Source organism: Muscardinus avellanarius (assembly GCF_963383645.1).
Source record: "Muscardinus avellanarius genome assembly, chromosome: 8".
Taxonomy (NCBI): Eukaryota; Metazoa; Chordata; class Mammalia; order Rodentia; family Gliridae; genus Muscardinus; species Muscardinus avellanarius.
This window is the reverse complement of record NC_137794.1, coordinates 89,153,400-89,397,302: the sequence shown is the minus strand read 5'-3', so window position 1 is coordinate 89,397,302 and position 243,903 is coordinate 89,153,400. Positions and strand designations below refer to the sequence as shown.

At 40.3% G+C, this 243,903-nt stretch overlaps 1 protein-coding gene across 1 annotated transcript; it reads right to left on the bottom strand.

Moving 5' to 3' along the window:
* Positions 1–42,602: 42,602 nt before the first annotated feature.
* On the bottom strand, positions 42,603–190,616 carry PDE7B (phosphodiesterase 7B; the record flags this gene model as incomplete). Its single annotated transcript, XM_080700130.1, has 12 exons — positions 42,603–42,814; positions 47,811–47,891; positions 51,772–51,868; positions 53,907–54,051; positions 59,507–59,598; positions 71,169–71,300; positions 73,138–73,238; positions 75,493–75,588; positions 78,979–79,042; positions 81,181–81,332; positions 118,312–118,395; positions 190,379–190,616. 12 exons carry the CDS (start codon positions 190,614–190,616, stop codon positions 42,603–42,605), a joined length of 1,494 nt encoding a protein of 497 aa, XP_080556256.1.
* Positions 190,617–243,903: the final 53,287 nt, after the last annotated feature.

The following is a 243,903-nucleotide window of genomic DNA, read 5'->3' as shown; positions in this document are numbered from 1 at the left end:
GCTCCTGGTGACTTGTGTTTATGTCGAGGTCTAGGGTTGGGGATTCAGTTAGACCTTCATCAGAACCTATACAGAAGTGACCTAATACCTAAATGTTACTCACAAATCCATATTTGATTACTCTTTAAAAGATATTTTTCAGCCGGGTGTGGTGGCGCACGCTTGTAATCCCTGCGCTTGGGAGGCTGAGACAGGAGGATTGCACAGGTTCGAAGCCAGCCTTGGCTACTTAGTGAGACCCTGTTTCCAAATAAAATATTAAAAAAAAATAGGTCTGGGAGTATAGCCCAGAGGTAGAAAGCCTCTGGGTTCCACCCCTAGTACCACCAAAAAACGAAAGAAACAAAAAAAAGATTTTTCCAGTGGTACTGGGAATGGAACCCGGGGCCTCACACATGCTCGGCAGGCACTCCGCCACTGAGCTACATTCTAGCGCTTCAGTAAACTTTTTTTAGAGACAGGTTCTTGCCAAGTTGCCTAGGTTGTCCTTGTATTTGCAGCCTCCCCTTTAGCTGGGGCAGGGCAATGGGCTGGGGGTGTTTTCTTTCTTCATTCCCTTCTTAGTCCTTCGGCATGACCTCACGGCCAGACCTCATAGTTAGACCTCTCAGCGTCTACAGTGAAATGGGGAAAGACGATTTTAAATAGGCTTTGTTGGGTATTGAGCACATACTCTCAAGATTGAAGAGATTAGGTACACAATTGGATTTATTTTGTTTTGTACTGGATATTGAACCCAGGGGCATCCTATCTCTGAGTTACACCCCCCGCTTTTTTGTTTTTGTTTTGAAACAGGATCTTGCTAGGTTGCTGAGTCTTGCTACATTTGCTGAGGTTGGTCTTAAACTATGTGATCCTCTTGTCTCAGCCTCCCAAGTACCGGGGTTACAGGTGTGTGCTGTCATGTCCAGCTTGGATTTTAAGCCCCATACAGGTCAAGGGAAGTGAAGTGGGAGATATTCATGTCAGCAAAGGGCTGTTGCAGGCCTGTTCTTTGGGGAGCTGATTCTGAGTGGAGGAGATGAAGGAGTTGAGAGTCTCCGGGTGTGTTCACAGGCATCACGGTGCAAGAGAAGGCGGCGGGTGGGGTAAGAGCAGTTGGGTTATGGCTGTCGCCTCAGCAAGGGCCTCAGCAGATCCCACAGTGGCTCTGACGACCCTTTGGGATATTTCCTATTTCTCTACGGCTTTTACACTTCCCACCAGCTAGACTGGGGGAAGGAGCATGATCTTGAGCAAGGTAGGTTTCTTTGGCTAAGGGGAGTTTCCAGAGAGGACTGTCAGGTCCAAAGACGATCAAGGCGCTCATCATAGAGGCACGGGCTGCAGCCACATTGCAGAGCCCACTGAACTAGACAATATCCCGCCTGAAGCACGGCGCTTGCTTTACAATGCATTTAGCTTCAGTAAAACTGGCCAGAATCCCCGGGTTTCGTGGCCCAGTCATTCGACCAGGATACTTCTTATCTTCCTGAGAAAGGTTGCAGACTTAAAGTTGGGAGTGGGGCAGGGCAGGAAAGCATTTCTGACTTTTTGGCTCCCTGGGTTTCTGTGCCTATGGGTTTGCTTTGGGACCACAGTAGTTTCTGTAGTGGTGTTGGGGGCAAGGGACGACTGGGATGGGTAGCCTATGGTTGGCTGGTCACAGCTTTGTCCTTTTCTCTTCATGGGTTACTTGTGTTTTCAAGGACTCAGGGCATTATTAGGCAGTTGTAATATCATGAAAATGTATCTGGAGGACTGAGTCGTCTCTTCTTTGGTTCTCAATCTCCTCAACTAAAACGAGGAGGCCACATTGTCCCCATGTCAATTTCTATACTCTATGCCAACTATTTTCACCAAGAACTTGTGGTCTTGGGATGGTCAGTCCATGGGTCACTGAGAACTTCTGTTACACTCTGTTTGAGAGTGGGCTGTGGTTTATCTTTTGGGCCTGAGCAGTAGCTCTGATTTTTTTTTTTTTTCCTGTTGTGGTACTGAGAATTGAACCCAGGGGCATTCTATTTCCGAGCTACATCCCTGCCGGAGCCAGCCGGCAAGAATACGGGTTCCAAAGAGAGACGTGAGGATGAAGAATTTCTAATTCTAACGTGGGGGAGTCGCCAGCTTACTATCTCTACTGGCCAAACCCTGTTCCTGGGTCAATATTTCCTATGGGTCGATGACTACGCCTGGGTCAGTATTCTCTATTGCGCTGACGCTCCTGGCTGACGCCTACTTCTGGGTCAATCTCATCTTTATTGCCCCGACGCCGGGTTTGTTTTTCCAGAGGTATTTATACACAGCCACAGGTCAATCAACATTCTCATACTATCACCACCGGAATACAATACGAAAAGACTAAATCCAAAGCACATACATTACAGCTAGATCAATCAATACCCTCGCGTCATCACCACCTGATCTCTCAGACCTTTTTGAACTTTCCATAACCCCAAACCTTGTTGACTCTGGGCGAAGGACAGTCAGCTGAGTCAGAAACATTAATCTAGGGGAAGGCCTTAATGGCTCCCCACACATCCCGAGCACCTTTGTTATTTTTTATTTTGAAACAGGATCTTACTAGGTTTCTGAGAGTCTCACTATTACTGAGGCTGTCCTGGAGCCTGCAATCCTCCTGTCTCAGTCTCCCAAGTACTAGGATTACAGGCGTGTGCCACCTGCCCCGCCTGTCTTGACGCTCTCGTTTTGAATGGCACTGATGTACCAGGGATTTTAGTGTTCACTATAGATTGACTCGTTCAATTTACATATTGTTGACCTCACCGTACAGACTCTCATTAGTGCTCCCAGGTTCTCACAGCTGGTTGAGTGAGAGTCGGAATTTGAACCCAGGCAGATGGGTTTTCCAAACTATTTTTAAGTTCATGACAACACTGACAATCTTATAAAAGTTTTTATTTGTTTAGACTGTGTGTTGTCCCGGAAAGTATTTAAAGCAGCTTACAAAGATATGTAAAGCATGGAAAAATAATGAAACCAACTGAAAGAAAAACATTTAAGACTGCAGTTTTCTACATTCACCACAAGAGGGCAGCAGTATAACATTAAGTGCACCCAGGCTTGAGACAACCTGTTACCACATTTGGGTGATAAAAATTTTTAGAAATTATAGACAAAGCAAGGTTAGATTAGGTATGAATTGCAAAATTATCTTATTATGAAGGGCATTAATAAATTATAAATAACCATACCCTTAACAGATCTAAAATTACTTATGTCATCGGGCTAATTCAACTCTTTCCTCAGCAAATAAATATTCTATGAAATTTAATGATGAGAGTAAGAGATGGTATTGCTTAATGTTAAACTTCAGGATTGTGGTGAGGTCCTCCCAAGTTCTTCAGCTTGAGTACAATTATTTATTTAACTATTAGGTTTATTTTGAATATTATGATTCTAGTTGTTGCTTTTTTTATCCCAGTGAGGGTTGGTAAATTAAAGTGGTGGGATTTTTACTAGGCCAACCATAACTTACACAAGCAAGTAAATGCTCCCAGCCATTTAAAATATTGTCCTTCATTCTTCCTCCCTTATGTGTTAGTGCAGCATCTTCCCATAGCTGAGCTAAGGCCAGTGGAAAGCCAATCTTGACTGGGTTATTATCAATTTCAGACCCAGCCCCTTGGCACAGGAGCGGGTATGGCAGGATCATCCCCAGGCAGGACATGATCTGTACCACAGGGTTCCAGCCTTTAGCATCTGCCTGGTTATCCTAAGACCTCTTCAATTCACCCCTGACTGTTCAGGCTGCCAGCCCCACTCCAGACATGTGGTCAGGGGCCCTGTGGGGTGTCTATCAGTCCATCCTCTGCAGAAACCAGCCATGCTTACTGTCTCCCATAGTCCTGCCTACTGTCTATGCTCAGATGAGGATAAGTAGTCATAGTCTTTTTTTTTTTCCAGTACTAGAGATTGAACCCAGGGACATTCTACCTTCAACTATACCCTAGCCCTACTTTATTTTTTGTTAGGAAACAGGGTCTTGCTAAAGTTGCTTAGAGTCTCACTAAGTTGCAGGAACTGGCTTTGAATCTGCAATCCACCTGTCTCGGTCTCCCAAGTACTGGCATTACAGGCATGCATCACCACACCTGGCCTGGTAATTCTTTTTGTGTGTGTGTGGTGCTGGGGATGGGATCCAGTGGCATTCTACCTTTGAGCTACACCCTGTTTTATTATTTTTTTTGGGAACAGGAACTCACAAAGTTGCTGAGAGCCTCACTAAGTTGAAGGGCTGGCTTTGAACCTGTGATCCACCTGTCTCAACCTTTCACGTACTGGGATTACACAGATGTGCCACCACACTCAGCTGTGATAGTTAACAGCTAAATTCATTGGGCACTTAATTTTTGCTAGGCATTTTACAAGCATCAGTTTGATAAATCATGGTGATAACCTTAGAAGTTCCCCCTTTCTCCTGTCTTAAAGAGGACACTGAGGAACAGAGGTAAATAGCCCAAAACATACTCTTAAGCTGCTTAGCTGGACTCAAACCTGAGCGGTCAGGCCCCAGAGTCTGAGCTTTTAACGATAAGCTTTCCCCTCAATGCCTGCCGCCACTTCACTGACACAGAAGTGGTCTCCCGAGCTCCAGAGCAGCAAGCAGTTCCAGTCCCCACAGCAATGTGCCCGCTTAACTCTGTGACTTGGTGTTTGCTCTTTCTGCCATGTGGGGATTCCTACTCATTGCTCATGACACTTTGCGGGGCACTTTCCTCCGAAGCCTTTCCTGGCCCCCTGCCTGCAGCAGACGGGACAGGTTCCCACTTTGGTTCACATGAAGCCACGTCTATCTCTCTGTCACCGGCCTTATTGCAGGTAAGAGTCTGTTGCTCCCCAGCTCCACCGGGCTCTTTTGAGCAACTTGAAGGTAGAGACTGCGTCTTATTCATCTAATTTTCTCACCATCCAAATAACAACCACAGGCAACAATTAGTGAGCTCTTCAATGTGTTAAAAATGGTGCTGCCCAGGCATGGTGGTGCACGCCTGTCATGCCAGTACTTGGGAGGCTGAGACAGGAGGATTATAGGTTCAAGGTCAGCCTTAGTAATTTATTGAGGTTCTCAGAAACCTAGAGAGATCCCGTTTCAAAACAATCAAACAGGGCTTGGGATGTAGCTTGGGTAGGTAGCTTGGCTCAATCCTCAGTAACACACACACACACACACACACACACACACACACACACACACACACGGTAGTACTGGGGATGTATCTCAGGATTGAATGCCCCAGGGTTCAATCTCTAGAACATAAGGGGGAAAGAAAAAGATGTAGAGGATGATGTTGTTACAGTATACCCACTCTAGAGAAGAAGAAAACCGGCTATACAGCTCAAGCTGTTTGTCTAAGCTCAGTGGAGAGCTGGGCTCTGTCCTAGGATTTCCTGACTTTAGAGTCTGTGCACACGACTACTAGACGGTGCATCCTCTGTTGATACATGGAATAGAAAATAAATTCCATGTTAACTTAGTGAAAACTTCATCTATTACTTTATAACAGACTTTATCCAGTGGCAAGTGAATTGCTCAAATTCACACAGGTAGAAGGTTCCAGAGCTGGGATTCAAACCATAATGTCGAGGCCAGGGCCACTGCCCTCAGTATTTATGGCCCCTGAGGTAAGAGACCCACAGAAGGCCTGTTCTCCTTGGCTATGTAGATCAGCCCGGCACCAATGATGCCTGGACCAGCCGCTGGATGGGATGGCCCTTGGTCTCTGACCACCAGCCGACCTCTGGGGGCCTGGTTGACAGCCCTGGCCACACCGTGGCCCCAGTGAGGAGGTCCCTGCAGCACCTCGACATTTGCCCCCCTGCTTGTCTGTGTCCCTGAGTATTTCATGGAGAGGAGCCTGCCCAAGGATGGGCTCTTGTCTGTGTCCCTGAGTATTTCATGGAGAGGAGCCTGCCCAAGGATGGGCTCAGAGTCTGTAAAATTGCTTCAGTAAGAAAAATGATTTCTCCTTTGAGAATGACTTTGTTTTTGGGAATAGCCAAGTAAGTGTCAAAACTGGCGAATCAGCAGGTGATCAGGCTGGATGGTCTCACATGTGAGACAGGAGGTGTGGCTTTCAAGCACTTCAAGGGGGCGGGGTTCTTGTAAACGCTGTAGTCAGGCCCTGGCGGCATTTCCTCAAGCCTGGCTCCACGAGGAGTCTGAGCAATGACCACAGTGGGCATGTTATCCAGGGTCAAAGCTCATTTTGTTTTGTTTTTTTATTTTTTGCAGTGCTGGGGATCAAACTGAGCCATGTCCCCAACCCACTAAACGTTTTTATTTTTTCTTTCTTCTTGTGGTACTGGATATTGAACCCAGGGGGCACTCTACCACTGAGCTTTTTTTTTTTTTTCCTTCTTTTTGGTGGTACTGGGGGTTCCTGGAAGCCCTTCTACGTCCGGGCTACAGTCCCACTCCCAGACTTATTTTATATTTCTTTTATTTGGAAACAGGGTCTCTTCCACCAGCGGAACCAGCGCGATCCTCCTGTCTCTGCCTCCCAAGCGCGGGGATTACAAGCGTGCGCCACCACGCCCGGCGCAAACTTTATTTTACAAAGTTCCTCACCTTGGCTTCTTTCAACATGATTTCAGATCTAGGGTTTTAGGCGAGGATATTAAAATAAACTCATGTGCTTTTTTATTTTTCTTTGTGGTACTGGGAATTGAACCTCTGAGCCACACCTCCAGCCCTTTTTATTTTGAAACAGGATCTTGCTAAGTTACTCAGGGTTTCATTAAGTTGCTGAGGCTGACTGTGAACCTGAGTCCTCCTGTCTCAGCCTCCCAGGTACTATAATTAACACCATCACACCCGGCTTCATGTGCTTTTTATTACAGTTGTTCATCTCCTTTTCCTCTGTCCAGAAGTGACAGGAGAGGCAGGGGTGAGCAGCAGCGTGGGTGGGGCCTGGATGTCCGGAGAGCTCCCTGGGACTCACGTAGCTGTGTTGACCCTCAATTCCTGTGTCAGATTTACCAAACCCTTCACTGTCTCTGGACTGTATTTCCTTCTCTATAAAGTGATGACCGTGAAACAAAGCCCTTTTACTAAATACTTAGAGGATATGGAATATGTAGTGTGTGTGTGTGTGTGTGTGTGTGTGTGTGTTGGTACTGGGGTTCCTGGAAACCCTTCTACCTCCAGGCTACACTCCCAGACCTATTTTTATACTTTTTAAAAAAAAATTGGAAACAGGGTCTCTTAAGGCAGCGCCGTTGGCTTCGAACCTGTGCTATCCCCCTGTCTCTGCCTCCCAAGGGTGGGGATTACAAGCGTGCGCCACCACGCCCGGCTGAAATGTGTATTTTTAAAGCTATACCACTTACCTAACCTCTTTTATTGTGGTTGCACAAATAGCTCAGTATGGTGACCCTATTTTATTAAGTAGATAAATCCACTTGTGTTTTTTTAAGTATGACAATATGAATTGTTTATTGGTATACAGAAGCCCACAATATAATGATAAATTGAAACATTAAAATTATAAAATAATAGATATACTCTAATTTTATTTTCATAAAAAGGATATGCATACAGATACAAAAATGTTAATAATGGTAGAATCATGGAAGATATTTTATTTGGTTTGTAATTTTCCATATTATCTGAGTTTTAAAAATAACACTGATTTACTATTTTGATTTAAAAATGACTCCCACTTTGAGAACAGTCAAGTAGATGTCCAAAATGATCTTATTTTCTGTCATAAAACTTTATTTGAACAACTAATTTTGGCATTCAGTATGCAACTAGACATCTTCAGAAACAAGCCCGATTTCTGAATTCAGGTCAAATTTCTACAATGACCCTCATCTTGATGATATTTCTGATTAAAGTGGACTTTTAACAAAATGATTGCCATGGCCGGGCGTGGTGGCGCACGTTTGTAATCCCAGCATTTGGGAGGTGGAGACCAGAGGATGGCAGTTTGCGGACAGCCTCAGCTACTTAGTGAGGCCCCGCGCAACTCAGTGAGACTCTATTTCAAAAAATAAAAAGACTAAAAAAATAGGGCTGGGGTGTAGCTCAGAGGTAGGATGCCCCTGGGTTTCATACACAGTTCCGTAAAAAAAAAAAAAAAAAAAAAAGATTGCTATGAAGCCTTCATTGCTGTATAAATACTTTATTCTTATGACCATAATTACTCATTAGATTCCTCTTCTTTTATACACGATTCTACTCAGGATATGGAGAATAGAATAGACCCTATTTTCTCTTCTTAATCCTATTTTTAGTTGAAGATCAAGAAAAGGAAAAGACAGTAGACTTCCAAATATGAAAAAATAAAGTCAGTGGTTGCTACATTGAAATCACCTCCCTCTCAGGAAGTGAGTTCGGAAAGGTGAGGCTTTTCCAGCAAAACATTAAAGCGCAAGCATTTTTTTAAAAAACTAACACCTTTGATAGCATTAATGGTTATAAAACTCTAATTAAGACCAGGTTATAATTTCCCCTTTAAAAGATATTAATTTATATAAATAAGACATTTGTAGGTGATACGCTCTGCACAGAACAAGAGTGTACTCCAGGATATCTTAAAAGATAAGTATAATTGCGCTTGTCATATATAACAACTAGCATGATCATAAGGGAACAGAAGAGGTTTTTATATATAAATTCCTTTTTCCCAACTATGTATAATTTTAAAGTTTTATTATGAATCACTGAAGTCAGGCGAGTTGGTGCACACCTGCAATTCCAGCTTGTGGAGCCTGAGACGAAGGATCACAGGTTGGAGGCTACTTGTGTTCTTTTACTTTGAGGCTAGGTCTGAAATATTTCCACTCACTCAGTTACTTCAAAGAACATCATTGATCCCTCAAGGACAATGAGCCATGAAATATTTCCAGTTCACAGTTACACTGATAAATTATAATTATATTGGTGTTTTCCTTTTCATGGAAAATGAGGGGGGGACATGACATTTTTTATTTTCACATTTATGAATTCATTGATACACACTGTTGCCAAACACATCTTCATAAGTGTGCGTGCAGGTGTCAGCTGTGTGCACAGGGGAACGGTGTTAACTTGCTCTACAGGTGTGTCTGGGGCACCAAGCATGGAACCTGATTCCAAAATATCTGTTGTGCTCCAACACACACGCTAGGGCCTGGAGAGAAAAGAAGCGTGTCTAAAACTCACCCTGAAGTTAGGTGTGGTGGTGCACACTTGTACCCCAGCATTTGGGAGTCGGAGACAGGAGGATCACAGGTTTGCAGACAGCCGCAGCTACTTAGTGAGGCCCTTTGCAACTCAGTGAGACCCTGTTTCAAAATAAAAATAGGGCTGGGGGTGTAGCTTGGAAGTAGAATACCTCTGGGTTCCACCCCAATACCGCAAAATAAATAAATAAATAAATAAATAAATAAATAAATAAATACCAAAATAAAATAAAACAAACAAAAAAACAAAACCTTACCTTGACTGTAGCTCTCACTTAGCTCAGTTTATGATTACCAAATGTGTGTGTGTGTGTGTGTGTGTGTGTAACCCAGGGGCTCTTCTACCTCCAGGCTATACTCCCAGACCTGTTTTATACTTTATTTGGAAACAGGATCTCACAAAGTTGCTGAGAGCCTCGCTAAGTAGCTGAGGCTGGCTTCGAACCTGTGCGATCCTCCTGTCTCAGCCTCCCCAGCGCGGGGATTACAAGCGTGCGCCACCACGCCTGGCTTGATTATCAAATGTTTAAGATTTTTTTAAATTTAAAACATATCCAGTGGGGTTGGTACAGGACCTAGTCAATTTCCTTATGGTGTTCTCTTCCAAAATATCTAGCTAGTCTATATATAAACAAAATCGTTTTTTTTTGGGGGGGGTGTGGGTGGGAAATATTTGGGATTGAACCCAGGGAAACTCTACCACTGAATTATATCCCAAACCCTTTTTGTTTTATTTTGAGATAGAGTTTTGCTTAGTTGCCCAGGCCGACCTCAAGCTTGCGATCTTCCTGCCTCAACTTCCCAAGTAGCTAGGATCACAAGCATGCACAACTATGCCCGCGAGTCTGTATTTTGAAATTGAAAGATCATTTTTGCTTTGACTGTATAGTACTTTTTAGAAGTTTCTGCTCTTTGTAGAGATCTGTGGTTTATTTAAAAGCACAATTCTTTAGAGTAAAATGCATATAGTTCTTTTCTCTTTGACTATAAGAAAAATAAGGATGCTGAATTTAAGTGAAAATGTTAAGAAAGTTTCTGAAAATGTTAAGGGGAAATTTCACATAATCACGATCATTCCAGCTCTAAAGGAGCAAGATGAATATACACCTGGAGTGAGGTGAAGACCCCTAAACAGATGCCTCTTCTTAGCGATGTCAATCTGAATACCCTGTAAAGGGGAGGGGGGGTGGAGATGGATTTGGGGGTCGGGGAGCCCACTAGTGCTGCGTGACGTCTGCCATTATCACTGTGATGTACATTATGAGGTGAGACCATAATGTACCAACACGAAAATGTACGCAAATTTAGGCTACACTAAGATAGATGGTGGAAAATGCCCGTCATCTTAGTACTTGGGAGGCTGAGACAGGAAGATTGCAGGTTCAAGGCCAGCCTCAGGAACTTAGTGAGACCCTGTCTCAAATCACAAAAAAAAAAAAAAAAAAAGAAATCGAATGCTTTCCCTAAGAGGTGAAAGCTAGGGAGAAATGGGTAACAGGAGGGACTCTAGATGAAGAGGGAGATTCTATAGAGGAACAAATAACTGAGGGGACGGGAGGGGGGAAGAGGGAAACTCTCTAAAGCACATGATGTACTTAAACAAACATATCAAAGTCAGTCACTAAGCCAGGCATGGGAAGGAGGGAAGGGGAGGGAACAGGGTGGGGACTGGGTAAGGGCTAATTGGGTGAGGTGTGCATGTATGTCTCCGCCATCTTTTATCCCATGAAGATGTGTGACTACATTGCACCAATAAAAAATTAAAAAAATAAAAAGGTTCAGGGTGTAGTTTGTAGTTCAGAGGTAGAATTAGAATATCCCTGGGTTCAGTTTGCAAAGCGCGTGCGTGCGCGCGCGCGCACACACACACACACACACACACACACACAAATTTAGGTTAAAGTAAAGGAACTACATTACACAATGAATGACTTAGAGGATGATAGTTGGACTGGCATATCCGTCTGGGAAACCATAGAGAATTTAGCATCCTGAGTCATTTAACCAGTACAGTGACGGAGTCAGGATGTTGAGAAGTTAATGACTTTGATTCAGAAGAGGAGATGGAGGGGATGTGGTAGTTCTCTTCCTATGGAGAAGGATGGATCTTATGTGTTGCCCCAAGTGAAGCGTTAGGTTCGTGTGTAGATGTTACTGATGCTGGGGATGAAACCCAGGGGCATTCTACCTCTGAACTACATCCCCAGCCTATTTTATTCTCTAAATTTTTTTTTGAAACAGGATATTAATAAGTTGCAAGGGGTCTTGCTCATTTGCTGAGGCTTGCTATGAACCAGAAATCTGTCTGTTTCAGCCTCCCAAGTCCTGGGATTACAGGTATGTGCCACCACCCCTGGCTTTGTGGGTGCACATTAAGGAAAGCTGGTGAAACCTGGGAGTCAGGAAGAGCTCGTCTAGGAGTTGGGCACATCCTGAGGCTGTGAAGCCATGCACGCCGTGTTGGGACCTCCATTAGTGGTCCTTTGCAATCCCTAATTGCGCTATGGTGCTGGGTCAAGGAGATGGGCATAGTGATTAGGGGTATGACTGGGGTCCATGACCGAAGGGGCCTTGGCTGCAACTCCACAGCCTTGTGACCTGGGTTGGACGTTAAATTGTGTCTCATTTGGAATATTCTCTTATAATTGATTAATGCAAATTTATTTACAGTAATAATAGTAATGAATGCACAGAAGTTTGTTATTTAACATCATGAATTTACTTACATTCAGTTCAAAGAAGAGGGAAGAAAAACTTTGAATTTTTTACCTAGAAAAATAAAAGAACAAGAAGAAATACAGTAGTTCTTCCTGATCCACAGGCTTATTTCTTATGGTTTCAATTACACAAGACCCATCTCGGCCTGAGAATATTAACTGAAAAATCCCAGCTGGGCAAGGTGGCACATACTCATAAAATCAGCATTTGGGAGGCTGAGATGGGAGGATTGCAGGTCTTGGACACCCTCAGCTGCTTAGCAAGGCATTTCACAACTCAGTGAGACTCTGTTTCAAAAAATAAAAAGACAAAAAAAATAGGTCTGGGCGTGTAGTTTGGAGGTAGAATGCCCCTGGGTTCCATCCCCAGTACAAAAAAAAAAAAAAAAAAAAAAAAAAAATCCCAGAAAAATAACAAAAGTTTTAAGTATGATGTGTTGTTATGATTTTTCTATTTTATTGTTACTTGTTATTAATCTCTTACTGTACCTAATTTATAAGTTAAATTTGATCATATGTATAGGGAAAAAGAGTAGTAAAATGATCTGTTCTATCTGCAGTTCCAGGCATCCACTGGAGATCTAGAAAAGTATCCCTTCAGATAAAGGAGAACTACTGTATTCTGATTATGCTGCATAAAATTTTGGGGTGCTTCACTGAATTTTTAATTTAATCTGCAGCTTGTAGCACTGGTGCATTCTGAGCAGTAACTTCAAGAAAATAACATCTTAGTCTGGCATGGTGCACATCTGTGATCCCGGTAGGAGGGTCTCCAAGTTACAGACCAGCCTTAGTAATTTAGTATGACTCTGTCTCAAAATAAAAAATAAAAAGGAAGCCAGGTGTGGTAGCGCACACGTATAGTCCAAGCCTTTGGGAGGAAGAGGCAGGAGGATCACAGTTTGTGGCCAGCCTCAGCTAGTGAGGTCCTTTGCAACGTGGTGAAACCCTGTTTCAAAATAAAGAATAGAAAATAGGGCTGGAGGTAGAATGCCCCTGGGCTCCATCCCTAGTACTGCCAAAAAAAAAAAAAAAAAAAAAAAAAAAGGACGGGGATGTAGCTCAGTGGTAGAGATCTCCTGAATTCAGTAATCCTGATACTATAAACAACCACCACCACAACAACAACCTTCTTCCCCTGACATTAACCTTCTTTTTAGGAAAGTTTCCTTTTATAGGCCCTTTGTTTATTTTAGTATTTTACTATTTATTTATTTATTTATTTATTTATTTATTTGCGGGTCTAGGGATGGAACCCAGGGGCATTCGACCTCCGAGTTACACCCCCTGCCCTATTTTTTATTCTTTATTTTGGAACAGGGTCTCACTAAGTTACAGAGGGCCTCACTAAGTAGCTGAGGCTGTTCGCGAACCACGATCCTCTCTAGTCTCAGCCTCCCAAATGCTGGGATTAAAAGCATGCGCCACCATGCCTGACTTAGTTTTTTACTTTTTAAAGGGCCTCTGAGTAAAAGAGGAGTCAAATTACCCCATTTTCCTTTCAACTAGATTCTATTTATAAGTAAATCTAGGAATAAAATGAGCAGGCAATATATTGTTTTATGTCAATTAACAACATTTGAATTGCCAATGCTATAAATTATGTGATAGCCCAGAATTGTGTGCATTTTAGCCATCCATGTTCCTTGGGGAAATTAGTACCAGCTTAAGTTTTCTTTACTTTGGATAAAATATTATAGAATGCTTTAAAATTCCAGGGCTCACTCTAACCTTGAAGGGTGTCTCATTATCATTCTCATTTTGTGGCTGGGAATCCTGAGACCTAGGAGCCCAGTGTGGCGTGGAGGTTCCTGCAGCAGGCTTGGGCTCAGTTGTGGACAGAGAGTCCCAGGCTGCATGGCGGTGGGGGGGGGGGGGACTTGAAGCCTGAGCAGGCGTGTGCAGGAAGGCAGGGTGGGGCTGGAGCTTAGTTCTGTAGCTTGCGTAGGTGCTGAGGCCCTGGGCTCCATCCCCAGCATCACAAAAGCCCTTAAAACAATGCCTAGGTCCGTACTCCATACAGATTCACACCTCTACTCCTTCCTCCTCATTACCAGGTTACTGGACTTCTGCATGAGGCCCGAGGAACTTTGAAGCCTTTTGGATTTGAGTGGCATGTCAGATGGGTGGGCTTCAGGTGGATTGACATTGGTGGTGAGCTTTCGCTCTGCTTCCTGCATAACTTGCTACTGATTTGCTGCCAAAATTGGAGACACTTTTGGCTTCTTCTGTTTCCTTTCTCTGGGGTGGAGTTCTTCATTGTCCCTTAACAAGACCCCATGATGTGTATAGTTCCAGAGGGTTGTGTGTGGGGTGCTGGGGCAGGTGTGGTTGCACTCATGTACTCCATTCTCCGGATAACCTGCAGCCAAGCCTGAGTGGAATCCCCCTGGCAAAGAGTAGTGGAGAGGAGGAGCAGGTGTCTCTACTCGCTGACTAATTGGCCTGGCTCCGGATCTCCTTTTCCATGTTCTGAGCAGGTTTTGGCAGCAGTGGTAGCTCTCAAAGCTGTTTGACTGCTGGATATGGTGTATAAAACCGTTCACTGGTCCTTTGGTGCTTGAGAGAAACATTTTTAGCATTATAAAGGGAACAGAGACATTATTTGCAAATTAACACATCAGTATCGAGTCATATAAATGTCACTGAAAGAGCAGAAACAGGCCGTGGGAGCGCGGTGGGTGCCCCTGTCCACGGGGAGCCGGCGGTCAGCCTGCTCTCCTTCCCGCCGCGTCAGACTCACGGCCTGCGCAGGGTTCCCGACTCCTGCTTGTAGCTTTTATGTTATTTCTGCAAAATGAGCGTGGGCGTTAGAAGCAGTCAGATTTTCTAGAAGCTGTGTATTTGTTACAGAGAGCCTGTGAGTATTCTGTGAAGTCAGAGCTGCCTTTGGCCGAAGGGGCCTATTTGGACCACTCTAAGACGCTCCCCTGTCTGAGCTCACCGCTGGCCCTCTCTGTACCGTTTTGCTTCTTAGTCTTCCCTTCCCCTTTTTCTTTAAAGGAATCGGAGGGAAGGACTGGCTTACTTTATCTGGATATGTATCATTGCATTTCCCACCTGATTAATTACACGAATATTTCTAAAATAATGCTAATAATGGTTTCTAGCAATTGGGAGTCCGATTTCTTTATATTTTCCAGTGTCCTAAGTAGGACCATTTCTGTGTTTTGTTTCTGGTTTCACTAGTGTTTTCATGAATGTGTCTATCTATTTTCACCATGATACATATCTAAAGTGCAATTTTAGCAGTGTTCTTGTTTTGAAGACACATCAGACACAGCAGAAGCTTCCGTGCTGTTGGTGTGCTCTCTGGTTATCTGGTAGACATCAGGATGACCGCTAATCTTGGGCAGGAAAATATTTTACATGAGAATATTAAAAAGAATAATGGTTTTCCTGGGAGTCTTAAAAATATTATGAAGCAAGGATTCCCCACTGAGTGCGGCTCATGGTCACCCAGCCCTGTGTCCACTTAGCTATTGACAATTAATAAAAGTGATAGTGATACAGTGATTCATGTTTATAAGCTCTCGACTGTGGATAAGTATTCTCACACACAGGAGCTCATTTCTCTTCCTAATCACATTATGAAGCACCATGAGATACAAGCAAAATAATGTCTCCTTCTTGACCCAGTGAACAGGGTGGAAAATTGGGGGCCCTTACTACGGCAAGGCTATTTCTCATGCTCTGGTGTCTCTTTCTTCCTTCTTGCTGTCAGTCTCATTTAGATAACCCCTCAAATTCCATCCTAAGGACCTCATCCTCTGTGAAGTCTCTTTTGACCCAGATCAAAGCAAGAAGTCTCTCGTAATAAAGTCCCTGTCCAGCTGGGCGTGGTGGCGCACACTTGTAATCCCAGCATTTGGGAGGCTGTCCATGGTTCGCGGACAGCCTCAGCTACTTAGTGAGACCCTCCACAACTCAGTGAGACCCTGTTTCAAAATAAAGAATAAAAAATTGGGCAGGGGGTGTAGCTCAGAGGTCAAAAGCCTCTGGGTTACATCTCCAGATCTGCAAAAAAAAAAAAAAAAAAAAAAAAAAAGAAGTCCCCATCTGATGTCATCCATTTTGTTGATTTTGTTGGTGCTGGGGATTGAACCCGGGTGCCTTCTACCTTTGAGGTGCACCCAGTTCTATTTAATTTTTTTGGAAACAGGGTCTCACTAAGTTGTGGAGGGCCTCACTACGTTGTTGAGGCTGGCTACAAACGTGCGATCCTCTGTCTCAGCCTCCCAAGCACTGGGATTACAAGCCTGAGCCACCATGCCAGGCATCAATGTCATTTGTATGTTTTGTCTCCCAACCGGAGAGTGAGCTTCCAGAAGGTAAGGAGTATGTCTTTACTCTTCTAGTCTACTGACATTTCCTGGTCTGTGCTCACTTCTGCAGCTGATAAAGGACCAGAAAAACTTAAATAATGATCTATTTGTTTCTTCAACAAATAGTTGAACAGGATTTTACAAAAATTCTTTTCATAACATATTTATAAAGTCATAGATAATTTTATTGGTGCATATTAATAAATCATAGATTTTTTGATGGTACTGGGGACTGAACCCAGGGGCATTCTATACCTTTCGCCTTATTTTATTTATTTATTTATTTATTTATTTATTTATTTATTTATTTATTTTTGGTGGTACTGGGGTTCCTGGAAACCCTTCTACCTCCAGGCTACATTCCCAGACCTATTTTATATTTTTTATTTGGAAACAGGGTCTCTTAAGCCAGCGTGGCTGACTTTGAACCTGCACAATCCTCCTGTCTCCACCTCCCAAGCATGGGGATTACAAGCGTGCGCCACCACGCCCGGCTTATTTTAATTTTTGAAACAGGGTCTTGCTAAGTTGAGACTCTCACTACTTGCTGAGGCTGTCTTTGAATCTGATCATTCTGTCTCAGTCTCCCAAGTACTAGGACTATAGGTGTGGCCACCACGCCCGGTTAGTCATAGATATTTTTAAGCTAAATTCTTCATATTTCTTTTCTCATCAATAGTAACCCTGCCTTCATTATTCTGGAAACATCTCTCACTTCTAAAATGTTTGAAAAATGCGGAAACATCAATTTTAAGGGAAAAAAAAAAAAGCTCATAAAACCATTTATAGCCAACCAGGCTATCTGATTTTCTGGTACTACACCATTTGCCCATGGGTTATTCATTCATTCTTTCACCCAACGCACTTTTATTGTTTTAGGTGTTGGATTTACAACAGCAAGTAACAAAGGTTATATTCTCAAGTTGCTCAAAGTCTGGCCAGAGATACATACACATAACCAATGATGAGGATGCTGGTGATGAGAGGGAGTGCTATGATTGTTCAAAGGAGGGCGGCCAAAGCAAACAGAGGTGTCGTTATTTGAATTAGACGGGTCCAGAAAGCCTGAGTTTGGGATAAGTATTTCCAGCAGAAGAAACTTTAGGTGGGAAAACTCATAGCTGGGAAATAGGATGGAGACTTTGGAGAATCTCTGGTGTTTGGAATGATTGGACTCAAACCTGGGGTGTGTGATGGGGTAAAATGGAGGGTGAGATGGGGTGGGGAAAGGGCTACAGAGATTGTCAGGGTTCAGGTTATGAGGAGCCTTAGTGTTTGGAACCAAATCAGTGTTCTGGATTTTACTTTTTTTTTTGGCGCGTCTGGGAATGGAACCCAGGGTCATTCAACCTCTGGATTACACCCCCTGCCCTGTTTCTTTTTTTTTCTTATTCTTTATTTTGAAACAGGGTCTCACTAAGTTGTGGAGGGCCTCACTAAGTAGCTGAGGCTGTCCATGAGCCGTGATCCTCCAGTCTTCCAAGCGCGGGGATTACAAGCGTGCGCCACCACGCCCGGCATAAGATTAGTATTTTAGAAGACTGGGTCGGCAGAGTGGATTGCAACAGCTTAGGTGGGGAACTGTACTATCGTAGCTGAGCGCAAGCTCTGAGAGGTGGAGCTGAGGGAGACAACTACCAGAAGGTAGCATCAGCATGGATGAGGGAGGCTAGAAGTTAAGGATGACTTCCAGGTTTGTCTTGATTTGGGTGACGAGATGGATGGATCTTTGGTTATTTACCAAGATAGAAAGTAAGAAGTAGATTTTGTGGAAGATGATATTTGTTTTGCTATGTTAAACTGAGTTGGTTTGGGAGAAGCTATGGATTTGATAACCATTAGATATATGTCATTGGCTTTTGAAGTCTTGTGTTGGATGAAGTCACCAAAGATACTGATTAGAGTGAAAAGAACAGAGGGCCGTGGATGGAGCTTTAGGGACTCTGGCATTTTAGGTATGAGGGGAAGGCATGAAGCCCTTAAGATGAGGGTGACCAGCCATCTTGTTTACTGTGGAGCAAGGATTGAAGAACACTTTAGTGCTATTGGGACACTCCTAGATAAAACAGGATGAGTTGGCTTTTCAGACTTCTACTCCTTAGTTTGGAACACTAAGTTCACTTATAACTAGAATTCTGCCAATTTTTATAGCCCTTTCTCCATCCACTATCTCCTTTTCCTCCTCCTTCTTCCATCCTCGTTGTTGTCCTCCTCCTCGTCGTTGTCCTCCTCCTCATCGTTGTTCTCCTCCTCCTCCTCCTCCTCCTCCTCCTCCTCCTCCTCCTCCTCCTCCTCCTCTTCCTCCTCCTTCCATGCTGGGAATTGAATCCATGGGAAATCTACCTCAGAGATACACCCCCATCACCTCCCCTTTAAAAAATTTGAAACACACACACACACACACACACACACACACACACAATTGAAACAGGGTCTTGCTAAGTTGCTGAGTGTCTCTTCTCAAACCTGTGATCCTCCTGTCTCAGCCTCACTAGTATTGGGATTACAGGCATGGTGATGCCTGACTTTCTTGCCTTTTTCTCCTTTTTCCTTGTCACTCATCTCCCTCCACAGCCTTGAGTCCAAATATTCCAAACACATGAAGATCTCCAAAGCCCCCATGTGACAGAGGACATGGACAAAGCCTGAGGAACGGAAGGTTCCGAAAGAGTTAAGGAGATTCCACGAAAGGTCGAATTCTCCAAAACTCTGGGTGTGACCATTGTCTTTCTGGAATTTGCCCTCTAAGGCCCAACTGCAAGGCCAGGGGGCTGACCTTAATCACAAGACCAGTGATGTCACAGGTCTTCCTTTTGTCTTGCTTATGATTGGTGATTTACATGTCCTTCACTTAATACCCCACTATTGTTCTTTGGTGTTTACTCTTTTCTACTAGGATCTGATGATTAACCTAACTGGAGAAGGGGATAAAGATCTTGGCTTTAGAGAATAAACTTGGTCAGTTGCTCATCAGACAGTTGTCCGTGCGTTCATTTCAGGGTAGTTGCTCATCAGGCAATTACATTTCATTACGGATGCTCAGCAGGTAGCTGTTGCTTTCATTTCAGGACACTTGCCCATCAGGCAACTATCTGGTGTTCAGGGCATCTGCCCATCAGGTAGCTGTTCGGTTTCCCCTCTCAGGTCTCTCCCTCCCAAGTCCCGGAGAAGAATCTCCACACCCATGTTATTTACCTTCTATGACTCTTTCCATCCAAAGTTCCCACTGCTGGGAGTACTGGGAATGCTTATCTACAAAAGAATGACTACAAGAGGTAGAAAGAAATAAGCAGGAGAATATGACATAAATAAGAGTGTTCCAAGGAAAATTAATAGTGGTCAATGATGATAAAATGTGCAGAGACCATGTCAGATAAGCACAGAAAACATCATCTAACCTTGGGAAAATGAGAAGCCTCAGGGGCATTATAAGATGGGAGTCAGATTACAGTGAGCTCAAGAGTCCATGAGAAGTGCAGCCGGAGATTTAGGTTAATTTGTTTTAGGGTGTTGTTTTTATAGAAAATGAAATTTTGATTGTCTACCAGCCTTTATTAATTTATGCTCATCTATCCTAAAATGTACACAAGAAAAGAATATAATCTCAGTTTCTTGTGTGAAAGAAAGGTAAGTTTCTGCTGTTTCTATGCTCTAATGATTTCTGGTTATGTTTTGAAAAGATAGTATGATTCCTTAAATGAACATATTTTAATTCTTTGACCCAAGACTATAGATTCTCTGGCCCTTGGATCCCATTGGATATTGTTTATGAAGCTATTCTCATAGCTCCATTGTATAAATTCTCCATTGTATAAATATTGCAAGCCTCTGATAGTTATTCTTCATAGGTATGCTATTTACATGGATAGAAAATAAATAATTTCCATAAGCCGGGCGTGGTGGTGCATGCTTGTAATCCCTGTGCTTGGGAGGCTGAGACAGGAGGATTGCATGGGTTTGAAGCCAGCCTCAGCTACTTAGTGAGGCTCTCAGCAACTTAGTGAGACTCTCAGAAACTTAGTGAGACCCTGTTTCCAAATAAAATATAAAAAAAGGTCTCGGGGTATAGCCCGGAGGTAGAAAGCCTCTGGGCACCACCCCCAGTACTACAAAAAAAAAAAAAAATTCCATATCGAGATGCTAGAATTCTTGTGTGTGTGTGTGTGTGTGTGTGTGTGTGTGTGTGTGTGTGTGGTGCTGGGGATGGAACTTAGAGGATTTCTACCTTTGGGCTACACTCCCAAAACTATCTTGTATTTTATTTGGAAACAGGGTCTCACTAAGTTGCTGAGAGCCTCACTAAGTAGTTGAGGCTGGCTTTGAACCTGTGTGATCTCAGCCTCCCAAGCGCTGGGATTACAAGCATGTGCCACCATGGAGATACTAGAATTCTTAAGATTAAGGAAAAGGCATTTATGCAATTAGTCAACAGTAATTTTTTTTTTTGGCAGTACTAGGGATTGATCCAAGGGGCACTCTACCACCTAGCTTCATCCCCATCCCTTCTAACTTTTTTTTTTTGAAATGAGATCTCACTAAGTTGAGACTCTTCCAAGAATCTGTTGTGCTTTCACTTTGATCTTGCTAAGACATTGGAAGTCTATCCTATTTATTCCTGACTTTCATGGCTCTGTTCTAGGGCTGTGCAGTCATTGGCGTGCTTTAGCAGTGTAGACTGATGATGATGGAGAATATTCAAGTAGGAGACACTTGAAAGGACACTGTCCATACCTTGGTTTGCCAGTCGTGGTTACCCCATTCTTTGTGTTATCTCCTTAAAAATTTTTTAAAGCAAAAAAAAAAAAAAGTCAACTAGATTTACATTATGATGAGAGACGATAATCCACCAATAAGAGCACAAAAATAAAATAAAAATTTTAAAGTTTCTAAGACTTATTTTGTTTAAGGTTTGGTTTAGCTAAACAATTATTAAAGAAGATCTGTTATCATTATGATATATCTTGGGCTTGGTGAGATGAATATGGCAGAGACAGAGAAGGCTGAGGCTGGAAGCATCAACTCTAAAGTCATGACAGTAATTTTCGAGCATCTAAAATAGGAGCTAAAATATTTCTAAGCATACATGGGCCCATACTGAAATACACACTGGAATTATTTCTCGTATGACTCTCCTTCCTTGAACTCTGAACAAGTTGTGAGTAGATCAGGAGGACTCATTTTCATGTTGTCTACTCATATGATCATTTAGGAATTAAAAAAGAGCATCAAGCCATTAGTATGTGACCTGCATTGTTCTAAGTCATCTGATCTTCATAGCAACCCTACGGGAGGAACTGTGATATAACAGAGGTAGCAAGACATTATGGAATCAGCCCAGGGGCAAACAGCTGGTCAGTACTGGGCCAGGATTCAAGTTGAGGTAATTCACCCATCACCACTTCCCCATGCTGTCTCTCTATTGATTCCAGATAGAAATCACTGGTCAATTGTAACTCTTAATCTGCAGTAGAGTCAGGAGAACAACTAACCTCTAGAAATGTTTCATTCTTTTTGTGTAAAGTCCTTGAGAAGCTCTACTAACCATCAAAACCAAGCTGGCCTCTATTTTTCTTCCAAACTTGTATTGAACTAAACCAATATGCCAGTATCACTTCCATACATTGGTACGCTTCAGCACAGTGACTAATGATTGGGTTTCTGTTTGGAAATTAAACTCTGGTTGAAATTGGTGCATGCCATTGGTAGCAGATCCATTGTATTTTTATTTCTAGAAAAGACTGAATTACCTATGTTTTAATGTGGTACTGGGGAACCAAACCCAGGGGCATTCTACCTCCAAGCTATCCCACCAGAATGATTTAAAAAAATTTTTTATTTGGACAAGGTCTACCTAAGTTGCAGAGGGCCTCACTAAGTTGCTGAGGCTGGCCATGAACTTCCATCCTAGCCTCCAAAGTACTGGGATTACAGATGTGTGCCACTGTGTCTGGTAAATTACATACTCTTGGATTTTAGGAGGAAGGCGGTTTCTGTATATAATGTTAGCAGAAGATGTGGCTGCATTTGAAACTCTTCACTCAACTGTCTGGAGTTCTAAACAAAAATTCCAGGAAGCCTGGGAGGCTTCTGGTCAGCAAGGTCGATTTCAAGGAAAAATAAATATTTTATTTCTTGCAAGTTCTTAAATTCTAAGAATGGTCTCTTTCTTAAATTTTGATCAGAAGTCATGGCGCAGTGAAGATATGTTTAAAGTGATTGATCTCTTTTACTTAATTTTCTACATTGCTGTTTGGGAGCTAACTCTGGACAGATAAGAGGGCTTGAGTGGTGTCGGTCGGTCTGTTTCTTTCTCTTTCTTTTGTTTTAGCAGTTTCCTAGTCCTCTTTTTCTTCCTGAACTGCATGTGGCTAGGAAATGGAAATAAGACCCTGGACTTGAATTAAAGTTTGGATGCTGCTTGATTTGTACCTTACAAAGGGGTTGCCTGCATTTCCAATGAGCAATTGGAAGTATTTATCAAAAATCATTTACCTTTAGTACCCACTGTTAACTGTTACATGATTTTCTTTATTCTTGAAGAATGGCTTATCTGGTAGGTGGGAGTAGATTTCTTTTCATTTTTCAAACTTATCATTGCATTTGAAAAACTGACAGTTCTGTCCAACCTCTCTTTAATAGCAAGCTGTCTGGGTTATTGTCTGAACTCTGGGGACAGGGTAGGAAGGAGAATTGAAAAGTATTAGTCTCAGATCCTTATTACTGTTTCCAATGGCACACAGAATCCCTAACAGTCTTGCTGATCCTGAAGTCCCCGAAGGAGAAGTAGAGTGGGTTGTATGTCATTCCTGCTCCTTGAAGAGCCATCTTCCTCTCTTCCCTCAAGCCTGGGCTTTCTGAGTGCAGTCTGTGACAATTCTTTAGGTAAGAAGAAGTTGTCTCATATCCTGGGGCCATTCCAGTCAATCCATACCAAGGATCACTGCTTCCAAGAGCCCAGAGTTTCCCCTTTATTTTGTTTTGTTTTGTTTTTTGGTGGTACTGGGGTTCCTGGAAGCCCTTCTACATTCGGGCTACACTCCCAGACCTATTTTATATTTTTATTTGGAAACAGGGTCTCTTAAGCCAGCGCGGCTGGCTTCGAACCTGCGCGATCCTCCTGTCTCTGCCTCCCAAGCGTGGGGATTACAAGCGTGCGCCACCACGCCCAGCGCTCCCCTTTATTTTAAGGTTTAGATTCTATATATCTCCAAGAATCTGCTCCCATCTACAAGGGAATGTTGGGACTAATTCTCTGGGCAAGCTAATGGTGAGCTTAATCCTCCTTACCGCCCTTTCCTGTAGCCATTGTTTACCACCTAAGAAAAATGCTTCCTCCTGTCATTTATCTTCTTCCATATCCTCATATTCCATGTGATTCTAATCTAACATTCTCCTGCCACAGTCATTGTTTTGATCGGCATTGTCAGTGCTGTGATCCAAAACATCTGGCCACTACAATTTAGAGGAAGAAAGATTTATTTGCTCACAGTTCTAGAGATTTCAGGGGTTCAGTACATGTTAGGCCAGGTGGGGTCAGGGCATAGTGCAGGGAGCAGAGAGAGAGAACACAAGAGCTTTGCACTCCCATCTGGAGGTTGGAAGCAAGAGAGAGAGAGAGAGAGAGAGAGAGAGAGAGAGAGAGAGAAGAGAAGGCAAGTGGAGGAAGGGTCGTCTATAATCCCCAAGGCCACACCCCTAGGGACACCTCCTCAGCAACAGAAACCCAGTCTCTAACATGGCTGCCTGTCTTCATGAGGTCTTGGAGATATTCTAAGCCCAAACCATAAGAGTCCTCCTTTTTAACCCTTCTTTTATGTTCCATGGAGCTCACAAAACATGATAAATACCTTTGTTTTTCTTTTTGACAAGTGGTCTCCCTATGTTGCCCAGGCTGGTCTTCAACTCCTGGGCTTACGTGATCTGCCAACTCAGCCTCCTGAGTCGTTGGGGTGAATGCTCTTACATCTACCATCTCTGCACCAAATATTCCTTCATCCTCCATGCTTTTCTTGAAAAACATTTCCTGGGGACACTACTTTATGGAAATGTCACAAGAGAAGGCCACTTGCTATCAACTGTTAGCGTCAGTGTGGGGAATGAGAGCAGAGTCTCCCTCACTGTCTTATAGCTACCTATCTTCTCCTTGACCTTTATCATCTACCCTGTGGAGGGACCAGAATATTTATTCTTGAAGTTTTTTCCATGAAACACAGCCACCTCCTTGACTCTGTCATCATTAGACATTCTGTTCTCTCTACTTCAGTTCCTGGAGGAGCTCCAGACTTCTTCTCACCCCAAATCCTGCCAAAATCTTGTGTGCATCAGCAATCGAGTGCATAACTCATCTGCCACCATGTCATATGTCTTTCTGGTTCATTAACAACATTAACCTCCTCCACCCTCCTAAACTCCCCACGCTTATGGCTAAATGTCTTGCATCTCTCCTCGAATCAAGTTGCTTTGCCTGTAAAACTGTATGTTGAGACCTTCCAGTGCCTCAGGCCATGAACTCCTCAGCTTCTTCCTTCTCGCCAAGTTATATGGTTCTTTACCTCCTCACTTCTTATCCAAAGGTTTCTCGTCATCCTGCCTTTTCCACGGAGCTTAAACCACAATGCCCTTGCTTGATGTTCTGCACAGTTTTCTCTGGGCAAGACTGAAACCTTGTAAGAATCTGACTTCTATCTCTGCACCTTCACCTAGGGCTAGAAACTGCTGGAGACACCCCAGAAAGTTTAGATTGATGTTGTGAATTCCTGACTTCTAACATCGGTGCCTCTCCATAGTCACCTGGAGTTTCTTCAGTCAACTCTGTCTTCTATGTCTCACAGATATTCCCAGATTTCCTTTCTTTTGGTGGATGGCAGGCTTTGCCACTGTCCCTTCCCTCCAGTAGATGCCCGAGCATTGGACAGCACCTGCAACTCAGAAGCCACTGCATGAGAATTCTTGCACCTTCATATCATGAAATGCACAAACGTAAATGTGCCCCGCATTTCTTTTCTCCTTCCCTTTCATTCTGATGCCTGTAAGCCCACCCTCATCTCCAAAGCCTCTGTTCTCTGAATCCCATCTCTTTTTGGGAACTGGTACTCCTATCACTTTTGTATCTCTTAAACTTCTTAAAATCTGCACAAATATCTAAAGACTTTCTTTGCGTTGCTAAAAAATCCCAGGGGTTGACACACTTTGATATTTTCCATCTCCAGATAGGCTTCAACGACTGTTCCCTCCGTCTGGAGCCGTTCCTCTGGCCTGTGTCCTTGCCTCTCTCCCTGTGCATCACTTATGACTTCAACTATGCATCCCTTCCTCCGGGGACGACATCTGGCTCTCCTCGGCAGGCTCCCTTCTAGTTGTTTCCACCTCCTCCTTCCTCTTTTATTTCACTTCCCGTCACTCGCGGATGACGCTTTCGCTCCAGTTGCTCAACTGTAAGCATGGTGAAGACGGTCGTCATTGCATCCCCAACACCTGAAGTAAACTTGGTGCTTCATGGACCTTTGTCAAATAAATGACTGAATGAGGATCTGGAGCATCGCTGGTGATGAGAGAGTTAAGAAGTTGTCATGTGCAACAAAACTTATTCCATCATCTCCAGATAGATGATGCCACTGAGATTTTTTTTTGTGTGTGTGTGCTTGGAATGGAATCCAAGGGCAATGTATCTCTGGGCCACACACCCAGCCGTATTTTATTTTCATTTTGAAATGGGATCTTGCTAAGTTGCTGAGAGTCTCACTACCTTTTGAGACTGTACTTGAACCTGTGATCCTCCTATCTCAGCCTTCTAAGTATTGAGATTACAATACTTAGAAGTCTGACTGCCATTGGAATTTCTAAAAACTTATTATTTTTGAGCTGGGTGTGGTGGCGCACGCTTGTAATCCCAGCATTCAGGAGGCTGAGACGGGAGGATCGCGGCTCACGGACAGCCTCAGCTACTTAGTGAGGCCCTCTGCAACTCAGTGAGATCCAGTTTCAAAATAAAGAATAAAAAATAGGGCTGGGGGAGTAGCTCGGAGGTCAAATGCCCCTGGGTTGCATCCCTAGACCCCCCCCCCCCAAAACATTATTTTTTTAGCCAGATCTGAATTTATAAGGAAAGAATAAAAAAGAAGCCATGGTGCGGTGGTAATGCCTGTAATCCCAGGATTTGGGAGGCTGAGACAGGAGAACTGCAGGTTTTAGGCCAATCTCAGTAATTTAGATCCTGTTTCAAAAAACAGCTTGTGGTTATAGGTATAGAATGCTGCTGGGTTCAGTCCCCAATATGAGCACAAGCATGTACACACGTACACGTACACACACACACACACACACACACACACACACACACACGAAAAAGCCGGGTGTGGTGGCACACACTTGTAATCCCAGCATTTGGGAGGCCGGGACAGGAGGATCGCGGTTTGAGGACAGCATCATCTACTTACTGAAGCCCTTGGCAACTCAGTGAGACCCTGTTTCAAAATAAAGAATAAAAAAATAGGGCTGGGGGTGTAGCTCAGAGATAGAATACCCCTGGGTTCCATTCCCAGCACCGAAATAAAAAACAGATAAACTTACTTTTCTTCTTATTTCTCCTTCCTCTGATCTTCATAAAGTCTCATGAGTAAGAATAACTGAATAATCTCTTGCAGCAAGTAGACCCTAAACAAAACCTCCACTGGTCAAAACACCTGCCATTTACTAAGTGGCAGTAACAGGCCAAGCACTGCACAGAGCACTTCCTACACATTAGCTTTAATCTGTCCTACACATTTGCAGAAGGTGGTGTCAGAGGCCGAGCTGCAGCCTGAGGCCTCACAATCTGTACAGTGAATGAATGAGCAGTTGCTGGGGGTGGATGTGGCCTGCTCCTGGCCGCCTGCTCCTGGCCCCCTGTCCCTTGTGTTGTTTGGTGGTGGGATTGGATATTCTCTAAATTATGCTTAAGAACTAGAAATCTCTTAAAATTTTTTTGGGGGTACTAGGGATAGAACCCAGGGGCTTTCTACACCCCCCAGCCCTATTTTTTATTTTCTTTATTTTGAAACAGTGTCTCACTGAGTGGCAAAGGACCTCACTAAGTAGCTGAGGCTGTCTGCAAACCACAAACTGCGAAACCGTGATCCTCCTGTCTCAGCCTCCCAAATGCTGGGATTACAAGCGTGTGCCACCATGCCTGGCTTTTTATTTTGATACAAGTTCTCATAGGTTACTGAGAGCCTCGCCAAATTGCTGAGACTGGCCTTGAATCTGCACTCTTCCTGTCTTAGCTTCTCAAGTACTGATGCACAGGTATATACCACCACCCCTGGCTTAAAATGTATGTAAAATTTTTTTATGGTTTTTTTTTTTTTTTTTTTTTTTTGGTGGTACTGGGGTTCCTGGAAGCCCTTCTCCTTCCGGGCTACACTCCCAGACCTATTTTATATTTTTTTTATTTCGAAACAGGGTCTCAAGTCAGCGAGGCTTGTTCCGAACCAGCGCGATCCTCCTGTCTCCACCTCCCAAGCGCAGGGATTACAAGCATGCGCCACCATGCCCGGCAAAATGTATTTAAATTTTGAACAGTAATCTATAACTAAATTTATCACAACAAAACAATATTTTTCTCCTAAAAAAGAACTTGAAATCTTCTGTTGAAAAAAGTTGATTAATCTGGACATTGTGGTGCATGCTTGGAATCTTTTTATTTTTAATATATATATATATATATATATTTTTTTTTTTTTATTGGTGCATTGTAGTCATACATCACAATGGAATACAAGACTTGTAAGGATATACAAGCACACATAATCCAATTAGCCTTTATCCAATCTCCATCACATTCCCTCCCCCTCCCTTGATCCATGCTTGGTTGTTGATTAACTTTTATATATTTGTTTACATACATCATGAGTTTTAAAGAGACTCCATCCTCCCCCATCCCATCCCCTCTGATTGGTCACCTTAATTGCTCCTCTATAGGGCCCTTTCTTCAACTAGGTCTCCTCCTATTACCTATTTCTTCCTAGTTTTTGCATATTAGGGAAAGCATCTGGTTTTTTATTTTCTGTGATATTTCTCTGTGTATGACGCATTGCAAGTTCCGATCCCACTCTTGACGGCCCCAGCACTGGCCTGGCCACCCGGCAGACTCTGATGCCGGCTTCGCTGCTCCAGCACCAGCCTTGCCTCATGGCAGGTCCCGATCTCGGCCTCGCTGGCCCTGGTACCAGCCTCACCCTTCGGCAGGCTCTGATCCCGGCCTTGCTGTCCCAGGCATCGGCCTAACCCCTCAGCAGGCTCCGATCCTGTCCTCGCTGGCCCCAGCACCAGCCTAACCCCTCGGCAGGTTCCGATCCTGGCCTCGGAGGCCTCAGCACTGGCCTTGCCTCCCAGCAGGCTCCGATCCCGGCCTCACTGGCCCCGGCACCAGCCTAACCCCTCGGCAGGCTCCGATCCTGTCCTCACTGGCCCCGGCACCGGACTCACCCCTCAGCAGGCTCTGATCCCGGCCTTGGAGGCCCCAGTACTGGCCTTGTCTAACGGCAGGCTCTGATCCCGCCTTGCTGGTTCCAGCACTGGCCTAACCCCTCGGCAGTCTCCGATCCCAGCCTCGGAGGCCCCAGCACCGGCCTTGCCTCATGGCAGGCTCTGATCTTGGCCTTGCTGGTCACGGCACAGGCCTCACCCCTCGGCAGGCTGTGATCCCGGCCCTGAAGGCCCCAGCACCAGCCTAGCCTCATGGCAGGCTCTGATCCTGGCCTCGCTGGTCACACAGGCCTAAACCCTCGCTTGGCCTTAGAGGCCCCAGCCCTGGCCTTATCTCACGGCAGGCTCTGATCCCAGCCTCGCTGGCCCCAGCACTGGCCTAACCCCTCGCAGGCTCTGATCCTGGCCTTGGAGGCCCCTGCACTGGCCTTGCCTCGTGGCAGGCTCTGATCCCGGCCTCACTGTCCCCGGCACCACCCTCACCCCTCGGCAAGCTTCGATCCAAGCACCTTCTTCACACTGCATAGTGTCCCAAGTTCCCAAGCATGCGCGGTGGTAGCATTCTGCCTCTGGGGTTATTTCTTCAAAAGATCCAGGTGTGTTGCATCAGATCTCTGCCTCTCCTAAGTACTGGCTGCTGCCATTGCTGCTGCTTCCACCATCTCAATTCTTTCCCAAACTCTTTTCCCACACTGCATGTTGTCCAGTATTCCTGAGCATGCGTGATGGTAGCATTCCACCTTTGGGACAATTTCTTCAGAAGATTAGGGTAGGTTGGATCAGATCTCTGCCTCTCCCAAAGACAAGCCTCCACCGCCACTGCAGCCACCTCTGCCAACACTGCCTTCCTCTTAGGTCTCCACTGAGCTCCCTTCTTACAGATTATGTCCACGATTCTTAAGCATGTAAGGAAGAAGCAGTGCCCCTTCACGTGGAATTTTTTCAAAAGTTCCAGGTCAGTTGGATATGTTTTGTCTGCATCTCCAGAATCCTGGCTGCCGCAGCGGCCATCATGACCCTTCTTCAATGTTTTTTCTTTTTTCTTTTCTGTTTTCTGTTTCTTTCCTTCTTTCTTTCTTTCTTTCTTTCTTTCTTTCTTTCTTTCTTTTTTTTTTTGAATAAGAGAAGACAGTATGTATAGTTTGAAGAGGTTATGGGATCAGGCACTCAGTAGCAATGAATTTTTTCTCCCTTCCAAGAGCGGAGTCCCACAGCCTTGCCACGCAGAGCAGGATCTGCTGTTCTAAGCGCATCACGGCCGGCGCTGCACAGCAGTGCTGAGTTCCTCAATACTTGCAGCTCAGCCTCCATCCTGGCACCAGGCCTTCCTGGGAGCCACCTGGGCTGCCCACCCTCAGCCTGGAACCGGGCCTTCCCGGGAGCAGGCCAGGCCACCCACCCCCAACCCTGCTCCGGGCCTTCCCGGGAGCCTGCTTGGAATCTTAGTACTTGGGAGACTGAGATAGGAGGATTGGAGATTGTCCAGCCTCAGCTAGTTAGTGAGGCCCTCCACAACCTAGTGAGGCCCTGTTTCAAACTAAAGAATAAGAAAAATAGGGCTGGTGGTGTAGCTCAAAGTAGAATGCCCTCGGGTTCAATCTCTGCTACCAAAAAATTTTTTTTTAACCTTCCCATTACAGTTTGAAATAAAGCTTCAGATGTGAAAGGATTTTATGATGTTATTTATAGAATAATTAAAACAGTTCCAAAATTAAAGTCCATCGAAATATCTAAAAAATATTTTAGAGTATTATATAACCCAAGAATTGACAGTCTATAAAAAATTTTATTATCTCCATCTCCACAAGATTAGTCCTTGAAAATTTCTAATTACAGAATATAATCTCACTTTATTATACAACACCACAGGCACTTTGTTTTTATTTGTAAGCTATTTTTCATAAAATGTGGACCAAGTCTTGATGTTTCTGAGAAAATCAAAGCCAAATGAAATGTGAAGTCTGATGCTCTTAAGAAAGATTTAAAGTAAAATATAGCCATGGAAAAGAGGAAGAAGTAAGTAACCCTTCAAACGGATCCTGCATTTTGGTCCGTTAAGTTCCTTGCTGACAATCTTAAAGATATACACATAATTGCTTATCAGGAAGTAGACTGGGAGAGTTATGTATCATTCGAAATGCTTTTAACAAGGATTAAAAAACTCATCTGCTACTTCTGTGTTCTCTTTTTAAGAGAGCTTTGGGATTTGTCTGTCTTTTCCAGGGTTGCTCATTACAATGCTGGACCTGCATAAACCTTACAGAGGAAGCAATTCAGTGGTCCTTCTGTAATCTTCTATTCCAGTTTGATGGGAAACCCTGTAGATCTTTGGATATCATGGTCTTCGGGGGAGTTATTCTTGGCCTCACCATTCAGAAAAGTATGCTCATCAACTGGAAGGAGAAAACTATTGTCTTCCTGAACCACATTCCTGGAAACATTAAAGTATACCATATAGCAGTTAAAGACCTGAATTCATTTACTGGGACATTTATTGTTATAATTGGGTTTTATTTGTTTGGATTTGAGTATTAGCATATTTTTCTAATAACATTTTCAATATATCAATCAGACATATGTTTGTAAATTTAAAAAATACTTATTTAGTACTTTTATACTATACATGGTAAATAAAAAAAGACAGTTATTACTAAGATCTTGCAAATCATCTTTTTTCTAGGGTAATATAGGGGGAGGGGGAGATGTGGGTTCCTGTCAACACTTAATGAAATGCATGTTCTTTATTTTTTTTTAATTTTTTTTTATTTAATTTTTTTGGTGGTACTGGGGGTAGAACCCAGGGGCTTTCTACCTTCGGGCTATACTCCCAGACCTATTTTATATTTTATTTGGGAACAGGGTCTCACTAAGTTGCTGAGAGCCTCACTAAGTAGCTGAGGCTGGCTTTGAACCTGTGCGATCCTCCGGTGTCAGCCTCCCAAGAACAGGGATTACAAGCATGTGCCACCACACCCAGCTGAAATGCATGTTCTTTATGTACTAGGCATTGTTTACAGTGCTTTATATCTGTGAACTCTTAATCTTCAATAGCCCTGTGAAAGAGGTTATATTTTTTATCATCATTTTATAGATGAGAAACTGAGGTAGAGGAGATTTGGAAACTTGCTTAGTCCTGCCCAATCTTAGTAATTGGCAGTCAAGTCATAAACTCAGGCAAGTTAACCAAACTGAGCAGAGCACACACACACACACACACACACACACACACACACACACACACACACATCATTAATAATTAAAAAATAACTACTAGTCACTAAAGCAGTAAAATGACAAATGAGGAGATGGTCCAGGGTTGGGATAGTTAACCATGATATGAAACACAACTGAATGCAAGCAAATGCTACCAGCTGCATGATCTTGTTGGAGAGAAAGCTCTGAGAAGCAGGAGGGAGAGAAATTCAGGTGTTTCTCAAACTTCCTTGACTGTGAAGCCATTACGTCCCTCTCCCCAGGAAACAGTTAACACACATCTTTGGGCACATGCATTTTTATACAACCTAGGACATGTTCGTTTAGGAGAATGGAGTCTATTTTTGAGCTACCTATCTGAAAAGACTGCTCAGGAGTCCTTTGTTGCTGTCAATGGCCACAGAGGATATGAAGAAGTTGTAAGGGGAAGGGCTGCCAAAGACCCTGATGGATAGGATGTAGGATTTGAATGGAATTTGTGAAAACTTGGTTAGTTATCAAGTTTTGCTTATTTTACCAAGCCTTCTCCCCAGCCAGTACTGAATTCTTGTACTATAGAAAAATGTTAGATTAACCAGAATGGTTTTCTGTGCCTGGGCTGAGGAGTATTTACTTTATAGTCAGAAGAAATAATGTCCCAATCGTCTCTGTTCTTATCAGTGTATCTTTAATGCCCCAGAAACACTGTCTTCTTTCTTCAATCATTTGTGATAATATTTTTATCTATAACAAAAATATAACCTTGTAACAAAAATGACCAACCTTGCCACCTGTAGATAATAATCATGCTCAAGATCCATTAATGGGCCTTGTGTTTTCTTTTGCACAAATATTGGTACAACCCAAAGAAAGATACATCCCAATTCTTATTTTATAGGGTTCTTTTTCAAATATGATGTGGGATTTTACATTTATTGAGTATTCCTGTGTTGGTCAGCTTTCTGTCACTGTAAGAAAATACCTGAGGTAATCAGCTTGTAGAAAAAAGGGTTGCTTTGGCTCAGAGTTTTGGAGATTTCAGTGCATGGTCAGTAGGCTCCATTGTCTGCTTGCTCTATTTATTTTTTCAGTACTGGGGATGGAAGCCAGGGCCTCGTGCATGCTAGGCAAGCACTCTACCACTGAGCTTCATCCCCAGGCCAGAGCCATTGATTTTGGGCTTGTGGCAAGGCAGTGCCTCATGGAAGGAGTACCTGGCAGAGAAAGCTGTTCACCTCAGGGCAGCAGAGGAGTGAAAGAAAGAAATAGGAAGGGGTGGGTGTTCCCATATTACCTTCAAGGGAACACCCCCAATGACCTAACTTACTTCCTCTAGGCTCTCTTTCTTTATTTGTGTGTGTTTGGTGGTACTGGGAATTGAACCCAGGACCATACCTTCTGTCCTATTTTTTTTTTTTAAACAGTCTCACCAAGTTGCTTAGGGTCTTGTTAAGTTGCTGAGTCTGGCTTCAAACCTGTGATTCTCGCGGGAAGATGGCGACCGAGAAAAGCGGGGCTTAAGAGCCCCGCTAACAACAAATATCCATTACCACAAAATCAGCGCCTTTCAAAGCCAGAAAACAACATCACCAGAGAAACAAAAAAAATCACCAGGCTCCAGAGAGAATGCGGACTGAGAACAGAGCCACAGAGGAGATCCTCACGCCCGAGGACGTGGCAGACGCAGCAGCAGCGCCATACTGCCGGCGAATTCACGGGACGGCCACAGCAAGCCGAGGGGAGCCGCTGCGGAACAGCCAGGCGGGATTTCTCGGCGCAGAGGACATCTAAAGCTCCCAGTGTCTGAGCTCAGCACACGCTGCAGGGATTCAGAGTGGAAATCAAAACCAAGAAAAAAAAAAAAAAACGCCAGCCCAACAGCCGAGGGTGTAGCAGCGGCGCCATATTGCCACCGGCGGCAGCAGCACCGAATTCACTACAGCTACATCTGCGTACTCAAGAACAGTGAGTCAAATTGCGGGCCACAGCGGAGAAATCCCAGTACTGTACTCACTGGGACTTGACCCAGTGGGAGAGGGGCGGTGGCAGAGATATCACATCATAGGAGAACGTGCAACCTGGCACCCCCCACGGTCTAAAGCAGCCTCTATCAACTCTCTGGGTCAGAGACTCTGTGATACAACCCAGTAAAGGAGTAGTGGGGTCTGAGATACCACAGACTCGAGATCCAGAGCACCTTAAGTGAAGTCATAGTGACCCAAGGGAAGAACCCAGAGAAGGCACAAACTTCCGAAATCATGGGAAAGAGGAATAATACTGGAGCAATGAATGCTCACAACCCCACAACATCAGAACCCGATAAAACAGAAAATCAGAGATTTCTAGAAGATCAAATCAGGAAAATAACTGTAGAAATAATAGAGGTGCTTCGAAAAGAACTCAGAGAGAGCCAAAAAGAGATAAAGGATGCAATTAATGAAGTAAAGGCCTCAATTCAAAGCACAAACAACCGATTAGAACACATGGAGAACAGAATCTCGCTCTTAGAAGATGATCATTCCAAAAATGAACGCATAGTTTCTAATCTAGGAAAAAATATTCGACAGCAGGAATCTGATATTGAAGAAATATGGGCCCATTTTAAGAGAGCTAACCTAAGAATAATTGGAATAGAGGAGGGAAAAGAAAGTGAAACCAAAGGGATCAACAATCTCTTCAAGGAAGTAATAGCAGAAAATTTTCCAGACATAGAGCAAGAGGTCGATATGCAGGTCCAGGAAACTTATAGAACTCCCTTTAGACAGGATCGGAGAAGAGGATCCCCACGCCACATAATTGTCAAAATGACCAATGTGGAAGCCAAGCAGAGAATCTTAAAGGCAACAAAAGCAAAGGGCCAAGTGACATTCAGAGGCAAACCAATTAGAATCACTCCAGACTTCCCAAACCAAGTCATGAGAGCCAGAAGGGCTTGGAGTAACATATTCCCAATTTTGAAAGAAAACAACTTCCAGCCAAAAATTTCCTACCCAGCAAAACTTTCTATCAAATTAGATGGAGAAATAAGAAGCTTCCATGACAAACAGAAACTGAAGGAATTTATGTCTTCAAAACCAGCACTAGAGAAAATACTCAAAGAGATTAACTACAAAGAAGAAATAGGTAACACACACCAGAACCAGAGAAACAAGAGTTTCCATCCAACAGACAACTAAGATTGGTTATCTGTGGAGATTCATTATTTATGTTAGTCTGTTACCTATCTCTAAAGGGTATTGTTTGCCTTTATTGTTGTTAATTTTTAGGATTTCTAGTTGGAATATTAATATACCTTCAGATATAGCATTTGGAAATATTTTATCCCTTTCTATTAGTAACTGTTAACTCTGGTTACATTGTCTTTGGATATACAATATGTTTTTTATTTTTTAGGGAGTTTGTATACTCTTCTGTTGCCTGTGCCATTGAAATCATAACCAAGAAATCACTGCCAATTTCAATGTTGTGAGGTTTTATGACCCAGATTTTCTCCTAAAAGTTTATAGTCTTAAGATTTATATTTAGGTCTTTTATCTATTTTGAGTTAATATTTGTATATGGGATTAGGTAAGGGTCCAATTTTATTCTTTTCCATGTAATTATTATTTTTCAACAATATTTAGTTAAAAGATTATTATTTCTACCACCAAATGTTCGTGGAAACCTTGTCAAAAATAACTTGACAATATAGGGAAGAATTTAGGTCTAGGCTTTTATTTAATCCAATGGTTTATATATCTGCCTTTAGAATAGTACTGCACTGTTTCAATTATTGTAGCTTTATATGGTTTGAAATCAGAAAATATATATCTTCTAGCTTTGTTCTTTTTCAAGATCGATGTGGGTACCTAGAGTCCATATTCCATATTAGGATAGATTTTTTTTTCTGAAAAATAAATATATAAATATATGATAGTTTCACCTAAAAAATAGAAAAAAATAGATTCTCTGGTAAGAAAGAAAGCAAAAAGAAATATTGAAATGTTATCTTTAAGTCATCAAAAGCTTGGTATCAGACAAATGAAACTATTATGTGAGATTATCATTTTTAATTTTGGATAAATTGCTATAATACTAGATGTCAACTACTAAGCCAAGCATAGGAGGGGGGGATAGGGAGAGAACGGGGTGGGGATCGGGTGGGGGCTGACTGGGCGATGTGTGCATGTATGTCTACAAAAGTATGTATCCTACTATGATGTATGAATACAGTGCACCAATTAAAAATAAATATGAAAAAAAAAACCTGTGATTCTCCTATCTCAGGCTCCTAAGTATTGGGATTACAGGTGTGGGCCATCATGTCTGGCTTAAGCCCTACTTCTTAAAGGTCCCTCTGCCTCCCAGTAGTGGCAGGCTGAGGATCAAGCCTTTAACACATGGGCCTTTGGGAGATTCCAAATCTAAACTATAAAAGACTCTCGAAACTATAGTAAACTACTAGAAATTGTACTAAAAGTCTTAGGTATGTAATTACATCTTGGCCTCACAACCATCCCAGAAGGTCCATGCTACTATCATCTTGTATGTTTTGAGGAGATTGGGGTGCAGAGATAAATTATTTGCCTAGGGTTAAGCAGCAGGTGATAATGAGGAATTTGAAATTCTTGTCTATCTGACTGCAAAACCTACACTTTAAAAACTCTTACCTCTTTGCTTCCTTAAAAGGAAGAAAAAAGTACGAAAGATGAAACCAGCCCTAGCAACACTAGAACTTGAAGCATTTCAGACAACTGAATCAGTGATACATCATTGCTTAGATAACTAAGATGAGACTATCATGCCTTTTCAAACCTTATCAACTAAAACACAAAAATGTTCTAATAATCTTTCTGGCTTAATTGAAGGGAGAGAGCTTGTCATTCACAGTTTTATAGCTGAAAGTCCCTTACAGAATCATTACTTAAATGTCTGGCTGTCCATTGCATTTCTGTGGACTCAAGAGAGGCCATCTCTCATCTCCATCTCATCTCATCTCTCGTCTCCTACAGAAGGCTGAGACGTCGCTCCGCTCATTGTCCCGCTGTGGGGTAGACAACAAGCAGTAGCTGAGAATATGTTTGGAAATGTGTGGGTGACATGACCTCGGAGCATCCCAGGAGATGCCAATCCATGCTGCTCCCACAGCATCCATAACAAGCCCACAAACCTTCGGGGCCTAATGCAGAGGACCAGAGCCACAACCAGCGAGAATGAGGCCTTTGGTGGCACAGACACAATACGGGTGACTGGTGACTCTCAATTCATTTTTAGGAGCTGTTTCCTTCACAGAAATTTCTGCAGAACTGCAAAGAAAAAATTCACTCTTACTTCAGAATCAGGAAGACTAAACAGGAAAGAAGGCTGTAGCTGGGACAGAGCTTGCCTTGAGCAACAGATAGGGTCATCTTTTTATCCAACCTTGCAAATAAGCAATTATCTACAGCATAAATTAACTAATCTGCCCAAAAGTGCACAAATGAGTTTGACTTCTTAATGCGAAACCTCCAGCTCTCCCCTCCTTTGATTCTTCCCATTTTTACCCATGTGTGAATGATCATTTACCAAGTTTTTTTTCTTTTACAACTTATCTGTTTAAAGTCTACCGTGCACTTCAGGGAGTGTTTGGTACCATTGGTATGCGGTCTCTTTTAATTGCCACAACAATACTGTAATAACTTCTTTCAAATCACAGTATAGGTTAGAAACAGGCCCGGTATGGGGGCCCACTTTGGTCTTGGAAGCTTGCCTGCTTTCTATGGTGCTGTACGTTAGGAGGGAGCTCGCTTCGTCTGCGCTGGCGCGGTTTCAGGAGTTCGTGCAGCCGTACTCACCGGTCTTTCCCACACGTCTAAATGCCCCCAGAGGGACTAAGTCTTTATATTCCAACATTCAGATCAACATCTGGCACATGGTGGATCCTCAATCAATACCTGTTTAGTTGAAAGTTAACGGTTCAAGTAGGTTTCACCCACATCATGATGCGTTGGCTGGTTCCCATGTGCATTTGAAAGTCATACCTGACGTTTCCTTGGAATACCAGTGAGGTCTCTTTTGATTTTGACTTTATAGAGAGCAGCCACGGACGACAAAGTGGCTTTGGATTCATGGGGAGGTATTCAGGAATCAGTGGGATGGTAAATATAAGCCTCAATAAAATGGGTCTGGAAGAATACATAAAGGATGTTTCCAGGAAACATGGGTGGTGTTCTGTTTCTCCTCTCTTTCTCTCTTTCTTCCTCTTTCTTTCTCTTTCTTTCTTTCTTTCTTTCTTTCCTTCTTTCTTTCTTTTTGGTGGTATTGGGGGTGGAACCCAAGGACATTTCTACCTCCGGGCTATACTCCCATAACTATTTTTAAAATATTTTATTTGGAAACAGGGTCTCACTAAGTTGCTGAGAGCCTCACTAAGTAGCTAAGGCTGGCCTTGAACCTGTGCGATCCTCCTGTCTAAGCCTCCCAAGCGCAAGGATTACAAGGTGCGCCACCATGCCTGGCTCTTTCTTTTTTTTGTGTGTGGTACTGGGGATTAAACCCAGGGGCATTCTACCTCCAAGCTATACCAGCAGGCTTTTTTTTTGAAATAGGGTCTTGCTAGGTTGATGAGAGTCTCACTACTTGCTGAGGCTATCATCAAATCCACAATCATCCAGTCTCAGTCTCCCAAGTACTGGGATTACAAGTATGTGCCACCATGCCAGCTTTTTTTCTCCTCTATTTCAAGATAGATTTAGGACACTCGGATGTCCTACCTGAACTGTCTCATTGCTCTTGTGGCCTCCAATCCTGAAATGTGAGACTGTAGTTTTTTTTTTTTTTTGGTGGTACTGGGGTTCCTGGAAACCCTTCTACCTCCAGGCTACACTCCCAGACCTATTTTTATACTTTTTTCTTTGGAAACGGTCTCTTAAGTCAGCGTGGCTGGCTTTGAGCCTGCGTGATCCTCCTGTCTCTGCCTCCCAATCGTGGGGATTACAAGCGTGCGCCACCACGCTCGGCGAGACTGTACTTCTTAAAAATGTATTTGTTTAATTGTTAACTGGTGCATTTTGATCATATACAACAGTGGAATTTGTTGTTACATGACATTGTATTTCTCACTGATGATTTTTGCATTGGGTCTGGTATGTTTTCATATCTCATTCCCAATCCTGTATGAGTTTGAAAAATGTAAATTTGAAAAACAACAGGACTCTGGAGAATTGGAGAGTTGAAGCGTGGCCTGTTTCTCCAATTTGGCTTTAACTGGGATGTGGCACCCACACCCATAGGGGTGCTTCTGTGGCCCTAAGGAGGCAAGAGCCCCAGTAACCATGTTTGCCTCGGTCCTCTTTCCTGGAACCTTTCCTCTCAAAAACATTACCAATTGATTGGTAACATTTTGCCTGTTGAGAATCAGGATAGTTTCATATTGTGATATTTTTAAGAAATTATCTTTATTTTTTAATTGTTCATCTAGACATGCCAATGGATATCTAGGCCACATTTTGAGCAAAACTCACAAAAAAATTTTTCCCCCAAACCTTACATGTGCACACAAAAATGACACAATTTTAAGGATTTGCTTAAAAGAACAAAGCATGAGAAATACAGTGAGATACAAGCTCATAACCAAATTCAAATCAGTGAGTATATCTGATCCAACATGAGAAAAGATTACAAAACAAGTCTGCTTTTGTAGGAAGCACTATCTGAAGACACGATTGCAGGATGCGCCCCAGGGCTCTTTGTGGGATGCCATAAGCAGGGAGAAGCCGGGCTGGCTTTATCCTAGCAGTGAGCGCTGGATGGGCCAGGGCTTCAGGAACCAGGGCTGACTATCCATCCATAGTGGCTCTTCTGAGGGGAAGCAGGCTCTGACATACGCTCTCTCTTAATCTGAGCTTAACCTTACCTTTCTAAAAATAGCCCTGTGGGCCTTTTCTTTTCAGGTACTGAGATAATTAAACTTACTAAGTCCATAATTGGTGATCCATGGGCTAGGAGAATAAAACTGTACAGATAAAATCCATGGATGATCCAATAACCAACTCGGGATTAGTAGTACTCCTATTGAAATATTACAAGAAAGCCACTAATAGGCAAAAAGAGTTCTCTTTTTTTTTTCTCTTTTTCTTTCTGCTTTTTCGCCTTTCTTTTTTTGCTGACAGATAAGGAACTTGAAAAATCATCAGATAGTTGAATGCAAGAGGCAGATGTTTATACATCATGTCTCATTTTACTTCAGCTTTTTATGGTGCTGGTAGATTCCTCACAGGCATTACCATTGGATGTTTGGTATTTCATCTGTGAGATCTTCTTTAAGGCCTAATTGTAACAGAAATAATTTTGCCTTATATACCCAGAGCTATTAAAAAACATCCCTGATCTTATTTACTTAAATAATGATATAATTTAAACAAAAGCCCACTGTTAAACTCAAGATAGAGACTCTGTTAGTTAGACTCTGTTAGTTAAGACAATGCCTTCTTTCCAGTCTCTACTTCCTCATCTCCAGTGACTGGCTTTCCTTGACTTAGTCTCATGTACATTAAAAATAGGTCTCTTGAAAGCCATCTCTGCATTATCAGTCCAAAGTAAGAGAGGACTGAAAGCAGGAATTGATCTAACATATTTCCTTTTGGGGCCTTACTAAGCCAAGAGCTTCATAATATTAAAGTGATAAACACCTGTCAGTTCATAGCTACTACATACAACAAAAGTTAGGGTTACGCTTCCACAACTTTCCTTCCTACCTACCCATCTCAGTAATTTCAACTCATCACCCACCCGTTTCAGAAGATCTTCACACTGTCTTTAGCACCATCTGACAATCTCACCTACTTTAATGAAAATATAACCAACTTTCCAAATATTCCCCCAAACCTTACATCGGCAAGCCTCACTCTTTCTACAGGAACTTATTACAGGCCAGTCAAGTGTCTAACATTTCATTTGCTTGTTAACAGAAAAAGAAAACCCAAACCAGTTACACTTAGTAAATGAGAGCCGGCTGTCATCCGCTGAGGCCGAGAAACAGCTTGATCACGGTAGACACGATTATTCTTCCACTATCATGGTGTTCAAGGAAAAAGAAAGGGGCATCAAAAATTTTCTAATAACATTAGTTATGCTAAGACTGCTAAAGAAAAGGTCCGATGCACAGAGTTTACCAGACTAGAGAAGAACGCGGTAACAAATTGGATTTTGCAGCCAAGCTTCTACAGAAAAAATGGCGACAAAAATCCCAAGGTGAGTGTGCTTGCCAGAGCCATAATTAACCCCAGTGACCTGGCGGGAAAGTCAAGTCTGTCATAAAACCGAAACAGTTTCTTGGCTTAAATAATGTTAACTTCAGCTGAACAGTTGGATTTAAGGAAACGGTTAATTAAGGAAAAAGAAAGGTCCGGTTACTATTAACACCAAAGAAATGCACGCCAACCATAGACCAAAGGTATTTTGGTACTGTAGCCATAACAGATGAATGTGGGTATAGGAGCCAGGAATTCCTGGAGGTTAGATGGCGGGGCCGTAGAAGGTTTCCGAGACCTGCTATGTTTCCTGTGATGCTGATGCACCGCCATAATCTGTAACAAGAGTCCCATAAACACAAGTTTATCAGCTGGCTTGTTAGGACAGAGTGCTCAACCTCGCTGTGTTGAAAAGTGACTTCAGGCTTGCTGCAGGGTCTCGTTAATCTGAGGAAACGGTGCTCGGTGCCACAGATTAAACACTGTGGTCTCAAGCAGAATGCATGTGGAGTTTCCAAAAATGTTTCCTCTGGGACTTTATTCAGTTTAGGCTTGTGACCTTAGCTGGAAAGCTTAAAGGTGGACATGGGCAGGAGGTTCAGAAAGACATCTGTGAGGATTTAAGTTGGGCAGCTTTCAGAAGATGAAAGATGTTTAAAGTTAAGGCCTTTATCTGCAAACAATAGTATATTAATAAACTCTATACCATATTTACAAATGCATTCTCTTGTATTAAAACTAACAGCATTCTGTTCACAGTGCCATTGTTTATACAGGTAGCAATCCCATAATACTCATGTATTTTGGCATGGGAATCAGTAGCGCTTTGTATTTACAGAGAATGTACACGTGTGGATATAAACAGGCCACTGAATCCATAAAAGACAGATTGGCTAATGGTGCAAAGGAATGGACTGTACAGCACCTTCCTCAGATGGATGGGAAACGCTGCGTTTTCTTAAATTGAGAAGATGCCAAATCTCTGACCCAAAGTGGCATAAAGTCAGTTAGAAAACAATGAACCCCCTTGCTCAGGTTTGGGTACACTGAGAAATCTGAGTCCAAAGTTTTAGATCCACTGTCTAGTGAATAAAATATAAAAGTTAAAAAGATTTATTATTATTTTTTATAATAATTATTATTAAAATAGAAGGTACTTTCTCCCCCGCTCGCTTTTGTGCCCTGGCACTTAAGACCAGTATCCTTGGTATTAGTTCCAAATATGCTGGTGTTTTTGTCACGCAGATCAGCAGTCACCGAAAAACCCTTAACTCCCCTGGACTCCCAGCTGCAGCCGGGCGTGGCAGAAAAGCACCTCTTTGGACTGCGGTCTTCTCCTTGGGAGCTCCCTGCCCCGCAGTCAGCTCCCACGGTACTGAACCGAGTCCGCGTATCCGCAACTAATGCAGAGGTGACCCATGGCTTCGGTACACTTGGAAGGAGGAGGGGAGGCAGTCGGTGGGAGGAGCATTCGCAGGGTGCGGGCGGGCCCTCCGGGAGGATGCTCGGGTCCTGGCGCGGTCCTAGGGGTGGTCCCCCTCCGCGCCCTCCGCGGCCTGGACCCCCGGATCCGGGCCGCCCGCGCTGCCCCGGCGCCGGGGCTGCGTGGACAGCAGGCGCTTCCACTGCGCCTTGTTGTGGGCCAGGTGGCGCAGCATGCTCTCCGACAGGGAGCTGTTGCCGGTGAAGCGGGCCCATTCCCGGAAGAGGGGCTCCACGATGTAGGTCATGAAACCTGGAACGGGCAAGGTCAGAGTGTCAAACCCAGTCCTCCTCCTGCCTAAGCACAGCCCGGGCCCACAGCACCACGTGTACCCGGCCCGGGAAGGGAAGGGATGGCCAACAAGATCTGGTGGCACACGCCTGGCATCTCAACATTCGGGAGGCTGAGACAGGAGGATCGCGGTTCTCGGGCAGCCTCCACCTACTTAGCTAGGCCCTTCAACTCAGTGAGACCCTGTTTCAAAACTAAAAAGACTAAAAACTTAGGCTGGAGGTGTATCTCGGAGGTACAAGGCCCCAGGGTTCCATCCCCGTTACTGCAATATAAATAAATAAATAAATAAATACATAAATAAAATAAAAGATCTGGTCACCACCCTGAGCCTAGGAGCATGAGCGCCAGGCTTGGCACTTAAACTCCTGGTGCCTCGGTTTCCTCCTATGTGAAGAGGAGCTGGGAAAAATGCTAAATAGATAGGGTGTTTCTTCCATTAAACAACTTGACACATGGGAAATGCTTAAAAGCTCCTGGTGCAAACTGAACACTCCATAAGCACTGGCTGCTACTACTTGCAGAGGGATAATAGAACAAGCAAACCGGAAAAGAGTGTGCAATAGATGAGCCTCGCCCTGGGAAAACCACCTTCGTGATCATGGTGCCTCCCCTGCCAGGTAAGTGCAATTACACCATTTGCGGGGAAATGGATGGAACTGGAGGACATTATGCTAAGTGAGATTAGTCAGTCACAAAAAATAAGACTGGATGCTCTCCCTAATATGCGAAAGCTAGGGAGAAATGGGTCATAGGAGGAACTCTAGATGAAGAAGGAGATCCTATAGATGAGCAAATAAGGCGACCTGAGGGGATGGGAGGGGGAAAGAGGGAAACTCTCTAAAGCACATGATGGACTTTAACAAACACATCAAAGTCGATCACTAAGCCAAGCATGGGAAGGAGGGAGGGGGAGGGAATGGGTGGGAATCGGGTAAGGGCTAATTGGGTGATGTGTGCATGTATGCCTCTACCATCTTGTATCCCATTAAGATGTAAGACTACAATGCACCATAAAAAGTTAAAAAACAAAGAGTGTGCGCCAGAATGCAGGCGGGCAGGTCAGCAGGCCCAGGGGGCACGAAGGATCAGGAAGGAGCCCGTCACCGATTCACCCCTTGAAGAGTTTACCCTAAGCGATATTTTTTTCAAGATTATCATTTTATCGTTTTGTCTTGATTTCAATTTTGTTAAACAACTACATCGGGGAACGTTCATTTTCAATACAGATTCTTACCTGCAAAGAAGCCCTACTTTAAGGACTACAGAAGGTGGCTTGACAATTAGACTACTTTTTTTTTTTTTTAGTGGTACTGGGGTGGGGATGGAACCCAGGGGCATTCTACCTCCGAGCTACACCCCCAGCCTAATTTTTTATTCTTTATTTTGAAACAGGTTCTCACTGAGTTGCAAAGGACTTCACTAAGTAGCTGAGGCTGTCATCAAACCACAGTTCTCCTATATCAGCTTCCTGAATGCTGGGATTTCAAGTGTGCGCCACCATGCTCATTAGACTATTTTGTTTGCAACTGTTTTCTGAATGATTGGAGACTTGTCACCTTTTAATCATGCTTTGCTGCTAACCACTTTTCCATATTAAACATGAGTTGTTAAGCAAAGATAACTTTTAGTGTAGGCTGGAATTTTTTGGAACTGTCACAAACTGGGAGTTATTTGGGTTTCATTTTATTTTCTTGAAATGTAAATGTGTGGAGAAAAGGGAAATGTTTTCAGCATAAATAAAAATTCCCAATGACTAATTTGGATGTTTACAGGCCTGTGAATTATAAGGCTTGATTTGATCATCGTTTTACTGAACAAGTAGCAGACATTTGGCCTTTGGGGATGCTAGGAAGATGGGGGAAAGATGCTGCAGTGTGACATATTATTGTACATTTCTGCATTATCTCATCTTGCACAAAATATTGCGAGAGCATTTTAGGTAACTTGGACTCAAGGAGGAGCCTAAGTGGCTTTATGTCTGTATTTGTCATTTTGATAAGTTAAATAGGGGTCAGCAAATAAACATTTCCAATTTTGCTTGATATTCTTGAATTTTCTTCATTTCTACCACAATCTCTATATCTAATTTCTAATGTCTTTTACCTTAAAAGATGAGATATTAGATTTCTAGAAAGATAGTTTGCAAAAATGATACTACTCTAAAGTTTGAAATGTGAATATTTATCAAGTTCTCTTAAGTGCAGCAAAGTTACAAATCCAGCTTTTTTTTTTGGCGGTACTGAGGATTGAACTCAGGGGAATTCTACCTCTGAGCCATACCCCTCAGCCCAATTTCATCGTTTGTTTTGAAACAGCATCTCACTAGGTTGTTGAATCTCACTACTTGCTGAGGCTGCCCTCAAACTTGCTATCCTACTTTCTCAGTCTCCCAAGTACAGGGATTACAGGTGTGTGCCACCACTCATGACAAATCCAATATTTTAAACTCCAACATTAAAAACAAACAAACAAGCAATCCAAAACCCACTTTCTTCCTGAAGTTACCCTATAATTATACATTTGTATTTATACCTCACTGATATACAGATTTCTTGCAGGAGATAGGAAAGCAATGGTAAAGTCAAAATAGACACCACAAGGCAGTTTTTCAGCTAAAGGAAGGCTTCCCCATTTTTGCATGTGGAAACCTGTTGCGTCAGTGTATGCTGCCAACCTCTCTTCTGCAGGGAGGAGCTGACTTTGCCCAGGTAGGGTCCTCCTGGAGGGGTGGGGGTGGGGAGGGAGGGATGTGGCCTCAGGGTGGACATGGAAAACCTCTTCGTCTTCATTCTTCTAAAGATTCACCACTTAGAGAACCATTCCATTCAATACCTCCTGGTTAAAAATGCAGAATTTGGTGGAGAAAAAGGAGGAGTGTCCGTGTGGGAGGGGCTATTAAGTCCCAGTTCTCCTTGGGCACATATGAATTACTTCAATAGAAAATCAGATCTAACCCTAGCTGACAACTGCACTCACAACATTCTCATTTTGGATTAGGATGGGAAAAAGAGGAGACATTTTCATTCAGAGGTGAGTTGGGACAGAGGAAATAGCTGCATTACTTAGGACCCAATGGAAAAATTGTTGTCTCTGCAGGGACGGTCCTGCGAAGCCATTAGACTCTGTTTATCTATTTGTTTACCTCTGATTTCCCATTGTCATACGCCCCAGTTCTGAACTCGAGAAGAGCTGACTGATGTGGACCAGAGACAGAGAAAGATGTATGGAGTGTGTGTGAGCCATGTTCTAATCACCATTCCTGTCTCTTGATTATTGGTGTGCTGGTGGAACATCTGTGGGATTTCCCTATTCACTCAACCCTCATCCCATTTTTAAAAGAGGTATCTATGGTAACCACATTTTCCTGAGCTGAAAATCAGGACATCTGATATGACAAAATAAGTGTGTTCTCATGGCAACAACAGGATACGAATCTGGGAAATCAGGCCTGTCTGGCAAATGTTTTCGTTTGGGGTGTGTGTGTGTGTGTGTGTGTGTGTGTGTGTGTGTATGTGTGTGTTGTTCAGAGTGTCATTAATTCTCAAGTTCTTTAAAATTAAATCTAAAATACTTTTGTAGCCCAGAGTTGGACACTGTGTCTCAGGATCAGGTAGTGCATCTGCAGATGGCTAAGGCGTGTGACAGGATGGATCTGGACCAGGGGATGCCCGGACTGTGTTCTATTGCTGATGCTTCACTCCTCCCCCAAATTCTGAATTGCCATCTGCCCTGTGTCCTATTTCTTATAGCCTCCTCCCATTTTTGGGTGGAGGAATTAATTTAATTGTGAAAATGATATAACAGTGTTAAAGGCAACTTGCAAAAAGATGGATCATCCTTACTCTCATAATTCTAACATGCCTATTTGAATACTTGCATAATTCCATTCAAATCTTCAAAGCTGGGTTTACTTAGTTTCTGTCTCCTGAGGATGACTTTAGGACTCTCTTGTGGGACTGTGGATCGGATTTGACCCTCTGCAGTTGCCAGCATACCGTTCTAAATGGCTCTGATTTTCTTCAATTTCAGCTGATCTTTTTAGATGCCCTCTTCCCTCCCAATGCCCAGGTGTTAAGCTCTGAGCCTTGCAGAAGTCTGCAGCCCTGCAAATGCATTAAGCTGCCCAAGGTTTGGAAACAGGTAAAAAACAGAAACTGCTACATATCAGGGTCAGAGTGTATAAGGAAAAGAGTTAAAGTTTTATATTTGATTTCAATGGAAGGGAACTACAAAGAAAAGTAAGGCTTGCTTTAAATGTAGATGAAATTAATAGAATATTTTAAGGTGTGACAGAAATTCTTACTAAAGTAGTGAAAATTTCCACCATTTGATTTGCTTACTGATCTTATACATAATGCAATTAAAATAAAATTATTTTGGATGCATGGACATTAAACTTTAACATTTTTCCACGATGACTCTTTAAAGAGTGTGTAATATTAAAAGAATGAGACTGAAAATAAGTTTTGAAGTGGGGAACAGAGAAATATGGAACCCCAGTCCACAAGACAGTAGGGTTCTAGGAGCTTAGGTGTGGGGACTGGGCCTTTGGAAGTGAGTATCAAGGGTGAGGGATAGGGATTCACATCGGAAAGGTCCTAAAGTCCTGTTCTGCTTACTCTTCACCTTCAGACCCTGAAGAGGTTGTGAATAGTTGATTCTTGTTACTTTTGCTCTTCTCCGTTTGCTTTTGATTATATTCTAAACAAAAACATTAACACTATAACTTAGTGACAAGTTAGATAAGCTTCTATAACAAAGCTTTTGTCCTGTTTTTCATAATTTCCCAATTGGGAATTATCTAGTAGATCTGTCATGATAAGGTGTTTATTTGGACTCAGCCATTCAGACTTCCAGTGCTGATCACTGGAAAACCATGTGTAGATCCTTCCTTCATGATCCTTGGCAGGGATGCCCAATTATTCATTTCAGATGGACATGGAATTCAACTCACCAATTTGTATGCTAGGGATTGAATCTTTCTGTTGATTACAGAGAGGACTGATTTCCAGTTCAAATTTCTGTTCAAGGTCACCTAAGAAGAAAGAAAAAGAAACATGTTGGTCATGCAGAATTAATAAACCATGTGTCAATAGTTCTAGTGACCCTTGTTGGAAGAAGTTTTTTTGGAGATTACTGTTCCCTGGTTGGTTATCATTAGGAGCCCTTTAGCACAAGCATCTTTTCCCTTATTCTGGTAGCTTGCTTGAAAATTTAAAACATCAAGGTGTCAATGGCCATTTATAATGGGTTCTTTGGAAACAGGGAAGCCCTGGAAATAGATTCCTTTTGAACAACAACAAAGTGTTATTTGTTTCGAACAAACTGTTGTTTGTTCCTATACAAACAACGGAACAGCGAATAGGACATTTTCTTACATGAAATAAAAAAAGTTCTGGCTTTAATTTACATGTTGAGGAAACAGGTTCTTGTTGTCTAGTCTGTTTTTAACTGAAGACAACCAGGAACAATATATAGGAAGGAAATGGGTTAGGAGGACTAGGAAGATCTCATCTGAGGAGCACCTCAGTCTAAAGCAACAAAATAACTTAGAGATAAGGCAGGACACCATTTGGTGTTGAAACGAATTTTCCTACCACCCGCTCCAGTCCTCTGCACATTTCTATGATTAGTGGATTTTTCAGTCAAGCTGCACACACTGGAGGAGGCATCTATGATTTCTCTCTTCCCTTCACCCTCTCTCTCCAGGCATTCAATCCTGTTTCTTCCTGTCTTAGAATACCTTGTCTCTCCCTTTCACTCTATTCGGGTTTTTTAATAACTTGTTCTTAATTTTTTCTTTTTAGCTAATTGGCTGCCTCCAGTCTTCTTTCCACACCCACTATATATGTCATCCTAAGTGCACTTTCTGTGATGACACCTATCACGTTCTTCACTCTAGGCAGGTGTGCAGGGGCTGCACAGGCCTCACATTCTGTGAGACCGAGTTGATCTACAGAGCAGGGGAAGCTCCCTCACGCAGGTTGTCTGTCCTCTTCCATTCCTTCTAGTTTAGCTCTCCCCAGTAGGACTTTCTCAATGGCAGAAATGTTCTCTGCACTGCCCACTCTGGTAGCTCTTTCAAACATGACTAATACAACTAACACTAACGTATTAATTTTATTAAATTTTATTTTACTATTATTATTATTATTATTATTATTATTATTATTATTATTTTGGTGGTACTGGGGTGGAACCCAGAGGCTTTCTATCTCCGGGCTATCCTCCTAGACCTATTTTATATTTTATTTGGAAATAGAGTCTAAGTTGCTGAGAGCCTCACTCAGTAGTTGAGGCTGGCTTTGAACCTCTGCGATCCTCCCGTCTCAGCCTCCCAAACCCGGGGATTACAAGCTTGAGCCACCATGCCCGGCATAATTTTATTAAATTTTAATTAATTTAAATTTACATAGCTGAACGTGGCTGCATGGGAAAGTGTAGAGCAGAACACATTCTTGAATATCCAACCCAAATCCCACCTTATTCAGAACTAAATCTTTCCCTGTGACCTTTGTCACTAGAGGTCATTCAGTTAGATTATTTATTCTTTCACTTTTGCAATAGGCATGTATAAAACACTGGCTCTTTCCAGTAATTTGCCAATCAATATACAAAATACAAAGAGAAAAATCAAGTAGTTTTTCCCCTCCAGGAACTTTGATGACTAGTATTTTGAGGGTACAGAACAGAAAATAACTAATATTTCTTTATATCAATCATAATAACATCCCCAGGGGGGCTTTTTTTTAAATAAGAAAATTAGTTTTGCTGAGAAATAAACAAGGTTGGAAGAAGATGTTTGATAAAAGCTTTTGGGAAACTAGGTTGATTGAGGAGCCATCAATTCATGGGCATAATAGGACAGAAATTCTGGTAGTATTGAGGGGCAGGGGGGAAAGTGTGTACTTTTTGGTATCCCAATTTCTGTTTTGAGAATCTAATACTTTTCTTAATTCATAGGATCTCATTTTTATTTCTCCCCATGTCTTCAACCTTGATTTTAAAAGATTTCCTTTGATCAGTATCATAAATCACATTAAAGATACTTTGTCTAGGACTATTGGCAGTTTGTAGAAGTCTGTCTGTCATGAACGGGCTGGAATGAGTTGGGATTTGAGTCCAAATCCTAAACTGAAACCCAAAAGAGGATTAATCAAAACAATACTTAAATAATTAAAAATATTTTCAGTGTGGAACTCAGACAGTTTGGATGACCAGAAAGTTTGGTCTTTGCTTCTCAAAACAGGCAGCACTTCTGCTACACCATGAGTGTATTCAGGACCTGATCTGCTCTCTCTGCTTCTTCCTCTACCAGGACACACTCTAGAGCAAAGTGTGTGAAAGATCACATTTAGAGATCACAGCTACAAATGCTCTATGTTTTCCCATTTTAGTATACATATATATTCATACATATACACACATATTCATATATATCAATATATATCTATCATCTATCATCTATCATCTATCTATATTGTTGGGACAGGTTTTGCAGAGAGATGGTATAGATTATCTTTCTTGACTGAGTCCATTTCTTCCACTTAGTTAACTTTGATTCACTAACTCCATGGGCCTGCTTATCTGCCAAAGAGACTTTCCCTGCTCTCAGTTGCTGAGATTCTGAATAAGATGCTGGATGAGCAGGTGAAATTGCTAAAACATAATCCACGCCAATGGTAGCACATGACTGAGTGAAATCCAGGTGGGACAGAGTAGAATATTTTCTCTGTCCCATTGTTTGATTTCCAAGGGTGCAGATCCTAGTCCCCGTCACTGCTATTTCAATAGTTTACATATCACAAAGTAAAGAAAGTAATTATCCTACCAAGCATAAAACCTCTTTGCTCCAGTTTCCTCTTGTTTTGCCCTCGCTGGAGATTTTATAACATGAGCAACAAGAACTGAGCTTTTGATGTCCAAACACACTCAATTCAAGTGGAATTAAACGGTGTTGCAGGAGCTACATGAGCACTTTTATTCTGAGTGAAAGAGAGGGTGAGCAGATCCTTCTGGCCCCACATGAACTCTGTCCTTTGTCTTCTGTCTTTGGGCCCACCATGATGTCACTGACACGTCTTTCAACGAAGCCTTCTCCAAAGGCTCACTGTTGCTGTGTGACCTCCCCACAGAGTTGGTATGTGGGACACTTCAAGCTCTGTTTGTTCTCAGCCTCTCAAACCTGATCCTGTCACCAGCACCAGGGCACCCCTGAAGCCTGGACAAACACCCTGAACACCGACGCCAGCCTGAAGAAACAGCGCTGGCTTTCAAGACGGATGCTCCGCCCAGATCCTGCTTGCCAGATCAGTGCCCCAGTTCTGAAGAAGGTTACTTTTTGAAAAAGTAGACCCCGATTGCAGGGCCGTTCATCTTTCCACTGCAGATTTCTTCTGCCTCAGTGTCAAAACTAGATTTCGAAGGATGAACTCAGTGTTTGAGTTCCATTTTGTTACTAGTTTTGTTTAAGAAAGCGAGAGGAAGGCATACAAAGGATTTAGGTCCTTCTGTCTGATGGAAGACATTGACCCCAAGTGGCACTTAGCCTTTAGGCTCTGCTCTGCTCATTAAAAATAAAAGTCAGGGCACAAACCAAACCACCCCTCTTATTACATCCACAGAAGAATGCTCTGTCTCTGTCTCTGTCTCTCTCTGTATCTCTTGGTTTTGTTCATTTATGTAGTGCTTTGTTACTACCTGCTTCCATAGTAAATCAACCTTGGTTATTAAAAATTTTTTTTCCCCACAAAATGGTTGGGTGGCTTGTCAGCAAGTTAAAGAGATAGAGGTTAGGATAATAAGACTTGATGCAAGAACAAATGTCATGATAGATTAGCCATTTCCTATTTTATTAGGCCAAGTGCCTGAAAGGAGACGGGCAGTGAGAGCCGGCTTGCTGGGTCACCACTAACCTTGCCTGTAGAACTCTTCACAGACTCTTTCACTCCACTGCTTGCTCATCTCCCAGATTCTACAAGGATTGCAAATGTCAGCACACTTCAAGGCGATCTGAGAAGTGACAGGGCAGGGAGAGATCGTCAGCAGATGACCCTACAGTTGCAGATGTTCCCCAAGCCAAAGAGCCGGTTGAGCCTGCCAGTCTGCCTCATAGTACTGGGACCATATTCACGGAGGGCCCTTCTGACTGTGTCTTTGGGCAAAAGAAGTTATTCATGACTCCACAAACCCTCCGTTCAGAACTCCCACTTGATAGAGTCGAGAAGGAGAGAAGAGCCTCTGTCTGAGGACACAGAGTTTCCTGGAGGAGACCTGGGATGGGGAGGTCAAGGAGAACCATGGCCTGGCTCCTTCTGCTGCTCCACCCCTTGCAGGCAGGGTGGCTGTAGGGCCCCCGACCAGGCTCAAGTGAGATCATGTGGAACTCACTCTCATGCCGGCTGATTCCACACATCACTTAAGTTATGCATGTTTGCATTTATGTGCCTGTGTCTGCATGTGTAAGTCAGTGCAGACTGATAGCCAGGGCACTCATATCAAATCAAGGAGTGATGAGTTTGCACAATGATCTCAGGGCTTTCCTGGCTTACCTCACATCTCTGGACCTGGAGTGCCACCTTTTGTATATGTGATGGCCCTAGGGGGATTACCTTGAATATCTAGACAAGTAGAGCCTCCCTTTTGACCATTACTGCTACAAGACACGTTGCCAAGAGACCTGCCCGTCAACAGTATCCATTGTTTTGGCCCACAGTCTTAGGATCACAGAACAGCTAGCTGGGGTCTGGGAGAACCTTGGGTTATTCTAAGGTACAAATCTGGTTGTTTATTTCCTGGTTAGTGGGAACACCAGTACATATTGGAGCAGGTAAGGGCAGAAGTCTTCTGCAGGTTATGGGATTCATTTGAATTAGCAGGCCTTGCTTTTGAAATGCAAGCACGTAGGCCAATCAAAGGTACTTGCAATGCAGCTTGACTCAAACACCTGGTTCATAGTTAAGCGCTCAGGCACTAGCAAACTAGTTTGGGAGGAGAGGAGGAGAGAGCCATGCTCTACAGCTGGGAGTAGGGTGTTTGCTGGCAGAGGTGGAGCCCTGGGCATAGCCACAGAGGGTAGCATGCAGGCCTGGAATGAGAAAGACTGCACAGTCTCCAGCTCCCTGGTCAAAGTTGATCTAGCTAGATGAGTCCAGGGTTTGTTTTAATTTTTTTTTTTAACAAAAGGAAAGAAGGAAGGCAAGGGCAAGGGAACAGGTAAAATCAAGAAGGCTCTGGTTTGGATACCAGGTCCAAGGTCCCCTCTACCTCTTGTCCTCACATCATAAGTGGCTTTTTGCCACAGAGTAGCAGAAAGGGTTGGGCTAGATCCAATTCAATTAAAGGTGAAAACATTTATTGGTATCTATAGATGGAAAGTCTCAGATAAAAATGGGGGTTTAGGTAGTAAAAAGAAGTAAAGCAAAATCTACTTAAGTAGATTTTAGAAAGCGACTTGCTTTTTAAATTTTGCCAATACATCCATAATTAACATAATATACTTTTCCACTAGAGAAATAGTCTTTTAAAACGGCACAGTATCACACTGGTCAATTTTACAGAAAGCTAAAAAGTGAGGGAAATGCTCATGTTGGAGGTGTAGCTCAGTGGTAGAGCACTTGCCTCGCATGCATGGGGCCCTCCTGGCTTGATCCCAGCACAGCACGAAAAAAAAAATAAAAAAGTAAAAAGTGGTAAAGCCTGTCTGCATGCAAACTTCCAGCAGGGCTAATTTGTGGTGAAGCAGTTACCGAACAAAGAAAAGTGAGATATTATCAACCTACTGATGCGAAACTGAGATTTTGCTTGCTTGGAAACCACTTAACAATTTCATGTGTCTCAAAGCTTTTAATAAAGTAGGTCACTACTTTGACTTATACCATGTGAGATAACTCCTCAAATGTGCTAAAATTATTGATCATGCCCCTGAGTGTTTTTTCTCTTCCTTCTTTTTTTCTTTTCTTTTTCTTTTTCTTTTTTTTCTTTCTTTCTTTCTTTCTTTTTTTTTTTTTTTTACTAAGCAAGGCTAATGGCTTTTGTTGCTGTTGTTTACCTGAAGCATAAAGTGTCTGTCGTGCGCATCCTCTAGCCTTAAGTCTTTATTGTGGAGGTGAGTTTTCAATCGGGTCAGAAATTCATTCTGCCTGTTGATGTCTGTTGCCAAGATCAGGGAGCCCAGCTGCTGTTCAATATCCTGTCTGCATCCACAAGATGAAAGAGAAAAACACACACACTCACACACACACACACACAGCAAATCCCTTTGAGGAGAATGATTCCCTGATTGTCAGGTGGCTTGTAATCTCATTTCTGTGCCTTTGATTCTATTCAGTACACAGGGGCCCAGTCCCTCACAGCCAAAGACTGGTTTCTTGTCCTCGGACGGGAGAGAGGCTAGAGCTGCACAGAGCAATTGAAACCAGGTGAACAAGGTTGTGGAATTTTACCCAATCCTATGGTTCCTACTGGTGGGGAAAGGGGGTGCTGCAAGCCAAATAGAAATGCATGCTTTAAGGAGGACGTATAAAGGCTTGCAGAGCTGGGCACGGTGGTGGTGCACATCTGTAATTCCAGTACTTGGGAAGCTGAGACGGGAAGATTGCGCGTTCAAGGCCAGCCTTAGCAACTTCAAAATAAAAACAAAAATGGACTGGGAGTGTAGACTGGAGGAAGAATGCCCCTGGTTTCAATCCTGAGAGTGAAAAAAAAATAGATTTAAAAAAGACTTAAGAATCACAGGCATTCAGGTTGTGCTTTTTAGAGAGTTCAAAGTAGTTCTAACATTAAGGTTTATTTTTTATGATGCTCACGATTGAACCTAGGGGCAGGGCGTCCTACCTCTGATCTTCTGAGTTACACCCTCAGCCCTACTTTTTATTTTAAAACAAGGTCTTGCTAAGTTGCTCAGTCTGGACTTGAACTTGTGATCCTCCTGTCTCAGCCTCCCAAGCACTGACTGGGATTACAGGTGTGTGCCGCCATACCAGGCCATTTTCAGTGAGTGAGAAAAGGGCATAGTAGTGGTAACAATAGTGATAAGAGTGATAGTGACTGGTATTATAAGCTGGGAAGGAAGATCTAGTAACAGTACAAAAATAGGCCAGAAAAACATAGTGAAACTTAAAGAAGAAATAGGATGATTAAGACACCACTCCAAACCAATGGGTAAGAGATATATTAGTCAATAAACAGTATCAGGGAAATGGGATATTTTGTAAAAATAAAGGTAAAACCTTATTTCATAAGTAGAAAGTCATGAGTGGAAGGCAGAATCCATAACTACTTTTGAAATTCACCTTTAGAAATGAAGTATATTTCCATAGAATGCATAGAGCACACACTTATAGTTTAATGACTAAATATGATGTGTGTGCCTGGGCATCACCACCCAGGTCAAGACCATTACCTGCCAGCATCCTAGTTGAGCCCCACTGCCTCTCCCATTACGTCCTTCTTCCCCAAGCCTGAAGTAACCACTCTCTTGCTCTTTGCTTTAATGATTTTATAATAATCACAATAATTTGTTATCTGTGCATGCATGTCTAAACAATATGACTTTTGCCACTTTTGTTACATGGTGTGTATTATTTCATGTCTTGCTTCTTTAGTTTACAATTATGCTACGTTAATGTGTAGGTAATAGTTCTTCTACTTCCATTATTATATTAATTCCAGTGTATGAATATACTACAGTGTTTAATTCTACTTTCTTTTGGTACTAGGGATTGAAACTAGGGTGTTCTATTCTACCTTTTTTTTTTTTTTTGTCCAGAGGCTTTCTACATTCGGGGTACACTCCCAGACCTACAGGGTCTCACTAAGTTGCTGAGAAGCCTCACTTAGTAGTTGAGGCTGGCTTCAAACCTGAGCAATCCTCCTGTCTCGGCCTCCCAAGTACTGGGATTACAAGTGTGTGCCACCACACCTGGCTTCTATTCTACTTTTGATGGCATTTGAGCTGTTTCTAGTTTTTGACTATTATGAAAAATGTCACAATAAACATTTTTCTATTCCTCCTGTCATACATGTGCAGACATTTTTCTAGAGTATATTCAAGAAGGAAATGACTGGATCAGGGTGTGTTCAGCTCTGGTTTACTAGATATTGCCAATGATTTTCAAAATCATTATATACATTTACCTTCCTAGTAATCGATGAGATTCTCCTTGCTCTACAGTCTTACCATTTTCATTTTTTTTGTAAATCTGATGAATATGTCACACAACTGGTAGTTTAAATACGAATTTTCTTGGTTTCTACTGAAGCCAGACATGTTTTCATGTGTTTACTGGACATATATATATATATATATATATATATATATATATATATATATACTCTTTCACAAAATTTCTAATCTAGTCTTTATTATTCAATTAGCTTATCTCCCTTTTTCTTATTGATTCTAAGAGTTCTACATATATATTTTAAATACTGGTCTTTTGTCAGTTACATATTGCAAATATCTTCTTCTTTTGGCTTGTCTTTCTTTTTTCTTTATGATGTCTTTGGATGAAAAGAAGAATTAATTTTTTTGTGGTACTGGGGGTGGAACCCAGGTGCTTTTCTACCTCTGGGCTATACTCCCAGACCTACTTTATATTTTATTTGGAAACAGGGTCTCATTAAGTTGAGGAAAGCCTCACTAAGTAGTTGAGGCTGGCTTGAATCTGTGCGATCCTCCTGTCTCAGCCTCCCAAGAATGAGGATTATAAGCTTGCACCACCATGCCCGGCTAATAATTAATTTTTAATGTGGCTTAATCTAAAACTTTTAAAAAATTTGGTTAAGTTTTTTCCTTCTATTTATCATTCCCAACTTTAATGGAAAAGTCTCTTACATTATACTCTAGAAGCTTTATAGTTCCACCGTGTGTGTGTGTGTGTGTGTGTGTGTGTGTGTGTGTGTTATTATTATTATTTTTTGTGGTACTGGGGATGGAACCCAGGGGCATTCTAGCTCCGAGCTACATCCCCAGCCTTTGTTGTATTCTTTATTTTGAAGCAGGCTCTCACTGAATTGCAAAGGGCCTTACTAAGTAGTAGCTGAGGCTGTCTTCGAACCACGATCCTCCTGTCTCAGCCTCCCAAATGCTGAGATTACAGGTGTCACTACCACACCTGGCTCACCATCTGTTTTTAATAAGCTAGAAACACATCTTTTATCTATTTGTAAACATTAAAAATATTTGTATAAGATAGCTCATAAAAGATATATAAATGCTTCCAAAATAGGAAGTAATCTTAAATATTCTTAGTATAACAAAAAGTAAATTAAAACATCTATGTGATACTTTTTCTCCTATTTTTATTAGAGGATTAAAAGTAACTGCTAAGTAATTTGCTGAATTAACAAATGATTGTAATACCTAATATTGATGATAGTGTGAATAAAATGGTCTACCTCATTCTCTGTTGGTAATAGTTCAGATATAAGTATATATGTTATAGGATACTTATTGTTTATAATAATTGAAAATTTAAGGAAAAAAATTACAAAAATTCTTAAATGGGAGATTAAATAAGCCCTGATATTCTCATATGATGCAATTATTAAATATGATGATATATAGCTATATTTATAGATATGAAAACTATGATGAAGCTCAATTTTGGTGATGATACACTGGTAGATTTTCTTATAACTCAAATGGGAATACAGGTAGATACAGCTTTTTTTGAAAAACAACTTGATAATATCCAATGAGCACCTTAAAAATTCAGACCTTTCAGGTTAATAATTTCTATTCCAAATATTTTCTGAGACAATAGTATATCAGAGCTTGGGATAAAATATATGTTTAAGAAAATATTGGAAACCATCTGAGTTCCAAACAATAAGCAATAGTTAAATCATTTTGGGTACCTTTTTGGCCAGTAGCCCATAAAAATAATTTTAATTTAACATGCTTAATGATATGTAAAAACACCTGTATAGTAAGTAAAAAATATCAGAACATATACTATAAACTATATCCCCCATTTTGTTAAATTGTAGCTATACTGCAAAAAGACTAAAAGGCAATATATCAGCCAGGTTATTCCCAGATGACAGGATTACCAGTTAAGTCTTCTCAATATCTGGTTGAACCAAATGAAACTGCCCATATTACACTGTTTTTGACTCTCAAAAACAGCAACTTTGTATGGCTCAAACTAATGCTTTTCTCAATATTTCTTCATTTTCACAGTTACCTGTCTTGCTTTTAAAAACCTGAAAAATGACTTTAGAGCATTTGCATAAGACTATAAGGAGTAATCATGATAATGATAATTATGATAATGGTGATCATCCTAACTCTTGTTCTAAAGTCTTTTCAAATATATTATTGCTTAACAATTATTCTTTGAGCAAAAGAAAATTTTAACATGATGTCTCACAAAGACCCATGAACATGTGGTATTTTATTTGGAATTTATGAAGATGAGTGGGAGTAGCTCAGGAAATGAATACTAACTAACAAGCAGGATTAACGCTGCTATTATTGGGAACAAGGCTGGTCACCCTGGGTCCTTCCCTCTCTTTTCCCTTTTATTTTATTCTTTACTTCTTTACTTCTTTCCCTTCTTTTCTTTCTCTGTCTCTCCCAGTCACTTCTTTTTCCTCTTCTCCTTTTTACTTGATTTCTTGCTCAGATTTTTAGCTATTTTTTGTTATTCCAGTAAAAGGCACATGTTTTTAGAACATGCATGAAGACTGTTTTTATTTGGTTCTAGAAGGGATTTAAAAAGTTATCAAGACTGAAGTTCCTCCTATAAATTCCACATTCTTCTGGGTACTTAGGAAACTGCATGAGATAGTATCAGAGGGCCAGGAATAAACCTGCAACCCCAGAGCGTCCTGCCAGTCCTATGAGGAAAGGCCACTAGATCTTGACCTCAAGTTATGTGCTTGTCAATAAGCAGGGTATATTGATCTATTTTTTGCCACTTCCTCTGACTCTTGCACAATTTCATTCAACAGATTGGAATTAGCGGCGGCCTTGCATGACAGTTCAGCCGCTCTCTTGGACCATGAAAAAGAAGAGGCACTGGGTTAGCCTTGGATTTGGTAAGATTTGGTCTACATACGGGGGCTGACAGACTGTAGACCAGGAAACTAGTATTTCCTATTCTGTTTACAATGCAAGATTCATTAGACAAATGAAGGGTGAAAAAATATTGCTGGGGCCAATTCAGTTATTTAACAAAAAACATTTTAGAAAAGAACGTGTAATTACTATTTTTGCTAAGACTGGCAATTATGAAACACACTTCATTGAACTAGTCCCAAATCTAGCTGGAGAATTCCTGTGTTCCTTCTCGACAAATATTTACTCTTTGGACCTAAATGGGAAGACACTTTTGCTAACATAAATGACAGGAGTTTGGCAAGGCAGAGCGCAGGTGCTGTAAAGAGAGTGAAAGCCGAGAGCTGTTTATTGTCCTTTCTCCTGACTTCAGGTCACAGACCATCCAAGGCCCTTTCAAAGCACGAGAGACTCTGGTTTCTGGGTTGCAGTAACTAACACCTACTCTCCTCTGATGGGCAAGCGAGTGCAGGCAGGAAGGGCGGCTGGCTCCCCCCACTCACGCAGAGGGTGGCAACACACCCCGAGAACCGCCTTATCTACACTCCGCGCGCTTCAGTCCGCTACATTTCGGCAGCACTTACGTCATTTCCTTTGGCAAGTGAGCCAGAAGCCTTGATTCTCGAAGCATGCCAATTGTAGATCGCCAGTGATGATTCTCCAGCACAGACATATTCTAGGAAGAAAGAAAACAAATCCTATAAAGGAGGAAGAAGCCAGATACTGATCTTTCGCACAAAATACAGCTCCCTGGTGACCGGGAGCGTTTCCCCTCCAGCCAGTTTGTCCTTGGTGACACAGAGGCAGATGAGAAGAAAAACCAACCACAAAAAACTCAAAGTAAAGCCACTGAGAGGCCCACCCTCAAGACTTTACTAGGGCGCAGAGGGGCAGGGCCCTGGGGCCCCTGCACTATAGGGCTGAATGAGGCTCTTTCCCCAGCATCATTCAATCCTGCCTCTGTCCCTGTGCTCAGTAGTTCTATGAGGTAACACTAAATGTTCAGGAGAGAAAGCAAAGCAGTTAAAAACAGGTAGAAATGGATATTAATGGCTCTACGGTCATAATATAATCCAAGATCATCTAGCAAAATGAGCAGAGGCAGGCCTTACAACTTCTGCTGTTATCTACTGCACTGACCGTTGCCTCTCAACATTGGCATAACAACCTCCTATATCAACCATGAGGGCAACTGGTGACATAGTCAGACTCCTCTGGTCGATCCTGCTTTGATTCGGTAGGCTTCAGTAGGCTTGTGGTGATTAATTCTTATGTACACCAATATTTGGGGACACCGTCATGGCGGCAGCTCTGTCCAAAACCTTCATGATCAGAATCCTGGTACTTAGTCCACTAGGTCTATGAGTTGGAATCTATGACTGATTTTTTGTCTGATTATCTTGATATTTCTTGACTTGTGGGAACCTCCACTATGTGTAGTCTCTTTTTTGACATTATTTTTAATTATAAATATGCTTGTCATATGAACATTTAGCAAATCACTTAAATAATAACTATATCTTACAGTCTATCATGCTTTGTTCTTTTTTTTATTGTGTTTTGTTCTAATTGTCAGACACTTATCACTGACTTCATACACACAGAATAGAACCCCTCTTAGCTCTAGGGAATTTTTATGCTGTCTTTATTTATTCATTTTTGTCTCATTATATATTTACAAAGCATACAATAAGATAACATTCATTAGAAGTGAGCAGAACTGTATGATTCTGCTTACATGAGTTACCTAGAGTAATCACAATCATGGAGGCAGGTGGCAGAGTGGTTACCTGGGTCTGAGAGCATAGGAGAATGGACATTATTGTTTAATGAGTTCAGAGTTTCAGTTCTGTAGATGGATGGTGGTTATGTCTGCACAACAGAATGACTGTGCTTAATACCACTGAATTGCATACTTCCAATGGTTAAGGTAGGAAATTTTATGTCAATTTTACCAAAAGTCTTAAAAGTGAAGGAAAGAAGCAAGGGGAAAATATGCACGCTAAACCACCTGTTCATGATGGGTATCACTTGGTATATCTGAGCCACCTGTGTAACCCTTAACTTCCTCAGCAAATGAAAAGGGAACCTCCATGAATGACACATTCTGGAGTCCTTTAGAAAATACAAGCTCAAGAAAACCGCAGCTATTCTTGGTTCTAAATCCAGCCAATGATTCGTCTCCAGGACTTTGATGAGGCTAAGCTCTGCCGCTACCCTCTGGAGAAGCTGTCACATCGGTACTCCTTTCTCTGGTTACCAAGGACTCATTATTCTTTATTCGCCACTTGGCCATGTTTGAGCCAGTGATGAGGTTTTATTACTTTCATCCACTGATCCATTATCTCCTTTTGGGCAGGAGATACACACAGAACAAAGGAGAATGTTTGTGAAATAACACACTGATTTGTTTTGATCATACGGATTTATGAGTTCAGAGAGTGATGGGTTGGTGTGATGTAACAGATGTTCAATCCTGCAGTGACATTTAATTTAGAAGCTCAGAGGTTCACTTGCAAGATTAATTCGAGTAGATGTGGACATGAGTGCCCTCATGTGCGTTTTTCAAGGGGCCAGAAAACTGTAACAAGACCTGATGATAAATGACACTATGTCCCTGTTGAGCTGAACAAAAGTGTCCAGAGGATGGCCTTAAGCATGGTTATTTATGCCAGCCCATCTTAGCATCTTCATTAATATTCTTCCTGAAGACAGAATACAAGGAGGCTTGGGAAATTCCCTGGTGAGACCATGTTTGGAGAGGAGCACCAGGAAAATGGAAGGAAATTGAATAAGCTTAAAAGCAGATTCAGAAAAAAGACAGTAAGATATATGATTGCACAGGAGCACGTGCTTGTGGGGGTCTTTACATTAAAAAGTGTGATTTCACTATGTTGGAAGCAGGGGCACTCTAGTATTTAGATTGAAATTTTATTATTTATTTATTTTTTATTGGTGGTACTGGGGTTCCTGGAAGCCCTTCTACCTCCGGGCTATACTCCCAGACCTATTTTATATTTTTATTTGGAAACAGGGTCTCTTAAACCAGTGCAGCTGGCTTCCAACCTGCCCGATCCTCCTGTCTCCGCCTCCCAAGCGCGGGGATTACAAGCGTGTGCCGCCACGCCCGGCTTAGATTGAAATTTTAATGTAAAAGATTTTCCTAACATTAGGCTCTAATGTTAAATCTTTTTCAAGCTTATCAGGCAGTTGTGGCCAGTAGCTAATTGACCCTAATATACGTATATGGCAAGTTTTGAAAAAACAATTATGCTTAAGAATACAAATTTAGCTGGATGTGGTGGTGTATGCCTGTAATCCTAACATTTCAGAGGCTGAGACTGGAGGACCAAAGGTATGCAGCCAACTTCAACAATTTGGCGAAGCCCTCCGCAACTTTTTCTGTTTTAAAATAGAAAAAGTAAAACGGAGCTGAGGTTGTACCTCCGAGGTACGATGCCTTTGGTTTCCATCCCAAGTACCTCCCTTTCTACAAAAACAACTTTATTGGGGATGCTTCAATTTATGAGGCAGATGGAGGAATTATGGTACCTTGAGTATAGATTTCTTTTAATATTCCTAGTGGTTCTTTTGATGCTTTTGTACTTGGGACAATATGCAGTATAATTCAAAATGGGTACAAGGCCTCTTTTTTGGTACTGGGGATTGAAGCCAGGGGCATCCTACCTCTGAGCTATACTTCCAGCCCTATTTTTTTTTTTTTTTTAATTTTGAAACAGGGTTTCACTAAGTTACTGAAGACCTCACTAGGTTCCTGAGGCTGGCCTGAAACCTGACATCTTCCTGTCTCAGCCTCTCAAGTACTGAGGTTACAGGAATGAGCCACCATGTCCACCTGGTGTTGTGCCTTTTCTTCTGACGATTGAAGACAGAGTGGTGAAAGGCAGGTGAAAAAGTGGAACTGGTTTGGCTGCTTTGCAGGCACATTCCAGGAAGGTCAGTTCAAGAAGCTGAAGATCGATTCTACTCGTGCCTGCGTGCCCCTTAGAAGTCTTCATGTGTCCCCACAGGCACACGTAGCCTATTTGAAAACTTCTGCCATCCATGACTGACTGTGAGCAGAGAGCATATCTTATTCATCTTTGTGCTCTGGTGTGTGATCTAAGCGCCACCTAAAAGAGTAATTATTTGTTGAAGGGATACTGAGTACTTAATCTCACAAACCCCCAAGTCCAGTAGCTGCAGAAGTTCAAAAAACTGTTCAAAGGAAAAGAGTCCTATTTGAATTTCTTTGGTTAGTATCTGGTAGAAGCCAGACTTGGGTTCTTCCATTGTGAAAATCCTCAGACTTAGGCAAAAGCTGGAGATCTTTAAATTATTAGAGCAGTTGGATTTTTCTCCACTTATTCATATAACCAGAATCAGGTAAAGAACTGCAGAAATAACCTATATCAAATGGAATTCCAAATGTAAAGTGCAAATAAGAAACTCATTGTAAAGAATTTCCACTGATTCTGTTATTGGGGATTCTTAGTAAGAATGTAATAATCACCAGGAGTCGCTTTTAAATATCCACTGAACACCAGACCTTCACTGGACTGGGAACACAACCATAAATGAGTGGGTGCTCAGAGACTGACAGTCCACCCGGCCCATGGACGTCTTATCAGGCAACAGGTATTACATTGACAATACTGCGATACGGGAAATAATAAAGGATGTGAAACCACACAGGAGGAATATATAAGATGGGCTTTTGGAGGAAAGGAAGGCTCTCGGGGGCCAAGTCAATATCAGAAGGATGAGTGAGTTGAAGAGTCAGAGTATAGGCAATGTACTCTACTTTGTATTATACATGAGTAAAATATACCATCCAATACTATAGTTGATTAAAATAGGTAGAAAGAAGAGAATGTGTGAAAACTTTTAAGCAAGTGGGATACTTTATATTTTCTTCTCTGTTTTATTGTTTTTATATCTTTAGAAATTATCACTAATAGGCTAAATTTTTTTCTTAATTATTTTCTGTTTCTCCTAGGAGAAAGCCAGCATTTTTTATTTGGCTTGTTCATCTTCTGCATTCCTGGTACCTTGCATGTATCAGGGACTCCATAGGTATTGGTTAAATGAGTAAGGAAGGAGTGATGTGTTTGGGAAACTAAAAGTGGTTCTGAGTTGATGAGGTATAGGAGCTGGGAGAGAGAGGGGGGGAGAGAGGGGAAGAGGGAGAGGGGGAGGGGGAGAGGGAGGGGGAGAGAGAGAGATAGAGATAGAGATAGAGATAGATAGATAGATGGTGGGAAGAGAGGGTGGAGAGCTAGCAGGATGGGCTGGTGGAACACTGGAACTTGATCCCAAGGAGCAATGGGGTTTTGAGCAGGAATCTGTGCAGTCAGATTTTAGTTTCAGGAAACTGGATGCTCATCAGGGAAAGGGGTGAAACCAGGCAAGGCTAAGTATGTGTGACTTCAGGGAGGAAGGGAGATGGGGTGCCCTGAGCAGGTGGGCAGGCCTGACTCTGCGGGTGTTTTCCAGCCAACTGCTAGAGATAAAAACACCCTATTCTTCCTAGCACCAAGGTAGCTCTACTCTAAGACTCATCTGACTTTTACAGAGGCCCAACCACTCTCAGCAAAATGTAGACTGAGGGAAAAAAGAAAATAATCAGAAATGGTCAGAGAGATCTGAGCATACAGTGAGATGATTCCACCTTCATATTCCTTGAAATCCTGGCTGGTTTGGGAGTTCACATTAAGTGCCACATCAGTCTACCTTGAAGAAGCATCAGCTCAGAGATTTCAAATCATCCCAGTAGCAACATCTTCTCTTGTCTCAATCTCTGCACACTGGCAGGTTTAAGAACAATCTTCATCATAAAGTTAAAAGAGGAAACAGCCACTCTTGTGGCGACAAGACCTATTAGAGTGTTAATTTGGAAAAGACCAAACCCTTATAATATCGGAGTCAAGAACTTTTATTTCCCTTTTTGTCTGAATTATTCAGTATAATTTACCCTAAAAACAAAGCAACCCTTTTTCTAACAAATAGCAACACACCTGACATTTCATAATGCGCAAGTGTAGCCGGGCATGGAGGCGCCCACTTGTAATTCCAGTACTTGGGAGGCTGAGACAGGAGAACCATGGTTCATAGCCAGCCTCAGATACTTAGTGAGGCCTCCTGCAACTTAGTGAGACCCTGTTTCAAAATAAAAAATGAAATAGGGCTGAGGGTGTAGTTCAAAGGTAGAATGTCCTTGGGTTCCATCCCCTGAATCATAAAAAAGAGAAGGAAAGAAAACAACAACAAAAAAACCCTCATCAACACGGGTTTTTAAATTAAATCAAGAGGTCATCTGTCAGAGAATCTGGCAGAGTTTGTCACCATAGAAGGCAGGTTTAAACTGCTTCTCCCCATTTATTGGACACTTTTCTTTGGTTAAAATACTTGGAGTAAATGTTAATAAGCTGAGTCTGTGTACAACAGGACTCATTGCATACCTCTAAAATTTGGAAGAAAATTTAAGAAGAAAAACAACAGGAATGTAGTGTTGTACTTTAGTTTTTAATTGCTCATGAAGTAAGATGTAAGACTGGGAGACAATGGACTCTGCTGAGCTCTCTCCTAACAAGCCCAGTGGTCTCCTTGGTAACACTGTAGGAGCCCCAGCCCAGGAGGTCTCAGAGGAGAAGCACCTTGAGCCCTCAACAAGACCTTGGCCTTTGAAGAAGCTATGGTTTGTTTAAGGCCTGTTTGAAGATGTCTTTCATTTCATCTGCATCTGCCCAAGATCACAGAGCGAGGAGTACACATGTCACTTGCTGTGTGCTGGAAAGACCTTTGTTCAGATCAGGGCCTGAGGAGACTGGATGGAACAGAAGATCAAGCTTGAGCCTCCCTTCTGGAACTGTTAACACTGCTTTCCCAGAACACGTTTCCTCTTGTAGAAACTGTGGGATTCTATATAATCTCTGTTCGTGCTTGTTTGAGGCTTTCTGCCTCATGCTTGTGATTCAGAGGTATTAGATATAATGGTTACAAATGCTGAGACCTACTCTTATTGTTTGCAGCAAATAATTAAACAATGCATTCTAAACTTCTCCAAGACATTATAGGATGTAATAAATATAATGTTTCTTGGGAGATTTAATTATTCATTATTTAGTTGATAATATCACTAATTATATAGCTGGACTCTATCAAAAGGAATTAAAATTTAAGTTTAACTGAAAGTGATTCTTTTTACATTTGAAATAACCATCTGACTTAATAATTTAGTTTGTGAATTGCTGAGGCCACCTTTGGCCTTGCGTGTGGGGGTTGGAGGTGGAGGGATGGAAAGTCAATTCAGTTCTTGGTCCTACCCGTTCCTGTCCCTCTTGGTCCACCCCGACTCCTGGACTTTTTCCAGTCTATTGAGTGAAAGGATGGGTAGAAGTGTTCTCAATGCCTTCACACTGACCTCGGTTGGCAGTTTAGTGAGGAGTCCAGCCTGGACTGTAGACACTGGGAGGGAGCCCACTGACTGGCCTTCCCTCTAGCTGCCCCGGCTCTTTATCTAAGCACATGCTGAGCCTTATGCATTGATCTTATTTATTAGAACCAACAGCACAGCCAACAAAAGGAGAGAAAGCCTACTTCCATTTTATCTCATGTATAGCAAGTCTGGATCAGAGTGAAGTCACGCACAGGGTGTTCTCGAAGCCACACAAGGCCTGGCACATTTTCTCTACAGTATTGGAGTTGATTAGATGTATGTGTGAGTGTTTAATTTTTGTGTATGTGTGTCTATTTATGCACATACACACTAAACATATATGTTTACCTTTTTATTTCTCTCATTACTATGGTTTTCACCATTTTATGAATCTAACTTATTTTAGAATTTGATGAAAGGTATGGATCCTCTCCCTAGAAAGGCATGCATAGGCATATCCTTTAAAGTTTTGCATATAGTTTCCTGAAACTCCATTCATTCTCAAATAACAGGCCCTTGATAGGCTAAAAGACTGTTTCCAAAGATTTTCCCTCTACAAAGATTTAAAAATTTTGTTTTGTTAATGTCTTGCTCCGTTTATACATTTATGTAGCACGATCTTTTTTCCTTCAAATTAAAAACCTGAAAAGTTATCATAGTTCCTCATCTACAACTTTTCAAAATATCACTCACACTTGAAGGCACAGTTTGCATCCTCCTTCCTCCACGTGTTTTTCAAAACCAACTGCAGAATCAATTCCTCTCACCCTCTGTCTTCCCATCATCTCTGTTGCTGTCTATTTTATCTACCAAAGTCTAGAACCCTCTTAGCTCCCTTGCTAGGAGGACTTTTAGTTTCTAGGAGACCACTAGGAGACTTAGCTTCTTATACACAGTAGGTGATATCAATTTCAGAGGCAGTATAAATAATATATGGGCACAGTAGCTCTGGAAACAAAATATTTGAGTTTTCACCCCAGTTTTGTATTAACTAGCTGTTTATTTTAAGGAAAACACTTGAATTTCCCAAGTAAGTATCAATTTTCCTCTTTTTGAAAAAATAGGTATGTTAATAATACCCACCTCACTCATTGGCTATTGTGTAGATAAATAATACAATACATAAAAAGCACTTAGTATAGAGTTTGAATCATAGTGTTGAATAAAGCTTAGCTATATAATTTGCGGAAAAGAATTTTTATTTCTATTTACTTTTTTATGCCATTACATACTTTGATTTTTTGATAGACACCAAATGTGTACATGTTTACAGAGTACAATGTGATGTTTTGATTAACGTATAAATTGTATAAGGATGAAATCATGGTCATGAGCATATCAGTTACCTCAAACCTTTATCATTTTTTAATGGTGCATACATTAAAAATCTTCTTTTCTAGCTATTTTTTAAAGATATACATGTATTATTATAAACTATATTCACCCTGGTGTGAAAAACTTTTTCCTCATATCTAACTGAAACTTTATCTGTTGATCAACCTTACTCTATCCACCTCTCAACTTGTCTAAGATCAACTTTTTAGATCCTTCATATAGGTAAGATAGGCAATATTTTGTCTTTCTTTTTTTCTTTTGTTTCTTGCAGTACTGGGGATGGAACTCAAGGGCATTCTACCTCTGAGCTACACCCCCAGCCCTATTTTTATTATTTACTTTGAAACAGGATCTCACTGAGTTGCAAAGGGCCTCACTAAGTAGCTGACGATGTCCATGAACCACAAGCCTCCTGTTTCAGCCTCCCAAATGCTGGGTTTGCAAGTGTATGCCACCATGCCTGGATCAATACTTTGTCTTTCTGAACAGATTTTGTTTTTGAGATAGACGTCTCACTATGTTATTAAGATTGGCTTTGAACCTGCCATCCTTCTGCCTTAGCCTCTTGAGTACCGGAAATGACAGGCATATGCCACTGTGCGCAGGTTGAACAGATATTAAAAAAATTTTTAATTAATTTTTTTACTGATAACATAAAATATAAATATTTTATATATTGATGGGGTAATATAAAAATTCTTTAGGGAATTATCTTTATTTTTTGGAATTTATATATTTGATAAATATTGATATATAGATAAGTATAAAGGTGTCATTAAATTTTTTGAACAAAATGAATGGAAATTTTGTAAATATTTTTGGTTTCTTTTAAATAATTTTTACTTTGAATCTGTACAGTCTCAACTTGGCTGATTAGGTTTTGGCTTTTATTCTAGTCAACTTCAGTACTGGAAATGTTTATGATACTATGTGAAATTGGTTTGCTAATATACACTGTCCCTAAAACGGAAGGACCTGCGTTTCTAGTCTTCAAGCCATCCTAGGACTAGGTGAGTAGGTGACTGGTGAGAACAGTATTTGCAATGCGGTTTCTGGGTCATTTACTTCAATTTCTCCTTCACCAGTATCTTTCTCTTTCCTACCATGGACCAGTCCAGGCAATTCAGATGGATGAATTCACTTCTGGAAAAAATGATAGCTCACTTTATTATAGTAACCTCTTTGGTTACAAAGAACAGCAGAGGCATTTACTTTCAAAAGATTATTTTTTGGGGGTATGTGCTGGGGATTGAACCCGGGGACATTCTACTTCTGAGCTATACTCCCAGCCTTATTTTATTTTTTATTTTGAAACTGGGTCTCGCTAAGTTGCTGAGGCTGGTTTTGAACCTGTGATCCTTCTGTTTCAGCCTCCCAAGTACTAAGATTACAGGTGTGTGACACCAAGCCCTGCTTCAAGTATTTTTAAAAATATTTGTATCTATGTATGTATTTTAGCTAACTTCTCAAAAACTTTTCAAACTAGATTAAGTTTCCTTGAATTTTTCTCGTTTTGAGAATTTGAATTTAAGCAAGTGCTTAAGGGCAGAGATTTTGTTTTATTATCTTTGTACTTCTGTATCCTTGTATATCAGCTGATAGATGCAACAGATAATTACTGATTAAAATATATGTTTACATGTTACATTAAAACTATAAATTTTTTGTACTAGAATGCTTATTTTAGTAATGGGATTAAGATAAAAGTTATTAAAAATTATCCAAACTTCAAAAGTTTAAGTAAGGAATCACTTTCTTTTCCTGAGAAACTCTTTAGTGATCTGAGTAAAATAGATTGGAGTATTTTTCTTGCTCTTTTTTTAAAATCTAGGTTTGTTAATTATCAGTGAGAACTTATTTCTCTACTATTAATAACAATTTACATTTATTTTCTTGCTTTTATGTCTTTAACATCTGGCATATTTCTTTCTGACTTCCTGTCTAAATGAGAATTCATTATGTGTTTTTTTTTTGTATACTAGATGTGAAATCAGTTTTATGACCTTTACTTTTTATGACAAATCAGTCAATAGCAGTGGATGCTCTCTTAAACTTCACCAATATGATTGATTTGATAATAGAAAATTAGAATTATGAAAGCACACTGACTTTATGGGAATGGACCAAGCAGCCGACTTTGTTGATTGATTTCCCTTGTCTAATAACAGGCATTTGAAAAAAATCAGTGTTGACAGGAATAGAAAACCTAATCGGGGGCGCTCAGGACAGTCATTCATTTTTTTCTCCAATCAAATGTCTATGCTTTTCTCAAGTGATAAATTTAGCGTCTGGGATAGTTTGGAAACATTAGTCGTAGCTTTGTATTTCTCTTTGTTTAACTTCCAGCTCATCAAATACTTTCTTACTTCTGCCATCCTACCTCTTTACTTGGCCATGCATGTCTCCAGGTGCTGGTTAATAGCCCCAGGGTGTCTAGCACTGAAAGTCATGCCAGGTGGATCCTTACCCCCAGAATGCCAGTTCCTCCCTGTGCCCAAAGCCAATGGATTGGACAGACAAAGGCTTTTCTCTATGTTCCAGTTTTACTTTGTTGGAAATAAATACCTCCTTAAATTGCAAAGTCTTGTCTAATGAAGCTGCTTTATCAGAATCTGTCAGAAATTTATTCAGCACTAATTTCCCCCCAAAATCTATTAACATAGATAATTGCTTTGCATTAAATAATTTTGTAAGTGACAACCAAAGAGACCCAAAGAACCACATTGAAAACTCTGAGAGTAATTTATTTCTGAAAATATATCCTAAATGAATGTTGTTTAGGCCAACCAATTTGTGCTATGACAGTAGTTTTTACATTTTTTTTTTTTTGTGGTACTGGGGATTGAACCCAGGGGCATTCTACCTCTGAGCAACACCCCTAGTTCAATTTTTCATTCTTTATTTTGCAACAAGGTCTCACTAAGTTGCAGAGGGCCATATTAAGTAGCTGGGGCTGTCCATGAACTACGATCCTCCTGTCTCAGCCTCCCAAGTACTAGGATTACAAGTGTGTGTCATCATGTCCGGCTATGGAAGTATTTTATAACAACTAAGCATATCTTTTGATTTTGACTCAGAGGTCAATAAAATGCAGAAATGTCCCTGGAGACTCAAGTCTGAGTTGGGATTGCATCTGGGAAATACCTGCTGAAGTTCTGCAAAAAGTGACTCCAACTGGCTGTTGTGAACAAGACAGTCTTCCTGGAGACAGGTATACTCAGACGTGTGGAGATAGGCCCAGGGATCCTGTTTGACTTAGGACAATTTCAAACTTGCTTTGGAGCAAAGTGAATTCCTTTGATATCCCTGTAAACCAGCTTAACGTCGTTTGGGGGATGTGCTAGACCTATTTCAAACCCATGTTCTTGGGATATGGCCTCCATCCCTGAGGGTGACCTTGAATGAAGGTCATCCCTAAGGGTAAGATTCAACATGGACCAGGCTGTGTGTGGCTCCACGCTGAGTTCCCTTACCTGATACAGGTTGGCAAGGTGGTGGTTGGTTTTGATCAAAAATGGCTGGTTCACCCCTGGGTGATCCACATCATGTGCTGCTGCAGCAAGTAGTCCAAGCATGATGTCCAGAGGAGTGAGGAAGCTGGCCAGCTGTTAAAAATCAGAATGAGAGATTGACTGGTATGCTTGCACAAATAGGGTAGCACTTGTTTTTGGCTAAATCAAATAACATGAGAATGTTTAGGCCGCTTGGTCACCCACTGAGGTGTTTAATGAGGTGATCGGGACATGGAATTTCAGGAAATATTTTTAAAGGGGTAATAAAAATAATGCAAACTTAAATTACACATATCATTCAGGTATCTTTCTCTTCCTTCTGCTGTTGGGTCATTTTGCTGTTGTAATAGCATGGACTGTGGGCAACCTTGCTATCATCAGGTGGACAGGGAGCAGGTAGAGACTGGAAGCAGCCTTGCTCATAGAGAAAGTTGTAAATGAAGAAAAAGAGTGAAGCCAAAATGATTCTTTAAAGAATCGTTTGTGTGTTTCAACTAATATGTCTTTACTCTGTTCAAAGAAGTGGACTGAATTGAAAAATTTGGATACTTCTTCATTGTGTAATAAGTAGTGGGGACTATGTGAGAATCTTTAATTTTTTGATCAGCTAGAAAATGAAGTAGGGAAATGGGAATTTAGTAGTAACTTAAAAATACAATTATATGATATATTGTAGCTTTTGGATTCTTAGAGATTATAAAGTGAAATTATTAATGTCTTTGGGATATTTTATAGGTATGAGGCATCTACTCAGCTCTGCCATGAGAATGCTTGTTTGGCACCTGTATATTTAGTGGTTGATGGTAAATATGTATTTAGCGGGTTGTTAAAATTTATGGAACTAAATTGAATCTTAGACTGGAATATCATTTTTCAAAAACCTTAAGAAAGCTCACCTTATGCATTATACCAGAAACCTAAACTTCATGTAGCTAAGGACTGCCTAGATTTTGAGTAATGAACATAACCGCAGTGTTTTCAATTTTTAAATTCTATTGGTTTATCATATCAAAGTGTGCTTGTTGAGAAGACATTCACTAGTTTTCTTGGACCCTGGATTCAGGATATAGTTGGCCCATGGGGAAATGGAATTTGAGCCTTGAAGAATTTTGAAACCATTTTTTTGGGGGGGTTAAAAACCACAAGGTGAAAGACTTTTCCTAATAAAATTCAATGCCAGTGCCAATAATGTTCACTGGCAATTCAGGCAAAGGTCTAAGGCAAAAGAGGTGGTTCTTGGGACCAATGAAGATATATTTAAGCTGTAGATTATTATAGACAGGGTGGAATGTCTCCTAATGCAGGATTGAAAATATACAAAATATGAAAGGAAACCTTGGAAAATTCATGTTTGTTTTCATGAATATTATAAGATTTTCCAAGCTGACACTGAAAGTTTAATATAAATAATTTATACTCATATCGTGAATGACTCCTGTTATGGTTTGGAGCTGAAGTGACTCCCAAAGTCCCATGTGCTCAGAAGTTGGGTTTTGGGGGCTCAGAGGTTGGGTTTTTGAGGGCTCTGACATCATCTGTGGACTTATCCATTGATAGCTGAATGAACTACCAGGAGGGGGAGGAAGTAGGTCATTTAGGAAACACCCCAGATGGGTTTATCTTCTCTTGGCCCTTCCTCTCTCTCTGCCTCCAGGTTGGCATGAACTGAGCAGCTCTCTTCCCCTAAGCCCTTCTTGTTTTGTTTTTGTCTTGGAGCCAGCCAACCATGGACCGAGTCTCTGAAACCATGAGCCAAAATAAACTTTCCTCCTCTAAGTTGGTTTTGTAAGGTATTTTGGTCAGAGCGATGCAAAGCTGATTAACACAACTCTTAACAAAGTTGTTCGGGTACACCGGGTAAATTAGAGCCTACTGAGCAGTTTACTTGGCATTTCTAGAAGGCTGAAGAGGTAGTGGAGTCTTGCTTTACCTTTGGCTCCTTTAGGTAGCAGTGCATGGCCTGGGTGACATCAGCTGCATGAACGGCATTGTGATACGGGTTTTGGCCATGATAATCTTCTTGAACCATGACTAGAAGGTAAAAGGATAACTCAGTCAGCTGAAACCAAAGCAAAAAATGGCCCACTAGAGCAGAGGGTGGTTTTTGCTTAAAAAAATATCAATGCCTATGAGATGTGTATCCTGGGGATCTTTTTAAAAATGGATGTGGTTTGCAAGCTTGGCAAGGCTACCTGGCTGTTTGTAGTGCAGAAGAGGGGGAGAGCGGAGGGGCGGGGGGAAGGGCCAAAAGGATTTGTGAGGCCCTTGGGATTTCTCACCTCCTTTATAAATCATCACTTTTCTGGCATTCATGAAGGCTCTCATTCATAAGAAAAATAAATATGTAGGAAAAGGACAACTTTCTTCCATACGATAGTTTAATTATTTAATTTTGTGTTACTTATGAATAATATGCCATAAAGGAAACTTCCTTTCAGAGCCCTGGTAGCATCTGACTCCTGATATGTAATGATTGGATTACCTTGAATAACAAATACTGACCCGGGCAAATCTGGGTCTTCTTCAGGTAGAAATTCAAAGTACTGCATTGTTCCCTCTGAGGCCTCCTTGGATTTATTTTCACCTTATTCAAGGAAGGATCATCTTTCATGCCCTTCCAATCTAATGCCAGGCTTAGAGTACTCTTGGAACCAGGTCAAATAAAAGGCAAGGAAATTTTGGTTTGGTGTTTACAGAAGCCACTAGTCAGCTCCAGCTAATAACCAAGGGGATACGTAGGATGCAATATAGTTAGAGTGGGCAGAGATGTCCAGATTTGCAAGTGTAGCCATATTCTCTCTGCCCATGCTACAAATCTAGATCTGAATTCTGATGCTAATTCAGATTTTTTTTTAATTTACAGGATCTCTAGGAACATACATGTGTCCAAAGAATATGTATCTGTCTCATTTTCTTTAGAAAAATTAAAATTATGTGGCCCTATTCATGGCCAGTACTTAAAATACTGTCCATTAAAATACTGTCAGCCCAAGGTTATTTATGTTTCTCGAAAGATATCATGTCGTGGATGGTTTCAAATATTTCTTTTGTGCTGATATATACCTTTTATTCATCAGGTTTATTTTACAATTATATTTAGACACGGAATTACTAGTTATCTCTAGTGGGCTAGTTATTTAATCAGAATTTGCCTCAGCTTCCATCTCTATAGAGTGGGTATCACAACAGCTCTGAGCTCAGGGTGTAGCTGCAAGTATTTGATGTGTTAACATCAGTAAGCCTTTGGAAGAGGGCCCAGAAGATGTAAGCTCCATAGAGCCTGGCTCTGAAGCTGCTGTCATTTCCCTCTCGATAGCCTTCGGCTTCCAACTTCAAAGCGCAGCCAGGTGGCAAGTCAGAGAAGCCAGAAACGTGCCAGGTGGCAGAGGGAAGCCATTCGGTGACTAGGAATCTTCCCTGAAGCATTCACTTGCAGATAAATAGTAAGATTACACACTGAATCAAAGAAGAGCAGGGGCTGCCCTTTGGTAAGAGTGACGGTGGGGTGGAGTGGAAGACGCTGGCCTTCATGTCAGATGGACCTGGGCGTTCTGTCACTTAGGAGCCATTGACTGGCCTGGGGAAAGCGATGAACCGCATCATCCTCTCCTTAAACATGAGCCGAGTGGTGATACAGTGCCCAACTTGTAGATTTATTCAAATGATTAGAAATAAGTTATCTAAAGGACCCTACCCATAGTTGGTGCTACATAAATAGGTATTATTTTTTAAAACATATTGAAGAGTTTAAAAAACTCTTGTTCTGATTAGAATCATTTGTGGTATATCTCACTGGGGTTTTGTTAATACATGAGCAGGTCAGAAACTTCTGATAGCTATATCTTTTCCATGATTTTTATTTTTTACAGTCATAAGCTATGGTAAATATAGCTAATGAGTAAATATTTTTTTTGTGGTGCTAGGGATTGAACCTGAGTCACAACCCCAGCTCTATTTTTTATTCTTTATTTTTGAAACAGACTCTCACTAAGTTGAAGAGAGCCTCACTAAATAGTTGAGGCTGGCCTCAAACCTGTAGTTCTTCTGCCTTAGCCTCTCAAGTACTGGGATTACGAGCATGTGCCACCATGTCTGGCTTGAGGTAGTAAATAATTTATCAATGACTTAAGATGGGTAAGCTATATTTTAGAACCAAGATCATTTAAGATTCATTTTGAAGGCTTTATTACCATGCTATGGTTTTTGCCATTTTATAGGAATAAAAGTATTATGCACTGTCGTTATTCATAGGAATGGGAGTAGAAATATGGAAAGGAGGACTCACCTAAAAACCTGTGCAAGGTCACCATATCCAACTTGAAGTGGTGAATGAGTCCATGGGTGTTGAAGAGGTGGCACAGCAGCGTGACCAGGCTGTTTCCTAGAGGAAAGTTGTCATCGGCTTGGACTTATTTTTATCATCATTAAATATCAAGAGTGACAATAAGACCCAAAGTCTCTGTAATAGGGTATCATTGTTTCATTGGATAAGAATCCTTACTTCTCCTTTGGATTTGAAATTATTTAAGTATAGAAGATATTATTACTGTAATCCTAGGTTTTCTCTTATACAAATAAAATTAGCTCGGACCTTCACTGTACACCAAAGGCAATGAAAATATTAAAAGAAAGAATTTGCCCACTGAAGTGTCAGGGACACACACACACACACACACACACACACGTGTGTGTGTGTGTGTGTGTGTGTGTGTGTGTGTGTGTACATATTTAAAGACTCAGTTAATGGCCAGTTGAAATGTACCTTAAGTCAATTCCTATTGATTTTTACAAGGGGGATCTAAATTGTTAAGTACCATATCGCTAAATAGTTGTAGCCTCTTTTCCTATTAAGTCACCCTAGAGAACATTTGACTATGAGCTGTTTTAGAACTCAAGCCAGCAGAGATGCAAAATTAAATCTATAATGCCATAAGCATTCAAGAAATATGATTTATTTAAGAATAATGCTTTTAAAGAGCCAGGCGTGGTGGCGCACATTTGTAATCCCAGCATTTGGGAGGCTGAAACAGGAGGATTGTGGTTCTAGGACATCCTCAGCTAATTAGTGAGGCCCTTTGCAACTCAGTGAGACCGCGTTTCAAAATAAAAAATAAAAAATATGGCTGGGGGTATAGCTTGGAGGTAGAATGCTCCTGAGTTCTATCCCCAGTACCGCAAAAAAAAAAAAAAATATATATGCTTTTGAATTTTTCTTTCTTTTTTGCAGTACTAAGGATAGAACCCAGAGGCATTCTACCTCCAAGTTATACTGCTAGCCCTATTTTTTAGTCTTTTTAGTTTTTTGAAACAGAGTCTCACTGAGTTGTGAAGGGCCTCCCTAAGTAGCTGAGCCTGTCCATGAACAGCAATCCTCTGGTCTCTGCCTCCCGAATGCTGGGATTACAAGCATGAGCCACCGTGCCCAGTGATGCTTTTGAATTTTAAAAGCATGAAAGAGTTTAAGACTTTAAAATGAGCCATAAAGTATAAATATATACCATTTATGTTCAATAAAAATTTGTTTAAAAATTATGTAAAAGATAAAGAATAAACTATTACTATAATTTTATAAAAATAAAAATAAATAAAAAATCATGTAAAAGATAAAGAATAAACTATTACTATTATTTTATAAAAAAATAAAAAAATGAGCCATAAAGAAAAACACATCATTTATAGGGAAATGGATGGAACTGGAGGACATTATGCTGAGTGAGATTAGTCAGGCACAGAGAGTAAGAAATTGAATGCTCTCCCAAATATACAGAAACTAGGGAGAAATGGGTCACAAGAGGAACTCTAGACGAAGAAGGAGATACTATAGATGAGTAAATAAGGTGACATAACTGAGGAGGATAGAAAGGGGGAAGAGGAAAATTCTCTAATGCACATGATATACTTGAACAAACAACAAAGCCAGACATTAGAAGGCAGGAGGGGGAGGGAATGGGATGGGACTTGGGTAAGGGCTAATTGGGTGATGGGTGCATGTATGTTTCCACCATCTTGCATCCCATTAAGATGCATGAATACAATGCACAAGTAAAAAAAAATTAAAAATGGGTCAGGAAGATGCGTGGGTATCTTGAATGGAAAACCAGGTGTTGCCTAAGCAGGAAACTTCCAGGATACTTCATTCTATGGGTCTATGGGTCTCTGCAAACTTTGTCTTTCAGCTATTTTATAACTCTAAGTTAGATAACTATTAGCATTGCAAATGACTCTTGTCAATAGACTTATAAATGAAATTAGTCCAGAAGAAATACAAGTGATTTTCCCCTTCTAGACTTCCCCCTCCTGGTTTGGCAGCTACCTATAAATTTATTTCAGCATTTCTCATTGCATACATATGTGTGCTTCTTTCAATTCTTTTTTTTTTTGTGGTTGTTTCTTCATTCATTCAATTTTTGAAATGGGATCTCTCTATTGCCCATGCTGGGGGCCTTTCTTTATTTCCCAGGCTGGCCGAAAGATTCCTGGGCTCCAGCCAACCTCCTGCTTCAACTTCCTGAGTAGCTGGGTCCACAGATCTGAGCCACCATACCCTACCGATTCCCCCTCCCATTTTGGTACTAGGGCTTTAATCCATGGAAATTCTACCTCCAAGCTATACCCCTCGACCTATTTTTTAATTTTTATTTTGAAACAAGGTCTTACTAGGTTGATGAGGTCCTCACTACTTGCTGAGACTATTCTCAAACCTGTAATCCTTCAGTCTTAGCCTCCCAAGTACTGGGATTACAAGTGTGGACCATCACACCTGGCTCAAAGTCCCTTTTGAACTATTTGTATTTTAGTGTATCTTTAATTGAATAAAATCTTCGATATGTGTTCATTTCATAGTTTTATGGCAGTCATGACTATATTCTCTTTTAACCAAATGCCATTTAAAAGTTGTTTTGTTCACAGTTAATTTCATTTACCAGTACCCATTTATCAGTTGATTTGAACAAAGTGAAAGGCAAGATTATAGAATCTTTCACTATTTGGTCTAGTTTACTTCCCAAAGTGTGAAGATCTGTCTCATGATCTTATGCTACCTCTCTCTCAGCTGCACATGGTTTGCCAAATAATGGAGTGGCGAGAAAACCATCTGTTAATGATGAAAGCACAAGTTTGGTAGATGACAGGACATACCAAGATCATCCTTAATTATGATGTTTTTCATTAGCTTCCTAAACTTACCAGTATCTGGTTTAATGTGCAGATGAAAATAAAAGTCTTTGTAGGCACAAACATTTAAAAGGTGAAACCAAATGGAGTGTTTACTTTCCTCTTCAGCTACAACCTAAATTTTACATTGTCTCTTTGGCAATCATTTTCTTCTGATGATGCTAAACATATGTGAGCAATACCAGCAACGGGCACACTCAGCTTACTTAAAAGCCATGTCAGCACCCGCCCTGGGAGTGTCAGGACCGATCAGATGTGCTTCTGTGTTTCCAGTTCTCATCAACTGACAATGAACTTTCTACTTTTGGATGTGGCCAAAGTATTCCCCAAGGGATGAATCTAATCTGTGGTTTCCTAATTCCTTTGGGATCAGCATGCACAGAAGGAAACTGTCATGATTCTAAGGACAAATGCAGTCCTTATTCTTCATCTAAGTTAATTTCCTCATGCCCGGCTCTTTCTTGAGTGTCTATAGATTTATGAAGGTGGGGAGAGAAGGAAAAAAGAGTAGCAGTGTTACAAAATAAATTTTGTTTCTCATGCACTCAACCCTATTTTATGGTGTGTATTTTTGTGAGAATTCTTTTGGGTTACTTACCATTTGTCAAGCGATCAAACAAGAAAATGTCAAAGTCCCACATTCCCACTTTGGAGAGCATATGCTAAAAAGACAAACAAAAAATAGCACCCAAATGAATCACATTGAAACTCAAACATTTACTTTAAGACATAGCAAAGTATGCAATTAAACTGGTGTGGAGTAAACCAAATCTTACTCTACATACTAATGACAGTTCAAGGGATAGGTTTTGGAGTTAAACTATCTGGTCCAATGGTTTTCAGGTCTCTTCTTGGCTGTGGGACCATGGACATATTACTTAACTTCTCTGTGCTTCAACTTTCTCATTTGAAAAATGTGGCTGATTCTATTTTTCTTTTTAAAAATCCCCTATGATTAGAAAAGTTGCAGTTGTTGGTGCTTTTACTGTAGCTCCTAAAACTGCACCTACCTGTCTTTATGTAGCCACTGACTCATGTGAGGACCAGCTCATGCTCCTCTACCTGCCCCTAATGGCTTCCCTTGTGTCCTGCAGCAAAGCCCACACACCTCAAGTTGGAACATGCAGACCTTCACAATGCTTCAGAGAATGAGGGGATGGTAGGTTATTTTTGAAGTCTAGGTTGAGTAAGACTATTATTCAAATCACACATTACTAAAGGCAGATCTGGAACACTTGATATCTGACATCTAAACTCTACTGTACTTTCTACATCTCAACATCACCTTTCTTGAGATGTGGTTTCTTGAGAGAACAGAAATCACCAAGTGCGTTCTGTCACTGATGCTCTAGTGCTGGGGAGCTTAGTCTTGCTCTCTTATCAATCAAACTACCAACCACCCAATCACCCAACTAACTTCCAAATAACAACCCATAGCCCATCCAACCAGTCAACCATTCAAATACCAATTAATTATTCATCAACCAACTAACTAACCAACTTCCAAACAACAAACCCTTACTCATCCAACCAATCAACCATTCAACCATCAACCAACCATTCAGTCAACCAACCAACCAAATTCCAAACAACCATCCAACTACCCACTCACCCAACCACCCAACCACCTGACAGCCAATCAACCAACTGACCAACTGTCAACCAGCCAACCAACCAATCAATAAACCACAAACCAACAGACAAACAAACATTCACCCAGTTTTAGACTTTGGTTGTCTTTTCTTTTTCTTTTCATGGGCCTAACACTGGGAATTAGTTTTTCTGGCATTACTTGCTGCTCATTTCTTGATCATTTATATTTCTTAATATTATATAGGTAGTCTAATATTAGCATGTAAGCTATAAAATAGTGTCTTCAAACTTCTATTTAAAGTGGGACAGTTTCCACTAATATTTAAGTTTCTTTGGCAATTTAGGCTATCACCTATATGCTTATTTTAGATTGTTACACATTAACTTCCACTCTTAGATCAATGTAGAGTAAAAATAGTTGTAAAATTATTAAAAATTAGTTGAATGCCGGGCATGCTGGCACACGCTTGTAATCCTAGTACTTGGGAGGCTGAGATAGGAGGATCGCTCAATTTCGAAGCCAGCCAACTTAGTGAGGCTCTTAGCAGCTTAGTTTCCAAATAAAATATAAAATAGGTCTGGGAGTGTAGCCCAGAGGTAGAAAGCCTCTGGGTTCCATCCCCAGCACCATAAATAAAAAAAAATTAGTTGAATGAATTAAAGACTATAAAAATAATAATGCACTATGTCACTATGCTAATATAGAATTAATACTTGATAATTATTGGGTTATTTTTCAGTGTTGCTATTAGAATGAAATAATTTAGTGGTCTAAAAAATTTAGTTATTCCCTCATTAGTAATTTATCAGTACAAAATCTTACTTTAGTTTGTGTTTTGTATGTTTTACACATTTATAAAAATAAAATAGCTAGCATGTGTTAGGCATGAGAATAATACACATGTAAACATGTTTAACCACAGGGTTGGGGCTGTGTAGCTCAGCAGGAGAGTGTGTGCTTAGCTTGTGCTAGGTCTCCTAACAACAGGTTCTACCTCATTCGTTCTTGTGTTACCCATATGAGGTGGGTTGTTTCTATTACCATCATTTTATATTTGGGGGAAAAGTTCAGGTGTGTTGAGTCACTAACCCACACTCACATAGCTGCTGAGAGACAGAGTAGGAGAACCCAGACCCAGCTGCTGTGAGCTGAGGCAGAGGCTCTTGACCATGGTCTACTGCAGGCAGACAGAAGTATGAGGCTCACCCGTGCTTGTCCAAGGTAGTCTTCATCCAGCAGGTGGAGAGGGGCTTGCGGTATAATTCCACGAAGCAGCCTTGATGCATGGAAGTATCTTTGGAAACTTAACAGTCTTTTCACCTTTTTCTTGGTGCCAATTTCCCCTGAGTGTGTTGTATCTGTGGAAAGTAACCAAATGCAGTTATTTATATATTTAAGACAGCCTATTTTCTCCACTGTGTAAAAATAATGTATTAAAGAGGAGAACATTTCAAAAGATGTTCTCAATACTTTGAGGGCAAACTTGAATTAAATATCATTGATTTAACTCTACATTTGAAATTCTTCTATATCATCAATGATATTTCTCATATATGACACACTAAAATGTCAAGATATTTCTGAATGTACTTTTGGAAAACATGAGGTATATGAATTAAAAACTTCATTTTTTTGTTGATGCTGGTATGTTAAGTAAGTGAAATTCTCATTTTTTTGTATGTAATTGAAATGGGCAGTTGTGCTTTTCTTTCCTGCTGTATTGGAACTGAGGCTCAACGATCTAGATCAGATTCTCACTCTAGTTTTGTTTTAGTCCGATGAACTCCTTCACCTGAATTAGAAGAGTTGTGAGAAAAATGTTTCTTAATGCCCCAGGAACTTTACTGGCAAATGAATCAATGATCTCAGCACAAAAGTGATTTAGATGTCCCTTACAAGAAACAGAGAAAGGGTGTGTGCTTTCTAATGGTCTGTATTTCCTTTTACTGGTAGCCATAAAAGTCTGATTTTGGCTGTAGAGATATTTTAATACTCATACCCCATGTACCTTTTAAAATCTGATTGTTGACATCATGGCTACTGTCCAGATGTGTGCCAGGCACATTATTTGATGATCTGTCAAGGTATATTTTCCCTCAGCTGAAATTCTATGAGTCATTCAAGGGCCACCTAAGTGACATCTGCTGCCAATTTTGGAAGCAGAGTTGATTTAACAGTCTAGTAGGAAAATGTACAGCTCACATATAAAGTGATTTTGATTTCTGTCAGGCCTTTTCCTATCTCTTGTTTTCCTTTATGGAACTCAAAATTATAACAAATGCCAGAAACTGAGGTAATAACGCCATTCACTGAAATGACCAACATCTGTTCATTACTTGGGCTGCACTGCATATGCAAAGCGTTATTCAGGGCTGGCAAGACCTACTGTTCTCTGGGCAGGCTTCCTGATTAAAATTAATTTTATTTAAAAATGGATTTAGATTTGACCCATGAAAAGAGGCAAACATGAACACATAACAATATGTAGAGAATGACCCGAGCCGTGCTTCGTTACACATCAGTATTACAGAGGTTATGTGTGGATTCCATTCTGTTGGTGGGGTCTCATTCATTATCATTGCTTTATTAAGTCAAAGTATAGGATAAAGTGGCTCATTCGCTTATTTAAAAATATTGAATGCCTACTATGGGACAGGTATTGATTGTTCCAGGTTCTTGGTGAGATCGATCAGTTCTAGATCCTTCGGTAAACAAAAGCAAGATCTCTGCCCTAAATGAGGTTACATTCTTGTAGAGGGAGAGAGATAATACACAGTGTAAAAATAAGTTAAACATACAATGTGATACATGTAATGGGGGGGCGAGGGAAGAAAGCAGAGAATACAGGATCAGAAGTTCTATGTTGGGGATAGTGAGAATTGGCCTCAGAAGAGGATTTCACCCAAACTTAAAGGAGATGAGGGAATTGGGCTATCAGATATCTGGGGAAACACTTTCCATACAGCAGAACCAGCTAAAAAAACTCTCAGGAGTGGAGATATACCTCGGGTGTTGATGGGTAGAAGGAAAAGCAGGAGAGGAGAGAGCAGGAGAGAGGGAGAAATGAGCTTTTTGAGCAAAGGAAGGCATGAAAATTACTAAGTTCCTGGGCTCTGCTCTGTGGAGTCACTGCAAAGTTTTGTCTGCTAGGGGACAGGAACATAGTCCTATTTAAAAAGGGTCATCCTGGATTCTGTGTTGAGAACAGATTGTAAGAGCAAAGTTTGATGCAGAGAGACCTGTTAATTGACTACTGAAACAATCCAAACAAGAGTGATGGCTTTTCTAGATGATGGGAGCAACAGTGGATGGAACAGACTTGATGGGCTTTTAAATATATTTTGGGTCCCTCCATGTTTTGGGTCTGAATAATTGGGAGAACAGAGCTTCCATCACTTGAGATAGGGCAAGTGACAGTGGACCAGGCCTGGAGTGGCAGGAATTTGTATATGGTGAATTTGATGTCTATTAGAAATTCCGGTGAAAATGTTGAGTAGAAATAAGTGAATCAAGCCGGGCGTGGTGGCGCATGCTTGTAATCCCCATGCTTGGGAGGCTGAGACAGGAGGATCGCACAGGTTCAAAGCCAGCCTCAGCTACTTAGTGAGACCCTGTTTCCAAATAAAATATAAAATGGGTCTGGGAGTATAGCCTGGAGGGAGAAAAGCCCCTGGGTTCCACCCCCAGTACCACCAAAAAAAAAAAAAAAAAAAAAGAAAGAAATAAGTGAATCAGAGCTTGAGGGGACAAAGTTGGTGAGAGCTAAAGATGCGAGAGTTGTCGGATGAGATTATCTAGGTAGTAATGTAGATGCAGACGAGAAAAGGATCCACACCTGAGATCTGGAGTAACTGAAATTCAACTTTGGAATGGTACAGAGAAGAAGGAAAAATTACAGGATCTGGAGAAGAATCACATGAAAACTGGGAAACCAAGAGAGCATCATTCCTTAGAAGCCTAATTAGAAAGTGTTACAAAGAGAAAGGCGTGCTTGTAAGTATGGAATGATGCTAATGGGTCAGGCGCAGCAAAGACTAAGAGTTCACTATGAACTACATGCTGGAAAAGGGCACATTTTATTGTCTGCTTACAGACAACAAGATTCTGGTAACACTGAGCACATCTAGTGCCCAGGTTTTGGTTTTCAAATATGGTTTTTCACTAAAAAGAACCAGACAGCATTGATGAAATAGCCTATTCTAGGACTGGGACAGGAAATGTACAGGATGATCTATAACACCTTGTTATGCCAGAAAATAAGGGAGAGCTAAAAAAATGATAGGATCATTTAAAAATGCCAGAGGAGACAAATTTTAAGAGTCCCTCTGAGCAAACGGGAAAATTTGAGCCTCAAAATAAATAATGGGAGAATAGATTATGAACCAATGCCTGAATAAGAACGAATAAGTTCATGATGATGGCAAGCAAGTACACAAATAAATAGATTAGATGGGAAAGCTCTTTTGTGCAGAGCATGCCAACCAATAAATGTAGAAGAAGCAATAGAGTTGGAAAATTACCATTTTGCAGCCATCAGAGTAATAGCTAAATCAGGCCCAAATCCTTAGTGGGTACTAAAGTTCTTAAGGAATTTTTTTTTTTTTTTTTTTGCGGGTCTGGGGATGAAGCCCAGGGGCATTCGACCTCCGAGCTACACCCCCTGCCCTATTTTTTATTCTTTATTTTGAAACCGGGTCTCACTGAGTTGCAGAGGATCTCACTAAGTAGCTGAGGCTGTCCATGAACCACGATCCTCCTGTCTCAGCCTCCCTAATGCTGGGATTACAAGCGTGCGCCACCATGCCCGGCTATTCTTGGCTTTTTAGATGGCTTGTGCCACTTTATTCTAATAATGTAAAAAATATGCTAATAAAATAACCAAAAGCCTAAAAAATAAATCTTTTCATACATATGACTCAGAAGTGATGCTAGATAGCCATTTATGAAAATAATAGTGCTTAATTTTCTTACTTGGGGACATAGATAAAGCTAAATGGAAAAAAAAATCTTCAAAAGGAAGATCATATAATGATTCTAGAAATACAAATTTACCCAAATCTATTAATTACTTATCAATCAAATATCATTTAGGGAGCATATTTGTGTTATGTGAGATAAGGAAAAACTAAGAAGAATCTGAATATATAGTTGGGAGAAAAAAATCCCCTTTAGGGTTGAATTCAGAGAAATACAGCAACATATGCATACCTATGTTCATAGCAGCACAATTTGTAATAGCCAAAATATGGAACCAACCCAGATCACCATCAACAGATGAATGGATAGCAAAACTGTGGGAAATACACACAATGGAATTCTATTCAGCCATAAAGAAGAACAAAATTATATCATTTGCAAGAAGATGGAAAGCCCTAGAGAACATTATGTTAAGTGAGATCAGCCAAGCACCGAAGGAGAAGGTACATATGTTTCCTCTAATATGCCCAAACTAGGAAACACAAGGGATACCAGTGGGACTCCAGATAATGGAGGGGAAATATCAGCAAAGTTTGAATGGAAAGATAGGAGAGGAGGAAGGCTGATCTTGATTAATGAGGGTCTACATCTGAACATGTGTAAAATTATGAATAAGACATGGACAACCATTGGTGGGAGTGGGGAAGGGAAAACGGGGGCCGGGGGGGAGAGGGCACCAAATATAGTTTAAATGTATACTATTTATGTTCAATTAAAAATTGTTAAAAGAAATAAAAAGGAATAAAAAATAGGGCTGAGGGTACAGCTCAAAGGCAGAATGCCCCTGGATTCCATCCCCAGTAAAAAAAAAAGTTAACATCCTCATATTTAAGTGCACAGTTATATAGTATAAAGTCTCTCCTAGAAAATTTTCCTTTTACAAAACTGAGAAAGCTAGGGTGAATGGGGTCATAGGAGGAACTCCAGGTGAAAAAAGAGATCTTATAGAGGAGAAAATAAGACAGCTTAACTGTGGGGATGGGAGATGGGGAGAGGGAAAGGCTTTAAAGTGCATGATGTACTTATTCATATCAAAGTCAACCACTAAACCAGCATGGGAGGGAGGGAAGGAAGGAAGGATGGGGAGGGAGGGAGGTCTGGACTGGGTGGGGGCTGGCTGGGTGCATTTATGCCTACACAAGTTTTTTACCCCATTATGATGTATAAATACAATGCGCCAATAAAAAATAAATTTAAAAAATTGATTAGAAAAAAAATCCCCTTTAGAAAGTTCTGTAAAGAAGTAATCATTCTATATAATGGTACTAGGAACTACTCTTCAAAGTATTTAAATGTGATGGAATTATTAATTAAGTTCTGATTTTTTCCAAAACAATTTTTGTGCATAGCTAGCATATATGCTCTGATAATTAGGCATATATAATATGCATTTCTAGATAGAAATTTTTATGATTAGCTAAGTGAAGTTTTAAAGATAGCACAGCCAAATTCAGCTTAGGAAAATCTAGGGTGTCTTAATAATGTACTGGGTAATGAAATGTACTGGGTTTATTTAATGTCTTTATAAGGAAAAATATCATTATTCAAAGGCATTCGCAGTTACCCTAACACGTCTTTGTTTGGGTTTTATTGTTTTATGGTTCCTGATCCTCATTTGGGATAGTTAGTTACACAGAGGTACTTCAGAATGTTCCATTGCTAATTCATGTAAGCATTGACCCTAACTGTGGAATTAGTTTTCTGCTCATTTGTTTCTTTATGAATATTACAAATATGTACATATGAACACATCTTTGCACTACTCTGGTACTAATTTTAGGGTTATGAAGTTTGTGTTGGCACTGCAGGTATGGTAATTTTTAGATTTTATAAGTTGGGATTGGCTTAAATGCAAAAAATGTTCATAAAAATTATTTTCCTTTTCTGAGTATCTTCTCTATGGCACATTCTCTTTATAGAGGTTGATAAATATTGTTCTAGGAGAAATCTAAAATCCAGTATACATGTCTGAGATAACAAAGCTCTGAGTATGACCATATGACAAGGCCCTTTCTGTCCACTGTTTACCTAGTTCCCTGAATAATGTCGATACCAACTGTTTCCCAAAGCTGAATAGTTAGTAACTGGTGCAAAAGTTGCTGAAGTGATACTGAGGACAGTGAAAGTCTTTATTTTTAAGTGAACAGAAGTGGCTGAAAGAAAACATGAATATCCAGTTATATAAACCTAATAGCAATACTTTTGAACATTAATCCAATGGACCTCTTTAATATGTACTAACAAAGCCCTATTCTGCTAATTATTATACTAATAATTATTGGAATATCTTACTGGGTTAGTGGGTATTCCTAACCTTTCCTCTTATATATATATATATATATATTTAAATTTGAAATAGGGTCTCACTAGGTTACTGAGAGTCTTGCTGTTGCTGGGGCTGGTCTCTGGGATCCTCCTGTCTCAGCCTTTCAAATACTGGGATTATAGATGTGCACCAATACTTCTGGTTTATTCATGGTCTTTTAAAAAATTTCCCTTCCATGACTTTTTTTTTTTTTTTTTTTTTGGTGGTACTGGGGTTCCTGGAAGCCCTTTTACTTCCGGCTACACAGCCACGGGTTACACTCCCAGACCTATTTTTATACTTTTTTATGTAGAAACAGGGTCTCTTAAGCCAGTGCACTGGCTTCGAACCTACGCGATCCTCCTATCTCCGCCTCCCAAGCGCGGGGATTACAAGCGTGTGCCACCACGCCCGGCCCCTTCCATGACTTTTAATATATCTAATACCATAGAGTTGTTGGTATAAATGATTAGTTACACCCAAGGTCAGAAACCATTTGATCAAACTTTGTAATCCTTGGTATCTAGTGCATAATCTTACATATTATGGAAATAGTAAAGATTTGAGCTGGGCATGGTGGCTCAGGTTTGTAATCCCAGCACTTGGGAGGCTGAAACAGAAGGATCGGAGTTCACGGCCAGCCTCAGCTACTTAGTAAGGCCCTTTGCAAGTCAGTGAGACCCTGTTTCAAAATAAAGAATAAAATGTAGGGCTGGGGGTGTAGATCAGAGGTAGAATGCCCCTGGGTTCCATCTCCAGAAACACACACACACACACACACACACACACACACACACACACACACAATTTGTTAACATTTCCCTCTCCTTATCATTTATGTCCAAAGCTTTTGAGCATCATCTTTCATCTCTTTTCTCTATCATAAAATAGATAGTAGGTTTGCCAGGTATGGTGGCGCACATTTGTAATCCCAGCATTTAGAAGGCTGAGACAGGAGGATACGGCTTCATGGCCAGCCTCGGCTACTTAGTGATGCCCTCCGCAACTCAGTGAGACCCTGTTTCAAAATAAAGAATAGGCAGGTGTGGTGGCGCACGTTTGTAATCCCAATGCTTGGGAGGCTGAGACAGGAGGATTGTACAGGTTCAAAGCCAGCCTCAGCTACTTGGTGAGGTTCTCAGCAACTTAGTGAGACCCTGTTTCTAAATAAAGTATAAAATAGGTCTGGGAGTTTATCCCGGAGGTAGAAAAGCACCTGTGTTCCACACCCAGTACTACCACCCCCCCAGAAAAAAACCCAAAGACCCCCCAAAACAAAATAAAGAATAAAAACATAGGGTTGAGGTGTAGCTTGGAGGTAGAATGCCCCTGGGTTCCACCCCCAGTACTGCAAAAAAGAAAAATAAAAGATAGGTTTTTGTAAACTGCAGTCATCCCACTGCATGAATGTGTGTTGAAATATCACATTGTACTACATTAATGTATATAATTATTACAACCTAATGAAAATTAAATTAAAAATTAGTTGACTTAATTTGAATTTAGTCAGTTTAAAGAAATATCATAATCAAATATCATTTTTTTTTTTTGGTGGTACTGGGGGTGGAAGCCAGGGGCATTCTACTTCCAAGATACATCCCAGCTTGCTTTCTTTCTTTCTTTCTTTCTTTCTTTCTTTCTTTCTTTCTTTCTTTCTTTTTTTTTTTATTTTGAAACAGGGTCTCACTAAGTTGTGGAGGGCCTCACTAAGTAGCTGAGGCTGTCCGCGAACCGCGATCCTCCTGTCTCAGCCTCCCAAGTCCTGGGATGGACTTGTGTGCACCACCACACCCGGCTCAAATGTCATTTTTGAGTCATAAGTAAGATAATAAAACGTATCTGTTTTTGAGATAATTTCTTCAATAAACCCACAAATAGAATGGCAGGCCCAGGTCCTGCTGCTGTGTTGCCCTTTGCTTTAATTGACCTCAGTCCTAACACTTAGTTGTACCCCATTCAGTATAAACTGCTCTTATTCATAAGTCTGACTTTTTTTTATTAGACTGTAAGGTCATAGGGATCAGCTTCCTATTAGTTTTTGTTGAATTTCCACAATATTCTGCAAGTTATAGGTGTGAAAATGTTGATGGAGTTAAATTATTTTCCTGAAGTGTGTGCTCCAGTCTACATTCAAGAGTGCTGAGCCCTGGAGAAGTCAGGGCAAAGGTTCAGTTTTGAATGTGCAGCTTTAAAAAAGATGAGACAAACTTTATTATCATTATCATTATTATTATTGTTATTATCTTATGCTAAAGATTTTTACCCAGGGGCATTCTAACTTGAGCTACACTCCTGACCCTTTTTATTTTTCTATTTTAAAAGAGGGTCTTGCTGGAGGATATGGGGAAAGAAGAACTCTTTTATATTGTTGGTGGGAGTGCAAACTAGTTTAGCCACTATACAGATCAGTGTGAAGATTCCTTAGAAAACTGGGAATAGATCCACCATATGTCTGGCTATACCACCCCTGGGTATCTTTTCAAAGGGGTTGAAATCAGAGAACAACAGTAACATATGCATACCCATGTTCACAGCAGCACAATTCATAATAGTCAAAATATGGAACCAACCTAGGTCTCCATCAACAGATGAATGGATTGCAAAATTATGGGAAATACACACATGGAATTCTACTCAGCGATAAAGAAGAACAAAATCATGTCATTCACAAGAAGATGGAAAGACCTGGAGGACATTATGTAAAGTGAGATTAGACAAGCACAAAAGAGAAGGGACATATGTTTTCTCTAATATGCTCAAACTAGGAAGTATTAGGGATACCAGAGGGACTCCAGATAATGGAGGGGAAACCTCAGCAAAGCCATAAAGGAGGGGAAGGGGAGGAAGAAGACTGAGGTTAATTAATGGAAAAGCTACATTTCCATTAATTCGATGAATTTCCCAAACATACAAGAGTAGACAAGGTTTTTTTTTTGACAAGGTGCTAAAGGTGTCAGTCTCTGAATGAGACTAGTGCTATTTCAAATTATTTAACACTCCACATTTTCGTGCTTTGAGCAAATTTAATAATTTGGTCTTGGCTGTAATGACTTAGTATTCAAATCCCCCATTTCATAATTTAGCATCTTTACACATCAAATTTCCATTTATTCCCCAAAAGAACCAACTGCCAAAAAAAACCCTTTTTAGAATAAAATACTACATTTTATCCAGGCTCTCAGAAATCACCAGAGGTCATAAATGGCCATATTTGTTTATCTCTCTGCATATATATGTGCATATATATGTACATATTTGTTTATCTCTGAGCATATATGCATAGAGTTAGAAAATGGTGGGTAGAAACTGATGACAACCAAGTATATTATTTGGCCTGTTGCCCTATTGAGTGCAGAGATTTTCTTGCATGGTTGGATATATTATTAATACTTTTTACTAATAACTTTTGAGACCCTGAGCAAGCTTGAGATAAAAGACAAATTAAATTATCTGCTAGGTTCAGATTTTAATACAAAAGTAAAAAATAATCAGTTGTGAATTTCAAAGAAACAAAGGATACATCCTCCAGAATAATCACACACACACACACACACACACACACACACACACACACACACACTAAATGAACAAATAAATGAATAAATAAATAAATGAAAAAGAAAAAGAAAAAAGGAAAGAAACCCAAACCCAAATAAAACATACCATCACCTTAGCATTCAACTTGAAGTTGGGAAATTGATTTGAGTTTAAAGGATCTAAGAAGTTATTTTAGGTTCTCCAAACTCGGATCTTGAATAGAATGTATTAAAGCCCCATGACATTAGCTCTTCTGTGTATGAAAAACACTCACGACTTCTTGACGGCTGTCGCTAGAAGAGCTTTGTTTCGACACCGACAGGGAGTGGGAGGAGAAGGGGGAGGAGGAGGACAGGCTTCCTTAAGGTAGGGCAAAATTGTTTCTCTAGATCTAAAACTTTTTAACATTAATTTTTTTGCAGCTGCTGCTTTTCTTTTCTGTTCTTGACAAAGATGAGACCGTCGACACGGCTGACCTGAGTCACAGGCTGTCAGGAGCTTGGCCTCCCCTGGTTGACTAGACCCCACCCGCTGCATCAGCAGAAGCAAAGCCTTCAAGAGGGTTGAGGCCTTGTCCTCCTCGACCACATGATACACTGATTTTTGGCAAAATTGACTGTTTTTGGTCCATTATTCTGCCTACCATAAAAATCTGTTCTAACTGATGTAGTACGAATCTCCAAATTCTGGGGTCAAGAATGGTTGGAAAACTATTGTTTCCTTTTTGTAAAGAGGGAAAAAGTCTTTTAAAAGTAAGCTCTTAAGTATTCCTGGGGCAATAGGAAGGCTTTTCAAAAATCCCAGTTTGAATGAAATTTAAATGAATTAGTAAGAAATGGATCAAATTTCCTCAGCCCTGAAGGAGAAATACGTTCCAGGCCCAATGTGGTTTTATTGAACCCGCCGCTTCTGAGTTTGAAATGTTTAGCAAATCCAGAGTTTGGAGGGTGATGGTTTGTGGTAAGCAAATTGAGGTGACCAAACTTTTAGTTGATTCTGTGTCTCCAGAGGTTAAAAGCTGCTGCAGTAACTCTCTAGTTCTCGGCATATATTTCAAATAAATGTGGTCTTTTACCGGGAGATAAGTGTTTGGACTGTTAGGTCTCACTACAGAAATTCCAAATGGATGCTGTAATGTACATCTGCTTCTCTCCTTTCACTCTGTCCTTTATACCCCATCCCAGAATAACGGTCTAAGCCCTTGCCTCTGGCCACCCCTCCGATCCATCTCACACACCACTGACAGATTTATTTTTCAAGTACCACCTCTACCATGTCAGTCCTCTGTTCCAGAGCCTACAATCACTCCCCAGTGTCTGCTTGATTAAGTATTATAGTATTTATACGGGCAACTTATTTTTCCATTTTTGTCTTCTATGGATGCCCTGCAGACAAATAGGTCTCTGTTACTGTCTCCCATGGTTTTCTGCTTTAATAGCCAATTGAATACTATCTCTACCTGTCGCATTGCCACCCCATCCTTCAGCACAAGTTTTGCCTCCTGGCCTCCTAGTCAGACACATTTAGCTGCTTCTATGAGTCCCAATGCTTTGCTGTTGGTATTGTAGTGGTTTGGCTCGCCTTAGTAGGCAAACGCTGCCTGCTATTGTTAAGACCTGGTGGGCAGGACCATATCTTATTATTATGGTGCCTGGAGCATATTATCTGGCTATCATGTAGTTGTTAAGTTGAATTAATTGTTTCATTCTTCTATCAAAATAGATAACAGAGGTGATTCCTTGAATAGAAGAACTTAAGTCTCTACTTTTCTGAATTGGTTGAATTTTCTGGAATGGATTATAAGTATGTTTTTACAGTAGTGGTAGATGAGTATTCTACTCATTTTACCCAGTGGTAGAACCCTGGGTAGAAACTTATTCCTAAATACTTGCAGAAAAGGACTTATTATCCTTTATTCTTTGGAAAGGAATACATTGTAAGCTAATTGCTTTTTCTTTGTAGGTTACAAAAGCTGCTTGAATTAAATTTCGTTTGGATGAATCTTTTGACTTAAATGGATATTGCACATGGTTAGAATGTAATTCTCTAAACGCAAATATCCGCTCTCAGTTCAGCAGAAATCTTCAGATGTTTGCCTGTACATCAAGACTGCATCTCATGGTGCATCGTTCTGTATGAACTGTAGTGGCACTTTAGAAGGAATCACATCTATATAGCTCTTGATGTAGGACTCTCTTAGGGAACAAGGTACCATTAAAGCATTAACAGGCCACGAAAAACTGTATGTTTTCACACTGAACTAGATAAAAAAGGAAGACTTGTTTTAGATGACTATGGCAGTTTCCAGATGCATGAATAGCTGATCTTTATCAAAGATATCAATACCTAAGAGATTTCAAATTTCTTTCTTCAACAAAAAGTATAGTATAGCATTCAAACCATAGAAGCAGAAAGTGGATTGGTGGTTGTCAGGGGGCTTGGAGTGGAAAGAGGAAATTGCTGTTCAATGGGTGTAGAGTTTCAGTTAGGAAAGATGAAAAATGTCTACAGATCTGCTGTACAATACTATAACTTATAGGTATTCAAACTGTACTGTATACTTAAAAATATAAGAGGGTAGATCACATTTGCTATTTACCATAATACAAAGTATACTAAAAAACCACCAAAGAAAATTTTAATATAACTCATAAATACAGGTGTGTTAATATCAACAAAAATTTAAAAGTTGAAGAATAAAAATAGATATCATTGAATAGGAACGTCGGAGTGAGAAATATTGAAATGCTAATCTTAAAAGACAGCTCCTACACTAAACAGAAAACAACCAGAGAAATAACTTCATAGCAAAATTTGGAAGTGATTCTATGTATGGAACTTTCCTGTTTCACTAAATGTACAAATGTAATATTAGGAAACGAATAATAAATCACTTGTGGGTTTTCAAATTGAAAACACATGTCTTACTGACACTGACTTAATGTGATTTGATTATTATGTTGTTACCCAAAGAAATTCACAGACATTGGTTGGTGCCTGCAGCTTTGGACAAGACAAACATTTTTGTTGTGTACATAGAGCAGAACTGCCGCTTGTGGGGAAGGAAAAGAGTGGGAGGTACTGGGCAAACAGGCTGCTCAAAATAAAACTGACAGGATGTGCACAGGCCTCCTGTTTAACCATTTTGGAGCCTGTGAGTCGTCTAAAGTTGTACCCAAAGGGACGACCGCTGATTGAGATGTCTCAGAGCATAATCTTACTTGTTTTACACGGCCCATGGTCATGCTTGTCTTCTTTCCCTCCCTCTAGAAAACACACATGTCTTGTATGTGTTCTCTAAATATAACTAACTACCTCAATAATGTAAAGTAGCATCCTCATTAGGGATGGTTATTTAATAGATCTATGCCGTTCTTTGGTCAGTGAGCAAAATGGAAGCGTTTGAGGAGTGAATTGGCTGTTCTAAGCCGTGTGGAAAGGTTCCACCAACAAATAGCCATTGAGCGGGGGATTCTGTGCAAAGGTAGAGAGGCACTTGTGTGTGCAGACTGTCCATGGCAGCGTTTCTGCCCTCAGTTACCCGGAGGAGCATGGTGGGACGAACTCTTTGTCCTTTTTGCTACTCTTGCTTCGGTTTCAACTGTGATGGGTAAGCGAAGCTTTAGGATAGACCATTCTAGGCTTTAGCTTAGACATGGTCACATGCAGTAGACTACACGGGCAAGAGGAAGTGATTTGCCTAGTGAGTGTTCACTCTCAAGAACAGGATGATTCATTTTGCCCCTCACCTTTGATGCAGTCCCAAACCTGTTTCTCCTGGGATAAAGGCAAGATGGTGCCTTGTATGTATGTGTGTGGTGGCTGTGGCAGGAGATGGCTGAGCAATAGAAAAGAAATGAAAAAGGGAGAGCAAAAGAGATGGGGCAGTCGAGTGCCCACTGGAGGTGGTTTCAGTGAAAGGCAATCCGAGGACAAATGTAAGGAGTGTGTGTGTGTGTGTGTGTGTGTGTGTGTGTGTGTGCACGCGCGCGCGTGCACGTGCTATCCTCTGAGTCCTGTATGGGTTTGAGTTGAAATTCTGTTCTTTCTGGTAATGGGTCTTGCTTTTCCTTTCAGATGACATTAAACATCATGGCAGGGATAAGTGGTTGGACAGAAGTATGTTTCTAATCTTAGGACTGTAGAGACCACAGTGCTCTAAACACTAACTTATATAGGCATATACTGGAAAAAATATGAGTATGTACACAATCTGCTAAAGCCACAGGGATTTCTACTCAGGTGGGAGTGGTGGACATGTACCTGGCAGGGAGCGAAAGCCAGGTGGCGTAGACATCTCATAGAAGGATGCGAAGTGTGTGCTTAGGTTTCTCTTCTCTCCTCCTAACTCATCCCTGCTCAGAGTGGAGCATGTAACTGCTGTGTCTGAAAATGGAGGGATAGAGGACGGGGAGGTGGAGACATGATAGTCATAGAACAACTTTAGCTAAGGACTTGTAGCATGACCAAAGGGAAAACTTGTCCTTGACTGCCTCCATGGCTCACATTTCCCTCCCTTTCACGTCTCTTCTCCAAGTATTAACTGAATGTTCACTTTGGCTAGAACTTAGCTAGGTGCCACTGAAGCAAAGATGAGGAAGATGTAGCCTTGTGTCCTTAAAGAATTCCTTGTCAGGATGGGAAATTCCTCCTGGCCCTCTGTGGCAGTAATAGTTGGAGATGCCAGCCTTTGGGAAAGCCTCCATCTCCTGGGACTTCCAGCAGGCAGGTTCAGTGGCTGAACAACAAAGCAGCACCCTCACAGGTGAATGCCCACAGGAGTAGCTGTGGCACCACAGTGGTCCTGCCACTCTCCCTGGTGTTTGTTTAGTTGACATATAGGTGACATTTAGCAGAGTCCTACTGCTGAACTTGTAGTCTCTGCCAGAGGGATGCCTATCTAGGCAGAGCTTATGTACCACAACTGTGATAAGATGTATCTTAGTCCATTTTCTGCTCCTGTAGCAGAATACCACAGCCTAGGTAGTTTATAAAGAAGGGAGATTTGTCTCTTACAGTTCTGGAGACTGGGAAGCCAAAGTTCAGGGACCTGCATCTGATGAGGGCCTTTTTCCTGAACTGTTCCATGGTAGAAGTTGGAGGGCATAGGAGCAAAAGTGAAGAAGAGGGTGAAGAAGAAGGCCAAATGCATCTTTTAATTAGGAACCCACTGTTACGATGATGAGCCCACTGCCCTGATTATGGCATGAGGGCAGAGCTTTTATGATCTGATCCCCTTTTGAAGGTGCCACCTCACAACACTGATGCATCGAGGATTAAGTTTCCAACACATAGCAAGGTGGAATGCAAAAGTGAAACTTTGAGGAAGGAGCACTTGGTGAGGTGGGAGTGTTGGTTTTTCACTCACCAGTCTTTTGGGTAAAATAACTGAAATTTACCCGCACATTGCATGTGGATTAGGACAGCTTGTGTGTAAGGATAGCTCCGGAGAGAATGCAAACATCATCTGGCAAAATTTACTTAATGAATAAATGAATATCTTAGCATGGATTAGTTTGCAATTAGGTAGGCAATGCCAGATGGATAGGTTCTGATGGAAGAGGACAGAAGGAAGTGTGGGGCTCCAATTCAGAAGGGAAGTCATAGGAAGGCTGGCTGTGAAATGAGGGACAGAGAGGAAAGAAGAAGGTTGGGTGAAGTCTTCCTGGCCCTTCCCTGTGGCCGGTGTCCTGTGTTGGGCACCCCACAGCAATGCCATCTAATTCAGATCCAGCAAAGCAGTCCTTCACGCCTATCAAAACCATTATATTTACTTGTCTTTCTTACCTGCTGAACTGTTAATTCCTTGTGGGCAGGGGCTATGCCTTATTTACTTTCAAATCTCCAGCACTTAGCACAGTGGAATAAGTAATGAAGGTCTGAAAGTCAAGAAAAACTTTTCTGACTTGGTTAATTTTGCTCCTGGGTCCAAGTTCTTACAATAAAATGACCTCCTAGTGCCTATTGTTACTCCAGTGTTAAAAGCAGAGAAACAGTACCAAAAGGTTAGGAAACTCAGTTAAAAAAATAACAAGTAGGAGAACAGGCATTATAACCGTTCTTATGCTTTTCATTAATTGCTATTATTTTTTGTCACATACTAATTTAAAGTATCAGATTTCAGCTGGAGTTGAGGCAAGTGTTTTAATCTTTCCATCTTTGCAAATAAAGCTCTGTTAGTTATTTTCAATGATCAGCGTTCTGATAAGAATTAAGGGGATGGATGTCAAATCATCACTCTGGTGACTTGTACTGGGCATACTTGCTTCACACAGATGTGCTAAGCTGGCTTTCCAAGTGAGTGGAACTCAGTCTCTTTCTCAGATGCTAGACCCTAAAAGCAAGACCTGCCCAGCTTTTCAGTGTCCTAGAGAACACCCTCTCAGTAATGACAAGTGGCAGTTTGCCCTCTTGATGACCCAGTGGGGATGACAGATTTCACACTGTTGGAGAATGAAGAGTGAGGAGTGTGCTATTTGGAGACCATCCAGAGCCATTCTTCAAAGTGTCAGAAACATCACAACAGGGCGCTGAGTTCAGAAGTTCAGTTAAGTTTGAGGTCCTTCACCTTGGAAAGTCTCTTCCTCCCTCTCCTTTATTTACATCCCAGTGAACGCTGCAGTTGCAAATTTCTTGGCATGACTTGGTGAAAACGCACTCAATATTATGCCAAAGATCTGCTTTTAAAGCTATGCTGTCACAATTTGCAGCCCTGTAGGCTTAGGTCATTTAAAAAGTATCTGATTTTGAGTAATCAGATTTCTACTTATATTACATGTCTGATTCTTTCAGGAGCCCCAACTCTGAAATATTCTTAATAGCAATCGAAGTCAACTCAAACTAAATTCTGAAATTTTCCTTAAGAGTTCTTATTCTTTACCAATTTCAAGCCCGATGAGAAATTTAGTGATTAATACACCACGAACAATACACATTTATAAAATAGAATGTCCGAATAGTAGCTTTTAGAAGCTGTATTTTATGTTTAAGACACTTTAAAGCCAAAAGCTATCACTCATTAATAAAAATTTCAAGTGGCTTCACCTTAGTAATGAACATCTTAAGACACAAATATACCCAAGAGCTACTGGGATTTAGAAATTCAGTGTTGGAGGCATTACTCCCTGTGAGGTATTTGGGAAATGTTGGGGGGCATTTTTGGTTGTTGAAATAAGAAAAAGGATCAAAATGAAATTCACTGGAAAAGAGCCAGGGTTATTCCACACAAAAAAGAATTGTCCTATATGTCCTTCAATTTTTCAGTGGCTGTCTAGGTATTCACGTAGGTGAAAAGCCTCTTTCTAATGATCCAAACCTGGGTATCTAGCCCAGTTATCTGTTTTACATATAAGCACAAAGCATTCTTTTGCATATATTTCTTTATGGTACTGAAGATTGAACTCAGGGGCATTCTATCTTGGAGCTACACCTCCAGTCCTTCTTATTTTTTTTTTTTTTGTTCTGATAAAAGGTCTTTCTAAATAACTGAGAGTCTTGCTATGTTGCTGAAGCTGTCCTCGAACTTGTGATCCTCTTGTCTCAGCTTCCCAAGTACTGGGATTAAAGGCATACACCACTACACCTGAGTCATAAAAGTATCATTCAAGTTATACATTTCTTATATTTTTGCTTTATAATACACCTAGGGTTTTATGTTATTTTGAATTGAGGTGAAGATGTAGGCTACAGATTTCCTTAAAAGCAAAGGGGACATGATAAAATGCATGTGATAAAAAGGAGGCAGTAAATCTGAGAGGATTAAAGGCCATTCTACTGTGTAAAAACTTGGCTGGTAGGGTGTTGAAAAGCAGCCTCCTGTCTGAACCATAGGATCGTCCTTATGGGGATACAGCATTGGTTCTTAGTCTCACAGCTAGCTGCAAGTAGGAACTAAGAGTTTCTTCAACTTCATCCACTCACTTGTCTTTATTACAATTTTTACCGCGTCTGCCTCCACTTCCATTTACTTAATATTTTTCTTTACATCCAATAGATTTATTATTATTTCTATATCTTATATAAACTTAGTATCAGCAAAGACAAATCTAATGTGCTAATTTCATTTTTTCTAGAACACATTAAAATGAATATGTAATGATTAAAGCAAAAGAAAAAAGGTTTCTGCTACAAAAAGATCATCTTGTATTCTCTTTGGCTTGCATATCATACTTTGGGAAATGGTGTTTATAAAGGTGTGGGAAATAAGACTTAAGAACATAGGATAATCTGGTCACACTTCTGAATTTTCTTTGTGCTGGAATGGATATAGTCTCCCTTTACTAAAATATATCTATTTTTTTTTTTTTTTTTTTTTTTGCGGGCCTAGGGATGGAACCCAGGGGCATTCAACCTCTGAGCTACACCCCCTGCCCTATTTTTTTTATTCTTTATTTTGAAACAGGGTCTCACTAAGTTGCGGAGGGCCTCACTAAGTAGCTGAGGCTGTCTACGAACCGTGACCCTCCGGTCTCAGCCTCCCGAATACTGGGATTACAAGCGTGCGCCGCCACTCCTGGCATAAAATATATCTTTAATATCATATCTTAAATATTTTTTATCACAGATACAAACAATTTAAAAGGAGAATGGAGCCAGGTGTGATGGAGCATGCTTGTAATCCCAGTACTTGGAAAGCTGAGACAGGAGGATCACAGGTTCCATAGTCAGCCTCAGCTGCTTAGTGAGTCCTTCTGCAACTTAGTGAGACCCTGTTTCAAAATGAAGAATAAAAAATGGGGCTGGGAGTATAGCTCAGAAGTAGAAAGCTCCTGGTTCAATCTCCAGTAATACTAAAAACAACAACAACAAAAAAGGAGAATGGAATATATGTATTATAATACCATGTAAAACTGATAATGTTCCTGAAGAATCTTGCTATGATTTGGATATGGCTTGAGTATGTCCCCTAAGGGTTAATGTGTTGGAAGCTGGGTCCCCAGTATAGTGATATTAAGAGGTGGTAGGACTTCCAAGGGGAGGGGCCTAATGGGAAGTCATCATGTCATTGAAGATTCTGCCATTGTGAAGGGTTAAGGTACCTTTTGGGATTTTGGTGAGTTTTCCAGGGAGGATCATTCTAAAAGAGTAAGACTGGCCTCTTCCCAGCCTGGCTTCCTTGGACCACTCTATGAACTTCCACAATGAGGCCGTTCATCATGTGACACAGCCCAGGGCACTCTTACCAGAGCGGAGCAGATGTTAGCACCATGCTCTTCATCCCCCAAAACCATGAGAGAAGTAAATCTCTTTCTTTATAAATCCAGATTTAGATATTTTGTTACAGTAATGGAAAACAGACTAATATAAATACCCTTTACAGAACTCACCTTTGAAAGATTTCTTGTAATGGGCAGACTCTCCAGCATTGGCAGTGTGTTGGGTTTAATTTAACTTTAGTAAAAACAGAACACAAACTGGGCATGGTGGTGCACGCTTGTAATCCTAGTACTTGGGAGGCTGAGACAGGAGGATTGTGTAGGTTCGAAGCCAGCCTCAGCTACTTAGCAAAGCTCTCAGAAACTTAAGGAGATCCCCTGTTTACAAATAAAATATAAAGTATGTCTAGGAGAGTAGCCCAAAGGTAGGAGGTCCCTGGGTTCCATTCCCAGTACCACAAAAAAATAAAATAAAACAAAACAGAACATGCCATCCACAGCAACAAGTCTTTAATTATTACCTTAAATAATTCGCTTAGTCATTTAACAAATATTTGCCAAGTCCCTACTGTGTGCAAAACATTGTTCTGGGCACAAGAATATAGCAGTGAGCAAAAAAAAAAAAAAAAAAAAAAAGCCCTTTTCCTTGCGGAAGTTATACTTCATTAACATAATAAAAATGAAAGCAACAATGATTTCCATTAATCTCGAGAAAGATAAAGAGGTGGGTTTGATATTACACCCCCATCAATTAGATGTCTGAAGCTGGGCCTCAGGAGATGCACACACCTGATCCTGCCATTTGGTATTAGTTTTATTAAGCAAAGTGATTTTAACTTTTTAAAAAACTTTGCTTAGCTTTTGTAATAATATGCTCCTTTCTTGATGTTTTGTACATAGTTCTTAGTCCTATTTAAACTTACAGTCCACAATTTAAGGAGTAAAATTTAAGAATTTCTTAATTTTTCAGCTCATGTTTTTATTTTTTGTGATTTAAATTGTCCTTAAGTCACCTTTGAGCCATTCTTACCTATTATTTGTGCCATTAATATCCCATAAAAGAGCTTCTTAATTATTAAGAAGTATAGGCATTCATTTTCTTAATCTTCTTTATTTAAGATACTCAGAAATAATCTTGAAAGGTGATTTAAGGTGGTGGGAGCTGTTCACTAGAAAGTTTAAAAATGTTCTAAGCGAATCATTCTGTCATGAGACAATGGTGACACATCTTATTGTTAATTTCCATATGGTGGGTGTTTCTTACTTATCTAGCTATTAATGTTAGATGAAATCCATCCATTGTATTCTTCTGCTAGTCCTCTGCAAAGAGCTGAAACAAAAATCCACTGCTTGAGATGATTTTTCGAAATCTCAGGTGACACAACTTTATCAGTTTAGCAAATGGGATTTTTGTGTGTGTGTGGTACTGGGGATAGAACCCAGAGGCTTTCTACCTCTGGGTTACACTCCCAGCCCTATTTTTTAAATATTTTATTTGGAAACAGGGTCTCACTAAGTTACTGAGAGCCTATCACTAAGTTGCTGAGGCTGGTTTCGAACCTGCGTGATCCTCCTGTCTTAGCCTCCCAAGTGCGAGGATTACAAGCGTGCACCACCACACCCGGCTTAAATGGGATTTTAACAGTAAGAAAGCTCAGCTTTTTGCAAAGATTGTTTTGAAGTTTCAGTTAATAACTGATGTTTAAAATAATCGACTGAAACATTCTAATATTGTGAGAAGTCATGAGTCACTAAAGAAAAACTAAGTTATGCCCCAAATAGTTTTTTTTTTTTTTTTTTGGTTAGGAGTTTTGAGTTTTGCTATAATTCTTTCAAAGCAAGTTGACCATGTTTGGCAATTCTCAATTAAGAGAGTGTTCAGCTGACTACAGCTTGCTTGTCTTTCCATATATTAAGCAACCCTTTTCTTTTAAGACATTTCTCGCTGAAGTATTATCTATTTGTTTGTGAAAATGATTTGTATGTGAATATTAAGATATTTTGGCAGTGGTATGAAGAACGATGTTGATGCTTCAGAAATCTACTATTACCTCTTTTTGTGTGGTACTGGGGATTGAACCCAGGGGAATTCTACCTATAAGTGATACCCCCAGCTCTATTTTATTTTTTTATTTTTATCTATTTTTTTTTTTTTTTGATGGTACTGGGGTTCCTGGAATCCCTTCTACCTCCAGGCTACACTCCCAGACCTATTTTTATATTATTTAAATTTGGAAAAAGGGTCTCTTAAGCCAGCAAGACTTGCTTCAAACCTGCGTGATCCTCCTGTCCCTGCCTCCCAAGCGCAGGGATTACAAGCGTGCGCCACCACGCCCGGCTTATTATTTTTTTTTTATTTTAAAACAGGGCCTGCTAAGTTGAGGAGGCTGGCCTTGAACCTGCAATCCTCCTGTCTCAGTCTTCCAAGCATTGGGAATACTGGCATTCACCACTATGCCCCGCCCTCCTTTAAAGAATAATTTTATTGGTGGAATGTAATTATGTATCAGAGTGAGATTCAAAGTGATCTGATATTGGTATAATCAAGAGGGATAAACGTGAGAGAGAAAAGACTCTAGGAGATCTTTTAAAGGAAGTTTCTTAAAAGCAATAAAGAGCTCTTTTGGGTTTTCTCACCCAAAATGCCCCCCCCCCAAAAAAAATAGTGGTCATGACATAAAAGGCTGTGACCACGTGAAACTTATTCACTGTACGAACTGCATCCGTCTGCCCAAAGACAAGGCCATTAAGAGGTTTGTCATTCGAAAGAGAGTGGCGGCAGCCATCGGGGACATTTCTGAAGCAAGAGTCTTGGGTGCCTCTGGGCCTCCCCAGCTCCGTGTGAAGCGGCTTTGTGGCGTGAGTTGTGCCATTCCCAGCAAGGTGGTCAGAAATCGATCTCCTGAAGCCAGGAAGGACCAGACGCCCCCTCCCTACCCTGACTTAGAGCCGCTGATGCTGCCCCACGACCTCCACCAAAGCCCATGTAGGGAGCTGTGTCCCTAAAGTTGAGAGAAAAATGTGCTCTGGAAGAAATAAACAAAGCAGGAAATCATAAAAACAAAATAAAAGCAAAAAAGAACAGTGCTTATGCTAAGCACAAGAACGGGGCCTGATCCACAGGAGGTGCTCGGTGAAGATGGACCGAGAATAAATGAATGAAGAAGTCTCAGGGGGCAGCAGCCTGCCCGAGGAGCACGTACCGCCAGCAGGAGGGGTTGTCACAGGGATATGGGGGACCTCTGGAGTCCACAGGAAGGATTCGCAACCTGGGCACGGCCATGTGGACTTCTCAGCCTAGTGTCACTATTGCTTCTGGTGCCAACTAAGGATCATGATAATGAACAGATCCCACCACACTGTCAAGAGGGATGCCCGAGGCTGTCCATACAAAGCGCTTAACACAACACTTGCGATCACTGTACAGTTAGACATTCTCTACTCATATTGGATTGAGATCTGCAGCCTTCTAGTATGAATGGGAATTGAATACTGATTCAATGACTTTGAAGAGAATTGAATACTGATAGGAGCATATGTGATTCTTATGAAGCACATTGTTAAAGAAGCCTTGGTAGGAGGAGAGGAGGTTGCTCTATTCTGGAATAACTGGCCTTTTCTTTGTAACTTAGTTTTAACAATAAGCAGAAGCAACCACTTGCTATTTTCGATATGAGGGAGAGAAAATGTTTTTCTTTACATTTGAGCCTTTAGTGAGTCCCCATTTTTATTTCTGTACAGAGTAAATTACAAACTGGCATTCAAGAAGCTCCCTGCTCTTTTGTTCTAATGAATCCTCATTTTTTAAGTAAAGGTTTTTTTTTTTTTTTTTCTTTCAGTGCTGGGGATGGAACCCAGGAGCTTCTACCTCTGAGCTACACCCCCCAGTCCTATTTTTTATTCTTTATTTTGAACAGGGTCTCACTGAGTTGCAAGGGGCCTAAGTAACTGAGGCTGTCCTCAAACCATGATCCTCCTGTCTCAGCCTTTCGAATGCTGGGATCATCAGCAGACACCACCATGCCCGGTGGCCTAGTTTTATATCACTTTGACTACCTTCCCTTCAACAATCTCCCCTCAACAACACACATTCAATGTAGCATCCCAAGGTACTCACCCTTTGAAGGAATCTAGCATTTATACACCCCTGGTCTTTATTTTAAATGTACTTAATAAAATAAACTTCACTTAAAAAAACCTGATTATTTCCAGGCGTGGTGGCACATGCTTGTAATCCCAGTACTTGAGAGGCTTAGACAGGAGGATTGCAGGTTCGAAGCCAGTCTCAGCAACTTAGGCTCTCAGCAATAAAGTGAGACCCTGTTTCCAAATAAAATATTAAAATAGGTTTGGGGGTGTAGACCCCCCAGTAACATGCACACAACACACACACACACACACACACACACACACACACACACACACACACAGAAAACCTGATTATTGTTTGAGTGTCAAAGCCACTCTCTGGGCAAGGTCCTCTACTAGAACACGAGTACTTTCTTACTTTCGCCCTGGTGCCTACTGAGCACCTGTTTATCTGGTGTTTTAGTGAGTCGCGTATCAGCCCTTTCTCAAGGTGTCTTTTTCATCTTTAATCTGCCATAGCTTGTAACCTGGCAGGCAGTTGTTGCTCAATAAATGTAAATTTTTAAAATCTAGTTTACCTTTTCCCCTTAAAAATTATTTTAGGTCTTCCATGAAGATTTTTTTTTTTTTTGTGCTACTGGGGATGGAACCCTTCTACCTCCGGGCTACACTCCCAGACCTATTTTATTTTTATATTTTTATTTGGAAACAGGGTCTCTTAAGCCAGCGTGGCTGGCTTTGAACCTGCGCGATCCTCCTGTCTCCACCTCCCAAGCGCGGGGATTACAAGCGTGCGCCACCACGCCTGGTGAAGATTTTTTTTTTTTTAATAGAGCTTTAGTTTTCTGGTCGTTGCCAAGAACTGTCCCCAGAAGAGAAGATAAATGAAAAGAATGAGAAGAGGGGAGGGGAGGAGACGAGGGTTCCTTCCTCACATATCAAGGGCTATGGGGAACTGGTGAGCAGGAGTTTGAAGGGGCTGCTGGGGCTTGCAGCCTACCCTGAGGTCAGCGTATTCTGCTGGCCTCAATTTTTGGTGCCGCTGGGAAGAAAAGACACCAGACTTGTCTGGAGCCACCAGGGCAGAAGTGCAGAAAGGGAGCATTTCCAACTCTGCCAGGTGGAGCACAGAACTCTCTAGACCACGCTGAGAAAGTGTGAGCGCCAAGCTCCGGGGGCCCCTCAGGCTGTCCCATCTCCAGCACTCTCCAGTAGAAGTCACTGGATGGGCCATTGCTTATCTTGCTGCTAAGAAACCTCCAAGGCTCCTGAGGCTGCACCCCTTCCCTCCTCTTCCCGCCTGTGCTGTCAGAGCTGTCCCCTTTCCGGAGGCCAGTCCTCCTTCCTGTCCGCTCAGGGTGCTTAATTCTTGGTAGGCCTTTCTCTCCCATAGACTCTGTTGTTCTTTTTGAAACAGTGCCTTCTCTCCATAATTTCAACATGTTTAAATGTCTTAACCAACATTTCCCCTCAAACAAACAAGCCTTTCCTAATGCCACTCTTCCAGCAACTGCTTTGTGTCTCTACTGCTTTGTTTTTAACCACATGCTGGAAGATGTACCAGGCATTGTAGGGGAAGCTCAATAAATATTTGTCAAAAGGATGCAAAATGGAAAAGGGCTGATACACTACTCTCTGCTTCAAACAGAGTCAAGTGCTTTAGATTGTTCAGTATTGTATAGCCTTCAAAGCATCTACATACAGTTCATGGATGTGATGAGAAAAGCCTGAACTTACTGAGAAGTTCTCTGGTGGCAGGAGCTGTGCCAGCCCTCCACACACCCAGGAGTCCCCTGGCAGTGCACTCCTGAAGTCCCCACTTCCAGCCCAGGAGTGGGACCACCGAGAGATCAGGGATCTTCTAGCTCCTGAGACACTGCTGCCAGAATCCAAGCCCGGGCAGCCGGCCCCGGAAAATCTTTAAGCAGTGTGGTTGAATAGAAAGACAGAAGGCCAAAGAGCTGAATGCTGGATTTTAACTCTCATCACCTTACACAATGAGTTGCTTGGCCTATTTTGTTGTTTTTGATTGTAAACGAGAAAGTGGGCTGAATGATCTCGTGTGTCCCTTCATTAGAGAGCTTTATCATTCATATTTCAAGGTGCCATTTCAATTTGATCTCATGCTTTTTGGGATAAATTCCATTTTTACATGACAGGCCATCATTGCAAAGTAGCACACCCAGCTTTTTGATAAGCACCCACCTTCACAATTATGAACTTGCTTTCCAAGGTGGCCTATTAAGTAATATTTGCTGACCCATGACTGCAACTTTATTTTTACACTTTAATGTTACTTTTTTGGGACAAAACTTCCATTTCTAGTGGACAGTGGACACAGCTTTTTTTTTTTTTTTTAAATAAAATCTGAGCCGGGCTTGGTGGCGCACGCTTGCAATCCCCACGCTTGGGAGGCGGAGACAGGAGGATTGCGCAGGTTCGAAGCCAGCCACGCTGACTTAAGAGACCCTGTTTCCAAAAAATATATATAAAAAATAGGTCTGGGAGTGTAGCCCGGAGGTAGAAGGGCTTCCAGGAACTCCAGTACCATCAACACCAAAAAAAAGTTAAATAAAATTTCATTGTTTTCTGGCTATAGGAGGAATGAATACTTTGATGTTACTTTTTTGAGACAAAAATTCCATTTCTAGTGGACACAGCTTTTTTTTTTTAAATAAAATCTCATTGTTTTCTGCCTATAGGAGAAATGGATGCTTATGGTAGGAACAAAATGAAAAGAAGGAAGTAATAATAATCTAGAAATGAGCCACATTAAAATTTTGGCATAATGGAGACCTGATCTTTTTATATATATAATTTTATATTCTGCTTCTTTTTATTTAATATAGTATAAACATTTTTTGAAACTGTTTCTTTCAGTGATGTGCAGTTTGCATGACAGGAAATAACCAATTCCCCTTGAGAAAAATTAAAGCCACTGGTGGCAGACACGAATCTGACTTTAATTTGTCACAATAGCGATTCCATTTCCTTCTTCTTTGGGGACAGCGTATACGTATCCTCAGTTGTCACCACCACACCCTTCTTTCTCTTTCTTATCAAAGGACACAAGGTCGCGATGAAATCTGTCACTTGGCACCTTCTGTCAGAGCAGCGGGAATATAGAAAAATACAGTGGAACTGCTGCACAATCTAAATTTTAGATGTTTAATCACACATTTTCTCATTAGCTTATAGAAATGTTTGTTCAAAGATACTGAGGTAGTTTAACATCAGAAAGGAAGTAGTTTAATGACTAAATGCACTATAAAATAAAGCATTCGGAAAATACTTTAAAGAGGAATTATCACATATATATTCCATGTAAAAGAAAATATACACACACATTCCCTTTGAACATTAGAATTTGTATATAAAAAAGGATTGCATTACACGGTGTGGTTAAGAGCTTGTGCTCTGGAATTATATTTTGGAGTTTGAAATCTGTTTATAAGCTGGGTGACTTTGGGTGAGTTATTTCTCCTCTGTGGGTCTCAGTTTCTTCATCTCGAATGGCAGTACCTCCTTCAAAGGGATTATAGAATCCCTAGCAGTCTGTGTTAAGCATAGCAGTACCTACAGGCTCTAGACATATTAGCTATTGTTATTTGCTATATGGTGTGCATGCTATTACTGACATGTATCTGTGGTCCCAGGGACCCATGGAAGGTCCCTGGCCAGAGCTGTTGAATCAGATTGACTCAGGACATTTTGCAAAGATAGTGGTCGTTACCAGAGATTCAGATCTCATGCATTTGCGGTTATAGTGAGATGATGCTTTCTTGGAAAAAAAGTGGGAAGACAGAGAGAATGAACCATCAGGCTTCACAGCTCATGGCACCAGGGTCAGAAGTAAATAAATAGATGCTTCCTAGGAGAAGAAGAGGCTGGGCAGAGGTGTACTCAACAGAGAGAGAAGGACCATGTTATATGCAAGACAGGCTGCTAGACACATTAATCTCATGTTCTTCTCCGCACAACCCAGTAAGGGTGGCATTATATCTCCTTCCACACATGTGAACACATTAAATAGCCTGTATGTCTTTCCCAGCTCACAATATAACATGCTCTAAATGCAGGTCTGGTCCCAAAGCGATGGTCTTGTGGTCAGCTTCCTGTGTTGATGGTGGCTCATTGTGTGCGGAGCGGCGGCAGTAGTGGTTTAGTGAGCTCAGAGCTCTGGGTGGTAAAAGAGGCAGGGAGGCAGTTTGTGGTTGGGTTTTAAGGACCTTTGTTATGTCTAGAGTTTTCAGCAATCCTCCTGTGCTTCTGGGCCTTCCAGAGACCTAGGGCCTGGAAGAACCTAGCCTGAGAGTGGTGCACACCTGGCCTGGAGCATCCTGTGCCTGGGATTAAGCACCTCTTGTCTTGATGGTGTTGTGGCCGTTGCTAGGTGCTGTGGCACTGGCCACCTTCCCCTTAGGACTTTCCTCTGTAATTGCCTCTCTCCCTCTGAAAGTTACTTAAAAGTAATAAACCACCCAGGTGCCCCAAGGCAATTTGGTTTGCTAGTTGGAAAGAAAACAAGAACTTGTTGATTGTATGTGTTAACCCTGACATCTCAGAGTAGAAGCCCACAAAGTTATTAATTTTTATTATTGTTTTTTTTGCGGTACTAGGGGTGGAACCCTGGGGCTTTCTACCTCCGAGTGACATCCCCAGCCCTATTTTGTTATTATTTATTTTGAAACAGGGTCTCACTAAGTTGCAAAGAGCCTCACTAAGTAGCTGAGGCTGTCTGCAAACCGTGATCCTCTTGTCTCAGCCTCCCGAATGCTGGGATTACAAGTGTGCACTACTATGCCCAGCTCACAAAAGATATTAAGGAAAGGGATACTCTCCACGATTCCACATATTCATAGGGAAAATTTGAGGGTGGGGTGGCAATGAGAGAAAATACCCCTCATTTTGTGTATTAATGAAGTCACAAAAGATAAGATCTGCCTGTTCTGGATAGCAGGTTGCATTTAATTTTATAGAACAAACAAGCCATTTTAAGTCTGTGACTCACAGGGTAGATTTAGTGAAAAGAAACCTAATTTACTCCTCCTTCTCTTGGTACTTCACTGTCTCCAGAAATCCAAGGAGGCCACTGTACCAGTAATATTCGAAGTAGGTTTTGGTTTTGCTCAAGGAAGTGCTGTGGTAGAAATGATCATTTTTATGCTTTGTGCAGTTGGATTAGCTTTGACACAAGCAGCCACTTTTGTACCAAATAGACTCCATATGAAGGGGAGTGGTATCTAAACTGCACCGTCTACATAGGTTATCACAGGAAAATCAATTGCTGGTGGAACTCACTTCTTGGTGGGCTTTATGATTGGTAGCTTTGTAGTGATTTTCTAAATGAAGTTTATCAAAAGTTAAAAATATAAGGACCCTTGGGCAAAGTAGTTGTTGACTTTGTGCTATGTCTTTGGCTCTATGGCTCTTGGATGACTTTGATTCTCCTGTGGAAATTCTAATATTCCTCTCATCTGCACCCTGGTCCTTTATAGCCAGCTTTCTTCTGGATATTTCCACTTGAATTCAACCTGTCCCAGGTGAGCTACTCATCTTTCCCTATCTACCCTTCACTTTCCCTACCATTGACCTCATCTCCAGTTTTTCAGATGGCCAGACTACTTCTTGATACTTCTAGTATTTAGTATCATCAAGTTTTATTTCTTCTTCCATGCAGCATCTCTGACTGATTTCTACTGCAGTCAGTCTACCGTCTGATTAAATTTCTCTTGACTCATTGTCTGTCCCTCCTATATATGGATGTTGGTTAATTTTCTGAAACAATATTTCATCGTATTTAACTTTTTTTTCAATATTCTCTAGTGATCCTCTTTGCTAAACAAGTCAAGTTCGAATGATTTTTATTGACATTCCATGGCTTTCATTTTATTTTTTAGTCAACGTACTTTGTTTACTGTTTTCTTAGACATTCTTACTTAATGACCTTAGTCTCCATATGTCAGACCAGTCTCACTTATAGGCAATTCCTTGACCAATCAACACGCCTCCTTATGTTTCAGGGTTTAGCACAAGACAACAAAGCCCACTTCTCTTAGGGCACATCAGTAATCTCTGCTTTCTTTGAGCCTCTGATTTACTGTTTATGTTAATTATTTTAGAATGAGATCTTTTTCCTTGTATGGTTCGTGATGTAATTGTGTGTCAGTCTGTTCCACGTAATAAGATCGTTAACTCTTAGACAGTAGAAGACTATCTCAGGCTCCCTGCTAGCCCTCAGAATCCTCAGCCAGGAATAGGATAAAGGACATTCCATTCCCATCCATTAATTCTTGTTGACTTGAAAAGAATTGGGCAGATATTTTTTATTTACTATGTTTAGTAGACCCCAGGCCCTGTGACCTGACACCAAAGCTACCCATTGTGTGCAGGGCTATCTCAGTCCTGTGGTTTACTGGTGTGGTTCATGGCCCTGTGGCCTCATCCTTCTTGGTATAAAGTAGATGTTCTACATGTCACACAAATGAATAATAGCCGAGAGGAAATTTTGGGCTTCTTGATTCAATTGTCTATTTTTCGTCACTCAGCTAAAATGTCAGCCCATTAAATGATGTCGGGCAGGTTAACAGAAGGCAATGGACATTTTCAGTTCTAGCTTCAGAAGGTGAAAATATTTCTTTTAGTTTTGTTCTGACAGGTATTCTGAATACTTCTTCCCAATTTCTCTGCTTGAATCCTACTTGAACACCTCATTATTCAATAACATTTTTATCTAATTGTGTGCAATCTCTGACAACTCTCTCCTTATTTCTTATTTCTTGAAGCATATTTTAGAATGGAACCAGACTCTGGTCTCACACTCGGCCCTCCCTTTCCTCACTGTTACTTCAGTCCTTGCTCATGGTTTAATAATCTTCAGGAAGCTTTTTCTAATGTCTCAAGACATTAGTTACTTCCTTTTCTAACTCCTCTGAATCATATACAATTCATATGTTTCTCATTGTACAGAAACTTTTAATATATATACATATATGGATTATTAGAGGTATTGCACTCTACCAAAATTTATTTGCTATGTCTCCATAAATTCCTCAAGAGTAGTGCCTATGTTCATTCATATTTGCATCTCCAGCACGTGGCACATTGCCCACCGCAGGAGGTGCCCCATGGATATTCGCCAAAGGAGTAGTGATAGAGAATGAGCAAAACACTCAGAACACTGTCAACTGTGTCTTCCGCAATGAAGTGGCATTTTGGTGGCTAACCATCCTGCTGGTTTGGCACTTCCGCAGCTGAAGTGTTGGGGGGCTGGCAGCCAGAAACCCTGAGTGCACATCATGGAGCATGATCCAGCTGAGCCAGAAGGCACCACAACCACAACCAGCGCTTGGCCTTTCTTCTACAGGAAGGTAAATATTGAATTTTGAAATTGTGGGGTATTACATTGGCACTCGCAAGTGTGAGAAGTCTGAAGTGGTCCCAACTGGCGCCTCCCTTTTCTGTTTCGGGAGCACAGGGCTGAGGCTTGGGGGTGGGATAGCATCCTCTCAGCAAGACTGCTTTCAGATCTCCCTGTGACGATCCAGGTTCTTTGCATTTTGTGTGGTTCTTACAGGTATTGTTAAAGGGTATCTTTAATAGGATTCTAGGCAGGTCATCTTCTGGGAATTCTCTCTTAGAGAGTGGACTTTGCAAGCAAACTGCTACTCCATCTTTAAGATGAGGATATAATTTAGCATTCAATGGTTTCTAACTTACAGGGTCCACTTTTTTTTTTTTTGGTGCTAGGGATTGAATTCAGGGACATTTTACTTTCCAGCTACACTGCCAGCTGTTTTATTTATTTATTTATTTATTTATTTATTTATTTATTTTAAACAGGGTGTTACTAGGTAACCGAGTCTTGTTACATTTCTGAGGCTGTCCTTGAACCTGTGATCCTCCTGTCTCAGCCTCACAGTACTAGGATTATAGGTGAGCACCACGATACCCAGTGGTCCACAGTCCTTCCCTGCATCAAAAGAAAGAATGACTACAGAATGCAGTATGTTTTAGATGGCAGCTTAAAACAAACAAACATTTGAGTCTCTGGGTAATTTCTCCATGAAAAGGTTAAAAATCTATGTTTGTATACATTGATTCTGTTTTGCACATAAGCAAAGGAAAATAGTTTTAGTAAAATGATTTCATGCTCTGTAGCTGAAGTAGCCCCGCCTGGAGAGGCAAGTCTAGAGGAATAGAGTTTTAAAGATCAAGATTAGCAAATTAACGGGCAGGAAAAACCAAATAACCAATTAACTTACTACTGCAAATCCCCTGGGCTGGGTGGGAGCAACAGCCCCTTCCTGGCAGCTGAAATTCGTGCCCTAAAACCTCCAGCTAAAGAGCTGGTTCCCCCAGTCCCTGGGAATGTTTTCTTTGTATGTCACTTCCTCTGCTGAGCCAGTGTGGAAATCACATTGTGTTGTTCTGAGATGGTTGCCACGGGAACATCTCAACCTAGTCATTATCTACTCAGGCTACTGATTATATTAAATCAGGAGACAGAGCCATGGAAGGGCTGCTGGAGCCGCAGGCTCTCCAAAGATTGCTTGTGATTCCTCTGCCACTCTCACCTCTGTGTCCACAACCCTGAACACTCTTCTTCACATTTTCTCCCTTGTCAGTAAATGAAACACAGCTCTAGGGAGTCGGCATTGGGATAATAGGGCTGTTCCATTTCCATCTCTTCTCCCTCCTCCAGTTCTGTGTTTCACTCCTTTCTCTGAAATAATAATTGCCTCCCTTTTCTCTCACTCTGTCCTTTCCCTCCAAGCTTAGGTGTAAAGGCAACTGTCTTCTTTTAAAGGTCTCCACTTCCCGTGTTCCACAGAATGGTGCTAGAGCCGTGATTTCCTGCCACTTTTCCAGAGAAGCATCTAGAAATTCACATGGATGCCACTCTTCTAAATTGCGTGATATAAAAATGGGAAACAAAACTGGCTTTTATTTATTTATTTATTTTTTTGGTGGTACTGGGGTTCCTGGAAGCCCTTCTACCTCCGGGCTACACTCCCAGACCTATTTTATATTTTTGAAACAGGGTCTCTTACGCCAGCATGGCTGGCTTCGAACCTGCGCGATCCTCCTGTCTCCGCCTCCCAAGCACGGGGATTACAAGCGTGCGCCACCACGCCCGGCCCCAAAACTGGCTTTTAATAAGTAACTTTGTCCTATGTATTTTCATTGATCGAAATGGATCTCTTATGAGAAGGGTTTTCTGACCTTTATTCTTGGAATGTGTATGTTATGTTATTCCTTTTTTAAGTTGACAAAAATTGTGTCTACTCATGGTATACAAGATGATGTTTTGAATCAAGTATACATTGTAGAATGGATAAATCAAGCTAATTGACATATATATTACCTAACTTTTTTGTGGTGAAAACAAAATCTATTCTCAGCAATTTTCAAGGATATAGTACATTTGTTAACTATAGTCACTATGTTATATATTGGTCTCTTGGACATATTCCTGCATGTAATCTTTGAGAGGCATTGTGTTAAAGTACCCTTTTGTGGGAAAACCTTTATAAGCAGTTGGCTGGTAACTTATTGCTTAAGCCAGAACACATTAGGAGTGAAAAATAGCACTGTTAGTAAGGGTGCCTGAACATGAGGTGCTAGGCAAACCAGGTGTATAACTACTTTATATACAGACAGTAGATACATAGGCATGGCAATATCGCCTCTACCATATACAGAAAGGAATATCTCTTTAAGAATAATTGGCAATTAGAAATTAGCATTTTTAATTGAAATTTTAAATCAAGATCAATAAGAGATGTTCATTTTCTGTACACACGGCAGTCTTAATGTAAACTCAATCAATGTTAAATCCATTTTTAAAGGCAAAGGAGCCGGGTGTGGTGGCGCACACCTGTAATCCCAGCATTCGGGAGGCTGAGCCTGGAGGATTGTGGTTTGCAGACATCCTCAGCTACTTAGTGAGGCTCTCTGCAACTTAGTGAGACTCTACTTCAAAATAAAAAGAATAAAATATAGGGCAGGGGTAGCTCGGAGGTTGAATGCCCCTGAATTCTACCCTCAGACACACACACACACACACACACACACACACACACACACACACACACACACAGAGTCAAAGGAATGGTACTAGGGATTGAAAAGAAAAAAAATGATATTAACAAAGGAAAATAGATGAGACTGAGTGTGTCCTTGGAGATGTCCTAAAACCCTTCTAAATCTGTTTTTAAAAATGTAGGTTAGGTTGGCAACCCTTTTCTACTAATGGCCATGCAGTAAGTACTTTTGGCTTTGTGGACCATATGGTCTCTGATGCACTATTCTGCCATCACAGTGTGAAGATGGCCCTAGATGAAAGACATAAACACATGGGCATGGCGGTGTTTCAGTAATATTTCATTTACTAAAACAGAGGTGGAGCAGGAGACAGATCTGGTATATGGGCTGTCATTTGCCTACCTCTGTTTCTATTTTTCTGTTTTAATATCGCAAAACTTTGCTGACAGAAGACAAGTTATTTTAGGTAACTGATGTCCCCTGTCTAATGTCCCAGTGACTTAAGGCAGACATTGAAGTAACTGATAGATGGAACACAGAGAGGGGCACTTTGGATAAGGAAGGCAGTTGGGTGGGTTTAGCTAAGCATTTTAGAAGGTAGGCATACAGAACTGGTGAGTGGAAACTATAGTGATTTGGTTTTTCCTACAAATGACTTTTTATTTTTTGTACTGGGGATGGAATCCAGAGTCTTTCTACCTCCAAATATACTTCAATCCAATTTTATTTCTTATTTTGAAAGAGGGTCTAAGTTGTAGAGGGCCTCACTAAGTTGTCAAGGCTGACTTTGAACCTTTGATCCTTCTGTCTCAGCCTCCCAAGTACTGGAATAAAAATTATGTGCCACTGTGCCTAGTTTATAAATTATTTTCTAAAATAATATCCTGGATTAGATTCTACCATGGGAAAAAGAGCAAAAATGCATATACTTGAGGAAAATGAAATCTTGATTCTACACCCATCCTTGGAAGAAATTGACTCAAAATTAAGGTAAGCAATACAAAGGATAACTTTAAACTAGTTTGGCATTTGTTATGTAAATTTGGTAAAATAAAGTTTTAGGAGAAAATTCTAGAATGTTCTCAAATACTTCCTTTTTAGGCAGAAAACACATATTAACAACTTGGGCAAACTCAACGAGAATGTGAATAAGATTAAAGAGAATTAAATAGATGGCAGACTTCATGACATAGTAGGAGATGCTGAGGAGTTAGGTATTGGGTAGACAGAAAGGGAACAGAACTCCTAGGAGACAAGGGTTAAGAAAAGCAAAATCCAGACCCCCTTCCTGCCAAGAAAGAAGGTGGTGCCATGTTGTTCATCAGACCTGAATACAATTAACTTGCAGGAGTGGAGCCAAGATGCCATGAACCAAAAATCTAGTGCACCAACCTTAGACTCAAAGACTGTTGCTATGCACAGAACAGGGAACAAACACGTAGAACAAGCAGTCCCACGACTTTGGAGAATTAAAGGATATAGAAGACAGATTAAGTCAAGAAAAACAGATAAAAAAAAATGGGGACTTTCTTCACTGGTTAATGTCTATACGTAGGGGCTTCAAGCATATATGAATCATATTGGCCACCCTCTTGGGACCCCTCCTCTATGTGAGAACTTTAGCCCTGCTGATCTTTGGTGGATCGAGTAGACTTGGGGAAAGGTGGTATCAATTGACAGTACGTGGCTTGTGCTCCACTCAGGCAGAGCCAGAAGGCCTCGCTGGACTCTGGAGTCTGCTACTTGCTTGATCCTTTAAAAATAAACCTCTTACTTTCATTTTTGTGGCATTTATGGATTTCATTCTTTGACTCCATAAGACAAGGACCCGGTAAGAAGCTTGGTATCAATACAACATGCATAATATATCTCATGTGGCTGAATATTAGACAGATGTCCACATATGTGCTGCTTCATGGTGACAAGCTGCTGTAATTGCTGACTGTCAGGAACCTGGAGGGTGATCCCAGTGATTTTATGGGTTCTAATTTTAGCTTACTGACAGGGTATATGCAGGCATAATACAGAGGGGTGGATAGCACCACAAATAAGGGGAAAGTCTCAGAGGTCTTTAGTCCTATCTGTGCTGTTCAGTTAAATGCAGTAAATGATTCACATTTATATCTGTTTAATAGAATCATTTTGAGGGGCCCCTTTCATCAGATATTAAGTTAACTATATAGTTAGGGAGAGGCCAGTAACTGTAAAGAGATTGTTCTTTAGTATCTTATAATCAATTCAGGGATGTGTTTTGTACATCTAGGAAGAAAAACTTCAAACTACTTATAAAACAAAATATAATTAGGGACTGGAAAGGGAATTATAAGAAGGATGGTCAGTGGTGCCACTTGATGAGTAAAGGGCCATGAGCAACAGGTGGGGGGGAATGGAGGTGAAGGGCCAGATAGCATCTGGAACCAGAAAAGGAGGTTGAGGCTGGGGCTGGGGCTGAGGCCGGGCACCAGAAAATTTCTGGAGGCTCTCCAGCAGAGGGGTGAAGGGAGGCAGCTGCCTGAAGCTGATCTTTCATATGGAGAATGGTATGTCACAAAATGTCACCTGCAATGAGTTTCTCTTTAAACTTTTTATATATTTTTGTAGTTTTTCAGATTAAAAAGTAAAAGAAGCAAATTATTTTAAAATACTCATGTGTTTTATTTTGACGTAGACAATTAAATATTACATAAACCCCACTTGCAGAGGTCATCACAATTAGCCATGATGTTGCTTATTGACACTGGGATGACATTTTAAAAGAATGATTTGTGACCTTTGATTGTTAGAGGTCAATAACTCATATAATCCTAATTTTCTCATGGATCATATTAAAAACTATGAAATAACATCAACCAATCATTGAAAAGAAGCTTTTTGGTTATTTCCCCACCCCCTGTCTTTCAGAATATGATGCCATTGGAGAGTTCTGGTCTATATGAAATAGTAAACTGGACCCTCTGCTCAACTCTGTGTTGCTTGGTGGAACTATGTGTGTGGGACCTAGAAATCCATATAGTCTAGAGAATGTCAAGGGTGTAAGTAACTTTCATGGGTAGTTCAAAGAACCTATTTAGGGTTATGAGGAGAAGTCAGATACCATTGGCTCTGTCCAATACTGCATTGGTCTAATGACTCAATTCTGACATCTAAAAAGTATTTTGGGGGGGATGGGTGGAGAAGATTGTCTCTAAGATGGAAAAAAAATTACTTCAAGTCTCTATATCTTTGAAAGAGCTAAAAGCTCAGACAGAGCACATTGCCTTGAGAGATGAACAAGCCAGGGGAAATACAGACATGTCCATCTCCTATTGGCCTTTTGATGATCTAAGGATCATAAATAGCAAGTTATAATTTCTTCTAGTAATTTCCAGGGATTGAGGTAAATCAAATTACCTCTCAAGCTGAGCTTGTTTCTGTCCAAGGAAAGTAATACTCGGTGGATGCAATCCAATGCTTTGAAGTTTATAGATGGGGAGTGATATGAGAACACAACACTAAAAACCTTGGAGCAAATTGTGAAAATGTACCCATCGTCTCTCCCGCCACCCACCACAGGCCCAAAGTGAAAGATGATTATGGTAGAAGATATGAAATCTGGAGGGATGATTGGAAACTGGCTTGGGTTTCCAAAGCATTTAAGATTAAGCGAATTATGAATCAACAGCTGAGCAAAACTCCACACGAGGTGTTGTAATGGAATAAGATTACTGCTCCTGAGGTAATCACAGGAGGAAGCAGAAGGCAAGAGCAGGGTGAGAAGTCGGACCAGAAATTCAGGAGTAGACCTCAAGGATTTAGATTCCTCAAAGAAGAGAGAACTAGATGATGGGTGGGTTTCTAAGGGCAACCGGAGAATGGGTTTCCTTGTCAAGTTTTAAAAATAAAATAAAAGCTCATGTAATTTAGTCCTGATTGACAGTAGAGAATGTGCTGGAAAATGAGGATAGTAGCTTTCCTGTAGAAGGCTGCACATTTTTTAAGATTTATATTTTTAAAGCTGACATGATACGGCTGGACTCTCTAGAGCCCCGGGAGGTAGGGCAGGGCCAGAATTGCCTCTCTGGTGAGGAGATGGAAAGACAAAGGTTTAAGCTCCAGTTGGGAGGACAGAGGTAGAGGAAGGAAGGCAGACCTTGGCAGGGTTTGAAGTTCAGAGGGAAATAAGGAATTATTTTTTTTTTCCTTTTTGAAGAAAACCCTTGTTCCTCCCAGGCCCTCTTGATCACTCACTGTTAAGTAGGCGGAAGTCGATGAATGGGTAGGAGCCTCGGCGTTCAGCAGGAAGCCCCGTCTGACCCCTTAGTCGTACATCTCCTAGAAAACAGAAAATCCAAACAAACGTTTGAAGACGTTGCCAAGTGTATTCACCTTCCCTCTGCAAATCCTCTTAACCCGTTATGTCAACGGAACCCACAGCAGACCGCAGAAGAGGAATGATCCCCTTTCAAACCTTCTTTAAGAGAGTGCTGTGCTGGGCGGGAAGGATTGTTCCATTAGTGTATCGTGTAAGGAGTTTCGCTGGACGATTTGCCAGGTCTCTGAAAATCACAGCAACTTACAAAGTTTCCATGGTCTTTTTATACTTCTCACGGCCACAGAGATGAAGCATCCCCACCTGGAAGGTGTGTGGGGAGTCGTAGCTTTGGCCCTTAGCAGGTGTAGCTACCCAAAGTGTCATTCTCTTGGTTCCAGCACCTCTGTGTCTATCAGCCACACTCTTTCCTCTGTGTTGTATCTTTGATCTGCATTAGCTTAGCTCTGGGGACTCTGGGTTCTTAGCCACCCCGTGCCTGTGCTCATATGTAGTTTCTTACACCAATTTATTGGCAGGTTTCTTTTAATGGCTATATTCATTTTCCTTTTTTGGTGTGTGTGTGTGTGTGTGTGTGTGTGTGTGTGCGTGTGTGTCCTGCCTTTCCAAACAAGGGAGGTGGTGAAGTAGCATAAACTTTTAGAATAGGGCAGCCTTTGGAGAAACTTGGTTCAGACACCTTCTACTGTGCAATCCTGGGAGATTTATTAATCTTAGCCTTGGGCACCTCATGTATAAAGTGAAAACGACTTGCTTCAAAGTGCCATTGTCCGAGTATCTAAAATAATGCTGGTTTACTTCCCTCTAAACTCCTGCAAAGTATATCATGTATTTCTCTACCACTATATGTACTGTCCCATGTATGGTGCACTAAGCCAATGTCCTGTGTAGACAAGATTAGAAGACTATATTCAGAAATTATTACATTTCATGTGGAGTCAGAGGAGAGGGAGAAATACATGAGAACGGTTACATTTCTGGAAGAACTGAATCAAGGAAGGTTTCAGTTCCAGAAGTATTAATCCTAGGAGCAATGTGGTACCTCCCCATAATCATTATTTTCACAAACTTAAGGTCGCACTGGGGCCTCAGCCCATGAGTGGAGAGAAGGAATTTCTTTCTCCCCCCTTAACTTGGAGTTAACCAGGCCTGGGTGAGATTCCCATCTGCCGCAAACCCTGACATTGACAGTGCTTAAAATGTCCCTCACAGATGGGTCCCTAATGTACTTGGGGCTATAAAGTATAAGCCATGAGCTCTTGGGCTACTCTCTACTTTGAATTTTATATTGGTGTCTTTTTTTTTAGGCTTTGTATAATCTGATATTGTATTGAGATCACTGATACTGAAGAATGCTGCAATTGATGGAATAAAGAGATAAATTGATTTTTAAAAAGAGATAAAAAGATAAAGCAAAGTGGGAGAAGGAAAGAAGCGATGGAACAGTAAGTTTAAAAATATAAGTATAATCTGACACCAAAGAAGGAAATGCTGTTAGCTTTTGATAAGCCTGTGGGGTAGATAGCCAGTAGTTGAAAGAAAGCCACCCAGAGGAGTTGAAGGATTCTCCTCTCCTCGTGGTTGCTGCAACACCCTTTGTTTATAATGCTCTGGAATTTACTAAGCACTTTCAAAAACTTTACAGTGGATTTATCATCTTGTTTTTCTTCTTGGAAGCTCATGATAGCCTCGTGAGAAGAGCTACTATTATTGTCCTTATTTTATAAGTGAGAAAATAGTAGCTAAGGAAAGAATAGCTGCAAAGACCACTCTTGACCTTGGACCCTGGGCAGAGGGCTCGGCCGCTTAAAGGCATTCAGTAAACTTTAGCTAGCTTTCCTGGAGCTACTGTGTTGGTGCTGCTTTAAGCTTATAATGGGCAGAGCTGGTGCTAAATCTAGGTTGTTTGTCTTCATAGGCAGAGCTCTTTCCTTAACACTTTGGTTTCTAACCTTAAGGGGAGTGTAAAGCTGGCTTGCAAAATGAAACAATAACCAACAAACTCTTAGACACCCCCCACCTGATAGAAGTTGTACTTTTTGTATCCACTGAGAAAATACAGCATCTAAAATGACAACCAATTCAATGCTGACTGTAAATAAATTTATATTTTATAGAAATAGTAAGATAGACATATTCTTGAAAAACAGATGACACTGTAGGCATTTGGTCTGTGAAGCTTGTGGGCTTGCTGACCTGTTGCCATAATCACTTGGGCTTTTTCCAGGGGTTTCAGGTTTGCCATTTGGAAATTACTTCTCTATTAGTACTTTCTTCTCAGTAGTACCAAAGAGTTGATCTTGACTTTGTAGTTATGAAGGTACTCTTTCCCCAGAAAATGTCTACGTAATAATGATGTAGGTTTTCAAGCCTCTTACAGTATTTATTCTTGTTTTCTACCTGAGAATGTGAGGGATAGAGGCATGTCATCATATTTATGAAAGATGGAGAGGCAGTATACATGGCCCAATGGGTAAAGGGAGGGTGAATCACTAGGAATTATGGGACTCCCATACTGAGCGGACCAGCATTTTGTCATATTGGGTAATCTTGGATAAATCAGTAACTACTGTGAGGTCCATATTTTATAATAGTTAAATTGCATAATTATAGCAATTTTGCCTACCTTGCAGGTTGCTGTGAGGAAATTATAATGTGCATGAAACAAAATAATTGACATTTATTGATTATTTACACTGCGCCGAGCAGTTCACATGCATTAGCTCATATTATCAATCCATCAACCCAAAATAGATATTATTACTACTATTATTATTGTTATGACATTTTACAATTTAGGAAACTAAAGCCAATTGAAATGTGAAAATTTGTCCAAACTCATAGAGCTAGAGAGAACTTGTGCTTAAACACAGAGCTGACAGTGAACCTATGATTTTAATATTCTCCTTTTATTATTAGCATAAATTGCATAAACAGTCAAACATTAACTTTTTTCTTGCCAATGTATGCTCTGGCTGCTATTTTCTAATAATCCAAATATATAGTTATCATGGTTCCTGAACATCGAATGTCAGGGGAATCTGTCACCTTGAGGAGTTCAAGATTCAGTCCGACAGATGTTGTTAATACAGAGAGCTTCAGTGTAAATGGGCTGTATGAATTCGATAATTAAATTCTGTTATAGATCAACAAGGCATTTCAAGTAAGAAATGGAAAGCAATTATTAAAAGTAGCATTCAGCAGATCTGAAGTTACCTGACAATTAATTTACTGAAATCCTCGGTTAAGAAACATTTTTATGATAGACCCCACTTTGGGGGAAAAACAGACAACCACAAAGCAAATTGATGGCAAAGACACCTGAGCAACAAACAAACAAGCCAACCAACAAAATCGAACAACAAAACCATACCTGGAAGGTTCAGTTTCACTGCTTAGACCGTCTACTGTCACTACTTTTATAGTCTTAGAAGTGGATTCCTCATAAAACTCATGACAGCCCGTAGGGGTTGTAAATCATTGTTTTAAAAAAATACTAGTAAGGCAGGACAGAGGGTACTTGCAAGTGGGCTAACAATGCCCTCTAGAAAATTTTCAACATGAAAAAAGTTAAATACAAACAAACCAGACATTCCATATCTTGGCCATTCTACCTGACCGAAGCTCTAATGTAGTAAGATGAATGTGTTAAGCATATATTTCTAATACAGAAAGTTCTTTCCTTCTCCCTGTGTCCAGGAGCCCCTTCTGATGCTAAATTGCTTCAATATGCTGGCGGGAAGAGAGAAATAACTCAGTAATAACAGTCCTTGGAGGAGCAGAGGCCACTGGGCTGTTGTCCGAAGGACAGACAAGTGGTGTCCTGCTAAGCTGCTTTTACTGGCCCCTGGTCTCCGGCAATCATCTATTTACCTAAGCCCTTATATCCAAGCTAAACAATTATTTTGACTATTCATTAAGCCCTTGTTTAACTTCAGCAGCTTTTTTTTTTCCTCTTTCCTGGCAAAGGCAAGGTGCTGTGGAAGGCGGGGAGGAAGCGTTGACAGCTCGGAGTCATGTCCTCAGTCTGTTCTTATTGTGTTCCAACAGGAAACAAACAGCAAGGGAATTCTTATTTTGAAAGGGCTGCTGCTCTTTTGCTTCTTGAGGCTGAAAACATAACATGTCGTCCTTGGGACTGAAGGCTGCAAACACAGGCAGAGAGCTGAGCTGAGTTGCTCCGGGAGCCAAGACCTGGAGACAGCCCCTCTCCCTTCCCGGGGGACGTGGCTCCGGATGGACCTCTTGCCCACTTGGCCTCTTGCACGGTGTCTGTTTAATAAAAGCTTGTGCTAGGGAGCAGACGTTTCTGTGGCCTCTTATGTAACTGGCAGAGAGGGTGGAGACTCTGACAGCGATGACAACTTACAGTGGCTGAAACAGGGGCCATATGACGAGAACCAGACCCCGGCCCCAGTCGTGGTGTGTCAAGTTCATTTCAGGGTGGGCAGAGGCCTGAGAGAGGGATGGAAAAGAAGCTACTGTGCTCCTGTTGGGTTGAGAAGAAGGAAGAAAAAAGATGAAGTTCTTGGTAGAAACAGGTTGCAGGGAGAGTGGTGGGGGCTCATAGCGGGGCTGGGGGTGGGGGCGTCCCTCATGAACAAGCCAGATGAGGCGATGGTGGCGCCGGAAATGGGAACTCATGGAACAGCCCAAATATGGTGGGGAAAGATGCAGCCCTGACAAAAGGTATTCCTTTGAGTTTCCTGAGCACATCACTAATTCATGTCACCGCCACCTCTTGCAAAACGAAGATGGAGAGAATCATATCCCCAAATCTCAGACACGAACTGTTACCACACCGCACTGCTCAGCTGTGGGCTTTGTTTATTTCAGATGACTACTCTCAAAATGAGTTAAGAGGAATGATTTCTCCTAGGATGTTTATCTAACCGAACAAGAGGGAGGAGGGTTATGCAATTTAAGCACTCCATAGATTTATGGGATAGTACAAGCAGCCAGTTGCGATAACTCAGGCAGAGATTACTGTCCCAAGTACTGTGATCTTATATGAACACTCCAATGTGGCCGACCAGACCCAAATTTCCTTTCTGAGGGCCACTCTTCCACTTTTTTGAGCGAGGTTGGGCCCATCTGGCCACTAAGGACTATATATTGAATTGGGTTCTTGTCCATTGATTGGTCTGTTACACTAGTATGTATTCCTGGGCTTCATTGAGAAAGCTTTGTATGTAGGAAAGAAAGAAACTGAGAGTTAGCTGTCCAGAAACCACACTTTTGGCAAAAGGAAAAAAAAAATAAAGTTTTCTTTGTGTGTGAAAAAAAGTTCTTTCTTTCCTCTGTTTTACAAAATCTTGATGCTTCTATCAAAGTCAGAGAAAAGGAAGTTTTTACCAACCACTGCTCTGTTACTCTGCAGCCTTGGCTTAGTGTTACCGCACGTTTTATGACAAGTGTGCGCGTTGGGATTTGAACACTGTGAAAGCTACTGTGTGAAGAGATGTGCTTTGCTTTCCAGCACAGGTAAGGCAGGTTTTAACTCAGACCAGAAGAAACAGGAGCTATCCTCATTTTCCAGCTTGATAGTGTTTCAGAGGGAAAATGAGAAAAAAATAAGTTCCAATCACTAGGAACACAGGAGTTTAATAAAAAAAGATATTGAACAAGAAGCAGTAGGAATGCCTAAGGAGAATTCCAAGAAGCTGTAAAAGAACTTGAAAGAACACGAAGAACAAGCCTTCTTACGAAGATTGAGAAGGAGCCTTTGTAAGAAGCTTTCTTAAAAAGATTGAGGAACTGTTTCAGGGACCGTGCAACCTGGGTCTGCCCTGAGTAAGAAAGCCAGACTTTGTATACTATTGCTCTTTCCTGGAATAATACATTTTTATTTCCATATTCTCCCCATATGCAAGCTTACTGTTTTAAAAATGTCATATATATATGCTTATCACAGTTCCTTTACATAGTAGGCATTCAAAAACAAAGTAGCGATTCATATTTGCTATTGCTATGATATTCTCAGCACCCCAACCCCATATATATATATATTTGGTGGCACTGGAGGTGAAACCCAGGGGCTTTTCTACCTCCGGGCTATACTCCCAGACCTATTTTATATTTTATTAGAAACAGGGTCTCACCAAGTTGCTGAGAGCCTCACTAAGTAGCTGAGGCTGGCTTCGAATCTGTGTGATCCTCCTGTCTCAGCCTCCCAAGTGCGGGGATTACAAGCGTGCACCACCACGCCCGGCCGACCGGATATTTTTTAGGAGGAGTTCCTAAGTCTTTTCTGGAAGGACTTTACATGTCTGAGCAGCTTTAGTCCTGAGAACACCCCCCTTTAAGAGCTGGTAAGGGGCTAGAGTGGGATTAGACTGGGCCGCCCTGGAGGCCTTTGCTCTGGACCACATTGGGCATGGTCAGCATCTGCATCCTTCATGATTACCCATGATGTTAGCCACAGTTTCCTTCCATCTCCTCTGGCTGTATCTCTTCTAGGCTTTTCTAGTTTGGAATATTCCCCTGACCCCATGTGATAGGCAAGGCGGCCATGTTAGAGGTGGGACTTGGTTGTTAGGGAAGGGCTCCTGGGAGCATGGCCGGGTATAGTGTGTGTGTCCCTGCCTGCCTGGCTGCAGCATCTGTGCTCGAACTCTTTGGCTCTCTGCTCCCTTCTATGATGCCCCGAGGGATTGAAGCTCCAACTCCTGCTTGGAAACCAGTATAACATGGACTAAAACCTCTCAAATCTCCAGATCTATGAGCAAATAAACCCTTCTTCCTCTACAGTTTGCAGGTCAAGTGTTTAGGTCACAATGGTGAGAATGCTGACTGAAACAGCTTGCTGGAATTAATAAAAATGGGTATGAAAACTGTGATCTGAGGTAAGCAGAATGCATACTCCAGTGCTTTTTCATGGCAGTATTAGATGCTCAGGACATGTATGCTGTGGACCGTGGCTTGGGAACTGTGTGTCCCAGTGGTACAGGTTAGACCACAGTGGGATGTAGATTCCACCAGACATAGAGGCATCTTGCAGCTCAGTAGAACTGTTATTTTTATTATTATTATTTTTGCGGTACTGGGGATGGAACTCAGGAGCATTCTACCTCCAAGCTATACCCCCAGCCCTATTTTTATTTCTTATTTTGAAACAGAGTCTCTCTGAGTGCAGAGTCTGAGCCTCATTAAGTAGCTGAGTCTGGCCACGAACCACAATCCTCCTGTCTCAGTCTCCCAAATGCTGGGATTATAATTAATAGAACTTTCAAGTATGTAAGTCCTCAAAGGGCTGGTTCTAGATCAGGCTCAGAGGGCAATCCCAGTCTAACTCAGTTCATTTCAACAAATGACTATGGAAGATACACAAATTTTGGAAAGTGGGCGGGGAACGAAAGAGACATACAAATGTACAAAGGACACCCTTTTAGAGCTCAGACCATTAACAGTTCAGAAGAAAGCCATGTAAATGGGTAAATATGGAGTAAACCAAAATGTTTGACTTTTAATGATACTGGAATATTTGGGTTTGAGTCCCTCTCCAAAGAACATTGTGAGGCATTTTTATGATTTTATGTGGGTAAAATATTTGAGTTTAAAATGACTTCCTACAATAAAATATTTCAGTTACAATGGAAAGAGAGTCAGTTACTCTAAAATATTTAATTAAATATATTTTTTACATTTAAAAGACATTCATATTTTAGAATAATGGTTGAAGATATGATCTAGACTCTAATACTAGGTTGCTAGAAGTAAGTAAATTCCTGTGAATATAGGCAAAAAACTTAAATTAACAATGGTATTTTGAGAAATCACTTGTAGTCTTTATGAAGAAATATATGGCTTTCTGGAAAAAATATCTATATAGGAGGAAAGATGGGAAAGAGGAAAAGAGGAGGAAAAAGAGGAAGAAAGGAGATAAAAAAGAACATGGGTGCAGGGAGGAATTGAACACTGGGGTGAAGGAGAGGCAGGTGTCAAGGGTAATTTCTAGGTTTCTGTCTTGCATAACTGATGGTTGGTTGTGCCAATCACAGAACAAGGGAATTCTCAAAGAGGAGAATGGCATGTTTAAGAAGTCATGGCAAAGCCAAGTGTGTCACAGCCAAGAGAACAAAGAGGGTGGGGTGGGGCATGGCCCACAATGAAGCTAGAGGATTTTCAGGACTTTGTAGGATAAGCTGGGAAGCGTGATTTAACTCCAAGAGATTTAGAAATCCAGAAAATGAAAATGATTTTAATGGGAAAATAAAATGTACAGCTATCACATTGGAAAATCAACATGGAATACAGTATGGAGAATGGATTGGAGGGGGAAAATGATTAGTTAGGAGATTACTAGATAGTCCAGAGAAAAGATGGTAGTTTAGAGAAGGGTGGTGGTGCTGGTAAAGAAAAGTAGATTTTCAGGATATTTAGTAGGGAAATTGACATGATGAGGTAAGGAACTGCATCAATAATAATTCTTAGATTTCTGGTTTTGCATGACTGGATGACTGATGATGTAATCACAGAAAAAAGGATTCTAGAGGAACCCGGTTCATGCACTCAACTTTGGATGCATTGAGTGTGTAACTGGGATTCAAAGTAAAATATCAAGTAGGCAGCTGGACATATGGGTCTGGGGATGGAGGTCTAAATTTTTAAATCAAAGAAAGCTGTGGACATATGTGAGGCTGTCCAGGAAACGGAGCGAGAAGTGAACGGCGTCAAGCATTCAGTCTTAAGCAACTGCAACATTTAATGTCTTGCTGGAGGAAGAGGAGGCCATAAAGAAGGAGCAGCCATGAGGCAGGAAGAAAATCAGAGCTGCGTGTGTCACTGAAGAGAGCCCTTCAAGAAGGAAAAAGAGTCTCCTGACAGATTTTTCTGAGAGTTTAGGTGAAGTGATAATTGAAAAATTCCTATTGGATTTAGTTGAGTGACTGGGTGGGTAGGTAGGGAGGGGGGCAGAGGAAGGGAGAAAGAGAGAGAGAGGGAGAGAGAGGGAGAGAGAGAGAGAGAGAGAGAGAGAGAGAGAGAGAGAGAGAGAGAGAGAGAGAGGGCAGAGTCTATTGGACACAATGCAGAAAGTCAGGAATGTTATATCAAGGAGCCAATTTTGCATAATAAGCAGATCTCAAATATGCAAAATTTTAGAAAGCAGCAATGTAGAGCATTTTCTTGCAATCGTTCCAACTATGATGACCGAAATTATGAGGCTTTTAGGACAAATAGCATACTGATCTTAGGAACAGTAGTAAGCCCAATTAATGATAAAACACAGTTTGACAATTGCTCTGAGGACAGAACTGTCCAGGGCATGAAAATGCCTGTACATTTTTGCAAAATATATTGGTAACCTGTCTAACCATGCACCACCCCTAAGTATAGTTCAAGATAAAAAAAAAAGAACTTCATGAGAATCTCTTCCAAGAAAAGTATTTGTTGGGAAGGAAAAGATGGGTAGATTGATGAGAATAAATGTAATTAGTGGGATTAAAATATCAACCAAGTTCCAATATTGCTGAATAATTTCTTGTGTTTTTGAACTTTGCATAATTGGAGAGAAGCATTTTTATGTATTGTTTGTTTTCATGGGCTTCTGAACTTCCTGATTCTGGACGGGAACAAGAACAAACTTGCCAAAATACTGCAAGAAAAGATGTTGCTGATCACGGATAGGAAATACTCTAAGTCCCGGGAGATAGTCTGTTCTTAGGAGACTTCCACACCAAGTCTGCTGACCTGAGAGGGATCATCAGGCCACCGCGCTCATGGCTAGAGCCTGCTCAGCACCAGGAAGTATATGGGAGTCCTTCGTTCCAGCCCTCTGTGCTAACTCAACACTCGGGATTCTTTTAAGCTCCAACTGTTGCTCATTTTGTATTTGTTTCCCAGAAAGGAAACAGACGGCAAAAACTGGACTCGGGGAAATGGTTGAATCCATCATATGTATTATATCTATGTTATAGAAAGTTATGCTGTTAGTAAAAATAAAGTAACTTCTATTTGTATAGCTTTCATTGCTAGCTTTCCGTGCATTAACTCATTTAGTAACTCCTTGGATAAGCAGCACTGCTAGCAGAACTCTGCAGATGGAGAGAGAGAGAGAGAGAGAGAGAGAGAGAGAGAGAGAGAGAGAGAGAGAGAGAGAGAGATGTTCAATTACTTTGTCCAGATGAGATAAAGAGTATGAAGCCAGATTTGAAACCAGAGTGATGGCTTTTCAGTCTGTGCCCTTAAGTAATTGTTAAGTAATGTTTTAAAATCCCTGATCAAAGGTGTTTTGACTTAAACTGAGAGCCATGATCTACTGTGAATGGAGGATGAGCATTATATAGTATTTCAAACTACATCACAAAGGGAAGAATTCCATAGCTTTAAAAGCTATTCAGTACCTCTGTGACCCGAGTAAGTTTTACCCATTCTGGCTTCATTAAATATTCCATTTTGTTAAGTAGGGATCGTAATGTCTTCCCTGTAATGTCTTCACAGAAGGTCAGTATTAAACAAAATCACATAGATGAAAGTGCTTTGCCAGTCACTTTGTAATAAAGTTTTATTAATATTCTTATTGACATTGCCATACAAATATTGAACATATGTAAGATTTGTATAAATTCCATATTGACTTTCTGTCATACTTTATATATTAAATGAAGAATATTATTTTTTATTATTTTTATTTTGTAAAAATTTTTATTGGTGCCTTGTAGTCATATATCTTAATGGGATAAAAGATGGTGGAGACATACATGCACACATCGCCCAATTAGCCCTTACCCAATTTCCCACCCCATAATATTTTTGATGTGGTTATAAAAATCTAAGTCATTGTTAAAGTAGGTTTAAAGGGAGGAATAATATTCTTTGATATGCAATTAATCATGTGAATTAGAAAGTGATATAGTTAAATGTGTTTGGGAAACTTGGAGGTTTAACAAAATTCATTTAAGTTGTTTTTTTTTGTGTGTGTGTGTGTGTGTGTGGTACTGGGGGGTGAAACCCAGGGGCTTTTCTACCTCCGGGCTATACTCCCAGACCTATTTTATACTTTATTTGGAAGCAGGGTCTCACTAAGTTGCAGAGGGCCTCACTAAGTAGCTAAGGTTGGCTTTGAACTTGTGCGATCCTCCTGTCTCAGCCTCCCAAGCTCTGAGATTACACACATGTACCAACACACCCAGCTTGTGTGTGTGTTTTATTTTTAATTTTTATTTTTGGTGGTACTGGGGTTCCTGGAAGCCCTTCTCCCTCTGGGCTACACTCCCAGACCTATTTTTACATTTTTTATTTGGAAACAGGGTCTCTTTTTTTTTTTTTTTGTGGTACTGAGGTTCCTTCCTGGAAGCCCTTCTACCTCTGGGCTACACTCCCAGACCAATTTTATATATTTGAAACAGGGTCTCTTACGCTAGCGCGGCTGGCTTCGAACCTGCACAATGCTTCTGTCTCCGCCTCCCAAGCGCGGGGATTACAAGCGTGCGCCACCACGCTCGGCTTGTGTGTGTGTTTTAGATGTTTAGATAAAAAACTTAGCACTGGAAGGAGCTTAGGGACCCCCCTCTACCCATTACTGTTTACATCCTTGATTTCTATGACCAAGTCTATACCTCTGGTTTTAATTTATGGGGGCTTCAGAACAAGGGGATGCTTATTCCTTTATTCTTCAAATATATCTTTGAGTGTTTACTACATTCCAGGACCTGTTCTAGACTCTGAGAATATAGCAGCAAATAAAACAGACAAAATGTGCCTACTCTTGTGGGGCTGAGATGCTAAGAATCTAGGGGAAAGACAGACAATAGAATCAGTAAGTCGATTGCCTTCCATAGGAAAGTAATGAAAGTGCTAAGGTAGGGCAGGAGGGATGGGGGTGTGCATGGTGGACTCCATTTTGCCTGGGAATTTTAGGGCAGCTGCTTAAATACAGCAAGGTTTTGAAGGCCACCCCGAGGCAACTCAGAGCAAAGACTTGAATAAAATGTGGAAGGAGTCTTGAGACTATCTGGGGGAAGCATTTCAGGCTGAGGAAACAACGTAAGAAACACACCTGGTATGTTCTAGAAACAGCAACTAGGCAAGCATGCTAGAGCAGAGAGAGACGGGGGTGGGGAGGGGGAGTAGGAGGAGATGAGGACAGTGAGGAGGTGCTAGGTCTGAATCAGTTCCTCCAGAATTCATGTTGAAATTGAATCCCCGTATTAATGGGCGGAAGAGGCTGGTCTTTGGGGGAAGGGATTGAGTCAGTAGGCTCTGCCCTCATAAGTGGGATGAAAGCCTTTATACGAGAAGTTAAAGAGCTGGGTATGGTGGTGCTTTCCTATAATCCCAACCTTTGGGAGGCTGAGACAGAAAGGTTGCAAGTTTGAAGCCAGCCTCAGCAATTTAACCAGATTCTCAGCAACTTAATGAGACCCTGTCTCAAAATAAAAAAAAAAAATAAAATAGGGCAGGAGGTGCACTCAGGGGTAGAATGACACTCTTGGGTTCAATCTCAAGCACCAAAAATAAATAAATAAATAAAAATAAGTAAATAAATAAATGAAGCTGTTGAAGGGCTCTGCCTTGCCTCTTGCACCATTGAGGAGCCGTGGAGGGCATCGCCTTAGGGGTGAGAGAGCAAGACCTCACCCGGCGTAGAACATGTGGTGCCTCGATCTTGGACGTCCCAGCCTCCAGAACTGTGGACAATCGATTCCTATTGTTGTCCTCTATAAGGCATTTTGTTATAGTAGCCTGGATGGATTGAGACCGGAAGGGAGTGAAGGATGGTGTAGGGACTCACTGTGAAACATGAGATTGTAATGAGCGCGACACGATCTGACTAAAGTTTTTAAGGGATCAAGCTGGCTGCTCCGTTGAGAACAAACTGTCAGGATGCTTTATACATTTAAGAGATCCTCAAATGAATGGGTTATCTTTTCCTTTAACTCATGGCCTTATGCATCCATTTTGGTCATGGCATGTTTGATCACTCGGCAAGGCCTGTTACTGTGCCCCCTTCTCTCTCTGCTCCCTGCCCTCAGAAATGGTTTTCTCACCCACAGTGTAGATGTCGTCTTCTGTCCTCTGTGTGCAGGGATCCTTCTGGAAAAGTGTGCTAAGCCACCATGAATATTCTTCTGGCTGCACAGACAGGCAGAAGGCGGGTCATGGCACACAGCCATGAGTCTACTCACCCAGGTTGCCCATGACCTTTATAAGCATATGACATGCAAATATGAATTGTATAAACAAGGCTTGAGTTACCTGAATAATCACACATCATAATAAAATTGTCTTTTGGACTCTTCTGTCTTTATCAAGCCTTATTATGTTTCATAGTCTGTTTTCGATGGATCCATATATATATGCAGATGTATATATATATATATATATACAATTCAGAATTATATATAATTTATAATATATATAATACATATAATCTATAAATATATATAATTTATAGTAATTTATAAATATATATAATTTATAATATATATAACTTCAGAATTATATATATAATTCTGAAATTAAAGTCTAACAAAGCTTAGAATTCCCTTATCTATAAACTGCACTATACTACTTTCCCCTTTGTGATAAATGAACCCAGAGAAGTAGTTTTTCAAGTATAAATCCAATTATATGATTTTAATCTGTTTGAATTGAGAACTGAAACTGAAAAAAACTCCAAATATACTGAAATAATTATTTTGGAGGTGATAAATAAACATATATATATATATATATTATTTTGGTGGTACTGGGGGTTCCTGGAAGCCCTTCTACCTCCGGGCTACACTCTCAGACCTATTTTATATTTTTGAAACAGGGTCTCTTACGCCAGCGCGGCTGGCTTTGAACCTGCGCGATCCTCCGGTCTCCACCTCTCAAGTGTGGGGATTACAAGCGTGCGCCACCATGCCCGGCAACAATATTTTTATTTTCAATCAATGTTCTTTGAGTACATATTGTAACTCTATTATGCTCATGTATTTATTATTATTATTATTATTATTATTATTATTATTATTATTATTATTTGTGTGTGTGTGTGTGTGTGTGTGGTACTGAGGGTGGAACCCAGGAGTTTGTCTACCTCCGGGCTATATTCCCAGACCTATTTTATCCCTTATTTGGAAACAGGGTCTCACTAAGTTGCTGAGAGCCTTACTAAGTAGCTGAGGCTGGCTTTGAACCTGTGCCATCCTCCTCTCTCAGCCGCCCAAGATATGGGATCACAAGCCTGCACCACTGGGGCCAGCCAAACTCATGTATTATTGTATTAGGGATCGTCATCATTGCGAGCAATATACTACAATGACAATGATTTTGTGTCATCTGATGTCAGGAGGACAATTTCTTTTAGTACCTACTACTTAGTTTTTCCCATTGGATATGCTGATGCTTCTGGCTTTACTCTGTATGTATAATTACAACTCTTGCATGGATTTATGTTCAGCACATGTTTTCTGTACTAAGCACATACTTGGTACATTGTATTACATATCATTTCAGACTCTCAAAAGTCTACCATCTCTGTCTCTCTAGAGCTTTTTAAAATGTGTATCATATATAAAATAATATTTGATTTCCCACTGAGTTAAAAGAACCTGGTTGGTCTTGTCCAGGGCCTTTTGGCCTGGGATCTTGGCTGTCCCAGGCTTGCCTGGCCACACTGAGGACCAAGAGGGTTCAGCATTTCAGCACATTAGAAATCCACTCACAGCACATCGGTTGGGAAACTGATCTATTCAGTTAGAAAATATTATATGGCAATAACCCTCAAATATAGCTCATAGTATGCTTCATTTATTGGAAGATATGAGTCTATGGTCAACACTTTTCACAGAATCATAGGATTAATCTTCAGAGGATCTTATTTCTTAAGTGGTTGGATAAGGTGGGATGTGGGTGAGAGTGGGTAGAAGTATTAAAAGCTGAAAGCTTTCACTCAAAGATATGAACCAAGACAAGGATGCCCACTTTCACTACTTTTGAGCAATTAGGAAAGAGAAAAAAATGAAGGGCATCCAAATTGGAAAAAAGGAAGTCAAATTGTCACTGTTTTCAGATGACATTGGTCTTACATACAGAAAGCCCCAAAGGCTACCAAATACGATTAGAACTAATAAAAAATTCAGCAAGGTGACAGGGTACAAAATCAACATACAAAAATCAGTAACATTACTATATACCGATAGAAAGTCATCTGAAAAAGAAATCAAGGAAATAAACTAATTTACTAAATAAATAAATAAAATACTTAGGAATAAATTTAACCCCAAAGGCAAACGATCTCTACAATGAAAACACTGTATGAAAGAAAATACTGGTGAATGAAAATGAAGAGGGCACATAACAAAAAATGGAAAGTGATATCATGTTCATATATTGAAATAGCTGGTATTGTTAAAATATCCATATTGCTCTAAGCAATCTGCAGATTCAATGCAATTCCTATTAAAATACGGATAACATTCTTTATATAACTATCCAAAAAAGAATCCCAAAATTGTATGTAACAAACCAGGAAAGAAATCTCAAATAGTTAAAGCAATCTTGAGCAAAAAGAAAAAAGCAGGAGGCATTATACTGTCAAACTTTAAAGTATGCTAAAAAACTACAATAGTCAAAACAGAACAAAATTGGTATAAACCAGACACATCAACCAATGAAATGGAATAAAAAGTCTTGTAGTCTATATTCAACTGCTCTTTGGAAAAGGTGCTAAGAACATGTATTGGGGAAAAGATAGTCTTTTCACTAAATGGTGCTAGAAAAACTGGATATTTACATGCAGAAGAATGAAGCTAGACTCTTCCCCTTCACTGTGTACAGAAATCAACTCAAAATGGATCAAAGAGTTATACGTAAGATATGAAACTACTATAATACAAGATAGGCAAAATGTATCATGACAGTGGAACAAAGATTTTTTTGAATAACAATCTAAAAGCACAGGAAAAAAATAAAGAAGAAAAGATAGTTGGTATCATGTCAAACTAAGAAGCTTCTGCACAGCAAAGGAAACAGTTAACAGAGTGAAGAGACAACTTACAGAGTGGGAGAGAATATTCATATGTATGGAGGGTTCTAAAAAAATTAAATAGAACCATCATATAATCCAGCAGTCCCACTACTGGGTCTATCTCTAAGGGAAATGAAATCATTATGTTCAAGAGATATCGGCACTTTCACATTTATTGAAGCACTGTCACCATAGGCAAGAAATAGAACAATGTAGGTGTCCATCAACTGATGGATGGATGAAGAATGCACAGTGGGATTATCAGCCATAAAGGATTGCATTCTCACTTGCCACCACATGGATGGGACTGGAGATCGTTATGCTAAGATGTTAAATAAAGCAGAAACAGAAAGACAAATGCTACATGATATCACTCAGATGTGGAATCTCTAAAAAGCTAATCTCATAGAAGTCTAGAGAAAAGTGGTTACCAGAGTCTGGCAAGAGTAGGGGGAAGAAGGAATGGGGAATGGTGAGTGGGTCCAAAATTATAGTTAGATAGGAGAAGTAAGTTCTGGTGTGATATTGTACAGTGGAGTGACTATAGACAATGACCATGTGTCATTTATTAATTTTTAATTTTGTTTGCTTATTTAGTTTTGTGGTGCTGAGGATTCCACAACATTCTATTTCAGAGGTACACTCCCAGCCCTATATATATATTTTTAAATTTGGAATCAGGGTCTCACTAAGTTGCTGAAAAATCTTGCTAAGTTGCTGAGGCTGGTTTCAAACCTGTAATTCTCCTGTTTCAGCCTTCAAGTACTGGGATTACAGGCATATGCCACCATGCCCAGCTTTGTTTATTTAAAAAAACCTACAGCCGGGCGTGGTGGCACACACCTCAGCTGGCTTAAGAGATTCTGTTTCCAAATAAAATATAAAGGGAAATGGATGGAACTGGAGGACATTATGCTAAGTGAGATTAGTCAGGCACAGAAAATAAGAAATCAGATGCTTTCCCTAATATGTGAGAGTTAGGGAGAAAAGAGGAGCAAACAAGACAACCTAAAGGAGGAGAAAGGAGGGGGGAAGAGGAAATCTCTAAAGCACACAATGTACTTAAACATATTGAAGTCAATCACTAAGCCAAGCAAGGGAGGGAGGGACGGGGAGGGAATGGGGTGGTATTTGGGTAGGGGTTAAATCAGCGATGAGTACATGTTTGTACACACAAGTTTTTTACCCCAATAAGTTGTATGAATATAATGCACCAATAAAAAAATTTAAAAAAAATAAAAAATAAAAAATATAGAAAGTAAAAAAAAAAACAAATAAAATATAAAATTGGTCTGGGAGTGTAGCTCGGAGGTAGAAGGACCCTGGGTTCCATCCGCAGTACTGGCAAAAATAAATAAATAAATAAATAAATAAATAAATAAATAAAATAAAAATAAATAAATAAAAAATAAAAAAAACGTACAAGGAAAGATTTTAAATGTTTTCAACTACAAAGAAATGATAAATGTTTGAAGAGCTAGATATGTGTATCCTGATTTGAACACTACACAGTATATTCATGTTTGGAAACATCATTTGCATGAATATGTATGATTTTTATGTGTTAGTCAACAAAGAAGGAGCCATCACATACAAAGTGTTTGTCATTGGCGTGACATATAGTGACTAACTAAACATAAGTTTTTGCACACTTTTAGCCTTCAAAACATACCATTCAGAAGTTAATTTGCAACCCAAATATATTCTTGTTTTTCTTCTGTTTTCAAGCTGATCAGGATTTCTTTCCTTTTGCTACCATCTTTCCAGGAAGAGATGGGAGGAAAATAAGAAGTTAACCTAACATTCAACTAACCTTCTACAATCAGTTGTTTTCAATAAGATATTCGATTTAATTAGTCTGGAATGAGTCTATAAAATGTATTTTTACTTTTTTTTTTTTGCTCAGTGACCTCAGTGGGAAGACATTGCTGAACACTGATGGATATCCTATTTTATAAATGAACACACATGTGAAAGATCACACCCCAGAGCACAGTCTTCCAACAGAACGGAACACATGAAGCAGAGGGGAGAAAGCATCTACTTATATGCTTTGGAGTTTATGAATTGTGTCTCATTGGGATTCGGGCACTTAGATTGGCAAAAACTGATCCTCGCTGCTCTGATGAGCTAGGAGAAGCTTTGTGGAGCAAACTGACGTACAGATATTTATTTATTTATTTATTTATTTATTTATTTATTTATTTTTGCAGTACTGGGTATGGAACCAAAAAAATTTCTACCTCCAAGCAACACCCAAGCCCTATTTTTTTATTCTTTTTTTTTTTATTTTGAAACAGGGTCTCATTAAGTTGCAAAGGGCCTCACTAAGTAGCTGAGACTAGCTGTGAACCGTGATCCTCCTGTCTCAGCCTCCCAAATGCTGGGATTACAAGTGTGTGCCACTACGCCTTGCTATACAGAATAATTTGAAAAGGAGAAGGTGCTGAAAAATTTGAGTATGAACTTTTGATAGGTGGTTGAAAAGAGGGTTCAGAACAGCAAATAGAGAGCCAGCCGGCAGATGGTTTCTTTAGAGAGATAGAATTTGGGGGGGGGCAGGGGAAGTGGGGACAGAGACAGAATGGTCATGTCACCTGTAGTGAAAGATAAACTCTTGGCCTGGCAAAGAGAAGCTCAGTTGTTAAGGAAAAAACCAGGCGACTCTGCAGGTGGCTTCAACCCCAGGGGGGAGGGGAGGGCATGCTTGTCCTTGATTGGTGCATCTCAGCTCCGGAGGCCTTTAACAACAATCTGCTCTCACACTGGAAGCAAAACTAGGACTGAAACAGGAAAATGTGCTACTGTTGTATTTACTGATGAGATTAGGAGCACAGAAAGATACACATACACTTCACATTATTTATGGGACACATTATTATGGGACACTAAGAGAAGTCCCAATTCCCATTTTAGGGACATTCAGGTGATGACACAAAGCTGAACGCCATCAGTGCAGCATCTCTCAATGCCTCAGACCACTGTAATCCTTCAAGGAAAAGTACAAACTCAGCCGGGCGTGATGGCGCACGCTTGTAATCCCAGCATTTGGGAGGCTGAGACAGGAGGATCACGGTTCATGGACAGCCTCAGCTACTACTTAGTGAGGCCCTTTGCAACCCAGTGAGACCTGTTTCAAAATAAAGAATAAAAAATTAGGGCTGGGGGTGTCACTCAGAGTAGAATGCCTCTGGGTTCCATCCCCAGTACTGCAAGAAAAAAAGTACAAACTCCCAGTCAGGCGGGGATGGTGGTACATGCCTGGAATCCTAGTACTTGGGAGGCTGAAAGAGGAGGATTGCAGGTTGGAAGACAGTCTCAGACACATAGTGAGACTCAGCAAACTAGAGAAATCCTGCTTTGAAACAAAAACTGAAATCAGGCTTGGGGTGTAGCTCGGAGTTAGAGTACCCGTGGGTTCAATACCCCGTACCAGAAATAAAGGTATAAATTTCCAAAATTCCTAATTGAAGAACTTTAGATTTGACATAGTGGACCTTTAACACTGACTGCCAACTTTATTGACATCTTTCTGAGACTTTTAGCAGTTTTTCCCCCAAACCTTGATGCATTGCACAAGTCCAGTTTTTCTCATAGCCGTGTGATTGAAGGGACTGAGCTACCCTGTCGAGTGGAACAGCACCACCCCAGGTAATATTTCTGGTGATACAAAACAGTTACTTCTGTATCATTCAAGACTAATATTAATATGGAATTTTTTTGAGTTCATTATAAAAAGTCTCATCTGGTGTCTGGTAGTATCTCAAAGGCCCCATACGATCACTAGCAATCATTGTCTATCATTAAGAAGGACAGTTTGGAAAGAGAGATAGCTCAGGGCAGGGGGGTATCTTATAATCCTGTGGCTGGGTAGACTATCTGTAACTCCTGCTGAATAGCTAAAAGTGCCTTTTCTGAGCACTAAAGATAGAAAATAAGGAAGAGGAAAAACACATAAAGTTTAGAATGTAAGTCCTTGAGGACAAGGTTTCTGCCTCAATGTAATAAATATATGTCATAAATTTGAAATGTTCAATAAATATTTTGTTATTTTGTTTTATCCAAGTATATTTTTCCCACTTGGGAATATGCCCTATACAAAGATACATAACATGTTCACTTTGGCAAGCTCTTTTCTATTCATTTCTTGTTTTTGGGCATTTGGAAAATCTACAACAGTGTCAATGTAACATTCTGATTATGTTTTTCAACTTCTCCATTCATTTACTTGGCTTTATACAAAAATAATATTCAAAAGATGGCCCCAAAGAAAATATATTGGGTACCAGGGTCATCAAGTGAACAACTGCATCTTTCTCTGAGAAGGGAGCTGGGGAAATGGACCAAATTGCAGGAGGTAGAAGCACTTGTTTGTAGTCTTCTCTTTTCTCCAATTTTAATAGCGTGGGACCATTTATTTATTGACTGCTTGAAATAAATTCAAATAGAAGAACTTTGTAAATGTTCTAGTCTCCGGTGTGACCTACCTGGTGCCAATCTTTTTTTTTTTTTCCTCTTTTTTTTTGTTATTTATGAGACAGCTTCAGAGAGCGTACAAGTTTACTCTCTTCTATCCCAGACTTTGTTTTATGAGCTAAAGTCTTTTTGTCTGGAAAAGAAGCTAATTCACAAGCTCACGACTTGTCTAGGACTAAGTTGGGACTCTATCAAGTCTCACCTTTAAGTGGGCTTCGAATGGGGTAGAGAACGAGGCACCTGTCTTCTGTCAGGGGCGTTTCACTGTTTCTTGGCGAGTGTGGCTGTTTTACAGTTGTCTCTGTTTTGTTTTCTGTGGGTATGTGGGGAGGGAGTACAGACTGGGGCTGAGGGCTGAGGAAGAAGATTCACTTCTCAAGTATTTATTGCTCCTTCCATTTACTTGGCTTTTTTCCCCCTACATTTTATTACCTCACATTTTTCAATGACAGTTTTATTGAGGTAGAATTTACATACCCACACAATTCACCCATTTAAAGTGTACAACTCAGTGGTTTTTAGTATATTCGCAGACATGTGCAACCATCACTACAGTCAATTTAGAACATTTTCATCACCCCAGAAAGAAACTCTGTATCCTTCAGTGGGTACCTTTCATCCCTCCATCCTAGGGTCCATAGCCCCAAGCAACCACTGTTCTAGTCTGTCTGTAGATTTCCCCATCCTGGGCATACCGACAAATGGGGTTGTGTAAAATATGGTCTGTTGTCCAGTTGGCTTTTGATCCCATTGTGCCTCATGCCTTTTGTGATAACGTTGTCTTGCGCTATGTTTTGAAAACTTTGAACGTGTCCCTGCCTTTCCCCCTCATCTGCCTTATCCTCCCTCTGAGTCAAGGGCACCCAGTACAGTGTAACACACAAGCATACCACCCTCCATTAGTGCTTGCAAGTTTGGGAACTAACTGCTGCTGTTTTGCAGAAGCTGTTCTGGGATATCTCTCTGAAGAAGGTCACCGCTTCCCTCCCACATCACGGGGCAGCCTCCCTCGCCTCCACTATCAACATGCTGCAACCAGCAACCTGAAGCCACTCGGGTCTCTCTTCCCTGTGCTGAGCCTTGATCGCACCAATCTCCACCTGCTCCACTCTGTCCAGTCTTCAGGAATGCTCCTTAATAACCCACTTGCTAGTCAAAGGAATAGAGAGACATTGAACAGTGTCTTGGGGACACTGGTAAACCAGTAATGGGGTAGATGTCCCCACAGAATTGCCATTTATTGCTATTCCTATATGATTTGGAGGAAAGACTTTCTCTTGCTGGTTGAAACTATGGAAGATACTGTGTCTTTTATTTTGTGTATATGTGTGTGTTACTGGGTATGTTACTTTGAGATACACCCCAGCCCTATTTAATTTCTTATTTTGAAACAGTCTCACTAAGTTGTTGAGGGACTGGCTAAGTTGCTGAAGCTGGCCTCAAACCTGTGATTCTTCTGTCTCAGCCTCCCGTGGACTGGGATTACAGGCATGTGGCATCATGCCAGACTGGGAAATAACACATTGCTTATTTATCTATTTGAATTCCTGGAATCATTCTAAGAGCAAAAGATTTTTCAATTTCCATTGTAAACTATAACTTTGCTTGCTTATATATACACTGCGTTACCACCTCTAAATAAGCTGGGGAGAATAAAATCACCAAAAGACTAGGAGTATGCACACAGGAAAAGCCCTTTCTTTCATCTTTTATTTTCTGGAGAAAACTGTGCTGTTTAATTAGGATGCTTTGCTTTACACATAGTGAGCAGTGGGGACAGGAAGCTGTTGCTTTCTAATTTCTTGTCTAGGTTAATGCTTTTAGATCTGAAAAACAAAACAAGAAAAGTACCTATAGCCAAAGTGAAAGTTGAATAGATCTCATTTTTATGAAACTGAGTCGAATTCCAAGTTAAAACAAATCCTGGGAAGGTAATGTATCTTGTTCTTCCTACTTTGTGGTAAACAGAATTAGAAAATATATATTTTTCCCTTTCTGCTTGGAGGTAACAAAGTGTGTGTGTGTGTGTGTGTGTGTGTGTGTGTGTGTGTGTGTGTGTTACTAGGGATGGAATCAAGGACCTCACATCCCTTTTTTTTATATTTTGAAGCCGGGTTTCACTAGGTTGCTGGGGCTTCGCTAAGTTGCTGAGGTTGGCGCAAACCCGAGGTCCTCATGTCTTAGCCTCTATAGGTATGCACCACCATACTCTGCTTCTTGGGAATATTTTGAGGCACTGTTTTCTGTTTAGCAAAACTCCTGGCTTTCGAAAACTGACTGGTCTATATAGAAGAGTGAATTAGTCACCTTTATTTGTGTGTGTTAGTGTCTGCGCCATAAATCAACATAAGATGCCCAGCCTGGCCATAGTCAACATTGAAACCATAAAATTATTTGTTATGAACAACATAAAATGAAAAAGAAAGATGTTTCCTTTCTCAGTCTTCTTTCTTTTCCGTTCCAACCTGTGAAGGGAGAACGGGTGGCCAGAGAGAGGAGCACATAAGTAACTGAGATAGAATCCTGACACATGCAAACAACGAGGCCCTCTTCTAGTTGGCATGTGAAGACGCTCTTTCCCCAGACCCTGGCACACTCTACCTGCAGTTTGGGTGGTGACTGGCACCTTCTCGTGCCAGTGGGGATAACAGCTGGCTTTGCAATATTCTCCCAAAGCAGCTGCTCCATCAACCTTGGCCACGTGTGTCCACGGCTTTAGTAGCTGACATTCTCAAGCTGTTGCCGAGTCTCTAATAACAGTACTTTCCATTTTGTGTTTTTTTATTCTGAGTACAATTTTTGCATCTTTAGCCCTTAGGCAAAGGGGATGTAACTAAAAGTCACCTAGGATGAAATGTACTCTCCTACTCAGACAATTGGGGATGTGTTGCTGGGGAAAAGAGAGACTTGACTCCCCCATATGCTGATGCTGTTTTGAAAAGTTCCAGTATGGGGACAAATTATCATAAAAGTAGGAGAAAAAAAGGGAGGAAAACAAAAAAAGAATGCATAAGGGAATATTTAAAATCCATTATGAAAAAGAATTAGACTGCTGAAAATATAAGCAGCTTTATGTTTGAACTGGAAAGAAATACTAATCTAAGAGTAGATGAAAATGAAAGGAACAAACAGATTTTTTAGAATGAGATAGAGCACTAGGACATTCCCTAAGTACAGGAGTGATCATTCCAGTTACCCAGATACCGCGATCCAAACGTACAAAACAAAATAATGAAAAGAATTCTTCTCCAACAAAGAGATATCTTAGTGAGACCTGTTAGAAACTAATGCAGAATCACTCTCTGTAAAAAATATGTAGGGAAGAAAGAAGCAATCACAACCTAACAAGAGATTGTAAAACTTTGTTGATAAAACACAACCCTACGAGTCTGATGGATGGACATTCTAAGCATGAGTAATCCAAAAAAACTCACAAAGCTCAGAGCTTAATAATCATCCAAAGGTGTTATGAATTATAAAACACTGCTTGAGCCTGCAGCCTTGGCCTTGGCAGCAGAATAACACATCTCAGGGTTTCTGAGTGATGTTCAGTACCACGAAGCCAGGGATTACAGAGGGGGAAAAGAGACGCAGTAAATAGAACACCTGACATCGGCTTCCCAAGATTAGAAGTGGAGCCGTCTTGAAACAAGGGTGAAGACTCTGTCAGCCAGTCCCCTCTGCTTTTCAGTATTGACATTTCTTTCCTCAACTTTGCTCAACTCTCTTCCGTTAGCCCTGCATCCCTGGATAGCCAGCATCCCACTGATGAAAGTCAAGATTTCCATACTGCCCGGGGTTGTTGACTGATTCAGCCACAAGTCAGCCAGGCACAGGGCTGTTTCTCTGAACTCCCAGACTCCCTAAGCTTTACAAAAGCAAGACAAACTGGGCTACCAGGCTCAGAAGTTTTTGTCTTTGTTTTTCACAAATCCCTAACCATTTCAAAACAGATTAGTACTCGAACAGCACTTTTGGCATAAGTATACAAAGCTAAGACACAAAAAAGTATTTTCTGGCTCATTCTCTATGTTGAGCTTCTAACGAAAATCATAATTCCGTTTTGTCCTGTCTGTGTGAAGTGAGTGATACAGCAGAAAGGCGTGGTAGACCTATTTTTCTAGCCTTGTTTTGGAAGAAGGAAGCTAAGTCAGACTGCAATAAATGCTAAGCCATCAAAAGAGCTGGTATCCCGGGTACATTGGTTATCATGTTTAGACCCTATGGAGTCTATTATAATAATACATTTTGAAAAGATTTGCTATCAGGCTCGGTTGGGGCAAGAAAAACACCAGAACATTCATCTCCAGGATGTGTCCAGTTGGCTGTGCCACTAGGTCGTCCTGCAAGTACCAGAACTACGACACAGAGACCCACCACTGGCTGGGAGCTGACAACCCAGAGGGGAAGAGGGGTCAAGAGGAAGGGTAGTGTTGATGGGTGTTTTGGAGAGAAGAGGCCATGGAGAATTTCTAGAGTGCCTTTTCCACATCCTTTACATGTAAAATGAAATTTACCCCCTTTCTCCACCAAATTATCTGGAACGAATTCTATTTCTGGGCTTGATTTATTAAAACTCAAGAAACATTTCTCCCTAAAGGGAGAACATAAAGATGTGTACATTTTTACATGCTCTGGCTTTAGAAAAGATTCTCTTACCCAGATGAAATACAGTAGGACTCCACAGCTGTGAGACAGTGTCTGGTAATTTGCTTTTTACACCTAATACTTATAGACCACTTGACACTTAAAAATGTCCTATAGCCACCTTTCTTCTAAGCCATAATGAACTCTTCTGACAGAGACCACTAGGTCTTTATCTTGAATCACAGAAACATGATAGTTCCCTCAACTATGGCATGTTAAGCATTGAAGCAACAGTGTCTATCTGTTTTCACTGCTCTCAGGCTGGGTGACGCTTTCCCCCTTAATTATCCTTTCTTTACCTTGCTTCTGGATATTCTACCCTTAGAGTTCAAGCTGGAAATACATTCCCAGTATGGTTCTCTAGGTATTTCTGGTGAAAATGGATTTCAACTTACATGGACTAGTAATTTCCCAAGGGATCAATTGATTTGAGATGGCAGAGATTTGGCCAGTGTAAGCTTCTGTGTCAGGGAAAGCTATTAAGTTGCATGGAGTTATTTTATTTAACTTTTAATAAACAGAGATATTTGAGTTTGAACCCCTCTCTCAGAAGGTTGTGAAACTTCTTGATTTCATATAGATAAATACCTAGGATATTTACGGATCTAAATGATTTCGTAGAGACATTATAAAATGTCTCAGTAGCATTGAAAGACGAATATTCAATGTTTAATTTTAAAGTCAAATAACATTGGTATACAGGAAAGTCCTTCCCACCTAAAACTATGATTGATGGTGTGATTTACACTTTGAAACCAGGTCTCCAGTAATCAAATTTCAGTGAGTGTAGGTAAACAGTTTAATAGTAACAACAACACTACTTTCAGAAGGTGTTTAGCTTATAGCTTTCTGAGGAAGAAAAAAAAATGGATGAGGGGAGAAAGAGAGAGGAAAAAGGCTAGGAGGTAGGGGGTGGGGGAGGTGAGGAGGCTCCGAAGAAATTGGCTAGTGAAGGAAAGCCAATCATAATCCAACCCTTCCAAGCCAACCAAAGCATCTGGTTTCTTTAATTTAGTACACTTCATACTAAAAGGCCAGTTTGTTTACATGGTATATTTTGAGTTATTTGAAATATCTCTCTTCCAAACCATTGGGTTTGCAACATAAGGGGAGGCTTTTCAAATGTGGCTGGAAAGTATCCCCTCATCAGTATCACATGGCATGAATGATATGGAAAGAAGGAGAAAGCTACAGGCATTTGAGCGGTAGTTAGCATGCCATTTCAGACTACTTCATTATGCCTTTCTGAGAAAAATGAAAATGCCCCCAGTTTAACTTCTAAAATATGCGGTAAAGCTAGGATTTCCATACAGGTGGGCACATATGCCAGAAGTCACTGGCATATGCTCAGGGACTTGGGGGCTTTCTACAGGGGCAGCTCTATACTATATTCTAGGAATTCCACTTACATTTTTAGTTGAATCATGAAACTGAAAACACTCAAAGATATCAAATCCAAAAAGAAACTTATTTGGAACCCTTTTAGAAAGAATATTCCTTCCTCAGTCCTCTGTTCTTTCATGGGTCTCTCTCTCTGAGCTCACCACGGACAGGCCCTTGGATATCAATCTATAAGTGATCACTAAGTAGAGGTCTCCCAACACTGTACCCCAAGTTACCTTCTCAACTCAACTCCAGTCCTAGATTTCCAGACACTTCAAAACACTTATACCAGGCTATCTTACTGTCATCTGGATATTAAAAAATGGAACTCAGCCTTTTATCTAATGCAGTCAATCCCTCCACACTTTCCATATTTATGCATTTGATGCTCTCCTACTCCTGGTCCAAAGAGGTGTGATTTATGAGTTACTTCAGCTAGCTCTTCTTGTCTCATATAGTTCTCTGTTGGGAGAAGCCAAAGCTTTTACTTTTTGCTTTATGCTATTCTTGAAATTTGTCCCTTCTTTCACCCCCCACTACTCTCTCTTCGCTTGGTACTTAGATTATGCAATAATTGCCTGTTTCATTTTCCCATATGTGAAATTGAAAACTATATACCTGAAGGAAAAGATTAGGGGAAAAAAATCCTCCCGAACATTATAAGTAAACAGAAGGGACTTTGCTCTGCCTAGAAGAGATCATGATTTGAAACCATTCACAAGAAAATGAATTCATAAACAAAGCAAGAGACAAACCATTAAATTCACAATGTTCCTGCGAGGCGATTTCTTACCCATTTATCTTTTTTGTGGTCCAGGCTAACTGCATGACTGGCCCTGAGCTGACCATAGCAGCCTTCCCAGTGTCTGTTAATATCTGGCAAATCTCATCACCCTCTTCAGATCATTATGTGATCAGTTTATTAATCCTTGATTTTTAAGCTCAGGTAGAATAACAGAAGTTCAGACAGAGGAACGTTTGCTCCCAGGTCGCAAAGCTCTCCAGCTGGGACTATTTGACCTCATCAAGAGCCGTAACTTCAGCAACTTCAGAGGAAACAGCAACAGTGATGCCCTGTGGGAAATGCAACTAAAACACAGGAGGCAAGAGCTGTGTGGTGAGCGGCTGGACATAAACACTCGAGGCCTCAGTATGACACCTCTGTGACCTGTGTATTCCCACTGACGTCAATTCCATGTTATGGATACTGTAGGACCACAGGAAGGACCTGACATTGCTTCACAGACTTACTGGCACTCAAGGCTGTGAGATAATGGTTCTCAGAGTTTGGTCCTCAGGCCAGCAGTACTGGAAACACACTAGATTGCTAAGAAAAGCGAATGCAGGGCTTCTAACCTGGTGGAGCTAGAGGATCATAAACTCTGGAGTTAGGGCCCCGGAGGCTGTAGTTTGACAAGCTCTCCTAGTGATTGTTATTTATGTTATAGTTTGAGGAATACTGCCATAAAGCATGAGGGTAATAACAACTAGATGTAAGCAAATAAACAAGTATAAATACATGAGGAAAATGGGCTAATGAAGAGTTTGAATATAGGTTCTCTTTAGTTGTTCTGAGGATGGAATGCAGGCCCTTGTGCACCCTACCACTGGGCTCCATTCCCAGCCCTGTCTTCTCTTGTGCTTGTAGTGCTCAGCAGGGCACAGCACAAAATCTCAGTAAATACTTTGACTAAAGGGCTGGAAGGGTCTTATACAGATGATACCAAAAATCAAAATATCCCCCCTAGCAAATTATGACTTAGATTTCTTTGCCTGTTTGCTTTTGAGAGAGTCATTGGAGTCTAGAAAGTAGAACACAGCTGATATCCTAGGGTATCAGCTGTGAGGCACATACAGAAGCCTCCGCTCCCCTGTCCTAAGAATGTCGATGCACATTCAGAGGCTGGGGCAGATGTCCTGTTAACCACCCCTTCACTAATTTATCTTTGAATCACTAAATTGTCTTTAAACCATTCCAGGCTCCCTCCATTTATGCAATTGGCCACCAAATCTTAAAAATGTTGCCTCTCACTATTCCTTGAATTCACCTCAATGGGCACTTTATAGATCTAGATTTTTAATAATTCCTTTGCCTAAGCATTAGTTCCTTCTCTGAGGCTCTGAGGTGACCATCTATTTGGCGTGTCCATCTCTCTCCTGATATATCTCTCCCTTCCTCCATTCCCTATGATGAGGCTCTCTGAAATGATGACTCTCTCTTGTCCTTCTATGTTTAAAACCCTTCCGTGGCTTTCTATCACCTTCAGGGGGAAGCAGCGGGCCTCTCCTCTGAGCTGTCTGCTTCTCCAGACTCATTGCTGCCACCCTGCTGTACCATCTTCGCTGATTTATTTGCCCTTTTACAAACATGGTGCCATTCTCTGTCTTTCCTATGCTGGGATGTTTCTACTTATCCTCAGCATGTGGCTAATTTATAGCCAGCCTGGAAGACTCAGTTCAAGTATCTTCCCTAAAGGAAGCTTCCTTGGACCACATCCCCTTACCCATTTTGCAATGGGTCCCCCGTGCCCTGTGCAGTGCTCTGTCCTAAAAATCACCACCATCTTGTGCCTCTCTTTCTCCTTAGAGTTCCTTAAGGATGGGAGACGTTTCTTATGGATGGTTGTAAACATGCCACTTAGTTCTGCCCCCGGTACATACTGGCTGCTCAACTAGTGTTTATTGAGCAAATAAATGAACAAATGAATCATAAAGTCCTTCTGAAGACCATTCTTGAGGGTAGAGAAGTGGCTAGATCTCCATGATAAATGGCTACCCACTGCACAAAAATGGCTTGTAAGCAGAGACTGGACAGTTCACAGCAAGTGAGAAGTGACTCCAGGTCACTTCAAATTGAACTATTCTGAGAACCTATAGAAACAGAAAATTATTTTTCATGCTGTTAATTTCTCCTTCTCCTATTTCCATACTCTGAACAGGCCTGGAGGATGATGTGTTAAAACAAAAGCCCTGAAGGCCATTTCTGAGGAAGTTAAAATTTGAGTGGAAGAGGAGAGGATAAGAAATCTGTGAGAATGTTTGTTCTCACTGCCAAACTCTCAACCTCCAGAGACTTGAAGGCTTGTGTGAGATCAGAGAGCATGGGACTTTAGGTGCTTGTTCAAACGGAACATAAATTTTAAAAAATTGGAAGTTTATCTTCTCAAATAATTGGAACAAGCATGGAACTTAATTTTGTGTTCTATTCTCTAGAGACACAGGGACCCAAAAAAGGAGGTTATTTGCTCAGCTTGAGAACATGAGACCGAACACATGGAGATGTTTTTTATCTTCAACACTCCCACCCCCAATCATCCTAGTTTTAAAATCCAGAGGACTGCAGGTGGGTGGATGGTTTTCATCCAGTTCCCAGACCTCGCTGCCCTTTAATTGTCCTCGATTTATTTATATTTTTGATATTTGGAGTGATTTTTCCCATGCTGACGTAGGCTGGATCCAGATCTACTGGGGGTGGGCTATCCTTAAACTCTCCAACTCATTCTGAGTAAGTAAAATGCTGTGAGGTCCCAAGGGGATGTGGTGTGAAGGCGAGTGCTGTTCTGGTCACCAGAGCAGCTGGAAGCCATGCTCTGTGAGAAATCACCGGGAACAGTGAGGGAAATCTTTCTTTATGCTTTTGCATCCAAATGGCTGACCTCTAAGTTGCAACTTCTGGTTGCTAATGTTGAGATTTAACCCTCTTGATGTAGGCAAGAGGCAAAAGTCAACGTGGTTGGAAAATTCAGGTGTGTGAATAGAACCTCAGCCCTTCAGTGGTCTCTGTCTTTAGGACATCTGGTTCCAATATTGCACTGTCCTGTAGAATGTTCTGCCATACTGGAGCTGTTCTATGTTATCCAGTAATGAAACCCCCAGGCATATGCAGCTACTGAGCCCTTGAGAAATGGTTAGTGCAGCTCAGGAGCTGAATTTTTAATTTTATTTAATTTTCATTAATTTAAGTAACCACACATGAGTAATGGCTACTGAATGGGGCAGTGCATTTTGCAGATATGGTTTCAATGTGTAAAACAGAAATAGTGAATGCACAAAGTGATGAATTTTAAGCCATAATAAATAGCCAAAGTACTTCTATTCCTGATGAAAGTTTATCTAGTCATTTAAGAGTTTACAGATTTCCAGGTTAGGTGGCAATGTGAAGGATATGATTCCATTTGTACAAAATTGCATATGTGCCCATATAGAGATGTCTAAAAAGATATCAGCCAAAGAGCTTTTCCATGGGTGATAGGATTTGGGTTACTTTCTACTTTTTTGTTTTATTTAAAATATTTGTATTAAATACATATGAATTTTTTTTTTTTTGGTGGTGGTACTGGGGTTCCCAGAAGCCCTTCTATCTCCGGGCTACACTCCCAGACCTATTTTATTTTTGGAAACAGGGTCTCTTAAGCCAGTGAGGCTGGCTTTGAACCTGCGTGATCCTCCTGTCTCCGCCTCCCAAGCGCGGGGATTACAAGCGTGCGCCACCACGCCCGGCAATACGTATGAATTTTAAAATTCACGAATCTGTTTTTATAGAATAGACTATTCAGCATGATTGTGTAACATGTATATGAACTCTCTAAACATAATTCATATATCCCTAATATATAGCCTACACTGCCCAAAGATGAAAGTTAGGGCAGGTTTTTGCACATAAAGATGTGTTCCTTCTGCTAATCAAAAACCTAAAGGCTTTTTTCCTCCTTTTTATACTTTATGTACCAGCTCTTTTTTTCCAGGATATTTAATGTTTTTCATGCATTCTAAGATGATCTTGCATCATCATCCTGTGGAACAAGGACGGTCAGATATCAGAGTCTACTTTAACATTGAGTATTTTCAGGGAATTAATTTGGTGGGGATTAAGATGAAACTAGCATGGTAGATGGGGTAAACAACTCCATTTTCCATTTTGTCCATTTTCTTGAAGTCAGACATGTTGTGAAGGGCTAGTGATCATAGGTAATGGCTGGAAAATTTCTCCGAGAATACAATTATTCATCAAACACCTGACTGAAGACGAGTGTAGCTTACATTCAGCCCTCTCTGGCCTGTGGACTTTTCTTCCTGGTGAGGAAGACCTTTGAATGCTGCCTTTTACAGTGCAAAGCTATAGCTTCTTTGTGGCTGACCTACAAGTCTTTGCTTGGTATTTCTGCAGAAGGGGACCACATGCCAGTGCAAAGACGTCAGCCTCATGTGATCTCTCTTTCTTCCATGTATCACCTGGCACCCTGGAGCACTCAGCTCACATGTAGCTTGGCACCAGCTCACATTCAACTGAACTGAACATTCCATCCAGTAGCTATCCTCAAGTCACCCCGGGATGAGATTAGAATCAGGAAGCCTGGCCAGGTTTGAATTAGCAATGGATGACTCTGTAGGATTTCAAATGATCATGGAAATCTGAGTGCCTCCATGTGAGCCAGACTGGACCGCCAAACATGGTCATGTTCATTACGAAGTAGCTCAGCTTTTCAATTAATAATGAGGAAAATATACCATATATTTGCATAATAAAACTAAAAACTGATAGAATCTCACTAACAAACACAAGTATAGCAATATTATACAATTCTATCATAATATTCATGATTTACTTTTATAAAATTCTGCCTTTTGAGGGACTTCAAAGCCTTTAAGATTGATATTCATTTAAAAATACTTTTTATGCCAGTGCAGTGGCACATATTTATAATCCCAGTACTTGGGAGGCTGAGGCAGGAGGATCACAGGATCACAGTCAGCATCAGCAACTTAGTGAGACCCTGTTTCAAAATAAAAAAATAAAATAAAATAAGGCTGGAGGTATAGCTTGAAGGTAGAAGGCCCTTGGGTTCATTTTCTAGTACAACAACAACAAAACTTTTTATATAAAAATACATTTTTTTTGTGGTACTGGGGGTGGAACCCAGGGGCTTCTCTATCTCTGGGCTATACTCCCAGACCTATTTTATATTTTATTTGGAAACAGGGTCTCACTAAGTTGCTGAGAGCCTCACTAAGTAGCTGAAGCTGGCTTTGAACCCATGCAATCCTCCTGTCTCAGCCTCCCAAGCGTGGGGATTACAAGCGTGTGCTACCACGCCCGGCTAAAAAAAACACATGTACTTCATGTGGGTTAACTAACCTCATATTTGAAATTTAATAGTAACTTTTAGCTAAGTAATACCATGCATAGTTTAACAACTCAACAAATACTATAAGATTTACTACAATCAAAACCAATTCCCTTTTCTTACCACCACCCCAAATCCCAGCCACACACCCTTTTGGTAATTAATTCTAATAGTCTTATATATATATTTTTGTTATGGTACTTATCTCTGTGTTTCTCACTTATTTACATTGCATATCTTGGTTTTTCAATGTAAGACATCTAAAGGTGATTAGGAATTTGCATCCTGCTCACCCTTCCTTCATGTCCTTCACGACACCCACATTTTCGATTCTTTAATCATTATAATTTGGCATCAGGTCATAATCATTACGAAAGCCTTCCTACTTCACGGCTACAGTGAGTGCTGTGCTTACATTTCCTTATAGTACATAATTTTGTTTTTCATTTGTTAAGTCTTCTGTAGGTGTGAAATAACAGCAAACACTGCCATATCGTCAAGCACGGTGAGTTTGAGATCTGTCTTATCATGTTAATTCTCTTTCCTGCTCACCAATGCTGAATTTTCTATTTTTCACCATCTCCCTCTTTTTTTACATCCAAATTTTGGTGGAACACAACCTCTGGAAGTTCCCTGACAAAAGGCACATGAGAAAGAAAATGGTAGCCGGGCATGGTGGCACACGTTTGTAATCCCAGCATTCTGGAGGCAGAGACAGGAGGATTGTGGTTCGCGGACAGACACAGCCACTTAGTGAGGTCCTCGCAATATAGTGAGACCCTGTTTCTAAATAAAGAATAAAAAATAGGCAGGGGGTGTAGCTTGGAGGTAGAATGCCCATGGGTTCCACCCCCAGTACTGAAAAAAGAAAAGAAAAGAAAAGAAAATGGTTGACAGATTGTATAACTGCATATGGTTTGTTTTACCTTCACTTATTGTTGGGGATCAAGAAGGACTTGGCCATTTTGTTTAGGGACCACCAATTGTGAGTAACATCAGGCCTTTCCCCCTAGTGACTTCTTTCCACAGAAAAGAATTTAGGTGCTGCTGTTTTATATATATATCTCTTCATCCCAGTGACCTTAGAATGGTGCCTATTCGCTGCTTGCCTTAGTGTTCCCATGTTCCCTGGTCCAGAGACTCTCTGGCTCATCCTCCTTAGAGGATAAAACCAGTCCTAGCTAAGACAAAGGAAGAGCATTTGCCGATCAGTATGGGGTGGAGGACGTGACCCGGGGGCCTCAGTGCAACCCACATTGACTTGAAGCCCATTCTCCGACCTCCCTTGCTGCCAGTCTGTACAGTTCCCTGCTGCCGTCAGATCCCGAGACCTTTGAAGGTTGCAGCACAAATCGGCTTTCTTTATCTGTGCTTCTCCCTTGTGCAGGCACTTCACTGCACAAAGAAGCAAACTTAACACAGTCACTACTCACCCACCCGCTTTCCACCCTCCCAGGGCGCTGCTTGCTTTTTGAATTAGTCATTGTCTCCTTTCTTATTCTTTGATCTTGTGGGTTTATTCATTCTTTATTGCTGCTCTTTCCTGGGCTATGGGGATAAACAGGTGCTTTCAAGTTACCAAATTTATCTGCCCTCAAAAAAGAAAGATAAAACATGTCATCACTGCATAGATGCAGAGACTGAGACACAGAAAATAAGTTCCCAGTAAATAAGGTACTTTTTATCTAGATAGAGAAGTGGTGTTTGTAGGGTTAGTCTGCTCTCCTTGCCTCTGGACAGCCTAGCCTCTTCCAGAGACATCTTTCCATTAGGATTTGATAGGTTGCCCAGGCAAGTTCTTCTCAACAGTGAAAACCAAGCTCAGAATCACTCTACTAGGAGGTACAACAAAAGAGGAAAAAATAAAAGGGCAAGAACAACTTGGGAGAGACAATGTCATCAAGCAATATGTATGGTAGGCACTCTGAATTTGCAGTGTTAGGCCACACTTCAATTGTGTGTGTGTGTGTGTGTGTGTGTGTGTGTGTGTACTTGGAATGAATCCAGAAGCATTATATCTCTGGGCTTCACCTCTAACCTCCCTTTTACTGGTCTAAAACAGGGTCATCCTAAGTTGCAGAGAAGAGTCTTGAACCTGAGATCCTCCTGCCTCAGCTTTCCAAGTAATGAGATTCCAGGTACTCACCACCACACCTGATTCAATTAGGTTTTTAATAAAGCCTATTTGCAACCAGAACACACAGACCTCATAGAGCTAAGCTAGCGATGGTACCGTAGGACCCTCATTAGATTGGGCAGGAGTTCAAGGAGCAGAAGGTTCTTGAATGTGTCATGGCCAGCGTGGTACCTCTAAACCGTCTCATTTAGTGTGTACAAAGAGAGGTCAACAGGGTTATAAACAAAACAGTTCAAGGAGTTTATCTTTTTATGAGAAGCTATAGGGGTGACGGGCTTGGCCTGAGACTTTGTAAACTTAGTACTTTAGAAAACATTTACATGATACTACAGCTGTCAGAAAAGATCCATTTCCCCCTTTCCTTTGATGCTTTGAACAATTCAAGTTTATAAGCATCTGAAATATGCTCTTGTTTTGGCTAAAAAAAAAAAAAAATCCTCAGAAAGGAAAAAGAGAGAGACGGAGTGAGACTGTGGTTTGAAAACATTTCATTCCTTAACAGAAATGTCAGTGAATTTTTTTGAGTTGTTTGAGAACTTTTTCCTTGTTAGAGTTACACCTGAATGATTTTGTATGGAGAAAAGAAATCTAATTTTATCCAAAGTCTTTTTTTTTCTGATAGGAGTGAGATAGGAATGAATGCTCCACTAAGGAATAAAGTCTATTGGGAGGATTAGACCATTTTGCTCCAGATAATGGGACTTCTGGTGAAATTTTATTTTTTTCTAATTTGTATTTTATTTTCATAAGAAAAAGAAATTTGGACAAACAGGCACAGAAAGAAGATAATGTGAAGGCCCAAGGAGAAGATGACCATCTACAAGCCAAGGAGGGAGGTTTCGGACTGAAAGGAACTACAGCAGTTGAGCTGGTACTGGCGGGCTCTAGACCTGAGAGGAGTGTTGTTTAAGCCACTCTCTGTGCTGTTCCATTATGATAGCACCGCAAACCAATATGGATGTCCTTAATTGTGTGAGTGAGAAAGGACATTTTTCACTTTTGCTTAATTAACCCCATCACATTTTTTTAATCAAAAAGAGAGTGTCTTTAATATCTGTGACCCCAAAACCTGTCACGGGGCATCGCACAGAGAGGTTATCGGACATACATATTGGGTCATATACTCTCCCTTTAACATCATTCCCAGTGAATGATGTGAAAAAGTCCTTGATTGTGGCCCTGTTTGCGTGATATCAAAGTATAGAAACGGCAACTCAGATCTGAATTTTGAACCACTTGGAGACTCAGTGCAGCCACCCCTGTCCACATCACGATCCCAGATATTCTATCTGCACACTTTTGCTTGGTGAGATGGGAGAGAACCAACCACGTTCTCAGAGCCGACCAGCTGCAAGTAATACTATTCCCTGGAGTTTCCAAAAAGAGAAGGGCGCGTTGAGTGGCTCTTAGCTGTTCCTACCAAACTGTACAGGTGAGCCAATAAAACAACCACATGACCAGCTTTATGGAGAGCTGCTGACAAGCCTGAGCCATCCAGAGTGGACACCTGACCTGTGTCTGTTGTCAGGATATTATCCACCATGGCAACCAGGCCGGCTCCTATCACACGCGCTGGCCTGCAGCTCACTTGAAGAGGGTCAAGAAAGTCACTATGCTAAATATCAACAGCATCACTCTGTCAAAACCTCTCCCGTAACCTTTCTCAGAAGAGGAAATGCAATGACAGGTTGAAAGGTAGCCAGGGCCTTCCATGTCCAGAAGAGCTATCAGTGGTATGGCATCTGTCTGAAATGGTCTGTCCTACGTGGCCACAGTCTTTACAAAGGCCACTGTAGCTCTGTAAAAGTTATGCTAAAACTGATTATGATAAAATATGATAATTAGAAGATAGTCTTTCTTTTATTGGTACTGGTGGGGGAATTCTAACTCCAAGTGACACCCCCCAGCCCTTTTTAGTTTTTATTTTGAAACAGAGACTCACTAAGTCCTTGAAGCTAATCTCAAACTTACAATTCTCCGGTCTCAGCCTCCCAAGTACCGGTATTACAGTCACGTACCATCACGACTAGCTGATGGTTTTCCTTTCTTAAAATCAATAAAAGCTGGGTGGGTAGCCAGGTTTGTAATCCCAGTACTTGGGAGGCTGAGATAGGAGAATTCTAGGTTTGAGGCTAGCTTCAGCAAGTTTGTGAGGGTCTCAACAACTTAGTGAGACCCTGTTTCAAAATAAAAGAATTAAATAGGGCTGTGGGTGTAGCTCAGAGGTAGAATGCCTCTGGATTCCATCTCCAGTAGTCTCTCTCTCTCTCTCTCTCTCTCTCTCTCTCTCTCTCTCTCTCTCTCTCTCTCTCTCTCAATAGAAAAATAGAGATTTAACCTCTTCCCTGTTGCTTCCCATCACAGAACACTGTTCAGTTATTTCCCAATGCTTGTGACAATTATGATCTCGTTTTCCCTTCCTGGGCTTTTCTCCTCCCTCCCCTCTTACTGATTCTCTTATTTTTCTCATCAAGATTGTAACCTCTCTAAGTGCAGAAGGTGTATTTGTTGCATTCACCAATGTATGTTCAAGACCAAGTAGAGTGCCAGCTGTATAATCAATTCCTAATAAATATTTGTAGAATGAGTAAAACATGTTCACAGGTCTAAGGAAACAAGCCAAAATAGATCTAGTTCATACTGTACTGTGCACCTTGTAAGGCACTATCAGAGGCTCAACTCATTTAATTCTTAAAGCGATGATTTTTTTAAATATAAATTTTCCAGTGAGAAAGCCGAAATCTAGAAAACATGTGCAATTTCTTCATGTTTCCGGTACTTTTTGCAGAATAAGATATATCTCTCTGTTTTCCTTTCTAGAATCTTGAAAATAAAAAATCCCATACTTTGTAGTTCGACATTATTGTGCGTGTCTTTTTTTTTTTTTTTTTTTTTTTTTGGTGGTACTGGGGTTCCTGGAAGCCCTTCTACCTCCGGGCTACACTCCCAGACCTATTTTTATATTTTTATTTGGAAACAGGGTCTCTTACGCAGGCGCGGCTGGCTTCGAACCTGCGCGATCCTCCTGTCTCCGCCTCCCAAGCGCGGGGATCACAAGCGTGCGCCACCACGCCCGGCGCTATTGTGCGTGTCTCTTTAAAATTTATCCCCCCACTCCACTCATCTTGGCACAGTGCTAGCTAGGGATCCAACCCAGGACCCCGTGCAGGCTGGGCAAGTGCCCTCCACTGAGCTCACCCAGCCCTACTTTTCCTCTTGTCCAACCTTTCTGATGCTCAGTGACTTTGAACTTTGCACAGCGCTGAGGTGAAGGCTGATCTTGGCTGAAGAGACTAATGGCAGCTCAGCTACAAGGCAGTCTCTATAATTTTGTTTTCATTGGTTATTTTCAATATATTTATTAGGTTGTTAAACTGAACCATCTTGCCTGGCCCCAGCCAAGTTTCTTGTAGTGTAAATGGCACATTAACTATGCAGCTATGGTGGGAGCAGCCAGTACTCTTAGGTGAGGGCCCGAAACTGAAGTACAGATGAACAAGTCAAGAGGGGGTCGAAGGTTCAGTGAGATCTTTTCCAAACCGCTTTGGTTTGGAAATCAAACTAGAAACCTCCTGGGGTCAAGGCTTCTGATGACATTCCTGGAGCTTCTCGGTCCAGGCGTGGGTTTGGAATACTTGGGAAACCGATGACCACAGGGATCTCAGGGCTCCTCGTTCTGGCTCCGTTTGGAAGTGCTGAGCTGCGTGAAAAGTAGGAGACTTGAGGGGTTGTGGAGACTTAAAAAAACCTCAGTAGGAATTTCGATTGTTCATTTTGGGCTAGAGTTTGGGTTTGGTTCCTATGTAAGCCCAAATAGCTTGTTTTCTATTGACTTTAATTTTTTTTTTTATTCAAGTCTTTAGTGTTCAAGTAATAGCATCACTTAGGTAAATCAATCCATTATAGTAATTTAGGTCACTGATAATAAAAAAGTATCATTGTGCCAGGCTTAGTGGTGCACGCTTGTAATCCCAGTATTTGGGAGGCTGAGACCAGAGGATCTCGGTTGGCAAACAGCTTCACCTACTTAGTGAGGCCTTCTGCAACTTAGTGAGACCTTGTTTAAAAATAAAGAATAAAATAGGGCTGGGGGTGTAGCTTGGAGGTAGAATGCTCCTGGGTTCAATCCCCAGTACAGCAAAAAAAAAAAAAAAAAAAAAAAGGATGATTGCAAATTAAAAAGAGAGTGCCATTTAAATGATCAGAATAGGCTTTTTAGTATCTTAAGGTATATAAAAATTCAGTGTACTTAAAATTAAATGAATTAAGGCAAAAATGAATGTCAAAAATGCTATCCTAGTCAGACCAATTACTGACCTATTTAAATAAAAACATAAATTAAAGGTTTCTGAATTTTTTTATTTCAGCAATACTGTCCTTTATGCAATCTGATTATGCTTATACTGATTATTTGAGAGCCCATATTAATTTAATCAAATGAAGTATGAAAAATATAGGCTAAAGCAAATTGGGTGGGTATTCGCAGAGATTAATAATCTAACTGCACACCACTGTGGCATTACAAATAATTTGTGCTAATCCTTCCCATCAGTTCTAACTCAAGGAAATTCAAGTGTAATAGATTTTCCTCCCTGTTCTATTGGGATTTAAAGACTTAGTCCACCTTTAATTAAACTTTCTGGTGTCACATCAGAATGTTATAGGTTTAGGAACTGGTTTTGAATTTTCATTATCTGTTCCTTAAAATTCATTTTAAATCTTGCTTTGGGTGTTTTTAGATTTTCATTCCTTAAAATACATTGTGTGTAGCTGGGCGTGGTGGTGCACGCTTGTAATCCCCGCACTTGGGAGGCAGAGACGGGGATTGCGCTGGTTCGGAGCCAGCTGCGCTGGCTTAAGAGACCCTGTTTCCAAATAAAAATATAAAATAGGTCTGGGAGTGTAGCCCGGAGGTAGAAGGGCTTCCAGGAACCCCAGTACCACCAAAAAAAAAAAAAAAAAAAAAAAAAAAAACATTGTGTGCATTCAACTGACAGCTCACTTTCTTTAATATGTATGCTCAAAGTGAGTGGACCTATTGGAGAACTTTAAGTTTTTGTCACTTATCAGTTTAAGTAATTTAAGTTTTAGAAATTATTGTGCTCATTTCAAACTCAGATATGCTGTCTGAGTAATTCAAATTGTTTTTGCTGGTTATTTTCTTTAAGAGTGATTTAGATTAGGGATATGTAGATAGAAAAAGAGATATGCCCCTCTGTAGCAGATTTTTAAAATATTTTAGTAACCATTCTGCAATTTTCAACATTAATTTTTTGTGATATTTTTACCAAGTCGACTCATTTGAGTTATTTCCTGATGAAATATTGTGATTTTTAAATAGTATTTAAGAACTATTATGATTTTAAACAGCATTTGAAAACAAACAAAATTAAAGATACATTTTCATATTTTATAATTGAAATATCTTATGATTTTCATATTTTATAATTTCATCATATAACTACTTTTTGCAAAATGCTGGAAACTATTCATTTGAAAGACCCAGTTTAATTGTCTAGATATTAATTTAAAACATTTACTATAGTCAATATATTACTACTTGCACTCTCAAATGTCCTCAAAACTCTGCACACTTTTATAATCAAATGTCTTTTTTTTTTTAAGTACCAGTTTTGCATTTTTGAGGCAGTTTTAAGTTGTACTTATTTCAAGGATCGAAGTTGAAGGGAAATCATAACTACTCTTTCTCTGAAGAATGTTCACTATGATTATTTTCTAATTCCTCATGGATTTGATCAGTATGGCCTCAACATCTGTGTTTACACACGCACGTGCAGTCACACGCAGTCTTTCAAACTATGTAAAGATCGTTCCCCCTTGTCCCTGCCAGCTCCCAGCTTCCAGCTCCTCAGCCTTCAAAGTGTCATTTCAAAGTTACTTCAAAACTCTTTCCCTTTGTTATGTAGATTAATGAGATGTGGACAACTAACAGTTGAACTGTTTTTTGGATTAAAACGTTAATCACAAACTTTCCTTTCAGAATGCATTTCCATTTTTTCCTTCCCCTGAAGAAAATCAAGAACCAGAAATTCAGTTCCTTCTAAACTAATTGGATCATTGTTTGCTGCCTTTCCTCTTCCTGACCTTCTCTTTCATTGACTCTGGAAGGGAAGCATGTGTGTTCCACTCATTTCAAAGGAATGCTTGCAATTTGGCAGTAGATGATGCAAACTTCAATTAGTGGTCCATAAGGTGTTGAAAAACAGCTCCCGGTGTGTGGGAAACACTGGCGGGCTCCCTTCCAGCAACTTGAAAAACACCTAGATGTGAAGTTACATTTCTAGCAACATCAATTGCTGCGCAAAATCTCATCTACAGTAGGTGAAATGGAATACAAAACCAAACCAAACAAACCCCCGAACAATCTCAAATGCTTTAATTCTAGGCATGCCGTCCTTACAGGCTGCCACTCAAGCATAATTAGCATGTCCTATATAGCCTGAGATTTTCTCATTTAAACGCTCTCCATTTTTCATTCATTTGCCTCAATAGAAAATGTTTATGTTAGGCTCTGGGTATGCACATCTTTGTAAAATCTGGTGGGAGAAGAGAAAGAAGGCAGAGGAAAAACAACAAAGGCAGGGCTGAGAAATAGAAATAAACTTAATAGGGGCTTGCTTAGAATCGAGATCGCTTAGTTTGAAGAAAAGTGAGTTAACTGTTAATATGAAGATGCTTTCAAATTTCACATGCATTACTTCATGTTGTTATCCAGAACATTTCTGTGAGGAAGGGAGAAAGGGATTCTCAACATGTAAAGACATTTCTACAGAGATAAAAGTCGTTGTCCAAAAGAGTACTCAGGGGGTCCTTGGCCAGGGGCTGACGGAATTCATATTGCTCTCAGTTTTAGATTTGTGATTATCTCCTCTTCTCTTCTGTTTTGCTCGCTAATTGCTGTTATATAGCTTTTTTTAAAAAAAAAATTAACACTGTATTTTATGTAACCAAATATATTGCATACATGTTGATTTAAACAAAAATTCCCTTTTACTCTAGATATCCGTTTCCACAACTGGTTGTCATCTGCACAGGGAGAGAGCTGAAGATCTATTCTTATCTGTTGTCTAGGCCAGGCCTCGGCTATTCATCTAAGCAAATGTCACTTTCTCTAAGGGCTCTGCATTTCTCATAATTTATGGATGCTTTAAGAAAATGATAGGATTGCAAATGAGCATCAGCAAGCTTTCCCTTCTGTTCAGGATTTAGCTGAGAATACTTCCATCTTCCCACCTACTCTGTAGCCTTCTAAATGGACCAAGCCGAATCCAAACAGCAAAGGAGGAATTCAGTGAAAGTCAGTCATCCCTGGTGGGTGGATCCAAATTTCTCCTCAGGGATGAAAACCCGGGTAGAGCCTCTGGGCATCTGCGCAGTGGGGTCTGGTTGGCTGCCTTGTCTTATGGGCACAAGAGTCCTTCCTCCAGAGTGCTACTAAGTTACTGACTAAAAAGAAGACAACAGTATGGAGAATCCTCAGAAGAATGGGAACAAATCTACCATTCGATCCAGCAATACCACTCTTGGGTATCTACCCAAAAGAAAGGAAACCAAACTACCCAACTAATGCATGTGTATCTATGTTCATAGCTGCATAATTCACCATTGCCAAACTATGGAACCGGCCATGATGTCCATCAAAAGATGAATGGATTACAAAACTGTGGGATACGTACACAATGGAATTTTACTCATACATTAAAAAAAACACAACTGCAGCATTTACAGAGAAATGGATGGATCTTGAGGACATTATGCTAAGCGAGATTAGTCAGTCACAAAAAGTAAGGAATCGGATGCTTTCCCTAATATGTGAAAGCTAAGGTGAAAGGGGTCATAGGAGGAATTCCAGGTGAAAAAGGAGATCCTATAGAGGAGCAAATAAGGCATCCTAACTGTGGGGATGTGATGGGGGGAGAAGGAAACTCTTTAAAGTGCACGATGTACTAATTCATATCATAGTCAACCACTAAGCCAAGCATGAGAGGGAGTGATGGGGAGGGTGAGGGGTGGGGACTGGGAGAAAGCTGGCTGGGTGATGTGTGCATTTATGTCTACATAAGATTTTTGCTTCATTATGATGTATAAATACAATGCACCAATAAAAATTAAAAGAGAAAAGAAGACAAGAGTCAGATATGGACACGCCTGGATAAAACCTAAGGGGGGAGAAAAAAGAAAAAGAAAAATCTTGATGAAAACCCTTGGAAGATGAGAAGAGCTAAAGAAGCCCTTGGAAGTGATCTGTGAGCCCCCAGACTGGACTTCGAAAATCAGAAGAGGAAATACTATTCTCATATGAATATAAAAAACTGATGAAAAATGAAAAAGCATACCTTAGTAACTAAAATCTTTATATATTAACCAGTCAAGGATAACTGCTGTTCTAGAAAGCTGATCTTTCTGAAATTTATGCCTCATCAGACCTTTTAAAATAGGGAATAAAATAGTTAGATGAAAACATCACATAACTGCCATTCAACTGAATCTGATATATGTAATTACACAATCTGAAATTACTTAATATACAGTTGTGCACTCTAGATTTCTCGTTTGCTCTTTGGGTTTGGTTTGGTTCTCTTGGAAGGCATCATGTGTGGCCTCAGGGGATGCCCAAGGAGTGGGGCTATTCTGAACAGCATCCTGCAATGCTTCTAAAAGTGGAGTGAAGGTGGCGATGTTCCTGGCACCCCCGGAGTAGGTAAGACGCTGGCTGAGGCCTCCCCGCAACCTGACAACAGAGCACAGTTAACTACAACTAAATCAATGAACTTACACGATCAGTCAAGCAAGAAACTCATATATATTAGCACGATCTCTCATATGTGAGGAAAAGGACGGTAAGTTCACTTTTCCCATACGATTCCACTCCTGTGTCTTTCTTAAAAACAGTTTTGTGAGGCAGCTGTTTAAGAACCTGAGAACATTCAGCAGGCATCCCAGGTACCTGCCATCTCGTCCTTTCAGCCCCAGCTGAGTTTGAGAATGTTTCTTCACTGGAATTTTAGTCACGTGCAAAATATGCTCTGTAGGGTGTGGGTTACAGGTAGCTTAAATGTAGTTGTACCAACACTGACATGTGCCAGCCTTGTGAACCTACAAATGACTGGACTCTACATGCGCATATTCATTCATTCAGGACAAGTATTAATCAAATATACCACAGAGGAGGCATAAAGCAGCTACAAGTTTTATGTGCTGCTAGGTGCTGGCTGTGCTTTGGGGCAGAAACAAAAATTACACATCTAATTTCAAACAGTATGAAGGAGAATGATGGGTACTGGGTGCCTAACCTTTCAGGGCATCAGGAAAAGACCTTTCAGAAACAGTGACAGCTGAGTGATAGACTAGGAAGGTAATGCTTTATGGGCCATGGGAACCAACTTGATTTTAAAAAGAAGGAAAAAGAAGGTAGCTGAGTATTATCTTCATTTTAAAGTTCTTGGTGAAGGTTCTAGATTTGGAGGTGGAAATACATATGACACCTGGAGAAGAGTCAGGATGGGCCAAGGGGTCCAGACAGGTCTCAACTTGAGACCCTTGGGTTTAAGCAGAGTGGCTTTTACGAAGGCCCGGTGTTTGAGGGCCTGGGTGACTGCCTAGGAGGCCTGCTGCTGATTCTTCCTTTGGAGTAGCTCGTGCCCAGCCTGGCATTCAACACCTAGCTTGTGCATTTACAGCATAGAAAAAAAAAACATTGTTTTGGGCTACTGTTTAATAATTTTGGGCTCCTTACTCACAAAGAGCAAGTAATTAAAATCAATTGGGCTTATTTCTGTTTGTTTAAAGCATTTACTTTTTACCTGCTTAGGCTTTTTCTTTACAGCTGCAGTGGTCATAGAGTTGCACTTAGGAGCAATTGTAACTAATGGCCTAAGCAGAGCTATGATTTGGAAAGAGTGAGTGTCTTTAGGATGGATTTGTCTTCAGTGGCCCTTGTAGAATTAGGAAACCCAATAGGCTAGATAAACATTGAGGAGGCCCATGGCAGAGGGAGAAATGGACATGGATGGGGAAAATATTAATGGGTATGTACAGTAGCTTTGACTTTGTGAGGTATTTGTGGTTTACTTTTTAGTCTCAAAGTAAGCATCTGTGGCTCAAAAGTGGCACGGAGCTCTAAGCTTCATCAACTGCCAAGCCAGGTTCCCCAGGTGTTGAGGTCTGTCGTGGTCCTGACGCTGCCCATTCAGATAAGCTGTACCCGTTCTTCCAGGGCATTGGTGTCAATTTTCCAAGTCCTTGCAGACGTCTTCCTCAGTCTTTCTTTGAAATACATTTTCCCCATATATTGTTCTCATATAACTTTGGTTTTGGAGCCAGGGCCATTGATATTCGTCTCATTGTACAGAAAACCTGTTCAAGATCATAACAAATGTTCTTTTTCACTATTTCTTATTGTCTCTCAATCTGCCTCTGTTTTAAGGGTTCAAATGCTTACAAAGGTCTTGAGAATCTAGAGTAGCCACGGGACATCCAATCTAAACTCAGAACACTAGTTTCTATCCTTGAGTCCTCTCCCATCTGCCTTATCTCATAGGAAGTTGGGATGGGTAGGGTCTAGTGCATGAAGAAGACCTCAACCTTTAGTTCAGCCTGCAGCCTTGGGGACTACTTTTAGATCCAGCCCAGAAGTGATTTGGACTTAATGGTAGGTCCAGAGTGTAAGTGGACATTAGAGGTGAAATGAATGAGATGGCAGCGGGAAAGGAATCTTTCAGGACTCCAGAGATGCTGTTCTCATGTCTGAAGTGGTCTTCTTCCATCTGATTTACTTGCCATCTAGTATATTTTCTCTTTGGAGAAAGAGTCTGTGAGCAATAGTGTGGGTTCTGGAGCCCCCCAAAGGAAAGCTCAGACTCTGCCTCTGCCACTAATTTGCCGTGTGGCTTTAGATAAATAGCTTTAACCGCTCAATGCCTTGTCTTTCCTATGCACAAGACAGTAGAGCACAAGCTCACTTTGAAGATGAATAAGTTATTGAGACTGAATGTCTCCATTCGGTTACTATAATTAACATAATGTATTGCATAATTGGAATTTGCTAAGAGAGACTTTAAGTAATCCCATCACATAAAATGTAACAATATGTGTGAAAAATACATTAGCTAGAGGACTATGGTAATTATTTCACAATGAAGATATATATCAAAACATTTTTGCTAATTATACAATAAAGTTGGATAAAAAAAAAACAAGAGCTAATGAAGTATTTGTTTCAAAGGGTGGTATGAGGACTGTATACAAAGCAATAGAACACTATTTAGTTTGCAACAACGTCACACCCTCCATACCTTGGCACACGCATGGGCCCTTGCCTATGAGATAGACTGATTCTATCTCAGTAAGTGTCATGCAGTATTTTATGACAACACTTTATGGCTGGTATGTTAATGATAACATCCCAAGCTTGACTTACAGCAATGTTCCAGAAACCATGCTAGTTTACAAAGAAAAATACTGAGGTCTACAAGGTTAAATAGTTTTCCTAGAATCACATATACAGCAAGAGATAGACCAGGGTTCAGAACTGGCTATGTTGAGTTGCTTTCTTAATCCCTACTCTGTAGAATCTTAGTCTTAGGCATCTCTGTAACCCCACCCTTGACCCACCCCAAGGTCTGGTTCAATACATCAAAGACATTTGGTGAATTTTACCCTATGGCTTTGATGGATTTTACCCAATGGGTGGTTGAGTTTGAATACATCTCATATGACCTGCAAGGTAGGTATTGCTAAGTAACTAAGAGCATTAAGAGATATCATAGCTCCAATTTTTACATCTTTTTGACTTTCATATTTGGTAGGTAATACTATTATTATTTCTTATATAGCAAAGGGGAAGAGAGCGATGAGTCATTAAAGGTCAAATTAGTTGCCTAAGAATTTCTAATCCCAGACAAGTCCTCAAACATCTGTCTTTGATTTGGCACCACATTTCCTTTTTTCTTTTCTTTCTGAGTATTCAAATATGTATTTAATTTTAAAGGAAGTGTTTAATTCATCAATAAAATTTTCTGTTTTATTTGTCATTCATTTGTAACTACGTGAATATTATTTTAAGATAATTTAATAATTAAAGATAATATATGAGCCAGATAATAAAAAGAATTCACACATACACACACAAAATGTATTTTTCATAATCTCTGATTAGACGCTCTTGAAGAAAAATTCCACTGATAATCATATTGATTCACTTGGAAATAAAAGCTGTTTGCTATGCCACCTAATAATAGCTCAACTTACCGATGAGTAAATTAAAATAGAGGGTGGCAGTTAACTTCCTGGTATTTGTCTCATTCACTTTCATTCATTCATTCAACAAATAAATACTTAGCATCTATTACATGGCAGTGACTACGCACAGCACAGCATCCTAGGAAATAGTATGACAATCCTACTACTGGGGTTTTCCCTGAAAGAGCAGCTGAAGCAAAGCAAAAGACTTTTCTTTTTTAAGAAATTGGGAGGCATTAAAGGATGTGCATAAAGCAAAAATAAAAAAAATCTTAGGATTGGAATTCCAGCCCTGTCACGTTTGATAAAACCTGGAATTTACTCAGCACATTCTGAACTGCTAGCTCATGGAATTTATGAAAATGAACCTACTGCTTAAATTATCACAACTTGCATTTCTTACAAATTATAGTCGTTACTTTTGGCATTTTTAGTCTGCTAATGATACGATTTTAGTACTTGTTTGCATGCTTCTTCTGTAAAGTCAGTGTCTGTTAACTTGGCTATTAATTTATGAATATGAGTTCAACATACTGCACTGTGTGCTCAGAGTGGGCATCCTGTAAGAGAGGGCAGAGGAGACAGCTCGAGAAGAAAGACTAGGAGGGGAGAAATGACACAGATGATTGCGCCCTTCCCCATAAGGTCAGGGACTGGGTGACGGAAGGTTGAGGATTATGACCCAGATTTAGAAAGAATCCTTATTTGGGGGGGGAAAAACTTTGTGATATGGTGATTAGCCAAGGAAGGAGAAGGAATATTTTAGGGATTCATTTTTATCAACTAGACTTAAAATTATTATTATTATTCTTTTCTGTGGTACTAAGGATGGAACCCAGGGCCATTCTACCTCCGAGCTCCACCCCCAGTCCTATTTTTTATTCTTTATTTTGAAACAGGGACTCACTGAGTTGCAAAGGGCCTCACTAAGTAGCTGAGGCTGTCTGCAAACTGCCATCCTCCGGTCTCAGCCTCCTGAATGCTGGGATTACAAGCGTGCACCATCACGCCCAGCTTAAATTAATTATTTTGATGTCTAATATATATATATATATATATATATATTCTAAATTTCAGGCTAATATGCTATTTTAGAATATATGGGTTTGAACTGTTGCTTAAATGTTACATGCTTCGTTCATCAATTAATTCCAAATTGGGTCATACACTTTCTAGTGAAGAGGGTGTAGCTTATAGCTCTAGGTGGGTCGGGAACAATCAACTCATGCCAAATACTTTCTGTGAAGTGACGTCCAATGCTCCTACTCTCATTTTCACAACCTAGATATAGCATTATTAGTCTTTTATTTGCAGCCTCTTTTTTATTAGACAAATGCAACTTTTTATGAAACTTCAGTTTTTCAAATACATTAATTCTTAAAGCACAAACACAATATTTTTATCCCTAGTTTTTTGTACAAATGGTGCGTGCCACTGTGGAAGAATACCATGGAGGTCATGATCAAAGATACCTGACAGGGTTCAAAAAGGACTCATGGAATCGACCTCCACAAATCTACTGCATAATGACATAAAAACACGGCTGAATGTCAAGGTTTCACGTGTAAAAATTGAATTCTAAGTGGTCAGCCGATGATGGCCTATGGGTCAGATCCAGCTGGTGGCCTGATTTTTTTGTACAGCTGCAAGCTAAACATAGGTTTTACATTTTTAAAGGGTTGTTTAAGGAGTAAAAACTCAATGACAAAGGCAGTCCATTCATTTTAACTATGAGGAGGTGAGAGGTAAGATTCCAAAAGTGAAAAACGTATGAAAATGGAACGGCACACCATTGGGGAGAGTAATCAAGTGAATGTTTGGATAATAATCAAGTAGCGACTATGTTCTTGGAGTCTGCATAATTAAAACCTAGAAATCTGTGCTTGACATACAGGCTTTTCCTGCTCAAATGCAGCGAAGCCCCCTGCCCCCACCTGCCCCTTGCCAAAGTTGTCATTCTGAGCTTAAATCAAACGTGGGCTCTGTTTCAAGTGACTGTGCCTTCCTGGCAGGGCTCCACCACGGCTGGGATCTCCGTGGCCCCCGGTTTGGCTGGCTCTGGGGCAGAGAGGAAAGTTTACATCTGCATAGCAAGTAGGAAGGCGCCTTTTGATTTGTTGTCCAGGGATTTGATGGATTCTGTATAATTGCATTGAGGAGCTATTGAAGGCTTGGAGCCAGGGATGGAGTCTGCATTCATTCGTCCCTCTTCTCTCGGCCTCAGAAAAGAGTCACTTTTAACTCCTACCCAGTAAAGTCACTGTTGACCACCCTGCTTCGAAGTGTATGTCGACATGTCGACTCTGCTCAGGCTCAACAACCTCTTAGAGCAGCTCATTCATAATTCATGCATCTAAAAGGTGGACTCTGTACATTGAGGTTGCTAACTTTCCAACCCTGTTTCTGATAGTTCCATAGGAGAACTTTCTATGAAACTATTCCTTATATAATTTTCTTTTTTCCTCTTGGGAATCAGTATCCTCAATGGAATTCTCTTTGCTCTAGTAGCCATCAGTGTAAATGGATATAGAAGAGCATTTCCCATGGATTCTGTAAACGACCTCCTGTGAAATTTATTCCTCCCCTCACTTCAATTGTTCATGAATGTTTTACAAGAAGTGAGATATATAGGCCTCCTGGAACCACCATTGTTTAAAACACTGGGATATAGTAAACATGGGCTGCCAATGAGTAGTACAACCCAAACTGGGATAATTTTTCTTAGTCCTAGTCCCCTAAAAGCAATTAACCAGACACTCTCTTTTGTTAATTCCCTTTGGTTATTATATCTACCTTACTGCCTAGTCTGGGAAATAGGTCTTGGAGGTGGGATGAGGACACAGTCTTTCTCGAGCAAACAGCCTGGTAATTCTAAATATTTTCAGGCTTCTTTGGACATTTCTGGGTGAGCAGATGTTTTCAGGGTATCGTTTGTTTCCAACTTAAGATCATTTGATTTCTGAAATCTCATGAGAAATCTAATGTTTTTTCTTAAACATTAGGAGACACTGACCCTGCCAGGTTCCATAGGAAATAAGCAATTATGTTGATCTTCTTACAAAATGCCTGGCTTCTGAGAAGTCTCTCCCCTTTTGGTGCTTTGGAAAGCCTTGCTACTTGTCAAGAGTGATCAATCCTGCTTCTTCAAATGCCGTGGCTGGAATTCTAATGGCAGCATGTTAAGAATTGGCCTTTTGCATCAATAAGTCTTTAGTGGATATTATTCCCACAATATGGTAATTGAGGTTCTAGATTTAAGTAGAACCTCTTTGTAAGCGAGATGCCTGTAGTCAGGCATATGGAGGTGGCATATGCCTATAGTCCTAGTACTTGGGAGGCTGAGATACTGAGATAGGAATGAGGATCACAGGTTCAAGCCGGCCTCCACAATTTAGGCTCTCAGCAACTTTGTGAAACTGTTTCCAAATTATACAAAACCAAACTCTTTGCAATTAAATAGGTTAAATAGTTTCTTTTCTTTTCTTTTCTTTTTTTTTTTTTTTGTCTTTTTGGAACTGGGGATCAAACCTACAGCGCCACACCTGCAAAGCAGGTGCTTTGCCACTGAGCTACATCCTGGCCCCTAAATAGTTTCTTTTTTGTTTTTTGGTATTGGGTATTGAGCTCAGGGGCATTATACCTGTGAGCTACACCCCCAGCTCTATTTTATTTTTTATGTTGAAACATAGTCTCAATGAGTTGTAAAGGGCCTCACTAAGTTGCTGAGGTTGGCTTTGAGCCTGTGATCCTTCTGTCTCAGCTTCCCAAGTACTGGGATTAAAAGCATGTGTCATCATGCTCGGCTTTAAATAGGTTTTTGACTTTAAGTGACCATTCATATCATCAATGACTTAAGAACACAACCATCTCATATTTTAATTTATTCTCACTAAGGATTTAGTTGACACTAAAATACTGGTAAATTCAATATGTTTTTAGAAAATTATCCTTGTGTGCCATCTGCCTCAACCAAATCTTGAATTGTTTCTCTACATTGCAAATCCTTCAGGACATTTTGGGAATTATATGATTAGAGGTATTAACCTGCCATTGGACTCACTGAGGCATGGCTGGTGAAATTTTGTTGAAAAGTTAGAAGTCAAGGATACTTTCAATATTTACACTGTAATTGTGAACACGACAAAGCTGAAATTCTGTTCTATGACTTTTCTTCCCACTATTTATGACCCAGAGTAATGAACTTTGGATGAGGGAATGAAAATTGAGTGCTTTTTGCTACTTGAGGATAAGTGGAAAAGGCAGCCTAATATTTCTAGGCAACTATTAGAAATAATAATGTAGGATAATAATCATTAGCACTTATAGAGTGCTTGCGGGGCAATAAGTGCTAATGTACAGTGCTATGTTCTTTATGTGGATTAGCTGATGGAACCCTGTGGCGGCACCATTATGTAGTTCCTTTTGCTACTTCAATTTCATAAATAAGAAGACTGAAGTCCAAAGAGTTCAGTAAAGAGGCAGGGCAGCTTGGCTCCAGAACCTATCTTTTAACCATGATAATAAATTAAAGTATCCCCAATAACAGAGCCAATGGTTGGAGCAAGGTAAGTAAAAAGTTATTCATTTTTCATGAGTTATAAAAAAGAAAGAACATAAAGTGGAACCACAAACCCTATACAAATGGGATTTATTTCCAAAGGAGTTCAGAATTGATTGCTTCCTGTAAAGGGCAGCTCTTTAATAACTTTTCTTGTTGGCTTTGCAGCACAATGGCAAACAAGGACCACAGAAAGAACCCAAAGGCCTCGAAGGGAACTCCACAGGCCTTCAAGACACACGAACCCGACGGAGTCCCTGTCCGGGGGCAGGTGCGCAGCACACTGGGTGTGAATGCATCTCAGTTGTGTTTATCAGCTTGGTTTCCAGAGAAAGCACAAAATTATTCAACGTGGGTAGTGCTGGATGACAAGAGGTCTGGCGTAAATGTATAGCGACTACTGATGGTTGAGGACTCAGCCTGACCTTGGTGAGTGACTCAGCCTGAAGAAGTTAAGACCTGGAGACTCCCCTTCCTCCTTCTACACTTTCCCTTGCCCTCTCTGCACCTTTGCCATGATCTAGGTCTGGCCTCCTTTTCCCTTTCTAAACTTCATTGTTCTTTGTAGAAAGCAGAGAGTATTCTGTCCAATCCCACTTCCTTGTATCTTGGACCTCCTGAAACGCTTCTCCCTCATCTCACAGGAGCAGAGTTCAGTACGTTATACTCGGACAAGGAAAAGTCTTAGTTGTCTTCTGCCATTCACCTGATTCCTCTAGGCCCCACCCCTCGCCCATGCCACACAGGTAACCATCCGTCCTCAGTTTACTTGGAAGCAGCCTTGGGAAAGATCTCTGAACTCTGCCTCTCAATGCGCTTAACACCCTGCTGCTTGGTATTTTTTCACTGGATTGGAATAAATTCTCTTGTTTCCTACTACCTGCATTTCCTTCAGTGTAATATTTATCCTTTAATCTAAACATACATTCTTTTTGATTTTTGGGATCCTTGGGAAATATTAAAAAAGATGTTTTTCTTTTTCTTTTTTTCTTTTTGGATACTGGGGGTCGAACCTAGGGGCACTCTACCTCTGAGCTACACCCCGGCCATTTTTACTTCTTAAACTTTGAAATGAGATCTTGCTAAGTTGTTGAGGCTGGCTTTGAATGTGTGATCCTTCCTGACTCAGCCTCCCATTTACCATTTACCAAGGCTTTTTTTTTTTTTTTTAAAGCTGTGCCATCATGCCCAGCTTTAAAAAAAAAAAAGCCTTTACTGAGAAAGGTGTTAGATAAAGTTTGGGAAATGAGCCCGAGTAAAATGAGAAAGACATTAAGATATTTCTCTTGAACTTTGAATACAGCATGTACATACTTATTTCATTCAATGAGGGAATGGCAATGAAGTAAAGAACTTGCTGCAGGTACTCAGGGTAGAGTATCAGGTAAAAAGCCAAGTAAAGGCTCAAGACTCAGCTATGAGTTAATTAACTCTCTTTACCCATGTGCATATAGTTAGAGCCAAATGTCCAGCACAGATCAAAGGCAAATATGCAAACATTTCTACTATCTAAGAGGAAGAATTTCCTTCTGCGTATTTCTTTTTTCATCTTAACTCTTCCAATGGCAGGATTAGCAGAGCTGCAGGAGGGGAACATTCTGGAGAGCTATGCTGTAACTTTTCTGACACTCCTAGGAGGTGCATTCTGTGCTTTCCTCACAAGGCCGCACTCTGCCCTCTCCCTCCCGGTTATATACATGCTCTCGACCCCAATGGCAGGCCACCCAAAGCCTTTTAGCTCCTCATTAAATGGTCTCTAGAGAGCTATCTTCCACCGATAGGGCCTGTAAAACTCTCCCCACACCTACACATCTGATTAAAATCTTCAGAAGGGCATCTCCCACTACCATACAAAGAGCCCTCATCAAAAATTGTCTAACCTGGGCATGATGGCACACCCCCCAGAACTTGGGAGGCTGAGACAGGAAAGACAGGAAGACTGCAGGTTTGAAGCCAGCCCTGTTTCAAAATAAAAAAAATAAAATAGGGCCAGCGGTATAGCTCAGAGTTGTAGAAGCCCCTGGGTTCAACCCTCCAGTAACACACACACACACACACACACACACACACACACACACACACACACACACACACAGACATTGTTCCACATACCCAAAGCCAGGAAAGAGTGTTTTCCGTCCCAGCCAGTCTTCCTGGAGACAGTGAATGTTGTCATCATATCTGTCTGCCATTTGCCCTGTCTGCTAGAAAGTTCAAATCTCAGTTTTGCTCATTTTTTCCTCCTTACCGTTCTTTTTTTCTCTTATTTTACATACAGCTTTTGTTACTTGTCTTGAAAATGGCTTCATGCCTTTGTGTGCTTAAGTTTTATTGGAAGCTGCTTATAAGCTTATAAATCTTTTTGAAAATAGGTGGATGTTGTATGAATAAGTTCTTATCCCCAATCTTTTTTTATGTTAAATTTACATATAATGTAATATCTGTTTTGATCTTGATTTAAACTCTTACATCATCCTCTGAACAGCCCGGACACATGCCTCAGTTTATTACATAATAGTAAGTGCTGTAGTCCTAGTTCTGAAGTTGAGAAAGAACTTAGAAAACTAGTCAGAGAAAAAAAAGTATTCCTATATCATTTATATTTAATCAACCTATCAATATTTTGTTATGGTGAGCAATGGAGAAGAAAGTAGCCAAGGAGAGGTTGGCATAATGAAGGTATTACTAAATACTTTGGGTATGGTAATACACCATTTACTGTTTGACCAAGGCCACAGATTAGTTGCCAAGACTGAGTAAGTTAATCTTTAGAAAGCAAACCCCTTTTGAAATGAACCAGACTTAGCTTTCCTGTGTCTTCTAAACAGTTGTCTTCATCCAGGATTGGTAATGCAGAGCGCAAGATGAATTGGCTCCAGGACCAATTTAGAAGCTCTGTGCACTGTCTGTGAACACCTTAATGTTGACACTAAGTCCATAATTCACAATTTCAGGATATGTTTCTTGGGGGAAAGAGAGGAGAGCAGGGACCGAACAACAAAGTGAGAGTTCAAGAGGGTAGAAGATGCACTGTGGGTATTTGGATTGGCATCCGAGAGCTTGCGGATGCTTGCAACTGCTTATCTGACTTATCTAAACTGCTGACGTCAAAAGAATTAGGCTAGAAATCTTATGATTACAGCTTTTCTTGTGATCTTTTCTGGTATTTCCTGTTTCCTGTGAGGCCAAATATACTTCGAGAGAGGGTTATTTTATGGCATTTCACCGTTTCTGTCTCAGCTAGAGCCAGAGGTACAGGGAGCATGAAGTAAAAATAATTAAGCACGACATCAGAAATCTCCGTCCAGCCCTATTCCTCTTTCTTGCTGGTATTTCTTTTTACGCATTAAAAAAAAAGTTTCTACAGTGGTTCGAGTAGGATCTTATTTTTAATGGAGTAAGGTCTATTGTTCACTAAACAGAAGAAGCCACCTCAATTGTATTTCTAACCTAGCTGTTTGGGGTGGTAATGAGCAGGCAGGCTGTGAATGGCATAGTGTGGGCAGCTGAGAAAGCTTCTGAGAAGAAGGACAGAAATTTGCGAAGGAGCAAGGAGGAAAAAAGGCCCCAAAGGCTGCATTCTCTTCTTTGGGGCCACAAACACCTTCTAGAAACAGTAAGGAGAAACAATGGATAGAGATAGGCTTGTGCAGTATATAAAGCCTCATCTAAGAGTTGCAGTCTTCAGCGTGCTTTCTGAGCACAGGCATGGAATGTGCTCAGCACCATTTCAAAAGCAGGAATCGAGAGGCGTCTCCTCAGTGGTTTATGAGCATATGTACAACACACTTCTGCATCTATAGCCAGTGGCCCTTCCTGGCCCAGCCTCCTGAAACTCTCCACACAGGCACCAGTTGCAAAAGAAGCAAAGCCTACTGACAGGGTCACAATAACATTTCATTTCTGATGATTAATAAATCAGCAGCCATCATGTCTATTTTTTTCTTGTATATAAAGTCCTTTACATTGGTTAAATTCACACATAAGACATTCTGTTCTGGTGAGTGGTTATTCTATTAGTACACTATAGGTGATTTAGATGGAAAAGTTCCCAAAGACAGGGCATAAAACTTGCCCAGACATCTTAAAATCTAAGTTTCAAAACCAGAGAGAGACATGCTTAAATGCTTGAGACCAGAAGTGGTTCAGATTTCAGATTTTTGAATATTTACATATACATATACAATATCTCGGGAATGGGCCACAAGTCTAAATATGGAATTGTTTAATCTACACCTTACTTATAAAGCCTGAAGGTAATTTTATGCAATATGTTTAGTGTGTCTGGGTTTTGACTGTGGCTTGTCGCATAGATCAGGTGTGGAATTTTCCACCCATGGCATCATATCAGTGCTCAAAAAGTTTCAGATTTTGAAGCATTTGGGGTTTCAGATTAGAGACACTCAGCCTGAACGCACATAATTCTTGCTCTTATAGAGATGAACAGCACACACTTGGGTACCGCAGTCACGGAGATGTTAAGTATTTGGGAGTGAGAAGGCTAGGAAATTAGACGTAGAAAAGAGATCACTTAGAAGCCTTTCTGGAGTTGAGAGGCTCTAGGTTGACCATGATTAGTGGCGTGGCCGAGTTCATGGGATGGCTAGATGTGGGGGTGATGTCAAGCTGGCCCTTGTGTAGTCAATCACCAGCTCTGTGACTCTGAGAATGTTGTGCAACCTCTGTAGGATCCTGGTTCTCTCACTTTAAAGAAATATAGCGGGAACTAGAGAATATTATGCTAGAGGAGATCATCCAGTCTCAGAGAGTCAAGGGTCATATGTTTTCTCTTATATGTGGAAGCTAGAGAGAATAGAAAACAGAAGGGGCTTCAGATGGGTGAGGAGAGAGACCCGTAGAATAGCAGAGGGGATTGGGAAAGGGGGTGGGGAGGGAGAAAGGGAGAACCGATGAAGGAAACACTTAAAATAATGCTATGTCCACCTATGAAGACATCACTACCAATCTCACTTACATGTATGGGCAGGGGGTGGCATCTGGAGGGAAGCATACCAAGTGGGTGTGCATGTATGTTTCTGTCATTCTGAGTCTCGCTGTGATGTATAACTACATCAATGCACCAATAAAAGTATATAAAATGCAGTAGTTTAACTAGATGATCTCAAAGGCCCATTTCCATTGTAACATCCAAAGACTTCTCCCTTTTCCACATAATCATTTTTTTTTGTACCAGGGATTGAACCCACAGGCATTCTGAGCTACACCCTAGCCCGAGTTTCTTTTATTTTTTTAGTTTAAAACAGGGTGTCATTAAGTTGCAGAGTGCCTCACTAAGTAGATGAGGCTGGCTGCGAGCCTGTGATCCTCCTGTCTCAGCCTCCCAAGTACTGGGATTACAAGCGCACCACCATGCCTGGCTCAACTTAATCAATTTCAATAGTTTGGCAAAGAGTGAAGATTTCTTGTCTACATGCAATCCGGCGCCTCTAAAATCTTTCGCTCTGTTTTTCACTGTTCTTTACTCCAAACACTATGCCAAGCTATTACTAATCTTTACTCCCAATAACTTGTGTGCATTCCTACCTTTGTGTCTATGTTCAGGTTAATTTCCTCACCAAGAAGGTTACTTTCTCACATTTTGTCAAGATCTTAACATCTTAGAGTCATAGCTGTAATGATCAGTCCACAATAAAGTCTTTCTGGGTCACCCTAGACAGGGTCAATTAATGTCTAGTCCTCATGGGATATCTATCACACTTGGTTTGTTTACAAGCATAGTGCTTGAACTGAGTCACTACATTATAGGCTACATTTAAAATTGTGTTCTCATCATACATTTCCCCATCCATTCCTAACCTTGAAAGCACCTAACCTTGAAAGCACTGCTTGCTTGAAAAATAAAAAAAATGTCAACCTCATAAGAGGAAGAAACATGACTTGGCAGAGTATCATATCTCAAAACTATTTTCAGATTCTGAGACACAAATTAAGAATTGTGTCTTGAATTTGAGGAATAGATGGTCATACACGGAATGGTGGCTCTGGATTAAAAAAAAAAGAATAGAAGCTGTTCGGGTAGGGCACATCATGTGGTAAAGGACTTTGATTTGATGATTTGTACAGTGCTTCTTGTGGTTTGGAAAATTGGTTCTTGTAAATTGAAGGCAAAATATTTATCATCTCAAAGTTCTCAATATCTAGCAAACATGGTCACCAAACACCAAACTTATGGTAATAAATTCATCAGTACCTTTACTCCAAGCCCACCTTTTTACCAGCCACTGTCGCTGGGGTGACCTTTCTGCAATGGAAAATTTATCTTGCCACTTAATACTAAAATAACTTGATACTTTCTCACTGCCAGAGGATACACTCCGTAGAAAGGCAGACAAGGCGAGGTCGACATCGGAGCCAGCTGAGGGGTTAAGCTGGTGTGGGGGCCAGCGAGACCAGAATCGGGGCCTCCCATGAGGCAAGGCCACTGCTTGAGCCAGTGAGGTCTGGATCAGTCCACCGGGTAGCCAGGCCACTACTGGGGCCATCAAGAGTGGGATCGGTACTTGCATGCGGCATGCACAGAGAAATATCACAGAAAATAAAAATCAGATGCTTCCCCTAATCAGCAAAAACTAGGAGGAAAGGGGCAACAGGAAGAGGTCGAGCTATAGAAAGGGCCCTATAGTGAAGCAACTAAGGTGACCAATCAGAGGGTATGGAATAGGGGAGGATGGAGCCTCTTTAAAACGCAGGAGGTACATAAACAAATGTATCAAAGTTAATCACCAAACAAGCATGGGATCGAGGGAGGGGGATGGAATGGAATGGGGGCTGGATGAGGGCTAATTGGATGATGTGTGCTTGTATATCCTCTCAAGTCTTGTATTCCAATGTGATATATGATTGCAATGCACCAATTAAAAAAAAATAATAATAATAATAAAAAGAAAGGCAGATGAGCCCTCAATAGCCAGGCCTCCAGCCTTCTTTTCTAATCTCACACCAAGCCCTTCACCAATGCGCTCCACACGCCACAATTTGACATCCCTAACATTTCTTGTATTTTCTCCTTTTGTTTCTTCTTCCTTCACCGTCTTCTATCTATTTTTCATTTACAGAAATATAACTTACTGTTAGTAAGTTATATTAAAAATAACCTTCTTTCTGATCTTTGGCCACCCATCATTCAGATGGAATTCATCACTCCTTCATGTGTGGCAAGTTGTCATAGACTTTATTTATGTACCTCTAGTATATCTTCCATTCATCCATCCACCCAAATGCTGGGGTTACAAGCTTGCGCCACCATGCCCGGCAAGAAATCTAGAAATTTTAATTTTAATTTCTCTTTAAATTAAATTGAAATTTAATTTCTCTTTCTGAAAATCTTGAATAAATTACCAGTAAGTATAGATTTCGTTTTGTTCTAAGTCAGGAAAGAAATCCTTATTTAATTGATTAATACTCATTGTGTGGTATAAGAAGCTAAGTATTTGCATGCAATATTAAAATATTGTTTACTTATTACTTTACATTCTGTGGCCTCCTAAGATGTTCCAAGTTGTTTATAGACTATTTGAGACATTTTCAAATTTTTTCAAAACAAAATTTGTTTTATTACAATTTTGTGTATCCATATTCCATGGATCATTAATCAAGCTAAATACAGCATTTTTGTGCTAAAGGAGGTTGAAAGAAATTTCTCTAGACTTAATAAATCTGGTGAATGTACATTAAAATTTTTATCTACAGATTTATTTTATTTTTTGTGACACTGGGAATTGAATTCAGGGACATTCTATCTTCAAGCTAAACACAGCCCTATTTTTTTTTTTTTTTTTTTTTTTTTGCAGTACTCAGGATTGAACCCAGGGGCATTCTACCTCTGAGCTACACCCCCGGGCCCTATTTTTAATTCTTTATTTTGAAACAAGATCTCACTAAGTTGCAGAGGGCTTCAGCTGAGGCTGGCTGTGAACCACGATCCTCCTATCTCAGCCTCCTAAGTACTGAGACTACAAGCAATGGGCCACCATGCCCGGTTCCTATTTTTTAATTTTTTCTTTGAAACAGGGTCTGACTAGGTTGATGGGAGCCTCATTATTTACTGAGGCTGTCCTTGATCCTGCAATTTTCCTGTCTCAGCCTTCCTAATACTGGGATTACAAGTGTGCACCACTATGCCCAGTTCTTATCTACTAATTTAACTGCTAAGCAAATATTTCATTGTCTTTTACTATAGAATTAGGGGTTGATCCAGTAAAAGCAGTGTGGATCTCAGTATTCAAAGGGGACAGGTATATCTAAAGCTCCAGTTATAGAGAGTAGGACAGGGAGAAGACAGGAATTTCTCTGAATCAGCCATCCTGGAGGAGGCAATAGTGATTCCCCCTACAATGCTAGAACATAATGATTCCCGTTACAATGCTGGCAGCTTTACTATAGTTCACTCTTACCTCTCCCAGCACTTCCCATCCCTAGGGACCAGGCACCAGAGAAAGGAGGAGAAGTGCTCTCATAAACGTCCACTTAGCACATTCAAGGAAGGGAAATGGAGCAGACCCGTCCAGAGTACAATGCACTGGATAATTTTGATCATTGTGCCAATGAGTAGCTGATACAAACCTCAGCTTTCAATGTGGAAACCAACCAGAAAGGTATGGTTTGTACATGTTCTGTTTCCTGCATTATACTAATTCAGTTAAACTTTGTAGTGTCAAAATCCTAAGCTGAAATCTTCTTCCTTCTTCTTGCTGAAAACCGTGCAAACAGAAAGGGATAGAGAAGCCAGGCAACTGAGTTCAGCCAATGTGTAATGAAGATAAAGTTGGCTGATAGATATTCATGTGTGCGCATGCAAATGTGTGTGTGTGTGGGGGGGCACTTTCTTGGGCACAGCCTCCCTTTCTGCCCCCAAAGAGGTAACCAACCACTGGGTTTGATTAGAAATGTTATAGACAAGAAGAGAAAGACAAAGTCCACTTTCATCGTTTGACCTTCAGAGAAATAGCATTTTTTTTTTTTTTTGGTTTGTTTGTTTTGTGTATGAGCATGCAGCAGAAGACTAATCTTAAAAACTGTCCCTTCGCTGGGTGTGGTGGCACATGCTTGTAATCCCCGCGCTTGGGAGGCGGAGACAGGAGAATCGCGCAGGTTCGAAGCCAGCCGCGCGCGCTGGCTTAGGAGACCCTGTTTCCAAAAATGAAAATGTAAAAATAGGTCTGGGAGTGTAGCCCGGAGGTAGAAGGGCTTCCAGGAACTCCAGTACCACCAAACAAAACAAAACAAAACAAAACAAAACAAAACAAAACTGTCCCTTGTGGAAAGACAAAGGGAATCTCTTAATTTTAAAAAAACTATTTAATGTAGTAAAGATCTCTTTGACACAGTGAGAACTAGGCCTAAGGGTATGGCTCCTCACTGAGACCTTCTTTGCCTGGGAGAAAAGAGATATTGCACAGGGGAGGCCATGTCCTAGAGAGGGAGGTGTGGAGTGGACACTGATGCCCTGGGGAAATGTGGGAGGGGAGTCACCGCAGAGTCATGGTAGACGGGCATGCCTATGGCCTGCCTTCTCAGGTGGGCGCCTTGTAGGTGTGTGTGGTGGAGATCTACACACAGGTATGCAGGAGCCCAGATGCCATCTTGGGGTGAAGCAAGGGGAGGTAAAGTAATTATTCAGAAGTAATTTAATCTAGAGAAGACTACTGACCACCATATTGTTCATCAGAAAGTTTAAATCTTTGTATTCCCCAGTAGGGTGGGCTCCAGAACAAAATTTGATTGGTTGGAGAAGAGAAATAGGCTGCATTTTATAACACAGTGGAGGTGGAAATTTGAAATCTCTGTTACCACTGTTTTATACGGCATTGGTCTCCTCTAGGTTTCTGCCTGTGTTTCCCATTACGCTTGAATCCAGTCCTTTTGGAGTGGGCTCGCCTTGCTTCCTTCCCCTGATGCCCTGTGCCTGGTTCTCTTCCTATTTCTTTCTCTTCTCTTTCTAAAGCATCTTCTTTGGCAAATTCTATCTGCCTCTCAATGAATCGCTGCCGCAGATTCTCTAGATACGTAGGTCTTTGGTTTCTGAAGTGCCCATCACGTGTGCATATAGATTTATGTGCAATACTGGGAGATTTGGAGAAGGAAAGAGGGGAGAGGATCTTATGCTTTGGCTTTCCTTCTAGAAGTTGAGGACCATCTGAGGACCCAGCCGGCAGAGCGAATGACTGCATTCCCTGTGTCTAAGTACTTCAGCTATTTATTTTTTCTTCCCCATATCTTCACAAAAGATTTACACTCATCTTTACTCGAACTTTCATTTTGACCTTATTTCCCATTTTTGTGGCTCTTGTACATTTTAGTTTCTATTACCAAGTTCAGGAAAGTGCTGCCCAATTTCTCTTGAAATTTGTTTTTCTTTTCTCTCTAGAGATTTTATTTTTCTGCAACAAGAATGGCCCCACGGACTCAAGGCCATGCTCAACCAAAGTGCTTTGTCTTGGTTAACCATGCCTTCTAATTGCGTGCTAGGCTGACTTTTAAGTTTTATCTTCTCAGTAATGATAAGGATGTGATCTGCAAGTCTAGGACTCCCCTGGCCTTTTGGAGAGACGTGAAGTGACAAACACCGGGGACAAGGGGTTGGCTTGTAACCTATAAATTATATGCTGTGTGGAATTTTGGGGTGAGCAATCCTTTGAAGGAAGGGTCTCTTGATAACTGTGTAGGTTGAGGAAATTTAAGACAAGTACAAAGATATAAACTCATCGGGAGTGGTCTTTTAGCATTCTAGATACTGATGTCAATTCCAAATAGAAATTTATGAAAAGGCAGAGAGGGACAAATGGAAAAAGGAAGAATAAATTTTATGCTGTGTGTATCTATCTAGAGTGTGACATTGTACAATTACTGTGCACTTTTACTATTTTTGATAGGTGAGATGTACCTACTATGTATTATGATGTGTACTGATAATTAAGGAGAAAAAAAAATCAGCTCTTTAAAAAGCTGTTAGCCGGGTGAGGTGGCACATGCTTGTAATCTCAGAACTTGGGAGGCTGAGACAGGAGGATAGTACAGTTTTGAAGCCAGCCTCAGCTACTTAGTGAGGCTCTCAGCAGCTTAGTGAACCCTGTTTCCAAATAAAATATTAAAAAAAAAATAGGTCTGGGAGCATAGCCTGATAGCTTGGAGGTAAAAAAAAAAAAAAAAAAGCCTCTGGGTTCCATCCCAGTACCACCACCACCACCACCAAAAAAAAAAAAAAAAAAAAAAAAAAAAAAAAAAAAAAAAAAAAAAAAAGCACCCATTTTCAGTTGTTTCTCAGTTGTTTCTGTAAGTTAACAAAAAGTAAAATAACTGGGAGCTTTTGGTCTTTTTATAATAAAGCTGCTAATTCCTTCTAGGAATTAGTTTGAAGCAGAAGTTAGTGTTTTCCTATCTAGTTAAACCAATTAGGTTTAAAAGAAAGAAAGGGAGATAGAGATAGAGATAGAGATAGAGAGATAGAGAGATAGAGAGAGAGATAGAGAGAGAGATAGAGAGAGATAGAGAGAGAGAGATAGAGAGAGAGAGAGATAGATAGATAGAGAGAGAGAGAGAGAGAGAGAGAGAGAGAGAGAGAGAGAGAGAGAGAGAGAAGTGCTAGGCACAGAGCAGAGTCTGGGATGTGGGAATGACATTCTCCACTCTGCTTCATTCCCTCAAACGCTCATTTATGGAGCTGTGTTAACATACACAATTTGCAGTCTATTTTGAAATCATGTTGGGGAGTATAGAGACCATTATTATCTGTAAGAGAAGCAGCTTTGGAAACTTTATGCAAAGCATTCCAAGATACGCTGGCAGAGCAATTATTTAAAAAGTATATAAATTCATGCATAATAATTTGTATATACTTTCTCTAAAATTTTGTAATTATCAGTATATAATAACTTCTCTATGTGAAGAGAGAACTGTCTCATATTCATTTTGTGTTCTGAAATTTACTCTTGTGTATTATTTTAAAAGCCATAATGACTAATCTTGATCTTCTGCTAGAGTATAAGTTTAAAAATGATTCCATTAAAAGGAAGAACTAGAGTTCAGGTTTCTTGAATAATCTTGTCTCTACGAAAAAACATACTTAATGGCAACTTGTAAATGATTTTATTTCTTCTGATAATTTTCTTTCCCCCCCACCTATCAAAAAGTATTGAGATGCTGACAAGTGAAATATATTAGAAAGAACAAATAAAATAGAATGTTCTCCAGACTCTCAAAGAACAGAGGGGGGGAGAAGCAAAAATACACTAATTATAACAAAATAAAGTGATTCGACTGTGAAATCAACACAACAAAAGTTCTGTGAGTCTTAGAAGAGGAAGACACACAGTCATCCCTGGGAAATTGGATCTGAGACTCAAATACACTGATGCTTAAGCCCCGCAGACAGAATGGTATGGCATTTGCATGAAACCAATGCACACCCTTTCAAAATGGTTCAAATATTCTCTAGATTACTTATACTACCCGTTACAAAGTAAATGCTGTCTAAACAGTTATGGCACTAAGTATCTCAGGGTTAGTAAATTAAAAATCTTTAGAACCATGGCTTACTATGTAGATCCAGAACCAAACAACTTAAAACAAATAAACAAAGAACAGGAGCATCCCCAAAATATCTATATAGCAATGCCCCCCCCCAATGTGTCCAAATTATATTTTGTTTTTTCTGGCTGATTTATTTCAAAATATTGTAAAATAATTTCATTCTTGTCAAAATAGATGTGCAATTTAATGATACTTTTAATGGTTTTAGAAATGTCACATTAAAAAATCACCTACCCTTCAAAAAAATAGGTATGGTACTAATTCTCAGTAAATAATGACCAGAAAAAAAGTCTGTGTATATTCAGTACAGATGCATTTTAATATTATTATTTTTTATGTACAATTGATTGAGTCCATGAATACAGAACCCATGGATATGAAGGGAAAACTGTATTTTACTTTTTCTTATTTTATGGCACTAGGGATTGAATTCAGGGGCATTCTACTAATTTCATTTTTATTTTGAAACAGGGTATCGCTAGGTTAATGAAAGTCTCATTGTTTGCTGAGGCTGTCCTTGAACCTGTGATCCTGCTGTCTCATTCTTCAAAGTACTAGGAACAGGTGTGCACCACCATGTTTGGCTTCTGATTGTATTTTTCTTCAGTAATTTCAGGGAGAATTCATGAAGGAGCCAACATATGAATGTGGTATTAAGTAACGGGAGAAATTAGGGACAAGTGAGTCATTTTATTTTTATTTTTATTTGTTTATTTTTTTTTGAGGGTCTGGAGATGGAACCCAGGGGCATTCTACCTCCGAGCTACACCCCCAGCCCTATTTTTATTCTTTGTTTTGAAACAGGGTCTCAATTAAGTTGCGGAGGGCCTCACTAAGTAGCTGAGGCTGTCCGCAAACCACAATCCTCAGGTCTCAGCCTCTGGAATGCGGGGATTACAAGTGTGCGCCACCACGCCCGGCTGGGGAGATATTTTATGCACTGGGAACAAAAAGTAGATAGCAAACAGAAAGCTGGGGGATATTTGTCTTGTCTGGGTGGAATATATGTGCACATAGGCTATAATAGTGAGAACTGGCATTAGAAAAACTAGTTCCAGAGAGTAGAGCTTTGAATGCAGGATGAAAGAATAAGGATTTTCTGTGTAGACACTAGAACATCATTGAAGGAGTTTGAAGAAGTTCAAGATAATTCTGCTTTCTCCGCTTTAACGTTGCTATTCTAAAACCCAGAGCAGAAAGAAGAGGGATAGAGACAATACTGAGACTGGAGGCTACGTGTAAGATTATGCACAAACACAACAACAACAACAACAACAACAACAACAAAAATAAAAGTGAAAATAAAGCAAGAGGTTTTACCAAGGGCCCTGTAACTAAATAGACAGGAGGGGAGGGGTGGAAAGAAGAAGTTGAGAAAATAATAACAACACCTGTAATTGTATGTTATATTTACCACTTACAGAGTGAGTTTTAGTGAGGTTCTTTATGGGCATTTCTGGGGGTAGCATCTCATTTAATATTCCCCAAAATTGTATGTGAAGGTGCTTTTTAGAGTAAGGAAAAGAACAAAGAGGTAGAGTGACTTGCCTAGGGTCACATAGTCCAGTAATGGGGATGCAGGATTTAAAAATTTTCCAATTGCAACCCTGCCACTAAACCCTGATCCTCTGAGCCTCTCTTATGGACTTAGAACCCACTGGAATTGAGAAGCTGGAGAAAACCATTATTTATTTATTTATTTATTTATTTATTTATTTATGTATTTATATATTTATGTATTTATGTATTTATGTATTGTGATACTGGGGATGAAACCATGGGCATTCTACCCCTTTTAGCTTTTTATTTTTATTATATTTTATTTTATTATTTTATTTTATTTTTTGGTGGTACTGGGGTTCCTGGAAACCCTTCTACCTCTGGGCTACACTCCCAGACCCATTTTATATTTTTTATTTGGAAACAGGGTCTCTTAAGCCAGCAAGGCTGGATTCTAACCAGTGCAATTCTCCTGTCTCTGCCTCCCAAGCACGGGGATTACAAGCATGCAGCACCACGCCCGGCTTAGCTTTTTATTTTGAAACAAGGTCTCGCTATGTTGTTGAGGCTGGCCTCAAACCTGCAATCCTCTTGTCTCAACCTCCCAAGTACTGGGATCAGAGGCATGTGCCACTAATAACTGGGGAGAAAACCATCTTAAATTTGGGTTTCTGTCTCTCACAAAAACAAATCAAGTACTGCAAGAAAAGGTTTGGCTCAAGGTGAAATGATGTGCTCTTGTCTTGAGTCAGTTTTGTATCCTTCTTAAAAAGGTGAATTAAGTTGCCAGTGCTTATTATCCAGTAATTATTATTTCCAATAATTATTATTTCCAGCAATTATTATTATTATCCAATAATTATTATTATTATCTAGCTACAGACTGAATGTAGATGACTGTCCAGAAGCAGTAACTTCAGAAAAAAAAATGTTATGAATTAGTATCAGGTTATCTGCTGCTGAGACTACTTGAATTTTAAAGCACTTTGCACTGCTTTGAATGAAATCATTAGGCAGCAATGAGTATTTGAAAGTGTATGTACATTTTTACAAGTGGTTTTTTTTTAATTTCATCAGTTTTACAGCCAGTATTTTGAGTGGACAGAAAGGTTTCAAGGAACAAGTGCTTGTTTTCACACTGAAGCTGTAAACTGAACTGTAATTCATTATTTCATAATTGTTTTTCTCTCATTAAACCTTTGCTTCATCCCTGAGCCTGCGTTGCCTGGTATACACAGCCCCTGGTATACACTGAGCAACCAATAAATTATTTTTGAATTATAATATTAGAGCGCTCAGTTCTTAACATATTTAGTATATATCATGTTTGATAATTAAGAGGTTTCAAAATTGTACTCTGTCCATTTGAATTGCAGAATTCTAGAGCCAGAGTTCTGTTGGAGGTTTTCTTGTTTGATGTTTGATGTCCAGGGCTGAGTATAAAGCAAATTTCTGATATTATAGTCTCCCTGAAATGTGGGACAAGTTACACTGCCTATGGGGAAATGGATTGTGGTTCTTTTTTTGAGAGTTATGTATTTTTATATTTTTCTAGAACCAAAGGCTACTGAAATGGGAGCAAGTCTAATAAATAAGTAAAACATAATGCAAGATTTAGGCCAGAGACACCAGAATAAAAGGTAAAGCTTCATGGCTGTAGTGTTTGCAGTGATGTGGTTGAATTTCAAAATCAAATTATTTATTCAACTAAGAAGTCTTGCTAGGGGATGTCTGGTCTTAAACTGCTGGCTGGCTAGAATAATAATTAGAATAATATTTGTGCTCACGGCATCTGAGAAGCTACCTGTTGTTCCTCATCCTCTTTCCCTCTGCCCACTCCCTACTCCGGTGCATCTTCTCACTGCTGCGCTATGGCTTAATTTGTTAATAATAAATGGGGATGTCCCCTTGGGCCCTTTCAACACTTGAAATTTGGATCTAAAACTATAGCTTGCAAAGTCAGTAAACTATAGCTTGCAAAGTCAGTAGAGAAATGTAAAGGAGGCACAGTATTTTGAATTATTTTGCATTATTTTGCATGGTACTATTACTTTCCTGGTTTGACTGGGGTTTATGTCATGAATTTTCATGTTTGCCCCATTAGTGTATGATCAATAAAGCCATGTGTTGTTTTAAATGTAAATTATATTACCTAACATGTGCCCTGATCATGAGTTGGTCAATTGAGATCCTGGTATGGTTCTGACAGTTTAAATGCGTAAGCCTGGTTAAATTGTTTAGTCTCTTTGAAATAGTCGCCTCATTTCTAAAATACAGGTGCTAATCAGATAACTAGACGATCCTGCCTAAAGAGGGAAAAGAGATGAGTAATAATAGAATTAAAGAATATGGGGCAGTCCTTAGAACTGGGTTGACGTTTTGACCTCAAATGTGCCAATAACATCCAGAGTCCCTTTTGAGGGTAAACATTGCTTGCTCAATGCCTATGAGCATCCCAGATACCAGGCACCCTGCCATGAAAGTGCCCAGTCCCCCTCATCCCGCCCTCTCCTGTCCTCTTCTCCAACTATGGCTTGGAGCAGCCAGCCACGGTCTCTAGCACATGCTGATCTGAAGGACGAGAGAGGTCTGCACCTTCTCCTCGCACCGTCTTGCTCTTTTTAGCTCTCTGCCCCCCGCCCTGCCTCTATCACTTACGATTCAGTGCACTTCATCTTAAAACCTCTCAGGAGTACATAGTTATGCATTTATTGTCCCATAAATTCGTTTGCTCTCTCCTTTTATTAGTTAAATAAAAATCTCAAAACACGTTCCTATTTCACTTCTGTAGAACAAAGTTCCAATGTTGTCTAAGAAGCATGGAGAAAAATAATGCTGCCCTTCATGAAGGAAAAGAAAAGCTGGGACTTTTAAGGTTACATTAAACCAGGGACACTGGTCTCTAGAGGCCTCTAAAGTGATTATTGGCTCTGTTCAGAATTTCTGCAATTTCATGGTTTTTAAACATTTAAACCGATTCATCTGATACCACAAGCAGTCAAAATATACACAGAACTTAAATAACGTTTAGTTTCCCTGTTTTCAGTTAATAACATGGCAAAAATGTGGAGTGCCATACACGTACTTTATTAAGTGCTTATTGATAAAGCTAATAAAGAGGAGGGAATGCTTACCTTTTGGGGAACATGGGGACAAGGATGCTTCAACTGGATTTTGTAGTTTGCATAGATAGTTTCAATTGGTTCAGCCAAAGAAAGGCCTTCCAAGCATAAGGCAAGGCTTAGAGGTAGCCACTCGACACACAGTGACACGCTTAATAAGTAAAGTATGATTTGTTTGAGAGCACTGATAGCCGGGTGTGGTAGTGTACTACTGTAACCCCAATACTTGGGAGGCAGAAACAGGAGGATTGGAGGTTGGAGGACAGCTTCAGCAATGTAGTGAGCGTCTCAGCAACCTAGGGAGACCCTGTTTCAAAACAAAAGATAAAAAGGGCTGGGGGTATAGATTGAGGTAGTATGCCCCTGGGTTCAATCCCCAGTACCATAAAATAAATTAAAATAAGAAATTGTTTGAGGGCATGCAGGAAAGGATGAAGTGTGTGTGCGTGCGTGTGTGTGTGTGCGTGTATGTATAAGAGAGAGAGAGAGAGAGAGAGAGAGAGAGAGAGAGAGAGAGAGAGAGAGAGAGAGAGAAACCTTCATGTGTTTCAGTATTTTTTTGAGGCGCTTTCTACTATACATCTTTACACATAATGGAAAACAGCATAAACCATCACTTTCTAAGAATGGGAAAATGGCACTTTTTTTGGGAAGATTTAAAGAAGTTTATTAGAAAGATAGAAATACAGAAAATAGAAATACAGAAAATAGGAATACAGCCCCATGCCAAAATGGCATGAGGGGGTGACTCAAAATGAATACACCCAAAATGGCACTTTTAAAAAATGTTCTTTAAATGTTCCTGAGGTCCCTGCTCCAGAGAGTGTGCAGCTGAAGAGCAGCTGGGAGGTCTGGGGACAGGTGAGCAGGGATGGAGTGGGAGCTAATTTGGAAAGCAGAGCAGCTTCTCCCTGGGACACTTCCCAAGGCTCTCTGCTGCAGGTGATAAGGTTGATTGTCTACACCAGATGCCATAAGCCTGAGAAGGGGAAGGCAGAGGAGGCAGCAGGGAGGGAAACCATCATCCTTTGGAGAGAGATTGAAATGGGGCCCCTCTTCTGGCAGGTGAGCCTGGGGTGCAGCCTTCTTTCTAAGGGGCCACTGGGACTCTTTCCACAGCAGCTGAGGCAGCGTGGTAAGACTCAACTCGCTGTGCTTCCTGACATCCAGTAGGATGTAAGCTCTAAAGCAAGGAGAAGTCACAAGAGCTCTGCAGGATTGCTTCTTCAGGAGGTGGACACCCACTAATATATGATATAAATAATGATATCATATATTAGCCCATGATGGGCTAACATCTGTTGAATCAGGCAGTTTTATCAGAGGGGGCCACTTGAAATATGCATTTTAATCATTTCTCTACTTTTATTGGTGCATTATAGTCTCACATCACAATGTAGTTCCTAGTGATCCTGATGAACCTGCACACAGCACTTGGTGGGCTTCCCCCGGCTCCCTCCCCATTCCCCCTTCCCCAGACAGCTGACATTGGTACTGTCATGTATTTATATAATGTTGATGGAAGTGATTCCTTGACTTCCCCTAGACCACCTCCCTGGCTCCACTGGAGTTTCTCCTCCATTATCTGGAGTCCCTCTGGTATCCCGATTACTCTTAGCTTTGACATACGAGAGAAAATATAGAACCTTCACTATTTTTTTCTTTCTTTTTTGGTGTGGTACTGAGGATGGAACCCAGGAACAATCTACCTCCAAGCTACACCCCCAGCCTTGTTTTTTAGTCTTTATTTTGAGACAAGGTCTTACTGAGTCGCAAAGGGCTTCACTAAGTAGATGAGGCTGTCTGCCAATGGTGATCCTCCTGTCTCAGCCTCCCAAATGCTGGGATTACAAACATGCACACCACGCCTGGCTTAAGCCTTCACTACTGAGGCCGGTAACAGTTAAAGTGTCAGAGTTAGATTTTTGACCCAGGTGACCTTTCCTATTTTGCTCACTCCACTCCCATGTCATATGGGATGGCTTTCATATTACCTCATTTCTTCTGACCAGGACCCATTTCCCAGGGCCCTCCATCTCTCAGATGCCACATAAACCTCAGGCTGATTGATTTTCTTTTCTTTTTTTAAGTACTCAAATACTCACTGTTTACTAGAGACCAACATTAGTTTTTATTTTCTTCCTTTCAAACCTTTTCTTTGCCCAGAACATCACTTGTTAATAATATTCTTTATAGATGGTCAGGCAACTTAAGAAAGTTTTTGACATCAGTTATTGAACACCAAACCAGCCTGGTTTTTATTTTCTAGTCTCTTTCAAGGAGAAAGAGAGGTAATTTTTAGTGTATCTTTTTATTCCACCCATCTCTCACCACCAATGGCATCCAGATTCCGCTGCGGGGCTCCAGCCCAGACGGCAAATGCATAAACACACACTCCTTCTCAAGCGAACCTACTACTTTACAAATATTTACCAACATATTCCCCAAAGGGAGAGAGCACCCTTGACTCAGTTACGGCACTCTTGAAACCTTTTGGGGTCCTCCACACGGATCCTAGGTAGGCATCTTTGTGTCCTTGTGCCCACCATTAGAAACAGCAATGTTCTCTACAACTGCCCCAAACACAGTACATTCTTTTGATATGACAAAACCCCTATGAATCATCATTTCCACATTTGTGGCTGAGTTGATTTTTCCTCATACCCATAGGGCTGTTTGTATTATTCTTACTTGTAAGAGGGGAAACTGAGGCAAAACCGTTCTACCAATTTGCTCGGGATTAAAAAAGCATGCAGGCCAACAAACTCTGTCCTGGGAACATTATACACGGTGGTGTTGCACAATTAAAAATTGAAAAATTGGTTTTACTTTCTATGAAGAACTATGTACAAGCCATTCAAACAGTATATATATTCTGTTGGAGAGTTGTCTAACTTGTCCAAAAGAAATGTTAGAGGGTGGACGGATATGGAAGAGCATCCAATTCCACCTTCTCCTGGGGACTGAAACTCAGGGAAATTCGACTTAAGCCCACAGGACAAGCCTGCAGCAGGCTGAGCCCGGAACCCAGGTTTCTTATCTCCATTCTGATGCCCCTCCTTCCTACCTTACCACTCTTAATCTTAAAATGCATTTCTGTAACAGGGCAAACATCTGTAAGTCACAGCTCTCGGACCCTATGCTACACAGCTTCTCTTCTTTCTTGTTATCTTTTTTTTTTTTTTTAAATGGCTGAGCCTCTTCAAGGAGGGGACCGAGAGTAATCCCAAGTGGCCCCTTTACCTTCTGCACACCACGGTCCAATTTACCTGAAAAGCCGTGGAGAGCATCTTCGTTTTCCAGAATGCCCCTCTGTTTCGTTGCCCGCAGTTCACTTTTCGATTTCCAGACCAGCTTTACCATCCGGATCATCTCTGGCAAGTCCCAGGGCAGCGGCCCCTGCTGGCACCCGGGCCGGCTGCCCCGGGAAGAGGGCAGCGCACCTTCTGGGGAGATCCACCTCCTGCCTAGCTCTGCCGAGTGGAAATACCGCTCTAGTACCGGCATTCTGCCCTGCTCCGCAGGAGAGGAGGTAGGGCCGCCGCCGCCGCCGCCGCTGTGGCCGCGGCCGCCGCTGGAGGGGAAATCCTTCCCAGGCAGGGGCAGCCGAACCCCCGCAAAATCTCCAGTCTTGGAAAGACAAGCTTCCTCCAGCCTGGCGCGGTCTCCAGCCCCCCACACCAACGCTGGCGACTGAGCGATGCGCTTCCCAAGGTTTCTCACTGCTGAGAAACTGTTACTGTACTCCTTCCTTAGAGATAGACTGCATCCCCCCCCCGCCCCTTTTTTTCCTTCTCTCTCAGGCACGGAGTTCACAGCACTTAATTAATCCCAGGCTACAGCTGGAACGACAGACAGCCGGGAGCAGGAAAACCATCGAGGTTTCGCGTTTGCGTCTTTTCCTCTTCTTGCTCCGGATTGGATTTGTTTTCCGTCTGTTTTTGATGCCTGTCAAAGTTGGTCAAATGGCCTCTGTCCCTAAAGACTTCGGGCAAAGAAGTGGGGCTCCCTGTTTGCTAGACTCTCAGAGCCCCCCCCCCCAGGGGGCCAGGTATCTGGAGGTGTCAGGTGAGGCCCTTCCCCTGTGCTGCAGGGTGCCTGGAGGTTTCCCGGGCTCTGGTCCTAGGAGCCCCAAAGAGCTCTCAGGTAAACAGGGGGACGCTGAGCACCCGCAGGATCACTTAGCAGCAGCGTCTCTCTGGAAGGCCTGTTGAGGGAGGGGGCACCTTGCAGGTCCACCAGGGCTCAGCAGGGGATGAGGCCAGGCTGCTCCTCAGGGCTGCAGATCATCGGATGCTCGCCCTCCCTCCCTCTCCTCTCCCTCCCCCGTAGCTGTCATTTGGTTCTCAGCAAACCTACCAGGGTTTTGGCCTATTAGTCAAATCCCTTTGTAACCTCAGCTGCCCTTCAGCTGGAAGGGAAATAACACCGAATCACATTCCAGAGCTGAAAGAAGTGGATTAGGGAGGTGTCAAGGTCCCCATGTGTGGACGCAGAGGCTTCTTGCAGTATGGACTTGTAGCCTGGGATGGTTAAAACCCCATTTTCAAAGGAAAGCAAAACATTTTAAAGGCTGTTCACAGGGGGTATACGTGGTCATGAAAAGAAAGAAAGTGGGGAAAGACTGACTTTCTGGGGAGAGAGCACTGTGGGCTTCATATCTGGGCCACTGGCAGCTTGGTCCCCGCATGAGAGTGCTTGAATTGAGGACAGCCGGGGCCAGCCCGCCTGCTTCCTGGGGCTCCCAGATGAAGAGATGAAGGCGCTAACCCTGGAAATCAGAAACAACACAGCAACAAGCAATGCCCCCTGCAGCTTGTGTGAAAGGCCCTGGACATAAACGAAAGCGGGGCGGTATTATGCTTGGCACTTTTGCCAGTAAATTGGGTTTGTAGGAACAATTTGAACTTGAATGTTCACATGGACAGCCCGTTTCTCGGAGGGCATTGTAACTCCCATCTTTCTTTCCTCCCTATATCTCTGCCTCGCAAAGGGCTTTGTTTTGCTTGGCCCTTTCTTTTGCTGATGTACAGTCTGCCGCTCCTGCGCTCCTGCGCTACATTCCTTCTGGGCACGGAGGACCACACAATCCTTGGATGTTTCTTTGGAGAAGCGTGGAGGAGACCTGGGAGACCGGAGCAAGGCCACTGTGGAGTGGGCTTTGTTTTCAGGCTCCCACCTCATATTTTAACAGTTGAAAGCCACAAAAGCTACTGTAATTTTGTTGTTATTATTATTCATTTAAGCCCATGGTTAGTAAGCTTGGTTTTCCATACTGATTTTTTTTTTTTTTTTTGGTAGGGGCATTCTAACTCCAAGATATATCCCAGCCCTTTTTATTTATTTAGAAGCAGGGTCTCACTGCTTCAAAGTTGCTGAAGCTGGTCTCGAACATGCGATTCTCATGTTTCAGCTTCCCAAATACTTAGATCATATATATGTCCCACCGCGCCCAGCTGATTTTTCCTTTCTTTTTTTTGGTGGTACTGGCGTTCCTGGAAGCCCTTCTACCTCCGGGCTACACTCCCACTCCCAGACCTATTTTATATTTTTTTTATTTGGAAACAGGGTCTCTTAAGCCAGCGAGGCTGGCTCAGAACCAGCGCGATCCTGATCCTCCTGTCTCCGCCTCCCAAGCAAGCGCAGGGATTACAAGCCACGCCCGGCTTGATTTTTTTCTTTTTTTCTCTGAATGGCAAAGTATCCGAGCAAAACTATTCTTTTTTTCTAATAGGTGAGAGAGGACCAATGCCCTTGGAGGGTATAAAAGAAGAGTGAAAATCATTGAAGACACTACTTTCTGTTAACTTCATTATTAAGATATCGGTCAGGTATAACAACCAGATATACAACCCAATGAAAGAATGAGGAGAGCTCCACTTTATTTGAAAGAGGTGGCTATTTTTATTTCCCTCTCTGGTAAGAGATGAAAGTGTTTATGTATCATTTGGACATATCCAAAATTTTCGACAGTCCTTCCAACCCAGGTCCTCCTATTCCACAGACTGGGGGTATCGGGTCTTTCGAGAACTGAGAAACAATTTTATTTGATAAGCACATGTTGGGCGCTGCACTTGATTATCATACTTCCTGAATAATGTCTTAAAACTCACTCTTTAGTCACAAACTTCCTTGACATAACGACTGAAGAGTTTCCTAAGTATTTGACAATTTTTATTTTTGTTCAGTTATTTTGCAATAGTACTTAGCATCAGGATATCCTGACCCTTGGAACAAAGGGGTTAAGAACAAAGAAAACAAATATATGATATAATATATCGCATACACTAATGCATTAAGAGCACAACTCTTCATTGTGCCATTTCTTCAAGAAATTTATATCCAAGGATATAATTTTCCACTGCATTTTCTCTAATGTTTTACATATTCCCTTGGGGGGGAAAAAATGTCTCAGGGAAGGTACAGGATGTTGGATGACTGAATGTGAATACCTCCTAGGGGAGATGAGGGAGGGCCAAGCAAACCCCATTTCAAATTTTCATTTGTAAGAGGGAACCTACTTCATTTGAAGGTTTGAAGGCTGGAAGTGTTTGCACAATTTGAAATTTTTTCCCCAATATGGGATTATCCTCATCCCAGAGTAGAAGTGCAAAAATACCACAAGAAAGGTCGTTCTCATGGTATTTCTGGCTCACATAGAAACAGGAAGGACAGGAAATCTTGCGAGAAAGCTTGGCTCAGGAGATTTTTGGCTCAGCTGCCGACTCAAGAGAACCTGATGAGATGCTAGCACTTTACTAAAACCTTTCCACCACACTATTTCTCTGAAAGATGGTTTTGTTACTTTTTGTAGCAATTATCCCATGGGCTGTCATCTCTTTGGTCTTTCAGCTAGTTACTTTAGGAAAGCATGCCTATAATTTTCCTTTACGCAGTGCTATTCACCTTGAGATGGTATCCGCAGCCAGAAGCCTGGATCTCTAGGCATGGAAAAAAAGGGCGAGCGTGTTCTGTGCTCAATAGAATCATGGAGTAGAGTCTCGTCCCTTTGACTTATTAGAATTCTTCCAAACGTTAGTATCAGTAATTAATGTGCTACAGACAGAAAATTTTAAGACAAACTTTCAAAATAACCAAGTTCTTTTTCAGGCATGGTGAATCACCCTAACATTCCATTCAAAGGGAAATAGAAGAATTTTCTTTTTGTGTGAAAGAAATGTAGTGATCACTATTAAAGTGATTTGTTCCAATGGAAACCCAAGTCTATGACAAAGACTTTGCTGTGCAGTTGCAAAATGAGTACCCAAGACACAGATAGTCCCTGAATTACTTTGAAGAATTTATAGTGTTTTGATGACTATGTAAAAGTCTTATAGACTATGGGTGCCCTAGTCACTAGGCAGATAAGCCTTTATTACATGTGATTTTAAAAATAAAATATTAACAAGGTTAAGTATTTTAATAATCTAGAGGATATATATTTAAAATGCAAACTTAAATTCATTGCTATTTTCTTTTCTTTCGTGTGTATTAACAAATTCTCATAAAACTTCATGTTAGTGAAAAATATCACTCATTTTTTGTAAGTACTTCATACTTTTGTTTGTCCTCATCTCTATTCTATCTTTTAGAAAAAGTTTCAAACTAATGAGAGAATTTATTATTTTGTCTTGAACTGTCTTCTCCATCAGTTCAGTTCAAATGTGAATGTGTAAATGTGTGTCTAAGCACACACACACACATATCCTGGTTTCACAACTGCGATTCAAAATTAGCAGGGAGGGCAAAACAGGTCCCTCAACTTTGTTTAATATAGTTAAGGAGAAGAAGCTCAAACAATTTACAGTGTTCTTCAGGAGAAATAGAAATATAATAGCTTCAGCCTTAGCTAATGTCAAGGAACAAGGCCAGCAAAGGACTTGGTCTACAGACCGACCATACAAGGCAGCACATATTTCTACTGTTACATGGGAAGGAGTGAGAGTGGACGGGGCAGGATGAGGAGGGATGAGGTGGGGGGAAGAAGAAAAGGGGTTGAGTTGACAGAGTCACAGTTTAATTTCATAGCAGGTATCTTTTATTCACTCTTACATTCCAATAAATCTTGTATTACTCTGCAAATATATAAACTGTGAGAACAATAGAAAGGAGAACTTCCTGTGCTGGCCCCTGGCTTGTTTTTCAGGTACTGGGATCTGCAAGTTTTGCTGTCTAGATTCTAGCGTTCAGTGTAAGCTGCTTCTTCTTCTTCTTCTTCTTCTTCTTCTTCTTCTTCTTCTTCTTCTTCTTCTTCTTCTTTTTCTTCCTCCTCCTCCTCCTCCTCCTCTTCCTCCTCCTCCTCTTCCTCCTCCTCTTCTTCCTCATCCTCCTCTTCTTCCTCCTCGTCCTCCTCATTATTATTATTATTTATTATTATTATTATTATTATTATTATGCACGTCTAAAGAGAGAAACCAGGATTGCAGTGAGCATCAGACCTCTATTCTGACTCTCTCGGTTATCTTAACTAATACTGAGGTTGCTGTATTTGAGAATTTTCCAAGAGCATATGAGTCTGACAACTCAAAGCCTGAGAACCAAGTCCCAGGATGGCTTGCTTTGCTCCTCCTGGCTCCTCCCTGCTGGTGAGCATGGCCGTCCACTCACCTGTATTCCTGAGCATCTGACTCTACAGCGTGTGAACCTGGATGCCTCTGACTGCAGCCTTTGTCGAATGTCAGAATATACTTTCTGATTTTGAAAGATTATAGGTAGTGCTATAGGATACTTTATAATTTCATATTTAGGTATGTCTACATTTTATTAAATAGCCACAATAAAATCTCTAAAGAAATTTTCTCCACTTACTGAGGTTTACGGACACTGGATTTCACTCTGAACGTGCTGCTAGATTTTGCATTATCTGCTAAGACCCACGTAGTGCCCTATCCACAAACGAGGATGAGAGCAATAAACACACAGGGAACTTACACGAGTTAAGGACAAAACAGTGAGCTATCTTTACACCATAATGTGTTATATAAAATTTAATATTATTATTTTTGAACTATAAGAAATCATACTTGGCAATTTACCTTAAGTCAAATTTTGGTTTGACTTCCTAATTTCTGTTAGGAAGCTCAAAAGTTCAAACCACCCACCCTTGATGTAGGCTCCCCCTTCTGAAATCCATGCTTCTCCTAAGAATGCAGGGGTAGAGGAAATCATGACTGGGGTGGGTAGAGAGGTATCCATGGTGGGAATCACTTGTGGTATATACAGTGAATAGAGGGCATTGGAGAATTGGCCATGGGAAAAGAGAGTTGGGGGTTTACTGGTGGAAAGGCAGGGGAGGGTGGGCAAAATCAAGGACATGTGAGTGAGTATAGTTGGATAAAGGGTAATGAATGTGTTAATAGAAGTGGCTCAATAGGATAAATACTTTTTTAAGTGCATTTTGGAAGTATAACAGCCCATGGATCATGTCTAGGGTTAAGCCTGCATGATCTTTACTGTGGGTTATTTAGTGCTATAGCTAATACTATGTAGGTTCACTCAGTGAATTGTATTTCCGTTCACAGTGACTAATGGGTATGTTTGATGTTCATGGCTCTGCAGCTTAGTGTCATATGCTTGGTACAGAGCATGTGTCTTCAGGCTGCTTCTTGGCCTCGTTTCTCCAGACAAGCTTATGGGAGCCTCATATTTATTTATTTATTTACTTATTTATTTATATTTATTGTTTTTTGGTCTGGGGTCATTATGTTTCTAACATTTTTAGAATTATGATTGCTTTTAATTGATCTTAATTTATAAGTTTAAAAGAACTGTAGTATGCAAAATCAAATATGATTCAAATGTGGCCTAAACAAAGTTTGAAATGTTTCTACTTTCTATTTTTTTTTTTTTGTACAAGTAAGATGCATGATTTCTGAAAGTTCTCAAGAATTAGGCAGGTTCAGAAGAACCCAAGAAGAGTGGAAGGGTGATTCTGCTCAATGAGCTGCTGGAAAATGCCAGGGTGGAAGGTTTTCCTTTTAATATAATAAAAATAAACTAGGTCATTAATAAGATAAAGATTGATATAAACAACATAAAAGGAAAGCAAAAATAAAAAGATAAGGAATAAAGCCCTCAAACAGGGCCTACACTTGTCCTTGACATTCATTTATGCTCATGGGAAAGGAGTTCAAAGTCAACTTGGAGGAAGGGAATTTCTACTGCTCCATGTGTGTGGAATGTAATCCTGTTGCCTTTTCCAATGATTCTTATTTTTTTCTCTTCTTTTTTTTCACTTATTACCTCCTGGTGGTTATGAATGACATAAAATATCTATGCCAAAAGATGTTTTTCAGATGCTATTCTGGAACAATGCTTTTTAGATATTAATGTGCTTAACGACAGCCAGGGAATCCATTAAAATGCAAGGGCCTAATCTGGCAGGTCTGAGTAGGGACCTGAGACTTGGCATTTCTAAAAACTCCCCAGAGGGTTGTGAGGGTACTCTGGCTGCGACATCTGTCACCCCATTGATCGCCAGGGTTGACTCAGTTGATCTGGCTGGCTAGGCGGGTGTCCCCTTCCGCCCTCACGGCTCCATGTGCATCCCTCCTGAAGCTGCATGCTCAGTTGAAGAAGACAACTTTTCTCAAATAGAGGAGGACAGACCAGTCTTCTGTCAAGCGTATATGAGTAGCTGCGCTCCCCTGCTAGAATCTCCAAACAACTTTCAAGGTGTATTTGTAGGAGAACATAGGGTAATCAAGCTTCCAAGACTCCAGACAAATCCAAATGAGGCTCTGCATGTGGCAGTCTGCCTTTCTTAAAAAAAAAAAAGTTCCAGAGGAATAGAGGGCTGTTGGTCTATGACCACACTCTGGGTGGCAAACCTAGGGGTACTGCCACGTGACAGCTACTTTCTGCCAATTTTATATTAGCTATTTATGAAAGAATGCAGTATAAGTCCTATTCTTTATAGATACACCTATTAGGACTTCTGAAAACAATTGTGTTGGCTGAACCCACATACTCTCAAGGGAAATAAGCAACCAGAACTGTTGCCTAAGACAAGGGATATATATGTCAAGGGACCTTCATGACACTGAGCCATTGTTTGGCTTTTCAATTTTATTTCATTCATTTATTTTCTCTTATGAGATAACTTTAAAGACAAGTTGAATTTTAAGTATAAGCTACTTTGATGAACCTATTTGATGGACTCTGGAAAGACTTTATAACCAAATGTTATTTTTGAAAGTCTGTTCTCATCAAATGTCAAACAAAACCTAAGCCTATTTTGCCATCCCTCTTTTTTTTTTTCTGGTATTTTCACACACCCCTCTCACTATTTCCAGAATGGTTAGAATACAGGCAAAGCTCTTTGATCTCCATTGTTGGGGATAGTCTCACCAAGACCAGCTCCTTCATTTGATTTATTAAAGATTTATGCAAAGTGGTCTTTGAATGAAATCTGGTAGTTCTTCCCACTGTAATATTCCAGGCATGAATGAATGGTGGCCAGATGATTTCACAAATAAATAAAGATGGAAAAGAGAAAACAAAGAAAAAAAAAAAAAGACAAGCAAAACAGGCATTCATGGCATTGTAGCCAGTGGCCAATGATGCTGCTGACTCAGAGTAACGTACTACAATAACATTGCTCATTTTTGCCTCGTCAAAGCACGCACAGGCACGCATGCACATACACAGACAGAGACAAGATAAATAAAATAAAGGTCACAACAGGCTGCACTTTTTAACAGGTATCATCTGGAAGCCATGCAGCCCCAGACACAGTATTTGTGAGAATGTGATGCCAGAGCCAGAGGCATGTGGAATCAGCTGGAAGACAGGGATAATCAAGAGCATGAGGCTAGGATACCGCCACATTTATATGATTAAGAATTTGTACAGTTAACTAAACAAGAACGCTTAGAATAAATGAAAGCATCTGCTGGTAATTGAAAACACAGTTTGCTGTTATTTTTTTCCATTGTCTTTCTTGGTTCTGTCTGAGGAGAAATGCTTTGCTATGGTTACAGACACCTATATTTCCTGTCATCCAGAGGAATAACTGAAAACACAATAAACAGCCAGCTCAAAGATTTGATTAACAGCAAATGTACATTATGTTTATTAATTTAGATAATGTTGACATCTTCCTCTATAATAGCAGGAGAATTGAAAGAGAAAGGAAGGCCATTTAGTGGATAGTACATACAACACACTCTGCATGGTACGGTGTGGGATTTCCCAACAAAGCCTCTTTCATTTATTATGTAGTGTTGCTAGAAGAATCACAGCACCATGCAAGGAAAGAGACCATAGCACACTAGACTAGTTGAGAGCACTGGTGTGTGTATAAGATCTTTATCATCAAGAGATTCTCGAAGAGTTTTGTTTTGGTAATTTTCCTTTCCACCCCCTCCCTACCCCACTGAAACCCTAGCAATATTTCTTTCTATTCTACAGATGACCTAATATGCATTGTGCATCTTTCTGCTTCTAGGATATAGATGGTGCTGCTCTGTTTTTCCATTTGGATCTCTGGGTCTGTCTGCTCTTTGTCCTCCAGATCTTTTTTCTGAACCCATTCTGCAGTCTGCTGAGAAGACCTCTTGCCTTCCTTGTTCTCTGATACATCTTTGACATTGATATTAATGTTCCCTCATAATGATTTTTAATGGTAATGTTCTCCACCTGAGGGCAATGTAAAATTTGTTCATATACCTTGCTGCTCTTTATGTGTTTATGTCTCAATTAGACTATCAGGCTCAACTTCACAACCAGTACCCTGGCTTTTAATCAGTGCCTTTTCACGACAGTTACTACTTTGTTTTTCTCTGCTTTCAAACTTTGATGAGGCAGTTGATTAAGCTGTTCCTAAGTTGTGTTCTTCAACTCTTTCATTTACCATTAAAGAAACTTTGGTTAGGTCTTCATTTATCTTTTAAAGTTACTGTATTGAGAATTGGACACAACTCGTAATCATGTCATTTTCAAACATGTAACACAAAAAGTGATGGCAGCTATTAATATTAATTTGACACCAGGAATTATTACTTACAAAACAGTCCAAATCCCTTTGTGGGACATTTTAAATTTTTAAAAAATGGGCTCCTACTCACCAAGTCTTACAAGCTCACTCAAACTTATACTGAATACATAAAATTTCTATGGAAATAAAATTGTTGCCCAAATATGTCAAAGACATTTTGGTATTATGTGTGGTAGGCAAAACCATAGCCTACCAAACCTGGGAATATGTTAGCTTACATGGCAAAGTGAAATTAAGGTGGCAGATGGAATTAAGGTTGCTAACAGCAGGCATTAGAATAGTAAGAATATTCTGGATTATCAGGAGGCCCCTTCCATATGAAAGAGGAGAGAGGAGAACGAGTGCCAGAGACATGCTGTGAGAAAGAGTCCACCTGCCATTTCTGAAGATAGAAAAGGGCCCAGCAGCCAAGAGGTGTGGGCATGTCTGAAAGTCAGGAAAGGCAAGAGAATGGATTCTCCCTTAGAGCTTCCAGAAAGAAATAGAAACTTATGGAAACCTCTATTTTGGCCCAGTGGGATCCATTTCAGACCTCTGATCTTCAGAACAATAAGATAACAAATCTTAGTCATTCTAAGCCACTAAGTTCATGGCAATTTGTTATAGCAACAACAAAAAAAACCGAATACATTATTGCTTACATTGTCTGCCTTATTGGAAAAGATTTTTCCTTTCAACTAATTCAGATAAAGTTACATTTTTTTTTTAATGAAGTCTTGGGGGCCCTGCCTTAAAAGTGACTCTTTTTAGCTGGGCAAAGTGGTGCGTGCTTTTGATCCCAGTACTTGGAAGGCTAAGACAAAAGGATTGCAGGTTCAAGGACAGCCTCAGCAATGTAGCGTGGTGCTCAGAAACTTATTTCCAAATAAAGAAATAAAATCGGGCTGGGGACCTAGCTTGGAGATAGAATGCCCCTGGGTTCAATCCCCAGAACCAAAAAAAAAAAAAAAAAGACTTGTTTGAACAAAGTGGGATATCTTATCTATTTATCTGGGATGCAACTTCATGCCCATCACTATTTGTCTGGGATGCTCTGGCTTATCTTCTAATGTAAACTGTAGGAGCCACTGTTTTCTACTATTGTAGTATGAAATCCTAGTGATGAACGAGGATCGTCCTGAATGAGTAGTGAATGAACAGTGAATGAATCCTTCATTCATTCATTAACTCACTCAACACGCATGGTTACTGTGCCTGCTCTGTGCTAAGTAGACAAAAACATAGTTTCTTTCTTTCTTTCTTTCTTTCTTTCTTTCTTTCTTTCTTTCTTTCTTTCTTTCTTTCTTTTTTTTGGTGGTACTGGGGGTGGAACCCAGAGGCTTTCTACCTCCCAGACCTTTTCTTACATTTTATTTGGAAACAGGGTCTCACTAAGTTGCTGAAAGCCTCACTAAGTAGCTGAGGCTGGCTTCGAACCTGCATGATCCTCCTGTCTCGGCCTCCCAAGTGCGGGGATTACAAGCGTGCGCCACCACGCTGGGCTCGACAAAAACATAGTTTCTGACGTCAATTTGTTTACAAATTCAGTGGAGAGGTCAACAAATGTACAGCTAACCATAAAGCTCAGCGAATTGTACTGCTATAAAAGTAAAAAAAGTAGGTCTCAATTTGTGTTCATTATAATGATGAGAATCAACATTTTTATTAAATCTTTCTCCATAGCTTGATAACTAAGATAATATCTTAGTCGTTTCTACTGAAATTTTTAAACATTACGGACAATATGGTATAGTCTGTGCATAACTAGGGAAATATTACTGTTTTGCTGATATTTTTATTTGTGGTACTGGGGATGGAAACCAGGACATTCTACCTCTGAGCTACACCCAGGCTCTATTTTTTATTCTTGTATTTTGAAACAGGGTCTCACTGAGTTGCAGAGGATCTCCCTAAATAGCTGAGGCTGGCTGCAAACTCAGCTCCTCCTGTCTCAGCCTCCCAAACTCGTCTGGGATTACAAGTGCGTGTCACCATGCCTGGCTGCTGATTTTTTTAATTGGTAGAATTTTCAAAAATTTAACTCTAATGGTCTTAAAATTTAAAGAGCATGTATAATACTTTTCTTAGGTAAGTTGATACAGTGTTTCTAGCAAACTGGTAGCTTAGGAATAGTTCTTATCCCAATAGAGAAAACAAAGAATCATACAATGCCAGAGTTTTGAGAGACTTTTAGACATGAGTGAACTATTTCCATTAGACCAAGTCTTAGCATAGGTTGCAATATCAAAATACCATATACTAGCTGGATTAAACAACAGAAGTTAATGGTTTACAATTTTGGAGGCTAGAAAGTTGAACATTATGGTACCACCATGGCCTAGTCATGATGAGAGCTCTTTTCCTTGATTATGGGGGCTTCTTTATAAAAGATAATAAAGGGCTGGGGATATATCATGGAGGTAGAGTGCTCCTGGGTTCAATTCCCAATACTCCTTTGCAGAAAAATTACATTAATACCTGGTCTCCTTTCAGAATGGGGAAGTTTCTTGAAATCAAACCCTACACTGTCTATGACTTTATTCCCTATGAAATGTAACTTGATTGAGCCGTACCATCACTGTGGTTGCCCCTGCTGTGTACTCTAACTCTTGAGGATAGTGATGGAAGATCATCAGGGTAGTTTTTATGTTCTGTAAATAAAATTGTAGCAGCAACTCTGCTGTCTCTGACCTTAATTCCTGGGTCTAAAGAACCAGAGAACAGTGATGTGGAAATGGTGAATGGAGTCCACAGGCTTAGCCGAGATACTGAACAGATACTTTCCTTTTGGAGCTAGTTAGTAACGCTGCTTCTGATAGCGCAGTGCCAACTGCATCTGTGTTTTCTAAATAGCTTGACCAGAAATGGAAAGAAAGAGAGCCTTAAATGTTTCCAAGAATTAGGGAAATGACTTGTGTCACATTTTGCATGGGCAAGATCACATGTGGGGAATTCAGATCTGGCCCCCAGCTGATGTCTTGTCCTGGGGTAGTGGGTACACAAATGAGGTTGAGGATAGTCATGTGTCTAGTAGATCAGCCATCTGTTTTCTGCCTCAGCTACTTTCTTTGGCTTTGCTTTCACCTGGTAAATCTGGCTACTTAGGCATTTATATTTACAGTTCTTTTACTAGGCAAATGTAAACCTATAAACTCCCCATCACTTTAACAGGGCTCCTTCTTTTTAAAGGTGTTGCAGAATGACCGAAGGGCTTGGCTTGTAAGTGGCTCTTTTCCCAAGGGAAAGAATGAATAAATCCTGGGGTAAATTATTTTGACATTTAGGGGGCTCAACAACTTTTTCTATTCTTCATTCCTGTCCCTGAAAATAATTTATTAATAAACTCAATCACTTATTTGACATAATATCAACCACTCTTAATCTTTTTCGGACTCAGCTTAATTAAGCCAGATTATTCTATCTGTCCCTCTACACTTATTAAACATGTTACAATTTATGTCTTGTTTTACTCAGCATTTGTTTCTATTCTTTAAATTCTGTATTTTGTCTTTATAATGTTAGATTTTGTGAGTGCAGGTCATAATTTCTTTCATATCTTCCTCAGAACACCCCCCCCCAAAGTGGTCTAGATTACAGTTTATGCTGAATTAGCACTATTGTTTTTGTGGTAAAAATATGGAGAGAGTTCTGTGTGGGATAGCTACAACATTTTTGGGAAACCTCAGAAGGGATCATTGGCATTGCAAAATCAAGTACTCCTTTTGACCTAAACCATATTTGGGTTTTCTTGAAATTATTGAAGGGTTAGAAATTTCCCCCCATTAACATGGTTGGTAAAGTCACGTTTTCCCCCAAGAACACAACGTGCAAATAAAAGAGATTGGTTATGGAAATCGACTTAAAGTTTTACTTGGGATCTTACCAGTTGTCGCATCTTTCTTATTTCTAACCTGTTGTTCAGACATACCACTTCTTTTTTTTTTTCAAGCTGGCATTTCCAAAGGGCTTTCCCTCTAGATCTTTTGAAAATAGCTTTTAGAAACAAAAGCAAAATAAAACTGCTCTTATCCTCCAAGTTCTTATGGCAATCAAGAGGAATTAATGAGAACACACATGAAGAGTATATAGGATACGGCCAGGCACAGAATAGACATTTTAAAGAACCCAGCTAATGTTGTCTTCACCAAATTATTTGCTTTCTTCTCCATGGAGCTGCATCGATGACTTTCCTAGCCCTAGATGCAATGGGTAGAGCTGGTCGGTGTGAGATAAAGGTGATATATAAAAGAGAAAAGATGGGAGAGACAAATGTAAAGAAAGAGCTAGAAGAAAAAAAGAAGATAAACATTAAAAAATAAAGACAAAAAAGAGTACAGATTTTCACCACCAAAGATCTGACGGTTACCCCAGGACCCTAGATGCCACTGGCTGCTGCACCCTTTACCTCAATATTGGCCTACTGCTACCTCTTTTCTTCATGTCCTAACTTTTAACATCATTTGGAAATTTCTACACGTTGACTTCTGCAAACTATGGGTTAAAATTATTATTTTTATTTTTTCTAGTGTGATCTAAATGCCATAAACAGTGAAAATCGACCCAGGTCTCTTGAAATTTAATATAATATAATTATTCCTAGAGAAGAACTTTTTTTTTTTTGGTGGTACTGGGGTTCCTGGAAGCCCTTCTACCTCTAGGCTACACTCCCAGACCTATTTTATACTTTTTTTTAATGTGGAAGCAGGGTCTCTTAGGCCCGCGCGGCTGGCTTCGAACCTGCGCTATCCTCCTGTCTCCGCCTCCCAAGCACGGGGATTATAAGCGTGCGCCACCACGCCCGGCCAAGAGAAGAACTTTTTAAAACATCATTCTTTACTAGCTCCCCATCAAAGGATATAGTCAGTGAATTGTCAAGAACTCTCTTGGTGAGGCAGTGCCACATATAAGCCGGCCCCTTAAAGACATTGCAAGAAGCTTGCTCCTGGCTGGTTAAAAGAACACTCAGGAAATTCCTTACCTTGTTAGGCCTTAAGAACATCATTTAGGGGATTAAAGTAGCAATTTTCCTTAAAGATCATGTGCTTTTGGCCTGAAAACAGTAAAACAAATCCAAAAAAAAAAGTCTTCCATTTTCTTGGCCATGGGATGGCTCCTGTTATGAGTGATCTCAGAAGTTTCTTATTGTAGTGTAGCTGATTTGGGCACTAGGAGAGATTGTAGAAGCTGACAGTATCAAAAGAATAGAGAGAAATGGATTCTGTCCCCTGATCAGGGAAGCAGGATGGAGAGAGAATGGAGCTCCGTTCAGAGGCAGAGGAAAGCAAATGTTATTGAGCGACTCTGTCCATTTCTTGTTCTGTCTGTTGAAGAGTGGAGAAAGAGCATTATTTTTTTTAAAGAGATTAGTGTGATATGGACTGAAGGACAATAAGGAGACCTGGTGGCCTCTGTCCTGCATCAAAGGATTTGGAATGGTTTTAAGCATTGACTTCTCTTTAAGGTTCTGCCTGACTCATAAAGGAAAGGTTCCAGTTGTGGGGGTCATAGGATACCTCTGGCAGTGTGTTGTTTTCTGGACAATGTCTTAGATCTTTTGCACTGAGAGAAGTGTCTGAACTAAGAGCGATGCTACTCTCATAACCATCAATCAGAGCAAGTTATCCATCAGGTACTTGTTTGGTAAATGAATGACCAAGCTCGCTAAGTGGTCTCATAGGCATCAGAAAAACAGATGCATGATTTGGAGAATGAGCAGGAGTCTAACTGTGGCCTGATAGACACCCAGCTGTTGTAGAACTGCATTGACAAATAGCTAGTTGCAAAAAAAAAAAAATGTTTTGAGTCCGCTAGCAGATGGATAAAACAAGAGAGTGGGTAAGACCATAAGTAAAAATTAGCTTGCTATGTCTGCAAAGTGAAGAAGGGCAGAGTGACAGGGACTCCGAAGGAGAGGGTGGCATGAGATGAGATTCCAGGCCAAACCCTGTTGGGCTACACAGACTAGAAAATGATTTTGGATGTCATCGTCAGCATGATGACAAGCCATTAGAAGATTTCAGAGGGAGAGTGACATGATTTAATATAGTTTTTGGAAGACCACACTGGTAGCTCTGTGGAGAAGGGCTTGTATAAGAGCAAAAGCTGGAGCAGAAATTAGCCAAGAGACTAATAAAATTCAAGAAAGCATGGTGGCTTGGCAAGGGCCGTGGTGAGAGTAATGGAAAAATAAACAGTTTCAGAAAATATTTTGGAAATGGGGTTTCTAGAAGGTAGCCATAGATTGATGGGTGAGGGAAAGAGAACAGGTGGGGTCTGATGTTATTTGCTTTAATGGGAAGAAATAGATTTTGATGTTTAATCAAGCATTTTGTCAGCTATTTTAAGTTTGGGATGACTTTTAGATATTCAAGTAGGTGTCAAGTAGGCGGCATACTCTACTGAGTATGGAATAGAGGGAGAATGTCAGTCTGTAAATATTTATTTGAAGTTATTGGCATACAGAAGGTTTTTAAATAAAGAAAAAATAAAACATTGTGTTAATTCAGTCTAAACTCACTTACCCCAAATCAACACCTAGAGAAGTAGGTTCTGTTAAGTGCTAAGGATAAAGAATGGGAAAGACCTAGTCCTTCTACTCTTTGAAAATATTACTAAAGTGAGAGTCTGGCCACAATACTATTGTTATAGATGCGATGGTAAATGCAGGTAGGTACTCATATAAAGAGAGCTATAAGAAGTAATTATGCTTGGTGTTGTCAGGGACAATGGAGACCAAAGGTGACCTGAAAGTCATTTGATAGGAAAAAATTTCTTGTGAGTCCCTTGCTTTTAAAATAGGTTCTTGTTTAGAGATCATCAAGGACAGATAGGGTTGGCTGTAGAAATGTTACATGGATGAAAAAAACTTTCAATCTTTAGAGATTCTGATCTTGGAAAAGGCAATAACCATTGAGTCGGACATGCACAGTGGTAATCCCAGTACTTGGGAGGCTGAGACAGGAAGATTGTGGGTTTGACACCAGACTCAGCAATTTAGGGAGACCCTTAGCAACTTAGCATGATCTTATTTCAAAATAAAAAATAAAATAGGGCTGAGGGTATAGTTCAGAAATAGGATGCCCTTGGATTTAATCCCCAGGAGCCTCACCACAACACACACACACACACACACACACAGAGGCTTAGATTCAGTTAGCATCTCTTGCCTCAGAAAAATGGTAGAAAAGAGGGGTCAAGGCCCAGAAAATATTTTAATATATTTAAAGGCAATATTATATTATATATTTTAATATATTAGGTGGTCTAATATGTATGCATATAAGAATTTTAAAAATATAAACATATATACACATGCCTAAAAGGCTAATAGAAATAAAATATTTAGCACTAATAAGACTATGATAATACTATATATAATAAGACCATAAATAATGTCACATTCCTTGTTTTAACTTTACTTGTATCAGCTCAATTGGAAGGTGAAGCCAGATGGTTGAATAGCACCTCCAGCAAAAACATTAATTTAAGCAACTTTCTACACACAGAAATTCCTTTATGAGAGCTAAGAAAACCAGGAGAGAGATGACTGTTCTTGGTTCTAGCACAGTAGTAGGAGAATATGCGTTGAAAAGTGTGGTTACATTAACCCAGTGAAGGCATAATATTCTTTGTTGAACAGAAGCTCCAGTTAATTGTGGTTAATGAAAAAGGAAAACAAAAATCATCATTATAAAACTACTGCAGTTTTATACACAAAATATTTCAAACCATGAAAATACCAGGGGACAAAAATACCAAAAAGCAAATGGTGCCTGGATATTACAATGTCAGCCCTGATAGAGATGTTTAAATACTTTGATGACCCTGATTTGTCTTTTTTCTTCTCCATTTTTTAGCTGTACTAGCTATTTCACTTTTTTATTATTTATTTTTACTATTCGCAAAATTAAAAAGAAATTAGTTTTCAGGGAATTAATTTCTTAGTTTTATAAACAATGCAATTCTTACAAGGCACCCTGTGATTTACTAGAAGAAAATTTGAAAAATAGCCTTACCTTTATTCATCTGACTTTCTTGAACCATTCATTTCAATGTAATTATTTATTGACCTCAGAAGCAGGTCAATTTAATAACAGTACTTTGCATTTCCACAGTATTTACTTCCAGGACTATATTATAAGGAATTCACTTATTAGTTTCCCATTGGCTCAATAAAATCGATAAAAGCAAAAATTACATTTTTATAAACATGGACAGTAGGCTGGGTGAACGAGCATGAGACATTTCTGGGTTTGGGGAAGTGGGAAGAGGAAACCCAGTCATACACGGCCAGGAGTAAGAGATGCTCAGCCACGAAAATGATTAAATTCTAGGTTTAAGCCTAAATTTAGGAGATCAATGATCCAGCATGGTCAAAAAATTTTAAAATAGCCGGGCATGGTGACGCATGCTTGTAATCCCAGCATTTGGGAGGCTGAGACAGGAAGATCTGGGTTCGCAGCCAGCCTCAGCTACTACTTATGCCCTCCACAATTTATTAAGACCCTGTTTCAAAATAAAGAATAAAAAATAGGGCATGTAGCTTGGAGGTAGAACGCCCTTGGGTTCCATCTCTAGTACCAAAAAAAAAAAAAATTAAAATAATGATTTTGTTTTGGACATACTTAACTTTATATATCTAGAAACAAATCTTAAGTAATACCAGAACTTAGTTGGGCTTTTTTACACTGGTTTAAGATTTTGTAGTGTTTTGGGTTGGGAATATTGCTCAGTGGAAGAGCGCTTGCCTAGTATCCACAAGGATCTACCTTTGATCCCCAGTACTGCAAACAAAACAAAAGATGTTGTATCGTTTTGATTTGAATTACGTGTGGTGAAGAGGCACCACGCTCTTTTTGTTGTTAAGAGTGTTTGAAGATGCTCCTTTGACTTTGAATGTCATGATGGCCCAGACACATGCCACGTATTGGCCTTCTTTTTCTTGACTGAGTTGGTTTCAATAATTTTGTATATTATACAAGTTGTTCTCATTTCTATTCAGGTCAGTCATAATATCCATGTGCTAAAACAATAGAATGATATTTCTGTATCTATCCTAAACCACCCAGAACAAGGATCAAAACAATCTAATCAAAAGGAAAATCAGTCCATCTCTCAGGTGCAATTTTGGTCTGGCTCTCATTTTATGGGCTGCCAAAGGCATGGACAGTTCTCTGGGCTCAGGGGTGTGTCTCCTTGATGTATGTTGGATTCAGTAAACTGCAACCTGGAACTGAATACATGCTGTCTCATCATTCCACTACACTGAGATAGAATTCCTGTGGGATTTAAGTGATTTCTCCCAAAGATTCATGGAAAGCTACAGATAGGACAACTATGACTTTTTTTGTGTGTGTGTGGTGCTAGAGATTGAACTCAGGAGCATGCTACCTCTGAGCTACACCCTTAGCTCTATTTATTTATTTATTTATTTATTATTTATTTATTATTATTATTTTATTTTTTGGTGGTACTGGGGTTCCTGGAAGCCCTTCTACCTCTGGGCTACACTACCAGACCTATTTTATATTTTTATTTGGAAACAGGGTCTCTAAAAGCCAGCGCGGCTGGCTTCAAACCTGCGTGATCCTCCTGTCTTCGCCTCCCAAGTGCTGGGATTACAAGCGTGCGCCACCACGCCCGGCTTATTTTTTTATTCTTTATTTTAATACAAGGTCTCACTAAATTGCAGAGGGCCTTACAAAGTTGCTGAAGCTGGCTGTGAACCTGTGAACCTCCTGTCTCAGCCTCCCAAATACTAGTTAATATTGTTCAAGTTTTCCCTGGCTATCTTATCCACTGCCATCATTGTCTCTAACTTCCTAGGTCTATGAAACTAATGTAAAGGCATGTTGATCTATAATACAGACAACAGTACTTGAGGTAAAAATGCTTAGGAATATATATGGGCTTGTATATTCCCAGAAAATTTGTTAAATTTCTTCTTGACCATATTTAGGGTAAAATTTTAGTGGAAAATTGAAAAGTTTCTGATTCTAAGACAAGGAAGGGCACATTTCCTAACTAATCAAAGATGTTTGAATAATTTTATGCCTGATTTAACACCTGTCTTTGGGATAACTTTGATCACCCGATTCAAAAAGTTATATCTGATAGAAAAAATTCCAGCAAATCCAAAGGTTTAAAAGTTTACATGGTTAAGTTTTCAGGGTTAATTTTGGTACTGGGGCCTTCTACCTTCAGGCTACACTCCCAGACCTATTTTATATTTTTACTTGCAAACAGGGTCTCACTAAGTTTCTGAGAGCCTCACTAAGTAGCCGAGTCTGGCTTTGAACCTGTGCAATCGTCCTGTCTCAGCCTCCCAAGTACTGGGATTACAAGCGTGCGCCACCACGCCCAGCAAATAAATTAATTTTATCACAATCCTTTAGTAAGTACTAGTCACAAAAGAGATGTTTTATTTATCAGTGATTTTTCCCGCTGATATCTTGTATTAAGTCACTGAACTTAAGAATATTTGCATGAAATTTGTTTTGTACATGAAATATGTAATACACATCTGTTTTAATTATTTAAATGACTTTATGATGATTATAAATAATTATACTTCAAGGACTGAGAGTTTCGGGCTGCTTGATCCTATGTTAAATGGCTCCAGGCTACTAGGGTTTTTAGTTTTATGGCAGCATTTGGCAGGTTCACAGGCCTCTTTTACTGTTTCCAAGCCAACTGGCTGTAGCCACCGGTCCCTACCTTCAGTGCTATTGCTCTGAATCTTCTAGAGGTTGTGTAAGTAGAGAACCAGCTGGTTAACAGTATTTTTGAAGTGCAATGTTCTTGTAAATAAGTAGGCTTAGAGTTAGCTATTTCTACGCTACCTCTAGTTTAGAAATTGTGTTAGCTATATCAAAGAGAATTTCTCTAAGAACACATAGATGGGAACATTAGCTACTTTGTCTTTATTTTTTTCATCCCTCAGAAGTCCTCTTAGCTCACTGCTGGCTTCCTTGTCCTGGGTCAGACAACTGGACTCAGCCGAGGCTCACCTCAGTGTGGGCAGCAATGTGGCATGTGGCAGTGGCAGGCCGGGAGCGCTTGAGGGGATCTCATTTGTAATTCTGGCTCTGACATTGTCCTGCTGCGCGATGCTGGGCAAGTGACTTTACTTTCCCAACTCTGTTTCATCAACTGGAAATTGAGAATGAAAATAAACACTCTCCAGAGCTCCAGTGAGGATAAAGTGTGTGGTATGATAATACTTAGTGTTTATCCAGCACTTACTATGTGTGCCAGTCATAAATGGCAAGTCCTATAGACATAGCTGGCTTCCTGCCCCACCTCTTTTCTTTTGTTGTTATTGTTGTTGTTGTTCTGGGGATTAAATCCAGGGGCATTATACCTCTGAGCTATACTCCAAGCCCTACTTTATTTTTTATTTGGAAACAGGGTCTTGCTAAGCCGCAGAGGGCCTTGATAAATTGCTGACCTTGAACCTGCCATCCTCCTGTTTCAGCCTCCCTAGTATTGGGATTACAGGTGTGCACCAACATGCCCGACTTCATGCCCTTACAGTTGGATTTCACACAATGAGTTTACTAACGTTCACAGATTTTTCAAATGTCATAGAAAGTAACAAGATGGCAGAAGGGAAAGGATCAGAAAGCGTAGACCATGAATAGATATTAGGCTAGGCATTTTACTTATATCGTATCAAGTAATCATCTCAGCAACTCTATAATAGGACCCATTTTCCTCATTGTGTAAATAAGAATAAAGGCCCCTATATAATTTTCTACATATCAGAAAACATAGCAAGAACAAATCTAGTATGATTGAAAACTTAATCCTATAAGAGTAAATTGTAACACTAATATCACTTCTTTCTTGTTTATAAGCAAATCATCAATCATATTTTCTTGTATAGAGTTAAAATAAGACCAAAAACATATTTTCCACACATTAAAAACAGAGCTATCAAATTCATTTATTCTGCTTCACATAGATGTTCTTATAGATCATTATATGAGTTAAAGGCTACATTACTTTGTTTCAATCATAATACATACTGAGGCTTGTTTTTGCTGCCAAATCTGTTCTTTGGTTTAGAAAATTTCCCCTAGGACATTTAGAAGTATTCCCAGAAAAGATGAAAATGCCAAAAACCTGGTCAAAACTTTTTTTTCCCAAGCATTACACCAAGAATGGAAGGCATCCGGGAATCAAGAATGTATATTTATCTGGTCACAAGGAGACAAGGGATTTATCTGAGAGCCACAGACTCGAACTTCGTCACTTGGCTTTCATGGCTGACAATTTCTCCCTTTCTCTCTTTCTAACTTCATGTATTGTGTGATCAATCTTTCTACCTTTCCCTTATTTTTAATGTGATTACTTATTTTCTAGAGGAAAAGGCACTTGAGAACAATTTCTTTTTGGGTTCCACCTTTTCAAAGGAAGGTGCAAATTAGATGTAGCAAATTTGTAATTCTATTTCCATCTTTAAAAAGAAATATCACTCAGGCATCGGTCTGCTCTGTCACCTTGAATCAGAAAACAGCTCCATCTGGTTTATTTAGTTTTTGATAGCTCACACTTCAAAGAAAGGCAAGGGTTATATCCGCCGACAATTGTGTAAGCCTGCACAAGCAAAAATAAAATTCTCCCCCGACCCCTGTGGTGATCAGTATATATATCCTGAAGCAGGAGAGATCGTATGACGTCAGTGGTGGTTTGCTGACTCCCAGCAGGCTTGATTTTGCAGGCTTGACTCAGGAAAAAGAATCCCACCCGCTTCTAGCAAGCTTGTGCCCAGGAAAAAAAATACATAAATACAATGCAACTGGCTCTGGAATTACTTTTGGTCCTAAGATTCTGCCCTTGTGTCTGTGTTTTTAACACACACACACACACACACACACACACACACACACACACACACGTGTATTTTATCTTTAACATCATATTTAGCATAATATTTTTTAAGAATTCTTTGCAGCCCTACTTCTATGTTTAAGCTTTTAGGCCAAATTCTGGCAGCAATGTCTCACACATGTAATTGGCTTAACAACCATGTGGACTCCCCAAGGTCAGATTTGGTTCTTAATTCATGGGACAATAACAGGAGTCAAATATGTTTTGTACATCATCATTTCAAAGAGATGAAGCCTCGAGCAGAGATATAAGTCACCAATATTTAATTTTGCCTCTAATTTTTATTCTACCTACTTTCAAAAGAACCCCCATTCTATTCTAGCGCTGCCTCAGTTATGCAACGGCTGTGTATGCCCCACCTGCAATACAGGGATAATAATCCTTGTCACCTATGTCACGTCACAGTGGTGTTTTAAGAATAATGAATAGAGACTGCCTGAGCCCCAAGCTCTTGAAAATACAACAGGCTTAGAGCTCCCAAATGATTTCAACAGGGCTGGAAGTTACACATTAGATAGGGTTCTATAAAAACTTGCAAGCTGGGCGTCGTGGCCCGCACTTGGGAGGCAGAGACAGGAGGATCATGCAGGTTCGAAGCCAGCCTTGATGGCTGAAGAGACCCTGTTTCCAAATAAAAGTATAAAATAGGTCTGGGAGTGTAGCCGGGAGGTAGAAGGAACCCCAGTACCACACACACACACACACACACACACACACACACACACACACACACACACAAACCCAAAAAACAAAACAAAACAAAAAACCTTGCAAACTACAGGTATATTCAGAAATTATGCAATTATAATTAATTTTTAAATGAATGTAGTATATATCATATATATATATACAAAAAGAAGATAAATGCTCAATTTTTATGTGTTTAATATTAAATATTTCCATAGGACAGTTTAGAAAAATATCATGAATATTCTGTCCAAGCTAATAATAATGTTATCACCAATGGCAATATTGTCAGTGATTTTATTTTATATAGCTTTTCCACATAACTAAAATTTTATAAAATGAAAATATAGTCCTTCCAAAATCAAGAAAACAAAACCAATAAACATCTTTTAGAAAGCTAACTGGCCTGGGAAAAACCATGTAGTTAGAAGGTAAATTCTAGAGCTTTGAGAAAAATTCATTTAAACTAAAACAATAAGTTTGAGTTGACACAGATTTAGTTTAATTCATTTAAACTAAAACAATAAGTTTGAGTTGAGTTTCACTGTACAGAATGAAATATATGAGTTGGTCATATTTAGTGCCAGTCCAAAGCTATTTGTGTTTGAATCCAGTTTGCAACAGGAAGAACAGCTAAGAGAAAACTCATCCTTAAGAAGAATATTCAGATGGGTGTGGTGGTGCATGACTATAATCGCTGTACCTGGGAGGCTGAGACTGGGGAATTGCAGGTTTAAGGCCAACCTCAGCAATTTAGTGAGACTCTCAGCAACTTAGTGAGACACTGTTTCAAAACAAAAAGTAAAAAGGGACTGTGGGTGTAGCCCAGAGGTAGAATACCCCTCGGTTCAATGACCAGTAACACACACATACACAAATATTCAAAGTTTTTATATTTATCTACAGGTTTGTGTAGTATGTCAACGAGTAGATCTAGTCTTGTTTGCTCAACCTCGGCCACTACTGAGTACCAATAATCTTAATGTATTCAAAAGTACAAAAGGAAAATTCTAATAGGTAAATGAATCTGATCCCCAGTACTCCAGGCACCCTGGATTTATTCAAGTTTTTCTAATAGCTACGAGTGTTCTGAGGTCTGGTCATTCTCATATCCTACTCACATTTCTGGGACAGTCTTTCACCAAACAAATTGCTTTGCATATTTGTGAATGTAATTGGCTCTTCTCTCTTCCATAAATCATATCCTTGTCCCCAAGACCAAATTTGATAGCCTTCCGTGTGTTACAGTGGATCCATGTTTATTCCTAACATCAGACTTGTGTACAACCTCTGGTCTGAAAGCTACTTGGGAGCAGAGATCTCTGGGCCTGGCACACAGTAGGTAGGACTCACTGGGTAAGGACTACGGTCACTCCTTACGTTCAACAGCTATCCAGTCTCCAGGATTTGGGAAGAAAGAAGACCTTAGTCTTAGCCATTGTCATTACCCATAAAAGAACAAAGAAAAGAAAAGAAATTTTAAAGATTTATTATAAGGAAGATTTAACTTATTGCATAATTTATTTAGTCAAATTTGTTTTTCATAAAAAAATACCTTGGCCTATCTCAGAGAATTGACGATATACACATTGGAATTTTAAAATAAAAAAAGATGAAAAAGATTTCTTTCCTCTCTGACTATTGTAATTCTCAAAGGCAAACATTTGTGTTAGTTCTACACATGTTACATCAAAGATAACATGATTTGTGTTTCTTCTTTGAAAAATATTCTACAGCTGTAAGCTATTAGCTTTTGCCTTGCTCTTTTGTTATATCGGATGAGTTCCTTAAATGCCTTATGTCTCCATTTTTCTAACTGTGGAATGGGGCTAATTCTGCCTCCCATAGTGACAGATAACATTAGAAAAAAGTCTGTGCTGGAATCTAGATGTTATCTTGTTACTAAATGAAGTGGGGAAAATTTTCTATTATAGTTCATTGTTGAGTACTCTTTTTTAACCAAGGAATATTATCTTTTTCTCTCATATGGTTAATTACCTCTCTTTATATATAGACTTTAACACCTCCCTTCCTCAATTCCCAGCTAGAATGATTGAGCTAAAAACGTAGCATTGTTTCCAGGAAAATCTACCAACACTCACGAGAACATGGAAAAGACATTAAATCCAATTCCTTGTTCCCTGACTTTTCCACATTATGTATGACTCTGAAACTGGAGTCAACCCTTTGTATATTGCTGTTTGTGCATCTGTGAATTCAGCCAACTCTGGATCTAAAACATTTGGAAAAATAAAATTGCCACTGTACTAAAATACATGCAAGTTTTTTTTTTTTTTTTTTTTTTTTTTTTTTTGTCTTTACTCCCCATTGCTGACAATGAGGGTCTAGAGTTCAGTATGGGGCCCATAACCAGATCGAGAGCATGAACAAGACGGATCCCTCCAGAAAGTGAGCCCTGAGGCCTGATGCTGGTAGAGGTTCTTGCTGAGCAAGCACTTGATAGGAAGATAATCCGTGGGCCAGGGGCTGAGAGGGGTGCCGGAGGGGAGATGAAAGAGAGGAGAGAGGTGGCATGATTTGAGTCATGATAGGTAAAGCAGAGAACTCACAGGAGCTGCGCAAGTGCTTTCTTTGGTGTATTTTTTCCCTTAGTAAATTGTGACAAATGTGTTCTTGACTTAGAATTGAACTTCTAACTCAGGAAGTAGGCATACACAAAATCAAAACCCTAAAGTTTTCATTCAGAGAAGATGCAACATTATATTCGAAATCAATTTCAGCCAGCCAGGTGTGGAATTAAATGACTTTAATTCCAGGACTTGGGAGACAGAGATAGGAGGATATCAGGTTTGTGGCCAGCCTCAGCAGTTTAGCGGGGCCCTCAGAAATTGAGGGAGATTCTGCTTCAAAATAAATAATAACTGAGAGTCAACAGAATGGGAGAAGATTTTTGCCACCTACACCTCCGATAGAGGACTAATGTATAGAATATACAGAGAACTCAAGAAACTCAACACTAAAAAAAAATAATAATCCAATTAAAAAATGGGCAAGTGAACTAAGTAGACACTTCACGAAAGAAGAAAATTAAATGGCTAATAAATGCATGAAAAATGCTCAACATCATTGGCAATCAAAAAGATGTAAATCAAAACTACCTTGAGATTTCACCTAACTCCAACTAAAATGGCAATCATTCAAAACACAAACAACAACAAATGTTGGCGAGGATGTGGAGAAGTGGGAACTCTAAAACGTTGGTGGGATTGCAAATTAGTGCAACCATTTTGGAAAACAGTACGAAAAATACTCAGAAGAATGGGAACAAATTTACCATTTGATCCAGCAATACCACTTCTGGGTATCTACCCAAAAGAAAGGAAACCAAACTACCAAACTAATGCATGTGTATCTATGTTCATAGCTGCACAATTCACCATAGCCAAACTATGAAACCAGCCAAGATGTCCATTAACAGATGAATGGATTACAAAACTGTGGGCTACATACACAATGGAATTTTACTCAGCCATAAAAAAAACCACAATTACATCTTCTCAGGGAAATGGATGGAACTGGAGGACATTATGCTAAGTGAGATTAGTCAGTCACAAAGAGTAAGAAATCGAATGCTCTCCCTAATATACAGAAGCTAGGGAGAAATGGGTCATAGGAGGAACTCTAGATAAAAAAGGAAATCCTATAGAGGAGCAAACAAGATAACCTAAATGAGCAAATGGGAGGGGGGAAGAAGGAAATTCTCTAAAACGTACAATGTACTTAAACATATATAAGTCAACCACTTAGCCAAGCATGGGAAGGAGGGATTGGGAGGGAATGGGGTGGGAATTGGGTGGGGGCTAAATGGGTGATAGGTACATGTATGTCCACACAAGTTTTTTTTTACCCCAATATGATGTATAAATATAATGGACCAATAAAAATAAAAATAAATAAATAATAAAAAAGGGCTGGGGGTGTAGCTTAGAGGTTGAATACCCCTGGGTTCAATCTGCAGTAACACAAACACACACACACACACACACACACACACACACCCTGAGAACCTGACAGTAGATGCCTGCAGATGCTGTAATTTCAAGCCTGGCCACTCTGGATAATATCAGAGAAGAGGATGTCACTGAGGCTGTCTCATCAGGTTAGTAACTGTGCCCAGAGCTTGTCCCCAAATGAGGCTTCTCTGTACTGACCACTGAGCCTCTGGTTAGTCAAGGCAGACAAGTTAGGCTAAAATATGGAAACATCATTTAAAAGACCAAGATTTACATTTGGACACAGGGATATTGTCATCCTGCCAGTGATAGACTCCAAGGTCAGGCAGCCCCAGCAACTGTGAAATATAAAAGACTACTACGAAATGAAAATTATATGTTCCATAAGTCTGGCTATCTGAGTCAATAGATCCTGGAATATTTCAAGTAAGATAAGGGCCCCTGGGGACTTCAAGTCAGTCCTACTCCAAGGAGAAAGATGCTTGGGGTTTAATATTCATGGGAGAAGGAGGCGACTCAATCCTGGGGGCCACTGAGTGTTGTCATCTGGATGCCAGAGCAGTCTAGTACTGTAGGCAAATTCTTTCTCTATAGTTCTGCTATAAAGAAAGGGAAAGGAAAATAAAACCTTTTGAGTGTTATATTAGAAGTGAAAAATCACTTCTAGGATGAATTTCTTCCCATCAACCATCTAAGAAGGTAAAGCAGACAAGATCATCAGATGATGAGGCCCGCTGATAAGCTCTGGGGTGAGTCAAACCTCCACGTCCGGGAGGGCTTTGGTAATGTCAGCTTGGCTGGAAGGCAGCTGTCCTCCTCGAGGTGTGGCCTGTCTTTGAGGTGAAGAAGCCTTTATGAGGCGAGATAGAGAGCAGCCCTGCAGCCTCCCCAGGCTCCTCTGTCCTGACCCTTTTCCTGCCCTGGGGCCAGGACTGCACCATTTTTGCTTGGCCTCCTAACCCTGACCTGTAATTCTGTAATCCCAGTTAGTAAATCCAATTTGTCTCCTTATGTTTCTGACCTTATTCTACTTTTATAGTTTTTTTTGCACTTACAAATGAGAAACTGATTTCAGGTCTTATTCACTTGGTAAAAGTCTCTGCCAAGCCTAACATGTCTCTTTAGAAGAGAATAGCTAGAAAGAGAATCAAGTCGGGCAGGGCCTAGTAACCATCTCAGGTCCAATGCCTCTGTGGGTTAGAGTTCCTAAACCCTAGTACTGTCTGTCTAGAGGGGTGGCTTCCAAAGGTAAGCCAAGAGCCTACTGTTTATGAAACTTATTTTTATACCTGTACAGGTTTTCAGAAATTTATACAATATTTACACTCTTCTCAAACTAAACTGAACTAAGACAACTTATGGGCCAAAGTCTTCTGATTCCTCTAGGTGTGAAGAGACATTGTTTTTTTCTTCACTTTGGAGGTTATGGCAGAGAAAAGGTGATATGTTTTCCATTCTACTCCTTTGACATATAGGAACATTGTATTTCCCACTCTAACCTAGTAGTAAATTTGGAAGCCATATTTCTCTCTCTCTCTTCTTCCCTGCCTTCCTTTCTTCTTTTCATCCTTCTTCTAGCATGTAAGTCAGTGAAAAAAAAAATAGAATGAATATGGTAATATCCTGGTATCACTTTTGATAAATAGTCTGCAAGATAAATAAACAAATATATTTTCTTGAAGATAATATGTGTGTGTGTGTGTGTGTGTGTGTGTGTGTGTGTGTGTGTGTGTGTACAGTGTCTAGAATGGGGAAGTACAATCTACTATATCACAGCTTCTTCATGATGGTCAAAACTCCAATTAGAGCAGAAAGAATGATGGTAAACCTCCATCTTTACTGTATAGGCTAGTAAAGCTATGAAAATCCCCTTCCTCTTCCTCTAATATTGTTATATAATTATATGAGGCTTTTCCTATTAAAAAGCAATTTCAAATATACTATGTCAGTTAATTCTAACAATCTTATGAGGTAAGATCGCCATATCATATCAATCCATTGGATTAGAGATTTGCCTAATGTTGCAGCATTTGCAATAGTTGTAGACTCTCCTGGAAAACAAGTTTTCTGACTCCATTTTCACTGGGATGTGTGTGTGTGTGCATATGTGCTGGTTATGTAAAATGTAATAATTGTTCCTCCTAGTAAGAAGAAAATAAGGTAGCATTAAGAAAGGAATAATCATGTACAAACCCTCCCTCTACTGACTGCTAGTTGCTAACATTCTGTTATCCTTCCAGTTTTATCTCTAAGCATATGTTACATAGCTGATATTGTACCATTTATACAATTTTGTGTTCTCTTCCCATTCAACATTTTAAGAAAACAGTTCCTTCCTTTAAAATCTTTTGCAAATAGAGTGCTTAATGGCTACATGATGTTTTAACATATGCTTTTATGATAATTAAATTCATCTTGTCTCTATTCTTAGGCATGCAAATTGTTATTAAATTTTTAGTTCTTATAAATAATGCTGCAGAAGCATCTCTGTACAAATAGCTTTCTTTTGTCTTTATATTTTAGATTATTTTCTTAGGACAGCTTTTTATGAGTGGAATTTCAGAGAAAGAACAAACTAGGTCTATGTTCTTTTGACTGTAAGAATGGCTTTCTATAACTATTTGCTGCTTGAAAGTATCACATGGACTGTAAGAAACCAAAAAACAAACACCCAATATGACAAAAACCAGACTATTTCAGAAACAGAGTCCCAGTTCTGAAGTGGGGGGAGGTTCCAACATCCTCTAAATGGGCTGTTAAAGCACTACTTCAAATGAGCTGGGCATGGCCTCCTTTATCAGACTCAAGGAGCGCATTTCCAATAGACCATAATTCAAATGTAATAGGGCTAGTTTTCACAGCACCCCTAGTAACTTTAAGTGGGGATTGTTATTTCTCAGAAAGGGAAAACCCCAAACAGTGTATTTACTGTAATCTGCTGTGGATTCTTCACATCTGTGTATGCAAGTATTATGTGCTTTAAAAAAAGAGTTAGGGTAATCAGATGAACCTTTCCCCTCCGTGTCGGATCACAACAACCAGGCTAAGATACCAGACTACATTTTGGATGAACTGGACATATTTCTGCTGTTTAACATTCTACAGTGGAGAAAGAACGAGTTAAAAAGGGAACAAGACACTATCTTATCCTCTCAGCAACAAAGCTAGATTGTTCAAGTGGGTTCATCAACAGCAAACGAACTCACCAAATGCTCTCTGTCCTATATTGATACAAATCTGCATTCTTGTCTGTTATTTTCCTTTGTTTTGCAGTGATATAAAACTAGTGTGATATTAGTCTCTTACTGTTTGGGAGTTTATGTAATATGTAAAATGAAAGGGAATTGACATGTATCATATAAAATGGCCAGCTGCTGAATTATATGATAAATAAGTTGGTTTCTGGGTGAGGGTAAAATTTCTCATAAAATATTTATGATCTAAATAAGAACAAATTCTTCAATGTTGTGAGGTTTTATGACCCAGATTTTCTCCTAAAAGTTTATAGTCTTAAGATTTATATTTAGGTCTTTTATCTATTTTGAGTTAATTCTTGTATATGGGATTAGGTAAAGGTCCAATTTTATTCTTTTCCATGTAATTATTATTTTTCAACAATATTTAGTTAAAAGATTATTATTTCCACCACCAAATGTTCGTGGAAACCTTGTCAAAAATAACTTGACAATATAGGGAAGAATTTAGCTCTAGGCTTGTATTTAACTCCAATGGTCTATATATCTGCCTTTAGAACAGTACTACACTGTTTCAATTATTGTAGCTTTATATGGTTTGAAATCAGAAAATATATATCTGCTAGCTTTGTTCTTTTTTAAGATCGTTTTGGGTATCTAGAATTCATATTCCATATTAGGATAGATTTTTTTCTGAAAAATAAATATATAAATATATGATAGTTTCACCTAAAAAAACAGAAAAAAATATGCTCTAGTAAGAAAGAAAGCAAAAAGAAATATTGAAATGCTATCTTTAAATCATTAAACGCTTGGTATCAGACAAATGAAACTGTTATGTGAGATTATCATTTTTAATTTTGGATAAATTGCTATAATACTAGATGTCAACCACTAAGCCAAGCATGGGAAGGAGGGATGGGGAGAGAATGGGGTGGGGATCGGGTGGGGGCTGACTGGGCGATGTGTGCATGTATGTCTACAAAAGTTTGTATCCCACTATGATGTATGAATACAGTGCACCAATAAAATAAAATTAAAAAAAATAAATAAGAACAAATATCTTTGCTGATTTAATTGAATAAATAAACCTAAAAATCTAGAAAAGCCAATTTGAAAGGCATGCTTGTTTGCAAATGGGTCAATTATTACACCAAAATGTAGTCATGATTTTGAAATCAGAAAATTCTATGCTGTTATTCTGAGAGTGTATTTATTTAGTTCGAGTCATTCAACACTAAAAAGTCTATGTCCTTTGGGGAAGGTTCCTGTATCTAATATTGTTATTATATCTAATAACAATAATGATAATTAATAAGTAGAAGTTTTGTATCTAATATTACCATTAAGTGGAGGTTTTATATAAGCCAGGGGTAAATATTACCTGAGTTTTGATCTGTCGTGTATGTGTGTGTGTGTGTGTGTCTTAGTGATTGACTTTGATATGTTTGTGAATGTACACACACACACACACACCAGAGATTTTCTTCAGCCATTAGGAAGAATGAAATTATGTCATTTGCAAGAAAATAGGAGACTGGATGGAACTGGAGTACATGATGTTAAGCAAAAGTTAACAATTGTGTTTTCTCTCATATGTGGAAACTAAAGAGAACAAATGAAAGGGGGTCTTGTGAAAACAGAACGCAGATCAGTAAGGTAGAGAAAGGGGTGGGGGAGGAGAAGACAATGGGAGGTAGGAGTTACGGAGTTCATCAATATATGCCATGTGCATGTATAAATATGTCACAGTGAAAGCCACTATTTTGTGTAACTATCATCACCAATAAGAAAAAGAGCTAGAGAATTTTTCTAACAACAAGAACAACAAAAGCAAACCAGGTACTGCTTTCAGAAGTGAGCCTTTAAGAATGTCTTTTCAAAATCTTTTATGTTTCCAAGAAAGTGGGATTCAGGCACATTTCCCTTAGTGCAAACTGTGCTGTCTTTCCCTGGCTTTGTTGGAAGATGTTACCTGAATCCAGCTGGATTTGGACACAGGAGCAGGAACCGAGTGAAGGTGGTAGTTGTGTGGGGAAGGTGGTGGCCAGGAGAGGGTTAAGGGTTGGGAGGTGGATTGGGGAGGCCAGAAGTCCTCCAGACTTTTAGGACTGGTCCTTGGCCAGAGCAGAAGGGTCACAAAACAGCAAGAAGGGCCTGGCCAGTCATAGAACAGAGTGGGGAGGGGCAGGAAGCATCAGGTTGGACGTATCTAATTGGGAATCATCTTTGATTCTGGGGAAGCCAATAGTTACTGAGAATGGATTGCTGTTTTAAGACAATTTTTAGAATAAGGAAAAATGGAAACTGATCGCTAGCTCTCTGGTCAAATTTGTTTCTTCTTTCTTGCTGCTGCTAATATTTGCTATGTCTTTTTTAATTTTTTTTTATTGGTGCATTGTAGCCATACATCTTAATGGGGTACATGATGGTAGAGGCATACATTATTCATTTAGCCCTTTCTTCCCCTCTCCCCCTTCCTTATGTTTGGCTTAGTGATGGACTTTGATATGTTTGTGAATGTACATCATGTACATTAGAGAATTTCCCTCTCCCGCCTTCCTAGTGCCCTCAGGTCATCTTATTTGCTCATTTATAGTTTTTACTTCTTCTTCTAGAGTTCCTCCAATGACCTATTTTCTCCCTAGCTTCCACATATTAGGTAGTGCATCTGATTTCTTACTTTTTGTGACTGACTAATCTCACTTAGAATAATGTTCTCCAGTTCCATTCATTTCCTTGTAAATGATATAATTGTGTTTTTCTTTATGGCTGAGTAAAATTCCATTGTGTAGCTATCCCATAGTTTAGTAATCCACTCATCTGTTGATGGACATCTTGGCTGGTTCCATAGTTTGGCAATTGTGAATTATAGTAACATAGATTTAAATGAGATATTTAGTATATGTTGTTTTCTATAATTATCATCCTCTAGTTATTGAGTATTTCATAATTATTATGAGGAGCCCTATATATTTGACATATGTATTTTACTCTCAATAATGCCAAACCCATACTAGATCTTCAATAAGTGCTAGTTGAATAAAATACATTAAATGACATTATTTAACCTCATTTAATAAAAGCAAATTCTTGTGTTTAAAGAGCCTCCTTCAGTTGGCTTTTGGGGTTTATTGTGGGTTCTCTTGTACACATGACTTCTATAAATTGTGGGGGCATTTATGTTAGCTTTGTGTGATTTAATAGCTTTATGATTATGAAATCAATGTATGAAAGTGGTTAGTTACAAATGATTAATTCATAATTATATATTTTCTTATTTCAGGTAGGATGGGGTCAAATGTATCTTTGCTGAACTAGAAACTTCACATTAAATTTGTGTAATTAAACCCTGTTAAGGAGCACCATCCTACCTTTTTCCCTTCTAGAAATGTGACTCTGAATGATGCATTCATCTCTTCATTGTTATATGAAGTGTAAAATCACTCATTCACCTTACCAAATTTACTATATTTAAGTGTTCTCACAATAGTATTCACAGGGCAGCATCTCAGTGGTACTGAAGTGAATACCTCCTGCCCTCCCCATGTCTCTGTCTCTCTCTGTCTCTCTCTGTCTCTTTCTGTCTCTCTCTGTCTCTCTCTCTCTTCCTCTCTCTCCTCCCTCTCCCTCTTTCTCTCTCTCCCTCTCTCCTTTTCTCCCTCGCCCCTTTCTCTCTCTGGGTTCCAACACAAGCATAGGCCACTTTAGCAGTTGATGTAACTTCTAGGGTGTCCCCATATATATATTATTCAAAGAAGGGGTACTGTAAGTTCAAAACCTGGTCCCACTTATGTTTCTAGAAGTTGTTTTCAGGCTGTAGTTTATTCGTTGCTTACTCAAGTTAATTATATCTCTCCTCCTATGTCTCTCTGAATAGACTCAAGTTTTTACAGGGGCTGGTCCATTCACTCCAGACTGGTAAAGGAAGAAAGCACCATTTTTTTTTATTAGTACCAGTTCTTGTCTTGTAAAAGATAGGAAATTCAAAGTTAAACTTGAAGTCTGTACCTCCACAATGGTCACTTTGTTAATTTGCCCATTTTCTGAGGTTGAATCTGCCTTAATGCTCACCATTAATGCAGCCCATCAGTTAACCATAAAACCTTTAATAATATCCCACAGGAATTCTCTGGTAGACACAACTTTTTGGCTTGCTTTGAAATTATACAAGGTCTCCACATAGAAATGGCTAGGACTTTCAACAGACATGTTCTTTTTACCTTGTTTGAGGAGGAAAGAAGGCAGCTTCTATGCCAGTTTATAACAGTCTTGTTTCCATTTCAGCTTGTATCAGTGAAGTTTAACCTTCTGGCTGCACATTAGGGTCACCTGAGGGAGTTTTCAAAACTATCAACGCTTGAGCTATGCACTTGATTTACATGGGGGTGAAACTGGGACATCTGAGTTTTAATCTTTTTTTTTCTCAAGTGATTATAAGAGTTAGCCAAGATTGAAAACCACCAAATTTAGGACCAAGAAGATAAGTCTTCCCTGTTGATAACTTCATTTCTGCTGAGATGTTGTCTAGGAATAGACTATAGACTTTTTTTTTTGTCTTTTTTTTTGGAACCAGGGATCAAACCCAGAGCACCACACCTGCAAAGTAGGTACTTTGCCACTGAGCTACATCCCGGCCCCTAGGAATAGACTTTTAATGTCTACCATGAGAGTGAGATAAGTGGATAACCTCCACCTCTCTCCAATCAAGAGTCCATCTATCAAAGAATTCTCTCCCCGCCCACTCTAATGCCATATATTAAACTGTGGCCTGGTCCAGTGTAGTTGAGATTTATCAGGCTCCAGAGAAAGAGGAGCTCAGTCTTGATGAGGATGGAAGAGATAACTAAATATGGTGACAGAGCCGGGCGTGGTGGCCCACACTTGTAATCCCAGCATTCGGGAGACAGAGACCCGGAGGATCGTGGTTCACAGTCAGCCTCAGCTACAAGTGAGGCCCTCTGCAATTCAGTGAGACCCGGTTTCAAAATAAAGAATAAAAAATAGGGCAGGGCGTTTAGCTCAGAGGTCAAATGCCCCTGGGTTCCATCCCCAGACCCACATACATAAACAAACAAACAAACAAACAAACAAACATGGTGACAGAAGCCTTTGGACCAATAAGTTTCACAGCTCACTGTGTCACTGGGAAAGTCATTGAATTTTCCTGTACTCTTTTTTTTTTTTTCCCTCCAGGCCAGTAAAACAGAAATTAAAAACCCTATGTTTACTTCATAGGGCTGAGGGGCAGGTCACATGAGCTTGTGTACTTGAAAATATTTTGTAAACTGTAAAGTTTCACACTTCATAGACATTCCCATTTGTGCAACAGAGTCATTTTGAAGTTTCTTAAATGTGTTCTTTCTATGAGCCAAACACTGGAAAATAATATTTTAATATCTATGAAAGAAACATGAATATGTTGCACATATTTTGAGTCATATTTTCCTTCATTTGTTTTCATTTATCCTGATTATAAAGCAACCACAAACTCTAGTTACAGGAAAAAATTAAATAAAAAGGAAAGCTGATCCATTTATTCCAGTATTTCATAGTTTGAACAGAGAAAACTTCGAGTATCATCACAAATGTTATCAAATGCTTTTTGCTCAGGACTACATGTTAGGTATTGTATAGTGGGAGGCTCTATTTGAACTTTAAGAGATTACAAACTAAAAATAAATCTGAAATGAAAATCAACAACACATATTTGACACTAACAATGAACCACAATTTTTACTTCTAAGAGAATGAAGTGGACTGATTCTAAGAGACCGCTCTAGTAAAAAAAATCCTAGGCTAACATTTGTGGAAAGAAAAGAAGAAACAGCTACCATCAACCTTGGCTTCGATTTATCATAGAGATGAAGATGGATAAGCTCTTAGTGGTAGTGACACTTTAACAAATCTTTGGCCAGGAATCCCTATTGTGGATTCAACAACAACAAGAACGAAAACAACAATAAAAAATCTTTAAGAATCACTTGAAACAGAATAGCTAGATTTTTTACTTACACAAAAGAAATCTACCTTCCTGAGAGTCCCCTCAATGAATATGTATGCTGAAAGTAACTCAAGACATGCTGTAATGTCTTGAGTGTTTACAGCCTCTTTTCTCCTCCTATAGCTCTCTCTCTCACCTGTCTTTATGCCTTCGGCTTGTGTCCTCTTGTCTGTTTCCACATTTACAAAGTAATTTGTTATGTGTAAACAGAAAACATTCACAGAAAACATGACCTCATTATTTGCATGTTATTAATATATTAGTATGCAACAGTATTAATAATCTGAGTGTGGATCCAAAGGCTTTTTTCCTAGCAGAAGAAATTTCATGTGTCAAAAAACAGAAAGTAGTCACTGAGGATAGATTGCTTGCATCATTGACTGTGAGCACAGGGAGTAGGGTAGGGGAAAGAGACAGGAGAGAATAAGAGATTCTTTCTTTCTTTCTTTCTTTCTTTCTTTCTTTCTTTCTTTCTTTCTTTCTCTCATTTTTTGGTACTGGGGATTGAACCAGAGGGATTCAACCTCCAAGCTACAGCTCCATCTGTATCTTTATTTTGAAATGGGGTCTCATTAAGTTGTGGAGGGCTTCACTTAGTTGCTGAGGCTGGCCTTGAACCTGCAATCCTCCTATCTCAGACTTCCAAGTATTGGAATTACAAGTGTGCATCACCACTCCTGGCTTTTTGGGTTTTTTTTACACTTATTTTAATTGACAAAACCATATATGTTTATGATGTTCTAAAATATGCATACATTGTGAACTGGCTAAATCAAATATATTAATATATGCAGTTTCTCACTTTCTTATTTAAATTGTGGCAGGAACTTTTAAAATTCACTCTTTTAGCGATTTTTAAGCATCTAATACACCATTAACAATAGTCATTGTGTTATACAATGGATCTCTTAAAAGAACAACTTCTATTTATGTCTAAACTCAACTTTTGATCAGCAGGGTGCCACCACTATGCTGGAGAAGGCCCTGTCCCAAGAGCTACTGGAAGCAGAGGAAGAAAGGATTTTCAGAAACTATCATCTCTGATTTCTGAACTCAAAGCCTCTGGTTATCAAAATGACCATTCATCAGAATCACCTAGAGGAGTGTCAAAACAGATCACTAGATCCCGACTCTAGAGTTTCTGATTGAATAGACCTATGAATGAGCCAGAGAATTAATAAACCAATCTTCCTTCCTTTCCTTCCCTCACTCCCTCACACTCTTTCTTCTTTCTATCTCTCTCCCTCCCTTCCTCCTCCTCCTCCTCCTCCTCCTCCTCCTCCTCCTCCTCCTCCTCCTCCTCCTCCTTCTTCTTCTTCTTCTTCTTCTTTCCCTCTCTCTCTCTCTCTCTCTCTCTCTCTCTCTCTCTCTCTCTCTCTCTCTCTCTCCTCTCATGTGTCAAGCACTGGGAATCGAACTCAGGGGCATTCTACCTCAGAGTTATACCTCTAGCCCTCCTTTTCTTTTTTTATTTTGAAACAGGGTCTCACTAGGTTAATGAGAGTCTTACTGTCTGATGAAGTTGTCCTTGAATCTTCAATCCTCTTGTCTCAGCTTCCCAAATACTGGGATTAGAAGCATGTGCCATTGTGCCTGGCTGAGAATTTGTATTTGTAAGGAAAATACTTGAGAATTAATGTTTTAGACTTTCCCTCTGTGACAAAGTCCTGCCCTCCATTTTATTAGTGACTTAGCTGAGTTCAGGTGCTAAGTAACACCCATGACGCTGATAAAAATCCAAGGTTCCTAATTCCCAGGTCAGTGTGATTGACTGAATTCCTTACCTTCATGTAATGAAACTATGCGCTTGATTTTCTCACCTCAAGACAACCCAAAATACATTTTTTGTGTTTAATTTTTTGTTTCATACTATGACATAGGTTGCAACCATGTATTACCTACATAATTCATATTACCCACATCTTTACTTTAGATAACCTTTGCTTTAGGCCAATAAAGTTTTCACTAAAGCACATTTTTCTACGAATAGTATCTATTATTGAAACTCATCCCAAATCTAAAGGTAGACTAACTGGATTTTTAGGAGAGACATAATCAATATTCAAGTCTAATTGGAGTTTCACATCATCATAAACATCTGTTGTTCATGCAGTAACAAAAGAGCCAACAGGAGAAAGAGACTAGAGAGAAGTCAGAGGCTCTGGATTGCAGACAAGATTGATAGTTAGGTCCTGGAAAACCAACATAAACCATTTTAATGATAGTGACTCTGGAGTAGAAATTTGGTCTGTTTTTATGTTATGTTATTTGAATTATTAGCTCCTCAAAATAAATTTTTATTTATTCAGTAAAGTTTCATTGAGGACTTCCTAGTAGCAAGCACCCTTAAGGGCAAAAAAGAAAGTGGTGGTGGGTAAAGAACCTGCTGTCCTGCTCTTTTCACCTACATTCTACTAAGTTTAGGCCGTCGTTGGCACATCCTCTCGCTTGGCTCTCTCATTCTCACTGGGAGTGTTTTTCTCTGCTAGACACTCCCTACCATTGCTACTTGGCACCCTCACCAGAGGCATAAAGCAAAGGGCCATTAACTCTTAGACTGGAATCTCTAGCACCTTGAGCTACATAAATATCTTCTTTATAAATAAATTGCCTCAGGTATTTTGTCATAATAACTCAAATCTGATTATTAAATATGTGTCATACATAGAAATATGTATCTATATGACATATGTGTATGTCACATGTATTTGTGCATATAACACATTGATATTTATCTCGGTTTTTATTGTTTGCTTTCTGATTAGCTAATTTTTACCTTCTTGTATGTTTTTTAGTGAGTTCAATAGAAAAGATGAACCACATAGTCTGGAGAAATGTAAAGGCCCTATTTAGTAGAAATGTCTTACTTGTTCTTCCTTGGAAGAAAGAAATGGGAATAGTTTCTGGAATAAGGTGCCAGTTCTCCTTGGTGTGGTCACAAGCACAATCTATCTTTGGAGCAGACAAGCATCTTCAGTAATAAGCAAGATCAGTCTTACACAGGTTAAACTACTATCTGGGGAGTGATCAAGGAATGAGGGCTCAGGTCTGGTGGCCTCCATCTAATGCAGGCAATCACAAATGGAATGCTCCTGTGTGCAGTGCTGGAGCCCAATTATTAACCGTACACAAAAGCCACACAATTCATCGCACAAGTCAGAGACCTGGAACCAGGAAGCACACACATTCAGTCTCTAGAGAGGAGCTGGGACTCCAGATTCCTATGACTTGGCGTCAACTCACTCTTCATTGGCCCAGGAGCATTCCCTGAAAATCCGTGTGGCTTTAATCTGGGCTGAGAATGTGATCTTGAATCATTTCAAAAAGGCTAAATCTGTTCACTACGGTCGTCCCTCAAGTTGCATCATCCATTGGTAAGGTCCATCACAAAGTTAAGGATCACTTTGTTTGGGGGAAAGGTTTGAATTACTTGTAAGGATAGTTCATTTTGGTTAAAGATATTACTTTAAATATATTGTGCCCACACATTTATACCTTCCCTCAATACTGGAGAGCAGAGAATTGGTGGGATCAGTATAGCTCTTTCCAAAGAACAGACCTTCAAGACTAAGTGAAAGTAAATGTAAAACCAGCAATACTGTCTCTATTTCCTCCTCAAGTAGCAAGGCTATATCTAGGATGAGGCTGGCCACACATGGGTATATTTCATCTCTTCTCAAAAGAGTATGATCAACCTCATCAGATGCTCGATATGGCACAGATTGGAGCTTTGGAAGGAGAAGAATGAATTTCCCTAATCAGAACTTATTTCCATCACAAAATCTCTTCCCAAAAGAATAACACACACACACACACACACACACACACACACACACACACACAATGATACATAAAATTGTACATATTTAATGGGGTTCCATGTGATTTTAAATATAATGTGTAAAATATTTTATATATACATAAACACACATACAAACATACATATATTAAGTGTAACATTTAAATCAGGGTAATCATATCTCTCTTCAAACATCTACCATTTGAAAGAAAACTTGAAAAAAAATGGGACTGATACAGTTTTATCACATAACTGAGATTCAAGAAAAGGTGAAGAACAGGACTTGTTTCTTGTTTCTTCCTCTTCTCATACTTGCTTTCTGAGATCTGGGGGTGGAGCTGTCCAGTATAGATCTTGTGTCCACACGTGAACCACAGGCTCATGCCATCTTGCTGTGAGCCATCAAGTCAGAATGCCCACATGTCAAACATAACCATATTTTAACTTCCTAATCACCATCATGTTCCAGTTTTGTAAGCAAAGCTGAATTGAGTTTCCTTAATGTCCAATTTGTTAAAAGCTTGCTGAATTGGGTGGCTACTACACATTTCTACATGTTTTCCCCCGAATAAAAATATTAATGGGTTTTTCTAAAGGCCACCATTTTTGTAATGTTCAGAGAGAACATTTTTGTTTGTTTAGACATTTTCACACAATGCACTGAGAGAAGAGGGCTAAAAGGAAAATGTTATCACCTCAGTTACTGAAATTACTCTTATTTCAAAGATGTTTTGGTAAACAACTCAAGACAGCTCACACCTGTCATCAATGAACCTTACCTGCATGTACTCAGAAAAGGCAAGTTTTGTGTTCTTTGCGGATTGAGTAATGTGAAAGCCCCAGCGTGATAGGAGCAGACACTGAGCAGAGCTTTGATTGCAGGGTCTCTGCTGCAGCGTGGGTGCCTCTGAGAAGATGCTGAAGTCCCTGCTAAAGGAGTGACTGCATTATAATTGGATCCCAGGAGTTTTACCGGCAGTGGGAAGGGAAAGAGCAGAGAGCATCACCCGGTGCTTGAGCAACCAGGTTCGCAAACACCTTGCTATAAGGGATTCGGAAATGGAAAAATGTCCTCCAGGGCTCAGTGGCCCCCATATGCTGCCATCCTAGGTGGACGCATCAAAGCTTGTGCTTCTCCAAGCTGCCTACTTCCCAGGATAGCAAGAAAGGTTCTAGTTGTTCTATACGGGAAATGCTTAGGATTAAGCCAAGCGTGAGCCAGCTAAAAGATAACTCACTCTACTTTTCCTATATTCAGTACCTTTCCAAAGGATTGAAATAGTTTTGAGTATTTCCCACTCTGAATATCTGTCACTTTGCGTGTGTACAAGACATGTGGCTAGAAGAACTAATATTGTCCTCAGTGAAGGATTTTCATGCAGACAATTGGCTGGAGTCTATTAAAAAAAAATAATTCCAAGATGAGAAGGATACTTTTCTGGACTAATCTTCCTGCTCCTCTCAGCCTCCACCTCCTTACTCATTTTCATTTTTCCAGCTGTGTAGAAAAAAATTGGTACAAAGCTTTGGAGCCCCAGAGAAGCAACACTTCTGAGATCATCTAGAGTCCTCTAGTCACCATATTACCCACCTTCAGAAAGTGGTAGTTGAGGGTCCTGAGGGTTGCCAACAGCTCTGCTCCTCCGTAAGGGCAGATGGCACGGTAGGACAGCTATAGCTGAGCAGGGGAAGCAGCTATTTGCTTTTTTCTAGCAGGGGTTTCCTCTGAATTTGTGGAAAATACAGTAACACGACACTCCCTTTCCTTTAGAGAGAGAAAGGCAAACACAATCAAAATGTATTGTCTGGTGTTTAAACAGGGATAGCCTGGTAGCAAAAGGGCAGGTGAAAGAAAGGCTTTGATTTTATTCCATTATAGTTAAGGGGACAGCAATGGTTCTAGAAAGTTCTCCAAACTTCCATCTTTCTTTCAGTGTTGCCTTTGCATGTGTTTCCTTTGTTTCTGGTCTTTTTTCCTCAGGGTTGGTGATGATTGAGTGGAAGTGGGCTGGTGGAGTGAGAGGAGGGTGGTGCAGCCTGAGAGGCTCTGGGCTCTCTCCTGGTGCAGACGTGTATGAACTCAGCACATCCTGACATCAACCTTTTTTTTTTTTTTTTTTTTTTTTTTTTTTTTTTTTAGTGCAGAAGAGAAACTCAATGCATTAAAAACAAGTTTTTTTCATTGCAATTTAAGTTCATGCCTGATTCCAGAACCTAGGTTTGCAACCACCACAATTAGGAATCATCTTTACTCTTCACATTTTTCTCATAAGCAAGCACCAGTATAAATCTCATTTTCTAGATGAACATTCAATACATATATATTGTTGCTGGAATAACCCTGGATCACGTCTGTATAAGAGCTACTTTGGGTCACATGGGACACTACTGGACATCTAGTAGACACTAGTAATTGAAAAATTAATGCAAGCATTTGCCAATCAATTTCTGTAACTAGGGGAATTAACTGCTCAAATTTAAAGTGTCTGTATCTCTTAGATTAGATGAATATCCTTCGAAAGATTAATGCAAATATGAGCTGGAAATTTTGAAGTTAGCAGCAGCCAAAATATGTGCTGTTGCTTGGATGATAGTCTTTTTTTTTTTCTTTTTCTAACTGGGAGATGACAATTATTTCCAGGTCCTGTGATGAATACCTTTGATGTCTTAGGCGGACTCCAAAATGCGTCACTCCTAGCTTCAGCTCACTGTTTTATCAGCAGCACTGGCTGATGAAAAATCTTCCTGCAATTGTTGAATTCTTACCCAAAGCATTCCTCTTTTCCCTATTCTTGCTGATCTAATATGTGGATCAAAGAATTGCCAAGTACACACTGTAGGGGCTTCTGGTTTCCAAGGAAGAAAGACCATGTTGACTTGCGGCACTCCTGTTCTTCAGCATTTGCAATAAATTGAGGAAGTCTGTTTTGTAAGAGGTTGCTAATGCTGGGAGTAATGCTCCTGGCTTGGCATGCTAACACACATGGGAAATGAAGAAACCTGAGTAAACACCCAGCCTTGCTGGCAGCGAGAAATATCTTCCAAGATTTTCACGCCACTGGATACAAGAGGCAATGAAGTCTTGTAGCATTTTGAAATGGATTCCTGGTGTTTATATAGCAGATCAATACATTTTTTATCTTTAAAAATCGATGAAACCTTACAAAGTCTGAAGAGGGTCACTTGCTTAGGAAAGCTTGAAGAAATGTCTATAGGATATTTGGGGAGTATTTTTTTTAAAAATGAAATTATGAGCCAGGAAAGAGCAGCTCTTATTTAGAAAACTTTAGTGTCATGACCAATTTATTTCCATTGGGTTAAGAAAACTTTTATAAGTTTTAAAGCCCATATAATAACTGGTTAGGAAACTTCCTAAGTCTTGCATCAGCACTGCGAGTTCAGGTGCTCTACACTGCCCGTCCTTACCCTTCTGCAGACCAAGTGTTTATATAATGTGGAGAGATTTCCTAATGAAATTGATCAATTGATATCATTCTCAACAAAACGTAATTTTGCATGTAGAGAATTAATTATACACAAATTACCTGGGTGATTTTTAGCTGGGTGATTTTTAGAACATAGTTTTCTTTGGTCCCCGCCCGTGGTCCTGAAGTCAGCTCATCCCGTGGCGATGACCCAGTGCAGCAACCAGAATTCATGGCTTCTCCAGTCCCCAGCTAGGGTTTGTGCCCTTTTAACTATATTATCTCAAGAAAATGGGTAGCACAACGTCTGCCTATTCTGTCTCAAAGTTTTCTTTACTACCATCATTACTGAAATGCCCCTACTGGACATTGATTCTTTTTAGATATATAACATACTCTCTTGATGAAAAAGGCAAATATACATATGCTTCACAAATATTTTTGGTTAAACTAATACTCCCTGATTAAACGTCTATTAATGTTGTGTATTTGCTCACCAGATCACGTTTCTCCATGAGAAGTAGACTAGAACAGAACACATATGGACTGGGAGTTCCTATAAGGTTAGCAGAGAGAGGAGTGTGATGAAAATAATATTTTGGAGGGTACGAGGGTCTGCCCAAGGAGGACAAGCACACCTGAATAAACCTCACTCCGTGACAAAGGGGCCGAGTACCCAGTAACGAGAGGGTGGGAAATGGCATGAGCTCCATCGGCCCCCCAAACAAAATTCTAAAACTTTGCTATGCGTGACTCATAGGCCAGCAGCAGTAGTATCAACTGCAGCCTTGTTAAAAATGCAGTCTCTCAGGCTTCACCTCAGACTCAATCAGATTTTACATTTAAACAAGGTAACCAGGTGATTTGTATGCTTGGTACACATTGAGAAACACAGCTCTTTAAGACTGAATTCCTCTGAGTTATGTTGTAATGCAGGAACTGCCACCTAGCTGTGCCTGATTGGATGAGGGATATGCACTGGATCCAAGTGGGGCCAATCAGGTTCTCTCCCTGCTCTTGTATCTTGGGATAGGGGTCAGCAATGGGAGATACAGAGAGAGAGAGAGAGAGAGAGAGAGAGAGAGAGAGAGAGAGAGAGAGAGAGAGAGAGAGATGGAGAGAGAATATGAAACTTTAGTGTCAAAGAAAATCTGTCTGCAAAGAGAAAAAAAATGAAGCAGATGTTCAAAGAAGCAGAGATAGGTTCTCTAGTTCTTACTTCTAGCTTCTGTCTAAGTCTGGGCAAGAGATTTTCTAGACCTGAATTCTATAAAGCACCTGAGTCCTCACTTTGTGCTTAAGCCAGCTTGGCAGTGTGCTTGATACTTAGAAACAACAGTCCTAACAAATATAGGTGGAAAGAGTTGGATCTAGAAAGGGGAGGCAGACAGGGCTGACATTTGCTTGAGTTCTAGTGGATGCACCTGATAATATGAGTCTATTGGAGTGCATTTTTTTTTTTGCTAGTTACATGCAATCTTGTTTCAAATCATGGGCACTTTGGAGATGGTTATCTGAGTTGGCCAGTGTCTTTTACATTTTTTGTATTATTGGGGGAGGAACCCAGGGGCATTCTACCTTAAAGCTATGTCTGCAGCCCTATTTTTTATTCTTTATTTTGAAACAGGGTCTCACTGAGTTGCAAAGGGCCTCACTAAGTAGCTGAGGCTCTCTGAGAACCATGATCCTCCTGTCTCAACCTCCCAAATGCTGGGATTATAAACGTGTACCACCATGCCCAGCTCGACCAGTGTTTTTATATCATCTTACCTTTCTCTTCTCTTCTCTCCTCTCCTTACTTCTTTTTTAATCCTATTCACAGCTCTGGTTGTTAGCCTGATGAGCTCCTAGAGATAATAAATTGATCTCTCCCTAGCTGTGGCCAATGTCAGCTGGGTCTGTCAGGATAGAAGACCCTTTGCCAGCTTTAAGTAGGCTCTGAAAGCTCTCCTTGGTGAGTCAGGAGAGGTCATGACCTCAGGATCTGGGGCAAAGGGAGGTGGTTTCCTTAACCACCAGACAAGGTCAGACTGGCTAAGTTTCTGCTTGGGTCTTTGGGCTCTGGAAACTATTCAATTTTCTTTGGTAGAGCTGGAGCCTAATCTAAATCCTGGAAGATGGCAGAAGTATCCTGGTTCCTCACCAACTTCCTTCACTCACATTTCTCTGGGCTGGATCACATGTCTATTCATTCTTACATGATCAGGGCCAGAGCCCTAGATCCATGATCCTGTAGACATTGTTGATTCTCTGAGCCCCCCAGAAGCCTCCTCCCACACTCCAGACTGAACATCTGCTCCAACAGATGGCCATGACAGATTGCTTAAACAGAAGCAGAACGGTTTGACCTTCTTGTACCAGATGTTGCCAGATGTTGGCTTCTTGCTATAGGGGCCAGTCCTTCTGCCTTTGATAGTATCAGCTTAATTCACCTCACTCTCTGCCATGTTGACAATAACACTGGTAGTTGTGGCAAAGGGACAGAAGTCAGAGGAGAGATTTCCTTTCCCCTTTATCTGATTTATTCTTATAGAGATTCAGAGCTAGGTAAAGCTATCCATGACCATTCTCTGCTGCTTAAGTGCAGGGATTTCTAAAAAATAAATGAGTAGAAAGAGTATGATATCAGGACCTGAAACAGTCTGGGTGAACCATCAGGAAGCTCAAACCCATGGAATGTCAAGGCTGACATCCCCAAAGTTATTGCCACACTATTTGAAATTTCATACTATTTGGAGATAATAAGGACGTTGATTGCCAAGTTGTGGGGGGGTGGATAAAAAAAGGAAACAAAAATTAGAAAAAAAATAGCCAAATAGTCCTGGATGAAGAAGTTACACAGGGTCTTTCAACTATTTCTTGGCATTTGCTGCTCTTTAAAAGATGGGCTAAATGGTTGTGGTGGTGCACGCTTATAATCCCAGCATTTGGGAGGCTGAGACAAGAGGATCACGGTTCAGGGACAGCCTCAGCTTTTACTTGGTGAGGCTCTTTGCAACTTACTGAGACCCTGTTTCTAAATAAAGAATAAAAAGTAGAGGTAGAATGCCCCTGGGTTTCATCTCCAATACTGAGAAAAAAACAAGATGGGTTAAACAATCTTCCCCATTTTACTAGACGCCCTTTCATAGACTATTTTAGAGAAAGATTTAACACATAAGTTCTAAAGACTTGAAATAAAGAAAAACCAGAAAGCTGTCCCTCATCTTCCTTGAGGCTGCTCCTTCTGACCTGCTAACAGGTGTCTTCTCACTGTAGCTCTTCCCTGGAGAGAGATGTGGTACTGAGCTCCCAACAAGTCCTCGGGGGACAGTAAAATTGGCCCCTGAGGGCCATTATGAGGGCTGAGTATCTCCTGTGACGACCAGAGGACCCTCAAAGCTCTCTGCACCTCTTCTTCCCTAAGTGGCCCAGGAAAGAAAAAGTTGTGTTATGGAAAAGTTGGGCTACTTGAGGAATGAAGAATAAAAATTCAGAAGGAAGTTATTTTAAATGTTCAGTCATTCTTGATAAGAGCCCCGCTAATGGATTCCACAGTTTTTGCCTTCTTAGAGAACAATAAACTCACCCTTACCTAGTCTGATTATCTGGGATCTTAGCAAATGGCCTGTTTTCAATAGCATACTAGAAATAGATTTCTCTGGTGTGTGCTGCAGGTCTGGTAATACAACGCCACAATTTCTGGGTTCCCTGAGTCTACTAGCCTTTGTTTTTCTGTAAGCTATTTAATGTAGGGGTTCCCAAGGTTACCGAGTCCTGATTTTCATTCCGTCCGTTCTTTGCTGTGTTACAGGTACCCCCTCCACTTCACTGTAATAGTTCACCTCTGAGGTGGTCTAGGGAAGGCCCGTTTCTCCACCTTTCCAGTCTTGCCCACGATATCAGATGGAGGCCTCAAGGTGTCCTCTTTGGGGGTTATACCAGTTCTTATAGTTTTAGTTATTCTCTTTATTTTCATAGCTACAAAATGTATAATTTTTAGTCTTGAATCTCATTTAAATTTCTTAAGCTATTTTAATTTGGAAGTCTTGCTGTTCCCTGAAGCTCAAAACATTGAAGAGAGAATCCCACTCTTCATTCCCCTCCCCTCTTCCTTATCTCAGTCAATGGTCCTGCAGTGGTATGTAGGGAAAGCTGTGTGCATATTTCTGTCTGTGATGGCCTTGACTTACATATGGTTCTGTCAAAGGTAAGGGTTACTGAATTTGGGAATACAAGCTTTTCTTTTATAGGACCTAATCTCTCCTCGCTTTCCCTAAAGTTCATACCCTTCCTACTAGAGAAGTACTGTTTGTGATGCCTTTCTGTGCATGAGAGAGGAAATTTTTGGTATAGATCTCTTCCCCACTGAGAACTCCTAAGGCAGGGACTGCAGAATGGTGGCCAGGTAGGCATAGTTGCATTGTATTTTAAAGAAAGAAAAATCAGATTAGCATCAAATATTTGCAGATCAGCGTATTTTATACAGGCATCTGAACTTACAAAACTATAAAAAAAATAGTGGAGTTGGCCACATGGAGCCTGCCTGTCCTCACAGCCCTTTGTATCAGCAGTCAGCAGCTGGGCTGCAGCCGCCTGCTGCAGGTTGGCTCATGTGCTCTCTAGGTGGCTTTGGCTCCACTGTCTCTTAGGTTGAACCCAGTCAGCTACACTCTTATATAAATCACTATTCAGGCTCCTGGTGACTTATGAGTGTCTAATCTCCAGGAGAAATCCAGGAGAGAGACATTTGGAGACTTGCAAATCTACTTACACAATTACTAGCACCATCTTGAAAACCATATGTACTTGATACATGCTTATTGAATTGATGCTATTTTGAATTGGAACCAGAAAAAGTGACAGGAGGACCAGGAGGAGGATTATAGACTTGTGAGATAATGACAGTTGTATAGCTGTAAAGATATCTACAAACCGGATTTAGTTCAAGTACAGGCAGCATTTATCACATATTCCTGACATGTTAAGAATATACTTTCTGGAACCTCAGTGCCTATTTATTTTATCAGAGATGTTACTAAGAAATGACACATGCTTTACAATTACCCAGCCTGTTTTAAAAGACAGCCAGAAAATTGTATATACACTGTTGGTGGAATTGTGAGTATAACCATTATGGAAATCAGTTTGGAGGCTCCTCAGAAAACTAAGAATAGAACCATTATATGATCCGGCTATGCCATTCCTTGATATCTTTCCTAAATAACAAAAGTCAGAATACTATGGTGATACATGCATATCCATGTTTATATAGCAGCATAATTCACAATAGCCAAATGATAGAACCAACTCAGGTATTCGTCAACAGATAAATGGGTGAAAAAATATGGTCTATACACACAATGGAATTTTACTCAGCCATAAAGAACAAAATTATGTCATTTTCAGGCAAATGGATGGAACTGGAAAATATTATGCTAAGTGAGATTAGTCAGTCGCAGAAAGTCAAGGGTGGTATGTTTTCTCTCTTATGTGGAAGCTAGAGAGAAAATGCAAAACATAAGGGACTTTAAATAATGCAAAAATATATCAGGAGTAGTTGAAGGGGGTCAGAGGTGAGTGTTAGAAAGGGAAGGATGAAAGACCAGGGAAGGAAACAGTTCAAATAATATTATGGCATTAGGTAAGTGTATTATTACTAATTTCACTAACTCCCGTGGAGAAGGAGGAAGGAGGAGTGGGGTGGAATTTGGAGAGAAGTATACAAAGAGCTATATGCATGTATGTTAACACATGGATCCTTACTATGATGTATAATTGTAATGCACCAATAAAATAAAAAAAAGAATTACATATTCAAAACTGAATATGCCCAAGTTGTTTCATTTGAGTCATTTAGAAAGAATCTACTTTCTTTTCTTTTATCTGTACCTGCTACATATAATAATATTTTGATCTTTTAATATAAACTATTAATATTTTCTGGTATATTTGTTGGCTATTTCCTGGGGCCAGGGTCTTAGGGCATACACAGAATATCCATAAAATGAAAATAAGAAAAGTTTAGTATTTTGAGTGTAAATATGATGTAATAAAATCTATGTACACATTTGCTTACTTGGAATGGGAGGAAATCAATAGCATTTAAAATCTTACAGAATTACTTTGAGGGTTAAAGAAATAAAGCATGGGAAGCACAAAAGACTGTGGCAACTGTGTACAGTAAGGATGTGTCTGCTATTATGGAGGACCACTGACTAGCTAGTGTATAAGCAGGTGGTTAGTCTTGCTCCAGGCATCTGAAAATAACATATTTTGAACACTATATTATTACCAAGATGTAAGGAATTGTTTAGTTCATCAGTTAGTGTCACTCAACTGCTTATCATCTCTGGGTCTCAATAAAGGGGCAGAGGATTCCTTGAACAGGGAGGATAAATTGCTTTCCTATTGTTGGGAGCAGGGCACAAACAGCCATGGTGGCATATGCAACTGTGGGGTCTCAGTTCAGTAATTACTTGTCACTAGGCAAGTGTCATGATTCTAATAAGCATCTTTCAAAATATAACTTATTATAGAAAATAGAGAATGGGTTAAAATAAACTCTAAGACACATATTAGTGGCCAACAGGTATATTAAAAAAATGTTCACTATTACTAATGAATAGGGGTATGCAGGTCAAAACCACAATGAGAAATTAAATATCTGTCAGAATGGCTGTTATTAAAAAAAATGAGTGTTGGTAAGTATATGAAAAAACAGGAACCCTGGTGGAAGGGTGAGAGGGTCCAGCCACTATGGAAAACACTATGAAGATTTCTCAAAGTATTAAAATATGACTATCTTATGACCCAGTAACTCCATTTATAAATACCCACTTGGGACTGAAATCAGGAACTTGAAGAGATAGCGATACTCCTATGTTCACTGCAACACTATTCATGATCTGTAAGCTGTGGCAAACAACCTAAATGCCAATTCAAAGGTGAAAATATAAAGAAAATAAGATGCATGGATAAATAATGTATTGTTATCCATCTTTTAAAAGAAGAAAATTCTGCAGTATGTGACAATATAGATGAACCTTGAGGATGTTATGCTATGTAAAAAAATAAAAAAGCCAGTCACAGAAAGACAACTGCATGGTTTAACTTATATAAGATATCTAACATAGTCTAAATTATAGAACCAAAGAATGGAATGTTTGTTTCTAAGGCCTGAGGGAAGAGAAACATGGGGAGTTATTAATCAATAGGTATAAAATTTCAGCCAAGCAAGGTAAATAAGCTCTAGAGATCTGTTGTACAGCATTATACCTATAGTCAACAATAGTTTATTGTACACTTAAAATTATTTGTAAAAGGGTAGATTGCCTTCAAGTGTTCTTATGACAATAGAATGAAATTAAAATAAATTAGAATAGTATATAACCTAGAAAAAGCAATTCAACAGCATGAATTGGACATTGAAGAAATATGGGCCTATTTTAAAAGAGCTACACTAAAAATAATTGGCATAGAAGAGGGACTAGAAGGTGAAACCAAAGGAATCAACAATTTTTTCAAAGAAGTAATAGAAAATTTTCCAAACATAGAACAAGAGGTTAATAAACAGGTACAGGAAACATATAGAACTTCCTTTAGACAAGATCAGAGAAAAGGCTCATTATGCCACACAATAGTCAAACTGACCAAAGTAGAAGCCAAGGAAAGAATCTTAAAAGCAACAAAAACAAAAAATAGTGACATTCAGAGACAAACCAATTAGAATCACTCCAGACTTCCCAAATCAAGTCATGAAAGCCAGAAGGGCCTGCAGTAACATATTTCAAACTCTTAAAGAAAACAACTTATAACCCCAAATTTCCTACCCAGCAAAACTATCTCTAGGATTAGATGGGGAAATAAAAATCTTCCATGACAAACAGAAGCTGAAGGAATTTATTTCTAAATCAGCACTAGAGAAAATACTCAAAGAGATTAACTGTAAAGAAAAAACAAGTAACACACACCAGAACCAGAGAAACAAAAATTTCCACCCAGGAAACAACTAAGCAAAGAAGAACAAACACTACCTCAAACAGACATTAAATCTCAATGTTAAGAATTAAAAACCATCTCTCAATAATCACACTGAACATAAATGGTCTCAGTTCCCCAATAAAAAGACATAAAGTGGCAAAATGGATTAAAAACCAGAATTCATTTATCTTCTGCCTACAAGAAATACACCTTACAAGTAAAGATTATAAAAAAAACTAAAGGTAAAGAAAGGGCTGGAGCAAGGTAATCCATGCCAATGGAACTCAAAGACAAACAGGAGTAGCAACTATGATATCAGACAAGTTAAACCTCAAGCCCAAGCTTATTAGAAGAGACAAAGCAGGTCTGTAAAAGAAACTTTTTTTTTCTTTTTCTTTTTTTTACTGGTAAAGAAAACAATACACTAAGAGGAAATAATGATAGTCAGCATTTATAACATTTATGCCCCAAACACAGGTGCAGCTACTTTCATAAAACAAGCTCTTTGTGACAAGGCATACATAAGTCCCAATATAATAATACTGAGAGACTTCAATACCTCTCTCACACCATTAGACTGATCTAAAAAAAAAAAAAAGGGTCAGTAAAGATGCCTCAGACCTAAAGAACACTATCAACCAAATGGACCTATTAGACATATATAGATAGAATAGTCTACTCAACTACAGTAGAGTTCACATTTTTCTCAGCTGCTCATGAAATCTTCTCCAAAATAGATCACACGCTGGGCCACAAAGTGAGCACTAGCTAATTAAAAAATAGACTTCCCTTAATTAAAAAAGACATACTTCCCTGTGTCTTTTCAGACTATAATGGAATCAAACTAGAAATCAACTATAAGAAGATTCAGAGAAACCACACAAATGTGGAGACTGAACACCACAATGCTGAATGAAGAATGGGTCATAGAAGAAATAAGTGAAATCAAGAAATTTCTAGAAACAAATGAAAATAGAGATACAACATATCAAACCCTCTGGAACTTTGAAGGCAATATTAAGAGGAAAATTCATAGCACTGAATGCCAACATAGGAACAGAAAATCAATAAATAACTTAATGACACACCTCAAAGCCCTTGAAAAACAGGAACAGTTTAACCCCAAAGCCAGTAGAAGGCAGGGAATTATTAAAATCAGAGCAGAAATCACAAAGTAGAGAATAAAAAAATACAGAAAAATCAACAAAACCAAAAGCTGGTTTTTTGAAAAAGATTAACATGATAGATAAACTTCACTAACCAAAATAAAGAGAGAATTAACCAAAAATAGAGAATCAACCTAAATTATGAAGATTAAAGATGAAAAAGGAGATATTACCACTGACAGTGTAGAAATTCAGAGGATGATCAGAAACAACTTTGAAAAACTATACTCCAACAAAATAGAAAATCTGGAAGAAACTGACAACTTTTTATATAAATACAACCTGCCTAAACTGAGTCAAGAAGATATAGAAATTTTAAACCAACCAATAACAATCAAAGAGATTGAAAAAGCAATAAAGAGCCTACCATCAAAGAAAAGTCCAGGACCAGATGGTTTTCCAAGTGAATTTTATAAAACCTTTATAGAAGAGCTAATCCCAATACTCCTCAATCTATTTCATGAAATAGAAATGGGACTCTCTCAAATACATTCTATAAAGCCAACATCACATTAATACCAAAACCAAATAAAGACAGCTCAAGGGAAGAAAACTACAGGCCTATATCATTGATGAACTTGGGTGCAAAATTGCTAAACAAAAATACTAGCAACACACATTCAAAACCCATTAAGGAAATCACACACCATGACCAGGTAGGGTTCATCCCAGGGATGCAAGGCTGGTTCAACATACAAAAATCAACCCATGTA